Genomic DNA, 288,358 nt, shown 5'->3' on the forward strand with positions numbered 1-288,358 from the left:
AGTGTCATCGCCCTGGAATGGTCCATGCTGGCTCACTGGCCTGGTTTAATAGCACACCTAAATGACAGTGTTGTATGCACCATACCATGGACACTATTTTGCTCCATGGGCTTTTTTCCTGTAAGACATTTTGACATGTCACAGTAGACAAGGCGCAAGTGTAAATAATGAATTCCATTTGGCTGCTTTGATTTCAGGGTCCTGGTGTTGTGCATGCTGACTCACTGTCACCCTGACTGGAACACTTGAGTAGAACAGAGCCATTGGTAATGTTATTAGTAACACCTGTGCTTTTCCTGCTATGGCGAATCAAAATATCTGCTGTGAGAAAGGCCTATTCTGGGATGTTTTGAGAGTGCACTCAAACAACATAATGCTGGATAGTAAATGTAGTGGACGATATTTTGGACACAGCGTGATGGTCCTTTTTCACAGCAGACATTTGGACTCATCTCAGAAGAAGCACAGGTGTAACAAATGGCATTATCTTTGACTCTGTCTCATTTAGATATGTCAGTTTAACCCTTTCTCATTCCCAGGTCGTCATACACCAACGCTGTGTTACACTTCTTGGTGTCTGATACTGAAACACGAGGTTCCCTTTAGTGTCTGAGTGAGCTGCACATTCTCACTCCGACCTTGTCACATATTGAAGTTTGGTCATGGTACCCTGGGTGCGCTGGTTGTTGATGTTCTAGGATGCCATGTCAAGTTATGCCTGTTACATGCATTGTTTCTTTTCAAAATGCACTTCCATTCTCACAGGAGATTTACCATTTACATACTATGTCTTTCAAAATAAATTCACTACATCAGTGCAACAAAGCAAATTGATGTTTTTTTCCCTCCAGCAACTAACACACGTGTTTGGGTTTGGGCAACAAAAACACGTGGTTAGGTCTAGGAAAAAAAGAACAGGGTTTGGCTTTAGAGTCTTATGGGAAGCGAACACCGCTCTCCCAGGTAATTGTTGGTGTTTGTTTGGTGGACCCATCCACCAAGGTTTCTGCCCGCCCTACTCAGACTTTTCCTGCCTTAACTTTATTCTTGTGCCACCACATTTCCCCCTAATGCTGGTGAGTGCCATTAAACTATTACACTGACCAGCTGCATATCATGCCAACGTTAACAAGCACAGGACTTTCACCCAGGAGACCTCTGTTGGTTTATGAAACCATGAGTCAACACTGAGTTATTTTAACTTCATAGTTAATTCATGTATGCCAATTAAGTCTCATAACAAACACCTTTTTTCACACTAAGGTCTTTTCCTAAACCTAACCAGAAATTTATTTTGAAAAGACACTGTTCATGTAACAAGCAGAGTGACATGTTTAATATGGACACTGGAAGGGTACCAAGAGCGTCATATTTAAAGCATAAGGTCACAGACCAAGCTGCTGTATTTGACGAGTTGGGTGTGAGAACATGTTTGTCAGTGAGAAAGCATGGACAGCATGTAATAACATTACAAAAGTTATTAACAATGCCTGTGTTTCATAACTCATTATTCCTACCTCATCATTCCTATTCCTACCTCTAACTTATGTTAGAGGCTCTGTGCCTTTACTTTCCATGCTGTGACAAATCAAAATAGTCTGGTGGTGTACTCTCAGGACTAAGGTGACTTTAATGTATAAACTTTTTCATAAATAAAATCACTCACATACAATCCACTTGGCTAATCAGGTCTACTTTGAATGTATCAGGCTGTTTCCGCATACTGATAAATATATCACTGTTCATGACAGATCTTAAGCTGAATGTATTCCCAACAGGTATAAGGTTTTAATATCAAAATGCTGGGCATAAGAGCTGATGATGAATATATAGTCAAGTCTTGTCCATCCTGACGGTTATAAAATGTTTGAAACATTATTGAATTTCAAGTCAGAATAGTCAATACACATTATGTATGTATGTATGTGTGTGTGTATATATATATATATATATATATATATATATATATATATATTTGTATGTAGTCTGGATGGGATTCTTACTGAAGGACTCTTTTCCCTGTAGAAATTAGATTTTTATTATATTTTTTAATTCTATATTAAATCTATATAGGTATTCTTAGTGACAACAACACACTGTAATATGGCTCCATATTTTACTGTGTCTCATTGTATTCTAATTGCATTTGATGAAACTATTTTATGCTCTATGAAGCTACGTCAGTTTGCATTCTCTTGCACCTTGAATTATGTTGTATCATATTACATGAAATGGTGGTATACAGTATTTATAATCAAGTATATACCATATATGTTACATTTACAGAAATCCGCCAGTTTGGATCTGTGGTCTGGCCTGAAAAACGTCCTCCTATGATAATGACTTATCCCTGAGGTGAGATTCATCAATCTTCCCCTGAAGAATAAACAGCCCTCTGCTTTGAAGGACACAGAAAAATCCAGGTTGGATGCTTCCTGTCTGTCAGGCTGTTACTCATACATAACAGCTGGTTGCATTACATTATCTCACAGATGGACATGTTCCTTTGGCCCATAACTTCTGGATAATGTATCCTCCTCTTGTTGAGCTTCATTGCTGTTTTATCCTCCTGTCATGTGCCCAATTAGCTACCCCTGGAATTCATCTCGGCTTTATTTTATTAATCTAATGCAACGTATCAGATTCATCAGTAAGAGAAATCAGTCCAGGGTGGTTGCTTGCCAGCTGCTTGTTCATACACACACATACACACACACACACACACACACACACACACAGATAAGACTGTGGGGTTAACAACGTGGTTGTCATCTTACCATAAATTATACCAACCAGCTCATCCTCAGAGATCATAATTTGCCTCGCAGTTCGTCCTCTGAAATGTGCTGCAGAAGATGACTAAAAATTCCTGGAGGAGTTGACAATATGCAAATCAGAGGTCAAGGTTGTGGAAGTCAGAGTTGATGTAATTTTGCATCTTGGCAGCTCTACGGTAGGATGAGTCAGGTTAGTGTTTTACTCTATTTTCCCTCCCCTCTGGGAGTGACAGTGTTCCCCTTCCCCCTGCTTCAGTTTGCTCTTTTCTCTATGTCTTCTTCTTTTAACTTCCTTCCTCCACTATCTCTGATTACATGGTGAGGAAACAAGCTGGTGTGACTGGCATACTTGGCTCAGCAAAAGAAAAAAATAGAAAATTAACATTTCAGGTAGGGTGGGGGTGTGGAGCACTCTGGGGTTCTTTAAAAACAATGATGCAATTCCCTGTAATGCAATTCAATCTAAATTCAGACACATTCAACCGCACTTAATGTTGCTGTGACTCAGTAATGACACACTTTTAGCTACAACATATTTAACTAAAGACACTTAACATCTATTTGTGTATTAAACTGTAGCTATTGTATTGGCCATCTATGGTGTTGAATGACCTACGTTCATGTTGATTGCCCTATAACATCATTGATTTGAATCACTGGCCCTATAAACTACATCTGTTATTCAGTGTTCTCATCCTGGAGAAGGCAATATGTTAAGGCACCACAATGGAGTTTTTGAGCCCTCAAAATATATATCCAAGATTGTTGTGATGATACATCAACTCACAATAGGTTGGATGACACCTCTGTCATTGTTTGAGAGTGTCTGTTTCGCTTGCACTGGCACTATGCTGTTTCGGGGTTCGGGTAGGAACCCGGACACAAAAAAGACTACAAAATTTGGCTGCTTTACAGCATATGTCATATGCCCCTCCTCTCTTTAGAGTAGCGTAGCCGAACCGAGGGGAACGAAGTTAGACGTGGTTGTCATGGCTGAAGCGACACAGAAAAGGAAGAAGGTGAAGGTGTTGTCCGAGGAGACAAAGAAAAGAAAACGGGAGAGTGATAAAACAAGAGCTCGAACAAGGATTCATTTTGGCCCGGCTTGAGGAGGGATGCCTTACTGCTGTTAGCCTCTACTTAGGAGACTCACTGTCTGCAGGTCGGCTGCCTCAGGTACATTTTAAGATAAAGTGTTAGCCTGCATACAGACAATTTTCATTTTAGTTTGTCTTTAACACTTTGCTGTTAGCACCACGAGCGCGATGTGCTTGTGTCAACCGCGATCATAAATCATTGTAGCGGTGAATGAGAGACTGTGGACAGAGCAGATTAAAATATGGCTTTCTACATGCTGATCACATGTATTGATAAAGTACTGGCTTGGCTGGCAGAGGTTTTATTGCACTTACAGTAACAACTGTAGTTGTCGTCAACTAGCGTAATCTTGACGTTATATTCCCCTCATCTGCACCGCGGCCTCTCTGCTGTTGTCTGACTTCACTCTGTTGAGTTGGCCTAATCATGTATGTACAAAATGCTATAAGGCTACTTTACCTGTTCTGAAGACATGATGATGGCGCATTACATGGCCAGCTTCAGGAGGTTCACCGGTATCGTTGGCTTGCCAACAAATAAACGCACAGAAAGATTTTTGCGACAGTTGTAACAGACAATACCATCTTTTGTCTGTAGGGGGACCCTGTGAGGTAACAAGCACAATCCTCCATTGTGTTGCTTTAAAATGTCAGTTTGTGAACAAAGAAGAAAAAAGAAGAAAAAGATTCCCATTAACTAACCACAGTTCCTTCTAATAATTACCACATCACATTAGCAAAGATGAATTGACCTATTGGTTAAAAAATATTTAATATGCAACACTGATGATAGGCTGTTACCTATGAATCTTTGTGCAATCATCTTAGCCAGCTAACGCTAAATCACTGTGCGGCACATGCCTGGAAAGGAAGATATTTTAAGACATTCACTTATTTTTTTTCTTGTTGATATTTAGGTAAAAAGATCTGTACCACTGTCATATTTTGAAGTGTTATTGATCTTTTCTGATTCATAAAGCAAAGCATATTTCCCAGAATGTGCTTTTAGGTATTTGAGCTTGTAGAGAAGCTTGTCATTGTTCTCATCTGCTGGTGTGTTGGCATTTTCACTGTGAACAGTTTGACTTGTTGGAGCAGAAAAAGCACAGGTGAAACAAATTTCATTAACAATGACTCAATTCAATTAAGTGTCACAGTAAGTCATGCTGTCTGATGTTAGCAATTACACCTTTAATGTTTGTGTTATGTTCCTAGTCAGTGACTTACAGTATATGTCCACTTCCTGTTACATTAACATTAATTAAATGTTAAAAATAGAATGTACAGTGCAGACAAAGACAGTTAAAACATCCTTCTATAGATGTTCATCTGTCAAGATATATAACACACATACATATATAGGAATACACACCACAAAGGTGTCTATATTAATCTGTGCTGAAATCCCTGTGGAGAAACATGAGCGCCACTATGTCCTTGTGAAAGAATTTAATTGTGTGTCATAGCTCAGGACTAAAAATATCCCCTACATATCCCATCCTTTTTTTCTGAAGTTCGTCACTGTCTGTATCTCTTTCTATAGTTTCTCCATATCTTCATTGCGCTCTTACACCCCTGTGTTTTCTGTTGATCTCTGGGTATCTCTTATTTTCTTTCTTTCCCCATCTCCTTCAGATTGGAGTACAGCTGTAAAGAAAAGACAAAAGGGTGACAATGACAAATGGACTTACTTTGTCTGGCCCTCTTATGTGGCGGTTCCAGGTGATTAGATACACTATGTGGGCTTTGGACCAAGGGACTGGCTGTGCCTGGAACAGTAGTTTTTCTCTGAAGAACAAGTTGTTTCTAATGTGCTTTAAGTTGTGGGCTTTTTAAATGACATGTGTATCTTTCTAAATCATAAATGGGCCTTTGTTAACATCTATGCAAGATGTATTTCCTATGTCAGGCACATTTATATACTGTGTAGCACTGGACTCACTGGGCTTTGCAGTGTCTACATTCTCAAATTTAGCCAAAAATGAACTACTCCTTGAAGTAACACAGATGGCTCAAATAATAAGACATAGACGTGGCATTAAAGTTTTGGCAGGTGACATGTTTTTGAGGGATTAGTTCCTGCCACAGACATGCATTGCTTCCTGTGGGTGTTAAGTGACTGACAGTAAGTAGAGCATAACTGATCTCAAAACACTCATCTCAGGGACCATGAAATCACACAGAAAAGAATAACTTTAAAGTAAAGTAAAGCCTTCATGTTCAGTGCAAAGGATTACAGTGTCTTGTGAAAGTATTTGTTGGTGTTTTCATAGAGTGAGCATCACAAGTCACAAATGTCTCAGATGCCATGTGCAGACACCACTAGGAAGATTCTACAGGAAGGAAATTGCTCTTGAAACTTATTCTACCCAGCAGCACAGTGTGTCTCTCACATAGAAACATCTCATGCAAAAATAAAGGATGTAGCTAATGTGACGTCACCCATTGGTTCGTGGACTCCTGTTTTGAAGCCTTAAGTTGGGTACTTCGGCTGTCGTGATCTTGTTTTTCAGGAGCCAGAAGTGAACACATTTAGGAGAGAGGCTGGCGTCATGGAGAAGTGATGGATAGTTCTGAGAAGCTAAGGACGCTTTCAGCAGACAGCCTGTCAATCAAAGCAGCCTGCCCATAATTATGTTCAACTTCAAGCCTCAACAAAATGTAAACAGGTGAGTTATAAAAGACCAAAACCATTTTTTGTTCCAGACTGTAAACACATCTATTTCTGCTGTAAATTTGGGCATTTTAACATGAAGGTCTATGGGGATTGACTGGCTTCTGGAGCCAGCCTCTAGTGGCCATTCAAGGAACTGCAGTTTTTTGTTGGCTTCATTCAGCCGTGGAGGTTGCTGCTTGGTCTCTGACCCTGAAACTCAAAACAATTAATAATACTTACCCTTTCAGTCAATACCATAACTGTCACATTAATTTTAGGGATATTCCATATTACGTCGTAAAACACCATAAAGTTTAGCTCTTAAGAGTGTGAATTTGGAATAAGGTTACCTGTGAGACTGAGTGTGTACACATATAATCTATGTACAAATATCCATTGGATGTCCTATTGCAAGAGCATTGGGAGATAAAGTTAACACCTTTGTTCAGTGTTACAAAATGTGCTTTATGGTGCACTGAGGGATGTTTTTAACACTTAAAAGGCAAGTTGAGGGGATACACACATCAGTCTGTCAGGCCTTGTGGAGTACTACAGGATGTATCAAAAACATGTATAGAGCCTTTTGTGGCTCCAGAGGGAGCTGTGCAATGTATGGTATAGTGCAAGTGATGTCCTATGAGGCAGCTTTGGTTGGGTTTGAAGACCATGTCTGAAAATGAAATAAATAAATCTTGATGTGAGGAATTAAAACAAAGTGACCTTACCAGACCTCTGTAAACTGCTCCTCATCACTGCTTCAGGCAAGCTGCTCAAGGCTGCACTCCACAGATAGATACTTTACTCAGCCTCTTTGGGGACATTCAGGTGTTCAGTAGTTCACACAGTTAAAAGCAAAGAGTCATATGAATAAGTAAAAAGGTAAAAGCTGAAAAAAAAAAGTACCACAAAGTCCTTTAGGGATTATTGCACAGAGTCCAGTGGGTAAGGGTAGTGGCAATGGAGAGAGAGGGATCAGATGAAAGAGACAGGCAACCAACAGCCTGGGGTTATGAGCCCCTGGCATTGGCTGAAGTGCTGGAAAGCCTGGTGGCTGTGGAGACAAAGGATCTCCTGAACCCTTCAGTCCTGCAGCAGAGTTAGATGAGCCGTCCGTTGGCCTGGCCTGCTAACTGCTATTAGTGTAACACATTTGAATCTCTGACCAAACTGGAAAATGTGGCCATGGAAAATGTGTAGAATAAGTTTTATCTCTGGACCATTGAAAAAAAGACTTCAATGCACATTTTTCCTTTTCTCTCAGCAAAGACACACTCTCCAGCTCTGATATAACTGATGCTATTGCAGCATTGATGCTAACTTTTTTAGGAGCCACCACTGTTATTTTGAATGAAAAGTCACTTCTCCATGTCGTCAAACACACCTACAATACACCATAGTTGACAGGATCGTCTCACAGGATGCTGATTGGTTCTAACCACTTGTCGTTCACACAGTCGCCTTACCTGAACCCTGACAAGATGGATTTTTGTCAATCTTGTGAACCCGCGATCGTTGCATGACCTTGTAATATCACGAGAATCAAGCTGCTGTGCAAGGTGACCACTTTGAATGTAACTGCCCACATTTGTCCTCATGTATATTGAGGCTATTTCAGATTAAACATGACACACCTGCAAACCTCGTCAATCTGTTGCCCAAAAGTGTGTTCATCAGCTACAACACTGACAGCTAGTTGTCATCGCCTTGTGAGTCTGTGTGTGTATGTTTTTGTGTGTGTGTCTCCATGGCAAAATGTGGTCCTGGTGACACCTATCATGGCAGGAACTACCACAAAGGCTATTTTGAGCACCCTGCCAGGTGTTTATGTGTCTGTGTGCGTGCCACTGGACAGATTTTGTCACTGTGCTGGCCTCACAACTGTGCAAAATGCAGTTGCAAAACTTTACAGGTAGCGGAGATCGAACTGAAGGCAAAGTTTGAAAAAGGGTTCGGTCCGATCAAGGGCACTGGAAGTATTTCTTTTGATTTTTATATTGTTACTCCCAACACAAAATGCAAGAAGTCAAGTGTCATGAGTTTGTACAAGTTGACGGGTTAGATCTGATTACTTTAGTCTCCTGAGCCTCAGTCATAAAAGAAAAGTCAGAAATGATTGTTCCGTGTGTTAAAGGGATGCTTACTGGACAATTGTTCAAAATGACCCAGATGTTTTAACACATTTGCACATACTTTATGCACATTGAAGAAAAGTAGACTTTTGTACAATATCTCACTAAATATATTTACATGACATACAATTCGCCATCAGTGCAATACATAGGAATGTTGCATATTTACCAAATGTTAGACTCTTTCCTTTATGAAGAAAAATAATTCCAATGACAGAAGCTGATATAACTAATGTGTAAAGTAACATGTGCAACTTTCATATTGGTTAACAGCTTCACAGGAAATAAAAAAAATAAAATCTCAGTACCACCCTATCTATAATCAAATATTGAGCATTGAAAAAGTAATAGATCACATGTACATATTTATCTTCATACATGTAATGGATTGCTTTTGTACAAATATTTTATATAACTTTGGCAGTTTATCAGGAACAAAGTTATCGGAAAAATATGAAACAATATCAAACTGTCAGCAATGTCATGTAAGCTTGCCTTCCAAAGCTCATGTTCACAGTGGTCATTCAGAAAGGCTGGAAGCTGATGGCCAAAAAGAAATTAAAAAAAGCCAAAGAAAAAGAAAACATTTCCATCCTTTCTGCCAAGACTGTTAGCACTGGAGGCTGTCGTCATTGTTGTCATGGTTATAAAATTACAAACACCTATGAAGGTTTACATAGCAGTCATCGCCATTTACAAAAAACATGGTCTATTTTCAGGTCGACTTAAAATACAAACAGTTTGAAGGCAAGGGGACAGGACCCTGCTCGGTGGTCACTGTGGAATCATGGGAGAGACATGACCGAGAAGAGGACATGCACAACAGTGCTGTGTGGAAGAACGTGAAGCGAAAAAACGAGGGTGCAAAATGAAAGACTTTGCAACAATCAAAACGCCACACGGTCAGAAAATGACTTACACCGGACAAAATAATCGAGCAAATTTCAAACATACTAAGTTCACCATAATTCATATACGTTGGTTTTGTTCTTTTTTTCCACTGGTTTGGCACTTTATTGGAACAAATCTCTGTTCAAAAAGACTAAATGTTGTACAAAAGGTATTTCATGTCTCGTTAACATAACTCGTAGAATATAGTACTTAATAGTAAGCATACGGTAAGTAAACACTTGTACATACTGTAGTTTTAAAATGAACATTCCAACAGATGTTTTACGCACATGCACAAAAACAAACAAACAAACACAACTCTCTCTCTCTCTCTCTCTCTCTCTCACTGTCTCGCTGCCTTGCCACATGTGGGCCTCCTGCGCTTCTCTTTGGACAATCTCATCCTCCAGCTTCTCTGCAGAAAGAACATCTGTTGCTACTGCTCTTTCTCCTTCTGCTCTTTCTCTTTATCTCTCACTTAAGACAACACTCTTTTAATACTGCATTATGTCGCACACTATGACACTTCCTCCGCCGAGCGTGTGTCTGTCTTGAGACGCACAAACTCTTTCGCCACCTCATCGTTGGTCCTTTGAGAGAGTATCCTCATGATGGTGAGGCCAGTTTCGTCCATGCAGATGCTCTTCACCAGGGGGTAGCAGGCGGAGCAGCTGCCCTTGTCCGCCAGCTCTCGGAGCTGGATGACCGTCATGCCGATGATGCGGTCCTCGCGGGCAAAGCAGTAGTCCTTCACTGAGACGTGCAGCTCGTAGGCCTCCGGACCATGTTCATTACTTAGAACACTGCGAGAAATGACACAAGGAGATCAGAGAGGTGAAACTCAAGAATTCAAATTCAGAAGGACATTATTTAACCCACATGGAATAAAAATGTTGGGTTGACCACATCATGACAAACTGTCATGTAAGTTGTAATTCTTTTAAAAGTACGCTAACATCACTTTGATGTTCTTTTGTGTTACTGTTCAACCTTAATGCAAATCCCGAAGTCTCACTGAACTGTACATGAGCACGCACCAATTGCTTTTTGGACGCTGACATTCGGCTTTGTTCGCAGCTGAATATAACATGTCAGTGAGACACTCAGGCTGGGTGACATTTCCCCAGTGAAAAGCTGCCTCATTATATGTGTAGCTGTGATGACACAAATTCAGTCATGTTTTGCAAGTGAAATTAATGTTTCTATTCAAATGAGCCATTATTCTGTGCCAGCCTTTGTTTTAGGTTGTTTTCTAATTATCCCCAGCAACTTTAATGGCTTCTTAAAATTCAAATGACAGTGGCAGGAGTAAATCTATATGCAGACGGCACTGAGCCTGGACTGATCACACTGCTGTTGCCTCCGCTCAGTCCAAGAAGGCTTTCACATCAGGGATCTGGGCTGGACTGAGGACACTTGACCACAATGTCCAGTTCATTTGATTAGTGTGAACACTGTGTACTCATAGACTGTGTGAGAATAATGGACGTAGCCAACACAACAGGACCCATTTGTTTGGGGACTCCTGTTTTAAAGCCTTAAGTACGGCATTTTGGCTGTTGTCACCTTGGATGTTTGAGCCAGAATTGAACATATTTGGATGAAAGGGTGGAGCTGGGGAGGAGTGAGGGGTGAGTGACTTGAGCTGAGGTGACCCCTAACAAGACAGGCTCTCACTCAAAGCGGCCACGCCCTAATTATGCATAACTTAATAAAATTTAAATGGGTGTGTTATAGAAAAATTCACAGTCTGTACAGTTGTCATGAAGGGGGAAATTAGCTTCAGAGACCAAAACCGTTTTTGTACCCAGGTGTAAACATGTTTATTTCTGCTGTAAAGTTAGGCATTTTGAAATGGTTGTCTCAGAGTATTGACTGGCGTTCAGAGTCAGCCTCAAGTGGCCATTCAAGGAACTGCAGTTTTTGTCACTTCGGTGTTCATTTTTCAGCCACGAAGGTTGCTGCTTATGTGTATCATACACAGCATGGTATGTCAATCCATGCCTGAGTCCACGTCAAAAGGTGGTCTCGAGTATGATTTATGTGTACTTGGATAGGGTTCTCATCAGGTGTGAAAACCACTGTAGTAAAACACAGAAATTGGTCTGTTATTTAGTGCAAGTAGCAGCTGGCGAGTAGAGTTGCAAAGGCATTTCTCTGCATATGTGTATAACACCTGCCGATCTCATCCTCTGAGCCTCACTGCCATGGGTGATGAAGTGGGAAGGCAGACTACAGGGCTGTTTCTGACACTGTCCCCAAAATATATATCATGGCAGGTGTAATGCAAAGGTTGACTCCATTGTATGGGCTTGGGGTCTTGCCATTGGCACTCTTTTCTACACTGTAGTGACAACATAAACAAATGTCACATAGATGATGATGCAAATTTGCTCCTGTATGAAACATTAATACTATTGTGAAAGCTGAGTGGCGGGGGAGTGGGAGGTACACAGGCACAGTACAAATCAATTGTACCTGATATGAAACCGCCTTAAGATCTCTTTAGCTCTGTGATTTAGTTTGCTCAGCTCAGAGTGACAGTGTCAAAGAGGGGACAAGATTTGACTTCATCCACAGTTTCAATGCAATGAGCAGAAGTGCTGGTAAAGCAACTACATACATTCACTGCTCAGTAACAATTAGAGGGACTCTGGCAGTAAGGTATTACAGCAATTATGTGGTACATATGTTGCTGAAGGCTCTTTTGCAGTGTGCAGATCGCACACTGAATACTTGTTTAAAGATACTGCTGTGCGTAGTTAAGGTACATGATCCTGCAAAGTATTTTTAGGTTTTATGTGGGCAGGTGAAATGTGACAAAGTAATTAAGTATGTTTTTTAAAAACACCCTCAGCTTTGCTCCCTCTTCTCTCCACCTCTGTAACTATATTTAAGGAAGCATGATTACTCACTATTGGAATGTTTCATTGTACTTTGGTGACCAGTTGTTGTTCTTGGTCTTGGTGCTGAATTTGCGCTTCTTGTCAGCTAGGTGCGGTCCCACAGCGTTGACCTCTACAAATGGCCGGAACATGGCATTGGTTTGCCAGACGAGGTTGTTCACTGCGACCACTGAGAAATGGAGAGAAAATAATAATCATCAACATCGCATAAATAGTTTAGAAGAAAGCACAAATGCTGTTTCAATGTATTTCAGGCCCCATGCTCTATTTTTCTAAGTGTATTTATCTTGTTCTCGCAGATAACTGCCTAAATGTAGAAAATGTCATATTATGCTGAGATATTGTCAGAGCAAGTACAATAGAATTGGATAGCAGAAACATTTTCACTTATCTTGAGCATTATTGGTAAACATCTTTGGATGTCAGTGCCTATGAGTCAAACTGCAAGCATTTATTTGCAACTGTTTTGCACGTAAAAAATGAACAGGGATAAAACCACCATGAAGGAGACAGAGACACTAATACAGATTTTGTTCTGTGGTGGTTGCCAGGGGGAATTACAAGAACGCTAAACTGCATCTCTTTATTCTGTAATAATAGAAACGTCTATACATGATTGCCATAGTAACCTATCTGCAATCAGGTTGTCATGTTACTGCTGTCAGCTGATTATAGCTGATTGCCAGCTGTAGTGCATATGGTGCTACTTCAGGAGGCTGGAACAGAAATCATTGCAGCTGTGGGGTGATGAGTCTGACTTTTGTTGCTGACATTTGGGAAATAAAATTCAACGTGTGTAATTACAGAAATGAACTTCAAAAACAGTAGTGCCTATCTGAGCGAGGGGATCACAAGAAAATCTGGACCTTTTTCTCCAACTTGTTGAAATACAGCTTTAAAAGATACTGCCAGTATTTTTAAATATTTGAACTAGTTAATGTATTTATTTCATCTTTGATTAAAATGAAGTGAATGAAGTTGTCATATAGCAAAGAGTTGGAAACAAGACAAGATGCTACAACCATGCTAGTGGCTCTGTGAGGCTTTATGCGCGGGTAAGACTACTCAAAATAAGCACAATTATAGCCCATCCTAGACGTTGTTGGGTGTCAGCTCTGATCGAGGACAACAGTGGGTGATGCTGCATGAATCAATCTTTGATCCAGTGAAGTGTTTCACAACTGACGGCAACTGACGCCACATCTGCTGGAACAGCTGGAACATCCCGACAGAAAGACTAGCATTTAATTTTTCTTTCTTTTGTTATCTTCCATGATGACAGCACTGCCTTTGACTGCAGGTCAGCAGTTTTTTCTTTCTTGTTTAAGGCTTTTCCGAACACAAGAAAGCCAGCATCATACACACTGCCATTGGTTGTTTACATTCTTGCTCCTGGATGTCGGCACCTTCCCAATGACATCACACGTGTAGTGGAAAAACGGCTCACTTTGACTGGTCATGGACCAGTGTAGTCTCATGTCTATCGGCCAAGTCACAGCAAGATTTTATGACTCTATAATCACCTAATCAGACACACTTACCCTTGTGTCAGACAGTTTGTATTTTGAACCCAGCATTACACACAGCGATGCTTTGAGCAAAATGCTAACGTCAGCATGCTATCATACTCACAATAACAATGCTAACATTCTGATGTTTCGGAGATATAATGTTTGCCTGATGAACGTCTAGTACCGAAACGTCGCAAATAAATGATTTATTTCAAGTTGGACAGTGTGCGGGAGTCCTTTTGCTACTTTTTGGTCTTTTTTCTCCAACGCATCTGTCTTGTTTTATAGATGTGCGAAGTGTTTCCTTTGTTCGGAGATATAATGTTTACCATGTCCACCATCTTAGTTTAGCAGGTTAGCATGCAAATGTTCAATAACTAGCATTAAACACCAAGTGCAGCTTATGCGGATGGGAATGATATTAGTTTTGTAGGTATCTGGTCTTAAATCAAACACCTGGCCCAGGAAGTCACGTAGATTCAGGTGCTCATAGTTTCTTCTGAATGCACTCATGATTGAGCTGAGGAAAATCTAACTGATCTAACCATGTGTAACATGTCCATATTAGCAAAAATGTAAACTTTTATATTTTCAGGCATGATCTACGCTGCCTAAAACTATCTGAACTGACATCTTAACTGGAACTACTGCCTTATGGTTGTATGCCTGTGCAATCAGTCAAGTTGCAGTTACAGTTTACAACCATGTCTATCCAGACTCAGATGTAGCCATGAAAGATAACAATGCCTAAAACATGGATGCTTCACACACATCTTCACCCAGGCAGCACAGAGGATCTATGTAATCAACACAGTGTCAAGATGGGCGCCCAAGATCAGTGTCATCAATTCAGTATCTGACCAAATGTCTCCCCTTCTGTTGCTGAGTTGTGGTGTTAAGTAATGGCCAGAAAAGTGTTCCTTTTTTGTTTTGTGTGAAATTTTGTCAAAATCAGCCAATGAATTCTGGAGTTATGGCCAAAACCAGGTCTTGTGAGGTCATAGTTGACATGATCTTTGACCTTTGACCACCAAGTTCGAATTAGTTAATCGATAAGTTCAAGTGGACATTTGTGCCAAATGTGAAGAAAATCCCTCAAAGTGTTCTTGAGATATCACGTTCATGAGAATTGGACATACAGATAACCCAAAAATATAATGCCTCTGGCCCTGGCCATCTCCGGCGCAGGGACATATAAATTATTAGTCATTATATATTGTAAGATGGGTAAGAACAGCACTGTATGTTGCATCTGACATTAAAAATGCTTTTAGTTTCTCTTCTCTCAGATATGTATCAGGTCGGGTCTGAAATTTTGGTCAAAAATGGGTTGGATAAATGTATTTTTAAAAATGATGTGGAACTCTGAACCCATTTCCTGGTGTCACTCCATCATTTCGGACCCATGAAGAGCTCTGGTATGAATGTTTGTACCAAACATCATGGCAACACAGCCAATAGTTGTTGAGGTATTTCATTCCTGACCAGAAATGCCAACTTCACTGTGGTACTAGAGGAAATGTCAAGAGATCACCGAAGTCATCAGGATTCATTATTTGGTTGCCTGTAGAAAATTGTGTGCAGTGAATCCATACGAGGCGCTTGAGGTAAAGTCAGGGGATTGCCAATGTCGTTAAGATTCTCCTGGTACCATCAATATCTTTAAAAAATTTCTATCAATCCATCCAGGAGTTGATCAGAAGCCAAAAATGTAAACCTGTTGGTGGTACTAAAGGAAAAATCAGTGTATCACCAGTAGGATACGCACTCTTTGTGGACATGAATGACTGCACAAACTGTCATAGCAATCCTCCTAATAGTTGTTGAAATATTTCCGTCTGGGAACGACTGACAGACTGACATCGCCATGCCTAGAGACATGCTGCTAGCAAGGCTAATAAAAACACAGACGTTTCAGATCTCTCAATCATCAGTGTTAGGCAAAGCCACAACTTTTTTAGAGCCTCAGCAAGAATAGAAAAGAAACCTGCAGTACAATGCCGGGTATGGTTGTGTTTTGTGTTTGTATAAAGACTTTAATTACGCCATCAGCAATCTTTTAGATGTTAATCTCCTTATTTTCTGTCTCCAAACTGAGCTCCAGGACTATACAACAATGCCACTGATCACGTCTAAGCAGCACTATCCCACAAATGAGATTACCACCAGTAGCTGTCCATTGTGGATCTTTGAATGTTTGCAGAATATATTAGAAAACGAATGACAAAAAGCAGGTATGAGTATAGGAAAAAACTCACCCTTCACGCTGACTTTGTGCTCTCCAGTGCCAGGGTGAGAGATGAGATTCACTTGCATCGACACCTCCCCCACGGATCCGTTGGATGACTGACCTGGACACACACCAAAACAACAACAGGAGAATTGGAAAGAGGCATAATGAAACTCAGAGAGAATGGAGGAGTGGCAGATAGGGAGCCAGCGAGAGAAATAGAGAGATCAGGAAACAGAAATAAGAGGGAGAGATGGAGAGGATGTAAAAGAGGAGTGAGGATGAAAGGATGGAATCCAAATCTGTGGGTGCAGCTCTTTTTGTAGGTGAGGTATCCAGAAATTGATCCAAAAAGTGGTGCATAAACACCTCTCTGTGTGTCAAAGCTAAAATACTGAACCCCAGAAAAACAGTAGGGGAGTATTCTTGATTTCACCCCTATGGCAGCGCAACAGCAAACACAGCCAGGGTTTCCTTTAGCTTGAGGCTGAACAAGAAGAAGAAAAAAAAATGGAAACATGAAAGAATCTGCCTAGTTTGAAGGCCATGAAGGAGGCAGATGGTGTGAAGGGATGCACTAAATAAATAATGTTCTGCACAATGAAATCATCTAACTGTTCAACTCAACAGAAATACAAACTAAACATTGGATTAGACTGCGTGCACGCAGCTGACGTGGAGATGGAAGCAAAAATACGAGGTGGAGAGGGGACAAAAGTGAAGAGTGTAAAGGAGGAAATACCCTTTTGGACATCACAGCCTGCACAGTTACATCAGCATTACAGTTTCAATCACATAGGGACATGTTGCTGCCAGGAAACAATTAGAATTGATTGCTGACCATGTGTCTCACTCTGCCTAATGCAGGGAGTCCTGCCTTGTGTTTCACCCAGCCCGGGACAAACAGATGTTGAATACTGGAAGGCAAGTGCCGGTGTGGTTGATGAAGGGGCGGGTTGATCCAATAGCTAATCAATATGTGCCAAACATGCAGTGCCCATTACAGCTGGTAATGAAGAAACAAGCCTCCTGATTTATTGTAATGATGCCCTGAGAGGCTGGAGGGACGGCAGAAAAACATCGCTGCTGCACAATTAAGCTCCAGACTTGTGGGAAATTAATGGTGCAATGCCACAGCACATTTACCTCAGCTATCGGCTGAAATAATGTAATATTTAAATAGATTCTGTATGTTTTCTGAATGGTGTCAGAGACGAGACACTGACAGTTAGTGCCTAGAAATGATAAACAGGCATGTACACAGCAGATGGTGGAATGGGCAGTTTGGGGACATGGGAGAGCAGAGTGTGACTTTAACTAGAATGGAAGGAGTCTCAGTCTGTCTGTATGTCTGTCCATTGACTTTCTCAACAACTGTTTATCTGATCAACTTCACTCTTGCTGGGTGTAGCTGGGGACCCAAGGAAGTACAGTGTGGAGTGCAAGCTCTTGAGATCTATGGGACATGCTACTACCGCCGGAGGTATACTGTTTAATGTATTGAGAGGGGACCCATATTAACTGCAGTGCCGCCAAACAGCATGTTGAGTACAGCTCGCTCTGATGCTTGCTGCAGTATATTCAGGAGCAAATGAAGAAAAAGAGGCTGGAGATATTCCACTGAAGCAAACATTTCAAGCATCAGTGATGTTAACTTTGTGAATGAGCACTTTTGTTCCAGGAAATGGCCGGGCTTTGACTTCTGAAGCCATAAAATGTGTGTCCGAGTTCGGCTCATTCTACGCAGGCAAGTTTTGAACGGGCTCTGCACTAGTAAGATGAATGGCACATAAGGAAGATAAAGGAAAGCAAAAGTAGATAAAACAGAGGTGGCAGTGAGGAGGGTCAGCAGATTAAGTGAGGAAAATGCTAACCAGAGGAGGTAACAGATAAGGAAGCTGAGGTGCAGGCATTAATTGTTGCAGAGTTGCGGTTTAATTCATTGATTTTTTTTTCCCTTTTGCTGTTTCGGCACAGAAAAGGATGTCACCCTTAAAACACACAAAGTGACAAATGAATGGAAAATTACTTTATGAGCAGAACGCTGTGAAATATTAACATGAAATTATTCTATGAAGTAATGTGTGTTTGTGTTAGTACTGTATTTCCACTGTAGCTTAAAGCAGCTATAAAACTTCAGCCCGCTCCCTCAACAGAAAGACACGTGTGCTTTCAGGCACAGGAACAGACTAGAGCATGCCATGGTCTAAATGTGTCAGGGCACAGGGGTTGGTGATTAATGAAAGAGTGTCCACTGTGCTTCATCAAGCATCAGCACATCCCCACACTGTTTACTGACCTAATGCACATCTACCACCTCACTAACTCCACTTATAGGCATCACATTAGACCACACCAGATACAGAGCGACAACATGGTGTCAACTCGGGGGGGGGGGGGGGGGGGGAAGGGATGAGAGGAGAGACTTAGAGAGGGAGGAAGAGGAGAGAAACACATTGAGCAATCTGAAAATAGCACACAGTGCAACACTGTGCATCTATGCCCATCTGCCAGTCAGGGAGAGTGAGAGCGCTGGTTGGGCCCGCTGACTGCCTGGCTGACTAGCTTTTTCCCATTGCCACGCTGTTTCCTGCCGCCTGCCTATGCAGAGTTCTGCAAGGCTGAACACACTGAGGCAACCAGGAGCTTAAAGCTTCAACGCCCCACTGGGCTGAATCCCCTTTCGAATCTCTCCGGACACCTGAAGGTATTTCTGCCTTGTTATATAGAGATGGGAAAAAAGTTCCATATAGAGACGGATGAATGTGACAACAGCACATGAAAGTGGGTTGGTGATGACGGAGAGGAAGATCACAAGAGGGAATTTATACATATACATTGCACATTTTTCATATAAATCTGTCATGACAGTATTTTTTATGTGTATAAGAGAGAAATAGAGCACGGGAACATTCAGGCCCCGCAGGGTATGGGCTGAAGTGGCCACTGCAATCTTTGCTTATTTTTTTTTTTATTTATAGTCAAAGAGATAAAGGACTTGAACAGTTAGAGGATAAATGCAATCACTGCAATGTCCACTGCACATATAAGCCTAAAGAAAATGACACAGAGAACATACTGTAATGTAAAGGAAGCTATGACTGATGTGGAAGCGGAACTATATAGAGGTTAAAATGAGCCACGACTGCAGTCACATTATTTTCAATCAATTCTAAATACCAATAGAGGCAGCGGGCGCTTTGGTGGTAATAAGGCTTTCCTTCTCATTTACCACTTTAAGAGTTGACTGTGATAGAAGCGAAATCCTGCAAAAACAGCAGCAAAATTCACTGTGGATTTCACTAATAGAGTTTATCAAGTTTAATTAGAATGTGTTTTCTAACTAGCGTTTGGGGAAAGTGCTAAAGTGTAGCTCAGATAGTATCCACAACTTTTTTTTTCGCACCTTTTTATCCACTTTCACTAAGCGTCTTTCAGTCGTTTTTACATTTTTTACCGTTATAGCAGCTTCCTTTAAGTGTGAACCTACCCACGTGAGACACATTGTGTGGTCACAGACTACAGCTCGTAACCTTAAAGTTTTTCATGATTCGAATGCTGGGGCAATTCCACTCCCTGAAATGAAACCTAATTGAGCCTGACCTTGGCGAGCTCATTACCTTGAGAGGTTTGGGTGCATATATATTTCTTGATCAAGGCATCTGTAGGTTGAGTGTAAAGGCTGAGAGCATATTTGAGGGACTTCATATCAGGGCTCTTTTCCAGGAAGGTTTTCTTCAGCCCATTTCCTCCAGCATGGAAGTATTGCTGAAAAAATAAAAACAGGAAAAGTAGAGGTGAACAGAAACTTTAGAACAACTTTGAACATGATGACAAGAGTTGAGATTATACACCACAGCAGGTTACAGTTGGCTGAGAAAACAGCCTAAGATTATGCGCACGCTATGCATTTTACAAGGAGGTGCAAACACATAAAGAAACCAGACAAGAGGCAGCAGTAATAGCCACTTCTGCAGTTAATTACCGTGCATTTAAATCTTAAACCCATGCTTGGATGGTTAATGCACATTTGTGCTGATAAGCCTGATGGCGGAGGACAGACAAGGCTTTGCTTTCTTTTCAAACGCTGTCACCACTCCCACATGTGGAAGGTGGGAGGCTAGCCACAGACAGATCTTATTAAGAGAGGAGGTGTTGCTGAAAAGAAGTGAAGATGAAAGTACTCAGAGACACATTTCTAAACCCTTTACAGCCTTTATTCTTTTGTGCTTGTGTGTGTTTAGCTAGCTCTCCACATGATCGTTACAGGGACAAAGGAGTATTTGTTGGGGTGTTGGCTGAGTTGAGTGTATTGTTGTGATCTAAGTTAAAAAGTCGATACATACTAAAGGCGCTGGAAAAATGTATAAAGATAGAAACAGGGTTCACATATTGAATATAATCGCCAGGTGACATCTGATCTCAATCACACATAGAGAGACACTCCCAGTAGGGGCTAGCTGGTAATTATTTTTTGACTGGTGTTTGGTCTGTACTTGGGAACTGGCTCAGCACAGTAGGAGGCACTGTTTTCTGCCTCACTAATGACTCATGAGTCACAATATTTGACTGACATGTGCCTCTCGTGAACTATACATAATCTGGCACGCAAGGTTGATGAGTCACGGGTGGAGTCTATCCAGAGAAACAAAATAAAATCACACATTAAATGGGAAAATCCATGTAATTAATCTTAAACGTATAAATAAATAATAAACGCACATTTTATCAATGAAGTTTGTGCTTTCTGTCACAAACAAACATTTAAACTGAGGCTAAGTGCACAGTTAGTAATGACAGCTGTAATTTAAAAAAAAAAAAAAGCTGATTAATGATAGGGGTACAGGATGCAGTTGTACACTGGTCTAGATAAAGCTTCATCCTTTGAGCCTACAAGAAGTCTCACTTGTAAAAAACATGAATGCTATAATGGTTTTGGTTGCTTATATTAAAGATAAACTATGCAGGATTTCCCCATACAATATGTAGTCTCATTCAGATGTCAGATGTAGCCCCTCTCAATCATCAGGTATGACTCACTAGAAGTGTGTGGAGGTATATTTTTCTGCAGAGACTCTGCCCTCTGTCTGTATTTTCTTATTATTTTTTGTGGCTGGGACATTTATTGGTATGTACCACAGTGCTCAGGTGAGGATGGGGCTTTTCAAAAAGGTAGCAGTGACATGCCAGACTGGCTCCAGACTGTACAGAATGCAGCTGCCAGGCTTTTACCCAGAACCAAGAGACATGATCACATCACTCCAGTTATAGCCTCTCTACACTGGCTCCCAGTATGTTTTAGAATAGATTCTAAGATTTTACTGATTACTTTTCAGGCTCTTCATGGTCTCTCTCCCAGCTATATTTCTGACCAGTTAGTACAGTACATGCCAAGACGTACTTTGAGGTCTTTTGTCTGTTCCAGAGGCCCGACAGAACTATTGGGGACAAAGTTTTTGCTGTCAGGGCCCCGAGGCTCTGGAACAGTCTGCCTGAGGAAATCAGGTCAGCCAAGTCAGTGATCTCTTGGAAGTCCCTTTTTAAACATACTTTTATCGGAGAGCCTTTCCAGATTTTACTTGAGTTTTACGTTCATTTAAATTGTATTTTATTTCCTCAGTTTTCATATACTGAAGTATTTTTAAAAGTTGTTGTTTTCATGTCTTGAAAAGCGCTTTACAACAGAAATTATTAGTAATATTATTATTATCAAGTAGCAGGCATTAAAGAGACACAGCACTGAAAACCCCCCACAAACATGGCAAAGCTAAACTGTAAATATGAAAGTGAATCTGAGGTTGGCTTTTACTTTCACTTTCGCTGGTGAACATGTTTAGTTACCGTCAATCCTGCGCAGTATACCTTTAAGGATTCACCAACATGATACAGAAAGAATTATGTATCCAATATTTAAATGTGTATTAAATAGTTTTCTCATTTTGTTGTTGGGGCATTTTAAGGTTTCATTAAACTTTCATGTTGTGGTTATGAATTTATTTAAATAAGAAATGCCATTCTGATCACCTCATCATGGCATCAAAACCGATGCACTGAGGCGTATTGGTCAAGGAAAGTGTTGTTTCATGTTGGAAGTTCCCAACAGTGTTGCTGCTAGGCTGCGATACTGCATTCCCTCCGGCAGAAAGAGCAGCCGACCTGACAGAATCGCCCCACATGCTCAAAATACCACCCTGCCTCCAGCAAAATTACCTGCCACACTGCCACCCTGCCTATATTTTGTCACTGTTTCTTTTTCTTTTTCTCCTCCTTTCCCTCTAACTCTCCTTATGGTCTTCCTCTCATCTTTGTTTCGTTCATTTCTTTCTTTGTTCTTCTTGTCCTTTCTTTTTTCCTTATTTCATTTATTGTTTTTTTTTTCTTTCTCTTCCATCCTGGAGACTTATCAGCAGTATAGTATGCTATATTACTTTCCATATACAGTATATATCTGACAATAGGAAAAAAAAAAAAAAAAAATTCTTGAAGAAAAAAAAAAGGGCATCTGTTCTGAAATCCCCCAGAGTCAGTCCATATACACACTGATTTATCCAGTACAACAAAGCTGGATTTGTTGAGAAAGAAACAGCTGCCTTTCTTCTACAATCACTCATGGGTCAAGGTTCAAAGAAGGGAATGAATGGTGCATTATTGGGAATCAGCCAAATGGAGTGCACGCCGTCTTCCATCACTTGCATGCCATCTGCTGTCACACATGCACTACTCTATGGGCTAGTGCTTTCCCCCATTATCCTCCCCATTAATTTACACAGGTTCAAAGTTCAGAATGGATGAAATATCTTCAGTGGGATAATCACTAAGTGCACTCAGGACCAAATATTCTAGTATGTATACTGTGCTTGAGTCGCTAAAAACAATATGAACCATTGGGGTAACAGTAGGATGTGCTAGTCGAACACTAGTAGTCAATAATATATATTTGTAGACGTCAATAACTACAGTATATTTCTTTTCTTTTTGTCTTTTGGAGATTCCAGGTTTAAAGTTTTTGTGCCTGCAGTATGAAAAATATAAGTAACCCTGTGAACAGCATTATTCAGTCTGATGGGCCAACTCTCCTAAGGCATTACTGATCTGCGTTAATTGACTGTTCTCATTGGAATACTGATTAACTGAATTCCAGCGACATGATTGATCTAAACCTGCAGGTAGTTTCCTTGGAGACTGCAAAAATCAATTAGTTTTCTCGGCACTTTATGATGCAGTGTTCCCCCAGTGGCACCTCACCATAACTCTCTCCTTGTCCCTGTAGAACTGAGGCTCGATCTCGAAATTGTCTCAAATCCCTTTACAACAAACAGTCTTATGGCAGTAAATTAACAGCGCTGCATTTCACACTTTCTTCTGCTGAGAGGCTTTGGGCATCTTTCCATATTCCTGGATATTAATTACGTCTCCGCAGATTGGTCTAGACAGCATTGTGTTTTTAAAGCTGTACTGTTACTTTTTTTAAAGCATGTTGTAAGCACTTTGATTTGGGTGTATCATCTTTTTGCAGCTACATTGTATCTCATCAAGAAACATCAAGGAGATAGAAGTGCTATGGAAAAGCAGCCCCTGTCACAAGGCTCTTTTACAATTTGTGAGGTGACAGTGAAGAATAATATTCCTCTCCATTTTAGTCTGATGGCATTAAAATAAACACACACATGAAAGAGAGTGATTTTCCATCAAAATATATACAGTTAATGCACCTTTTCCGAGCATCTATGCTTGCCATACTTTAGATTTCTGCTTCATCCAGCATCTATATACAGTGTATTAAACAGAGCGACAGAGGTAAATATTCTTTTTGATTTACAAAATTCTCATTAAGTCCATGCAGCTCTCCTGTCTTTTCTAAAGGTCATGCTTAGCCATCCAGGTGTCTCTTGCTGTACAGCCAAAAGTGTAATCGACATAAAACTCACCTTGATGGTGGGAAGCACGAGGTCCATGGCTGCACACTGTCGTGGAGTCAGACTTCTGGCCTCCTCTCGAGTTACATGCTCCTAGGGGAATATCAGATCAAGTCAAACACTCCACAGTTGGCAAAACAGCAACACAAGTCGCTCTCAAATGCTTTTATTATAAGCAGTTTCTACAGTTAAATGCTAGGTGAGCTGATGTCCTCAAGATCAAGCATCGACTGTTTACAAAACAGCACCAATGGCAGTCATTTAAGCTGCCGAGTGTTTGATAAATTTGAGCCTTGCTGTTTCACACCAGTTCTAAAAATCTATTTTAATCAAGAGAAATGTTTTTTTTTGTCAATTGTAAAAGACATTTTTCTGATTTGTGAATTGGATACAGAAAATTACTTCTGGCACTGCCTTATTTCCCAGGTGTTTCTCTTATAGGGCATAGACAAAATGGCATTAATGTTTTATGAACAGGGGCTTTGAAGAAACTAAATCACTGATGCTAACACTGCTACAAATGTTGGTCCAAATCTACAGTTTTCCTGCATTTGGCCCCTTTTGTTGTACAAAAGCAGGCAAGTCCTGCTAAGATTTAATCAGAATCACCACATTTATAGGTGTGCACAATGTACAGTGCTGTGAAAATATACAGACTGTTCCTCAAACTGGAGGCTGCAGATAAAACTAACATACACCTATTTTGTATTCAAAGTAAGATACTGATTTAATCTACTACAGGTCTGTTTAAAGAGCTGGTGTGAGACAGAAAATGCTTTAATCAACATCTGCACTGAGATGTTGTCTGTTTTTGATGCCAGAATTGCACTGGGACCATTTGTATTGACTCAGTTCCAGTAATCTCCTCATCCTGTGAAAACAATGTAATGGTGAGACCCCAAATAAATAAAGGCTGCAGGCAGGAAGAAATGCTCCTCTCTAATGAAAACCCCATGATGCAGATGTTTAGACACCCTGCCTGTTATTTGATGGAGGGAAAAAAAAGCCCTTTACTTGGACAGAATTTTTATTTCTGTTGCTTAAAGGTGGGATAGAGAGAAATCTGATAAAGTTAAAAAACATAAAAAAAAACCCTCTTTCTGCAGCTCTGCCCTCACGGTCCCTCTGTCACAGTCCCTGCTGCTGTGGACTGCTTCACCGAGGGGAGAGCAGGCAGCAAAAGGCACTAAAGGACCTTTGGTCATTGGCTGTAGCAGCTGGAATTTGGCCACTGCAAATCCTTTCAAGGCTGGGTGTCACAGCGGCAGGGGCAGCACCAGATCTAGGCTGGGTAATGGCCACAACAGAAAGCTTGCTGATTTGACGGGGAGTCGGGGCTGTCTGGTTCCCCGGAGCTGGGGTTTGCTTTGACTGGATTTGGATCTGCTGACTCTGGGTCTTTGTCTGGAGCTGCTGCCTACTCTCCTCTTGTGAGGTAGTCTGTAGTAACAGGAGTTCAGGCAGAGGATACGCTGGATTCGAGCTCTAGCTAATGTTAGCGACATAAACGTGAACTTGAACTATCGTTTTGTTTCGTTTACTGTCAGACTCTCCTTAAGACTCTGTCTGAAAAGTCTGTCTTCCATTTTTTAGGTTGCTTTGCAGCGTAGGCACTTGTTGCCAAAGCTTTCTCTGCAGTATTTTCCACCACTGAATCAGGCTTTTAACCAAAGGGATGCGTACATGCATTGGAATTTGTAGAACAGCCAATGGGAGCACAATCTCTCTAAAAATGACCAGTGATTGACCAAAACCTTTCGTTCTGAGATTTATAAAGCCTGAAGACAGAGCCAAGAGGAGGTGCAGAAGTCTAGGGTTCTCTCAGTCCACATGAATGACAATATGCTTAAAGTTTATTATGGTAGTTTTGCCCAGTGACGCCAAAATAAAACTGCCTACCCCAGCTTTACCAAGAATTGTTGCCTTGATTTCTGATATCATTACTCCAAATAAGTCCAAGTCCATAAGTCCAGACTGATATATTCTTTAAAAGAAATGGTTAAATTACTACCAAATTTAGGAAGGGAAGCAGATTAAACAAATCAAATCCAAATCCTCCTGTGTAACATATGCTTAGGAAGATAAGTGCAACCCAGAAATGACAATGGGATCTGTGAAGCTCAAAGGACATGAGAGTCAAAATAGTTCTGCAAAGACAATTATTTGTTTCTGACAAACAACATATCAGCCTGACTAACTCTGCTGCCAAGTCATGCCATTACATAACGTGGGCCAAAGCTACAGCTCTATTTGACAGGTATTCATTCTGTATGTTAACCTGTGTGTAATGAATTTAATAAGGATGCTACTAATTGTAACCAAACAACACAACAAGTTAAGCAATATGTACACATACTGGACTACATGAAAAAATATTTCAGTAAAGTAAAATAAAGATTATCAGTTGTAATCATCAGATGAGAACATCACTTTAATGCTCTGGGATGGAGACAGAAACACACCCATCTGTATACTGGGGCACTGTACCCAGAGCTTCCCACAAAGGACGCCTGACAGAGTCCCACACGAAACACAAACATCAGTCCTGACACACACACATTTAAATGCAGATAAACACATTCAGTTTGCATCCCCAGTATGACTCACAGCTAATATACCTCTCTGAGGTACTGTCATACCACTGTTGTTAAACCACAGTGTAACCACTGATCCATTCCAGTGCCTCACTACACAGAGCTCGAGGGATTAAACATCCTCCGGTCACATCAGCAATTAGATACCAGCCTGGGTAGTGTTGCACTGAGTTACACTATACCATGCAAACGTCTTCAGTGGCTTACATGACTGTGTCTCCACATGACAAATCCATCTTTCCAAATATCCAGATAAAGTAGATCTAAGTGCAAAGTGAGGTACAGATGCTAACTGATCATTTCACTGGTATATTTCCTTTCAAACAATTTTAGACTGTGGATTGGTGTCAATTTTGTCAACTATTTTTTTTTTAATTTGTGTTAATTTTAGATCTGTGTCAAATGTCCTAGTTGGTTTGACCATTAGTCAGTGTTATACTGTTGTTGTTTTTTCAATCAAGGTTTAGTTGACTAAGTCTGAGCATATCTTAGTCAAAGAAAACCATAACTATTTTAATATATTTTTAGCCAAGAACAATTCTGTAATATTCTTTTTTAGTCATCAGATTACATTGAGCATTCAGTGACGAGCAGTCAATAATAAATAAGTATTTTAGTCAAGTTTTTATTTTTGAAACTACATTTTAGGCGTTTGTCAACAGTACTGCATGTTAATATGGTCACAGTTAGTTTAATGACGTTGGTGTCGTCTTGTCATCGCCTCGTCTTAGTCATGGAAAAAAAGGTCATTGACAAACACATTTAGTCACAGTTTTCATAAACAAAACTAACACTGTTGGTGATGAGAGGAAAATAAACATCTATTTTATATTCTTGGCTGCCTATCATGATGTTACTCATGTTGACATTTAGCTACATTTCTGGCTAGCTAACACTGCTGTGAGTTTCTTGTAGTACACTGAATCTGTTTGTTTGTATTATCTGTAATGCCTCTGATATACTGTTTACAGTGGAAAACATAATCCATGTTCAGCATATTTAGAGATGTCATGTTTTAGTGAGATGACAATGAGTGGGTTAAGCTTAGCTGAGATTAGTCCAAAGATTACCTTTAGTTTGGACAGCTGTCCCAAGTCCTTGGCAGCATTGAAAATCATCTGAGCTCCTTGCTGTTGGACAGACAGATATTTTTCTGTTACGCCAGGAAAACACTCAATGGATGAATATGAAAGAAATGTTTATAAGAACAAAGTAAGCAACAGGAGATGATGGGGTTAAATGTTAAACATGAACCCATTACTGTAATTGAGTTTTAAAGCTGCTCTTGTTATTTTGGAAACTCCGAGTGGCAGAGAGATGAAAATGTTTGATGATGATGGCAATTAAACTGCTCCTTCATGTTTCCATCCACAACAATAACAAAACAGCAGATAAGATATTCCTGAGATGAAAAATGTCAACGTGGCTCTTGCAGGAGGATTAACAATTCACTCCATGTGTGTGAAGATTTAGAGATGCCATGTTGTTTCATCTCCTGTACAGTAATTTGTGTGTTATGATGGAGCGTGAGAGAGCCGAACAGATGGAGGAAATGAGAGAGAGACAGGTGGAGAAGAGGAGGGAGGTGGAGGGCGGGTCAAGAGATGAAAAGAGTGATAGAAATGGGAAAGAGACAGATAATTGATCAAACTCACGGTCTGGTCACTCAGTGGAGGCAGAACGATTGTTCTCTCGATGGTGTTCAGCACGATTTTCCATAGCTCTTTGAGGACTCGTTTCAGCACTGTCTTCTCACAAATCTTGGCGAATAACATCAAACTGGAGAACGGCAAAAGAGGGGCATTTGTCAGGTCAACACTTGAAGCACGTGTCTCAAAGTGAGCCAACACGGCTGAAGGCTCCAAGTGATGACGCCTTCAGAAATAATATCATTAAATAAAGAAAAACACCTGTGATTCATAGAATAAATGCAGCAGCTTTATGCTTTAATCTCACCCTATTGTGCAAGCAGGGGTCTCGGAGACAGGAGGAAGGATTTGGTATTTCCATATCATTAAGAGGATTCCCTGTAATACCCCATTGGCCTCAATGTTGCTTTGACAAATGGTTGAGAGCGATTCCCTGCACTCAGCTGAACCATATCATCGCTACGGTTCTTTCAAGAATGCGACAGAAGTAAAAACAGTCCCTTGAATTAATAGACATTTGCAGATAATGCTGGTCTCTCTTTTCTTGTTTCTCTGGAAACAAATGTAAAATGGGAGTAATTATACTGCTGTATTAATCTGAATTGTGAGTTTTATTATGTATTCATGGAAACGAAACTGGAAAGAGAAACTGAAAAAAAAAAAGAAACAAAAAATCATTATAAATGGAAATGTGCTGGGTGCTAATAGGTCCCTGATGAAACCTTACTGACCATCTCAGAGCAATTTCTATGTACCTGTTGCTTCTATTAAAACCATAAAGCTCTTCAAACATGAGTTTGACACATGAGCCCTTAATAAGAAAGTACCATCGTAAGGTAATAATGCAGGACTCGGCATAGTACAATGTACTTTAATGTAGTGGTTCCTAACATAATTATTTAACTGAAAATCACTAAAGTCAACTTTCATGCAGTTTAACAGACGTTTGGGGCTCCCTGTGGCCAGGGACACTCTGTCCACTAGGGTAGTCCAGCCTTGGCTGTACAAAAACACTGTCCTTACTTCCGAGAGGACTGGGCATATACATGAGTGTACAGAGGCAGCTGAAGTTTGTGTCTTTACTAATCAGCCTAAACTTATATAGTAGATTCTGATGCAGCAACATCACACTGTCATCAGCTGTTGTTAGCCCATTGTAATCTTTTTCAATAGATATCTGCACATACGCAGAATCTCTGGGCAACAGGACAAGTTTTTGTTATCGTTAAGCATTTGTTTTTGTTAAGCATTCTGGCTTCTGTTTGTAGTGCGAGTAGTATTGACCAATCACGTTTGAGCTGGCTTTGTTTGCATGCAGGTAAACAGATCGGTGGTGAGTAAAATAGGCGGAACGCTTTGGCCAAGTCCAATCTTGGAACTCACTGGCAATCCTCTGATGATGATTTAGCTTTTAATTAGCTTTTTTTCTCATTTATCTGCATTCATATGCAGATGTATGTTTACAGGGATTAGTTGGAATGTTGTCTGGACTTGTCTCAAGTTGCTAATTGCACTGTAAACAATGACCAGTGCATGAAAGAGGAAATCTTGGCCCGCGTATCCGCTGGTTTCACTGGAACCCCCTGAATTTTGGCCATTGACCCTCACTGTCATCATCATTGTCAAATGACAGCAGGTGGGTTCCAAGATTGAGCACATTCAAAACGTCTCCTTTTCATCACACAAGTAAATTTCAGCAGATGAAATCCTGTCCTGACATCACCTCGATGCCAAAACTCTCAAACTTGATGGTAATTGATTGCTGAGCCTTCTGAGTCTTGAATTAATGACTTTCAATTGGTGTGCAAAAGAGGTTGGCACTGACTGAAAACCAAATTAGAAAACTGCCTCACATTTTAGAGGTTAAACTCTAACCTTGCATTCAGTAGATACCCACTTTTTATCCAGGAGGTCCATAAGAGGCCGGAGGACACTCTCTGCATCCATGGCGGCGTTGCTCCCTTTGGCTGGACCTTTCATCTGAACCAGCTCCTGGTTCATCTGCTTCACGCAGTCCTCGATCACACCTTTAAAACTGTGTGATGAAAACAACAATCATTTCAATCCTTTGCGACTGGGCTCAGATTTTTCGCTGCAGTAGAGCAACTTTAAGGAGATTGCCAGCTCACTCCTGCGGGTCCCATCAGATTATTGGAAAAGATGTTAAGAGCAGGGGTGTCTTTCATACGGGCTGAAATATTTAGCAGCTTGCTGTGCTCACTAAGCATGGAGCACAGCAAGAGTTCAAGTCAATTATATTTTGAGTACATGTCTGTCAATAACTAAGCAGTCTTGTATTACAATTCCTTTCAAAGAACAAGACATGAATGGATACATTAGCCTTAATGAAAACAATCCCACACCCACCCACCCACTCACACACATACACGTAAATGCTGAGTCACACTAATGCTCACCTGGAGCCAAACACTCCGCTGAGCTCATCCAGCACCGTGTTGAGTTTATTCTGCAGCTCCTTGAGCAGATCACTGGCCTCTGCATCCAGCTGTCAGTGGAAGACAGACAGTTACTACATCATTACACTCCATTCACTAGCCCACACTCACTAGAGCTCTGAATCTCTGCCTCAACTGGGGTGGAGGTGTTTTGGGGGAGACAACAGGCACAGAGGAGAGGTAACCTGCCTCACTGGTGGCCTCCCTCTCATTCTGCCTGCCATCTGTGCCGAGTGACGCTCTGAATACAAATGGACGGCTCACCTCCGAGCTCTGCAATGATGACTGCTTGCCGAGTCATGAGACATGGTGTCAGCAAAGCAGTAGCCAGCTAGTGGTCCCTCAAAAGGGAATATTTTTGTGCACTATTCCTACACAAGTTAGAGTAGAGAGAGAGTATGCTGTCAGGCAGCCTCGACATTGTTACATCTTTGGGAAATAAAGCTTACTATCATCTATACATAAATCCTTGTATCTGCAGATGTTCTGACACTGAAATCATCTGACTGACTTCTTATGGTCTATAAGGAAACAGTGGCTGCATGAGTTTGTTTCACTACAAAATGTATTTGAGTGTGCAACTTAATATTTTGTTCATTATTTAGGACATCTTAATGTATGTTGATTAATATCTGTTACTATGCTTCAAGCCACTTAAATGCATGAAATACGTGCCTAGATATCTAGTATGATATACTAGATATATTAGACATGACCTTGCAAGAAATATTCAATACCAGCTCACACAAACACATTTATAAAAACTGACTGACAGCATGTATGTGCCCATGCATGGCATGTTTTGGGTTTCTTCAGCGCCATATTTATGCATGTGATGGATGTGCAGATGTTTGTTCCTCTGTGGTTTTGAGCATATCCTGAAAATGCATGGGTGGGTATGGGATATTTGTCCTGTGCATGTTGGGTCAGTAACTAGGCTACATGTGTGAGTGCATCTGTATCAGTGTCCGCCCCAGTGCTTATGAATTACGTTCGCCACGTACAAATGTCCAAATATTGATGTTTTGGATGGAGGGTGGAGAACAAATGTCGTTGAGGCTCAGTGCCTGAGATGGATGTGTGAGGCCAGGCACCGCACCACATGCATAACAGATTGTCATATTATACCCGATAAGCTTAGCCATGAAGCCGCTCATCTCACACATTAGAATGGCGGATGGCTCAGGTGGGGAGCGGATGTGTGAGCTAAACCTTTTATAGACATTGTTATTCTGCAGACATGCCTCTATCTGCAGCACAGACAGGACGGATTTATATGTAGGTGTATGTGTGTTCACATGTGTGCGTGGTCGTACTAATGTCACCTCAATGGAAATGACAGCAGCATGCAAGATTTTCCTGTCACAGAGGAAATTGACCAGACGTTTGAGTTGTTATTTCACTCTATGAGTAACAGATAACATCTTTTCAAGTGATAGCAGAAAAATACTGTAGGCCCTGGTGTTTTATCAGTTCCCCTTGGCCTGGGGAAAGTTTCAGACTGGGCTCTAATCTGCTGCCTGGCAGTCTCTGAAATTGAGATTCTCCTTTTTTTCCCAAAGAACACTGTGTCTTAATGGGAATGCTGCTACAGGAAATTCATCCCCGCTGTTAGACAAACCAAAGCACCTGTCACCTCCTGAGAGAAGAAAATTCCTTTCTGACTCTGTGTGGCTGCTGATGCTTCAGTCAAATGTCTACCTGAAGACTGCAATCCAGTCAGAACAGCCTTCATTCAGGGGTACTCTGACTTGCCAAGTGAGGCAGTTTGAAAATATCAAAAAATCATCCTCTGAAATGTCAGGTTCATAAAGATCTTGGATTCGTTTAAAAATGGGATATAATGTTGAGGGGAAAAAAAAGATTAAATTCATTTTTAAAAATGTATATCCCGTATTATGAATAGATCCCATGTCTAATGTCTTTCACTCTCCATTTGCACTGTCAGTAACATGTTTAAAGGGACAGTTTACCCTGACCTCAAAAATACACATTTTTCCTCTTACCTGCGGTGCTACTCATCAATCTAGATTGTTTTGGTGTGAAATGCTGAGTGTTGGAGATATCGGCTGTAGAGATATCTGTCCTCTCCAAAGTAATGAAACTAGATGGAACTCGGCTTGTGGTGCTAAAAGTGCCAAAAACACCATTTGAAAAACTCAACAGTAATGTCTCTTTCCAGATATCATAACCCGGCTATTGAAGATAATGCGAGCAGTTTCATGTAGGACCTATTTTCTTTTAACCAAACTTCACTTACCAACTCTATCACACAGTGCAAAAGGAAGTGCCACATCTACTCATGGATGAAAGGGTGAGACATAAAATGAATGGCTTCATCCTCTTCAGCTGAGCTGTAATGTTAGCTAGCTCATTGGTGCTAGGTGAGCTAGCAGAAGACGTGTGCTCCTTCCACGTGGTAATACAAGGTCTGTGGATTACCTTGAGTAACCAGGACATGATTTCTGGAAAGAGGCATTGCTGTTGAGGTTTTCCAAATGTATTTTTTTGCTGCGTTGAGCACCACAACCTCAGCCAATTTCATTATGTTGGAGAAAAGACAGACATCTCCCCAGCCAATTTCCAACACTCGACAACTCAGACCAAAACAACCTGCATTGAAACATAGCACTACAGGTTGGAGGAAAGATATGCATTTTTGGTCTGGGGGTGAACTGTCCCTTTGAGTTGTATATGTGTATCATTATGACAGCAAGAAATTCCTACACTATATAAAGTATGTATTGCACTTAGCGACTGACAACATTTTTCATTATGGTGATAAAACTTTATGCAAAGGGAACATCAATTTTGGAACATAGAGCACCTGGCTCCTCCATGGTCGCTAGTTTCAGTCGACACTGACTGACATCCAGAGTCCTCCAGAGTGCACACACTCTCCCCTGGCTGACAGCCTATCAACAGCAGCCCAGCTTTGCTTCCCTTTGCCTGTTTCAACAATACAATATCTACTCGCTGGCAGGTTGTTATTCCGAAACATAGTTTGTTGTAAACAGTGCCAAGTAAATCAAGGCTTAATAAACCACCATCACTAAAGTGAGAAAAGCATATTAGCAAACAGGACGACACCCAAAATAAAGTCTGATACCAATCTGGGGAGATCACTCCATGATGATTCCATAAATGTGGGCACTGTAAGAGATTATTACTAATCTCTGTTATTGGTACTGCTATGATAACAGCTCTTGGTAATTACATTGGCTCTCTGGGAGTTAATTGCTGATAGGAAACTGTTCTGTAATGAATAGCCACAGTGCAGAGGGGAAACTAATGGAAAACTTTCACCTGAAATACACCTCGGCTGTATAATTAGTATTCAACAGAAATTACTTAAGACATTCTTAAAGATATACCTGATCGTCCATTAACAATGAGTATGCATGACTTTACTTTTCCAAAGGGATGTAAGGACTTCTGGTGTCATTATTCTTCAGACAATAATGACCTGGGAGTAATCCAGGTCTAGAACTGCTAACTGTGGGGAGGTTTGCAGCACCTCAGCCGAGGGCACAGCTGGAGAGATTTGTAAGTGTTTGAGAAGCTCATTAAACACGGTCTGAAAAATCCTGTCTGAAGCATTTTGTGGCTGCAGCCTGGGGAATGGATAGAGATGATCAAAACCACAGCCAGCAACTTGGCGAGAGTCTGCCTCCACTTTTTGCGTCAGGGACGAAAAAAAGAGGGGGGAACAACGAACTAAAATAAATATCGCACTTCTAAATTAGCCATGGATAGAGAAGTGGCAGACGGGAAAAAAAAGCAAGCTAAAAATAAAGATGGGATCTGGTGGGTTGAGCCACTATCCCCAGAGCGCCGGGGATGGTGAGCTTGAGCAGCCTGTCCAGAGGGGTGATGGGTAATTCAGATTCCGTATGCTCTGTGGCACATGCTGCTGGAGGGGTTGGGGGAGTGGGGTGAGAAGCGTAGGAGCGTGAGGGGTGGCGGGGAGGCACGGGGGGAGGGGGCGTGCTTTTTCTTATCATTCGGTAAATGGTAGGAAGGGGTGTTGACGAGTCCTATTGCACACACCTTACAGAAGGACACAACCCCCTCCTCCTGGAGACAGAGAGAGAGAGCACAAAAAAGGAAACGGGGGGGAAACAGAAGACACAACGACAGGAGACAAAACGCAAGGCAAGACAGGCGTTAGATACTGGAGAGAAACATGCGTGTAAGTCACAAGAAGCCGCGGCTGCCGCTTCTCAGGTTAGACTGACAGGTCGACGGGAAAATACTCAGCGGTGTTTTTAACTCAAGTCACAGATTCATAGGGTTTTAAATCAATATTTACAAAAACACATGTTATACACAAGGAAGGTCTGAGGTGGGGGAATAGTAATGGGGTACAAAGGGAGTTATTGAGGAGCTGGAGTAGAAGAAGTAGTCGGAGAAGGTGATATTAGCAAACGGAACTACATGTCAGATTAGTCTATTAGATGGTTAAATACAGAACTGAGGGAAGGATTACAGCACATCACTGCTGGGGTCAATTCACTTTCACTTCATATAAATGTCATCTGAACTAATCATTTACATAATCATGACACTGCATTTACTTCACAGCAGAGAGCTGATCTGACGATGGAGATTTAAGTGTTCATACAATCTGGCATCAACCTTGCTCAAGTGTCCTTTAACAAGACACTGAATCCTTTCAATCCCCGGGGACTCTGTTCTTCCGCTAACCTTGTGGTTTGACCTTCCAGTAGAAGAATGCAGATTATTGCAGTACAATACTGTAATAATTCATATATTCCATGCCTCTTTTTTAAATTTATTTAAATCCAGGTCAGAAAATCTCAATCTAATTGAAAGTGAATTGCCTCAAAAGTTGACACAGATACAGCAGACAGATACACTCAGGTAGACACAGACCTGTTTGCCACCCATGGACTCAAACATCTTCTCCAGTTGGACACGGAGCTGCTGGATGTTGTTGAGGAGGATGCAGGGCTGTAAAAGTACAAGAATCAATAAATGAGATTGTTTTGTACTGTGCAGTGTATGATCCTATGTGTCAGGAGAACATCAGCTATATATTTAATGGTGTTGACATCCCTGAAATGCCTAGTACATTAAATATCCATTTTTTTTTTTTTGCACAGCTATTGACATTGTGCTCTAACAGTTTGTAAGCTTGAGACCAGCCTATATAATTGCAACACATTGTCAGAAGGGTAAAAACAGTCAAATCCATCAGTTTGGGTTTTCTGACACATCATCCATACAAAGATGCTAGGTTTCTGCGCGACATCTCCAGTCAGCAGGGGAAACGCAATACATAATACAACAGGCAGAGAAATGTCTGCACTGAGTATGTCAGGCATTATCGATTTCCAGCTACACAACAAGTTTAACAGATGACGGACATTAATCACACTGCTTTTTATGGAGACTGGGAGTAATTCTTCAGAGTTTTCACTCTTTGCAGATTATGTACATTATCTGCCCAAAAAACAACTGACAAACATACAACCCTACAAAATTATGACAGTGGTAATGGATGGTTCTGAAATGATAATTCTGCGCCCCACAGGAGAGGGATGATTGGTGTCTTTCAATCCACAACGCAGCCAATAGTGTCTCTACAGCAGCACATAATAGCTTCCTCTCTACTAGATTTATGAGCATATTTGTGCGGGAGTGATAAGATATTCTAAATCTGAGTAAAAGCAATGGAGATTTCTCTCGGCTACATATTTCTCCCTGGAGTGAGGGTGAAAAATATAGAATAAAGGGTTCGGTCCACTAACAGTCACACTGGTTATATTATAATCCATTGGATAAATGCCAGAGGGCTGCTGTGACATAACTCATGACTACATATACCAAAGAGAAAGAAAGACAGTCATTTCACAGGGGTGTGTTTAGTGATTTAGAGTATTTGGTGGGGTATTTGCTGATTAAATAGGGTGGTGCTAAAATTACAAGTTTGTCTGCAAATAGTATCAATGTCAAGAAATGTATTAATAACAGCATAATGTTTATAGAGGCAGAAATTCTAGATCAGTGGTTCCCAATCTGGCCATGCCCCCGGGAGTCCGAAGATAAATCTGAGGCTTCACAAGATGATTACAGAAATTTTCCCTTACAAAAAAAAGTTGCCTTTTTTATTGTGACTTTTGAGGCGGCACGATGTTTGGTTGCTTTACAGTAAGAAAGTTTTAAGTTTGAACCTGCTGGCTGGCTGGGGCCTTTGCACGTTCTCAATGTGCCTGCGTAGGGTTTTCTTTAGGTGCTCTGGCTTCCTCCCACAGTCCAAAGACATATAGGTTAGATTAATTGGTGACTCAAAATTTTGTGTGGGTGTGGATGGTTGACTGTCTCTGTGTGCCAGCGCAGTGACTGAGTGTACCACAGTCCAGAGTGTACCCCAGCCATCACCCAATGTCAGCTGGGATCAACTCCTGCCCCCTCGGGATGCTCTAAAAGATATGCAGGCATAGCTAATAGACTACATATAATAATGGACGTAGCTACCATGACGCCACCCCTTGGTTAGTGGACTGTCATTTTGAAGCCATCTTGGGGGTTTTTAGAGCCAGAAGTGACCATATTTGTAGAGGGTGAAGCTGTGGAGGAGTGATGGGGGGGCAATTTTCTTCACAGACTGCAGCAACCAGTAGCAACACCTTGCAGACCCTGCCCTGCCCTTACATATGTGTATCTTTGGGCCTTAATAAAATGTATATGCGTGAGTTGTAAAGAAATTCACACCCTGTACAGTTGTCCTGAATGCTGAAATTAATTATTGAGACCAAAACCGTTTTTTGTACCAGACAGTATACATGTTTATTTCAGCTGTAAAGTTAAGCATTTCAAAATGGGGGTCTACAGGGATTGACTCTGTTTTAGAGCCGGCCTCATGTGGTCATTCAGTGAACTGCAGTTTTTGGCACTTCGGCATTGGCTTCATTGGCTTTGTACCTCCCAAACAGACAGGCCTTTCTGACAGGGACCTGAGCGCACTATCTTCAAAGCCAGATTCTATTAAATACAACAGTAATTTTACCTCGCTGAACACGGGAACTGCAGTTCTACTACTGCCTTCATTGGTTTGTTTGTTTGTGTTATTGTGTGACTATTCTGAACTGTCCCTTTAAAAGTCACACAATAACACAAACTAACTAACTGATCAAGGTAGTGGTAGACCATCAGTTCCTACATTCAGGGAGTTAAAATTTCTGATTTTGTCAGTGGAGTGTGGCTTTGAGGAGAGCATAGCATGTGTTTGGGAAGCTCTGAACATATGACTGGATAAATGAGACTTGGATAATAATGCATCAGTTTGAGAGTTTTGTAAACTGAGTTTTGATATAGTTTTGCCTATGACTTCAATTCATCAAGAATTTTCTCTGTTTTTTGATTCTTTGTTCATAGAAAGGCATGCAAGAAAATCAAACATGGGGTGAGTAATTGATAAACAAGTGGTCATTTGGGGGTTGAAGAATTTCTTCAAGGGGTCATAAGCCACAAAAGTTAAGAACTACTGTTTTAGATACTCATCTTGACTTAAACTACTGCTGTCTTTTAACAAATCAGTTTGTTGTTAACAAAGACAGACACACAGTATATTCTTGGTGAAGATGGTTATGATGTCAATCATGCATTGTATATATGACAGTCTAACAAATTGGCGATTAAGTTTAATTTGATGTAATCCTGCTACTGTACAGCTCCATCTGCCTCTTACTTCCTTTTTTCCATCATCTGTCTGTTCGGTCCTCTCTCGAGGAGGGACATTTCATGTTTTCTCTGGGACAATTGTAATGAGCCTGTCAACACTGTAGAGAAACATCTGCCTCCTCTGCTAGTACCCTATGTGTTATCTCTCACTTCAACTTCAAAGACCAGTGAGGATAATTAGGCCACTCAGAAGACTCTGCATTTAGTCATCCATCACATTAAACAATGGACAGAGAGCCTAGAAGTACCAATGACTTCTTCCCATCAGCTATGGGCTGTGACATGAATAATTGCATCTCGGTTAATAGAGACACTTTGTTAAGTGCATTACAAAAAGCGGGGCGGGACTGAAGCGTAGAAGAGACTGTGCTGCCTACTGAAACACTCTTCATGCAAACCGCTGTTAGAGACAGTCATCATGGAAACACCGTCATCTGACTAACCATAATTTGCATTTGGACCGAAAACACTCAATGCAACCTTTGCTATTAACATTTGCAGACTTTGAGTGGGCACTTACCACGTTCTCCTTACTCAAATACAAAGGAAAGTCCTTGGATATGATTGCAGCATATTGCAGAAGAACTTTGTTGATAGTCTGTAGGAAGGGAGAGAGACAATTTTATAATTGCAGTGCGCTTGCTGTTCTGTTATTGCATTGCTGGAACTCACTGTAAAAATTTAAGCAGTCACAACCTAATAACAAGATATTATCAAACCAAATAAATATACCACAGAGCCTCCTTAGATCAATGGCAAACTCTTTAACTGTGACTTATCACTCCCCACAGGAGTATTCAGGGCTCACTAGGGGGGCTTTCCAAAGAGCCTGACCTTCGCAAAACGGCACATGAAGTGAGCCAGAGCCTGTGGGTTTGGACACTCGAGCTTCTTGATAATCTCAAAACTCTGGTTTAGTTGAGTGAACACATCCACCACCGAACATGAAAAGAGGGCGTGCTCCGAGGTTTGCTGGAACTGTTGAAGGATGGAGAGGGGAAGAGAGGGACATAAAGATTGAGACAGAGATAGGGGAGTTGGAAGAAGGAAAAGGGAAAGACACAGATGCAGAATGTGAGATCTTAAGAGCTTTAAGCACCTCAGAATAGAGAGGCATTATTTAGTGATTTAGCACAGTAAAAAGGCCGTTCAATTAATGTACCAATTACTTTATAACTACACTGCTCACAAAGCAGAAATCTAGACCACTTACTGCCAATTGCACTTGCAGGTGTACTGTTAACCCTCTCTGCATGAATGCTCAGTAGCTGCTGAGGTGCACTAATAAAATGACACTTAAGCTCCCTGTAATTTCAGAGTTATTTTGTGTGCGTATGTAGTCCTGCATTTATTCATGACTGACATAGAAGTCAGATGCAATGTTATGTTTTATGTGTTTCAGTAAGGATGAATCATAATTTTATCTTCAAACTGTTCAGTGGATAACTGTGGTTACACAAATCACACACATAAATCACAAATGTATAGTTCTATGCAATGCAGCTAGAGGATGCATCAGTATATTGCAATAACTTCCGTGCCAAACTTGTTTTGGGAAGCTTACACCCATTTGTCATCGCTGCCTAATACCCTTCCGTGCCTTTCCTGCCCTAAAAATCACGTTTTGCTTCCTGTTTTTATCAATTTTTAATTCAAATTTCATTCATATTCCTGTCTTGTGAAGTCTCTTGGCGAGGAGTGTTTTTGACTGTGTGAAATTTCCTTTATCCCCCACACCCTCTACCTCAAGAGGTAAATTCAGTCTAGCAGGCCGTCCTTGTGAATAAGAAAGCAGACTTAAATGTCTTTGTTGGTTAAATTCAAAGCTACGTATTGAGAAATAATTCAACACTATACTCACTCCATCTTTCTTGTCCCTCTCCAGTGCTCCATTGAGGAAATCCATGGCAACATCCTCATTCTCATCAAGCCACTGGATGACAAATGGCTCGAACCACCTAAAAAAGAAAACACTCTATAATTGAAGGGTCAAAATGTAGCTGGGAGGCGTTTTTTTTTAGCATTTGGTTCATCGCACCAGACGCCTGACACTAGAGGAATCAGGGTTTGGTACATGAACAATTAAGAGGCCAAAGCTTTTTAGTTATTTAAAAATTACAGGGGAGCCACTGTGTTTAAAGGAGATCAATAAAAATTGATTACACATTTAAAAAAATCATCCCAAAAAGACGTAGCAGATTCCAGTGTGGTTTTGGCCAAGGCTGCAATCCATGCAGGCGCTGATATCAGGTTTCAGTTTGTGGACAGATTAGACTGCAAGGCTCAGACAGAGGACAGCAGAGGACAGGACAGGCCGGGGCGGATGAGTCGGGTAAGGAAGTACATTTGTTAGTGGAATAATAATGCTGTTCTGTCTGTTTCACTTTGCCATTCCCTTGTTTAAAATAGTGCCTGAGCCTGTCCTCAGAGCAACGGATGTCCCCCCAAAACTGCTTTGTACTCTGGCTAAGGGCATTTGCTACAGGAGGGAGAGCCAATAAATAAGGTGGGTGTGGCGACAGTGAAAGAGAAGAGAGACGGGCAGACGGAAGAGAAAGACTGTGAGTGTGTGTGTACAGTATGAATCAATCCTGCTAGGAATGGTGATTGAGTGACAGCACTGGTGAGGGGGAGGGGGAGTCATTACTCTGATAAGACTGGTAGGATGGGAGAGGGCATTGCGTTCCCTGCTTGCATTACACGTGTTTACATTGCAGCTATCCCTGCTTTGCTGCACATGATTATGCATGCACAATGGAAAACAGGACTACGTGAAAATAACAAAAATATGCTTTTAGGCAATAAAGTTGTCTCCTCATCCAAAACAGCTTATGATCAGCTTGTTTAAAGGCTTGCTGGAATAAACTGCCACCACAGATTACATGGACATGACTGTTTTATAGATTCAGTCTCAACCAGAAAGTGATCTGAACACTCATAGTCTCATATTCATCACAATTTCTGTGGCACTGGAACATGACCTTTTTTCAAAACTATTTTAAAATCAAATTATACAGTAATTAAAAACAGTTTTGGTCAAGAAAAAGACTTCCTCAGGCCACAAAACAGTTTCATGTGGAGTCCCACAGAGATCAATCTTTGAGCCTCTCCTTTTGTCAACAATATGTAAATGCTATTTACTTGACTTCAATATAATAATTTTTGAAGTGCTGTGTGTGCCAATGACACACACAATTTCTTATCTGGTAAAGAAGGACAATAATTAGCAGCATAAATGAACACTGGCTCATGTAATGTTGACACTCGTTTGAAGCAAACAGAATTATCTGTACTTGCGTTAAATTGTTCAAAAGGCAATTAAATTTCCTCATGAAGCCATTTAACAATTAGACATTTGACATCTTTTGCAACATTTCTCTCAACTGTAGTCTGCAGATCTTCTCCTCTTAGTTTCCTGCAGCCCTGTTTGTTTTAAATTGAATGTTACAGGCAGTCTGTTCATGTTCTATTTACAGTTTCAACACTTAGCGAGTAGAGAGACAGACTGTAACAATAACTGTACAAAGTGTACAAAAAGAGCAATTACACTTAATGAACAGGGAAAAGGCAACCAGATGGTGTTGGGAGAGGGAGACGAGCAAGAACGGAAAGAAACTGAAATGAATTAAGAGGTGCTGGATGTATTGGGTAGGCATTGCAAACACACCAAACAATACACTGAACTACCCTTTTACATTTGGGGAAAAAAAAATATACAGCTTAAATTGTGTTTCTTGGTGCCACTGTGCTCAACAAGGCAGCCCACATGATGTGACAGGCAAAGTGCTGTCTGCCCCTCCCATCCCAAAACCAAAACATTATACTCCAGTGAGACACCCTGGAAGGCACGCTACATGGAGTCAGCTCGAATCATGATGGCTAGCAACGCCATTAAAAGACCAGAAGTAGAAGATCCTCAAATAATAATTTTCTGTGGCATTCTTTTGTTTGTATTTGGGTATAACTGCTATATTACATTTAATATTTTCTAACGATGGGTCACCCAGGTAGGTTTGCAGAGATACTGGTTTTAAGGTATACCATGGTATAAAAGTTGACAGTTGGAGAATACACGATATACAGTGCAACATCACTCCCTCTCGTGTGATATTGCTTAATTATATACTTATTCTCCCTGAAATTTCCCTGATAGTGTATGTCTCTACATGCACAGTACATGTGGGTAAAAATGAGAGGACACTTACAGAGAATACTCAGGTGGAACATCCTTGAAGGCCGGCAGGTCACGGACATACTCATTATGGAACCATTTGACCTTGAAGTGAAGATTCATGTATTCAGTACTTTTGCATAGGCGGTGCTTGTCATGCTCTGTAATGCAAAACATAAGAAGCACATGTCAGCATATAGAGTATAACCGCCGAAGTCACAGCTGTTAAACAGAGAAACCTTGTTTTGTAATATATACAGAGTCGCACACACAGGAACACCTCTGCACTGATCACAGAGTAAGTTAAATTGTAGGGCAACATCAAATTTTCAGTCTATAATACAGTAAATGTGTTGCATGTACTCCTGGCAAAAAACAGCACCTCAAGTTTCTTTGAACTGCGTCCTCCTCCAAAAAACTCACAAGCACACATATACACACACACACACACACACACACACACTAATAGAAATGTACAAATATCTCAATAAGCATAAAAAAGACCTGGGTAGCATTGGTTGCTTTTAATCTGACACGTTAACAGGCTCAATTATGTACAGCCTTGAGCTATCAAAGAATAAGAAAATAAAACCAAACCTGTGAATGTGTCCAGCTCCCTTCAAAACAAAGAAAGAAAGCCCTTGAATGACTGCAAACAAACTGAAGCTAAAATGGATTAGACTTTCATGTCAGCAGACAAGGCTGCTGAGTCATTTAGTCCAGCTCACTGTAGACATTTCAGAACAATTAAACATTTCTATGGGATCCCCTGGAGATGGATGGTGATGGTGCAAGAGAGGGAGTGAAGAAAGAAGAGATGGGGGAAACAAAACCAGTGAAGTTGGATGAGACACAAAAGGACCATGACTGATGAGAAGAAAACTATTTTGCAACTGCAGTGCTGGATAAACTAAATTTTCTTTGCTACATTCTTGCAGATGAGACAATGGCACTGAGAAGAAAAAACAGAAGGGACATGGCAGCATAGAGGATCATGGGAGCAACTGTTGCATTATGAAAATAAATACACATCAAAATTACTTAGAAAAGAGATTATGTTTACCATGCCCACCATAAAAAGTAGTAAATTGAGTAAAAAATATGTTTTTCCATACTTTATGATCCTCCGAGAACCGTCACCTTATCGTGGTGGAGGAGTTTGAGTGCCCTAATGACCCTAGGAGCTATGCTGTCGGGGGCATTTTGCCCCTGGTAGGGTTTCCCATGGCAGATTGGTTCTGGGCGAAGGGTCAGACGAAGAACGGTTCAAAAGACCCTTCATGATGGTTATGATCAAGGACAAGTGTACCCGGCCCGGAGGGTTACCGGGGCCCCGCCCTGGAGCCAGGCCTGGGGTTGGGGTCCGTGGGCGAGCGCCTGGTGGTCGGGCCTTCGCCCATGGGGTCTGGCCGGGCCCAGCCCGAACCGGCTACATGGGTTCGTCCCCCTGCAGGCCCACCACCCGTAGAGGGATCCAGAAGGGTTCGGTGCAATGTGGATTGGGCAGCAGACCAAGGCGGGGGCCTTGGCGGTCCGATCCTCGGTTACAGAAGTTGGCTCTTGGGACATGGAATGTCACCTCTCTGGCGGGGAAGGAGCCGGAGCTTGTGGAAGAGGCTGAGCGTTACCGGCTAGATATAGTCAGCCTCACCTCGACACATAGTTCCGGCTCTGGAACCCTAGTCCTTGAGAGGGGTTGGACTCTCTCCTTCACTGGAGTTGCTCCGGGTGAGAGGCGGAGGGCCGGGGTGGGCTTTCTGATAGCCCCCAGACTCTCTGCCTGTACGTTGGGGTTTACCCCAGTAGACGAAAGGGTTGCTTCCCTGCGCCTTCGGGTCGGGGAACGGGTCCTGACTGTTGTCTGTGCTTATGCACCAAACAACAGTTCAGAGTACCCACCCTTTTTGGAGTCCCTGGGACGGGTGCTGGACAGTGCCCCAACCGGGGACTCCATTGTTCTGCTGGGGGACTTCAACGCTTATGTGGGCAATGACAGCGGGGCCTGGAGGGGCGTGATTGGGAGGAACGGCCTGCCCGATCTGAACTCGAGTGGTGTTCAGTTATTGGACTTCTGTGCAGGTTGCAGTTTGGCCATAACTAACACCATGTTCAAACATAAGGATGTCCATCGGTGCACGTGGCACCAGGACAGCCTAGGTCGCAGGTCAATGATCGACTTTGTAGTCGTATCATTTGACCTGCGGCCATATGTTCTGGACACTCGGGTGAAGAGAGGAGCAGAGCTGTCAACTGATCACCACCTGGTGGTGAGTTGGATCAGATGGTGGGGGAAGACGCTGCGCAGACCTGGCAGGGCCATACGATCAGTGAGGGTCTGCTGGGAACGCCTGGCAGAAGAACCTTTCCAGATGATCTTCAACTCCCACCTCCGGGAGAGCTTCAACCGCGTCCCGAGGGCGGAGGGGGACATTGAGTCCGAATGGGCCTTGTTCCGCTCTGCCATTGTTGAGGCGGCGGTTGCGAGCTGCGGCCCCAAGGCCGCTGGTGCCAGTCGCGGCTGTAATCCCCGAACCCGCTGGTGGACACCAGAGGTGAGGGGAGCCATCAGGCTGAAGAAGGAGGCCTACAGGGCATGGTTGGTCTGTGGGTCTCCGGAAGCAGCTGACGGGTACCGGCGGGCCAAGCGGAGCGCGGCGGCGGCAGTCGTGGAGGCAAAAACTCGGGCGTGGGAGGAGTTCGGTGAGGCCATGGAGGAAGACTATCGATCGGCTCCAAAGAGGTTCTGGCAAACCGTCCGGCGCCTCAGGGGGGGAAGGCGGCAACTTGCTCACACTGTTTACAGTGGAGGCGGGGAGCTGCTGGCGTCAACTGGGGACATTGTCGGGCGGTGGAAGGAATACTTTGAGGAGCTCCTCAATCCCACCAACACGTATTCCAGTGAGGAAACAGAGACGGAGGTCTCAGGGGCGGGTCGTCCAATTTCTGGGGCAGAAGTCGCCGAGGTGGTGAAACAACTCCGAGGCGGCGGAGCCCCGGGGGTGGATGAGATTCGTCCCTGGTTATCTCAAGGCTCTGGATGTTGTAGGGCTGTCCTGGTTGACACGCCTCTGCAACATTGCGTGGACATCGGGGCAGTGCCTCTGGAGTGGCAGATCGGGTGGTGGTCCCCATTTTCAAGAAAGGGGACCAGAGGGTGTGTTCCAACTACAGGGGATCACACTCAGCCTACCCAGTAAGGTCTACTCCAGGGTGCTGGAGAAGAGGGTCCGGTCGATAGTTGAACCTCGGATACCGTGGACCAGCTCTTTACCCTCGCCAGGGTGCTGGAGGGGGCATGGGAGTTCGCCCAACCAGTCCACATGTGTTTTGTGGATTTGGAGAAGGCTTACGACCGTGTCCCCAGGGGCATCCTGTGGGGGGTGCTCCGGGAGTATGGGGTGGGTGGCCTTGCTGGACCATCCAGTCCCTGTACCGAAGGAGCATGAGTCTGGTCGCGTGGCTGGCAGTAAGTCGGACCTGTTCCCGGTGAGGGTTGGACTCCGCCAGGGCTGCCCTTTGTCACCGGTTCTGTTCATAACTTTTATGGACAGAATTTCTAGGCGCAGCCGAGTGGTGGAGGGTGTCAGGTTCGGTGATGGGAGAATCTTGTCCCTGCTTTTTGCGGAAGACGTGGTCCTCCTAGCTCCATCGAACAGTGACCTCCAGCTCTCACTGGGGCGGTTCGCAGCCGAGTGTGAATCAGCACCTCCAAGTCCAAGGCCATGGTCCTCAGCCGGAAAAGGGTGGATTGCCCACTCCAGGTCAGGGGGGAGGTCCTTCCTCAGGTGGAGGAGTTTAAGTATCTCGGGATCTTGTTCACAAGTGAGGGTAGGATGGAGCGGGAGATTGACAGGCGGATTGGGGCAGCGTCAGCAGTGATGCGGGCGCTTAACCGGTCCGTTGTGGTGAAAAGGGAGCTTGGCCAGAAAGCGAAGCTCTCGATTTACCGGTCGATCTTCGTTCCAACCCTCACCTATGGTCACGAGCTCTGGGTAGTGACCGAAAGAATGAGATCGCGAATACAAGCGGCTGAAATGAGTTTCCTCCACAGGGTGGCTGGGCTCAGCCTTAGGGATAGGGTGAGGAGGGACTCGGAGTAGAGCCACTGCTCCTCCACATCGAGAGGAGCCAGTTGAGGTGGTTCGGACATCTGGTAAGAATGCCTTCCGGACGCCTCCCTTGGGAGGTGTTTCGGGCATGCCCAACCGGGAGGAGACCTCGGGGCCGCCCCAGGACACGCTGGAGGGACTACATCACCCGGCTGGCCTGGGAACGCCTCGGGGTTCCCGCGGAAGAGCTGATGGAAGTGGCTGGGGAGAGGACTGTCTGGGCTTCCTTGCTGAGGCTGCTGCCCCCGCGACCCGGACCCGGATAAGCGGAGGATGACGACGACGACGACGACGACATACTTTATGATGTGTATTATATGTAAATAAATGCTTTTAAACTCCAACTGTTAATATGTACAGTAGGGGTGTAATGATTCATTGATCTGGACTGATAAATCGATTCCATGATCAACGATCCAATATCATTGATACAACGTGAAAAAAATACGCTTTTATTTTGAAAGTCTGTGTCACCATCAAACAGCGACAGGCAGATGGCATCAGCCAAGAGAAAGACGATGAGGATAATGTTATTTACTCTGGAATAAATCAGTAGAGTGGAAACGTTTCGGATTCTGGAGAAAATACGTGTCAACAGACAGAGCACATGGTGTATGTAAACAATTTTGTTATGAGACAAAACACAATGTAAAGTAATTTGCCTTGCTAGCATCTCACTTTGCTAACTTCTCACTACAGCAACATTAGCTGCTCTGTTTCAACAATATTCGGCTGAAAGAAACGTGCATGCAGGCTGAAATTCAATCGAACTGTTCTGTCAGGAGATGCAGTGACTTAAACCAATGATGAGTAAGAAAAATAATAATGTTACATGTCATTATTTTAAGCTAGGAGTCGAGGAAAAAGTCTGCTAGCCGCTAGGCTAATTAATTAAGCATGCTTAAGCTAATAATGTGTGACTAGGAAAAAAACAACTGTTTTGTTCATAAACCTGGACAGTTATTATTGAGCTGAATTTGATACTTTGTTAAATGATGATGTTGTTAATCCATAAAATGGCTATTGGCAGAAGTTTGCCTTCAGGGGTTTCAGCCAGATAGTCCTGATGATTTTTGAAAAAGATGATGGTTGGGTTAAAGAAAAGATTTCTTCCAGAAAGGACCCTCTGGCAAAAAGCCCTGAAGGTTAACTTTTCCCATGTACTGTTTTATGTTTGTTAGTGGAGCCAGTTTAAAGTTAACTTTACTGTACTGAAGCGGTTACAATTACCGGTATACATTATGTATGTGCTGTTTTTATCTTTTATGGCTCAAAGCATAAAATAAAGGGGTGGCAGCTTCTTCTGTAACAGACTGTGTTAAATGGGCAAATAATATTGTCTCATATTGATTGCAGGCCCTTAAATCGTATTAAATCAAAATCCTATCATGGCAGTCTTTGTAATATTGGCAATTATTGTATTGTTGCTCAAAGAATCGATATAATATCGTATTGTGATTAAACTAATGATTTACATCCCTAACATACAGTATATTACATTCTGACTATGTATGCTGTTATGTTGCCTAACAATTACCAGTAGATTGTTGGTAGGTCCCCATACAAATCAATGAACACCAAACCAAGATAAGCTCAATGCACAGCAGAGGATGCTGTGACAAGACAACAGTGCTTTTTTTTCTTGCATATGCCTCACAGTTGATGCCTTTTCCACATTGGAGATGTTGAACTATTTTACATAAAGTTTGCATTTAGCTGTCTTCATCTATTTGGAATCCTTAGCCAACCAGGCTTAATATTTGAGATCGCCAAGCCCTCAAAACTTGCAAATACATTGGACGACATTCCACTGTCAAACATCTCTGACCAAAGAGGATGCCATCTAACCAGTGCTGCCTATACTTGTTTTCTTTTCCATTAACATACTGAAATAAGAACTGATAAGTACTTAAAAAATGTAATAATTTTATTTTGATGGCTTGTGTACTTGTGCACAGCCTTGTTTATTCGCTGTGTTGGTATGGGTATAGTTATAGGTACTGGTATAGGTATAGAAGGTATGGTTTCCTCACGCAGAAAAGCTATACAGAACAGGAAATAATTAAAATCAAATTCAATGCTTTTCTAGACTGCGTGGGAACTTTGTGGTTTGTTCAAATGCTTAAAATGGCCTTTGTTTCCTGGCAAGTGACCTCTTGTGGCCATGCGAATAATGACTGCTGTCTGTCAGGGGCAGAGACGGAGGGTGGGCGGTTGGGAAGACAGCCTGTCTGACTTAGACACTGAAGACTGCGCATCCAATCTCCTACCACCAGTAAAAATTGAGTTCACTGAACCATGGCCTTCCTCTGACCTTAGCCAAAAAGCCTTTATTGCATAAACCTAACCCAACCTCCACCACAGAGGCGGCAGCTCGAAAAACATTCAGATGTCTCGTGTCACATTCAGCATTGTCAGTCCGCATTTGTTTACATTATGGTGGTGTGTGAACACAAAGGCGTCCTCAATTGCACCGAACAATCACCTAGTAAGTGCTGTATGTGCATTGCATGACAAACCTCCCAAAACCCGAGGCAAGTCACCACGCTCTCTCCGTCCACCCCTCCCTGTGTGTATCTCTCAGTCTCTCCTCTCTGTGACTCTTCATTGTCTTGTTTCACTTTTTTGTCCAACCTCTTCTTTGTCATTTTGTATACTTTTTATTCAGTATGCAAATAGCCATACAATCCCTTTCTTTATGGCAGAGTGCGGATATCTATTTTTGGATCAGCTGCTGTTACAGTTTTCCACAGATAAAACGTGGGAAGTGGTGAAGCTACATGTTTGAGACATTTTGAATTTGCCAGGTGTGAACTCCAATCAACAAAATATGACTATACCTGGACACAAGGCTACAGAAGCAGGGAATTTAAAGGATTGCGATAGATTTCTTTGGAATTTTACAGCATATGCTTTTAAATGGTAAAGAAGAAATGAAGACACGCATATTCACACACTGTTTTGTGGATACAGGATTCATACATTCATGCAACATCAAAGACATGTTTAAATCCAGGCATTGCACCCTGGCTGTCGTGCCTTAATCCTGATAAGAACCTTGGTGCCTGCTCTGATGAATAGTGCATAGCCTGCCAGCCTTCGCTCCTCTCTAAGCTTGGAGGAAAAATATTTACATATGTGTAATTAACATATTTACCTGTGTGGATAATGTTTTCAAATGCACAATGCAAAATTTTACTTCTTGGAAAGGAGCAGATAATGAGTGCTACACTTACGTCAGTCTGTTCTATTAGTGACTGTTGCCCAGGGTAACTTTAGAATTAGGATCAAATTTGTAGTTGTGTACAAAAAACGAGTGTCTCAAGGATTAAAGATGAATCATTCAAGGCACTGGACTAGTGTGACAGTGTTAGTATCGCCTGAGAATATGTCTCTGATGCACAGACCTGTGTTACTTCTCAGTATGGCAGAAACAGTAGGTGTGAAGACAAATACTGTATAAGACAATCTGGATAGTTGCATTAGCCACCACAGCTTCACACATACTGTAGGTATGAGTGGCAGAAACAGACCCTTAAATTGGCAGAAAATCACACTACAGTGGTCTGAGAGGAAGGCATCACAAAACAGCACAGAGACACATCTTTAAATAACCCACAATATGAGAAATACCATCCTTTTTGTGTTAAGCAGCGAGCCCATTTATTCAAGTCATTTTCTCCACTTGTACAGTAAATGCCTGAGGTGGAGTTTGTATAACTTGCACATAAAGATTTGAACATCTTTACACAAATCCCAGGAGCTAGGGGACTGTTCAAAGTTTTGTAAAGTCTTGCCTATAGCTGATAGGAAAAGACACAATGATACCAACACCTCAGGGTTATTGTCGTTTGGAGCCAAACACGGGAAAACAGCAGGGATCACTGCTTTCATCAACACCTAACCTTAATGGCCAAAGTGGTTTTGATGGCTGAAATTGCCCAGAGATTTAAGGTTCCACCTGGATTCATGCGGTCAGTCTGTGTCGCTGAAGGAGCAGGTGTTTTCAACGCTGTGAATATTTAGTCGAGATTGTTTTACTACAGAGGACCTGCAGCTACTCTGCCGCAGAGGCTGCGTGATATCTGAGCAGAGGGATCCACTGTGGCAGTGCCACTTTAATAACTGAGCTGGCACTGCAAGGCAGCTTATACACATACAGGATGGACACACACACATACACACACAATCACAGTTTGTCAACCTTTCTGCCCTAAGCTCTGACTGCAGTCGCTGCACACACACACCCTTACTGTCACACACTCACAGTCACCTAAAGGAAGCAGATGGAGGTCAGTTGGGAGACAGAAAAGTCGAGGTCAGCAGGTGTTTTGTTTGGTGCTGCCAGACAGGTTCTGCTAGCTTGCTATATGTGAGTGTTTGCAGAGTGTGTGTGTGTGTGTGTACATTACATCCACTCAGACACATGTACTGTATACAGTAAACCTGTACATAATCAATGTAGTAAGCTGCGACTGCCCCAAATAAGAATGAGTTGCTGTTTCCAAAAATAACACATTACAGCTTGAAGTTCTTATTGACTCCCATAAACCCATCCTTTACAGGTGGGGGAAAAATCAATACAGTGACAATATCGTGACATTTGTGTGGCAGTATTGTGTCAATACACTGATGCCAAGTATTGATTTCTTTTGACTTACATAAATTATTTATTGCAAATACAAATTAAACTTTTGGTATCCTGATAGAATAATAGAATCAATTGCTTTTTAACTAAATATATTTTGCTGCAATAAAAGTGACTGAAGTGAATTAAACAGACTGAAAACTTTATCTTATTCGATAAAACAGATGATGACAAAGTTTTCCTTTTGGGACATAGTTTGCAGTTGAAAAAAGGTAATAATCACAACTTATATCAATATATTTTATTGCAATACTCAGCATATATGTAGCAAAACCTTCAAGTCGCAATAATACTGTATTGTGGTTTAAATATGATAATATCATATAACGGAAGAAGTGATTCCTACCCCTGCCACCTTTATGCAAAAATATGAATGACAAGCACTTAAGTAAAAAAAAAAAAAAAAAAAAAAAGAGATCTAAAACCTGGAAATAAATTAGCATTTTACCACTCCCAGCTCCCTGATCTCAAAGTCAATGACCTCTTTGGTTGGATGCCTTAACAAGTTGCCACATGAGACTACACAACATCATCACGCCGAACACTGCTTCATAGCCTTGTTATGGTAGCAACGTTGAAGTCATGCAACCATAGTGTAGTTTGTTTAGAGCCTGACATTCACTTTATACTTCTGGCAATTCCATTTACACTACAGATGTAAACTTGTACGAATCATAAATGTTTGTTCACCACAGAGTTTTTTTCCTGCAATAATCCAAAACCCAATGGAAAAATCCCATGGGCTTTTTGAAGAGGGGACCAGGGTGATGCTAACCTCTTCATTGGCCTTCAGAAAAACGTCATCCCTACAGCACTTTATTGTGCAAAACAAAATCTATGAAAGGAGATTTATCTACTAAGTACAAACAGTATGAAAGAAGTCAGAGCTGTCTCAAGCTTTGCACTGTGCACTTTATGCTTCTGTACACTGCAGTAACAACAACAATCCACTGTGCTGAGAATTTTGCAGTCCTTAGATCAAAACTATTAGTGGGGATAAAAGTATAATGTTTATTCTGACAGTGGTATTAGAGGAACGCTCATGCTAAGCACAAATCCTTGGGAGATCATGAATGTTCCATGCAAGTAAACATCTTCCCATTATATATTTCTTGTCTACAAGTGAGAAAGGTCAGAGTCACAAAAGATATCAGGATACATACTTGGAGCAGCATGCTGAGTACACGCCATTGGTTCAGATCAACATCACCGATGCACTGACTATTGAATACACATGTACTCTGACACACAACGCTCTATTTTTTGTTCAACTGCATTTTATTTGCTAAATGGGATGGTTCATGGTGCCAGACGAAAATCTTTCTGCAATAACACTTTTCTTTGAAACTTCTAAATCTGTGGTATGAAGACAGAAATATTTGCCAGAGGTTAAAAGACCGTTAAGTTCTCGAAAAGCTTCCGTCCTTCAAAAACTCTTCATTTTAGGAGCCAAAGAGCTCATATCCTCTCTGTAGAGAATGGAAGCACAGATGGACAGAATGTGCTTCTTTGCACACACTCTGAATGAGAGCAAAAGGATATAATTTTCCATTGCCTGGTTCTCAATGTGATTGTTTGAATAGAGGAGAGAATCTGAGGGAAATGAGGCCACAGGGGGCAGTGTTTTAAAAAGATTCCAATAAAACATACAGAAGCTCCCTGACTTCAGAATGAGTCATCTGTTTTTCTTTTTCTTTTCTTTCTTTTTTTATTTTTTGACAAAATGGTTTTTAAATTTTTCATATCTAAGAATTCCGGCTGAAAGTGTTGGAGACGACAGACAGTTCTTGTGTTTTCAAACACAGTCAAAGCCTCCTTAAAAAAACTAATTACAGGCTGTCGAACTTCAGTGTCATTAAATTATCATCCATTGATGAAATTCATTTCCGTGACAGGAATTATTTTGTATTTTTTCAAATGGGTATGGCAATTCATATTTATTTACGCTGTTTATGCAAATCCAGCCTTCTGGGACCTCTGTGTGGTCTCACATGGATTGACATGTTAAAAAAGCATTTAACATGCTGTTTATGTGCAGGCTATTCTTGTAGCATCACAAAGACTAGACCAAGCAACACTACAATGTGTTATATTACTGACCTTGAAATATGCTTTATTCATTCATAAGGCATTTTTGTGCCCTGCACAGTATGAATGATGCAAAGGTTTGAAGAGGGACACAACAATGCATTGACAAAAACCGTGAGGACCAGTCCATCTGTGCTGTCACGGTCATATGGAATATTTTTAGAAATAAGACTTTGACTGCACATTCTTCAACTAAACAAACAAAAAGGCAAGTTTAATGTAATGCTAGCAGAAGTGCTGGTGAATCTGAGTCTGTAATGAGCTAAAGATTTTCACGAAAAAACACTCTTCTGCCTAGATCACTGAAGTCCCTCACCACCCTTCTCTTTCTATTTTCAGCCAAAATTACCAGGTTACCGGCTGCAACAGCTGTGTGCCTCATCGCCTTCTCTCCAACAGGTTTTATTGTTGCATTGTTAACTGCAATATGATGTGATACAGCAGAATTATGACTGTAATTGGTTTGGTAAAATTAGATCCTGATGAGGGTACAACCTACGCTTCATCTTTTTTAAAACAGATCTTCAGCAGTGTCTCTCTTCCAAATTGCATTATAATAGTTAATTTTCTGTTTATGCAATCATGCAAATGGCTTGCGGTGCCGTATATTCACACCTTGCCACTAACCACTTTCTGGACAACAACAGTATGACTGGACAAGTCAGTCTGGTCTCTCTTCTTCATTTAGTGAGACATTTTCATTACGGGCAACCGTGATTGGTACAGCTGTTTAATAGATAATGTAGCTGGCTGAGAAGATAATGATTAATTACCACACCCATCCCATTTGTATTCCACTTCATCTACACTTCTACTAATAAATTTAAACATATATAAACAAAAGTATCAAGCCAGCTTGAATGCGCACCTATTGTATGTGCACATATAATGTAGCATCTCAATAAGGCTGTTAAAATATGGCCCCCATATCTCTGTGTGCATGTGTGTTACATTATGCATATGTGTGTGTGCATACACAGTTGTATGTGTGTGCCTTTGTTGCCCTGCTGGTGGTAAACAGTGTGGGCGGTCCTGAGGGAGGAGTAGGCTCAAGGTCCCTGGTGAGGATGTCATCTTGTCTGACTCGGCCCACAGGGACAGACAAACTCACAGGAGACTCACTCACTCTGCTTCATTGATTTAAATGCCATGGATATTATGATGAACAGGACCGCAGCAGTTCCATACTCTAATTATTAATATTCAGTGAATATATCTATAGGAGCGTGTGGTTGGACAGGTTTGTCTGAGACAAAAGACTGGAGAGTGGCAGTCGAGGCCACTATAGTTCTCTCTGTGACATAATTCCTTCATCTTAGCTTCTGACCCAGTTCTGTCAGAGGGCCTCCTAAGCTGTATAACAGGGGCCTACTGACACAGCTCTGCTATAACACCAGAGCCCACAGAGACACTAACTCCTGTTGATGTGACTCCAACATGTAATGCATTAGGACACAATCTTATGACTTACTAATGTAAGAGTCCACTCTGCTTCAGTGTAGTGACTCACCATTGCAGTGTATTTTTAATACATTTTCCACTGTAAAATTTATCATTTGGGAAATCTCTTGCTTAAAAGAATCCATTATAATCTTTGAGCATAATGCAATTCAAGTGGTTTGCACCTCCTCTTGGCTCTGTTTACATGTTTTAGAAAATCTAGCTTTTGATGGGAGACTTTGGCCAATCACAGGTCATTTCAGAGAGAGGGTGTTCCTACTGGCTGTTTTACAAATGCAATTGAGGGTGCACAGCCCATCGGTGAAAGTCTGATTCAATAGCAGAGAATCCTGCAGTGAAAGTTGCCATTCTAGCATCGGCAACAACTGCCTACACTGCAAACAGGAAGACAGACTCATTAAAGGGAGTCGCACAATAAATAACATAAAATTTGTGTCAATATTGGTGAAGCATATCAGAGATGGAGGGTAAATGTTACAGTTTAGCCTTCTGCTAACAGAGGTCAAAGGCTTATGGCTGGGGCCTCAAGGTCAAGTTTATGTTGCCAACATTAGCTAGAGCCTTGAATCACAGTGTGTCCTCCGCTTCACTCCCCACCGCTACAGACTACCTTCACAGAAGGAAAGCAGGCAGCAGCTACGGAGAAGGAAGCCAGTCAGCAGCCGCATCAAACCAATCCAGCTGACACAAACCTCGCTGCCGCTGGCCAACAGCCTGCTGTGACACCCAGGAGTTCGCACTGGGAGGTTCACACTGGCTTATGTGGGATTTATACCTCTGCATCAAATTGACACAGACCTTACAGCGTAGGCTCTGCGTCACACATAAAGCCTTCAATGTAACCTACGCCGTATCCTGACATTCACCTTCCCAGAAATGTAACTACATGTCGTGGTAACACAGACCTCCTGTCTATTTTTGTAAGCTGAAACCACTTCCCTCATTGGAAACTTTCATTTCACAGATAAGAAACAACAAAATGTGAAGACAATAAAGCCTCCACAAAGAAGCATTTAAGTCTTGTAGGTGATTTATTCCTCAGGGATATATCCTGGCTTTTTTGAGCAGAGGAAAGTTGTTTTGTTGTTGTTTTGTCAGTGAACCTTGTGGGTTGTAATAGATTTGAATTTTGTAACGTTGCCTTTGGTAAATGTTGCTGCTCTCCCTAGCATTATATGAGTAGAGGAAAAGTCTGCTAGCCACTAGGCTAATTTATACAATGCAAAATGCCATAGGCTTGTGCTAATAACATTAGCATGTTGTATTTGTGGGGAAAATATGTCCAGCAAAAGACAAGTGCTTTGTCTGTGAATGCTGCGAGTTACAGTGAAGCTGATTTGTGTATATGTGTTTGACACTGACGCTATTAAGCCATGTTTAACGTGTGTTTTGGATGTGTTTTAAATCAACTAAACTTTACAGCATTTCACAGAAACCTCCACCGCCAACTAGTGTTTTGGAGGTGTAATGCAGAGTAATACAGACACCACCGCACAAGTATAAATGCTCACAATGGCGTAGGCCACATGTGTAGGTTACGGTGTAGGCTCTGCATAGAGCTGACGTACAAGTATAAATCCCGCTTTAATTTGAGCTGCAACAGCTGCCAACCGAAGGTCCATCTCCCAAGCTGCTGCCCGCTTTCCTCCTAGTGAAGCAAATCACAGCGAGGCGAGGTGGAGGGACCATGGGGTGGCTAGCTAGCTGATCATTGTTTCATTTGTGGTCTGATAAACTGAGAGTGAGACAATGTGTTGCACGTAACCCTACAATAAAGTAAGATTAAATAAATTACTGTATGGGATAACACTGAATGACTGTATGAAATGTGTGCATATACCTTTGGTTGTCTGGTGGGAGGGACTGAGAACAGAGAATGGAAAGCTGCAGTGAGTTGGAGTTTTTATTAAAAATCCCCCCCAAGATTTCTGCTTACCCCGGCTATCAATATCAAAAGCCATATGCTGTTAGCTGAGGTACAGAGAGATCAGAATTAACGCTACTGTACCCTGAAAACTGCAAAATAGGCAGCAGAAACTAACCATTGGAGAACAGACTAACTTATTAAGACCACACTGCAGGATCCAACGCAACCTTTAGCCCTGCCCCAGCCACGTAAACAACGCCTATCTGCGGCGGCAGAACTCCCCTTGCAGAGGTGCATTAATTGAAATTCAATTAAAATATTCTATGGAGTGAAGCTGTTCCAACAGGCTGAAGAAGAGTTAATGGGCTGCTAGAGCATTGGATCTTTAATGACATGCTCCAGAGACCGCAGCTATTAAACAGCTACACAGTGAATATACAGCATGTACTGTAGAACTTCATCACACTAGTAAGTCTACTAGCAGCACTGCTTTTTCTCTTCTTGATAAGGTATCATGGTTTGTTGCTAACACACAGTGAAGATATTGATATTAACCCTTTATTAAGGTACAATCTTGATTCGGGTGACATGGGGATCTCCTTCCCTTTTGGCAGCTAGTGATATGCTCTGTTTATCTTATGTGGAGGTTTGGTGAGCCAGCTCCACACCACCTGACCACTGATATCTATTTGAGTCTTAACGCAAATTAGGACATAGACCTGTCTGTAAGTGATCATATAAAATGATAATAATGATTGATAAGTGTTTAAAAAACTAATGTTACAAACAGAGAGTGACCTTTATCATGTAGGTAACTGAATTGAATGAATGAGTGAATGATTTCAACCACAGCCATTCACTCTCTCACGTCCTCCTCCTCCTCCTTCTCTTGCTTCTTATTTTATCCTCTCTCTTTTTGTCTTCCCTCCTACCTCTCTGTTGCTCTCCTCCTCTCTCTCTCTCACACACATTCAGAGATTCACAGATGCTAAAATTAGCAGCATCCATTTCTGCACCAGCACTGGCACTGAAGGCCTCCGAGCAGGAAGCAGGGGATGCATCAAAGACTTCATTAAGTAATGCACGTGCACATGTGTGCACACACACCTACACACACAGAGTCCTCTTTTATTCTCATTCATTCTTTCATACTTACATGCACAGCTCAACGCTTGCATGGCTGCACACACAAACATGCCTGCATGCACACACACACAAACGGAGAAACCAACAAAGCAGGACATGCTGGCCCGCCTCCTTCAGGGTGTCTATGTCAGCCACCCCACCAGTTATGAGTGCCTTCTTATATAAACAGGTCACTCTGAGTTACTTCCATTTGTCTGAAAGACGGGAAGCAACCTGGACTGGCTCAGTATAGCAACGGGACTCCTACCACCTCATTATTGTCATTCACTGTGTGAAAGCAAAAGCAGTACATGTACAAATGGAGGAATATGCACACACACAGTGCATGATGCATATGCACAGCATGCTACTGACAGTATTTGACAGTATGATGGGGGAGAGGAGACGTCACACCAGGGAATTAAAGAAAACTTCCTGGGCACTTTTCTTTCACAACAGATGCAACACATTGGGTGCGTTTGTAAACAGTCACTCTGAGCACCAGAGCGCACTCCGGCACACAATGGACTTTTGTAAATTCGGTGCGCTGTTGAAATATACTGTACCACACTCTTGAAGGGGAAGAAGGAACTCTGAGGAGCGTCAAAACACAGTGAACGTGTGATCAACAGCTGGCATAGCAGGAACTGTACTCGCAAAATGCAACAACTGGACTAGAAGTTTTTAAGTAACTTTTTTGTCATACGATTTAATAAAACATTAAGTTAGCTAGGTAACATTTAACTAACTCCTCATATTAGCTTAAAGTCTACATTTCTAACTTACTTTCATAGTCATAATATTACAGTCTACATCATGTCTCATCGTGATCATCTTTTCATCTCTCGTCCTCCTCACTACACTGCTACATTTTTTATTATACATATTGATAGGGAAGATTTTCTTTAATTCATTTTAATGTAATGGTTTATTTATTCATATGGATATAGAACGCTCTTTTTCTTCGAACCACAGCACTTTCACTTTAGAGTAGAGTGTCAAATTGGATTTACGAATGCACCAACTGAATCAAAGATGACCTCAGCAATCAGTTGCTGGTATCCCATTAACAATTTCTCACCTGTGTACGTGCAGCCCAATGATTGTTTCGTGACTGATCTATGTAGTGTTGTTTCTTAAATAGCGATGATGTGAAGGTGATGAAGGAGACTCCGATGACAGTGTCTTGCTTGCATAAAGAAAAGGTTTATTACAAGAAATACAGCATCTATCAAGCATCTAGAATGCTTGGAGAGGTTCTCGGCCAATGTGAACTGCTCTGAAAAACAGCTCCAAATACCCTGCTTATATAGACTCGCTGTTTCTGTGAAATGTGAGACAAAGTCAAACAGACAACAGAGGGTCACCCTAGTTGGACTTCACCAAACCTTAACCCTGGGCCATAAATATCTTCTTGACCCTGACCATATATACTTTTGACCCTGGGCCCCTTACTGGTCATCTGTTCCAAAGCTTCAGAGCAAATGATAATACACTACAGTAGAAAGCAGTGAGCCATTATTAGACTAATTAAATCCTGTGTGGTTTCAATGTTTTTTTTTCTCCATATAACCAACTATGTTCTTTTCTGTAGCCACTCTGTTTTTATAGACTTCTAACACAGACACACTAGCATATGCCAGATACATGTGTCTATGACCAGACCAATTTAAAGAACAATTCACTTTTTCTAATAATAATAATAATGATATACTACTCCGACTACTACTACTTATAATAATAACATACTTACTTTTTTATCCACTTGGAGAACTGATATATAGCCACACTAGTTACACAGCAGCAATGCATTCTGACAGGCACGTGCACAGATAGACCCCAGGTGGTGTTCAAGCACCTTTACAGCCTCTTACTGTATAAGCACCCTTTAGGCATGATTTTTTTTTTTTTTTTTTTTTTTTTTTTAGATATCTTTTAATAATTTTATATGTTAGTGTTTAAGTTTGCAACATGGCATCAAATCTCAAGTAAAAGCGAAAACTACACCTGAGTCGAGCCCCTGATTCTCTCTTTTCACAGCCACCACAGTTAACATACTAAAATCAAGCGCCCTGCAGAGCAGCATAAATGTCTCCCTGATCTTCACTCATGGACCGCCAGGTGATGATGATGTTTGCCCCAAGCCTCCACATTGTTTGTCAATGTTGTGAAATTAAAGCACTATTAAAAGATCTCAATACAGCCAGTCTAGCTCAGGCAACAGCCCACCATTAAACCCAATGACAACTAAGCTAGTCTGGCATAAAATCACACCGTCTCCCACAAACTCTGTCAGATTCAGGTTCGCCAACTGCTGGGTGCGAGCAAAGACAGATACTTAATTGCTTTCCCATTTTCATCTGTGTTTATAAACCAAAACTCAACATGAAATACTGTCTACGTCTCCCACACAGTGGCTCTGTTAATTCATTTAAACAAATCTGACATGCGGTTTACTGCCACAAGAAAATGCTGTGCACAAAGAGCGCAGGAGGAGGAGATGAGGAGAGGTTAGTGCGGAGCTGCAGCCTCTGCACACGTCTGTTCTCTTCTGGTGAGGAGAGGAGAGGAGAGGAGAGGAGAGGAGACTTAGCCTGACTGTCTAGTTCGGAAGGTAGATGGTTGATTCATTACTTAATTTAATCAGAAAACTGCATTTTTCAGTTTTGTGTGTTTTGTGTGTTTGAATGTTTTTTATTATTTTATAGACTAGAGTGTGCACAATGTGGCGTTGTTTTCCTTGTTGTTGGCTGTTATAAATAAATGATAAACGTAGAAAGTGAATGTGTAACAGCAGCCAGGTGCATAAATATATCTTATTTATGAGGTATTAAGACGCCTTATAAGTAAGATATACAGACATTTACCCTGCTCCTTATACCTTAATTACACATATGTAGGCCTCAAGAGCCCTTTTGGTGGCAACAGATACAAAGAAACCTACTGACATGGCACGCTTTGCTAGCTTATAAAAAAAATAACACAAGTGAAAAGGGTGCCCTTTTTCATTTAAAATAAAAACAAAAACCACCTGAATGATGCACATTCTCATCACCACCACCACCATCATCATCATCATCATCATTATCAACAAAAACTATACTCTCATACTTGTGATATTAAGTGTGAGTCATACACAGGATCAGCAAATAAAAGCAGAATCTGGTTTCCAGGTTACAGCTGGCACCATCTGTTTTTTTATGTGATTAAACAGTCCATACAGTAAAGCACATTATGCAGTTTAACGTGCATGCTTGCACCACACTGTTATGCAGTTTATGAGCTGTCAAACCCTCCTTCATTTAACTTCTAGCTTGTCTCTGACAAACCAAACCTAGAACTCCCGACAGCTAGTAGGGCCAACAAGAAATGAGCAATAATTCATACAAAGTGCTCCTTTGAGGAACATGACAGTCATGTCCTCCTCCTGGCACGTGTCCCTGTGGGCAGGCAGTGATGTACTGACAAGATGAAGCAAGAGGAGGCAAAGCAGGGGAAGAGGGTTCAGGCTCAAGGAGCGAGAAAGGGGGTATATGTGACTGAGTGCATCCATGAATCTTGTCTCCTCTTGTAACACGGACACCCTCAGGCAAATCAGACATAAACACACACACACACACACACACACACACACACACACACACACACACACACACACACACACACACACACACACAGCCCAAACCTGCTGTGACAGCAGTCAGTAACACCCTAGGTGGTCACATGCCCAGCTGCCCTTACTCAGATGTACACACATACACACAGTCACAACTGCTCTGTGTGTCCCTCTCCTTCTCTTTATTGATCTACTTAACTGTGCATATTATCCTTCATGAAAGGGAAAACACTAGTGATCTAAATAGTTATTGTGCTATCATGAAGCTGTGCTGTTTAGCCTAAAGTGCTGTAATCTTTTGAAAGTAATAAACCTGTAGCGCTGCTTTTGTTTAGGTTATCACTTGGTTCAATAACTCCCATAATAAACAGCGTAAGGAAAACGACATTGGGGCACCCACAAGACTTCACAGACTCAACCACTCCCCCCTCCACAGCGCGCCAGCTGGTTTCATTCTGCTGGAAAGTCTGGGAGTTGCAAAGTGAAAGTTCGGGGCCCCTGGAGAATCGTCTGCATGATTCGCTGCTAAGAAGGGAGGCAACGAACTCCCCTCATAGGTGACCCGCTGGGCAGTGGTAAGAACCGATGTCGAATAGGAGATTTAATTATCTTAATCTTAATTTAGGATTCCTTCGTTCCCGATTTATCTTCACATAGGCCTACTCCCTCACTATCGCCAAATCAAATAACCCACACATGTGTTACTTCTTGTTTAATCCATTGTACATACTGGTGATTTTGTGTTATTTCATATTATCCTCATTCATTTATTCAGTTGTTACCCATTTAGGTTAAATAAATTTTCATTTATCACCAAGTCGTTGTCTGTGGATATTTCTTTTGAGCAGGAATTAAGATCACTGTATGGAGAATTCATAACCCATATATTGAAATTGATTCATTATTGATAAGTGTGCTGACGAATTAAAAATTGGTTTATGGAGTTATTAATTTGATTAGTCGCTTCCCTCATTAGGTGGGTGGTGCCCCAAACTTTATTATGAGTGCAAACATTCTCAAAAAGGTATTTCCCCTACATTTAGCACTATTTATGGAGCTAACATTGTTAATTACTAGCCACCGGCTCAGCCACCTCCATGTTGAGAACTATCCATGCAGCTCATATGCTCTGAATTTCACATAGAGCCCCTTGAAATTTTGTTTACATTTTTGGGATTGATAATGCTTTGTTCACATTCACAGTAAAAACATTGCATTGCAAACATTGCTTTTGGTGTGCAAAACACACATGTTCCAGCTCTGGCTTTGTGATGATAGATTACAAACCAGTAATTGTTCGTTAATAAAATGTTGGACTACTATAATTTCTAGAGCCAGACTGCTTAATTACTACAATCCGCTACCCTTAATTTTACAGAATTTCTGTTGGCTGGATTTTGTGCAAAATCTGGTTTGTGTTACAAAACAAGACATACGGAAATCACTCCCCTCTTCAGTACAAACACAGACACAGTTTCAGGGAGTGTTGCATTGCCAGATGATGAAACAAGGTTGATGGAAGAATTATTTTCACAGTGTTTTTTGTCTTTGGGGAAAAGGAAGGAGATGAGGTAACAAGTAACAATATCCTATTTATGACAGAAGGCAACGGAAGTCTGAGAATATTTAACTTTAACATAACCACTTATGTGAGACAGAGGCTACTGATAGTCTTGACTGTTGCCTCATTTGTTTTCAGTAAATACTACACCAAGATAACACAGTTCATTTTATCTTAAGGATATGGTGAATGTTAAAAATTATACTCATGGAATTGTGAGAAAAAGTCAGGATCAGTGATTCAGTGTAAATCTGAGTACCCATAATCCAGACATCTTGCCACTATATAGCTGCTCATCACCTCATCACAGAAACACACATCCATATGTGCACACACTTGTGAAGCTGCCTGTCTCATTAAAATCTGATGCATGGGTACATTTATATGCATAGAGGCCATACACAGTCTATCCAAAAAGCAGATCATATTTCAAACCATCTCATATGTAAAATCATATTGCATGTACAGAATCTATATACCTACTTAATGTATGTGTGGGTATATAAAGACACCGCAGTTTGCAGTGGCACCTGGTTACCATAGCAACCCAAGATGGCTTAGCGCTGGGAATGCAGCAGGTATGTGCTGTGCAGATGAGGATAAATCACCAATAAGCTCCTTTGGTGCTTCTCTGCCTTTTTTCTTACACAGAGTCTAAAGAGAATTTCCTGATCCTTGACCTCAATCAGATCCCTGCTTCTTTTAAATCTGTCTCTCCTCCTTTTCTGTCACCATCTAAGTAGCAAATATCATGCCCTTTGTCATGTCTACTTTAACATAGAGCTGGTTCACAGGTTCAGCTTGAACCGGGCAAGATATGTATGAAAAAAACCTGCATCAATTTAAATGTTGGGCCGCAGCAGATAAAAGCAACACATGAGAGGTGCAACACATTTGCTTTGATTTCCAAAATGTTGTTGGGAATGGTAATCTTCTCCACCCACATCAAATACAAAAAACTGTGTCCTACACACACAAACAAGCATTCAGTCCAGAGAAAGTCTGGCTTTGATCTGAATTGATCACTAAAGTGAGAAGAATTTGATAAACATGAGCATAGTGTGTACAGCGTACTAATGTTAAAATGCATGATTTCTGGCTAATGAAGCTCAGGCTGAGCTGGAGATAGAGCGGGCGGGGATTGAAGTCAAAACCCACGTTAAAATGGGCCACATCTGTCTTCCTGCCAGCAGAGTAGATCTGAGATATATTGCTTAATCACTGTGAGTTTCTGCTAGAAAAAAGACCTACTTGTGTTAACAAAATATATTAAATTTATGTGTCTTTGTACGGGGACAAGTATGTAGCCTAAACTGATACAGCACTCCACAGCATTTAGTGCCTCAGCTAACTTGCTGTGAATGGTTCTAGATGGGCCCTTACAATACAACTCGACAACAGATGCACAAGAGACAGTATAAAAAGCCAATTCAACAATAACTATGTACATTAAGAACACAAAACTCAGAACTCAACAGGTAAATTCAGACAGAACAACGCAAGAAAACTATCATACAATAAAGCACCATAAAACAAAAAGCACTAGATGATTCATGACTACATGACTTAGCCCTGTTCAAAACCATTTCAGCTTGAGTTTAAAGGCTCTGTATGCCCCATTCAGAGCATTAATATAACAGCAAGCAAATGACTATTTGCTATTTAAAGATATAGTGTAGTAATGGTGTCCTGAGCAGAGAATGAAGTCATGCTCCCCTCTGTGTGTGTGTTGTAATCCGAGATTCTCTGTTCGTTGTGGTGATCACTGTGCTGGCTGAGCGTGCATGTTCTTGCCCTGTGAGTGTATCCCACTGACAAGCTCATTGCTGCTGCTCTGCACTGTGCTCATGCAGCAGTCAGACTGTTCTCATACACTCATGGTATGTATACCTACAAAACAGTAATGCACCAGAATTCGTACATAAACCATGTAAACATGAGCCAATAATTAATGTGCTATATCCCACGTAATCAAGAAGGCTGCAACCACGTGATTAAGGTGCTGACGGGAGTAAAGACCAAATAACTGCCTTAGGAGGCAGGTTGGGATGGTAATGGGTCAAACAACACAGGACTTTTCCCCAGGAGCCTGATGTTTGAAACGGTTTGAAACCAAGTAAACTTTGAGTTATTTTAGGGTACGCCTGACACCGTGTTTGTTTTCCTTAACCTAATCCCTGTAACTTTACATTGAATACATAATTTTATGTAAAGTATGTAACATCATTTGCTGCTATAGGAACCATCAACACATTCTCACTCCGACCTTGTCTGACTTCACAGGAAATGTTCACTTTGTATCTGTCGCTTTCAAAACTAGTGTACTACGTTGGTACAACAATGACTTTTTTCCCCCTACAACAACAAACACATGTGGCTAAATGTAGCCAACAAACTCATGCGGTTGGGTTTAGAAAAAAAAAATCACAGGGTTTGGCTTGACACTCATTCGAGTAATCAACACTGGCCTCCTGGTAAAAGTCGGTGGTTCTTGGTCCGGTTAACTACTTAGATTTTTTCCCCCCTTAACTTTCATTGTTGTCCTGCCACATTTCCCCCTGAGGCCATCAGGCGCCATTACACACTGACAGCACCCGGCTGTATATCATGCCAATGTGAAAGGACAGCTTTGTTCGTTGGTGTCTGACAGGGAAGTCACTGCTCAAGCGCTGGTATTCATTGACTTTGGAATGAGACCGTGTTGGAACCGTTGCATGTGTATTTTTGTAAGATATCATATAAGCCACTGTATGAGAATATGAGCCATCTCAATGTTAAGAACTCTATGCAGATGATCCTGCTCCACACTGAATCATAGGCATGCTCTAAATGTCCCATAAAGCTCCTTTAAAATGATCCCAGTCAGAATTCAGTTTGAGTTCTGCTGGTAAGGTATTCCACATGTTGATTCCTGGAACAGAAAAAGCTGTTTGGTCCAAATTAGGATTTACATGAGGGCACCTTGAAGGTCCTGTTGGATACTCCATGTCTTACTGCACCCACAGCTCTAAATGAAATCTGAGGAGCCGATTCTGTTGGCATTTATAGATGAGTTTAAGTCCTAAATGTGAAATACATTTTGCAGCTTATTTACTGTTTAAATTAGGCACAACGTGGCTGCTATGGAATGATGGATTTACGCTCTTGAGTAATTAGTGATAGTGGAAGAAACTGATTGATGATTCTGGCTCATGGTAGATTACAGACTGTAAATTACTCCTTTCATATGGTGCAAAATTCCCTTGTTATGCCTCTATCCTAAACACTGCAGGCAACTCTTCTAATATACTAATTGCATTATACAGTTACAATGTAATATAATAAGTTCAGTACTTGAATAGATAAGGGCTGCTGTGTATCCAATATTATGGTATGTTTCAGGGATGAGATTTCAAACTGACCTACTACTACCTACCTACCATTGCCTGACGGTTCTAAAAGCTGCCCACTAGTCATGGGTTAAAGTCCGAGACACACAGACACAACCCTAAATTGTAAATCACCTTAACCTTCACAAGTCCCTTAAATAATTAAAAAGTAAAGTCTATACTTCGGAGATTTTCCTCTTATCTTATATTGCTTGTGAAAAGAATTGGACCACACAGGTACCAAAATACAGGAACACACACACACACACACACACACAGACACAAATCCAAGCATCTCTCTTCGATTATACCACCGATCAATTGTTTATCTTGATTAAAAGAAGTTCTCTATATTGATCAATACAATGAAATCCAGGAAGTGTAGATAGGCAGCTGAGCTGACCACAGCCAGAAACAGCCGATAAACAACACCGTGACACCAGCCAATAAACAGCACTCAGATACAGAGAGGCACAGCACAGCAACATTTCACACTTATTCCTGAGTAGTTACACAGGGAAGAGAAAGCAACAAATTAGAATTAAATGCTAATTAGTGAATAGCTAACAAGTAGCTACACATTCTCAGCAGTGACTACTCAGGATGTTGTGTAACCTATTATTCTTCGCCAACACTCGATCCATTTATACCATTTATCTTCAGCTCATTCACTCCCTTAAACACACACGCCCTTGAGCAAAAGATAATTGTCTGATCAGCAGCATTACTCACCTTCCATTGCATACTTCATATCCAGGGCGAAGAGGCTCCACGTGATCTCGGCGCTGATCTTGCCCACATTCAGCTCCTGTGGAAACCTGGTGGAATTGAAACGGATTCCAATCAGACTCATTTCCGTATAATGACACGCTTGACTGGGTGGCCTGATGGCTTGGCCCAGCCTGAAATCTCTAACAAACGACTTAACAGATGTGCAAGAAGACATGGTTGGTGAATCTCATAATCTAATAATCCCCCGTCATTTCCAGACCTGGTTGAATTGGGGCGGAATGGAGATGCATGCACGGGGCTTAAAGATGAGAAAATGTGCAGGAGGGAATGACACAGCAAAGGATCGAGAGGGAAAGGGAGACAGAGAGGGTGGCAACCTATTTGGAAAGTAATCTGCTATTTCGAATGCCAATAGATTTTTAGTCAAAGCTTGAATGTGAGGTGTCAATGGTTTAATTATCCGTATCTTCAGACAATGATGGGAGGACGTTTATAGATGATGGGGCCTTGGCCTGAGAAAGGTCAATTTATTCGGAAATGTTTTACTTTTGCAGGAGACCGCCCTGTTTCCAAAAACAAACACATTTGTCCAACGATTTTTATTGAAACAGTAATCAACTGCTCAGCCCGAACACTCTGCCAGAAACCACCGCCCAAGTGTGCCTGAACACACACACACACACACACACACACACACACTTTCCTTTTCCCACCCCAACCTTCAGCACATCCTTTTGTGAAACAAAGGAACAAACAGTGAGACAAGAAGGCGGATTTGTGCTCCCAGTGGCAATTGGAGGGAAAAAACAAACAAGAATCCCAGAGACAATTGCACTCTCTTTCATCTCAATCACTGTCAGAATCTTTCTCTCAATCTCGGTTATTCTTCGGTCTCATCGTGCACACACATGGCGCGCTGTGGGCGAGGCAGACAATGAAAAAAAATCGTCATGGCAAAAATGAATGTAACATCTGCAGCTCCTGTGCATGCCTGTAGATGTTTACAATCTACTTCTCCTTGGTGAAATAAATGATGTTATGTGGTTTACAATCCGCATGATGAGTATTCCTGGAAATAATCTCTAAAGCTTCTTATCCTTTACACTTTTAAAAACAACTGCAGCATCCAATTTTATATTTCCAATCATAAAATAAATTCTGTAAATAAGTCTATTGGCACAAAAAAATTCTAGGCTACATTCCCAAGTAAACAAGTAAGCACAGAACAACAGAGTAACATTTTAACATTTTTCCCTCTGGCAGCAGCACCCATTATTTAAAGGCAACGCGTCCAGAAATGGGTTTATTGTGAAAAGCATCAGAGTTGCTGTCACTCTGGAACTTGACCAGGGGAATGTGAAGGAAAGGGGCATAAATATTGCAAATCTATCATTAGACAGTATATGAGAGAAAGCTCAGGGCATAAACAGAGTCTTAATAAGCATCGTAAATCAGTAGGAGGAGGGAGAAAGAAAAGGGGCAGGCGAGAGAGTGTGAGAGGGTATGTATAAGTGAGACAGAAAGAGAAAAATATGCTTCATCTTATTTCTTCCAAGGCTCCACTCTGTTTTCTTCAGGTCGGGTAATTTGTTTGATTTTATTAACCAAATCATCGGAAGGACGCAAACACAAACGTCCCCTCAACACCGTCACCACAACCAGCCCTCTATCCTTTTTCCCTACAACAAAACTCTCATCTGTTATATAATTCAGCAACACTGTGTTTCCCCTTTTATCCATCCATACTATGGCTCACCATACAAACAAAGCTTTTTTTCTGGCTGCCTCACAGCCTTCTTGCGCAACACTGTGCTCATTCATCTCTTCAAAATCAGTAAATACATTTTTCAAAATTTCAGGAGCGAGGAGTTTTTTGTTTTCCCCTCACATTCTTTAAAAAGAAAATATCTTAAAATGAATTAAACTGAGGTGATACTTTCAGAGGGATCTCTCTACCTTGTCTATTTAATCATGTATGATGAATAATGGAGGCTGATTGGCCTTAATTAAGCCAAATAAATACAAAATAACAGCAAAAATATATATATAAATATTGCACAATAAGTAAATATTTAAACAGCACGAGGCTTATTATAGACCCGAACATTACATATTATTAATCTTTTTACACAGTATTTCCATATCAAACACTTCCTTAAGCCTCCTTTCAAGTCAACCTCATCTATGTCCATTTCGTTACAAGTGGTTGGGCAGAAATCACAGCATGAAGCTTCAGAGCAAGCACTGCAAACTCAGCATCTCTCTGCATGTTAAGTGTGTTTGCAGTATGGTCATTTATGCCTTTGAAGTTAAATGGAGGACACATGGTTACAAATGTTATAATGTTAACACAATGTTTAACAATGCATGTGTAATGAGAATGCCTAAAAGCTGGCATAGCAAATAATCAAGTACACATTAAACACGTGTTTGAACATTTACTTGGTAAAAATACATGGATGGTGTAATAAAGAAGTACATACTGGTTAATGACTGGGGTGTAAGCTGTTCGGTCCTCATCGATTACAGACACCATGAGAGTGATGAGTTTTGGCCAGAACTCCAGGTTCTTTATTGACGGACCCTGCTCCTCTCGGGGAATGTCCTGCTTCCGGCTCTGTGGAGAATAAAATTAGGATGGTGAGAGTCTGAAGTAGTTTGAGTTGAAGACAGTTTGAATGTGTTGAAGGTGAAGCAGAAGACATGATGATAGCAAAAATCTGAATTCAGCGATTTTGCAAAAATTATAAATTGGCCTGAGATCACAAAAAGAAGACCATACACACTCTAACACATTTATATATTCTGTATTGCACATCATAATATTATCTTATGGCATTATTTATATGATTGGTACCATACATGCAGTTTGTATAAATGATAATAAATAAGGATCAGGAATTTAGTATTATGGTCAAAAGTTCACAGTGTAAGGACAACAATGTAGTAAAACTGAGCAACCTTAAAGGGGCTCTATGCAAAGATCAGAGCATACAAGTTGCATGAACATGGTTCTCAACATGGAGGTGGCTGAGCTGGTAGCTAGCAGCTAACAGTGCTAACTCCAGGTTAAACTATGGCGACAGTGTTGACTAAGCTAACAGGGTTAACCAGAGCGTAACTGGAGGTTGGGCCTTGTACTTTCACAATGATGCTGTACCGATATCAGAAGTAACCACCATATGAGCAAAGTGCAAAGCGGTTGCAATGAGCTAGCCAGTGAGATACACATGTGCATTCACATGCACAAGCAGCTGGATCAGCTTTCCACAACAAAACCACAGAGAAACTCAGATTACAACACACACAGAGGTTGCATGACTTCATTCTTTGTTCAGGACACCATTACTGTTCATGGTTAGCTTTTTTTTTTTTTTTTTTTTTAGCGATAATGTAGTTATTAGAGCTGCCCCTTGAAAGTCAGAGATACAAATCTTTAGTTGGAGATCCCCAGTCAGCTGAGATTACGTCAACTCGAGCAGCCATATTTTATTTTTATTTTGTTGCTAGTCAGTGGGCAGCGTACAACAGGGGACATTCTGATTCCAAGATTTTGCTGCGGAGTGAGCGCTCTTGACTTTGAAGCTACTCTTTGGTACAGATAGCTGTGGCTATGGACATGATGCAGCAGCGTGACGGCAAAGAGTATGCACCGTTTAGAAGTGGTAAACTGACAGCTAACAGTCCCTTTATGCAACAAAAACTTTGGGGTTTGTTTGATATTTAGTGTTGGCAAAAAATGTTGTTGGCCATTCCCACCTGTCGTCAACACAGGTGGCTCGTTTACTATATGTCCTCCTGAGCCAGTTTACACTTTAAAACTTTACACGGAAAAAAAAAAAAAAAAATTGTTAAATATTTGTATTGAACAGCCAAATATGATTCAACTCAAATAATTCTGAGTCAGGTACAGCCGTCACAGCCCTAGTATTTACGTTCTGTGATTACTGAATATAGAACTTATCATTGTTAGTGGCGGAGTCTGCCATTCCTGCAGTGGATTCAAATTACCGTCTCATTTACAAAGGATCCACAGGAGAGAAATGATGGATGTCTGTAATCCAACGATATCAGCCTCACTGTTTGTTGTTCTTTTTATCTATTGATGGTGCAAACTGAATCCTTCCTACTGCAGCTCATTTATAATGGAATGTGTTTTTTATTGGAAACGCAGTGTATTTTTTCTTGTCCACAAAAAAGATGGTGGATTAATGGTAAATATTGCAAGGACTAAGTTGACAATAAGAAACAGACACAGTGAGCTGCAGGCTGTACACATCTATCTCTTCATCAAGGCAATAAACTACTGTTACTGCACCTTGCTGTTGGGTGGAAATTTACTTGTGCCATGTGCAGCATAAAATCAGATCATGGTTGCTCATAGCATGATGGGAAACTTCAGATTATTGACTGACCTCTTTATTCCAACACCGTGAATTTATTTGGTTGCACCAGAAACTGATACAGCTATTGTAATGAGTTTTGCCAAATCAGAAATTTTATGGATTACAACTTTAAAGTTTTTCAGATCGTAATCACCACCCAGTAATGTGTTTATGTAGCTGTGGGTGTGCGTCAAAGTGTGTTGCAGAAATATCGGTGACTGTCCCGGGGCGAAAGGTGTTAAAAATGAAACCTCTCACTGACTCTACCATCTGCTCACCCCACACTGTGCAACCACACTGATCTCCAGTCAGCAAGTAACTGTCACAGTCTTTCACTCAGCCATGAACAGGCTGCACAAAAATGAGCAAGGCTCTGCACACAGAAAACACAAAGCTGAGTGCACATATTGGAACAAACTCAGGCATACTGACAGATCTGTATCATACCCGGACATGATACCATGCAAACACACCCGCGCTTATGCATGCTGACAATGACAAATATAATCTAGGACTCTGGACTCTGGGGACATCCCCTCCCAACAGGATACAATACACATTCTCCCATCTTTGTATGTAAATCAGACTAAAGCTAAATGTATGTTTGATGAAAAGAAAATTGTGTTAAAAATGAAATGTGTTCCAATCAGTTATTGAATAATTTAGGTTGAATTATTTAACAACCCTGGTCTTATTGACTTTGGTGCAGCACATAGAGGAGATGTACTGTAGTGAGAGCTTGGGAAATGGAAATGCAACACGAGTCAATTTATCATTGATGCAATCCTTAGAACCTAATCAGCTCCTACAATAATCAACTTTTGTCTGATGCCGTTGATTCTTGTTTCAAATATCTGGTGATGCAAGGCAGACGTTGCAACTGGAGGAGCTGCAGAATTTAATCTCACAGAAACAAGAAACACAGAAATGGCTTACAGCTGATTCTGTGACAGTCGATCGTGTCAACCCAGGGTTCTCTACTTTAATCACTGGGGTTTGGGGCTGCAAAAGTTAAGTCTATCATCCTGTGTGTCACAGTCATGAAAATAGATTACGACTCATTCCATGGGTGGTTCAATCCCAAGCATCATATTGATCAAAGGCTCATGAATTTCCACTTTGTATATTCACTTATGTTGCCTATGTCACAACACGTGAAAAATGCACTAGCTTCCAATGTGGAGGCAACAGGGAGCTTTATATTTAAGTGAATCTTAACAGAAAGACTGTGCTGGGACTTGCAATTTAAGCTTGATGCATGTTAACCTGAGTTCACATGTACCCAGTGGAGTAGAATAAATCATGTATAGTATGCGCTGCTAGAACTGTCGAAGAACGGCTGAGATGTGAAACAACACTGGTAAGTGAGATCATAAATAACAAAAAACAGCACCAGAGACAGATCTGCTTGCTCCATTGATCATGAAATTCAAAATATTGAGCAGTAAACAAGCGATTACCTGTGAGAAGAAAAATAAGCAATTTATGTGTTTGGATCAAAGCTAGAAGAAATAGGCCTGCAATCCTTTTTGGCGCCTTACTCATAGTTTGTGAAATTAGGACAGTGATAGCTACTTCAAAGAGGAAGGTTTGGTCTGGTATGAGAGGCCTGGGCCATCAGGAGGAGATATGCTATGACATGCAACAATGTACATTTCTGTTAAAGGGGACCTGTTATCCTGGCTGACACTGGGCAAGAGGCGGGATACACCCTGGACAGGCTGCTGTGAGGTGACATTGCTAACCACTGCACCACTGTGTCCCCTCTACTTTACCTCCTGTCTCTCTAAGTTGACTCCCCACAAAAGCCCAGTCTGCCCTAGGTGGTCGGTGTTTCTGGGTCTTCTGCATCTTGACTTCCCTGCAGCGTTATTTTGGATTGTGAATGACTGTATGCAGTATAGCAGCACTTTTTTACCGTAAAAAATCACCAATAAAAGCTTCCAACTCAAAATCTTCACAACTGTTCACGTGCCAGCAGGAATACAATCCGAAACCAGGGAGAAATCGGCAACCAAATTTACATGTTACACTGATGTTAGCATGTTTAGCATGTAGCTACATGTAGCAGTGTGCTTGCAACCTGGCAATGACTGTAATGGAGTATGGTGGCACTTTCTACTGCAAAAAAAAAAAAAAAAAAAAAAAAAAAAATCTCTTCTAAACCAAAATCTTCACAACTGGACATGTTTAGGTTAAATATCAGAAACTGTGGAGAAATGAACACCGGCAACCAAGATTACATATTTCCCTGACGCTAGCATGTAGCCTGATGTAGCTACGTAATGTTAACAGTTGCAGCAGTGTGCTTGGAGCGATGACCATACAAAGAAATCCGTCACAGGCTGACATCATCTTGTCTTGAAAGTAGAAAAAACATTTGAAACAGAGTATTCAATATAGTCTGAATCCTGAGGTGTTTTGCTTTTAAATTCAGTATGTTTACCACATAAAGAAAATGAAACTTTGGCCATGTTTAATAAAGACAACTGACATTGTAACATTTGATAGAAAATAGAAAAAAGCATAATAGGTCCCCTTTAATTGGAGGCATGATATAATGGAACAAATATCTCTGCAGGAGGTGACTCAGTTATGCAAAACCTGTCTGTGGGTGTAATATTGTGTGTGTGTGTGTGTGTGTGTGCATAGCTGTATGCATGTATGAAGGACACTGAAGGTTGTGTCATCCCCACCTAACTTAATGCAGCACGCGTCCGGCTAAAACGTAGTGTAGACTCCCTTTGCTCATCTGTATTCACCTCAAGTAGGCACAAACACATTGTTAAAGGTGATTAAGTAGCTTGCTGTCTTTTTACAGTCAACAACACACCCATGGGCTTCACTCTCACTTGTGCTAGGGAGGTGAATACTGTACTGAACCTACAGTGCAGTATAGTCTCACTGCTTGGTAGTGGTGGTGGTGGGGGGCAGTAGCAGAGATATTCACAGCGGCGTATCGCTCCTCTAGGGGGTAGCTAGTGGTTTATGTTTATTGTTTAGCACTTTCAGTCCCTGTGTGGGAGAAAATCAGCATTAGCATACAACTGGCTTCTCATCAATTCTTACAATGTGACACAAATTACAGAGGCTCTGATTGAAGGATGTTCGTGGAGAAGTGATCAAATTCCCGAGAGAAATAGCTGTGGAGGGAACTGAAGCTGCTGCAACGCATTTTAAGGCCCAGAGAAAAGAGGTTGTATGTGTAAACACTATACGTATGGAATACACACTCAAAGGCGCACATTCTGTAAACAAACAAACGTGTACTTCAAACACAGTTAAATCGAACACTTGGGTTTTGTTGACAAATATGTGATAATGTCGATGACAGACATACTTATCAAATCAATTTGTATTGCTTGCTCAGTAGCAAGTAGAGTAGGCTTCTTGCTCCGTCGCGGCTCTTCTCACATACCAGCACAGTGGATGCATACTTTTGCACACCTGTCAACAATCACCAAGCTCCCTCTTCAAAACCAAATTGCTTCTCTTCATCTGTCTGCTTATGCATTCATATTTGCATAATACATAAGCATGTACTGTATACATGTGCATTTTTCATAGATGCACGTGTATTTTACAAGGCCTATGCAGTCTATGCACCATCATCTCGAATCAAAATCACAGCGGATGAGCCAGAGAGAAATTGGTAGTTTTTCCTTTTGCTCTTCTCCATGATTCCTTTGCCCTCTTTCTCCTTCACCTTGCTGTTCAACATCTTCCTTTCTCTGCCAGGGTTTAAAAAACTGTTAAGCTAGATCCCCCCTGCCTCTCCCGCCCCCCACAGTCATTTTACGCTCAGGCAGAAGCAGAGAGCTTTGTTGTTATGTTATGCAAGATGCCTCGTTGTGGGATATTTCACTGCCTGCCTGGCCACCGTGTCAGCTCTTGTGTCGCCGCACTCAGTCACTGTTAGCAACTGGAGAATTGGGGTCTGAAATGTGTTCTATCCGCTGAGTCAAAGGCTACCTAGTGTAAGTCAACATAATAATTTAAAGTCACAGTGAGATTTGCTTTGGGGTGAAGCTGATGTCTTTTTCTTCTGCCGTGGAGGAAACATTGATGGAGAGGCTGTCAATTGTGAAACTGTGGTGGACGAAGATGTAATTAGTGAAAGCGTCTATCTCTCCGGTTTGGTAATTGCTTACAACCCCTCAGGCTGTTTAAACAAAGGAAGCTTATTATTCAACTTTTGAGCGGATTGCAGCCATTATCTTAAAAGACATTATCTTCTGAGGTGTGGAGGCCATTCTCCTTGGGAAGTAAACCGTAAAATAATCAGGCAGAACTGCCTGTTGCCTGATTATTACTCAGGCGAGGCCGAAGCCAGTAAACTAGCCCTTGGTAGTCTTCATGTGTTCCAAGAAGCAAACCATAACCGAGAACTGGGTGATGCCACGTTTCTTGGGAATGTAATTAATTGAGTCTGTGAGTTCTTAATATGAGAACACGCCTGCAGCTGCTTGTGGCATGTCAGTGATACATTCTAACATGAGGAGGCAGCTTACTCTCATGCCCGTTTATTTATATCATCCACGTTGAAAGCTATTTTTTGTGCTCATACATTATCCATCTCGACACTCAAGATCCAAAAAAGCCCTAAAAAGATGAGATGGTGATTTGAATCAGGTAAGTGCTGCCTGATGCTTGGCTGCTTTTATATGGCTCCTCTCGCAGACTCTCTCATTCTTGGAAGGTTGAAGTCCTTCATGCAAAGTTTGCAACAGACACAGTGCACATTTTTATTGTCTGGTAAATGTCAGTCATGACATATAGCTTATTGATTTCCAGCTATGCCATATTGAATTTATATTTTCTTGGCAGCGTCACCCATTAACACACACTGAAGCTGAAAGGGAAGGTGCAATGTCAGCTTTATGACAGGCTGAAGGTGATTCGTGATAAAGGCATGCAATGAGAGCTTTTCTGTCAACACCTGGCAGAAAATTTAAGAAAGAGTGTTTTTACCTTGAATTTGTGATAAATGAATTTGGAGTGGCCCTGAAGTGGTAACTCAATATTAACAATATTAATGATTTTAAAAGACTACCAGTAATTAAAGCAGATTTTTCAGGGATTCCTCCACACAAATTTAAGTAAGCTACACAATCTTGAACAGCTTACTTTTTCCAATGATGCAGAGACTCAAAGGCATTATCTGTCTATTATCTAGCTAGTGTTGCTAGCTGTCTGGCTAATTAGCAGATGCTGAGTTGCTAGTTTGTAGATTAAATGTGACTACACAAATCAGCAGAGCACGTATGCTGTCAGCTGCTTTGTTTACAGTGTTTACTTATGAAATCACTACTCAGAAATACGGAAAACATCACCAAAGATCATGTGCAATAACAACAGACACACATGCCATAAAAATACAAACTCTCTTGTTAGGAATAGTCTTTTTTATAAGACTTTGCTAAGAGTTTCTTTGCTCCGGATGGGCCGGTTTTTGGCCGGTTTTTGGCTGGGTTATGGCTTCCCACGGAAGCCATAACAACAAAAACAACACCCATAATAAAAGAAACAAAAGAACACTAAAGCTGAACAGCTGGCAGACAAATCCCGTACTAAAGCAGGGGCAAGCAAATGCAGCATTTTCACGACTGCAGTTTGCACTAACATTCAGCTTTTCAACATTTGCTGAACGTACAGAAGTTGCTCCAGCCACAGACGAGGTTATGTTCTTCAATGTTTTTTGTCTCAAGATGGGTGATAAGCACTGGGACAGGATTTCAGCCAACTAACAAAACACATCAATCTTTAAGACAAGAAACCAGATGTAAAAGGCAAAACCCTCAGAGCACAGTTTACCTCCCTGGTGTTTTTCTTTAAAAACATACAAGGAAATGTATGTCTGGGAAGGAGGCTGAGGAGGAAGGGATGTTGTCAAGGTTTTCAACCATGCAGCAGACCTTAGTTTGATTAGACTTTAACACTATCCACACCTTATAGCATAGCATCTCAACTTTGTCTTTATCATTTTGACGCAAATGGATGCATGCACAACTATAGTATTGTAACTCATCTTACTCAACCTGCACTTAGCTAAATTGTCTTAGTGTATGATTGGACGAGAGTGAAGTCCAAATGAGGACAAATTAAGCGTGTGTGCTGCTACATCTGCAAAATGTAATGTGAGGACTCTTCACTTTGTGGATGTCTTTGAGTTTGCAGAACTGCTGCAGAGAAGCTATACTGGTACGTGTCCAACAGTTGACTGACTTAAATGAGCTGAAAGGACTGATTGGTGGTGACAGTCAGAAGGATTTGGAAGAGGTTTACCTGGTCAAGGAGTTGGTTGTACAGTTCATGACAGTTATCAAAAATGTATTTGTATGTGGAGTCCAGACACGCCTTCACGCAGTCCTTCACAACCATACTGGCTCTGGGTGGACTCTGAAGCTCTTGTACCTGCACACACACAAATACACACGATTAAAAGATATGCTTTCAGGTTGAGGCGTTCTCCCACGTCTTATAGCAGTTCATTCTATGTAAGATCATCCAATAGCTATATATGATGTTAGCAACCCAAATCAATGACAGTTCCTGTGTCTGAAATGAATTCCTATGTGCAGTATCATCCATCAGTGGAGTGACAACGTAATGATATCATATTACATGTACATGAAATATTAATCCTAAGATATCGCTTGCTTGTGGAAAAAGGGCAGTCTTATTACATCCATTATGTATATCATAATTGACGTGCGGCCAGGCTGGCCTAAAAGTGAGTGTGCAGTATATTGTACAGTAACACTGTAGCTCCTGTGTGTGAGCAGCTGTGCGTATGCACAGTAAAGCTCAGCATGGGCATGGCATTGAGTGAAAGCATTGGTAACCTTAAGTGACAGATTTCATTCCTTTGCTCATAGCTGCCATCTTAGCTATGCCTCAGTGCACCACCACTACACCCCCACTCCAGCCAAAAGAGAGCTGAATGAAGCTGAGTTCTTCATATAGCGGAAGAAGTCAAGATGTACTGTTGGGCGAGCGAGAGGTAGAGGAAACAAGACAGGGCTGGAAGCAGTTTAATCATAGAGGGTTACTGTAGTGTGCAAGTCAACCCATGTTACATGAACACTATTGCATCGGCCTGCAGTCGAGACATTGTGCAACAATAACTCATTTGGGTTTGAATGGTCAGCGGTGTTAAGAGGGGCAGGTTTTGAGGAATTATGAGTTTAAATTGATTTCACATAAATGAAATGTGCCTAAAATCATTGTTTATAATTTCATGACAGGAGACTTCACAGCCATGACCAATGCTGAAGGTGTGTCAGTCACTCAATGAAGTGCACAGCTTTTTTCTTATGAAAGGTTATAAATGACGTGAATTTTTGACATCGACAAAGGTCAGTTAGTGTTGTGCTCCATCATCATTTATTACAACGCTTATGTTTCTTTCAATTATCTTAAATTGAGTGCCTTGCTTACCAATTCCGTAACAACCAACACACTCTCCCCCACACACATACACAAAGGTACCTTCATCCTGAAGAAGGTGATGCTGGTTAGCAGATCGACAGTGGACTTCAGATCTTGGAGACGCTCCGGGTTTCCCGCAGGGAAATTATCCTGTAATAAGAAAGAGGGAGAGAAAGGGGAAAATAACATGAGGAGACATCTTGTTGAGAGCAGCCTTTTAACGTCACACTCCCCCAACCCACCATATCACATCGCTTAGCCCAAAACATTGAAATTGATTACGGAGCAACGCCCAGCAATCATACCAAAATGACTGTCTGTCTAATCGTTTAGTGGACAAGGGAGGTCCCTGCTGATGAAAACCTCTATTTCGGGGCCATGAAGTCATCAGGCAGCGCAGAGCACCGTGACGGGGAGCATATAAAGCCCTGACAGCCCTGAGGAAAAGCATCACCGCTCCATACATTATCCTACTTCTCCTACTCTCTCAGTGCTCTAAATAAAATTTTGTTCATTTTCTATCCCTCCTCTACCTTGTCAATAAATGCACAATGGAGATTCAGGAAATAGAGCCAGAATCCTCACAGCAGCCTGTAGGCTTGACAGCACAAGCACAGGAGAGGCCTATCTGAGATCAAGGCCGATCAGCAGAAGCAAAACTAGCCTGACATCTTTTGGACGTGTATTGGGTTGATAAATGATTCACTATAACCAGTTGCAAAGAAGAAGCAAAGAACACTTAACGAACAATGGAGCTTTAAAGAATATCTGTTTAACATGACCCAGAAACTGGTCTCAGAAAGAACCAATAAAGTGGGAAAAATGTCAACTGCTTGTTAATGCTTTACAGACAGTTAGCTGTCCACTTACAATATATTTCTCTAGTCCCATGATTAATAGGAGCAGTCTGGTTAGAGGTGAAAGTGTAGTTCCCGATAAAGATAAACAGCCTCCAGCAAAACAAGCTTGACACACATTCTGCATAAGCAAATGTGGACCAGTTATACTATATTTGGCTGCTGATGGAGAAAAAAAGAAAATAAAGTCAGTTGGGAGCAGAGTTTTCTCACACAAGTTTGCATCACTGCCTTTTATACGAACACTACAGTTGTTCAAGTATTTCATTGTTTGTTGCTAGCTGGAATATTGTATTTGGTTTAAATTTTAAAATGTGATTTAAGAAGCTTGAGGATCTTGTCTCATCCAGTCCCCGGCAGACTCCTTTTAATGTAAATCCTTCAATTACAAGCAAAGAAAATAATTTTTTACAGCCACTGCACCGCCACCTGTCTCACTCACAGACTGGAGCCTGTGAGTACCATCAGTCACAACCTTTTCTCTCTCTGCTGACACTGGAATTTCTCTGAAAATAACCTCACATACATGTAGCCTTCACACACAAGTGAAACCATCAGTCCCTTTTGAAACATGGATTCTGCAGCTTCCACCACAACCTTGAATGTTGCCATCAGTACGCCTCCTGAAATCACTGTGCCAGAATAGTTCAAAATGTGTTTTATCTGTTTATTCTGGGCGTAGGAATTGCAACTTTTATAGAGTGAAACCAATTAAGCCTGCAATGTCACTTTGTTGCTAAAAAGTAATTCTGAAAAATAAAGATAGGTAATCCACTAAGGCCCCTGCATTTCTCAAGTAATGTCAAACTAATCTGTGCTTTCTTGCTTTTCCAATAGAAGCATTAACACCTTTATCTGGGAGAGGAAAATCACCATGTGAAAGAGCTGAAATTGCACAGACAAAAAAACTGTGCAATTTTCACTGCTGCCAGTCTGCCTTTCAGTGATAGTGGAGGTCTGATCTACTTGGTTTTTAAATGGAATTATTCAAACTGAACACATAATAAAATCATATACTATTATTAAATCATACCATGTTCTATACATTAAAATAGGAAAATTGCATCAAAGCGTCGCATTTTGAATCTGTTAATTAGCGGATTCTGACATCAAAAGGTAATCTAGCTGTGTAATTATGGTGATTGAAGCCAAGTAAAGTCGAGTGCTCATTGACACTCATTATGTTAGCTGCAAAAGAGGTAGGTGGGTTCCTCATGAAAACTAAATGTCTACATACAAAATGTTATGATCTCAGCTACCGATCTAATTTGATATTTGACATCCTGTTTTGATTGCAGATGGCAGGGGTGCACAGAAACGCATTCATTATTGACTACATCTGTGGAAAGCGAGGAGCAGCTCAATGGGATTTATCTAAATTATAATCACAGCTTCAGGCTGGGAACCAAGTTCGGGACGCTTAAATAGCTTAAAAACAGCATGTACTGGTGAACCGATAAAGCATTACTAACAAAGCACAAAAACTGTGATTTTTTTATGATTAATTCAGCTTCTCACTGTTGCTGAAAAATGATTCATCCAGTGTCTTAATTTACAATGCCGATGTTTGACACAGAGGCACATGTACATCCATCATCTCTGTAGAAACCAGCCTGGTCGGCAGAGGAAAATACTGGCATTGAATGTTTTTGCAAACCACAGATATGTTACATTTGTACATTTCATACATATGATATCAGTGTTTCTACAGTGATGTTGTCCTGATTACATGCATATGAGCTGACTTTGTCAGTAGGAGGTGGAGGGATGGCATAAGGCGCAACTCCTAAGTGAGATGGGTACCAAGCTGCAGACTATTGTTTGAGACCAACAAACAACAAAATCAGTCGTTTTTGAGCGAGACATCAGCTGCATTTCCAGAGGCAATTGTGCCATCAAAACTGGGTGTCAAAACATGATCTTTTTCTAGCCATTACCAGTCATTTTTGTGCCTAAATATAACCACACATTAATGATAAGATAGGAACATTAAGTTTCAACATATCTGCTAATTAATAACATACAAATGTTATATATCCATGGTCTACAAAAAACACACAATGTCCACATTTATTCTGGTGATTGGGTTGGTAGAAACACTTCCCTCAAGTGTTTCTAAGAGCACTGACAGTGGTGTAAATACCTCCAACAGCTGCTAGGTCTGAAAACACAAAGACCGAAAATGAGAAACTCTAACTTCATCAGCAGAAAAACAAAAAGAAAAGGAAACAGATTTATTGCTCAGAAGCAGGCAAGCATACTTAAAAAGCAAAGCATCCATCTCTGAGCCAACAGCAGAGACAACATCAGCACTGCCTTCCAAAGATGACAGAAAGTCCATTATGAGATGGGACAAGGAGTGAGTGATGCTGATGAGCTTTTAGTTCTTTGGCTTTGTTCTAGTGTACATTGAATATTATGTTGGGCTGGTGCCACTGAGTGCAAAACTCCAAAGCAGTGACTGCTTACCATCAAAATAAATAAAACACAGCAGAGCTTCATAATGATCATGTATGATTATCAACTGTATTTTAACATTTAACATTTTACAGAAGCAGCATAATGGCTAAAATAAGTTGGTTGTCAAACAGCAGGCAACAAGTGGAGCGCATGCTGGTAATCATGTGGAAAAAGAGATCAAAAGCAGTCATGCACTGACAGGCGCTGGACCTCAAACTGCCACAGGAACACTGCACTGGTAACCCTGCACTTTGACCCCCCTGAGCAATAGCATATGCCACAGAAATTGTGTCTATGTGTGTGGATTTGACTGTCTATTGAAGTTATAAAGTATTATTCTTAATGGGTGTCAATTTTAGATGTTTTGTTAAAAAGAAGTGTCCCTAAAACTCCATTTAAAGTGGTTCAACTACTTCTACTGTTCTAACTGCACTGACCTTTATATGTACTAAACAAAAAATAAAATGCAACATTTTTGATTTTGCTTCAGTTTTTCACAGGTTTAAGTTAAAAATCGCAGACTTTTTTTAAATGCACTCAACAGATACAGTATATTTCTCTCACATTTTGGTTGTAAATTTGTCAAAATCTGTGTTAGTGAGCACTTCTCCTCTTCCAAGACAACCAACCCACATAACAGGTGTGGCATACAGTATAAAGATGCTGATTAAACAGGATGATTAGGGCACAGGTGTGCCTCAGGATGGCAATAACAAATGTGAGGCTGGTTGGATATACTGCCAAATTCAGGAAAACATCATTGGAGACATGTTATGGTAATGAAATGAACATTCAGTTAACAGGGAACATCTCTGGACATTCCTGCAGTCAGCATGCCAATGGCACGCTCCCACAAAACTTGTCACACCTGTGGCATTGTGTGTGATGAAACTGTGACCATCCCAAGGCAATCCTGCATTGTAATGATGCTATTAAACCAACATCTTAATTCGTCACACTTTTCATGTGGATGGATAATCTTTGAAAATAAGCTCACTAACATGGATTTTCACAAATTGTATCTATTATTAATGAGAATACATACAAAAGTGTTGCATACATTCGTACATTTTGTTCAGTGTACTGTATAATGCAACATCATATCACACGGAAAAGAACTCCTCTAAACCATATACAGTGTACACTCACCGGCCATTTTATTAGGGACACCTGTTCAACTACTCGTTAATACAAATAACTAATCGGCCAATCACGTGAAAGCAATTCATGCATTTAGGCATGCGGACATGGTCAAGACAACCTGCTGAAGTTCAAACTCAGATCAGAATGGGGAAGAAAGTGACTTTGAACGTGGCATGGTTGTTGGTGCCAGGCGGGCTGGTCTGAGTATTTCAGAAACTGCTGATATACTGGAATTTTCACACACAACCATCTCTAGGGTTTACAGAGGATGGTCCCAAAAACAAAAACTATCCAGTGAGCAGCAGTTCTCTGGACAGACATGCTTTGTTGATGCCAGAGGTCAGAGGAGAATGGCCAGATTGGTTCAAGATGACAGAAAAGCAACAGTAACTGAAATAACCACTTGTTACAACCAAGGTATGCAGGAGACCATCTCTGAACGGACAACTCATTGAATCTTGAAGCACTTGGGCTACAGCAGAGAAACCCACTCAGTCAAGAGCAAGAAACTGAGGCTACAATTCACACAGACTCACCAAAACTGGACAATAGAAGATTGGAAAATCATTGCCTGGTCTGATGAGTCTTGATTTCTGCTGCAACATTCAGATGGTAGGGTCAGAATTTGGTGTAAACCACATGAAAGCATGGATCCATCCTGCCTTGTATCAGCGGTTCAGGCAGATGGTGGTGGTGTAATGGTGTGGGAGATATTTATTTGGCACTTTACTTTTGGCCCCTTAGTACCAACTGAGCACTATTTAAACACCACAGCCTATCTGAGTATTGTTGCTGACCGTGTCCATCCCTTTATGACCACAGTGTACCCATCTTGTGATGGCTACTTCCAGCAGGATAACGCACCATGTCACAAAGCTCAAATCATCTCAAACTGGTTTCTTGAACATGACAATAAGTTCACTGTACTCCAATGGCCTCCACAGTCACCAGATCTCAATCCAACAGAGCACCTTTGGGATGTGGTGGAACGGGAGATTCACATCATGGATGTGCAGCTGACAAATCTGCAGCAGCTGCGTGATGCTATATCACGTCAATATGTATGTATGTACATGGATTTTTACAAATTGTATCTATTGAGTGCATGACTACATGTCAATATGTATGTATGTACTTAACAATAAAAATCAGTGTTTCCTTATTTTACTTTAGGAGCAGAACTTCACACATTTATAACTTAGAGTTCTGTGCCCTTTCAATAACTTTTGTAATTTCTTTTTTTTTTCCCCCATGAGAGTTGGCACATAGGTTTCTTATCTTCTGCACTCTGTGAAAGGTGATACTAGCTTGTCTCTCCTTCTTAGCTTTTTACGTTGTCTGTCACAAATTTCAAAGGGTTAGCTCTGGATTATGCAGGTTCTACTCTGCAATGAACCAGATTATCCCAAATACTTGCAACTATGCAGATGCAGCTTTGTTCTCTGAAAATATTTTCTCCCTCAAGTAACTAGAAGATTATATTTATCTGCAATGTGAGGATGACAGAGGCTGGTTGTGTGCTTCTATAGCAGGCCGTGATATGCATAAGTACATCTTGCTATGGAGCAACCTTGTGGTTATTATCTCAGAGGTGTGATTTTTTTGTGTGCATGTGATGCTTTATCAGCTACATTAAGAACTCAGTGTTACTGAATATGACACAGTCCTGCTGTAGAGAGCTACAGGTACAGAATGGAACAACTATTTGATGTTCTTTTTTTTACTGGAGGAGGCAGCAGGAACCACTGCAGCGTAGAAAGCAAAGCAGGTGTTTGCATTAAGTAACCTTTTCTCTAAAGGCACACTGAAACACTGCACAGAGTTCCATTTTAAAGAGAAAAGCGCACAACTCCCAGGGGTGCTTACTGAACAAACATCACTTTATATCAAACTGTCCAAACTAAGCCAACAGCCCAAATCCCTCGCTGCACGCTCTGAATACTGAGATTTTATGTCCGACCCAGAGAAACCTGCAAATCCCAGCTGGGACAGACGGACTGTACAAGGTGTCACTGTGTATCAGGGCTGTTAGAATAAAGTTTAAAGGGAAGAAACGCATATGAAGCAAAATGTAGAGTGGCAGCTGCGCCGGCACTCCCTCTCTGCTGATTCAAGCCCTCTGTTTTACAAAAGCAAACTCAATCTCCCTCAGAATGTCATTATAGGGAAATCCATATGGCGAACGGGCGGAGTAGCCAGATCGGAATCTTATTACTGTCCAATAGTGGCAGGCCGGCTCTGTGGGACGGCTTCAGAAAGTGAGAGAATGAAAGATAGAGTATGAACTGTGTGTGTGTGTGTGTGTGTGTGTGTGTGTGTGTGTGTGTGTGTGTGAACCACTGGTCTGTGGCAGGCTTGACAAGAGAGCAGCAGGGCAGTGCTGGCAGGTGAAGCCAATGTGATATTCTGTGACTGCTCTCAGTGAACGTGTCATCGCCAGACAGCCGGGCCATCTGAAAATAAAAGAGGCCATCTCTCCTTCACTTAACTCTCTCTCTCCTTCTCTGTTGCCCACCCACCATGCCTCCTTTCATTCTTCATCTGTTTCTCCCTTCCTCTCTTTCCAAATCCATCTCTCTTTCCCTCCAACTCTCTCCCTTTTTGTCCAAATCCCATCTCTTCCAACTCACTGCTTATTTCATCCAACTCTCTTTTTTTCCAAATCCTCTTTATCCCTCCCCCGCTATTTGCAACTTCATTCTCTGTCTCCCTCAAGTCCTCTCCCTTCCTCTCTTTTCATGCTATCTTCACCCTCTCTTTTTTCCCGTTGTAGGCAGACAGCAGGGTCGGCTGCTACCAGGGTGTGTCTCCATAATCACATGAGGCTTCACACAGCGAGTCGTGGCAAAGAACAGGGGAACGAAAGCAATCACCCACTCAATGACACATTACCTTTTGTGTCACATTAAAGGTGAGAGGGTCATCTTTCAGTTACAGTTCACTGTGTGGTGCCACCGACTGGGGAGAAGTGTGAAGGCGTGTGTGTGTGCCTGCTCAGGTGCATACCTGCGTGTGAGTCAGTGGGCGGTTGCAGTCAAACAGCAGTGTGGCTGTCTGCACTTTCGGAAGAGTGTGTGTGAGAGATGTGTGTTTGTGTGTCTGTGGATGTGTGGTGGTATAGTGTCTGACAGGTTTAGCTCTCCTGGGATTGCCCTGGAAGATTATGTGCTGTATGTCAGGATTTCAATCTGCTAGAGCAAAATGCAGAGGCACCTTCAGTGACCTGCAAGTGGCAGATCTTTGGCAATTAGAGATGAATTTCTGATTGCCGGTTCAGTTTCTTCATTTTACCATTTTTGGGGTTGTATAATCTAGGAAATATTAACAATGTTTTTGATTGTCCTTTTCCTATCCATTAGAGTGCTGCAGGGATGATGTTTTATTGACACATTCTTATCTGAAGTCATCACATATTGCAGCTTGTCAGTGGCATGTCACATCTACATACTACACACTAGGTATCCTTCTGCATCTGCTGCGGATGTTCCTGGAAAAAAAATCATAAAAAAAAAAACATCATGATTTGGCTCTACAGTAATGAGAGAAGCAAACACCAGGCTCCTGGGTGAAAGTCCGAGATTTGTTGGACCCATCCACCACCCCTCCAACCCGCCCTATAGAGACCTTCCCGCTCCTTTTATTATGTCATTATCGGCAGCATTTCAACCTGATGGCGTCTAGTGGCGTATCATACTGCCACAACAAGTGCTGTTCGGCCAACCAGTGGCGTATCATAATACTGCAAAGGGTTATGTTACATACTGATGCCGCCTGGCCGTGAAATATGGCTTTCACTGACAAAGCAGCGGTATTTGAAGACTTCACACTGAGATTGGGCTGTTTTTTCGCAGGCCATTGTGGAAGGTAACATCGCTCTGGTTCCCTCATCAGAAAGCCAATAAGATCTGTCCACTGGATTTTGGAATATTGCAGACAATAAGATCTGTGGCAAACAAACGCTTATAATACTTACATGTTATATTCAGCAAGATAATCTCTAAGATAATGGGTGTAAAGCCAGAGACAGCCATTCACACCTGGACCCACCTAACCTAATGACACACATGATGGCCGGGAGGGTCAACGACTCACATGAGACCTTAACAATTCTGAAACTCTGAGCTCACGTGACCTAAATGACTCTGTAAGGGTTTACACCCACACAGAGTTAAAAGCCTGCGACTCTGCACCAGTCCGCTCTATTTGAAGAAGCCTTTTGGATGAGAGGGGAAATGTCTTCAAAAAACTCAATATGATACAATATAGCACTTAAAATAAGCAGAAGTAAAAAGCTAACGTTAGGCTGTACACAAACTAAACTGTGGTCGTATGACTTCAACGTCACCATAACAAGGCTGTAAAGCATGTTCAGCATGATGACATTCTGTAGTCTTATCTAGCCACTTTAGACACATAAAAGCTTCAAATATTGTAAGTGGGATATTAACTGATGTATTTATGTTGTTGAACAAAATATGAAAATAGCTTTTTAGGTACAAATTTTCTCAAAAATATAATTATCTTATAATCTCTTAACTGAGTATACTATCCATCTTTGTATCTATCTTTGAGCAGAACTTTGTGGACACAGACAATATGTAACCTACTGAGGCATCAAATGGACAGTCAACAGTACACATACGGCCATACATATTGCTGTGACTGGTCAACCAGAAACTTCTCTAAATACAGGGGAGCTTGTGAACAGATGCGCCTGCTGCTCATCATTCAGTGACAATCACCAAACAAATGACCATGAACAATGAACCTCTATCACACAACAAAGCCTGTAAGTGTGAGCGGCTTAGTGGGGGATGAAATGTCTCTACCCCTGATTACACACAAACTGTATTTCCCCAGCATGTATGCAAGTGGGGGTGGACGAAAGTTAGAAACACATTTCACTATGGTGTGGTACAAATCATTAAGTAACATTCACAAAGATGAGGTTTGTTGCAAGGCTGTTTCGTAGAATTGCTTTAGCTTGTACAGAAAACTATATTATGTCTTTGTTTTTAAATGTGCTGATAAATGACCCTGACGATTATGAATAGTTATGATACACAGCTACTGACTATTCCCGAAGGCCACTGTGCCTCATTGCAGCAGGAGCATATAGAGTTTAGCTGTTCCTCTTTCTCTCCACTCCCCTCTGTGCACCACCTTGGTTTTTGCTGCAGTATGCATGGCTAAGTAGCGAGCAGTTGATGATGAAGCCGAAATTCATTTGAAACAAAAGTATCTTTGTTATGCATATTAATAATAGCCCAAGATCAAATCAATCTGTAGAGGCTGAAGCCTATATATAAAAATGCGGCAGTACACAGCCCAGTTTACAGATGTTTACAAGATGTCTAAAACCGGAAATCCATGAACCACTGTGGCAGACAGAGTGCTGGACACTCACGACAGGGTCTATTTATTGGACCATGAGTACCACTATTTCTTCAGCTGCTGATGGCCCCCTGACACTGTCGGCTGATTATCGATATTTATGAGCCTGGCTACACCTCTGGCTACAGTCTGCTGAAAACTGCAGAAGCACTTCATAGTTGTTTATCATTCTGTAAATCAAATTTCATTCAGTCAGTTCTGTTTTTGTTGAGCAACAATGTACGACATGAGATCTGTCTGTTTGTAAGTCCGTGACTTCACAAATCTCATTATCACACCTTAAATCCACAAAGTCTTGAAAGCCTATAAGGTTTCGAATACTATGGAAACACATATGGCACATTTGACATTATCAAATGTCACTCTAGGTGTGATGCCATCACATCTAGGGTGACATTTACCCCGTCCTAATCCTGATATTTAATAGAACACCTCAAACCTGGCATTAACGTGCATCATTACATCGTGTGATTTAAATAATGCGAGCATGCATTAAATATATACTGAGCTGTATCCAAGAAAGAAGAGATCCCAATCATTAAGAACGTTTGGAGGGTAACAGACACACATTTGGCATTAACAACAAAGTGGAAATGGATTGCTATTCCCAGCCAGATATAGTAAGCACACAGTGTACTATAAACAGAGTTGAATCAACCTCGAAGTCCATCAAATCAAGCAGGTGGCAGATACCTTAGGTGGCATCATTTCTGTCAGACGCACAGTTAGTTTTGAAGGATGTAAATATTAAAGAGAACACATTAAATGGCAACCTGCATTTCCATTTAAAAGGAGAATTGCTCCTGCAGTGTGAAAAACAGAGACACAATGTCCAGCGAAAACATAGTCTAATTACATGCTGTTAACATGGACTGCAAAAATGATCCTTGTTTTGAAGTGACAAAACTTGGGCACGATATCAGTCAACAAACAAACCAAGTTCATACATACCCGATATTTAGAGAGGTCGATCCTCAGTGAGTTATGCAGCTGGTCCAGTAATTTGACAAATTTCTCCCTCTGCCGGGATGAAAAAAATCCATAATTCAGTTCAGAGTGTCACCACACCCAAAGCATTGTGTCTAAAAATTTATAACACTGCGTGGTCGGAAGCACGCCTGCAGTGATTCATATTTACTTCCTGGAAGAAAATTTAGGGGTTTAGCTATATTGCCAGACTCGGCTTACTGCCTGGAAATATTATTTGATGCCTTACAACATTAGCTTATTAAAAGTTCAATCGGAAAGCACTGGCAAACTCTGAGATTCTGTTGATTTCAAATGCACAACTCGCTTTAGACAAATTAGTCGAAATAAGAAGGACGAAAGAAAGTAGTGATGTCAAGGGTTTAATATCAGACCATAAGACAGCAACAGATGTTTCTTAACTCTAACTGGAGACCACAGAAACCACATTTTCATTTAGTGCTGCTTTATCATACATCACTGCTGTAATGTCTGCTGATGTCAGACTGCAAGACAATAATAGGTGCACTTACCCCAAAGTTAGAAGCAGCAAATCGGTCTGAAGCGGAGGCAGTAGTTGTTGTGGTGGTGGTGGTGTGGGCGAAGTAGGCATTTATATTAGCAAGCAGGTTGCTCATCACTGCTGGCACACCGGGGCACATGTATTTGGCGGACAGACAGGAGAAGTGCCTACAGAGGAGAGGGAAGAAGCTGTTATTCTAAGCAGCACCAGGGGCGGTGCTGTAGCCATTTTTGGACAACATAGAGATAATTTCACCTCACATCAATGACATACGGAGGATCTAAGAGGTAAGGTAGTAAAAAGAAAAATTTGCAGGCTTGCTGGCCAAAACCTAAAGTTATCTCCTACGTAGGAGACAATATGATCAAGACATGCTCCTCCGTAAACCTCAAAGTCTACACAGTGTAAACAGCACTGGAAGAAGACGCATTTCAGAGTAGAAACATTTCTCTTGAAATATATAGTTAAAAACCGATCCCATACCCTGCTTCTAGCCATTGCTTTACAGTATTCACAGTAAAAAATGAGCAGGCACACTGCAGTACAGTATTTCTTCATTATTTTTCCCCTCTGACTGCTGAGAAGAGAACATATTTTTAATGTTCCAAACAATTACTTCTGGTGGCAGAGTTAGTGCATAAGTAGTTCACTGCCCTGTTCATGTAGTAAAAAGTGTCTTCGACGACTATCTGTAGCAAATGATGTCATAAATCACAGCTGTATAACCTATACTATTAGGGACATACGGCTGCAAAGTAATAGATAGAGCAACCAAGTTTGATAGTAAATCAAGGGCTCCCATAGGGGCTGAGATATAATCCTTTGCAGGGGAACAGAAGAGAGAAATGTAAATTTTACTGTGCACCATTAAACTTTCCTGTTTGTTTCATTCTGTAACAAATACAACAGAGACAAACTCAAGCACAGTATGTGCATTCGCAGAGGTAAGTGTTTTCCACTGAGGTGAATCCACATATGTCAACCCAGCGCAAACTGAATCTCAGCGCACTAAAATTACACAAGTCCCAGAGGAGGGACAGAGGCAGGGGTCTTTTACTGCTGAGAACGTGATGTCTTCTGTTAAGATAAATCGTGTTTCCTTTTCCCCTGTCTGCAGCGCCCTTTGAACTTCCTGAACTTGTAACTACACCCAATGAGACACTCACATGTATTGCCACTTCAGATTTGCGATGATCTTTGTCTTCCTACACACGCAGACACACATCTGCAACAGCGCTATCCAGCAGTAATTAAGTGCTGCAGCCTGAGAGGCCTGGTTTGAGCATGGATCTCTGCCTGACTGAAGAGCATATGCTCCTTTTAACACTTCATTCTGCTGCATCACAAGCCATGTGGAATGCCTCCCACACCATAATTCACTGGTACCTATAGTGAACATAGAGACTGGCTGCCACCTCTCCACAGCCATTCATACAGCACACAAAGGACAGTGTTATTCTAGATAGAATACCTCACATAAAAATATATTTGTGCAATAATCTGTATGTTTACTTTACTGCAGCTGACAATAATATGCACAAGGGCTTCTTTATCAGCCTCTGGCGTGACCCATAGCAACCAAACATCTGGATACATCGGATGCTTTTTACAGCCTGAGAGTTTAAAGTCAGCTGAGCTTTATAAATAAAGCACTTGTTTAATGCTCATTCTGAAATATATGGAAAAACGGATACAACTGTAATCTGCTGAGTTTCTGTGTATCAACAAAACTCAAATATCTGTTAGCCTACATTCCACATAATGTTGCATTCAAATACAAAAAAGTAAATTGTTATTACTGAGACCTTCACTTTCAGATACTGTAGACAGAAATTAGTATAGATGTGTATCAAGAACTAGTACTGAATTTGTACTGGTCCCTGACTGGTCTGTACTGAAACATCGATAAACTCCTGGACAAGTTGCTAACAGTATTCACTGTATGTAACAATTATTCACTCTTACATAGCTGGCATTTTTGAATTCCCAACCCCTTACAATGACAAAGCTGCTGGCTTCAGGCAGGATTACGTTTGATGTTGTTACTGCGTGTTTACATTCTGTGCCTGACAGTCATGGCTGACGGGGCAGAACGTTCAAAAGTGTGGGCTCATTTTATGAACAGCGTTTCAAGTTATTTTCTTAGTTATCTATTTCTATTAGCTTCTGAGAAGCTCCAGGGCTAAAGTTCTTTGGTAATTTGTACAGACATATTTTTTAAATTTATCTTCTGGTAGTGAAGCAGCATTTAGGCACACCACAAAATATTTGCTGGTCAGACATGTGCAGCAACTGCTCCTCCATCATTATAGGAGACTCTAAACACACTTTAAGTTAGTAGTAAAATAAAATAAAATAAAATACTGCAGGGTGCTGCAGTTGTTAGCATTGTCACCACACAGCAAGAGGGTTCCTGGTTTGAAACTTGGGGTGGGGGACCTCTACTGTACGGGTTTTCTCTGGGTACTCCAGCTTACTCCCACAATCCAAAGACATGCAGGTTAATTGGTGACGCTAAATTGGCCGTAGGTGTGAATGTGAGTGTGAATGGTTGTCTGTCTCTATGTGTCAGCCCTATGATAGTCTGGTGACCTGTCCAGGGTGTACCCTGCCTCTCGCCCAATGTCAGCTGGGATAGGCTACAGCCCCCTATGACCCCCAACAGGATAAGTGGTTATGGAAAATTAAAAATAATTAAAAAAAAATGTTGGATCTTTGCACATCTTTTCATTTTTGTCTTTATTTACACACTAAATTACGGAGAGCAGTATTAATAAGAGTATCAGTAATTATAAGATGTATCAGTATTGATATCGGTATTAATACAATGCTCATCCCTAGAAATTAAAGGTTGGATAATATAACATAGCAATTGTTTTCTTATATGTATTATAAAATATTAGGGGAAATTTGTGTAATCAACATGCTTTTCCATAAATATTTTCCTACATCACCAGTAAGAGGCGACCATAAGTATCATGTAGCCGGATGTTGAGCCTGGAGTAGATATTATGAAACTAAGAACATCCTGCACAGTGAGTCATTGCTTCATAAACCCAAAGTGTTAGAATAGGCACCGCGTTATGTGGAGTAATGATTACAGATTTACTCCCCCTCCTGAGTGCAGCCCAAGCACACGCACGCAAACGCTTGCACACTCACAAATAGAAACACAAACATGTTCTCATCGGGAGGCCTATTTAATTACTTTGCTTTCAGCCTCCAAATTACCCAGGAGCACTTGGGGTTAGACGAGCAAAGAGAGTGATGCAAAGAGAGTGATGATGGCATCCGCTGAATTCCCATGGCGCTTTTAGAGCTGGATCTCCTGAGCCAATTTTCAGGAGGAAGACGTTGCTTCTCCTCGTGTTACCCTCCCTTGGTTTTTACCAGATGCACTACGCACACACTCACATATTATTCTACGGTTTCAGATGGCTGGGAGAAATGGGAAAAAGATGATGAGAAACAGGAGGGTGGGAGGTGAGGAAGCAGTGATAGAGTGAGATGAAGAAAAAGGGAACATGAGGGAGGGGTTTGTCGGGGGTTGTTGTGTGGGGCATAGGAGGGACAGTTGAGTCGTCACAGCTGCTGTGATTTATGCAGCCATCATGTCAGGAGTGACTGGGAGTCAAGGTTCTATGATGAAGAAAACGGAAAGGTAGGGCCCTTTCATAAATTCCTGATGAAGCGTAATAAGTGCTGATATGAGAAACGCCAAGCTTAAACAAGGTTCAAGCCTGAAGCATTACCTCAACCTGAGAGAGCTGGTAATAAGGCCACTAACTGCTTCACTCGTCTGCACTTAAATAACCCTGCAATCTTTCATATGCTGCAATACCCTGTCACACTGACACAACAGTCTGTCACCTAGCAACAGTTTACAGCACCAAAGCAATCAATTGTGTGTCAACAACACTTATATATAACACCACATATGTGTTGTTATCGGAGCAGATCCATTCCCTGCTTGTGTGGACACAACGGATGGTGGATGTTGCAGAATTCTTGAAATAGCGAGATCAAGTTCAACAGAAACCCAATGTCATGTTTTCCCTAAAGGGCCAGTAGGAAGATAAAGACAGGAGCTGCTGTCGGATGTATGAGGTTGAGTCATAATCGCTGCGATCAGAAAACTGGTAGCGAATGGGGTGTGGGATCAAACATGCCACGGTGGAGACAAATCAGAAACAGGATACTAACTGGTCCAAAAATCTGCTTGAGGAATCACTGGTCTCATTTTGCTACAGAACATCCAAAAACCCATCACAAGAATATTTTATGTTGCTAAATTTGTAACATGTTTTAGAAAATGATATCAAGACTGTAAAAAGCAAAATAATTTCTCTGCGTTGCTTCATCCCTGGGATGCATGCGGCCAGATTTCTGGACATGAAAGAGGAATGTGAGCTGCGCTTTTCATTCAATTTGCCAGCACAATCTGTGTGTAATTAGAAGTCTGATTTACGAAGGCAGCAGCTAATTACACAGCCAGATACTGGGACTGTCCAACAAGCGTGCTCTGAAAGGCAAGGAGAGCTTAAAAGGTGCGGTTTGGTGATGCAATTTGAGATTTTAAAACAGCAGCTTAGACTTAAGTCACAATGCAGTGATACTGCAGATACTCATTAATTTATAAATTAATTACATGCAATAAAAGTCATAAGCAAACAATAGACAAGAGATTAGGGGTGTAATCCTAAACTACTACAGTATCTGTTTATTTGACAAAAATCTCTATATTTGGATTTCTACCATAAAAGGGAAGCTCCTCTACCAAAAAATGCTTCATTCTCTTTGTTTAGCTGCCCACAAAATAAGCAAATAACATTAATGACCATGCACCTAAATATTGAATGCTTAAGTATGATTTGTATTATAGTCTGTGTAAAAACTGTGTGACTGTTAAAGGGACAGTTCACCCCCAAATCAAAAATGCATATTCTTCCTCTTACCTGTAGTGCTGTTTATCAGTCTAGATTGTTTTGGTGTGAGTTGCCAAGTGTTGGAGGTATCACCCATAAAGATGTCTGCCTTTTTTCGAATATGATGGAAGCAGATGGCACTCGGCTTGTGGTGTTCAGAGCACCAAAATAATATATCTGATAAGCCGAGAAGGACACTATTAGTGTTTACATCTCGTGATGTCACGAGCATGAGCCTCTCATCCATTAGTAGATGTACACTTCCTTCTGTGTGGTGATTTGGCTGACAGGTGTAGTTCAGCAGAAAGAAATCAGTTCCAACATGAAACTGCTCATAACAAGGTCTGTGGATTATTTCCAAGACATTACAATGCTGTTGAGTTTTTCAAATGTATTTTTTCGGCACTTTGAGCACCACAAGCTGAGGGCCACCTAGTTCAATTATATTGGAGAGAAGGCAGACATCTCTACAGCTGATATCTCCAACACTCTGCAACTCACACCAGAACAATTTAGATTGATAAATAGTGCTACAGGTACAGTAAGAGGGAAAATTTTATTTCTGATTTTGGGGTGAACTGTTCCTTTAATGAAGAGGAGGTTCTGCATTCTTAGTGTACTGGAAGTTAGATACATGTAAAGTTAGAGGCACGCTGCAGATTTTTGCTGTGGTAACCATTACATCAGCACTACACAGTGTAACATTGCATGACCTTGATCAATATTCAATGATTTTAATGTTTCAGGTGGTGCATTTTTGCATGCCTGTGTGTGTGTGTGTGTAGAGGAAACTGAGTGAGAGAGAGACATTTATGGATGCACAGGGTCACAGAGGATCAGAGAGACAGAGGGATAGAGGGAAACGAGACTGTTTGTGTGTGTCCATGATCAATGTGACCAAGGCAGGTAGGGAGTTTTTCCAGGAGACCAGCAATTAATCAATCAAAGTTAGGAGCTCGATAGTCCTCCAAAGCTCTGATTCTGCTGAGGAGACATCTTTACTACTCCTGTTCTCCTCCTGCTCTCCTTCTCTCATCTCCTTCTCCCCTCCACTCTGCCGAATGAGACACTGACAGATTGGTGAGGTAAAAGGCCATAGATCAGGGTGGTGCTCACGTCATAGCCTGATAGATGGACTCCACTCCGTATCTCATGGCGAACTCATCCACTATCTCTTGGGACACGTCGTCAAAGTACACCTTCCACGCTTCGTCCCCTTTCACCTGCGGGATCTTCACCACCCCGCTGTTCTTCACCTCGGTCAGGTAGTGGAACAGGTTCTGTGAGTGGTGCGAGAGATAAGACAGAAGAGGTTACGGTGATGGAGCACAGTGTCACAACAGCTAACAAGTTTGCCAGCGGGAACCTTATCACAGCTGGAGACATCTTCAGTATCTTTTTAAACAATGCTCCAACTATTGTTTGTTGGAAAATCCTGTTAGTTTGCTTCCCATGCAATCACAACAGATATAATGTTTAGTTCTTCAGGGTTTGGCACCCTCCCTCTGTGTGGTGTCCTAGGTGGCCGACTACTTTGCCTAAAGGAAGATCCACCACTGAATGTGACAATGTATTGCTAGTGTGTCATGAAGACTGTGATACAAATGCAGATCTCATGGTTACTCAGATTTTATGCATATGGTGGTGTGTTCTTTATACGGCGGCAGTTTTCCTAAAACTACATTTGAATAATTTGCAATACATCGCCTTGCTAACAGTACTGCAATAAATCGCAGTGTTTTATTGTAACCACTATATCGTGATACATATCGTATTGTCAGACCCAAAAACAATGCTAAGAGTTGAGTAGAAACTAATTTTACCTAATGCTGATTCACATTATGATGGTTACCTCGTGTAAACAGGTGTACTGGCCATGAGGAGGAACCACGTTCTCCTCCCCTTTCATCTCCACGCTGATCTTGAGTCTGATGGCACCCGATACCGCAGACTTGTCAGTTCTTTTATCTGCAACACACAGCCAAGCTCGGTTAGCAATAACTGGAGATTCACTGAAAAGTAACTACCAATTATAAGCCACACGTTAGGAAGGTTAGCCACCCCATGTCTACTTGAATTTACGGGCGCTTCTACAAAACAGTTAAGGCTTTGCCCACCTATTAAACTCCACAATCTCTATTTAAGATTCAACATTCAAGAACTTTATTGTCATTATGCAAGCATGACGGAATTGCAAATGTGTCCTCCTGAAATGGTGCATACTATTAAAGAGAAAAACACATACATATAGAATAAGGCACGAGTGGAAGTGATAATAAATATTCAACATTAAAAATTTAACCAGCACAAGTACAAAATATAAGCATTAAGTATATGATTATATTTAAAAGTATAATGAGTGTGCAAACAGCAGCAGCAAAGCTCAGTAAAGGTGCAGTATGACAGCTCAGTCATGTAAGTGAACTGATATGAAGTGAAGTGGCCCAATGATGGCCATGAGACATCTGAGCTCAGTAGTGAAATAGCTATTCCAAAACATACAGTGACATCTCTGCTTTCTTTATCCTGGATAATACAGTACACTTACTATGCACTATACAGACCAGCTGAGACTGCTGATCTCTTGTTCTGTCTCTGCACAGCTTTCTAAATTGTGCATCACTACAGTGGCATTCAAACAATAGCTAATGGTGAAACAAGTGAAAGCCCTGTTAAAGATATTTGATAAAAGTTTGATTCCATTCAGTTGAATAGAAAAAGATTCAGCGCATAAGAATTGATCCTGGCCAGTGATACAATAAACAACATTATTGCCCACTGCATTAGAAACCTGTCCTTGACCACACCGTAACAAAATGACATATAAAACACTAAAAGATTAAAAACTAAAGACATTAAAGGCATCACCCAAAATATAGTAAAATAACAAACATTAATAGCATGAAATCATCTCCTCAAATACAAATGAGATCATATCTATGCTCACAGCTATGCAGTTTTTTTTTTATGTTGTGCATGAATGCCAATTAACACACCGTCTGTACAGTATATGCACATGCACTTTGTTTCCTGCATGCTCACATACAGCCACAAAGATGCAGGCACACACATTCCTGACAGAGCTCCAGTAATGACTCCACAGCTGCTGGGGTTCGCTGCAGACTTTAAATGGCCCCCCCTCTGTGCTCTCATATACAATTCATCTCTACTGTGTCAAATGAGGGAGATTTCCCCCTACAGTCAGTTGTTGAAGAGACAGACAAGTGAAAAATAATAACGTGACAAAGCGCTGTAAACGCAAAAGCCCAGATGAAGAGGAGCTGAAGAGGCTTAGAGATGAGAGCAGCTGGAGGGGTGGACACCCACACCAGCAAAGGCCTGTTTAAACATTCATTGTGGACATTTAAAAAGGCACAGAGCAGCAGCAGTGGTCAGGGGTCAAAATTACCACAAATTGCTTCCTTTTAGTGAGAGAGGCAAACAAAGACAGCACCCGCCAGTCATAATACTTCAACAAAAGTGGGAGCTCTCATTATGCTGCCATTCAACCTCGTGCAACATAGAGAAGCCAGTGATGTATGAGAGCGGGAACAGATAAAGACCCTGCATCAACAGCATCGGTAAACTGAACCACAGGTCTCTGTGGCTTCTCAGTACATGGATATCAATGTTGATCTCAACTGGACCACTCTCTATCTGACCATACATCTATCCTCACATCCTGTTCAATGGTTATAGTCTAACAGGAATTTGTAGAGGAAGACATTAAGAGTTTACATGAGCATATATATGTTCATGGTATATAAACCTTGTCAAGTGTGTCATAATCATAACAATGATAACTTTGGCTGGGCAACAACACAACACATTTTTTGGTACCAACCCTAATATGTTCATGACACAGAAAACAGAGAATGTCAAGAAGGGCTGCAACAATTAGTTGATGAGTCAACTCAATCAACAGAAAATTAATGGATTATAGAAAACATTCTCTGGTTCCAGCATCTCAAATGTGATAATTTGGTGTTTTGTCAGACAAAACCAGCAAATTGCTGACATTACTGTGGCCTCTGAGAATCTGAGTGCAATTTATTTTTCTTTTAATCATAGCTTTTGCCAGTCTTTTTCATTTAGGCAAAGCTTTTGTGTGGCTGCTTGCACTCACATATTAACGCTGTAGTTTGTAACTTTTATAAAAAAGAAAAAAAGTTTGTGTCATATTTGCTGAAACTGTCATTATATCCTGACAAGAGAACATGAGACAGATAATCAGTGAAAAAAAATCATGTTCCACTGCCTCCTCCTACCACTCCTGATGGCATTTGCAAGAATCCACTATAATGGAACAGTAACAAGCAACCAGATTTGAGGAGTCTTTAACGCTGCTGTCAATCACTGCTCGTGAACTGAGGTCAAACTGTCAAAATAGGCAGCACTGATCAAATATGAATCATAATTATATTATTGCATTGCCTAATTTTTACCTAAAATGTTTTCAGAAACACATTTAAGTGTACTGTTTAGCTGTAAAATAAGAAAGTTTGTGACCCAGCTGCCATGTTGAATACAGCCAAGCCAAATCCAAACACCGCCAACTGGCCGGAGCAAAAGTTCTCATTTTACAGCTAAACAGTACACTAAAGTATGTTGCTGTGAATATGAGGCAAGAAATAGGCCATGCAGTAACACAATGTAAAGCAGGTTTCTCTCTCATGCCTTATCTATAAACTTACTAGTTTCTAAATTAATTATCAAAGGGCTGTGGGTGAAGTGAGAGCACAGGGACAGATTCTCTGTGTAACTTGATCCACTTTATTAAATATCTCACTCCGCCTAACTTAATAACTCTTATTACCTGCATGCAAGGTGTGCGCTATTAAATAGTACCAAATTTAATGTAACAAGCATAATAAAATATGTAAACAATATATGAATGTAGTTAACATTAAATTATGTAGATGTAAAATAAACAGAGAAAACCAATCGTGATTCATATTCGATCAGCGCTGCGTTGTTTGACAATTTGACCACAGTTCATGAACAGTGATTGCCATGATTGGCAGCAGTTTTAGAGACTCCTCGACACTAGGGCTATAACGGTACATGTATTTGTGTCGAACCGTTCGGTACGCGACTTTTGGTTCGGCATGACCCTGTACCGAATTACTGGGCGCATTACTTTATTTTATTTTGATTCCGTTTTTGCGAGCCGAACCATTTAAAATATCTAGTTCCCCAATGGACATAATTGAGTGACGGACCGAGTCCGACCGTAAATCTCCGCTTTCACTTTGTGCAGCGCATTCTCGCGTGCAGTAAACACGTTTTGTTTACTGCACTTTAACAAAGTGGGAAAGCTAAGTAAGTTCCTAGTAAAACTGAATCTGAGCAGGCTTTAAAGCTGACCAGCTGCACTATACTTTTTATTTTAATTGAGTAAAACTGTTAAAGCAGAAATGTATATTTATATTTTTCATTCAAAAAATGTGTTAAAAAAACAGCAGGATTTTATTTTGCACTTTTATATTTCTATTTTCATTCAAACAATGTGAAAAAGCAGGATTTTATATATATTTGTTTCATTCAAAAATTGCGTAAAAAGTTAACTGCTGTGGTGGTATGTTTTAATAAGGTTACCAATAAGTAAAAGATATTTAATAGTTGTCTATTTTTTTCATTACTGTACTGAAAAAAAAAAACGAACCGTGACTTGTGTACTGAGGTACGCACCGAACCGAGATTTTTGTGTACCGTTACACCCCTACTCGACACTGATTGGTTGATTCCATTTGTTCAGTTGTTTTCTTGTAAATGCCATTAGGAGCACTAGGAGGAGGAACATAATTATCTGTTTCAGATACAGATGTGTAGATGTAGTGACAGTTTCAGCAAATGTGACAAAAAGTTTTTGTCTTTTAATAAAAGTGTGAAAGTTTGTCTACTGTTGTAAAATGGATTATTTTCAGTATAAACCCCCAAACTCAGGTATCACATCTGTGTTGTACTGTATTAAAAATCAATATTCTCAAAATATCACATAAAGTTAACATTTGGACTGACAGCTTATGAGTAACATACCTAGATTGTACCAAACGTCCATCTCTCCACTGAGAGTGCGAACCTCAATGATGGTCTGTCCCAGGAAATCATCCGACTCGCGCTTGAAATGCTGCTTCACCCGTGATTTGATGTCATCATCCTCATCCCACACACGCACCTTGATGCGGTCAGTGGCGTTGTGACATTCACTACAATGTGGAAGATGATTATGCCAGGTCAAAACAATCACAACAATATAAACAAGAGCAACAGCCTGTTCACTGACAGCTCATCATGTTGGGGTACTTAGTGGAGCAGAATGACACTCAAACACACAATTCAAGCATAAATACAAGCTGAGGAAGCACCCTGACCCTTTTCTAAGTAACATATGGAGAACAATTCTTGCCTCGATTCAAATGAGAGAATGTGTGTGTCTGTGTAGGCACATGGGTGTGTATGAGTGAGTGTGTGATGTGGGGAAGGGCTCTCTGCCTGGAAAGAGGAATTACCCCAAGACATCACATGACCTTTTCACAGCATCTCTATATTTTTACTCCTGATGCATGCTAATGTCACCAGAGACGGGCTGGATGACTGTATAGCATTCAAAGCAAAGATTATTTATGTGTGAATGCTTTATATCCATCTCTTTGCATCAGTGCAGCTGACAGACTTTTCAGAATAATGACTCTGCTAAATAGAAGAGAGGTGGCCAAAGCACTTAGCTCCAGATGGGGTCAGACTGTTCGGCTCTGGAATTAAAACCGACAGATTACATTTTGTTCTAATGACATCTTGGGTGCTACAGCCAGAGAAACAGTATCTGCAGTATTTTTTTTTTTTTAACTAATCCCTTTCCGGGGGAAGCACTGGCTGCTGCTGCTCCACTAGTCCGGGACTTTGCTCTCTGCCAAGCACACAGTAATGTATCGCTCTATTAATCTACATCCCTGTAGTAATGGGGAAGAGTTTTATTACAGCCATCACTGGAGTCTCATTACAGGTGTGGAGCCTTGTTTGTAACTGGCATAGGACATGCACACAGACATTAAGAAGATCTCATGTCATACCCTCACTGATCCTTTAACAAACGAATACAGAGAATTATAAATAAATGGACAATGCAAAGGAGTGCCTGATACCTAATGTGTTGGGGCAAGACCTGGCTCTAACTGACCCTTCGCTAAATCCCGCCCCCAGAGGCCAACTGGCCGCTCAGACCAGGGTCAGACAATAACACAGCTGTACTCCATTGACTCTAATGCAATCGTTTCAGATTTCCTTCATTTTCAGGCTGGTTTTGTGGATTTGGAGCTAAATGTTGTGCCTGGGGCACGTCGTCTATTAATGATACTCGTTACCTGGAGAGGTTGGAAAAAGATATATGTTTCTTCCCTGTTCCAAAACCAAACCTTTAAAAGTCTAGAGTTAGCTAGCTAGCTACTGAAGATATAGCCTACTGAATGTATACACACCCACCCTGCTGTACAGGAATCAGTGAAGGGAAACAGGGAAACTTTGCTGATATTCAATCAGTTGTGTGTCATGGCACTGTGCACAGATGAACTGATCTGATGCAGGTAGCCTGATGGAAATCTGATGCTCAAAATGTAACAAAACAACCACTAAGAATTATCTCTGGCAAATACTATTTTGCACCCAGGTCTAGATGGAGGACTACAGCTCTTAAGAGAAAATTACATGTTCCTTTTCAAGCTGGTTCTTACTTTCAAAGTGCTGGCAGCTCAGCTCAACAAAGACAGCTTTAGTTATTGGGGTAAGCATTGCGAGCCTTTAACGGGGTTCTCAAACGCTCCAGTTTTTCGTGTTTTCGAAACTACTTATTTGGGGGTCAAGTAAATGTTTAAAGCAGACTCTTCGAAACTCGCTTACAATCATTCATTACATTGCCACTCTAGTTCCTGTTAGATTTGCAGGATGATCTATCGACTGAGACAGTTTTACTTGCAGCTGTGTAAGGGGTAAAAAAACCCCGAGTATAACAACAAAACTGAGGCAGAGAGAAAACTAGTAGATTTAGTGGCTATATCCCTGTTGCTGTTTCATGCCTATATGGACCAAGGAGAACAGCCTCAGCTTTAAACAAAGAGACAGACGGTTGGTCAGCACAATGAGAAGTCACGAACTACTAAAAGCAGTAAAGCACAAAAGTATTTATTTTGTTGTTGAAACAACAGGGTTAAGACCTGGGCTGTCTGTGCTGATGGATGCCATCGTAAAGCTGTTTTTAGCAGAGTCTGCATCTCCAAAATGTCTGCAGTGCAGCTGGAGTGTAACATACTCTATCATAACTGATAGAAATTTCCCGAGCTATTAAGTCAGAGCCAGTAATAAAAGGGGGGGGGGGGAGTTGTCTTGTACGTATTTACTAATGCCTTGAGATTCCCTTGGGGAGATGATTCTTAATCTTAGCTGAGATTATCTGGCCAGATAGAGGTCAAATTATTAGAGAGCACTCACAAGTAGAACTTCTCATCCCAGACCGGGTTGAGGTTGCCGAAGATGGTCTTCGTCCTACGTTTGGTCTTGCCCACCTGGACGGTGACGTAAGGGTCACTGGAGCCAGTTTTATCCTTGGCCTGTAAGCCCTGTGCACTCATGACTGGAGACAAAAGAAAAAAGTCAAGAATCATGTAACAACCACAAGCAACATATCTGACTATCTGCAGTCTTCTTTTCATGGATAGAAGGTTACTTTTCTTGGACTTAACTGCAACCTTACTGATCTATGACTCAGTTCTCTGTGGCATATTATTTTGGAAGTCAAAAAGAGGAAGCATGCCTGGTGGGTGAGGTTTTACAGCAGTCTCTCAATCCCAGCCATGAATCGACCTCTATATTTTATTTTAGTGCTTACCAGTCAGTTGCCGGAATTTTATTTATTTGATTTTATGGTGTCAACTGAGGAATCAAGGCTTAGTTACTGCCTCCACTGCCTGCAACAACTTTGTAGACGTGCCAAAAGCTGAGGCAACTAAGCAGCTCTTTGATTCATTGACAGCAGTCATTATTCATCTCTTTGTGTATATGTGAAGTGTTAAGTATATCTATGATTGATCTATTCCTACATCCAGGATATAGGTAGACTCTATCCTGTGTGTTGGCCCACTGCTACTACATGTCTGTGCTGAGCTAACACTAATGTTCAGGGTCTTACTTACACACACACACACACACACACACACACACACACACACACACACACACACAGGAAGGTGCAGAGCAGCAGAGACAGTAGTATTTCACAGCGCCATAAAAGGGAAAAAGGACACTGGGGCATTAAATATGCATAAGTGACAGTCTAAATAATTCAGGGTACGTATATATCCCTCAGCTCAATGCTGACAAGAGCTGGTAGGAAGGATATAGAGGCTTGAAGAGTCATGGCCTGCTTGCTCCAGGAGGACTGAAAATCAAATGCCTCGTAGACAGCAACACACAAATTGAGGTGTCAGTATGTTTCAAATTTAGTGCTTATCGGATCATCAAAAGGCACCTCTCTGAGACTGACAATCCGACAATCATGTCTGACTGGCCAGATGTGCAGTGGTGAGAAAGTCAGCACACAGTTACCCTCCTCTGTCATAATTCTTATGTACAAATGTGCAACAACATGAATCCCTTTGATGAAAATTGTTAATAAGATTATCCATCTCTAAACCCCTCTATGTGAAGGCTGGCTTTTTGCCCCGCCCTCAAGTGTGGCTTCATTTTGTGCACCCATGCCTTAAATAGAGTGAACTGGAAGCACTGTTGGGCTTTGATTTATCTACTGAATCTGCTTATCAATTTTTTTTTGAATCCTTCATTGTCTTTTTAGGATGTATATTGTTTTTTCACACTGCCAGAACACATGCTGAAAAAGGGCGCTTTGCCCGAACTGTCCATGCGACGATATTAAAGTTAAACCGGAGTGCTGTCCTAGTGTTTACTCATTCAGGTCTTCACACTTTTATGTAACAAAGGTTGGGAATAACTTTCAAAGAACTGAAACCAAGTTTACATTGCAGGCTCTTATAAATTGAGTATATAGTATATGAGTAAAACGTTTATAAAGAAGATTTCTAGCCTAACCCTAGAGAAGAGTTACAAAGGGGACACACCCAGATTAGGGCTGGGCGATCTGGAGAAAATTAAACATCACAATATTTTCAACCAAATATCTCCATATTGAGATGATAATAGGTTTGACTATTGGAGCTTTCACAAAATATTAACAAAAAGAGATTTTTGATAAATTATCATCAGTAATGAGGATATAATGCAGGTAAAGGAAAATAACAGAACAGCTAGTTTGGGAAGTCAAGAAAATATCATCACTTTACTGTAATGCAGCCTTTAAATACAGGTAGAGACAATGCTTACGATATGCAAAATCTACGAAGATGTCTGGTCTCATATTACCCTATTGATATAATATTGGTGTACTATTGCCAAGCTCATGTTGGCGTTATGTGCAATATACAAATGGCTGATATGCAGTTCTGTTATGTGTAGTATGTTTTTTTTGTTTTTTTTTTATGTTTTCATGGTGCATGTTTCATTTCTTCTGGACTGTTTTTGTCAGGCAGCAAAACTTGTGCAGCTCCTGAGTCCAAGATAAATTTCCCTTCGGAGACAATGAAGTGTATTGTATCGAACCGCACCACATCGTACCATACCGTATTGTATCGTATCGTATAGTCCAGATGTATAAACACTGTGCTTGTGGTATAAGGAATGGTTACTGAACAGAGGAGAGGAGTGTGTTTTCCTATTCAATACACTGACCTCTGTTGCGTTTGAGCAAGTCTTTCAAAAAAAACAAATAATATAATTGTTCTGAGATAATTTAAGCATCTGCAGGTACAGTAGAAGGTTTGGTGATCACCAGAGATGTTCTAATTAGCACTTTATAGTATTTCTGATCAAGGTTTATAGTCACTGCCAGACCTCGTAGCGTGCACATTAGCCAGAAACAGAATACCTCACGGTCACTGTGAGAGTGCTGCAGAGTCAATGCCAGTCAGTATTTATCTAATGAATGACAAACAACAACTCAATAACTATATTTTAAAATGGGACGTTCAATAAGCCCCTGGGAAATTGACCGAGGCAACGCTGGCGCTTTTCAACATCTCTCTCACTCCTTTTTTCTTCTCGTCTCCCCATCTTACAGTCCTCTTTTTCGCTATTCCCATCGTCTCCGCCTCCCTCTCTATTTGTCTCCCTCCCTCTCTGTTTCTTTTTCTCTCCAGTGTATTGACACTGCGAGAAATGCAAGGTGAGCAATAAATGAGCTGGGCCTGGCACTGTTACCACAGAGATGGATTGAAGTCTGAGGGTTGAGGTTGCAAAGCTAACTTCCTGACCTTCTCTCTGCCAGTTAACTAGGACTAAAATGAAACACAGTGATTAAGTCGCAGTATAGTAATAATGAAGTGGTGAAATAAAAGAATAGCCTTGTAATCCTCAAGGATGATGATTCTTTTTTAGGTTTATGATCTTCAGAAAAAAGGGATAAACAGGTTATGTAATCAAAAAGGGTGTAAAAAAAATAGTGCTGGAAATTAGATTCAAATATGGACATAGGATTCAGTTTTATTCCTTTTGACTGAGAGGATTGGTAAACAAAGGCAAGAGAGGTTAGGTAAGAAAAGAAGGAACACCTATTAATTTTCCATTTTAGAAACTGTACAGTCTAAGTCGTTAAATGCACCTAACCCAAGGAAGTGATACTGCCTCCAAAAAAAGAGCAAAATATATGCATGATAAAAAAACACCCAAAATCATTTTTTCACACATGATGTAAAGTGCTGTACTGTCAAACTGCACTCAGGGGCATGACATTTTGATTGGCATCTCTGAGAGTGCATGAATTGGAGCTGTGGGGGGGTTTATTTCCAAAGTACACCGTACAAACCAGCATGCCACCAAGCTCAAAAAAGACATAAAGATCTCTGTCAGTCGCAGCAAGTACCCCTCCGCTATAATATTAAGTCACTATTGCTTCTTTATTACTGCCTCTCAGATGCTCAGTATTTACGGTGCCACCGTTTAACATTTGGCAAGCATTGCTGCAACCTGATAAGCTCTCCCACTGCTCAACTTGTATCTTGTTTTCATTACAGCTGCATGTCACGGACTGAACTCCTGTTCAAAATTCATGTGTTATTAAAACTATGTCATTGTCTAGGTACATGAGTCGAGCGGAGTAGGAGTAAATGAGCCTAACAGTTTGTGTCTCTGCATGATGACCAAAATATCATCAATTACTGTCCACAAAACAGTGATGCATTAGTAACCTTCACAATATTATCAACTAATGTCGTCTCTCCAAAATACCTAATCAATTTTTATTTCTATTTCTTATTAAATATGCAGTGCTGATTGAGGTTCAGTGTCAGAGGTTAATGACCAGGAGCTTGGGGTTAATTAGAAGTTAATACTAATTAGAATAACAGTGTTTGTCATTTGAGGTGAGCCTGACGTGTAATAGCATTTTTGTTGATTTGGCATTGGAAGAGTGAGCAAAGGGCTATGGGTCATGGACCAAAGGTCAAGAGTCACCTGCAGCAGCATGGGGACATTACCATTTTCAAAGCATTCATTGCCGTTCAGTTGATTGGTGGTTAATGGGTAAATGAAAGCTAATAAAAACTGTATCATAACTGACATTGATTGATGAATGAACTTTGTGGTATAATAACAGGAACCAGGCTAACCTGTGATGCTGATTTTGGCAGACCACTTGGAGGTCCCATCCAAAACAGCCTGCTTAGCTGTCTTCAAATGGCTGGTGAAGTCTTCTTTGGAGACGTGGAACATCTCCTGGATCACCTCAAACACCTCGGGACTGTTCTTCTCTCTTATCTTCATGCGCTCCTTCATAGCCATGATGATATTCTGGGTCTTGTCCTCTGCCCCGTGCTTGGAGCTCTTCTCCACTGCCCCTGAAACAAGCCGAGAGTTAAAGCGTGTTTAATCTCGGTAGTCTGTATATTTAATACCGAGGCATTGGTAGAAAAGCAGTGACAGGGTATCTATATTATTATCATCATTATTATTATTATATTCACCACTTTCCTTCCAGTCTTATTTCTTTTAACAACTAAGTTTGACTAATTTTCTTTTCTTTTAAATACTGCCAGAGTGTCCACTATTATTATACCATCCAGAAACCTATCTAATATGAGACAGTAGCAAATCAGATTTGTTTCACAAATCAGATCTTAAAGACAGACTGTCTTTAAAGTGATCAAATTGGATTTGTGTGTCCAGACAGCACCAGCCTATCTGAATGAGTTGCTGTGGTAACAACATGGCATCTTTAACGACAAAACTACGCTGTGACATGGATATCCAGTGTGGAAGCATAAGAAATGGAGGCTAACAACAACTGTTTAACACAGAAAAAATGTTTAAATAATCACAAAAACATTCAGTGTCGGATTTATCATTACTGATTTATTTTACAAAGTCTCCAAAATGACACTGCAGTTTAAGGTTAGATTACAAAGCTTCTGAAAAGGACACAATTGCACTGGAGCCCTCATTGTGACTGCATAAAGGTAAGCATTAAATAAGTAAGACTCTCTCATGAGGCATTCCAGAGATATTTGATGTTAGTAACATTATGTCGTGTACGACATCATCAGCCCCAGAGTTACCCTCTTTGCAGTGAGACAAACTCATGCACACAGCTCAGCTGAAAAAGCTTTGCATCAGTGATACACAAACAACATTTTGAAATCATATTTCGAACCACCTCTAAATGTGGTGTGGATCTGATTTGCAAAAATTGCATCTCATGTGGCTGTTTGTGTCCAGACGTTCTAAAATCAATCTGGATATGCCAAAAAACAGATATGGGCTGGCAGTCTGAACAAGGTCTTTGAATCTGACTGTGTGTGTGTGGAGGATGGGAAATTATAAATTCACACTTTAATGTTGGTGTTAATGTGTGTGTATGCAAATGTCTGTCTGCAAGACAAAAGAGCGAGAACATGTGACAGGTAATTATCTGTATCTGATCTCAGCATTGTGTACCCAGAGTGTGTTCATGAGTGCAGATTAAAATGTGATAAAGATGAATCACAGTTTTAACTGTAAAACATTGTTATGCTCTTACAAAAGGGTTAGAAACTCTGAGTTTTATATCGGCCAGGGTGCAGATAATCCACTTAGAGTGTGTGAGGATTGCCTGGAGGATGATCCTGAAGCCTGTGTGTCACATTGTTGCTATTTGACTACATGGTAACAGCAGGAGTGTGCATGATTGGAAAAGCTGATTGGAGACTGTATTGACTGCCTGTAAGCAGTGGAAATGCACAATGTCATTTATAGTGATAAGTGCAAGGAGATATGTAATATGTATTAGACAAATCCCCCTAACAGCACTCACGTGTTCTGTGGGACTTACAGTATAGTGCTGTGCTGGTATTTATAGAAATGTGGAAGATGAAGTGAAAAGATTCTCATACTGGCCAAGTTGTTAGATTTAACCAGTTTTAACAATGATTTAGCAATTGGTTGATTATTAGCTAGCAGTGCAAATAAAAACTGAACTGTAAAATCAGTCACATAAGCATGTAACAAAATGTCAGTGAAGATTCTCTCATGGTAATCTTACATGCTACAGTATATCGTAGGCAACTTGCTTCTTCGGGTCTGAGCTGAAGAAGCCTCTTGGATAAGAGGTGAAATGTTTTCATGAAACTCAAGCAAGTCCAGTTGCCTACGATATAGCACTTAAGAAAAGCATAACAAAATATGAGGATAGCTTATATTGAATGTATTTCTATATCCTGTCATTGAAGGAGCAGTGTGTAAAACTGAGGGGGATTAAAGTGGCATCTAGCAGTGAGGGTTGCAGATTACAACCAGCTGAAACAAGATTTTACCAGGAGCCCAATTATCTGCAGAGGTCTTTTACTCTCCAAAACAAATGGACCTGGTGATTTGAGCCTGTAAAAAAAAACAAAAAAAACCTGCATAAAGCAGTTTCACGAAGAAAAAATCTGTTTTTCCAACACTGCTCATCACAGAGGGGCTGCTAACTCCTGCGGCCAATTTGAAAACAGGAATAGCCCTATCAAGAGCCAGTGCTTGGTTTGTCTATCCTGGGCTACTGTAGAAACACAGCAGTGCAACATGGTGTTGCATTGACGAGGACTCGCTCTCTATGTGGATATAAACAGCTCATTCTAATGTAACAAAAACACACACACACAGAGCCATACAGCACTGGCAAAGGTCAGTACAATGGGATGAAGCACGTCCTTACTTTGTAAACAATCTGCGTTGAGCAGATCCTGGCACTTCTCGTGGCATTTAACTCCACACTCTGAGCAGCGCATGCCCTGACGGGCAATGCCCCACAGCAGCCCCTCACACTCATGGCAGTAGGTGGGTGCAGTTGCCGTCCACACCTCGAAGTTATGGGGTGTTGTGGATGAAATAGGGTATATCAAGGCCTGGAGAGTCTTCTTGAAGACATGTAGTTTCTGAAAAGAAAGCAAGGGCATTGAGAAAGTGTAAGAAATAATAAGGCACGGAGAGAATGATAGACAGAGACAAAATATGGGGGTGTGAGAAACACTGGAGGTACGGCTGACTCATGGCACCATGAGCTAGAGAAAATAACAAACCTAACAATATTAAAAGTTAATAAAAAACAAGTTTGTACTTAAATTGCTTTTCAGAAATCTTCGATATGTCTTGAGATCATTTGGGGGACCACAATAGCCTGATGTAATCACATAAAGTTTTTGCCAAAGTTTTGAAGTTCAACAAAAACAGCTTCAATTGACTTAATTTAAATTGATGTGCCGTCTGACTTAGATGAAATTTACAATACACTTCTGTATTACACAAGTCCTGGCAATTATATAAGTTGGCTAAACCGCAGCTATCATTTATCGGTACTGCAGCATTCATCAACCTCTTTTGTTCGAGAAAGCGATCCAGCACATTCCATTACTCGAGAAGATAACACATAGGAGGCTTTGTTGATCCTTTTCTGATTACCTTATCATCAATAGAGAGGTCAGCCATATGAGAGTAAATCAGCCCAACATCTCATTAAGCTTAGATTAACAGCATCCTTAGCCCACAGGCTTTGTTCACATTGAGTGGTTTACTGACTAAAGCTCCTACAGACCAAATACTAAAGTCTACTAGAGGCCTGTCTAGACTGATTGCTGTGTAACAGAAGCCTCTTCAAATTGAATGCTTTACTGCAGCAGCCCTGCCATACACAAGGACTGGAAAACGGGCCGGGACTTGCCAATTCTTGAAGGCAGAATCAATGGATGCTGTAAATAAGGTTTTTAAAAGTGAGCATTATCCAGATTGAGAGAGAGAGAGAGCAAGCGAGAGAGAAAGTGACAGAGGAAGAGAAGGAGATGTATGGCAGTTAAATAAATCTTCAAGAGGTACTTGCTCTCCACTTCTACTGCGCTCCACTCCTCACCCCATCTCCTCCACCCCTCCCTCTGCTGTCAGCACCCCTTGTGTGTTGACAATGTGTTTTAACACCTGAACAGTAGCCCTGCACTTTACCAAGAAGACTACTGCACTTCTCCCTCGCACACACACACACACACCCACACACACAAGTACACTTGCATGGATGATTAAATGACACCAGATGACAGGACAGCAAGGCCGGCCAACATTGTGAAACTTCATTGGTGCAGCAGAGAGGCTGCAGAAGCCTGAGGGACCTTTAATGAAACACTGAGGGACACAGAGAGAGATTTTCCTTTTAATCTGAGTGATGAGATGAAGCAGATGTCTGAGATTTATCCACAACTTGCACACAAGCGATATCCGGGCCACACCCGGAAGCCTGCTCCTCACCAAATTTAATACTGAACCGTTAAATACTGACACAGCCTACAGGAAATGGGTGAGCCAAAATTTCCATGAGCATGGGAAATCTCAGAGACCTCTCCATCTCTGTTTTTCTCAATGAGTTGACTTGACTGCTAAATACTGAATACATTATTTCAGCCTCTATTTTACCAGCTGACTAAATGCTTTCAGTGCTACTGAGCATGTTAAGTGTAGGACTAAATTTCTGAATTTGCATTTCCTTGACCATTGCATAAGTAGTATCTATGTCATTAACAAGATCTTTTTCTGTCTCTTTAAACCCCCCTCCCTCCCTCTCTGTGCCTCCTCACTCTCAGTCCTGACACTGCATGTCACACTGTGCAGCAGATGTGGGCAGAGTGCTGCTTGTGTGAGTCTCATGTGTTATACTGTGAGGTAACCCTGGTGATTTTGTGCAAGACACTGCTGGAATTGAATGACAGCCACAGCCTCTGCCTGAGAGCAACATGACAGAGAGGAATCTAATCTCTCCTCCTCCTTTCACCCTCCTTTCCAATTTCACCACCTATTGTCCTTGTCAACCACCTTATTGACACTGCCATTCCAGCCTTCGACACCTCCAATATTTGCTCAAACTACCGAGCCATCTCAGCCCTAATAAGGAATCCATGCGGTTTTCACAAACCACATGAACTTGACCTAAAATTTTGACATTTACAAGTATTTAAACTCAATCTCACATGCTCTTTAGATTCAAATAACCATCCAAAATTACTTGAGCGGAAAGCAGAGGCAAGCCTTTTAGAATTAATGTAGTACATTTTGCTGCTAATGACCTGCCTGATGATATCTGAACTGACTTAAAGCAACGCATCACTTCTCATTTCCAGATACTCCTTGACCCATGTCAGATCGGGGTTCCCCTCCTTTGTCTCAGCAGGTAAACACAGCCCCAGTTTATGTTGACAAGTCACTGTTAAAAGACTCTGGTGCTTGGATCACATGCAGCTCAGAACATTGAGCGGACACACGGGCCCACACATAATGTTCCTTTCTGCTCTATAAAGCAGATGCATGGGAAACATGACGCAGAATGAGAGACTTCTATACGTCAGCAATGACTGAGTAAGAGATTTTAGTCAAATTTAAATGCAGAGGAATGTGTTGTCAGAAGAAATCCATGGAAGAGTTGGGGCACGGATGAGACAAAAAGACCTGAAATAGGTCTGAACATCTCTCCAGGGAGGAGGGGGCGGATTGTTCAACATGGCTGCCTGATCAGGAACATCGGGGCCAGAGGTTCATGATGACAAGTCACTCATAGCTCCTATCTCTCTTCTCTTGTTCTCTCTCGTTTCCCTCCTTTTCTCACCCTTCCTTTCTCCTCTCTTCCTCTAACAGCATATGGTCGTTTACTGACTACTCGCGCAGTCCTCACAGGAAAGCATTCTCCTGGACTTAATGCAGCAGATAAAACTCTGACATCTGCTTGTCCTACTTACCAAGACCGCACAATCTGCGGCTTTGCTCGTAACTCTTCCTCGTTTGCTCCGAATCAGAACATTGAACATCCATCCCTGAAGTTCAAGTCCTTACTTACCACTGTGGTGCAATCTCCAAATGTGCCCAAGAATCAGCTCCCTGCCTACACCAATTAACACAGTGCATCTATCACGTCATCTCTCTCTCATCTGGGACACGAGCTGTTCATCCCTAAAGCCCCTTTCATAAAACCCGCAGCTATTAGTAAGCAATCAAGACCCTGTCACTGTCGGGCAACTGGGCATGTGGACCTCAAGGGCGTAGTCAAATATGTGAAACAGACAAGTGATACGAACATGAACACATATCAGTGAGCACAAATTGAGGGCTGCGTCTCATGTTTAAAGGATGAAGTATTTGTGCGTGATGACAGACAGAGCACATTTGAATCCAGTGATCATGTAGGCTTAGGCAGCCCCTTGTTGCACATCAGTGGATATGAAATTGTCTGCTTATTTGTGTTGCTGAGAAACTGCTTCCTCCTGCTGCATCCAATAATGCCGTCTTCCCTCTGGGAGGGAGGAATTGCAATCAATTAATGCAGAGAGAGCTTTAGAGGTCAACACAAAAGTGTCCACACCATCGACAGAGACATTCTGCCTTTTCTCCACAGCGCTGTCTTCCTCGATGCACAGCTTATTATTTATCATAGTAGGACATTGTCTAAATTAAATGATGGGGGCATCTCTTAATTTCTGAACTCAGCCAAATAATCTGACAGAAGGAGCATAGCACAAAGAGTGAGTAGCTGGTCACAGGGACAATTTTAGTAAACTGCCGTATGTATTATAGACAAAGACAGGCAGACTGACAGATGACGGCATGCTGTATATACATCTAAAGAGAAAAAAAACAGTAACTAATGCAATCCATCTCATTTCCATTTTGGAACCTCGTGTTCCTGGCATTGTGATCTGGGGCCCTGAAGTACAATGGCTGCAGCAAACAGCACAGCCATAAAAGTTTGTCAGAGTTCCAGCACCCTCTCAAAAAAAAAAAAAAACCCACTCTAAAAAAATAATGAGAACATGGGTCCAGCATCCAGTGTCCCTGCAGAAGCCCCCATTACCCACCAAGACTCCACAATAAACAATAAACAGACTTTCCATGCAGGCATCGCAGACATGTTTGTACTCACCAGGTCCTCATTATTCAGGGTGGACCGGTTCACCAGAGCGAACGAGATGCCTGCCTTTCGAGCAGTGAGGGTCTGGGAGAGGAAGAAAAGGAAAGATGATGAAAAGGGATAAATCCACCGACCCATTTTACCTATCTGGAGTTTTACACAGCATCTCAGTGGATTACACACAGCAGTAAGTAGAACACACAACTATATAGTTACACAGCTTGTGAATCGGCTGATAATATTTTATGAAAGGACGAAACCCCCTGAACAGAAATGGGTTGCATGTACAATATCATTTGGACAGAGAAACTGGCTAAATAATATTAAATCACAGCTCAAAACAAAAACAAGACCTTTTAAGTTTCTGTATAGAATGTGTCCACAGACCATAGACTGTAGATAAAGACAGACGATATGACAGCTCTCCAAAAGCAAAGCTAAAACATCTCGATCCCACCCTGGTGGCTGGCTGCAGTATAGCTCACAAACCCCGCCCCGTCCATGTTAGCCGATGGGACATGAGCTCAACTAAAAACCCAAAATACACGTCAAATAAATTTTTCACCAAGATGGTTTCTGTCATTTCAGGTATAAGTTTGGATTGATTTAGTTATTTGATACTATAAAAAGGGGGTTTGAAGACATGACTAACAGCCAGGGCTTGAAATACCATGTGCGTATGTATGGCTGTGCATGTAATTCCCTGCTTTACACATCCCGTTGGCACAGAACCTATGTTGAGCAGGGTTGCCAACTCTTATGCACTGACTGTGAAACTCATGCATTTAACACTTTTCACAGGCTCTTACGCCACACCTCCATTTTCTCAAATGACAAACAAATTTAAAACTGATAACATTGTGGCGTGAAAAGAGGACACTGAAGCCTTGTTTAGACTCGCGCTTGCAGTGCACAGACAGACAAGACAGAGTAGTATGGCACAACAGCAGCAAGACGGCTGCTGTGTAGATTTTGATACACCTCTATTTGTGCCGTTAAAGTACAGGTATGTAGAGTGGCCAAAAAGGACAAAGAAAGACCCACAATACAGCAATAATTAATTATTACACATCATCAATTATAAGTCTTCATGTCACCAAAGAAGTCCTAATATGATTTAAAAAGAAAACATTTCCGAATCAGGTTTGGTAAGAAGCTGCTCAAAACGTTCACATGACCATACATGTTTTATTGTGACACAACAACAGATGGTATATAATTTAAAAGTTAAATGCACAAGTGCATATATGTAGAAAAGTATTTCGAGCCCTGACAGCTGCGTGTGTCAGTCTGTCTGCTTGTGATCAATGACGCTGCTCTCAATTGAGTCAAAAAGGATGTATGGGAGGAACTTGCTAACACGGCTCCACTTCCTGATGGCTTCTGCACAGACTCTGGCTCCAGATGACGTCACCTGCACAAGGTTGCAGCACCCATAAACAGGATATTTTGGCTTTTTTTTTTTTTTTGTATAGTGAGAGGAAGTGGAGATGCCTCATCCATCTTTATATACAGTCATTGCTGCAGACAGAGCATTCATCTTTTGCTCTTAGCTTGTGAACAAGTAGGTAAACTTACCAAAGCCTGTGGTTTCCAGGAGGCCATGAATAGAGAATGAAAGAAATAAAGAAACTGAATTAGATGAGACGTTGGAGGATGACTGCTCAAAGCACAAACAGCAGAAGAATTGCATTTATTATCCATACTGAGTGCATAGGTGTCTCAACTGCCATGCAGGACTGCTGGTTAGGGCACAGAGCTCTAGAAAGATTCAACTATTCATCAAGAGAGATTATACAGCCGTTGCATGATTCTTTATCCGCCCATGCATTGGAAGTTACTAAACTGCAGTCATGCTTGGCATTTATATTCAGTTCTCTGTTGGATGAAGCTTTGATCATATTTTCTGCTGTCTGCTCTGCACATTAGTTTGACACAAACAGAGAAACACAAGACACACACACACACACACACTCACGTATGGGTGAAGCCAGCTGTATTGCACAACACAGATTCCCTCACACACACTCGCTCGCTCTTAAAACACACACACACATCTGCTTAGACATTCACAAACTTACTCAAACATTAAACACCCCCACAAACACAAACCGGTGACGCACACGCACAGACGCACAGATACACATATGTAAATTAGCTGTTATATTAAATAACCACTGAGTTTGAGTGACCAGAGATTGATAGAACACTTATCCCATACTGGAGGAAGTTACGTAACAGAGGAATGCAGACATGGACAGCTGACAATATTGGATCAGTCTTTACCACGACCCTCTCGTCTGTACAGCCCAGCTATGGTAAAGATCCATGGAAGCCATGGAGAATGTAGGAGGGAACGTGACCTCTACATGAACTGTGAGTGTTGATGTAAGTTTATCAACATGCACCAGCACTGCTGAGGTTGCTACGGGCAATACAATATGACCCTGTGTCCAGATGTAATCTCTTCAGCTACAATACAGTGTTCAATGCTTTGCGAATCGATTTTCAACGCTCTTTTTTTTTTTGTTTGTTTGTTTTTGCATCCCGCCATGATATGGGGGAACCCTGCTGTCCGTTCCAATCAAACGCTGCAGCTGCCCGGAAGCAATCACACAGCAAATGGGGGACATTGACAAAGGAGAGGCATGAAAGGGGACCAATTAGTTTGCTGACTACTGACTTCATCCCACGTGTAAAAGGCTTACTCAGTGTCACTTTTACATGATTTAAAAGCCTCACACAGTTAAATCAGAAGTCAATGAAGTCTCTCGGATATATTTTTGGGTTGAGTTGTCACCATTTCAAGTTAAATGCAAGGTTGTTGTTTTTTCGACACCTGCCGAGCAACAAAAAAGGGAGAAAAATGGCCAAGCATCGGCAAGGCTGAAATCTGACAACTCACTGAAAAATATCACCCATAGCTGTTATGGGTCTATGTAGGAATGGCAAATATATACACGCAAAATCCAAAAAAATTAAAAAATTAAAAACGACAACCCATACTTACCAAGACATTGTTGGTTATTAATTTCATGAGAGATATGGACAAATACAGCATCAACTCATGTTGTTCACTGTGATATAAACATTCATCAGCATCTATGTGTATGACATCAAGCTGCATAATATGCATATTACTTCACAAGAAACTCTAAATATTTAAAGAGGAGTATTACACAGGTTGTTTTTAATCAACTCTATGTACGAGCGCTGATCATTTTTTCTATCCTTTTGACTAAAATACATGAAGATGAGAGACAAACACGAGACAGACACACAGTGTGCAGCACGTAATGGACAAACAGTTATAAACAGACATGAATACTACTGGCGTCATGACAGCATGTTGTCTCTGAGAAAGACTAACCATGTGGCACAGTGCTAAAGTGAACTGCACTGCAACAGGCCTCTCTGTGGGATATGTTATGACACATTATGTTGCAATAAAAATAAATGGGGGAGCATCACAGTGATGCAACGTCTTAAACACCCTCTCCAGGCTAATTAATCAAGCCATAGAGTTATGGCTAAGGTTACATTAACGTTCCCACAACACAGTGCTCAACACTAAACGGCCAGTGGTTGCTTTTATCACCAATCAACTCCTTACTGGTGTGTTTTTATTACTATTTAAGTTTTTTTTTTTAAAGCTATTTAAATTTGGAAACTACATAGCAGGTCTGTATACAAGGAAGGCGTTTCACAGCCCAGTTGCCAGAATAACATGTCGGCATTGTACGTTTCTGCAAGCCACGGATATGTTACATTTGTATGTTTCAAACATATATCAACGATTCTAAAGGTGATGCAGCCCTGATTATAGATGAATTCGGCGAGCGATTTGTGTATGCCGCCATCATGTGGCGGCGCCATTGCTGCGGTAACATGTGTCAGTCATCAATTCATTACGCTGTCATTGTGAATTGACTCTCTACAACGACAGCATCATGTATAGCTGGATTGATGATGTTAGACAGTGGCCTCCGGTAACTGATGAAGGTATCTTAAATGAGTACCGACATTAATATAGAAATTAATCATTTGTTTGAGTGATAAGCAGGAAAGATTAGAGTAATAGGGAGATAATAGACTCTATCATTAAACACTGTGTAATATAACGTTAGCATACATTACGTGTGCTGACGTTAGCAAGCTAGCAGCGTGACATTTAATCATTATGGACAGGCTACGTGACTAAAAACAACAACAACATGTGTTTGTGTTTTGTTTTAGGTATTCAAGAATATTTTATTGATCGCCTGGCCTCCGATGACCAAAAAAATGGCAATTACAGGTCTGTGATTGAGGGTCAAAATTACCTGAGCTCCGGATGGGTCGGGCAAATTTTACACCGCCTTTTAGACGACCATCACATCATATTGAAGGCGATCAATACTGATCGCCTTCAATATGATGTATGATAATCCCATGTATCCATAATGATTAAATGTCACTGCTAGCTTGCTAGCGTCATATTTTAATCGCTTCGTATCAAACTGATTCTCATTGTAAGATACTTACCTTCATCAGTTACCAGAGGCCAGAGAGTAAGTTCACACTGACAGCATTATGAACTGATGACTGACACGTCACCGCAGCAATGGCGCCGCCGCAAGATGGCGGCATACACAAATCGCTCGCCGAATTCGTCTATATGTGCATTTTAAACGCAACACTTTTGTTTTTGCCTCCATGTTTCACAGGTTTGAGTTAAAGATCTAAGACTTTTTTTATTGTTAAGCTGGTTGGATGTAGTGTCAGATTTAATGAAACAACATTGGAGGCAGTAGTAACATTAACATTACGTTTACCGACTACAGCTCTGGTGGACATTCCTGTAGTCATTCCAATGGCACGCCTCCTCAAAACTTGCAACAATTGTGGCATTTTAGTGTGTCATCAAATTGCATATTTTACCTTTGTGACCTTTATTTGTGGCCATTCCAAGGCAAACCTGTGTAATAATAATAATGCGCTAAATTTGTTAAAATCTATTTTAATGAGCATTTATTTTTCAAGATAATCAATCCATATGAAAAGTGTGCCATAGCAAGATGCTGGTTAAAGAGCATCATTACGACATAGAAGTGCCTTGGGATGGTAACAGTTTGATCACACGTGATGCCACAGATGACTGTCCACCAGAGCTGTTCACTGTTAACTTAATGTTCATTTTATTACCATGAGACATCTCCATTTGCCAGTACATCCAACCAGCCTCTCATTTATTATTGCCATCCCAAGGCATACCTGTGTTGACACCGTTTATTCAGCATCTTGATTTACCACATCAGTCAGGTGGATGGATTATTTTGGAAAAGAAGAAGTGCTCACTAACACAATAAATTTGTGACCAAAATTTGGCAGAGATATATTTGTTAAGGGCATGAAAAAGTCTTAGATTTTTAACTTTAACTTGTGAAAAATGGGAGCCAAAACAAAAGTGTTTTTTGTTAAGTATGTATGAGCTGACTCATCATCTCGAGGTGGAGGGGATGGTGGATGGCTGCAGACCACTGTTTGAGACCAACAAGCAACAAAACCGGATGTTTTTATCGACATTAACGGTGTGTTTTGAGCCAAACATTATCTTTTCCTAACCATAACGAAGTGGTTTTTGTGCCTAAATATAACCATGTTAACCAAAGCATTGTTGAAATGTAAAGAAATGTCAAGTTTCAACACATCCGCTATAAATTAATGTATGAATGTCACTTATCTGTTGTTTGCAAAACGATGCCAACATTTATTCTGGCAACTGGCTTGATTTTCAATCACCCTAATCATGTGTGTAAACAAACTTGTAATTAAAAATCACAAATCCAGATTGAGTTATGTTTTAATAACCATTATTGTTGCAGAGATGTCAGCTGAAACAATAGCAAAGCTAATATTAGTCCTAGGATATATTATGTAACGATAAGAAACAAGCAATGTCACTCTAAAGCACTATAACATTTTATCAGGTTCCCAGTAAAGTTATTATTGTCTTCAGCAGGGCTCCATACTCACACCGAGCAGGATTCCACCAGTGTGTTATAATGTGGGGTCACTCAGATAGATTTGACATAAATCACACATAACCTTGTTGAGGCAGATGACTCACCAGGTCTCGGACAAGAGGCACTGTCCTCTTGCGGCGTAAATCTGGCATGCTGTCAATACCATAAAGAATACTGCCAGCCCTGGAGAAGCAGACAGATTTAAAGTGTATTAATATCATAATAATGCCATGCTGGGGGAGACATTACTACTGTGAAAGAGGGGGCCTTGATTTACACAGCCGGCAAACACCATGGATCACGCCTCCTTCCTAACCTGTCTCACCCCTTCCTCTTCACCTCACATGGTCCCGACCACCGACACTGGAGCTCCATGTAATCCCTCTCACCCTCTGCTGTCCCCGTAGACTCCCTGTCTTCCATGTTATCTTAATGCTTATAGTGTATTGCTGCAGTGATGCCTGTTATTGATATATATATATATATATATATATATATATATATATGTGTGTGTGTTCCTGGGTTTGTATTACATTTTATGAACACTGAAGATGAGATTACTTCGACTGTCTCTACACCTAAAAAATGACGAGACAAAACTTCAGCTCTACTTCTCCTGCTTTCTCCATCCTCCAACTCTCTTGTGCTCCCTCACTGCTTTCCCACTAGTCTCGCTCCTCTCCCATGAGGCTCTCAGTGGCATCACCTCAACTGTCACTCAAAGCCTCTCTAATGACCTCAACATGACATCAAGGCCCCAATGCTTCCATAAAGATAAAGCTCCTCAAGCTTTTCTGTCAGCCCTCTAAGCTACATCAGTGGTGTGACCTAAAGATACACAACGTGACGAGCCCTTGCCTCACCCTAGGGCCCCCAGCTCTCGCTGCCTCCTTACTGTATGCACGATGCATGCTGCAGATGGCTGCATAGCTATGGCATGAGCTGGGGTAATGGAGGTTAAATATGATTATCAGCTATGTTTCCCTTGTGACATTATATGACAACAGATGGCTTCATCTATCTTTCATACAGACTTCCTAAATTAATCGTTCATACACATTTCTGAATCTGGCATCAATCAGGCATGTGAAGCCAAGAGAATACACTCCTCTATAGATGTTGTAAAGGCATCAGACATCTTGTATATTCATCTTCTGTCACAAAACACGGAGCTTGATACCTTAACTGGGGCTGCATGCCAGAGAGTCAGCACGTCTGCTACATATGCCTCAGCACAGGGGTACAAAACAGCACAGCAGCAAAGATTTATGTTATTGTGAACCGATCAGATCAGGAAGTGAGCCACCACTCACCCTCCAGACTGCAAGCCGAGCACTTTGGGGTCCAAAAGACTGCGAGGCTGCAGGGAGAAGAAACACACAATGTAAAAGAAGTAATACAAGGTAAGCACGCACAAATAGACACAAAGCAAACAGCAGCAAAATAAAACAAAAGAAATATACTGTGTAGCAAAATGTACTTGGGAAAATGCAGTGCATTTGGAGGTCAACTGAGGATAAGATAAATGATAGGAGAGGAGGAGTACAGCACAGGGAGAAGGGAGGGAAGCACCACAGGCAAAAGACCAAATTATTCCACATCAATGTAATTTGTGGGCTCAAGACTGAGAGTTTTGCCGCTCCTGGTGCTTCAGGCCAGTTTTGCCTATTGTGTAACACTCCCTCTTCACTGACCAAAACGTCCAGTTTGGAACACAAATCATTTTCTGAATAGGAATAAAAGGATAACCAGCACAAAGTGACAACAAGATGGCTCGAAGGCACATGCTGCATTCTCTTTCATAACTACACATATCACTGCAGTTTAACCACAAAATAATACACACACACACACACACACACACACACTCTTACAGATAGGTAGATGTATTATTTCAAATTCACTTCAAGGGAGATGCAAAATCAACACACCACATAATAGGAAACACAAGACAAATTTACAAACATATAAACAAACTCATGCACATGCTGGGAAATCACAAGTGTTCATGATATTGATGATAAACAGTGACTTAAAACCTGTGTGTCCAAAGCAGTGCTGTCTGAAAGGAGAAAATGACAGGAGGGATGAGAGTTAGGAACGAGCAGTTCACTGGAAAACACACACACACTTAGTTGGGACACTAATCTACTATTACCGCCTGATGACACAATTCTGTTTTGCCAAACAATTTATGCAGAAGTGGAGACAGAGTCAACATGCGCCTCAGGGAGAATGGCTATGAACAGAGGAGTACCGTATAAAGTAGATCCAGTAGAATAAGCTCAACAGAAGGCTCTCAGCTTAAGGTTGAAATGTGAGTATTATTCTCTGCATATAAAACGTCTTCAATCAATGCAGTGCAAATTAAAAAAATGATGCCTTTGATCGATAACATTACCTGATTTGACAATCATAGCTATGGAGACATGGGACATTAGGCAAGCATAAGCTGTTGGTATCATATTGCCATTTTAGAGACGTACTGCGAGAGGGCAAGCCCTTTAAATAAGCAAGACTGCAGAGGTGTAATTACTGTGCTATTGATCCATGGGTGATAAATGGCAGCATAATCATGATCTAATGTGCTACAAACGGAAAACAGCTGTTCACATGAGAAAGATCAAATTGCTGTTGTGATTAAAACGACACAATGCACTGTTTGCTGTTGACGCGCATTTACTACATCACTTATACAGCGTAAGACAATGAATTAAAAAAAATTAGCTTCCTTTTTAAATTTTGCTAGTAACTAGATTTGGTTTTGTCTGTTTAGCTGAAAGCAGACACCTGAAAACCATGAAAATATTAATTGATAACCATTAAAACAGCAATAACTCTGGACATGCGTATTGATTGAGAACACACCGCGTAGTATTTGGTGGATGCTGTTACCAAGAGTGCTTGAATGCTATTATCATTAGTGTTCACCACAAGTGCACATCTATTCATGATGATGGTGGAGGCACCGATAATTTAAAAATTAATTCCAGTCAACATGATAACAATTAGACCGAATTAATTCTTGAAAGGTTGATATTTAGTTTTGGTACATCCGTGACACTATAATGCTACTGGGTGAGGTGACATCAAAAGCTACACACACACACACACACGCTGAGACACAGCACTCAAAGAGAAGCTAAGCTGCAACTGGGTGCCATGGCCAGCGATCTGCTAAGCTACTTTCTGTATGGCTATACAAGATAGAGCCATCTCCTCTACCAGCGAGTCTGCAGCTGCTCTAGATAAAGCCAAGCCACAAAGATAGGCTATAGGCTGCTGATATAAACCTCATTTCACAGGTGCCCTAAATCTATGGAACAAAAATGTAATTGACTGGTAGGAAATCCTTTATATGTGTGTCCGCTGTAGGCAACGTGTCGAGGTATCAACAGAAGCAGTAAATCCTGCATTTTAGTGCCGACACACATGGTCACACCGTACATAGATCAGAGCTTCCCAGAGCAGAAAAGCCTGCACATGGCTGATAGCATAACCAGGACTGACCCCCACACCAACACACACAGGAACACGTGTTTTCACACAAACACACACTATCATACACATATTTGTGTGTGTCTAGGTATACACACACAGAATGAGAGAAGAAAGTCCTCCATGCCAGTCAGAAATATCATTATTAAATCAATAAACCCCAGTCAGTGGTGACTGATTTCCAAAAAAGCCTTGATTTTACAGATTCTCCTCAGCATTCAGGACAATAACAATATTTTTCATGATCACAGTCCAACACTGTGAGTGTGTGAGGATATTTCCAAGGAGCTCATCAAAAACAGAGAAAATCAAGATAATAAAGGGGACCTGTGACAGCCACTCAAAACCTCTAGCCTTACTTTGAAGTTCAAGGCTCATGAATGAATGCATGACAGACTGCATGAGGGTATGGGCATGAACAAATCCTTAAAATACAACATGTCGCTGTCTGCTTTGCTGCCAAAAGCTACAGGCAAAAAGGTTCCAACAGTCTTGTGGTATAGCATTAAACTAAAATAACATTTATGGCCTTTTTAATATTGCTGTTTTTAAATCTGAGTCCACACTGAGTACACTGAGGTACAGACTAGCAGAAAGGAGAACGATTTTGTGGGAGTGGAATTGCCAACTATTGTAGCAGGGAAGTTGACAGTGAGGTCGGGGCTGAGACAACCACCAGTTTGTGGCCTGACTCATTGGATCATGGTGCCAGTAAGACCCCTGCACAGAACACAGGCTGCAGACCGTACAGTGGACACATCCTGACAAAAAAGAAAAGAAGCTTGCTGGAGCAGAAAAGCCTGCTGGTGTCAACTCTTACACCAATGTTCAAGTCTCACTGTCACACTGAAAAACAAAATCAAGCCCAGCACTGTTAGCTAGCTAACAATCACTAAACATTAAAAAAAAAAAACATTATGGTAAAAGTGAGCAAGATAACATTTGAAAAGGTACAATATTATCACCTCCTCCACTGTCACCTCAGTTGTTGTGTGAAACTTTTTTTGACTCTGCCCTCCAGTGCCATCTTTAGGCTGTATTTATGCCAACATATAGGACGCATGGAAGTGTGAGGGCAGTAAGGTTTACAACATTTGAAATTAACGTATCTATTTTTGTACATGAAGGGAGTATAAATGAGCCCTTAGGTTGAGCCATTTATATCTACATACACATACGCAGCAGGCCCTCTTTCACAGAGTCAGCCATGTTTTTTTTTGTTTGTTTGTTTTGACAAGGAACTTATCCATTGGACATTTCGATAATTGTAGAAAATAAGCTCTGTGGCAAAAATGTATTCATGATAATTGTTTTGTTCAGCAAGATAATCCTTAAAGATGAACACCACTTTTATGATTTTTGAAGCATAAATGAAAGTGCCAGGAGTAAAAAGCTAGCATCAGGCTATAAACGAACTGTACAATGGTTGCGTAACTTGAACGTCAGCACCACAACAAAGCTGTAAAGCCATGTTCGGCATGATGATGTTCTCTGGTCTCATCTAGCCACTTTAGCCTTTCTCATCTTCCAACCGCTCAAAGCGCTTTTTACACTGCAGGTCACATTCACCCATTCCGGAAGAGCCGGGGATTGAACCGCTGATCTACCAATTAGTGGATGTCCCGCTCTACCTCCTGAGCCACAACCTCCCGAAAGACATTTAAAGCCTTCAAAATTTACAAGTACTATTACTGACCTATTTTATGTTGAAGAACAAAAGTGAAAATCTCTTAAGCTTGTGTTAACCACAGATCTTGTTTCAGGCATCTCACCAAGAATCCATTCAAAAAACTGTCTTCGGGAAGAGGGAATCGGGAGTGGCAAAATGCGACCTAATTTCCAGGTTTTGGTATTCATTCCTGAACCATTTTATTTACAGCAAAAAGCAGTTTTGTGCTGGCTGGGTTAATTTGGGTGTGTACAAACAGCTTAAAATGGCCAACATTTCTACTCAGTGCCAAGACAGGAATTAGTGTGACCTTCATACTGCTGTGACAGTGGCATTTAACACTTCCACTTCTAGCTAGAGACCAGGGTTTGTGTGTGTCAACAGTCAACACTGGCTTCTTTTAGAGCAATCTTGTCCCTGACCTCAACCAGCTTAGTTGTCTAAACTTGACAAAAAGTCTGGTCTGGTCTGGCTTTATCTCACCATCATGCAGATTTAGGTAACTTTAAAATGTAATCAATTATTTGATCCTGTAATAAATTACTCTGTACTCTTTCACTGTTTAATGCCTGAAATCTACTGAAACATTTCACCTTGGAACAGAGCCATCATTAATGTGATTGGTTACACTTGTGCTTTTGTTTTCTTTTCGAGATATCTTACATCACAATGGAAAAGGTCTATTACTCAACAGTACTAACATTACATTACCTCATACACTGTTGGGAAGGCTATTTTTTTAAAGCAATAAGTTACAGATTACTAGTTAGCCTGTTTAAATATAATAAACGACAGAATGAATGTTTTCTTCTACATAAAAAAACATTTACCAAAAAGAATACGTTCAGACATAACTCCAATGTAATCACTAACATTTTGATAAGAAACTGTAATTTAATTACTTTTTTTTTTCTCAGTAACTATTAGTGATTACAACCAGTTCAATCGAGAGTGCTTTCCATCAACTCTTCAGCTGCTGTGCTCACACTTGCCTATGGAATCCCATCTCCCTACTTCTTATCGATACTAAGTCATTATTTTAGATACTAAGTCAGTACTTGGAAAAAATGTCCTATTATTCTGAGATACTATGTCACTGTCTTTAGATAATACGTCATTATTTCGAGAAAGTTTCTCATAACAGTGATGTACAAGGTCTTTTTTTCCCCCATCACATCGACAAAAATGGGCTTCCATACTTATCTTCACTATTTGACATGCCTGGAAATAAAAAAAAATCATTGTGGTTTGAGGAACAACCAGACTACACACTGGAACTAATGTTAAGTTAACATCTTCATGATCTGTTAGATTAGCCTCGGTGCTGTAAAGGCTAATGTATGCTCTGCATTAGATTCTTCTATGGATAGAGACATGGACGAAGTCTCCACTCTGTACTCTGTGGTCACGTTGTCTGTACTGTATTTGTGCGCATTTTCTGAAAGCTTACAAATAAGGCCTAACAGAGAAGTACCACCAGGAATCGTGGATAACGTAGCGTAGTTCAAGCGAGACACAACTGTAGGAAACCACAGACATTTTAAAAATGTCGGAAAGGAATCAGTTGGTATTAAAGTTAAGAGATTTCTCCCACCACATGTTGCTTTGTATTTAATGGCCTCAAAGACCATCATCTTCGACAATGCTGCCCCTATTAAAAAGTACAGTATTATAAGCTCCTCCACCATGACCATGTTTGTTGTTGTCACAAACTTTTGACTCTGCCCTCAAGTGCCATTTAGAGGATGAATCTATGCCAACATAAAGGGCGCATGGAACTACTTTGAAAGTGACAGTCACCACGTTTGAAATGAACATATCCACGGGAATATAAATGAGCCTTAAAGGTACTCACACTCTTCCAACCCTACACAAAACCCAGATGAAGCCAAGAGAACAAACTATATGGCCTGCTAGGACTGCAATTTTTTAAGGACACAACATGTTAAAAAGACAACTTTAGAGTTACCAAAAAGTCTGTTCCCCTTCTTGGTGGAAGCTTACCACATCTCATATGCTGCATAAATTGGCATATTTCAGTCCAGTGGCTTCATCAAATGCAGGAAGATTAAAAATGCATGTCTATCCTTGCGACCCCCAACCAACTCTCTGTAAAACCAAACAAACAAGCCCAGCTGCTTATATGTCAGATAAAGTCCGCAGCTTAACTATATGGTTACTTTATTCCTAAACTTAAAATTCTACTGGAAACTCCTTACACTGCTGGTCACTCAAACAGGTAAGTTAGATTAATCATTGCCAAAGCAAATGCCAGATCCGCTTAACTGTACTGAAGACAACATTTCAAAATTTCTGCCTTTTAGCTGTCATTGATTCATTTATTTGTTATTTTTTGGTGTAATTAAACATGAGCACAGTGTCGACACTAATAAATTGACAATAATAAGTATTTCTGTTTGCTAAACTATTTTTCATTGTGACATGCTGTTTGGTGAGTCCCCTGAGCATTCTGGAAACTTATATTTATGCATTCCTATACTTACGTGTCTATTTATTTGATGTATATATTATGTAATGCTGGAGTGCCATCGCATTCATCACATACATTTATTTATTGCATTTATGATTCAGCAATAACATAACGCTTGTACAGTACCTCCTTTATTGCTGTTGTCAGCATATTTGAACATCTGTACAGCTTGATACCTGCTGCTGATAGATGACAGCAACAATTATCTTTGTGTTTTACAACCTAAAGTCTCACTCATATTGGGGGAGTGCAAGGAAACAAACTCATGGAGACATTACAAAAGTAATTCATATCTTCACATTAGACAATTGAAAGCTGCACCTTTAATAAACTTACAGATTACATGATAACAGATTTCAGATACAACAGGAGGACAAGGGGAGATGTGTGTAGTGAGAGGTTACAACCCACCAGGCTTGGATTTACTGAAATGTGGTAGCTCAGAGTGAGATCTGAATATCCTGGGTGCCTACGCTACCAATTTGCTCACTGCTTGTCCATCTGATGACTCAAACAATACCACATGACCAAACCATTTCCGACTATAGAAGAAAACACATCAACTACAGTATATGTGCGCTCACTGTTCCCTTCAGCTCCTAGTTTTTCAGCTTTGACTTTTGAGGCTGTGGCAGGCTGATGTCAGAGGGTCTATATAGTTCAATTTTAGTGCAGAAATAGAATCCCTGTAGGCATGAACCAGGAATAGAGCACTGGGGTAAAATGGGTTCAGCCCTTATCAGCACACATCTAATGAGAGGCACACTTGTTTTGTTGATGTAACTGAGATTTAAATTGTTCACATAAAGGCAAAACTATTGCCTTAATCAGAGTTATTATGAAATTATTCTAGTGCAAGTTTAGGAGAAATAGTTCAAGCATGGTGACAATGAGGATGATTTGGCAAAATTGCAATCAGAGTCAGAGGGTGCAGTGTTCTTAGTGTCTAATCTGAAAGCCAGAGGTTAAGTGTTGTAAACTACAGTCATAGCTCCTCCAAACTGTGAGAGTTAACTGAGGAGAAGAGGCTTCCCTGTTTACAACAGTCAATACTCAAGTCAAATGAAAACAGCAATATTAAAATCAGTCAGTGCTTTGAATTGGATGGTATCACCTAAAACAACAACAGAGACTCTTCATCCCCTGTATCTGCATTTTTCATATCCACGCTTTCTCGAGAAATGGTGCACTAAGCATAAAGAGGGTCTACCTCCTTTGCTCCCCCAGGAGCAAGCAGCAAACTTCACTAGCAGCAGACCTCTATAAATATTCCAAGCAAGGCTGACCTGGTTACAGAATGCCCTTGGGAGTGTGAATTAGCATCTGAATACAGACGCTGCTGTAGCCGGTTGAAGACAGGCCTGGCAGGAGTGGCAGTGCTGCTGAGACTCCCTTCACAGCTCCCACACAGACCAGCCAGCATGCTACAGAGCATGAGCATGATGAGCATGCATCGGCTACACAAGATGAAGGCATTAAGCAAATGAGGGGGGAGTAAAGAGTACGCATGCCTGTGCTTCCACCTATGGCTAATTCTCCATCAGCAGTGTGATGAGTTTTAAACAACTGTCACACAAATGCATACTGAACGTGGTTCTATCAACTCTGAGCAAGTGAAAGAGGTTGTGTAAAATAGTTGTAGCTGGTGGCAATGCAACATTCAATGATTGCTTAAAACTGGAAAGAGTCAGGTAGCATTGGCTACATTTTATGTATCTAACATTTCTGCATGGTTAATCTAATTGCAGTCGTGATGTCAAGCTGTGCGATTACATAACCGCATTAAAGGCTGCGATTTGCGATTTAATGTAAATAAATGTTAACGTGTGTGCTTGTGAACGTGACAACCTCTCCTGTAGTGTGTGGAGTTTGTTGACATTACACCCACAAGCTATCGTGGTGTGTCCAGCACGTATGGTCAGGTGACCACCCGGCATGCAGCAGTGACCAACACAGACGCTGAAGAAGAGCATGAGCACGACCATGAACAGGCTGAGTTGGTGGCGAAAAAAACGCAACGTCTATTATATGGCGATACTTTGGATTCAGGTACGGTGACGTTGAACAGAAAGACGTGCTGTGTAAAAGTTTAAAAGTTAAAGTCGCCACGTCCTGCAGCAACACGACCAATCTATATCAACACTTGAGACAGCACAGAGAAAAGTAGGAAGAATGCATGTGAGAGAAAGCCGAGCCGTGTAACGTTAAAGACAAAGGGACAACTGAAAGCCGCCAGAGCCTCACAAAACAACATCCAAGCACAGTTAAGCAAACATTTGTAAGTGTCACAGGGAAATCACGGACTCCATAACAAACTATATAATAACAAATGAAAAATTGAGCAACTTTACTCGGGTTCGGCCCACTTGACACGCTGCTGTGTGGTGCTATGACGTACTGGAATTTGTCATTTACATGATAACGCCTGAACGCAACACAGGCTCGCTCCGCTGTGTGTCCAGTGCTGTGCTGCACTGCTGTGCGAGCAGCGTGTTTGACTGTGCGCAGTCTGTTAATGGTCATTTACACACTGTCCATAACAATAACTATGTCAGGTGCACAAACCCTTCATAGCACCTTGAGCGAATATAAAACTTTTGTAGGGATATTGCGTCTTATTCGTAGCTACCACAAACATTATGTGTATAAAACTGCACAGCAGTGTCTCGCTCAAACATTTACAATGACCTGTTTTCATCAAGATTAAGTATTAATATTCAAAAAATAATCAAATTAGCAAGGTAGATCATTTTATTTGTAAGATAAGTGAGCAAGTTCTTTAGTTACTTGTGCCTCATATTTCTTCATCCCATCTTGGCCTTTCTCACTCTGTCTCCAAATGTTTTTTGCACTAGTGGGTAAAACTAACTACTGGCTATGACATGTGGACTCATGCGTCACTGTTCACAGAACCAGAAGACACTATAGAACTATACAGTAAGACTATAGACAAAGCTTTAAATAACTTCTAGAGAGATGAAGAAAAGAGCAACACAGTCACACACTTTCACTCGGATTCATATGCCCGCAGTCTACTGCATGGCTCTCGCACATGCACGAGTCAACAATGAGAAGTGACTCAATCAGTCAGTGAGTCAGACAGTCAGATTGCTTCTTAACTCTTCTCATCTGGTGGTCCAACAAAAGCAGTGCATGAAAATAAAAATGAACAATCACAGTCAATAAATAGACATTGCAGTACAGAAATGTGAGCGATAGGTTTGAGGTGATTTAGATTCATGTCGCCATTACATGAGTTGTCCACCAGGGAGCACTGAAAAGTTTGTTTTTCAACGGTAACATGTTCTGCCGATATATATCATTCACAGTTTCTTGAATAAAAGTGCTTGTTTATGTTATGCGCAATGTTAAAGGTATTGTACCAATTTTTAAAACTCTACAATACCAATCTTGGTATAGGCCTCAAAAATTCTTCATCGATTCAGGCTTTCAGCAAATATTGTTGCATCCCTTCTGCCTATATTCAAAAGGATGGGTGATATAACGTAATATTTACATAAAAGTTATTTTTTTGTTGTTGTTGTTTTTGCAGTGACTGTCTTATAACACAGTATTAGAGAATTAAAAGAGATGCTCCTTTCAAAACACGATTCTACCTCTTTTCACTCTACTGGCAATATAAGGGAACATATCTTGCGGAAGAAAAAAAAGTAGGTGTTTATTGGCTCAAAATAGGAAAAACAATACGGATAGGCCTACATGTGTTTTGGGAGGAATTGCCTTCCCCATTTTGTTGGTTAACTGGTAAATGTAATGTGATTCATTCTAAGTTTTTGTTTTGAGTTGGAGGTGAACTGTATTACTTAAATCGCTTACATTTTTGGAGAAACTCAGAAAAGCTGAAATTCTCAGTAATTTGCATTTGATGCCATCTATTCATATATCAGGGCATGTATGTCCCAAAGGAAGCTGTGGCTATACAAAAGGTTAATCTTTTGGCGTAAAGGTGATCAGACCCGTCCCCAGCTACTGAATTCAATTCCATAAAGGAGAACCAGCATGTTTAATTTCTCACGTTTATAACAAACCAAATGTCATGAAAATTGGTTAAGAATTAAGCAAGTAACAGTCGATATTGTAGAGATAATGCTGCATCTCTCAGTACACACTGTATTTATTTACTTGACTTATCCAAAATGGCAGACATGCAGACGCATAGCAATGACATACAGCAGCCAATGAGGTATCTACATTTCTATATCTATGCATACCTTAACCTTGACCATTGAGGATGATGGCTTTGTGGATAATGTAGCCTGTACGTAACCATAGACAGTGTAGCCTGTATGTGACATAGTTCATCAGGTGTTGTGGCAAGTACATCTCGCTTTTGTGTGTGCTAAAACCAAAACTGTCATTTCTGCTTTACCTACTAATACCTCATAAAGACATCAGTTTGATGGTCTTAACATTTGGTCACATACAACCACATGGCAAAGAAGAAAGCTCTCCTAATTCAAGAATTTTAGTGAATAACATTCTCTGCAGGATGTTTGGTGAGTGTGGCCACTGAAAAGGTTTGTGCACACATCTGTCACAGTCTTCAGGTGTAGCCTGTATTCCCTGAACTACAGAACCTACCTCACCATGAGTACCACAGTTGCAGCTACATATGTAGGTCAAGAGCTTTTTCATTTTAAGTAAGAGTGGAAATTCCCTGGTCTCTTTTTTCAGTCCAGTTGAAAGACTACTTTTCCTTCAATGAAACAGTTTTAACTATTTATATACCAATGTTGACATCAAATTGCATCCTTTTGTACGTAACCCTTGGCCCATTAGCCATACCACATTTTAATCCAAGGCTACTACTGCAGTAAGGCAAAAGTATAATATAAAAGACAAATGAGAGCACAGGCATAATATTCTGCTCCATGCGGAGGATATAATATCTCTTACTGACAACACCATAGTGCATGCATCCATGACATACAGGACATTCTCAGTGGTAAGTCAATACGTATAGACTTCATGTTCACACTTGCTTTAACTGTCTGCCAATTCAATGACATCCAATAACAGACTGTAGTCAGCGGTTTATTCATAGTGAGAACTGATGGGAGTTTTGGAGGCCAGCCCTAGTATAGCTTTTAAGGTCTATTAAATTTTGATGATAAATGACAAACCTTCAGAAAACATATTTGACAGCCTTATCCCTTGAGCCACAGTCTGGGAATCTAGTACTGTACCACCATGGGAATACAAATACAAAGTCACTGCCACCAGTAACCCTGCCATCCACCTTCAGAGAGTCGCCTCTTCAGTTTTTTCAAGTCAAAATAAATTAACGATTCAAAGAGTTGATTGCTATGTCTTCTCAATACAATACATGACACTGTAAATTCACATTGCCTCCTCCCTGATCTCCATGTTTGCTAGTTGTTTGTCTTCCCTGACAAATCTCAGACAGCAAACTTCAATGCATCAAATGAAACAAATTTTTTAAAAACAGTTGCAGCTGAGATATTGGTCATTTTTAACACAAAACCACTGATATAGTTCCTTAAGTCCAGGGGCCTTGGTTTTTGCGACTACCCAGCAAACATTGGTTGGACAGTGACGCTGTGTCCCCAGCCAAAAATGGTCACTGTCAGACACCGAAAACTGCAATGTGGTTACAAGGTGGGCAGCCAGATGATGTTTTTTCCATGCCCAATAATGGTCCAGTCAGACCCAACAAACCAGGAAATGCTGATAATGTTATTGCTATGATAAAAGAAAATGCATCTATCTTTGTTGTCTTTTAATACGAGTACATTAGTCTTTATCAAAACTGTCTTTGATTGCACATGGGAATAATTTTCTAAGATACCCAGCTAACAGCCAGGTAACATCGCAAACATAGGCACAACTTTGATTTTTAAACTATTTTAGATCCAGGTCACCTTGATTGGACATTCAATGTCTCACTGTTTGCTGGGTACTCGTGGTTACAGTTGCAGTTATGTATTAACATTGTAAAAACCTTGTAAAATAGTAGAAATTTAAAGTTATAATGTGATTAACAAAAAGAAGTGAAGAGTCCTACCTCCTGCCAGGATCTGCTGCTCCAGTTCAGCCATCTGCTTCCTGTAGGCCCTCAGAGCTGCCTCCTTAAAGGTGGGTCGAACACGTTTCTTAGTTGGTGCCTCTGCAGGCTTCTCCTCTGGAACATTTTTGTTTTCATCCTCCTGCTGTTCCTCCACTTTTTCAGTCACCTCAGTAGCCTCCTCTACTATCTCCTCTACCTCCTCTAACTCCTCATCACCCTCTTCCATCTCTTCTGTAACATCATTGTCATCTGGTTCTTCTACATCTACATACTCCACCATTGCATCATATTCAGCCGTGTCCTCAGTGAGTTGGGTTTCAAAGTCTTCACTATACTCTTCGTCCAAACTGCAGTCATACTCCAGAACACGTGCCTCTTTACTTGCCTCATAGTCCTCTGTGGCTTCAAAATCTTGAGAGGCCTCGTCATCCTGAAAGGCATCATTGTCTTGAGAGGCGTCAATGTCATCAGATACATCATAGTCCTGAGAGGTCTCATACTCTTGTGCAGGCTCTTCTGTCTCCTCTGTCTCCTCTGCCTCATTAGCATTAGTTCTGTTCTCCAAGTTAGCTAGTACCTGCTCCATTACTTCAACATAGTGGGTCTCATTGTCCACGGGTTGTTCCCCAGCTTCTGCCTCTGCACCTGGTTTATCTTCCTCTGCCTTGTTGAAGATAGGCTCTGTGTAGGCATCTGAATCTGTTGTAGTAGTAGAGGTATTTGCACCAGAGGTGGACAGGGTGCGGAAACGCCCCATAAATGATGAGTTGGTGGTCTCCTCAGGAGGAGCGGGGGTAGGAGTCTGAGAGCCAGACTTCCAAACTACCTCCAGAGCTGATTTAGCCCTCTGCAGTGTAGACCCAAAGCCAAAACCAAAGGACTTCTCACTGAGATCTATGCTTAGCCTACTACTCCAAGATTTGGGAACCTCCTCAACCTTCTCTGTTCGAATCTCACTCTGACTGCGGTACATAGTTGTAGACTTATTCTGGGCCTGGTGAAAGCTATGATTGACATCCAGTTCAGGGAATTTATCTTTGGAAACTACTTTGGGGGTTTCCTTAGGGGCATCTTTAGAGGCTGCTTTGGGTACTACTTTAGGGACTTCTGTTGCGGTGGCTTTAGGGGTCTCTTTGGGGGGAACCTTAGGAGTCTCTTTAGGGGCCACCTTCGGGGCTTCTTTAGGTGGAATCTTAGCAACTTCTTTAGATGGAACCTTAGAAACTTCTTTAGGTGCTATCTTTGAAACTTCTTGTGTGGGTGCTTTACCAGTCTCCTTGGGTGCTACTTTAGGCGTCTCTTTTGGGAACTCTTTTGGGGGTAGTTTTGCAGCTTCTTTGGTAACCTCTTTAGCAATAACTTTCATACCTTCTTTAGATGCAACATGTGGGGCATCTTTAGCAATGACTTTAGGAGACTCCTTAGGTGACTCTTTAGGTGTTAAAACAGGGCTCTCAACTGGGGTTATTTTAGGGCTCTCTTTAGGTGACTCTTTGGGACTTTCTTTAGGAGTCATTATTGGGCTATCTTTTGGAGTTACTTTGGGAGTGACTTTCGCAGCCTCACTAGAATTTATCTTAGGTGTCACTTTAGATACTTCTTTAACAGTGGGCTTTGTGGCATCTTTATGTGTGACTTTAGGACTGTCTTTAAGGAGAGCTTGAGAGGACTCTTTAACTGCTGATTTCTGAATCTCTTTCGGTGACTCTTTAGGAGCTGCTTTAGAGGTCACTTTAGATGAAACTTTAGCAGATACCTTCGGGCTTTCCTTTGGCAATATTTTGGTGGTTTCTTCTTTAGGAGCCAATTTAGTTTGTTTATGTGTAGCTTTAGCAGCAGCTTTAGAGGTGTCTTTAGATGTTATTTTTGTGGATTCTTTTGTGATAATCTTATTTCCCTCCTTAGAGTGCCGGACAGATGGCTTAATGACAGACTCGCGTTCTGTGATGGGAGGAATAATGTGGGTGGTTATAGGTGGTAGGGAAGTTTCTCTGTCAAGCATCATGAATTCCTCTTCTCCTTCAAATTGTAAATCAACCTCCTGACATTTAGTGATGTTTTCTGGAAAACCAGGGATGGTTGATGGGTCAAAGGGACTGCTAACTTCGATGGAGGCTTCCAAGCCAGAGTCAGCACCCTGCTCGAGATGATGCCAGTCTTTCCAGGGTGATAGGTCACCTTGCAGAGAGAGCTGGGAACCACTGTAGTGGCTTCTGTCCCCAGACATGCAGACAAGTCCATTGCTCACCCCACTGTCAATAGTTTCTGTGGTCTCCACCTCATTGTGTTCATATGTTTGATTCTCGTGGCTGAGTGGGTTACTATCACTGGCATACCAGGAGGAGGCCATGTCTTCTTGTTTTCTCTGCCACAGTTCCTGATCTGAGGAGGACAGCAGGGAGCAGCCATTAGCCCGTGTAAAGTACTGACTCTCTGAAAAGTCTTCTGAGTATGACTGGCAAAGTTTTGAGCAGTCAGACTCAGAGCGGCTGAGTTTAGGGGTGGAGTAGTCACTCTGGGAAAGCCAACCAGGGGTCAAATCAGAGTAGTAAGCTTTTGCATGCTTGTCTGGGTCATAGTAAGAGTCATCAGCATAGTGAACTGCGCCTGAGTAGCCTGCTTCCTCTCCTGACCGGCTATGGTCATGGGATCGCCTCTTCTCTGATTTACTCTTGTGAACAGGCTTTGAAATCACCATTGCATATTTATTCCTGCTCAGTTCGTCTAATTCCTTATCACTGTCCATTGAGTCCCAGTCATCACTCTCTACCACTTTATCCTTTCCTGAGACCTTTATATCCATGCTTTCATAGGTTTGTGAGGAAGACATTGTTTTGTCTTTTCTCTCCTTTCCATCATGAGTTAAGCTATCAGTAGAGACTGTAATGCCTGTTCCTTTAAGTTTATAGCACTTTTTCAAGACTATATCCCTGTCTTGGGTTGTTGCAAAAATAACAATAATAGGGCGGGGTTTTGCATTAGAACATTCTCTTTGTTGCCCTAACCTATGAGCAAGCTCGATTTTAAGTGTTTTATGGGCATCAATGAAACCCATTTTGTCTTTTAGTATTTTGTATATTACACTTTCTGTTTTCTCTGACCTTTCTTCAGGTACATTGAGGAACCTCAAGGTTGAATTATTGGCCTGGTGGCTAATTTGTTTTATGTAGTCATGAATATCACGTGTTTCCCTTCTAGATTGGACAAATCCTGAGCGAAGCTGCTCAATCTCACTCTGAACTACTTCCACACTGCTGGAGATCTCATCAATAGAACTTTTTAGGGCATTTACATGGCCACGTAGCTCAGACAGTTCTGTCTCTATCTGGCTGATCCCCTGTAGCTCCTTAAAGATCATCTCCATGACATCCTGGGTCTGACTGATGCAACCTGTGGAGGAAGAGCCAGGCTCCAGGGTCGAGCTCTTTTGCTGCCGTCCAGCGCGGTCCAAAGACTTGCTCCGGATGCCCAAGGTTTTCCTCCAGTTGCTCACCTCGGAGTCTGAGGAGACACATTCCTGACTCTTTTTCCATTTCCTTAACTTGCGTAGAGCACCCAGCCGGAGTGTGTGTAGACTGGAGCGTTCCACACGTTCACCCTCAGAGCTGCCATCAGAGGGAGCCAAACTGATGAGGCTCTTCCTGTTTCGTCTCACTGGCATAGTGTGTGATTTATGCTCATCCAGTCTCCTGACAAGTTTCGTCTCACTCAAAGAGTCAGAGTAACTACTATCAATAGAAAGAACCTCAGGAAAGATACTTTCATTATTATTCAAATAAAGAGAGTTTTTCGGGAGTCCATTTGCTATAGCTACACGATAACTGAAAGTGGGTGACAGGGATGAGCAGTCGTTCTTTCCGTCGTCTTCTTCAAGCGATATGTTACGTGCCGAAGAGCATTTGGAAATCTTTTTAACTGTAGTCTTCAGTGTGGTGGAGAGAGTTAGATTGTGTGCTTGCAAATCAGTGGTCAATTTAGGCTCTTTATTTTCGCTTCTCTCTTTCTTCTTGATTGGGTTTGCCAATTTCTTTGTAAACATTCCTTTGCAAATCTTTTTAATGTAGGATGATATAGTATTTATTAAGGTAGAAACCATGGATGGCAATCCTGTGAACTGTTTTAATCATCGAGTGAAAGAACAAGTTGGCTGAGAATACAGCAGAGGTGAGCCAAGCACAATCAGCCAGTGCTTGACAGTGGGATCCCAGCTCACAACCACTAAAACCACAGTGTGCGTAGAGACTCAAGAATACTTTTAAATCCAGTGGCCTTCTTCCGGAAAAGGAGCATTTCTCTGAAAGACAAAAAAACAAACAATTACAATTTAGTTGCAGATTTCTAAATCACAATGAAGCACAAGCAGGAAAAAACCTATTATCTTGCAATTACCGGGACAGTACACAATCTGTTAAATCTTTAATATACATAATGTCAAGTCTCTGATTGGTCAGTATAACAAAATAAAAAAAAATAAAAAATATAACAAAATTTGTTACAGAAAGAAAGTGATGGGTCAGATGCAGAGACGACTGACCGCTCATTTGAACAATCTGAACATTCAAACATTTCTTTTTCAGTTTTATCATTTAATTGTATAATGGGGTGGGGGTGGGGGTGGGGGGTCAAGTGCATGTGACCGCGTGTGCATTCATGTTTGTGTGTAGTGTACGTGTCAGTCAAGGTCAATAGACACTGGCTATACTGATGTATCCAGCTTCTACAGCAGAAGAGCCAATTATTCTAATTGCTACAATAATCTTGTCGGAGTGTGTCCATCATGAATGAATATCTAGCTTGATGAAAAATGCCTGAGAAACTGGATTTGGTCTTAATACACTTTGCTATATGTGGACTTTTTTTCTCATTTTTATTTTCAACATCAATATTCTAAAATTTTATTCAAACACAAGACAAAATCAGTTTGCTGGCTGTTTTCCATGTATTGATTTTAATGGTGTGGATGTTTTCACTAACTGAAATGCTGAAGTTAATGACCTATGTATGTACATACATTTAATGTCCCAATTAGTTTAATTGGAATGGTTCAGCACCTGAACTATTCAGGTGTCATAATGTATATGTGCAGCAGACTATATAGTTACAAAAAGGACAAAGTCGCCATGTCCGTGTAATGGAAGTGTGGCCACAGACTTCTTAAATCATGCTGCACAGTGTAAAGCTTTCAACAGCTTGCAGTGTCTCTGAGAGGTGTGTGTTTACTATGGAGAGGAACTGGCCAGCTGAGTCGAAAGAGGGATGCTTGTTGTGCAGAGAATTTGACAGCTGCTCCACATTATTTCTGGGGTATAGAGCTTGATGTGTCTACAGTCTCATGACCACAGAGACATGCTCACTTCAAATGAGCTGTGAAACACAGTATCACAGTTATCTTTTAATGCTGGGCTCTGAAGAAGGACCAGGCATTAGCAAATAGAGCTTAAGGCAAGGTTGCCAGCATAGATGTGTTTCTGCCAGATTCATGTGTATGATAGAATGAATCAAGGGGCTTGACTATTTGTTACCTTCAAGGGATAAGGTTTGAGGGAGGCCTCAGGCAGGAATGTTGGTGCAATGAAAACACTATTTATTGCATGTAATACTGAAAGGTCTTGTGCAATAGTATCAATCTTAATAGGTGAGTTTACTAACCTCGGCTACTAAGGTACTTACACCCAAGCTGTTATTCAGTTGTAAATAATTGATTCTTTGAAAATTCTATCCATAACTCAGCCTAGTATAGTCACAACTCAAAGTTATGGTCTTCAGTGGTGAAAATAATAAGAAAGCACCATTCAGATTTGTCATCACAGAAATGAAATGACAACTGAATTAGGTAAAGGACTACAGTATATTTTATGGTATGAGGAAGTTCATGACTCAGCTCTCTTGTAGACTGGCGTAAAGCCAAGAGCAGCCTTTTGCAACTGATGGGTCATGACCCAAAACTGTCCCCACCATAAATAAATCACATTAGATATTGTTTTAATATGTCCTGACATTGCCTCAACTACTTCCACTGACATTTTTTAGCTCTTGTATAAATACCAAACCTCTATCTCCATGCATAAACTGAGACTACACAAGCGCAGTCAACTTGTGTCAACCAGTGAGCAGCTGAGGGCTAAGTGCCTTGCTCAAGGGCACCTGTAGTTGTTAGGCTCAGAGAGTGATGGCTTATTCACTTACTCCACCAGGATAAGTGAATATAACCCACTTTTATGTTGCGTAAAGTGTTTTGTCAGTGGTATGGTAGGGTATCCCCAAATCCCCCTAAGGAATGATTACACTATTCAGTTCAATATTTAAGGCCGATACACACCCACATGGGTGTTTCCACCTATGTTGCCTGATTAGACCAATTTCTCAGTACTGTGTGGGCATGCACAGACTACACTTGACTGACATCTCCCACACTCCCTTGTTAGTTTTGTCGCAGCTGTTATGATGGCAAAATGTTCCGTGTTACCATTCTTATTAGTGCGTAGATTTTTGGTAACATCACTTAATTCCCCACACAGCGCCACCCATCTTTAACCTGAGTAAAGCTCTAATCAGGAGAGAAATTGAAAGCGTCTGCTTGAGTGCTCACTGCTTTACTGATTGATAAGCGTTGTGACTATAAAGAGTTTCTTTCAGCAGGATGAACTAAGACGATAAAATGTATATTATACAGTCGTGAGAGGCACCATTTAATTATAATTGGAAATGAAGTCTTTACTTACAACCAGTCAATCTGAAGTTAGTGAGTTCTTTTCCCGTTCAGTGGTTTCTTATAGAGCAGTGTGTAGAAAGAAATTCCAAAAGTGACTATATAATAAATGAATATGTTTATTATCTACACACTTGAGTAACACAATATAATGAGCAGAATTTAATGTGGGCATGGAATAAATAGAAGGCAGAAATAATGAGTGCAAATGTAGTGGATTAAAATGAAACAAAATTAAGTTAGATTGAAAGGAACACATACATTATAAAGGACTTTAGGTGACATCAGTATCAGGTTACAGAAACGAAATTAATTGGTTGCAAAAACAATTGGAGGAATGTGGTGGATGATAACAACGCTGCCAACCCATCTTAGCCAAAGAGAGTAAATAATGCAACTTTGGATTGAAACTCTGCTGCCTCCTTCAGTCTTATATGGAAGTGAGATCTTTGTGTTGGCCTTTCCAAGACAGTGGTTGAGGTCATGACTCTGAAGCAGGGATAGCAGGTTTGTTTGTCAGGGCTGAGAAGAAGCACCTCTCGCAGGGCTTTTGGGTCAGCAATGCTGAGTTTTCCCCAGACTTTCTCCATGATCAAACAAACTTGAATCACACATAGCAGGGGGTCTTGTCTCCAGATGAACACAGGCAGAGTATCTTCAAGTCACAGAAATGTGCTACTAATGCACAGCTGAAAACATTTCCCCCTGCAGTTGTCAGTGTTAGGCAGAGCGCTGGATGCTGACCAGATATGGCTTCCAACAATAATCGAATATAACCAAATATCTGTTACACTGTGGAAAATTCAGTGAATGAATGTTGTTGTAAAAGAAAAAAAACATTGAAACATAGCAAAAATATAAATATAAGTTACAGCGTATCATAGCCTTGGGTAAACTTTGGCTTTGAGCTGAGCTATTGGTTTAACTAAAAAAAAGAAAGGAAAAAGAAAGAGCATATTATATTATTAATAGTTACAAATGCAGAGACTAATAATAAAATGTGTGGTTTTGGTGTGGTTGTTAATGTTATCTCATCATGTACATGTGTACACCGCTCAGTTGTCAAGTTTAGAATAATATTTGAATTTAATTCTTTCTTGGAATTGCACTTCCAAAACACCCAAATTATATCCTGAGTCAAATTTCCAGTTGTGGTTGCCCTGCCATTGCCCTGGTGCCATATTATGAAAAATGTAAAACCGATAGCCAATTTTAGAAAGCATATTTAACCAACACATGAATGTTTTTTAAAGCTGCATCTTGTTGAATGACTCAACCATTATGGAATATTATCATGAAACACTCCACACAAAATAGATCTAATAATGACCGCTAATCTTGACAGATTAAGTCGATGCATTTGTGATGCAGTTTTTGTAATGCACTAAATTGAGCTACAGCCACAATCATGGCTGACAGCATCTGGGATATGTCGCTGTTTACTGTAGCAGTGACTGGAACATCTCTTATATAAAGCGCTGTGGCTGCACTCTGTCAGGACAAATCACAATAAAAGAGTACTAGTGTTTAATGAGTGTTGATTACCAATTAAGGGGCTGCCTTTCTCTTTACAGAGCCAGCATCCTGACATCTGCATGTAGAGGTTTGACAAATGAAGCATTCACCCTCTTCCAGCGCTGGAGTTGATACGCAAATGACTTGATAATACCCACGAGGTATCGCCCGTATCGTCCCATTAGGGCGTAATGATGCAAGAATTAGGAGAAAAGGGATGACAGATAACTAGATCACCTTATCCCGTTTGTGTGTGTTATCAATTTGACCACAGAACCTGCAAAGACATGGCTCTGTGAGCAGACTCAGCAGCAAATGGGCTACAAATGGAATGGCAACATTTATTCCGGGCCATTGTGACAAGCACATGCGAGAATGAGATTACATGTTGGGTTATCTAGATCTACGGTATCTCCACTATTGTTTATCCTCACCTTGTGGCATATTACAAGCAGATTCAGTGTGATAGAGCTCAGTCAAATGCACCTAAATAGAGATAAGTGGACAGTAGCTATTGGTTATTGTAATAGGGTGAGTCATAAACATTTAATATACGTAAGTAGCATGTGCTAACACACACACACACACACACACACACACACACACACACACACACACACACACTTTCTACCCACCATAAAATAAGGCCATCTGTGGAACAAGTACCTACAATAGGTAGCTATTATTGAGTTTATTACATCATATGATGTGTTCAAGCATGTGTTACATGATCCATAGGCCTTTGAAATGCATATGGATATATAGGATTATTTTTATCCAAGCTGCTTGTTCCACCCTTTACAATTCAGAGGGCATGTGCCTTTGAGCAAGGTACTGAACCTCCTACTGCTCCAGTGTCAGCAACTAGCCTAACATGTCTAGCGTGCTGTAAAATAACTTGTTCCGTCATCACTTGTTCGACAGATACTGTAAGAGTGTCTGGAAGAAAGGGTTGCCAGTGACTGTGACAAAACAAAATCTGGGAATTCCTGTGGTCCTGGGGTAAAGCCCCTCCCATTTGTGAGTCAGACTGGAGAAACCTCCAGAGAAAGGGGGAGCACCTCAGCCACACCCACTCCCTATGCTCTGAGGCACTGCTACCCCAGGCCTTGCATAAATGTCCAGGGACCTATTTCCCCCGCTTTGTCTTAATGCATCTGATTAGCAGAGCACTCTAAAACACTCCATTTCTCACAGTCCCACAGTCTCCGCCACTCTCCTTTAATGAAAATGAGTGTCAGTTGGAGGCATGCTAACCTATTTCTCACAATAGTACAATCTGCTCTTCTCTCCTGATGAAAACGCAAGTATGCCAATTTGAGGTTATTATTCTGCGAGCAATTACACTACATGCTGTGATGTGCTGCTCATTCTCTCATCACTGTGGGTGAAACTGAGGGATATTTGGTTGCAAACGGGTGCATATAGATGAGAGATGCTCATGTGTTACGTCATGTCTCCAGAACACATGATTATGGATTATGGCCGAGCGTGGATTGGTGTACATGTGGGTGTGTGTGCATGCCTGTGCGTCCGTGTGAGTGTGCAGCCGTGCGTGCACACACATGTGCGCCATGCATGCCTCCGTGCATGATTGCTTTTAAGCATGCATTTGCCGCTCTGAGAGAGGAGCGAAACATACCAGCGGGGGGGGGATGAGCATGTGAGGGTGTGTGCATCCTCAGATCATATTGCCCTCACGCCCATCCTCGGCTACATTCTGCCTCCCTTCTCCTAACCTGTGTATTTCCCAACAGTGAAATATCTGCCTGCAGCCCTAGGAAACCAGCCAACATCACAACAGATTGTCTCGCCTCATAAATCAAAATATTACCTTTCCTTTGCCCGGCAAGACGAGAAGCAGTCTCATCGCGTTTGCTCAGTGTGAAACAACAGCATTGCTCACATGCGTTCGTGTTTTGCGTTATGCATAACAACATGGGAAAAGGTTAGAATGGGAGCAATGGGACATTTGTGGGATCGACAGTGTTTTTGTCAGATACTGGTTTTAGAATAAACAACATGACTGAATAACACAGAGACCTTATTTTCTGTATCTTTCACCACAGCTGCATCGACAGATGATGCCATCTAACCGCATCATTCTCAAATAACGTTTCATTAATCCACTGACAGGGCCACAGAGGGAGGGGAGGGAAGCAACAAGAAGATAAAGGATGAAGTCAAACAGTCAAGATCCCACCCCGCCATGCAAACACGCATCTAGCGCCCTAATGGGCTCCACCGCTGCACATACCTGGTTGTGTCAAATCCCCCCGTGCAGGACGCCAGCGGTTGTGAGCACAGCGAGCCGTGTGGAGCCGATTCCCCGGTTTCAGCGAATGGTCGGTGCGAGGAGAGCAGCTGAGGAAGGGAGGGAGGGGAGAGAGCAGCTCGGTGCGCAGCTGCCTGCTAATACCAGAGCTCACAGCATCTCTCCGCGTCCGTCAGACACCACATCCCACAGCCCTGCCTCCGTGCACACACGCACCTCTCCTCCATGCCACCTTCGGTACCCCCCGCTCTCGCTCCTCTGCTGTGCTCCCCTGTTCGCGTTATGGGGGACCGAAGACGCTGCTGGATTTTATTGTCTCCACGACTGACACACACACGCACACACACACACACGCACACCCCTGCTTGTAGACAGTGCCACAGCACGGGGTGTCTAGTCCAAAACGGGATGCAGACGGGTGGTGGTGGCGCTGATGGGGAGGCAGACAGCGCTGCTCCTGGCTGCCCAGACTGAGGCTCTGCTCCCCCGCTGGAGGATGTCTGTCCCTCCCCGGTACAAAACTCTCCCTCTTACTCTCTCTCTCTCTCTCTCCCTCTCTGTGCTCACTGTGCCGGGCTGACACACACACAAATACACACGATACCCCCAACACACACACACAGACTCGCGCGAGATGCCTTAAGTGAGAGGGAAGCAAGAAGAGAAGGAGGGAAGGAGGGGAGAGAGGATGAAATAGTGTGTTAACGTGTGTGTGTGTGTGTGTGTGTGTGTGTGTGTGTGTGTGTGTGTGTGTGTGTGTGTGTATGTGTCTGAATTCCTTTAGCTAGGTGACTGTATGATCACACCACTGCAAAAACTACACACACCGACAGAAACGTAATAGTGATGTAATGGGTCAATAAACCTTAACCGCCACGGACACACATGCAGCAACAATGTTTGGCTACAGGGGGGTGGTCTATTTAGATTTTAGCCAGGGCTTGTGCGCGTATCGTGCACGCGCGCCACTGCTTTTTGTGCGTGCATGCATGGGTTTATGGGCATGCCTGCGGGGCACGGGGAGGAACGCACTTTTATATTTCTGTCAAACACACTCACACGCGCGCTTTATGATTCGAGCCACCCTCCAGTCTGCACAGAGGGACCATTCCCATCAATACATCACACACAGCAGAGGTTCACGTACACTTACACATCATCTAATTACGTCTCTCACTGGAAATGTCGTCATACATGATTGCTCGTTCCCGTTGCAGATTAGTCATCGATGTACCCCGGCGTATTAAAACACCATCATGGACTGCACGTGGCTGAATTTCACAGCTATGAACAAATCAATTATTTGGAAACAAAAAACAAAAAACACTTAACCTCGCGACAAAATGGCAGGGCAATGTGAGAGGTAATTTCTTAATTTGTCCTTGTGTGGCGTTTGGTTAATTGAGGCTTTCAAGTTGACAGGGACAAATGAAGACGGACACAGTGACATGAAATTATTGCAGGTAGTGTATGACGGTCCACACCATTTCACCGCCCCCCGCTTCTGTGGCGATTAAGCATTCATATAGAGGCCCCCCCCCCCCATCTCTCAGCTGGCCTCCCGCGTGCGTGAGTGTGCCTCCCTCTGTCAGTCTCGCTCCCCTCTCTCAGCTGAGATGTGTGTCATGCGTTCCTCCAACAGCCACTAATTGTCTGGCCTTCTAGCGAAATCACATTTCTCTCCCTCTCCCGCTCTCTCTGCTTCTCACATGGGAGCGAGGTTGGGATGTAGGGAGATGCGTGTGTGTGTGGTTGTGTGCGCAAGCGCGTGCAGGCAGGTGGGGGGTTGTTGGAGGAGAGGGGGGTGCGGATGGTGATGTTGTGTGGGGCTATGGCTTCTGCTCGCCCCCTGCCGGCGGTGAAAGCAACAGCAGCCCCCTGCTCAGCTGTTTCTGAGCCAGCCTGACCCAAATGATCCCCTCCAATCACTGCAGCGCACTTGTGTTCAGCCAAAGATAGCAGAGCAAAGGCTGATTTATTTTAGCGTTTGACATGGTTCAGCTCAAGTCTAATGTGATCCAAGACTGGGGCAAATGAGCAAATTAGTTGTGTCTGGAGAGGACTTTGTAGTATTTTAATTGTGCGGCATTTATCACACACTGTAGTGTCGCCTATCGCTGTTAGTCTGTCAGTGCAAAATGCTATTTCTGTAAAAAACAAAACAAAGAACAACAATGCCTGATATATTGTTGGGTTCACCCCTCTTATATTCCTCCATTTTTCTGTTTCAGTTTCACTCTCCAGTCATTTCTCTCTCGTGTATTTCACTCTTACTCTTTCTGCCTTTTCTGGAAACAGAGACCCTTGCTTCTGTTTGTGCCTTGAGCTGCCAAGGGACAGCTAGCCAAGACTCCCGAGGACTTCTCCACCTCCATCCCCCACCCTCCTCTCTTCTCTCCAGCCCGCACCTCTTCAGGCTTGTGTAACAAATATCATCCCTTTCCCTCTCTGATTCTCACTCTCTGTCATCACCCACAATGTTTCATTTTATTTCAAATTGCACACATTCAAATTTAACACATCTTTGTCTCTGATTTTTTGCTCTTTATTTTAGATTCAGCTGACAACACACCAATAAACAGAATATTTGCTCTCATTTACAGTGGGTGATTTGGATGAAAGTAACATACAGCAACCTCTGTACAGCAGGTCGACCTAGTAAACAAATTTAATGAGCATCGCTTCAAAGTCTTAAAACTCCAATGAACTGTTAAAAACATGCTCTGTTCCGAGTGTCAATCATTCTTCATGAAGACACCATTTGAAACACAGATTCAGACAGGCCAAGTGCTGACAGAAGAGAAAGAAATGAGGTGCATGTGTTATTACTGAAATAGCTCCTGGCTTTGTACAACCATTAAGTTAAGGATGTTTGACGTGCTTATTTCTGTGAGCTGATTGCAATCTAACCAAATAAACTCTTTCCCAGAGCTCTAATAGGTTTTTAAACATCACTCAATCTATGAGAATGAGTCTGTTCACCAACAAAATCACTGTCAAGGATTGAGGGATGTTTTTTCTTCATGAACAAAATCACAAGCATTCAATCTATAATGATGCCATTTTGTAGCCAACATCCAGAAAACACAGATTTTTCTGTTGCGAAGAGCTAATTTCACCGACCTATAAGGAATTATTCACATATGAATCCATCTTCTAGCCCATTTGACGATGTATTGCCATCTGTTCTGAAAAGAGTCATTGACGCCAGCCCACGTGTGAAGAGCTTTCCTGTTACTGGCTGTGTCCCCAACTACTATGAGCAACCATTGCACCTCCACTGATTTATTAATTTCTCACTCCCTCATAGCAATAGATCTATCTGTATTTCCATTTCTACCCAAAATTCTCAGAAAATGCCTTTACAGCTACTGGACTTTAACAACACTTTATCTTCACAGAGCGCACCTTTCTTTGTGTCATAAATGACATTTTCATGACATTTAGTGAAGGAACTCTGGTGGCTCTTACATGCCGTTTCTCCTCATTACCAGTGCTGCATTTGACAGTATTGATCTTTCTGGATAGGCACTGAAGCATATACCTGGGCCTGCACATACATGTTTAAATATCTTCCTAATAGAAAGTTCTAGGATTTCACAAATGATTGCATTTCCTCATTAGCTTCTTTAATGGTGTGCCTCAGGGATCAATTCAGGGTCCAATCTTGTTCTGTGTATCCCCCTAGGACACGCAATTTGCCATTTTACTGTTTTGTTGTTAGGCTGATGACTGTTATACGGTATCCCTTGTGTAACAATGGGCCAATGAACCTAGGCAATTACTGAATGAATGATGAATAAGTTAATTTAAAAAAATTAAGGAAGAATTTCTCAAAATGTGTTGCACCTTGATTGTGAAAAATCAGATTTTTTTTATTGGCTTCTTTCAACTATTATATTGCACCTATTGCACTTTACTGACCTGTCCAAATGATCATGACCTTTAGAGCAAGACTTCTGACAAAAACATGACATAGTTTACACAATACAATAGGTTCTCTTTATAGCATATCAAAGTTTTACTTTTGACTTACAAGGCATTACATGGAGCGGTCTAAGAGCAGGAGCTGGTGGTGATTCAAGGTCAAGGTTAAAAATTAAACATGATTTCTGGTTTGAAAAATTTTCTTACTCACTTGCTCTCTGGGACAGTATTTGTGCATTGTCCTCCCAACCATTGGCAAAGCTCTTGTGATTATTACTATTCATTGGTTCTCATATTATCTTTTTCTACCAAAGAGTTACCTCCCCCCTCCAAATCTGTTGGCTAAGATCACTGCTCCACATTAAGCACAGAGCCAAGGAACCATACCTCTGGCTATCCTCGTCAGTATGTGCATTTTTGTGTTTGCATGTGTATTTGCTTTGTTTTCTGACCTGCAGAGGTGACGCTAAATGCTGAGCTGCTGTGCGCCTGTGACTTTTACAGATACAAGATTTGTATGCTTAAGAAACGTCATGGTTACAACACTTACAGCCTTCATCTTAACCCAGAGGAATCAAAATATTGAGACCTTTATCCTCTGGAGGCAGAAAAACAGGAAAGTTGGCACTAATGAGACAGGCAGATGGCCTTTATATAGCCTTTTAGTGGTTAAAATCCATTCACTGAAGCATAAAAGGATAGCCGTGGGCTGATGTAGCATTAAATCTAGCACATGACCATCAGCTTGAAGGAAAATATCTTTACATTTATGTTGAGAAGAGAGAGCACATTAAAGGAGTGCATTCAGATCACACAGCTGTCAACACACAGCTGGCATCAATTCATGCTGCCTTCAGCACTATAGTGGATTAACATTTCATCATATTAGCACCTGGTGAACCAGAGAGAGTTTCATATTGTTACTGGAGGTCCACAGAAGAGCAAAGACAAATTGCTGTGGATTGAAAAGAGTAGTGGTTGAGAGAGTAACAGTGGTAGTGGTGGAATATTTTTTACATCTATCCATATACATAACCTGTTCTGTGGTTATGAAGTCTAAAAATTGTGCTTTAATAATTTCACACCTGAAGCAACTCAACAAACATGTTTCCAGAGATCCATTACATTTTTACTGCATTAAAACTCTGGTTCTGTCAGCCATCACTGTTTCCCAAGTTGTCAGCAAAGAAACAAGAGCAAGACTCCAAAGCCATGCTAGCAACTAGGGGCATAACAATCCATCAATCGATCCAGTGTCATCAATGCAAAGTGAAAACATAGATCCATATAATCATCATCTTTAGGATATGCTTTTATTTTGAAAGTCTGTGCCATCTTCAAACAGCATTGTTTGTTGTTGAGACAACATTGCAAGTTGTTCATTTTCAGGTATTTGGAATAAAAGCAATTTGGTCAGATTGATAATTTAACCTGAAGACAGTGGTAGAAGGAAAGTGAAAGTATCACCAGAGTTGACACAATTCCTCCTAAGGGGGACATGAGTATCTGTACCAAAAGTCATGGAAATTCATTCAATACATTTTTTGTATTGAATGAATGTTACTAAGAACCACAGATGTAAACCTTAGGCACTGCTGGAGGCAAAGTCGGATCACCAAATACTTTACGTTTCAGTCTCTGGAACTGTACAACCTTTTGTGGCAATCAATTGAGTGGATGTTGAGATGTTGTACTGGATAAAGAAAAACTGGGACCTGCTCCTGACACTACAGGAAAAGTTAGCCAATCACCGAAGTCATGACTATACGTCAACTGGGAAAAATCTGTACTAAACTTCATGCCAAACCATCGAATAGTTGCTAAGAGATTTCTGGTGAAGTCTTCAGCTCAGCTAATGAGCATTATGGAAAAGAAACAAAAGTACAAAGAGAAGAAAGTTTAAAAGAACAACTTCTACAAAAGGATAAAGTGAGGCTGCACAGGACAGCAGGTGTAATTTGACTATCAATTGTGTATTCATGTCCAAAACACTGCACAGTGTCCATTTTATTCTCAAACCGTCACCACTGAGGATTATTTTTATGACCTGACACAAATTGAAAGTGTAAGGATAACACTCAGACCACAAGGCCTATAGTTCAAAATATCGTTTACACTGTTGTGTCCGAAATGTACTTTTTTTTTTTTGTCAATTTACATGAGTGGAGATGGCACTTCTCTTCTGAAGCATTCAGTCTTATTGTTGGTGCTTCTGGTGGAACACAGGGAAAGTATTTCCCGGGAGATCCCTGGTTTCTTGACAGAATGCAAATGTTTTGTAAGAATAAAAAAAGGCTCATGGGAGAAAGCAAAAGACATACAAGGTCTTTTTCCCCTTCCATGTATTATATTCTCCCCAGTGTCTTATGTACAGTAAGTAAAAATGTCTCTGTCAATCACTCCTCAGAATTTTCTCCACATCCATCCTACCATTAAAGAAAACAAATTATGCTTCAGACTTACTTTAGTGTTCAGAGATTTTACCAAGTGGATGAGGAGGTTCACCGATACAAACCACAAGCAAAACACTTACACTGTTAGTTCTCAAAATCCACTGAGAGGTTCAGAGCTGAGCAATTCAATCACAGAGTGAAACACCATGTTTGAGGTTTCACTAGGTATTGAAAAGTCTAACACGAGGCACTGCTGTGAAATCATGGATTAATTCAAGTGAGTGTTGGGGTCAGGATAAATCTAAACAGGGTTGTGTTTGAGAGTTCTCAGTTTGAGAAACAAATATGGATTGCTTGCACCCTCATGTTTATTCTTTTATGGGATGCAGGATCACAAAACACCATCAGCGTGTTTGGATTTCAGCCTACAGATTGACAAAAAGAGTGTTGTTTGGGTTCACAAGATGTTGAGAGAGATGCTATGGATCAATCAGAGGGTGTTTAAGTCCCTGGCAGAGCCAGAGTCCTCTCCTCAATTTGTCCAACTGCTGCATTGCAGATAAAAAAAAATCCTCCTCTGCCAGACACCTTATACACACAACAAGGACCGGCTAACCTCTAAACTCACTAAATTACGCACTATCAGGCGGAGGGTATATTTGTCAATAATCAGTCTTTTTTATTACTGTATGTATGGAACTGGAAAAATACTGTAAATCTACAGTTCAGAGAGCACCAAAGAAACAAATGTTAAGCTAGCTGTTGACATAACTGCCCTATTAGTAAAACAGTCGAGATGTGTTACTGAGGTGGAGACTTGATTTAAGAAGAATTTAAATCCAGTTTCTTTTCAAGATGGCTGTTACTCCTCTTGATTGTGCTTTAGCTCTACAGCCTCCAGAAACTGGTTAAACACATCTTCATAACCCTTTCAGACATCTGCATTGGCATAAATTATCTTTCTGTACACAGTTAAAAAAATTACGTCATTTTCACAAAAGCAGTCAACTTATTCCTTGTGTTTTAATTCCTGCTCACTCACTTGTTTGCTGCATTCGAGTGAAATGCCCACATTCAAAATAATTAGCATTTATGAATTTAAAATGTGCCACAGTTAACTAGAGCAGACATTTTTCATTTTGTGTAAGTATGGTTTATTAATGCAGTGCCATTGGGGATGTGCTGCTTTACTTGCATTGCTTAATTGGACTTTGGTGCCAGATGGATAACAAAAATATCCCATATAGATATCTTGTAATTATCACTAGAGGGCTGGTGTTGCCTTCACAGAAAATCTAATTTTGACATGCATGTGGCAGTAGACTAAAATACTGTATATTACATCCAATACAATTTTATACATGATTGACTGAAATGTAAGGTTGTCTAAATTTCACTGCAATTAAATAACACTGACATAATGCTATTTGAAGGGTTTTAACTGTATTAAATGTCCATTACTGAGTTTTTTTACTAAACAGAATTACACATTTGATACAGTTAAAACAAGTGAAAATGTCAAGATAATGTGGTTTCCCATATACATCTACTACTACAAACAATAATAAAGATAATAATACCGATGATGAAAAAAAAATTGTAATGTTAACAATTACAATAAAAGCAACACCATCAATGATGATGATGATGATGATGATGATGATGATGCTCTGCAACGTGCTACTGGTAAAATAAATCATGAAAAAAACAAAAGAATGATGCAACTCAATGTAAGCCTTTAGGTTCATAATAATAAGATGTAGGTTGTTCAAACTGCCATTTGATAATGAAATCCTCACACACACCAGGTGTAGAGCTTCTGTAGTCTTCCCTTTGAATTCTGTGTATACAACAGAATTCAGACGTGGCAAAGCAATTTGTCTCCACTCAACTACAGTGTGGTACCTTTGTGCTGCTTCACTAAGCTAATTATCATCTTTGCTGTTGACTGCAGCAGGTAAACCAGGATGTTTTGAAAGAGTGAGTGAGGCTCAACACTTAAAACCTTAATGGGCTGAGAGCTTATCCTCCAAACACAGGATGTCATGCCCCAGACGACAAACTGGCCCTGTCCTCTGAAACCCCTGGCTTTTTTTGACAGGAATATTTTACAGCTAGAATCATAATAATTATTTTTGCTGCTCCCGCTGCCTTACAGCATAAATTGTCTCCATTAACACTGCTGTGTACACCTTAACTGACTGTGATTAGCCATCAGTCCGGAGTTGGTCGGTGATTTATCAGACTGTGAGGCCCAATGGTAAATGAATAATGGTAATGTGACTTCATGGACCATCATAACCCAGCACATAGCTCCCAGTGAAGCCACAATGTAATATTTTTACATTTCACTCTTTGTTCAGATTCAATAAACCTGAAATTATGAGTTTATTAGTGAGATTCAGACATGCTAGCCAGGCTAGCTAAGATAACTGGATGCTGTCTGAAGCTTCAAGGGAACCTTTCACACTTTTCCTCATTTTCTGTCATAGACAGTATATAATGTTACAATGTCACATGTTCATATTAAACATGGCCACAATTTCAAATAATGAGGTAATTGTATGTAGAAGTAATTCATGTGAGTAAAAACCTCAGACTGTTCAAATACTCAGTTCTTTTACTGTTTTTTTTTTCTACTTTGGCAACAAGATGACATCAGATCCTGAGAGATTTCATTGGTCATATTTCCTCCAGGCGCAGCAAGCCCTACACTGCTACATGAAGCTTCATGCTAGAGTCAGGGAAACATGTAATCATGGTTGGTGGTGTTCTACATTTTCCCCCAATTTAAGATCATATTCCTGCTGTAACATGTCTTGATGTGTTAAGAAGCTTTCACTGGTGACTTTTCACATGTCGAAAGTGCTGCTATTCTCCATTAGTTAATTCCCCGCGTGCAATGATGGTGCAGAGACACTGATATATGGAACATCTGTAAACAGCATGAGGAAAATAAGCATGTAAGCTTGCTCTAGCAGAAACTTTAAATACAAGCACGAACCTGAAAATAGGCAACAGGCCCTCTTTAAAAACTGACTTAACAAATAGGAGAGTTGCACTGACCTTCTCATCTAACTCTCACAAAAAAGTCAATATGCATGTTTCATGAAAATGTCTTAAATATTCCTTTAAAAATGGAATACAGTACAAAACAAGAACACATGGATTAAACTGACCTGTTTTTTGCATTGTAACTGTAGCATTTCCCAGCAGAGCAGTGACTACAGTGATGTAGGAGTTAAATGCTCAGCATCAGCAAATACAACATCAATTAAATTAAACCTGATGGCAAGGCTGGATGTGTGACTTGATTTGGCTTGATGTGACCTAACAAATGAGGATCTGAGACTCAATTTGAGAATTGGCCCTTTGGCTCAAGACAAGAACGTAAAATCTGACAACTTGTGACCAGCGTGGGTGACCAAGCCTCACCTTAGTGGCGCTGATGATTGATTTATCCTTACCCAAAGCTAGGAGCTGCCTGTGTCTATTTCTTTTTAGTTCTCTCTCTCTGTCTGTCTGTCAGTGTGTCTCTTTCTTTCTTCCTCTGTCTCTCTCTCTCACACACACACACACAATCACCAGAAAACAGTCAGTGGCCTAGCGGTGACAACCTGTTGATTTCCGCTGTCCTCAGCTTCTTACTTGCAGCTGAGTCACTACAATGCGCACACACATACACACTATTGACATACACTGTTCACAACCATAACCCCTGAGGTGAAATGCTACACTAAGAATTAAGAATAGCATTAAGCTAACAAGGACACTGCACATAAATACACACATGCAAGCGCTGAGTGTTTTAACATAAGGTGAAGAAACACCTTCAAAGCACTGACAACAAGGTACCCAAAACCCAAATAAACGCATACCAGTATTCAGACAGCAATAGTGCAGCTGTCTCTTATTTAATCTTTATTTTTTTACACACACACACACACACACACACACACACACACACACACACACACACACACACACACACACACACACACACACAGCGTTCCTCAGGTGTCAATGCCTGATGCTTCAGCAGTGAGAGAGAGCGCATAGCTGATTATCATTAGAATTAGCTCTGAGCTCTGCAAAGGCTCTCTTCAATGCAGCGTTAGCGGCATGGCTGTGTCAGCACAGCACTTCCTGTTTACTGTTTAGTCCCGCAGCAGGCTGCAGACGCCAGATAACAACAGGCACAAAGCATGCTGGGAGATAAAAGCGCCACAAAATGTGCTGGGGCCCCTGTAGCCCCTGTCGCTGCCTGATGTGGCATCAGTCAGTATTACTGATGAGAATGGTACTCCCTCAAAGAACCCAGCACGAGGGAATGAGGGAATGACAGAGAAAGAGGGAAAGAAGAAGAGATGTGCGTTTGTGATACAGTCAATATACCGTACACTGTAGAACTGGTAAACATCTACAAAGGACTGAACCTACAATTGTTTTCGACCTGATGATTCATACTGCATTGAAATATTAAGCAAAGGGTGCTTCAACACTCCTGCTCCTCATCAAATTTATATTGTGCTACATACTGTCTGTCTGTGTTTGAATGACCACATTTCTATGATAAGGAGCCTTGCCTGAACCCAAAAGATGTGAAAAATAACAGCAAGTCCAAGGTTAGAGAGACGACTTGTAAAACAGACTACAGATCTGAATCCCAGGTAAATCAGCCAAAACACTGGGGGCAAGGGCTCAAATTGCCACTTAGCATCAATCAGATCTGTTCTAGCCTTGAGCGAGACACAGATTTTCTTTTGCAGTCACAGGGTCATGAAAATTTAAGTGGGGTTATGCATGTTGAGATGTGCAGTTTGATATATACACAATATATCTGAGAATACGTTTTTCTTCCTCTTGGCTTATTTATAGTGTATATACAGTGCAGCCAGGACAGGACAGTGAGACATTTTTCATTGTTTTGGCTCTGTACTCCAGCATACTGGACTCAAAATGAAACAATGACTTTGAGGTTAAAGTGCTGACTCTTTGCTTTAATTTGAGAGTGAGATGAATGGTGTTTTATACGCCATACCCTATTTTCAGTTTCAGGAAGTTTTTATGACTGGTGCTCTGACTGGTCTGTGTTGCTACCATTGAGACTGTTTGCCTGTTTTGGAGCTTTATGCCTCCAGTCCTCAGCAGGTGAAACACAAGCTCAGTTGGACTGATGTCAGGTGTCTCTGGTTTTCTTGTCTGTTTGTTGAGGATTGTTGTCCTAAAATTGCAGGTGGTCTACGATTCCTTCACTATTCAGCCAAACACTTCTACAAACACCTACTGGGCAGGCCAGCGTTGATGAGCCATTCACACCAACATTTGTGAACATTTTGTGTTTTTATTATCTATTTTGGGGGACACTGACTTGTTAGTGCAATCTGTCCCTCACACTTTCTCTGTAAACAACAAACAGGCATAAATTAACAAGACAAAAGCTGATCATACACTGTACCATTTTAGACTGCTCCTGACCTGACGATTGAGCTGCAGGACTCATCTTAGAGTCCGACTGAATTTCAGTGTCATTGGATATTGTTTGGGGGAAGCAAGGACCAGTCATTGCCCGATCAACTGCACCCAATTGACTGCTGGATGAATTTTTGATGTGAGAAATTTTGGATGGCCGTTGACAGGCTCTCACACAGAAAGCAAGAGTCAATTCAACAAGTTCAGTGCTTTCTTGTCTCTCAGTCCATTGTACAGTGTAGCCTATACCCATCTGTCTCTACATTATTGTGGAGCAAACTAATTTCTACTTGCCCACAGCCTCAAAGCTTTCAAACAATCTTTATTTACAATTGTCAATAGCCAGGTTAGGTCAGCCCGACGGACCATTTCATTGCCTATTTTACACGTACAGTGTGAGCACATAAATCGCGAAGTTTGGCTTTACATCACAGATGATTTACTCATACAGTGGCAGTTCAAATTAATCAATGTTTCTACGACGGGCTCAAAATAGTACAGTGTATGCCCAGGTAAACAGATGACAGCAATGCAAGGCTCTTTGAAGCCACACTTGGGCAAAGCAGTGCTTTGAGCTTATCGCTAACATCGGTTTACAATGACACTACTAAAACATGCTGATGTTTAGCAGGTATACTTTTCACCATCTGCATGTTAGCATGCTAACATTTGCAAATTAGCAGCAAGTTCAGTTAAGGTCATTGGAAATGGCAATTCTTTTGCTTGTTTTTGGTCATAAGCGAAAGTACGGGGCAAACTATAACCTGGTGGTGGCGCTAAATGAAATTAACTACAAATCATCCTTTGGGAACCATGATCTATCTGTAACAAAACTCCCTGCAATCCATCCAATAGTTGGGTTGAGATATTTCGATGAAAAACAAGAGCCAGACCAACATCACCGTATCTACAGCCAAGCAACTAGCATGGCTAAAAATGTGTAAATCTTCATATAAACAGTGATAACGATTAAGTGTGATTTAAAAAAGCAGTTTAAACTTTGTCATTTAGGCATTTAATTATTAATGGCAAACTTTTTTGAAAACACTGGTGTGAATGGAAAGCTTTGAACACATAGCTGGCGCTGTCACATTTATCCGCATTAGGGTAGACATGGGTTAAATGAATTTGACTGCAGCTGTACTGCGTGCCAGGTTTAAAGCTGAGACATCCATTTAGCTTTAAAAGGTCACACCCATTCCTCAAAAATAACAGTTTGTGCTGTATGAGCAGTCTGCTGAGTCCTCCATGAAGAGTTCAACAGCAATTTCCAAGGAGCAAAACAGCAGCAGATAGGCTGCTCTAACCTGGACTATCCAGTCTGTGAAAAGCCTCCACTGGGATGATCACTGCACCCATGGGACTAGCTTCATTAATCGTCAGTGCAAACTTACACATACACACGTACAGTAGTTGTACTTGTGTCCTTGTGAGATCCTTCCACTGACGTTCATGCCTGTGCCCATTAACTCCAACCTTACACATCTGGACCGCATGCTCAATGTGCAATTCTTCACCAGTCTAAACCCAAAATGACCTGACTTTGCAAAAATGTCCTCACTCAGGTGTAAGTGTTCAGTTAGCACAGACAATGTTACATGCATGCACATGTGCACAGAAAGACACACACTGTACTGTACCTCAAACAAAACCCACAGGTTCACCTGACATACTGTAGATGAAGGATGCGTTGCTTAATAGTGTAACCTTGTGGATGGTTTCCTGGCAGAATGAAGCTGTAAATGTCTGTGCATATGTCTGCCCTCGCTACAACAGGCTAATTATGTTTCAGCCTCAGTGATAAATGTGGCTCTGCTTTGATTTACTTGCAGCTGCCCTCACTGCATTCATGGCCTGTCTTTCCCATCTCTTTCTCTCTCTCTCTGTCTGTCTCTCTCTCACGTGCACGTACACACACGTACACCAAATTGAATTCCCCCCTGAGAGCAATTATCATGGAGTTCTACAGTATGCACTTGTGTTATTAATCTCTTCACTGACTTTGCTGTGACAATACAGCACTTTCTGCGGTTATTTACAGAACAATTCCTGGCCGATGGGTTTTACTGCAGCCTATAATTACAGGCACAAATAAGCTGATGTATAGAAATCCAGCAGCTCGAAGAGTGAGTTAGCCTGTTATTGGGCAGGTGCAGTGGAGAGTGGGGGGGCGGACTCAACTCAACAACACGGAGAACCAGTGGGGCGCCTAAGCTAACTGTCACAGTCACATATGAACATGTAAGAGGAGAAATGTATAATAATGTGTATATCTATCCCTATCTGGCTGGCTGTGTGTGTATACAAACACACACACACACACACACACCCAAACAAAATATCCACTGAATCAGTGGTGATGGCAAATATTAGGACATTTTGCCACTACTGTTGGAGAAGCAGATGACAACACAGCACAGTAAGTGAGAAGTGAGGCGATTAGACGGTGAAAACATAACCTTAAAACAGGACTGGACTCTGACATACAGTTTGGTCTTTAAGTGACAATGGGTAACTTGTTAGCAAACAGTTGAGATAGACAGAGAGATAGAGCAACATTAGCATTCATTTGAAGTTGTGTTTCTGTGCACCAGTCAAATATAAGCCCAAATTTCACATTTATTCTAACCCTGTTTGTTCTCTACCAGCACTTGAGGGGCGTGCCTGGCTCTTTAGTTGCTTAATGTTTCGCAATGTTCAACAGCCACAGTAACTGCCGTCTTTGTCTGCCATTTTGTGCTCAGCGGAGAGTGTGTGGTGACTTTTTTAGCTTTTTCTCTGAAACAGCTGTCAGCTGAGGCCAATAATGGCACTAATGAGTCAGAAGATGCTGGAAAACTAAAACAATTAGTGGAAATACACTAAAAAGTTTTGACAAATTGTGGCATTCACAGTCCACACATCCCTGTCAACCCTTAGTGTTAACTTATGATCATAATGTTTTATCACTTAGCTCTTGTTCCTAGTAACTTTACCATCAACTGAAAGTTTAACATGGGTCAGTCTAACATAAATTACTAACTGTAATTGTCTTTGAAGAGTCTCCCTAATCCAGGTCGCAGGATTTCTATAACATTCCCTGGCTTAGATAACCAAAGATGGCGGTTGGCCTGATGCGGCACATGATGTGCCGCATCAGGCCAACCAGGCCAACTAATTAGTTGGCCAACCAGGCCAACTAATGAGTGTTGTTGTGTAAGCTGTGTTCTCTATTAATGGCTAGACAGAAATTTTATAGAGTTTATATATTTTGGAAACTTATATTAAACACATTGCAAGTTGAAAAATTGTTATTTGAATTTATCAGTGTTAATCTCACTAAATATTTAATGTAGATTTGATGCAATACACACAAAGAAGAAAAGTTTGTAAAAACATTGACTACTACAGTTGATTTAACTACATTTTTACAGCAGATCTCTTAAATTTTACTCAGATTAATTAAGTCTGATGTAGTTCATAAGATGACATTGAATAAACTTGGTTGAAGTCATTTTCTTGGCTTTTTCATACAGAATGTACTCAATGTTTAGTCTTACAGTTACTATATGTATTAGATTGAGTTTTTCCAAATTAAAATACCAAGAGGTTTAACAAACTTAAAAAAAACTGTTTTACATTGAAATCAAAGGCAACTGGATTTGATGTTTACCAAATATCATATCATTAAAACTTTACAAAATTCAGCTTTCTTACCCACATTCTATGTTCACACACTGGAAATCTGACAACATCTGGTCCTCCTTAGCCCCATTAGTTACCTAAATATGAGAAGCTTGTCATTTCCATTAGGTCTTACAATCAGGCAGTAGTCAGGTTATTGAGAGACAGAAGGAGGAGTAGGCCATGGGAGGCTAAACAACAGGGATTTGGAAAGGGAGCGAGAGGCGAGATGAGATCGTAACAGATGGCCTTTCTCTGGACTTTGTCCATAGGCTTCGTAAACACACACACACTCACACACTCGTACAAACAAACACACACACACACACACACACACACACACACACACACACACACACACACACACACATATTCGCAGCCAGTATTCTAGTACTAAATACGCCTGTTGGAGAATCACAGATGACCGGGATATTTAGCTTCCTGTTTGTTTGCAACTAAGGAACAGTGAAAGCCTACCAGCTCCGGGGGCACAGCTCTGCTGACCCTCCATTACTAATATGAAATACATTTGCTTATTATCATTCACAGCACTAGTGAAAACGTTTTTTTAACATTCATTTTTTTCTAATTATCCCAACATTAAACCTAACAATAGCTGACATTCAATTCTGTCCATCACCTTCACCTTTACAACTCAATCATAGCTGAAGGTGACTCACTTCATCAACTCAGAATGTATTCTGTTATCATCTTTCTCCCATTGAGCAGCCTTTTCATTACCCAGGGAACATACAACAAGAGATCTAAGGCATTCCTCACAAGAGTAAAAGCAATTAGCTTGTTCATTGAACGTGTAACCCCCCCCCTTGTTAACGTATACTAATTGTAAGCCTTGTCTTAAAGCTCTTGTGTGTTGTTGCAGAAATAAAAAGAACAAAATAGAACACTGTACGCCATTGAGGTTGGAGGATCACAATAAAGGTGCCTGCTGAGGCACTCACTCCAAACCAACTCCTGATAGAGACTTTGTGAAGGAGCAAACACTCTAAATTATGATTAATCATTTGAGAACGTCTTTGCATTTTAATTAAAAGCAGTGATGCATGAGGCCACAACTAAACTTGTTTTCACCCAAAGAAATTTGTAATCATTATCTGAAACAGAAACAAATTTCCCCTGCAATTTTCCCAACAAATAACTTTGAAAGTAATTACTTACCAACATAGCCATGGGAACGGGGGGGGGGGTACTTTACCTAACTGGCAGGAATGTTATGACTGAGCATATGAACTGATAAAACATACTGCATAGCTTGACTATGCAGAGAGCTGTTGCTGTCTGTGCAGTTCAACACCATGGCAAAAGTAAACAATGTGTCACAGCCACCATTTAAACTGTTTTTGTATAGTTGTTGATATGGACAAAAAGGATGTCCATGATGATGATAGCAACTTTGAAAGCATAGCTAAATGAGCCCATTCTTGATGACAACATCAATGTTGCTAGAATTTCCAGGAAGGAAAGTTAAGGAACGTCCTGTGACCATCATGTTACGTGAATACTATGACACAAATTGTTGCTGTCATTAATGGCTGACTGTTATATTCATTAGTGTTTCCAATGAATCTAAATGAAGTTTTATTCATTTAATTACATTTATTTATTTATAATTTTGGGGTGCTGCAACACCCCAAGCACCACTGCTACCATCACATACACAACAACCATAATCAAAGGTGAGAAGTAATCGGTTTTTCGTATTAGTGAAGCAAAAGTCCTGTGTGTGGGATTGAGGGGAATACATCGGCAAACATAGAATGTAGTATTTTCATTAGCATATAATGACCTGAAAATAAGAATCATGTTTTTGTTACCTTAGAATGAATGTTTATAGAAAGAATCACTGTTTGTTTACAAAAACTTCCAGGTAAAAAAAAAACCCTGCACCATGTATAAAATGTAACAGCACTGAGCAAACACTGCCTTGATTAGTTCGTTTTTTGCTATTAAACAAACAATCAATTTGAATGAATTGTACATGTGAAATATTGTCACCACTTCACCTTGCCATCAGACAGCCCATTCTGACAGGAAACTGAAGCCGACTTCATTGACAGAAACAGTCATTTTAATTCCCAGAGCACTGGAGGTGTTGGTCTACCACTGCCTCAATCAGCAGTTCGTGTGTAAGGTTAAGTGGTGAACATTTTAAATTAGTATACACTTAACTGGTATTGATTAATGATCTTTTTGTTTTTTGGTGGCTGAAATACATTTTGCTGTGGCCCAGTTTCACAGCACTATATGCTGTTATGCCTGTTTTGCACATGTTTGTTGTGGCTTCAGTTGGTGGTGGCGTGTAGCTGCAAGTCACTCATCGTGAAGAGGAAATCAAGTCACCAGTCTGTAAATTCTCCTTCTGCTGACTCATGAAGCTGGCAAAAGTTAAATCAGGAAGACTCTCTTTACGCTCGCATTTCATTCACAATTCTCTCTGCTCCACTCCAGCTTCGACTCTGTCAGCTGACTACGGGTGTCCCCCTAAATTAATCCAACCTCATTTTACCACCATCTCCCTAAGCCAATCATATTGCTGCTGCCGTTTTAAAACTGTTCTCCTCTCTGCTGCTGTCAGTTGTCTTTGTAGGATGAACAGATGCGACCCTCTTCCATCCTATTCACCTCCAGTCTTCAGCTCATCCACTGCCTAGTACTGCTCCTCATCCCATACACATCACGATGGGGTCTAATCACCAAAGAACTTTTCACCATTCATTATATTGTGCATTTTGTAATAAATTATTGTTCAGTCTAAAATAACTCTCCTGATTGAACTGCTGACTTGCCAGGTCAAGGTTTTCAAACATAAACATCAGTGAACATCAACGAAAAGGTGGAGAAGATAGACACCAGCTGAACTAGCATCGTGCTAGCCATTGTACAGGTGTTGTTAAGTAAACCGGATGACATCTGTGCTGCATCACTTTCCAACAGGATAACAGGAACTGCAACATCCTTTCATTCACCAAAACTTTACAACGTTCAACAAGGTGACTCCATACAGTATGTAGATCTGACAGAGCAGAGGACTCTGAAGGAGAGGATGTATGTGCTTTACAGTGAATAAGTACTGCTGTCTTGGTGGGAATGTGAGATGCTGTCCTGTTCCTGCTGTGGATCACTGCTATATGCCTTTAGAGGCAGCTGCAGAGCACGCTGCATGTGTCTGGGGGAACGATCATGCGGCCATTTTGTCTGGGTTATGTTGTGTGGACAGTTTAAGCATTCCACAACCAGAAACCATGGATTATCAAACTCATGGAACTAAATTATGGAAACATGGACAATCATAAGGCAGCAGCCCACAGTGTAAGAAGAGGTAAAAAAAAGGACTAAATTACAGTGCAAAAGGTAAAGGGGCTGAAAGGATCACATTTCACTGGAGTTGTAACTTGTAAACTTCACTTAAATAAATGATAATTGATTTGTTGAAACATCAGATAGGTCAGACCAACATGTTTGAATACATATCTTTAAATGTTAAAGTTACGGCTGAAAATGACAACATAAATAAATTTCACATATCTCCATGTTTGAAATCAACTGCCCATCGTCAACCCGTCATTGTCGCAACATCACAGTGATTTCGTCTATATCTACATATGGAGCAGGTCCTCTTCCACTGAGTCTGTTGTCCATGTTGTTTCTACAGTAGCCAAGATTGGACACACCAGGACATTAGTTCTCGATAGGGCTATCTATGTTTTTGCATTCTTTGCATCGGCCACCATAATTCTCCCATGGTTTCAGTTGGTTACAATTTGCAACCCTTACTGCAAAATCCTACACACTAGAGCTTTAAGCAAGTTAGGTACATTCTGGAAGAAAAAAAAACCCCAATGTGTTACAATATTTAATGTACTATGTACTTTTAACGCACTTCTTCTTCTTCGGTCCAAGATCTGTTTGTTTTGCTCTTAGAAACTCTGATGGTCAACTTTGACTCTTTGTTGTCAGGTTGCCACTACACCTTCAACAAATAGCCACAGAACCCCTTCACCACTTTTAGGACTGCAATTGATAAAGTGAACATACCCCACACATCAATCGATTGGGCCACCCTACACATATACTGCTTTAGCAATTTAGACAAAGGAGTTTACTGGCCTACTCAATCATAACAATGGCCTCCATTGATCCGCGGATAAATACCCTCTCATTTCCCCTCAAAAATCAGTATAATCAATTTGTAAATGGTTAAAACCATTACACTGGCCACCGGCTGGATCACTAGCTGGTACTGTAGATCCAGCTGACAAATGTTTTCTGCACATTGTGTAATACGCTTAATGGAATCACTGAATATGATGAACACATTCACTGTGGCCTGAACTATGACATTTGACCTGTCCATCCATTCAAATCTCCTAATGCCTAGTCCTTTAATACGTTGGCGTTAAGATATTTGATTGAGAGCCTTGCACAATCAATGATACTGTTGTTTTCTACATCAGCACCAGCACCAGAAGACTGGATCAGAGCTGCCTCACATTTGTACATTAATGTGAGTATTTGCACTCTTCTAAAGTCTTTAGGGTGTATTCAAGTGCAACTAAGCCCTGCACAACCAGACTCAGCTATCATAAAGTCCAGGGAAAAGAATGCCCAAAAAGCTACAATATATTAACTGGCACCATAAATAGATAATCCAGCCAAAACTGTCTGTTGCTTATATTTTGATTGATTTTACCTGCGGGCTGTTTCAGGCTGAAGGTCTCTCTTCGTCTTTTCATTTTAATTGGCCTGACATGAGGTGAATCATGCAAGTCAATGACATTCAGAAACATATACCCGTCTTTTTATACAGAAATCTCACTGCGCTGTTCACTCATTATTTTTTCAATTCAACCTCCCACATATTCTAAGTTATTAGCCCCTGAGGAAAAAACCCAGGATGTGTGGTTGTTAAAGCTGGGGTAGGCAGTTTTCTGGAGAATTTTAAAATACACACTCCGCTCTTGTTCTTAAGCCCCTCCCCTAACCAAACAACGCATATGCACATGCTTCATACATTAACACAGTGTTATCCCATACATTGATTTATCTAATCTGATTTTATTGTAGAGCTTTGTCTTTGTTTATCAGACCATGAATAAGGCAAGTATTAGCTAGCTAGTACAGCTCAGGGTCCCTCCACCTCACGACCGCCGCTATAGACTACTTCAGACCTTAAATCAATGGCTGTAGAAACCAACACAAATCCTTTAGCTCTTGCTTCCTGTTAGCAGGAGGCTTAACTATTAATATTTTCTCTCCATCTCTGAAATGCTTTGCTGATATTGACATGTGTTTTATTTTGTTTATTGTCTATTTTAGACTCTCTTCTTGATAATTCCTTTTTGGGTTGCTTTGCAGTGTAGACGGTTGTTGCCAATGCTGGAACATCAGCTTTCTCTGCAGGATTCTTTGCCGTTGAATCAGGCTTACACTGAAGGGACGTGCATACGCATCTGCAATTGCTGCACAGCCAGTAGGAACACCCTCGCCCTGACATGGCTTGTGATTTGCCAAAGCATTCTGTCACAGTCTAGTTCTTCTATAGCCTGGAAACAGAGTCAAGAGGAGGTGCAGAAGTCTGGTGTTCTCTGAGACTGCTTGAATATGCTGAAAGGTTATTGAGGGATTTTTGCCCAATGGTGCCAAAACAAAGCTGCCTATCCCAGCTTTAAGCAAATAGCACCAATATAAATAAAACATTAAAATAATCATACAGCACTCACTTGCTTTTGTTTTAACAGATTAGCAGGAATTTAAGGGTTTCATAATAAAAGTGGCAATGATCAAGGTTGATGAGGGTTTTAACAAGGGATTTAGATTTCCATAAATCTAAAATGTTTAAGAATGTGAAGCAGTTTCTACAGTCAGTTTTTGAGACGCAGGTTAAGACTATTTGTGGAATGGGATTTGTGAACATTGCCAAATAACACCTAAGCAATTTAATTTTGTACAAATGACACACTATTGATTTTATGCCTCATTAGCATAGTAATAACTTTACTTTTTGTATACTGCTCCTACTGTACACATTTTCAGTTTAATCAAGGTTACAGCTCCTTGAGCCCACAGAGGCTCCATTACAGTGCCGTTTTGAAAAATACATTAAAATCCAATCTTTCAAGCCCCATAATTGTATATTTGCAAGGTCAGTGGGTATCAGATATAAGAGAATAAGCCATGATTTAGCATTTACATTGATTATTTTATTTGGTGCGTTCAGCTGCTGTTTCCAGTTATGGCACCCCTCACTTTGCAATATCATCAATCCACCACCAACCCTTTTGTCTCTGCCTTACATAACCTTAAGACCTCTTGATTTACAAAGTAAGCTCTACAATGCAATTAACACACGTGCTGCAACATACATAAGCACAAGGATGCTCTTGGACAGAAACCTTGTTGATTAGAGCCGATAGGCCTGTAGTGGATTTGAAGAGGGACGAGAGTGACTGGGTTAAAGAGTGTCTGACCTTTTCAGATGAACAGAATCAGTATTCAAAGTACGCAATATCAATAAGCCTCCCACTGTACTGAGTGTTGAGCAACGCCAGCTGAATCTGAGACACTCAACCATCAAAGAATCTGTTCATCCATCTGTTTGTGTGCATTAAATGGGGACACAGAATAAATATAAGTACACATAGTCAGTGACCTTGTAAGAGCTGTGGCTCCTAATGTACAGTAATTCAGTAAACACTTCAAGATGTTTAAATTAGAGAAGTTGAATGTTCCTGCAGTTTCCCAGCATACCCTTTATTCATACTCAAGCATTCAGAGATAAATGGAAACCTGTTAAGAGTGCTGAAAACCAATGTATACAGGTATTTATTAGTGTTGTTGATTAATTCAGGTCCAAATCTCGACATTTTAGTGCACATATTTGAATTCTGTGTGTTATAAAAACCGAAAAACTTGGATTAAAAACCTAGTCCCAATAAACGCCCAGTCCCTTTTACTAGCCTGGTGCTGCAACACATTTTAACAAATATAGGCCTGTCTCAATTAGACACCTGGTCTGGTTGCCAAGCAGCTTATTTTTTTTTAGACGTTCTCTGGATGTATAAAACCAGGTAAGTGGCTATATCCACTTGAGCTAACATAAGATAGCTGTATAGATCACACAGATACATATGAATGTTTAAACGTTTGTCAGTATAGATATGCTACATCACATTAGCCTGGTTAGATTCTTCACAATGCAGTTATTCAGTTCACTTTACTGAGCACCAGAGAATAATTAATTCAGATTTACAGACATGGTAAACAAAAGGCACAAAGAAAAAAAAAAAGTGTTGACTCCCTAACTCTAATGCTCTCATTAAGTCAGAATGTTTCCATTTCTTAATTACCCGGATAGTTATTTATCTCCCTTTAGTCCGTAGGGGTCCGCTGATCACAACAATCAAAAGTTTTTCATTAAAATGAATCCAAGTTATGAATATTGTTTTAACAGAATAAAGTGGTATTGTGTGAGGTGCCGTTATCCTCGAGTGCAGATGGAGTGTCATAACACTCCCTGCCCTGTCTGTCAGAGCAAGATCTAATTAAGGATATATAATTAATGTGCCTAATTTTTAAATAAGTAATATTCATCCTAGCTCAAATCAACAATTTGATCATATTTTGTGTGTCCTATAATGTCTGTCCCAAATATAAGCTTGTTGAGTTGAGTGAATTTAGCAAATAATAGCCCAGGCTACAAATTGAAGTTTCACGGCATGCATAGTGCCCTCTACTGGTTGAAACCCAGCTATTGCAATTGAATTTTTCTATTGGCTGATCCGGTGGGAGGTGACGCATGGTGGCAGCTTGTTACCAAACACCCCTAAGCCCCTCTCCCATGCTGTTGGTTTTTTAGTATTCTAGCGACATTTTTTAATTTCCAGTGTAGAGGCACTTGAGCCAAAACTCTGGGGTTCAGTTTCTCTTTAAGCGGAAGACCACTGATGGCTCGCAATATGAAACATACAGCAAGTTGCGAGAGACCACTGATGGCTCGCAATATGAAACATACAGCAAGTTGCAAGGTACTTTTCTTGAAAGAGATACTCAAGGATGATGCCATCCACAGCAAGAAAACTACAATGAATATTGTATAATAAAGTCATCGAGATAAGAACAGTGCAGAGTGGCAGAGGTGTAAGCTGTCTTTCTCTCGACATATCAAGGGAGTTGCTGAGAGGTGACAATGGTTCACAGCAGTCACGGAGAAACGGCACGTCATGGATATGGGGTCCCTTCTGCATTGTCCTGCTGTGATGCAATTCACCTACAATGATCAGAGAAATATCTTTGACTGATATTGGTCTCATAATTAAGCTAAAAATGTTTTTTAAATTAAGGTATTTATAACAAGAGAAACTGAGTTGTTTCACTGGTGGGTCTGGTCTATCTTTTCTTTTGTATCCATCCTCTTTGATGTAGCATGGGTGTATTTTAAAGTCAGTCATTCCTTTCTACTAAATAGAGACAAATGTGGTTGACTGGAACAGTTATACTGTGTTTGGTGATTTGTAAAACTTTTTTGAATTTAATTATGATGAACAACATGATTAAGTTTCCCACATAAAACACAGTTATCATAACCCAATGAAAAGGAAGACAATTGATGTTGCATTTATTGAAGAGGCTCATTAGCTAGAAACAGAGATAATGAAGTGGAGAACAGACTGGGTGGGATCATTAAAACACAGCTCCTTTTCCAATGGGAAACATGAAGTCCCTCTATTATTTTTTTAAAAGCTGTGTGTAATTATTAGACCAGAACTAAAATGAGTGTGGGTGGTTTTATGAGCTGATGCTGTTATTTGGGTACAGGATATGCCCCTGACAATGTGATCTCTTTCTTTCTCAAAAAATCTGCAGTAATAGGTGCTGGACAAGGTAGTTAACTATGTGATAAATTACTCATTAGAAATTAAACTAAAAGTAATTATTTTACAAATTACTCAAAAGCAAAAACTAGTCAGTTGCATTATATTCTACATTAACTTTAATTATTCAGCACAGTTCTGTCAAAGCCTGCACACCCACACATCACATATTTTTGTATAAAAGCTGTAGGTCATAACTTTTATACAAAATAACCTTCTGTCATATATTTACATGGTACTAAATAAGACCGATAATCTGTGTTATTAAATCATACTCCTCTGTCTACTCTATTACCTTGTAGTGCGTAATACAATAATAACCAGTCAGAGCCAAGGAGTGTCTAATGCAGTGGTCAATTGTGTCAGTCTCTGTTAACTGCAGTCAAACAGTCAAACTAGGTCATGCTGATCAAATATGAATCAAGATTCGTTTACTGCATTCAGGGTTTCTACACATTTGGAATTTCAAAATTCCATACTTTTCCATACCCTAATTTCCAGACTTCACATCATATTTAATTATTCTTAATAGGCAATTGTAGCCAAGTACCATAATGGCATGCAAATAAAAACTCAGGTAAGTTCAATGTCTGGGCTGAGGCAAAAAAGTTGGGACTCTGGGTGCAAGCAATGCAGTAACGAGACGTCTGTATTTTTCCTTTCATGTGGCTCAGAATTGCCTTCTCCCCCATGTTGGCGATGTCAAACAATTTCACACAAAGCTTGCATCTAGCTCTGTGTGTGAATCGGGAATCCTTGGCCAACCAGTATTTATATACGGCATTGTCAAGCCATCCATCCAAAAACTTGCACCTACCCATTGTGAACCACGTGAAACTTGTCTTCTTGTCAAAGGTGCAGTGTTGGAGTGAAAGTTGATACCTGGGGGGCTGGAGGAGATTCATGGGGCAGCGGACTGGACATACCACTTGTCAATCAGGTAAAAGGGGCGGTATGTTTTCTGAGACGTTTGCTCTCACACAAACTGCACTTGGCCTGGAAAAAAACACGATCCGAATTGATTAAATTATTTTTGGAAATACCTAATTTTCTATTTTAGAAAACAGTATTTTAGAACAGTGGTAATAGTCTGGAAACATAAATATTTTTCCATACTTTATTTTTCATTTTCCATACTTTTTAATACCTGGAAATTGATCAAATTTATTTCCATACTTTTCCATACTTTCCATACTTGCGTAGGAACCCTGTGCATTGCCTATTTGTCATCTCAAATGTTTTTTAGAAACATATTTTAATGAACTGTTTAGCTGTAAAATGAGAAAGTTTGCTTTTGCCCTAGCAGCTGGTAACAAACTCTATTTTACAGCTAAAAAGTACGCTAAAATATATTACTTTAAATATCTGAGGTGAGAAATCTCGATTTATATTTGATCAGCACTGCTCTGTTTGACCACATTTAATGGAGCGATTGACATAATTGACAACTGCATTAGACACTCATTGGCTCTGGTAAGTCGCCGCTGGCCGCACCGCAGTCTGATTGTAGCAAATGCCATTAGAAGCAGCAGGAGAATATATGATATATTTTTACAGACTATCTAGCTCAAGCACAGAATATAGACACAGTTTCAACAAACATGACAGTTATTTTCATAAAAGTTACCAACTATGGCTTTAACATGTAGAAATAGAAAACAACACATTATGGTTCAATTAGATTGACTATTGTACATTTTGGAGGTACTGACCATCCTTCAACAGCTAGCTGAACAATGGCCATGTCTGCACGTGGCAGCACTAGCTCCGTCCTCACAAGGAAGCTAAGTTCACACACTCTCAAAGTCAAAAACAATACAAAGTGCTTCCTAAATAAAGGTCTACCAGCAGCTGACGTTAGCTAGCCCAATGATTACCAGCCGGTCCAGCCACAGGGTCCATATTTCTCCTTAGTCATTGTTCAAGATCCACACAGTTCAGTGTATTCGGCGTCATACTTGCATTTGGCCATGTCACTGAGCTAGTTTGTTGTCTCTGTCATGTAGCTGTCTGTCAGTCTCTCACTCTACAGCAGGGAACAGCACTCCCAAGTAAAAGCTCTGTGCTATGATTTTACTGTACTTTAAAGTGTGATTTTTACTAACTTGGCATGTTCGGGAGTTACTTGTGGTCCATTCAGAATTGACCCGGGACCCACTTTTGGACCATGACCCACCAGTTGGGAACCACTGAGCTAGCCAACTCAGAAAACACAACATATACTGGATAGAGTGTTACGACTATCAAACTGTAATAACTTAAGGCTCGTTTATACTCCCTTTATGTATGCAAATAGATGTGTTCATTTCAAACATTTTGACCGTCACTGCCGACATACTTCTATGTGCCCTTAATGTTGGCATAGATGCATCCACTAGATGGCACTACAGGTCACGGTCAAAAGTTTCTGACAACAACAAATGCGGTGACTGTGGAGAAGGTTGTAATAATTCTTCTTTAAATGGAGGCAGTGTTGTAAGTGAGTGGGTGGTGGTCTGTGAGCCCATCAATACATTGTGACATGTGAACAGAGAATTCCTCTCAAATTAGCACTGAATCATAATGTTCCAACATTTTTAAAGTGTCTTGTCGTGTCCTACAATCTTATCTTGTTCGAACTAGGCTACTCTACACTGCCCCCTTGATCTCTGGTGGTACTGGTCCATTGCGTTCGTATCTATAAGCTTTCAGAAAACCTGCACAAATATAGACAAAATCAACGCAGAGTACAGGCAGAAGCTCTGCGTCTGTATACGTATCTAACATAGAGGATAAATGAGCCATTACACTACTAATAATTAAAAATTTAGAATGTAGTCATTGTTAATGATTTCAAGTAGTAACAAAAAAATTAGGTTGCCATTCTCAAATGTCGAAAATAATGATATTGAGATAAGACTAAATAAAATCATAATGAAGTGTATCAACTGTAGAGAATTTAAAAAAATTGACATTAAAAAGAATTGTTGAGAAAGTAGTCAGTCATGAGAGTTGACTATGACTAATCAAATTAGAAGTTAACAATGAAAGAGATGATTTCTTTTAAAATAAAGTGCCGATTTGATAGGGTTCACTTATATATCGACTATATTGTAGCAGAATTGTTTGTTTTTATATCCAAAAACAGTTACACCATAGGAGACTAGCCTGAAAAAAACACTAGCCCTACCACCATTTGACAAAAATATTACAAACCTGTAGCCTTAAATTTAAGCTCCTGTAAAAGCTGAATATGCTTTATTTTGTTGGAGGATAAATCTGTTTGGCAAATGCTGAGGGATGCAGACAGCGTTAGTCATCTACTTTTGGACCTTAATCAGACGATCCCAGAATTCAAACAGTTCACTCAGAGTCTTCCTTTGTGGCACCGAGTAATAAAATACACAGAGCTCTTGTTGAGTGCTCCGCTTTGCTCACTGTCACGTTTGTTGATGCTTCTTCAGCATCGATGAGCATCTTGTCTGCGAGACCAGCGCTGACCATCGAACCTTGTGAATTTTAATACACTCATCCCTTGACTGAACTGCACGTCACGCTGGTCATGACGCAATTATTCTCCTTGTCACAACAACTCCGGAGGCAAAGCCTTTAGTTGTCTGCTTTGAACTTCTGGTATGCTTGGCTACTCATAACAAAATAACTCACTTATGAAAGTAAAATAGACCAGGAAGTATTTTCCAGCCCAGACTTGTTGAGGCCTTAGTAAATGCACAATACAATTCTGTTGTTTATTGTGTTTGTCCCCTCAGGGTGTGAGTGCAGTCGGATGCCATCTAGGGGAATGATGGACTGCATGAATGGATTTCACCCTTTCACTGAGGTCACAAATCGTAACATATCTGCAAGCAGATCTTCTGCACAGTGAAAATCACACGCTACCGAGCCACAACCACCCAAAACCAGTCATTTGCAATGTCTTAACTCTAATGATAACATTCAGCACCCCTTACTAACAACAGATTTTTACAAAAACTGCAATTTGTCTGCCCGCTGGCCCCTTCTGTTGAACTTTGAGCAAATCACACTGAGTGTGTGTTGTTTGTTTGTGTGGGTGACAGCAGGGGGTTCATTTTGTTTCTAAGCACAAAAGCTGTCTGCTGAAGCACACAGTTTGTCAATTTGGTTTGGATGTGAGTGGAAGATTGTGTGTGTCTGTGTGTGTGAGAGTGAGAGAGAGTGAGAGTGGTGAGCAGGGGCGTACACAGGCACAAATATGCAAGTGTGCAAGAGAATGTGTGAGTGTATGTGCGCATTTGTGTGCACATGTGTGGGTATGTGTGAGCATGCAGCAGAGCAGTGAATGTTTATGTGACAAAATAACAAAGTTATTCATGTGGTGAGTTTACATAAGAATGTTTGCATGTATGTGTGTGAGAGAGATAGACACACACGCACGCACGCACGCACGCACACACACACACAGAAGCTACATCGCTCATGGGCTTGGCTTGTTCTGCAAATGCAAAGGAAGCTGGGTAATCAGGGCCCAGGGAGAGGACATTCCTAGTTCCTCTCAAACTGCAAATGACGAGAAAGGGCTGTCCCAGAGGAGTGCCCTCCCACCAGTAGCTGTGGTGGCTGATGACATCACTTATTAGAGGTCACAGTAAAGAGCACACACTGCTGAAAGGGACAGACTGGAATTAAACAAAGACGACTGTAGTCAAAGTGGCTTCAGCTCCTTAGAAGGGCAATCAATACTAACGTATTTTTTTCACCTTAATCACCTTAATGCTTAATCCCTATATAGCAATGAAAGCCAAATGCCATTGCTACCTGTTAACAAATTATGTTTTTGCACTGTGGGCTGCTAAATCTAAAATCTATTATCTCTCTTTACTAATGGCATCCAGGCTATGCACATAATGAAGGTGTGCATATGCATGTGCACACTTGCTTGTATGCATTTGCATATGCATCTATAGTGTGTGAGCGTACGTCTGTATGCATGTCATGTCAACTACAGTGGAAGATTCCATGTAAGGGGTTTCAGATCTCAGTCTCCCTGCTGTGGTTTGATGTTCCAACATAAAACAGGATGAATGGCCAGGACATACACAGTCACAGGTATTAATGTTAGCTTTGACCTGATGTTGAGTATTGCTCAGCTTCTCCCTCACTCCCACTATGGGTGAGGTGCAGGAAGAGGAAGACTTGCCCAGTACAAATGCTAATCCATGCCACGTAAGTCCTATATATTATTCAGCCAGTAGTGTCCCCAGAAATGTTTCACAGGGGGGCCAGATGGGGCTACTAAAAATCTTGGGGTGGTACACTAAAACCAAAAGCCATCCCTGAAGTATATAGATTTGTTGAAAACTATGTCAATATGAAAGTTAAGAAATTGTAAACTGATATACTTTAACTGTAAAATTAGAAACTTATGTTAGTAATTATTTAATGTGCATAGACTAATACCATTGTTATGATAGCTTTGTTGGTAGTTAAATGAGAGTCTTGTGGGAGTGGTTTCAACAGGTGTAAGTAGGCAGGGTCATCACTGACGTCACACTTGGGGGTTGGTTGTACTGGCTTAATACCTAAGGGAGAGCTGGAGAGGCCTTTGAGCTGAATGGGCATGCCACGAGGGAGACATTCTTAAGACAAAAGAGACTAAGAAAACGTCTGACACACCACCACGAACCATCTATGTAAATACATATTTACTCTGAACAACCACAAAGAAGAGCGAGCTGGCTAATCAGTCCGACGAAACAGCACCCAAGGGGTGTCCAATGGATTCATCCAGTCAAAGTGAGCTGGTCGCAAGGGGCAAGAGCAGAAGCCTGGGGATGGGTCAACCTCACACCCCCCCAGATAGGAAAGGTCACACTCACCCAGGGAAGTCCAGGCACATTTCTCACGTCTAATGCAACACACCGGGAGAGCCACTACGTTACAGGCTTGCTAGCCTTAGTCGATGAGGTTTCATGAGCCAGGTTTAGCCCAGCAGCGTAACAACCATTAACATTTGTAGTACCACAACAATTCTTTTTAAATGTGTTATGTATCTATACATCTATTTGGAGATTCACTGTTCTTCAGATAGTCTGGTTGTCCTTTTTCTTAAAAAGACAAATAGACAGCTTTGGTTTAAAGGAGGACATTGATTGTAAAGAACAAAACATTTAGTGTTAACAAGCCTTCTCAAGAAGACTCTGGGCTACCCATAAAACCCATTTGAAAATGGCCATGTCCGTTGTCCCCTCGCCAAAATCTGGCCTAAGTCAGGAGTGTTATTTATCCCCCTTTCCTACAAGCTATGCCAACACTGTTAGTACCAATAGATGCTTTAGACCGTCTACTTTCACAAAGTACCACTACTTTTGCAGTAGTTTAAAAAAAAATTTGCTGCAGCCTGCAGACAGACAGTAATGTCGGCCTCCAGTTATTTTCATTTCTTGTATCAGTGGGGACCATGGCCCACCGATAGCCCACCAGCTGCAATTGTATTGCACTGACTTCAGGAGAAGAAAGAGCTCCCAGTGACGTTGGGAATGTTGCTGGCTGGTGTTGTTGCTAATAGCACTATTTGGTATTTGAATTTGGATGCAATTTTCCATATGCCCCAGGAGTGCAAAATGCATCAGCGTGAGGAAAAAAAAACACTTCATAGGAAGAAAAAATATACATATACATAAATTTGACATATGGTGATAGATGGCAGGACAACACACCAAGGGACTCAAAGCAACAACATGGACATTTTACAGTACATTTAAGAGACATGGGAATCCCACTCTGAGTATTGCATCATACATGTCATTTCCATGCAATACAAACTGTTACCTAGAATATGATATATGTATAGCATGTGTGTCGCTTAATAAGCAAAGCCTGCTGTTTCACCCTGTAGTTTTCTTGCTTTCTTTGATGTGTATGTCACAAATTTCAGCAGTGAAATTAATGTTGCTTTTAAATGGACTGCTTGGGTATTATTGCATTGTGAATTGTATATTTGTAGTTTCACATGAGACACGGAAATCTTGCCAAGGACACAACACACAGAAATGTAATATCATATAAATGTGATATTAAATTTCAGTGTCCTGTTCACTGTCTCTTTCCAGTCAACAGAACCTACATTCTTGTGTCGAGAGTTATTACATTCTGCTGAGGAGATCTAAAGGGGCCACTGCATTGAGGTGGGAAGATTATGATCCGAAAAGTGATGATAATGATGAAGATGACTATAGCCTTCATCCTTAGGCCATATGACTATTTACATTACGTCAGGAGTTCGTGCTGTGTGGGTGCCAGAGTGATGAGACTGGTTGGGTGTAATCCGGGCTGACACTCGCCCACATCTCGTTTCCCCGACTCCATGGCAGCAATGTTCACGTGGTGCCACACACACATACACACACACACACAGACACACACAGACACACACAGACACACACACACACACACACACACTAACAGCAGGAGCACATAGGGAACAAAACAAATTACAATGTAAAGAGAAAGAGACAGACAGAGAGAGAAAAGAGAGTTACACAAACACAAGGGAGATGCAGCTTTGCCAAGTTGTGTTTAAAAATTAGATTTAAAACTCGATGCATTAACAAAGCAGACGACAGCCGTAGAGTTAACGGATTTGCTTTGCTCCATAAAAATGCAAATAAAGGATCTCTTTTTACCACATGTAGAGAAGGAGGTGAGGTTAGATAAAGAGCCCTGTTTTCAGGAGACAAAAACATAAATGCGATAAAATTTCTGTCGGAGCACACTCCTCAGAACCTGATAGTCTCTACCACTGCTCCATGGGAAATGAACAATTCTGTTCCCTCTCCCTCCTCCCTTCCCCTCTTCCAACGCCTCCCACCTCCTCACCCTCCTAAACGCTTCTTCCAAATCCCTGATGGCCAAGCTTAGTGCTTCTCTGTTTCAGGACGGATATTCCAATCGGAAAGGATGAATTAATGGGTTGAAGATCATTGCTCTGGTTTCCTGTTGCCTCCGCACTTTCTCCACCCTTCCCCCACTACACCACTAGTGGTTAACACAGGAGGAAGGCATGGATATGGTTTCAGCTCGTGATGCTATTTACACTGAAGGAAAACATAACAAGACCAAAACTCTAAAGCCCTGCTAGCAGCCCCTAGAGGCTACAGTGTTCATTACACACAACAAATCAAGTGCTGGACAAAACAACAAACTGAATGGGAGAGGGGGACGCCACAAATAACAAATCAACACAAAACAGCATGGGGAGGCTGAAAATACTGTGGTTCAGTTTGAAAAAATAAAGTCTAACACAGTGGACATAATGTAGGACCTTTGGGGTTTCCAAACAGATGAAATGGATGAAAGCATTGAATCGAGACTGACCTGACCACAGAAATGACAGCATCGGTCATTTGTTCAAACACTATATCCACACTTTTCGTGACAAGTGACCTCTTACAGTTGTGATGGTCCTCTTTCAGAAGCAAAACCAGAAGTAGTGTGCCATTGTAATCCTGCCACAAAACATCTGCGGAAGATCCCTGGCATGCACCTTAACATATGTGTTATTTTGTTTGAACTATAGTCAGGTAATAACCTCCTTTTTTTTTACCAGAACAATCAGTTGAAGGATGAGATTTTTAAACCTCTCCAGTCATAATGTCAGTTGAAAATATGATTATGCAGTGAGAATATGCAAGCCAAACACCTAAACCACCTTTAAACCTTTTAAAAAAAGATGATATCAATCAGGGATGTAACGATATGGAAAATTTGATATCTCGATTATAGTGACCAAATTATCACGGTAAACGATAATATTGCGATATTTTTTTAAGCGCTGTAAAATGTCCAAAAAATAGATACATTGAAAAAACTTCACTAAATCTTGTAATTTCCTTATCATACCAAAATGTTAACAGCCAAAATCTTACATTAAAATGAAACTTTCACATTAAAGGGGCAAGGGATTGGCACAGCAACAGAAAAAAATATTTTAAATTAACACAATATGCAAACAAATTACAGGAACAAAGCTTATTTGTCTGGTGCATTTTAACAGTCAGCAAAATATGTAAACAATTTATATATTAATTAATTATTTATTAGCACGAGAGGAAAAATATATACAAAACAAAACAATACAAGAGTAGAACAAAAAACCTACAATATATGGAATAGATATCTCAAATGTGCAGGAGAAACCAAAAAAACCGTAAGGGCAATGGTCATCATTACACAGAATAATTCACACATTAGAAGTGTGCATGTGAGTCAGAGGATTACCTGTATGAGAAAAGGAGTGCATGCTCTCGGTCAAAGGTTAACACGGCAGCGTTTTATGTTGTTTCCTTGAGTTTATGTCGAGAAAGCATAACTGGCCATCTATATCGATTCAAGCTCGCCATACAATAACCATAATCATAGTGATTCAATCATAGTTGATCTCAATTAGCGTTACGTTACGTCGGTTTATATTCTGTCGGCTCCGCTCAGTGTTTTCAGCTCCATCTCATTTTGAAACACTTAATGTTAGCAACAACAACAGCTCCTAAGCGTCTTAAATGAAAATGGAAAACCTAGTCACCATTTGGGAGGACAGATACGGTTCAAATGTCCCGTATACGTCGAGAGTTACACATTATGACAATCTTAGTAAAACCAAAGTCCCTCACACAATAACTGATGTTTGCATAGCATAACTTGCATCGGCTGTAAAGCTGTGGATGATGGTCACGGAGATGAGCCAGCAGATTTGTAGTGTTGCTACCCTTCGCAGCAACTTTCTTTCTGCATGTTCTGCACACAGGATAGTTGTCCTCCACCAGCTGTCCCTCGGCATTCTTCAGAAACCCAAAGTACGTCCAGACCTCAAACTTTGTGCATTTAGTTGGGGGGGAAATGTCCTGAGTGCCGCTATCACCACCTTCCGCCATGTTTTCATTCTTTGTGTTTACAAATGCTACGCATTCACGCAACGCCTGCATCGCGAGACTTGAATGAAGCTGTTATTACATATCCTGATAATCCACCGCGATAATGCAATTAATTTAAACATAAACGGTAATTCTTACCATGTAAAAATTAACCGAGGTTTACCGTAATATCGGTAATTGTTGCATCCCTAATATCAATACCAGTAACAGTGCCGCTAAAGTGATACCGATACTGAGTATGTTAGTTAATACCTTTTTTTTCCTACTTCACCGGGACAAAAAGTTGGCCCTGGCATTTTAACCCAGACCGGCCAACCACAATCAATCACACAAATAAAAATTATACGTAAACGTGTTATATGGTACAACGATTTAGGTTTCTTTCAAAAGGAGGGGAGGTGACACATAATAAAGAGGGGTTCTGGGGCTCTTTTTAAAGTGTCAAACACTTAATCTCCTGTATTCTGGTGAATTTTTATGCACCACTTTGTGCCCTTTCCATCTATTTATGGTGGAAATACATATATAATATATGTATATATGTGTATGGGACTTGTGTCACTCAGCCCCCCCAACACACATGCATACACACAGACCTGCATCTATTATTCTAACAGGCATGACAGCATCCATGTTACAAAAACTATCACGTTCTTTGCCAGATTTCACGTAGGCTTAATTTATGACAGGCTCATGACAAAATGACCTGGCAATGCTGATAGGCGTAACCACAGTAACTCTCCCCTGCCTGCCTGCTCACAGTGAGACAGGTGAAGGAGAGACGTGCCTGAGTTACTCTGAGCAGCAAGCAAGTATCGTATAGCCATACTTTCAAACCCTCTGGTGGCATCTCATCATGCAGAACTGCCAGCTCTGTCAAATACACCGCACTCAACTTCACCACACCACTGATTCCAAATGGACCAAAACGCCCTGTAAAACTAAGCTGAGTGGTAATTTTCTGTAGACTTATTATTACAAGTATCCCCTTTCAAATTACACAGTCATGTGATCCATTATTAATATAAGAATATGTACAGTATTAGTGCAGCTTTAACACAGTAGTTCTAGTTGCCAAAACTTTAACTGCCTAACCAGACCAAACTATGGAGCTGGCAGATTAGTAAACACTCATAAAATTCATTTTTTTGGAATGGTTATATGGGTTGTTTTGGAAGACACAGACAAATTAGATTTTTTTTTTTTAGTATGAATACGTGTTGGTGAATCTATCATTGGAGATGCTTCTCCTTCAGTGTGTAATCTGAAATGTGACTGATTATGCCATGCATTCGGCCATCAAGGTCGTGTCTGTTGTTTCTGTTCATTCACATTGGATCCATAATAAATGACATTGGGTGCATGTATTTTCATCACCAGGATTGGCTTCCAGCCTTTGTAATATGTTGAGCAGCAATGTAAAACCTGTTTGTGTGGCTAACATTTAATCAAAATTGTGAAGTCCCACCTGAGCAGCGGTAAAAAGCTTGCCTCCGCTGAGTGAATGGCGCACGAACACCGACAACACCTCACTCTCTGATCCACCATCTGATACCGTTTGATAGACTGCGAATACAGAAGCAGAGAGAAGGGAGGGGGTGAGAGGAGTGGAGGCGGACATTGAGACACTAGTGTGAAGACTTAGATTACACTCTTTTTCTGCATTAATGACAAAATATGTATGAAAGAGAGATGGGGTTAAGATTGTGAGCTGGAGCCAAGCCCACAACACTCCAAGATATCAAAGATCTGCAACAGCTGCACACACTGATAGCCCTGCAGCCATAAAAGAGAAGTGGAAAGGAGTGGAGAGGTAAGGGTGAGGTAAGGTGGTGGAAATTAATTTGGTGCAGAACCTTTTACCGGCTTGACAGTTTTGCAGCAGCCGGCCTTGGCTCAGGCTGCTGTCTGTCATGTCTTTTGGAGGTTAGATAAGCCTTGCATCTCCAGCTCACTAACGGCCTCTGAATGACGAGCAGGATGCTGTGATAAGCAGATATAACCACTTCTGCAGCTGCTGGACTGATGTTTCATCAATGGATGTGAAACAATCTCACATCCATACACATTACTGGCACAAAAATGGGCAATGACACTTTTTCACAATGCATTTCCTTTCCTCTTTGTAAGGAAATCGCTATAAATCTCCATCAAAAAGGCCCATTATCGTTGGTGCTTGAAAGTGAGCTGCTCCAGAAAGTGGAATATGGATGAGCAGCGCGAGATGAAAGAAAGCAGGACTGCACCAGACGAGATCCAGCTGATCACAAGAAAGAATATTGTAACATCTCTTATTCATTCGAATAGCACGGTCTTATCTCCCACTGTACTCTGTGCTCTCTCGACAGATCCTGTCATTTGTTCAAAGGCCTCAAAGAACCTACAGTGTGCTTATGTTTACCTGACAAGGACCTCTTTACTGGTAGCTGTGTGAATAACAGTATGACTCTTAGCGTGACATGGTGTGGGTCAACAAATCATGTGACTTTTGCCATAGACATTACACATTAATTTCTTTAAATCATGACCTCAATCTCCCACTAACATCAAAGAGGTAGTTTTAGTTGCCTAAACCTGACCAAACCGTAACCATTGTGATGGCAGATCAGAAAATGTTCACATGAATAATATTCGTTCCGTTTATGGTTTTGGGAGGCCTTGACAAATGAGTTCAGATGATAGTTTTTCAGTCATTTTCGTACAACATATCAGCATCTTTTTACTCTATCACCACATTTTTGTCTTCACTTAACACCAATACTGTACACTGCTGTTTTATAGTGAGCGAGGTCATCCCGTGGCAAGCTGCTCTGAATATGTCTCCAAAAGAAAGTGAAGACAAACTCGGTGAAATCTACATTTCCCAAAGAAGTTAGTTACGGAGAAAAACTGGTGGCAAACTTTTTATTGATGTGGTGCATCAACATAATAGCTCGTCATATTCTAACAAAACAGACGAAAAAATGTGTAATAATGCTAAATAAAAGTGTTTATTAATGGACTGATTTGATACAAATTTCAGCACCTAATATTCTTGTATGCTTAAGTAGGTTAAATGCTGCCATTACAAGAAACTTGTGGCCATTATATGGCACTGTTTGATGAGATACAAGTTGTGAAGTTGCCGTTTTTGCAACACAAAAAAAAATATCTGCTTTGACATAAGAAAAAATGTTTACATTCCAAAAGATTACCTATATTTAAATATAGCCAAATTGTGCATGTTATCAATTTTATGTTGAGTTATTTTGACTTACTCATGTTATTACCGCCAATGCACAATTTAAAAAAAACCAATGAATGTAATTTTATAAATTAACTGTAAAAAATAAATTCAGATACTGCATTGTTATTGGGAGTAAAGCAACAGCTTTTCAATGCTCATACCAGGGCATAAAGCTTGGTTAAACATTTCTCTAAACTTACTGTAACTGTACTATCTGAATAAATAAATTGGAATAAATACAACAAAATCAAACACTTAAAACTATATTTAAATAAATATGGAATTTTCAGTAAAGGAGGTTAAGTGTCACTGTTGTTGTTGGTATATTTTTTTCTGTTTGCATTGTATCTTACAGCAAAGAATACATTTGATGACCTAGAAAGCTTTCAGGTGACATTTCTAGGGATCTATATAGTCATCTGGTGGCCTTGATGTAATGTTTGTTTGTTTGTTTTTTTATTTCCAAGTGTCATACACCAAAAGTGCCCAGCCCTCATGGGCTTACAAGACACTTAAATCGACATGAAGGAGCCGTACAACATAACCAAAAGGAAAGCACAGGAAATGATGCTTTCATATATGCATCCACCCACCTACACACATATACATATGCAAATACACACACATATTAATGTGTATATATATATAATGTATATATATAATGTATATATATATATATATACACACACATACATAATAAAACAAAAATACAGAGAAAGGTTATTTCATTTCTACAACCGTTACATTTTCTCCGAGGCCAATAGTGTAGAGGTCGATTTTCACAAGAGTTCCAAGTGTTAGGGAGTCTGTCCATGAACATCAGTGGCAACTGATCCTGACAGTGCAGCCAGGTAATGCTGTTTCCAAGGAAACAGTAAGACATTTAAAGCATCTCCAGCATCGCCCCAGAAATGGTTTCCAAATCATGACTGGGAGCACCAGATTGGCGGGGCTGGAAAAGACTCCCTGTGCTCAGGCAGGCACGCCTCTAAATGAGTCCCATTGCCTGGGTTTAGTTCAGAGTGAATTTCATTATGGGAAATCCATTTCCTGTTAAGGGGTTAGATTGGGTTCAACTGGATATCCAATCAGTGTGGATCAGCTCAAAAATGGGCTCAGAACAGCTTACGGTAAGTCACCATAGTGGCTGCCATTGCCACTATCATCAGTGTCACAACATCATGGTTATGAGCAGTAGCGTCAAGCTGTTTATTGGTTCCAATTTAAAAGATTTGTTGGAAGACAGTGATTTCAATATTTCAGTGTCTGCATTGGGGGAATTCATGTTATGATTTACATAAACAAAATAATAGCACCCCTTTGATTCCCTACAGTTGTCCACTCTTCATCATCGTTTAACGTTTCTCATGTTTATCGTTTCAGCATCCTCATTATCATTCTTGTTATCAACTCCTGTCAGAAGAGTGACAACATACAAGATCAGTGTTGCGCATTTGTGCTGAGCAGTGAGAATAGTGTTTTGCTCTGCACTTCCGAACAATCACTTCACAGTAAGTGTTACCAATACATTGACATCACTGGACTGACAGCAGCTCCCAAACACTCCGTGCAGACATAAAACATGGACAATACAACTGAGACTGCTGAAGCAACCAAAGAATCTCAAATCCAGTATCTCAAATCTCAAAAAGAAACCGTCTAATCACCCACCCAATATTTCAAATATTTTCTTAAGGACTATGTGACAAATTTAAGAAACATTGTGACTTCATAGCTATTGATAGGCAAAAGTTAATAACAGAAATCTATTGAAAAATCCATTGGGACTAGACCTTAAGGTGCAATTAAAATAGATGGGAGCATAAAGGTGCTTTTTCTAACTTATTAGAAGCACTGCCCATTGGGAAATTGCCGCTTGTTATATATTTGATACATTAAGTAGATTTACTGATATTTAGCTAAATTATTTGTGTGCGGTTATCCACTCCTTTGTTTACAACTAAGACCTTACTACACAAAAAAAAGTCACTTTGACCTGTCCCTTACAGATACATAGATTATTATTAGATTATTATTAATTTACTGAAAACATGACAGATTTTGACATGGGTCATGCATATCCATTGTAATGTTAAAAAAAAAACATGAATTTGTTATTTACTTACTGTTGACTTTGTGTCAGCAGAAACCCTGCAGCAATGTTGCTCTGTCTGTTAGCTAAGGTTAAGCAATCTCTAGCTATCCAACAACATTACAGTCCTTAGGGTTACAATGTAGGACAGCACAATGGTGCAGCAATAAGGCTCCTGGTTCAAATCTGCTGGCATGCTGAAGCCTTTCTGTGCAGACATCGTATGTTCTCCCTGGGGCTCCTCTGGGTGCTCCAATTTCCTCCCACAATCCAAAAGCATGCAGATATATTGCCATCTCTAAATTGTACATTCACACCCTAGGTGAGAACCTCTAAAGGAATAGAAGTTATACCGTTACCAATGCTGTTAGCAACGCTACTGAGCTGGCAGAGCCTCTTTAGATAGAAAGCTGTGAAAATGTAGGTAGGCCTGTTTCTTTTTGTTCTCAGAGCAGTTAGTAACAGTACAGTAACATTTGCAGCTGCAACACACCATGTCATCATTGTTTTGGTTGCTACCCTGAGGCAGCTAAAATTCTGTGAGCCTTGGCGAAAGAAAAACTTAAGTTAAAGACAGATGGCAACACACATTTGTAATTCTCAAGAGCTGAAGAATCATCCGTTTTATCTCTTTTATGCATTTAATACTTATTGATCTTTTTATTTTCTATACTCTGTTCTTTTATCTGTGTTTAGGTAGCCCTTTGAAGTGCCTCTGTATATGAAATGTGCTATATACAGTACAGGCCAAAAGTTTGGACACACCTTCTCATTCAATGTGTTTTCTTTATTTTCATGACTATTTACATTGTTACATTCTCACTGAAGGCATCAAAACTATGAATGAACACATGTGGAGTTATGTACTTAACAAAAAAAGGTGAAATAACTGAAAACATGTTTTATATTCTAGTTTCTTCAAAATAGCCACCCTTTGCTCTGATTACTGCTTTGCACACTCTTGGCATTCTCTCCATGAGCTTCAAGAGGTAGTCACCTGAAATGGTTTCCACTTCACAGGTGTGCCTTATCAGGGTTAATTAGTGGAATTTCTTGCTTTATCAATGGGGTTGGGACCATCAGTTGTGTTGTGCAGAAGTCAGGTTAATACACAGCCGACAGCCCTATTGGACAACTGTTAAAATTCATATTATGGCAAGAACCAATCAGCTAACTAAAGAAAAAGGAGTGGCCATCATTACTTTAAGAAATGAAGGTCAGTCAGTCCGGAAAATTGCAAAAACTTTAAATGTGTCCCCAAGTGGAGTCGCAAAAACCATCAAGCGCTACAACGAAACTGGCACACATGAGGACCGACCCAGGAAAGGAAGACCAAGAGTCACCTCTGCTTCTGAGGATAAGTTCATCCGAGTCACCAGCCTCAGAAATCACAAGTTAACAGCAGCTCAGATCAGAGACCAGATGAATGCCACACAGAGTTCTAGCAGCAGACCCATCTCTAGAGCAACTGTTAAGAGGAGACTGCGCCAATCAGGCCTTCATGGTCAGATAGCTGCTAGGAAACCACTGCTAAGGAGAGGCAACAAGCAGAAGAGATTTGTTTGGGCCAAGAAACACAAGGAATGGACATTAGACCAGTGGAAATCTGTGCTTTGGTCTGATGAGTCCAAATTTGAGATCTTTGGTTCCAACCACCGTGTCTTTGTGAGACGCAGAACAGGTGAACAGATGGATTCCACATGCCTGGTTCCCACTGTGAAGCATGGAGGAGGAGATGTGATGGTGTGGGGGTGTTTTGCTGGTGACACTGTTGGGGATTTATTCAAAATTGAAGGCACACTGAACCAGCATGGCTACCACAGCATCCTGCAGCGACATGACATACCATCCCATCCGGTTTGCGTTTAGTTGGACCATCATTTATTTTTCAACAGGACAATGACCCCAAACACACCTCCAGGCTGTGTAAGGGCTATTTGACCAAGAAGGAGAGTGATGGAGTGTTGCGGCAGATGACCTGGCCTCCACAGTCACCGGACCTGAACCCAATCCAGATGGTTTGGGGTGAGCTGGACCGCAGAGTGAAGGCAAAGGGGCCAACAAGTGCTAAACACCTCTGGGAACTCCTTCAAGACTGTTGGAAAACCATTTCAGGTGACTACCTCTTGAAGCTCATCAAGAGAATGCCAAGAGTGTGCAAAGCAGTAATCAGAGCAAAGGGTGGCTATTTTGAAGAAACTAGAATATAAAACATGTTTTCAGTTATTTCACCCTTTTTTGTTAAGTACATAACTCCACATGTGTTCATTCATAGTTTTGATGCCTTCAGTGAGAATCTACAATGTAAATAGTCATGAAAATAAAGAAAACGCATTGAATGAGAAGGTGTGTCCAAACTTTTGGCCTGTACTGTAAATGAACATGCCCTTCTTTGTATTTCCAAGTAAATGAGGCATTAAATGAGGTTTGAGTAAATTTTTCCAGATTGCTATACATATGACATATTCAACATATTCGCACTCCGATCTCATTACATATTAACGCTTGGTCTTGGACTTTCCACATCAAGATAGGACGTGCAAGGTACCCTGGGTGCGTTGCTTGTTGACACTCTAGGACACCATGTTAAGTCCTGCCTGTTCCAAGCATAGATGACTTCAACGCAACGTCACTCACTGCCATCACAATGGCCACACCCCCTTTTAGGTGAAAGTTTTGAACTCGACCCGGGAGAGACGCTAATCGCGGCTAGGAGTTCATAATGCCGAAAAGTTGCTGCTTGCTTTGTTCACTACACAGCAAACAATAATTTAAAAACAAAAACAAAAAAAAAAAAAAAACAGAATTGCGATTTTCTTTGCTCCCGGATAGAGTGAAGAATGGGGAAAGAAGAAATCTGTGGCTCACAGCCATCAAACGGTAGGGTAAAGATGGAAAGCTGCCGGATCCAGCCAGTCACTACACCTAACATTACGTCTGTGGCAGGCACTTCATCACAGGTTAGTTGGCTAACATTAGCTAGCTAGCTAAAGTCAGTTGATCTCAACAATAACATGAGATATTTAAAGCCAAGAAGTTCATTCTAATGAATGGTTAGTAATGAATCGTCAGGACATGAACTGACTAAATGAATTGACAGGACATTGAACATAAACCAAGGAACAGCCCTTGCAGCAAAATGGTTAGCTATGGTAACGTAGCCAGCTAAAAGTTAGCCTCAACAGAGACTCGATGAGATAAGTGTGTCCGCAAACATCATTTGGCCAGTCTCCCATTGTTTTGGGTCATTCATCCACACAGAGGCTGGCAGCTGAAAAGGGCACACACCTCCTATCACTTTCACTTTCTCGTCATACCGAAGGCGATAAGGACCTCTTAAACTCTCTCCGTAGCATGTAGACTGACTGGCCTTTTCATCCGAAGGGGAAAGACTCAACTGATTTGTTTTTATTTACACTCTTACGTGTGTGAAGAGCTCTGTTTTGAATTTGCCGCCAATTAAAATCCCATGTTTCTACCACCTACGACGTCACCGGTGCGCAACCCGTTGTAGTCCATTGTAGTCCCATTGTAGTCATGTATTGTCTGTTTTCAAAATACACTTCCGCTTTTACAAGAAATGCACAGTTTGCATACAGTCTCTTTCAAATTAAATGCACTATGTCGGTACAACACTGCAAATTGAAAAACAAGGTTTACAATCTTACAGGAAGCAAACACCAGCTTCCTGGGTGAAAGTCGGTGGTGTAGCGCCAACAGGCTACGTATCATGTTGATGTGAAAGGACAGCTTTTTTTCATGATTGTCTGACGCCAGAAGTCACCGACCAAGTGCTGGATTTCGATGACTTCAGAGTGAGACTTGGCAAATCTCATGCACATTTAGAGATTTACATATTCACAAATCAGAACAAGAGGAGATCATTAAAAGGCATCACTCCCACAGATTCAATTAATAAAAATTTGCTGTGAAGGGCATTTATCTACCTGGGGAGCCATGTCATCATTTATCACACTGACAAGGCAACGTACAATGTGTTATTGTTTTATGGGAGCAACAGGTAGGCAGAGTGACAGATTAGATGGAGAAGTCTCCATAATGTCTCATGAATATCACAGGAATAGATTAAAACAATATTGATTGCCATGTCATATTTATACCTGTGAGTGAAAACTCTCAGGAGTAATAACATCATTACTTGCTGAGATATATAACAATTAAGTGCAGTACACGTTGAACCTGATGCATACGCACTGTTTGCTTCTTATTATGCAATTGAAATTTAGAGACTGGTTGCTTTGCATGTGCAAGAGTAGCAGAAATGGTGCAGGATTACTTTAGTTTAAATGGAGTCAACTCAACATCAGGATGGTGTCATTAAGGCAATGATGCTGCTGCATGTGATCTGTCAGCCTGTCACAGGAGTTACAAGTAATAGCCTGACATACATGCCAATCTCTGAGTTATTACAGCCTTTGAAGTGTTGAAATTTGCCATTTTAATTACAAAAAGGAGGTAGTTTCTTGCTGGGCTGAAAGACACCATACACACCAGGAAAAGCATTTATCTTTTCGCTCAAATTCCGAAAACAACATCATTATATTTTCTGACATGTGACCTTGCTGTTGCGCAAATAATGGGCTCTGTCTGGCTTGTTTTAGTTGCTTAAAGCTGCTATAAAAATATTTTATATAACAGTGGATCAAAAAACTATATGGATGTAAAAGGGCTCACTCACTGTAACAAACCCACAGAGGATTATCACTCACACAGCAGTGGCGCCCCAAAGAGGGGTCAGGGGGATTAAGGCATCCATTGGTACCAACCATGCTGGCGTAGCTTATCAGGAAAGGGGCTAAAAAATAAAAAGTTAAACTAAATTTTGGCAAGAAAACGACTGGCATGGCCTTTTTCAAAGGGGTCTCTTGAACTCTGACCGCAAGATATCTAAATAAAAATGAACGAAAAAGTACCCTCGCTTCTTCCCTAAACTTGAGAAGGCCTGTTCTCAGCAAATGTTTTGTTCCTTACAATCAACGTACTCCTTCGAAGCAGTAATTTTGTCTTCTGAAGGACAAGGACAACTAGCCTATTTGAAAAACAATGAATCACTTAACATGTATAGATACACATTAAAAGATAACTTCGGTATTTTTCAACCTGGGCCCTATTTCCCCATGTGTATGTGTACGTATGATTCATAGTTACAACTCGTTCTAAAATTGGTTCAGTATTGAGGGAGGGGGATGCAGCCGGGAGCCGCGAAACGAGCTAAAATGGTAAAGGGGGCAAATGCGTCCCATAAAAGTTTGCGCATTTAAAGAGCTTTCTTGCCAGTGTTTTCTCTGTAAATAGCATACTAAGCGTTTCCCTTACCCTTCACTTCCTCTGGGCTGTGTGACGTCATCTCGCGAGAGCTTTGCTTGTTGCCGGAAGAAAACAGAGGAGCCATGCAGAGCGCCGCTCCAAGTGGCGCTGGTTGTCCCGGAGTACAGTTGAGAGTTTTACTGCATCGATTGAAAACAATGGTTCGTGTTTGTGCTTATCCGAATTGCAAGAACAGGATGTCGCACAACACCCCATACAGCTTTCATAGGCTGCCTTTGTCAGACGGTGAGATGCTGAAGTTGTGGCTAGTTGTGCTACAAATGGATGCTAACACTCCTGTCCAGACACTGCGCCTTGCAGACCATCGGGTCTGCAGTGCTCACTTCTCCCAAGATGACTACTGCCAGCCGAAGAAGAGAAGACATCCAATCCCGAAACACCTCTTCCTCAAGAAAACGGCTGTCCCACGGGCCTGCACGCCGATCCGGAGCTTTACCTGGGCTACGACCGACCTCCGCCCAAGAAGAGGCGTAAACTAGTCCGTGGCCGTGCAACTGAAACGGCTCAGCAGCAACAACAACAACAATATGGACCTGGTAAGTTATTTCTTGTTTTACATATATTGTTATTTTCTGTTTTACATATATTGTGTGTGGTTCTGTAGCAGAGAACTTACGAGTAAAACAAACTATTATAAATTATTCACTTATGTTATAGCTGTTAATCTCAAACAGGTAAACGTAATTATAACTTCAACCAATGGATGGTAACATTAACGGCATGAATTACAATTGTACTTAGGTACAATTTCGAGGTACTTTTACTTATTATTTCCATTTTTTTTTTATACTTTATACTTCCACTTCACTAACAGTACATCTCAGAGGCAAAACATTGTACTTTTTACTCCACTACAGCTTTAGTTACTAGTTACCGTGCAGATTTAATTATCAATACAAAACATACATTAACTGGTAAATTATGATGTATTGTTATAGGTTAAGCTACCCAGCAGCATATAAAGTAATGAAATTCAGCCCACCTTTACCAGCTGCACCATTAAATTTATGAACAAATTTATGCATTACTAATTACAGTCCAATGATATGATTATGAAATGGGCAATTCTGCATGAGTATTTTTACATTTGGTACTTCAAGACCAGTTTATTTTGATGCCAATACTTTTGTACTTTTACTTAGGTAAAATGTTTAATGCAATGCCCTCTACTGGGTTCAACATTTGACATGTTATACTTGCTTGCCTACAGTGGTTACTATGCTAGTGTGTAACTTATATAAAACGAAAAAATGCTTTTTCGTTTTATCTATGACTTCCATATGTATCCAGCACCCAGCCTAACGGACAATGGGATGTGCGTGTCTCTGTTTTTGACATGTTACTCGTGTGTAACTTAGCCATACTTTTGTGTTTTTCAGACTGTACACCTGACTTCTCTTCAACTGCCTCAGACCAGACCAGGAGCTCAAGTCCTGCACATCCCCCTGAACCACAGATGCGCTCGGTCCATACACAGTGGGCGGACCCTGCACGACAGGATCATGATTATTGCCAGACGGCCAGCAGAAAAGACGTGCAGGATAAGATGACTCAGTGTGATGAGATTGGCTGCTTCCTGCTTCAAAATGATGCTGATGCTTTGCTCTACACTGGTATATCCCTAGAAACATTTAACATTCTTGTGTCAGCTTTGGAAGGGTATGCCAATAATTCATTTACAATGTCTGTGCGAGATCAAGTTCTCATGACACTTATGAAATTAAAGACCAACCGTGTAGTAGGTGATCTGAGTAGACAGTTTCATGTATCACTGAGCATGGCTCGCAAAATAATCTCATATTGGATTGACAAACTAGAGGAAGTTTTGACCTCTAATTCCATGGCTTCCAAAAGAAACTATTAGGCAACCATGCCTGCAGCTTTTAAGAGTAACTTCCTAATACAACATGCATTGTGGACTGCAGTGAAAGCCTCTTACAGAAACCCAAAAATCTTGATTCAAGAGGGAATCATACAGCCATTATTATTCACATAACACAGTGAAATACCTGGTAGCGGTTGCCCCATGTGGACTAATTATGTTCATTTCTCCAGCATATGGAGGGCGATGCAGTGACAAATTCATCACCATGGACTCAGGCATATTGGACTACTTAATGCCTGGAGATGAGGTAATGGCGGACAGAGGCTTTACCATAAAAGATTTGCTGTTCGAGAGAAAAGTAAAATTGGTAATGCCTTCTTTTACAAAAAAACGTGGATAACTAACTGAGGAACAGGTGACAAGCACCAGACGAATTGCACATATAAGAATTCATGTTGAAAGAGCAATCAGACATTTGAAAGTATACAAAATATTATCACAGGTTGTTCCGATCAGCATGGCTCCTCAAACAGACAAGATTTTAAGAATATGTGCTGCTCTTGCCAATTTAAGGGAGGATCTCATTCGTGATTAGAAATAAATCAGCATGAAATCAACATGTGCGGACTACTTTTACAGGGCTATTAAGGACATTGTAAAGGACTGTCAAATGAAATGGTGCTGTAATAGTTGAAAGATGGATGGGTACAAAACATGTAGGGAGTTATGGATTTAATGTGAACATTCTTTGCATGTTTGTTATTTTGTACAGAATGTGAATATTTTTGCATTTCATTTTACAACGTATAAACTGTATACATTTAGTGTCATCACTTAAAAAACAATGAATCCATGTTTTCTTTAACGTTACTTTGAATTTGTTTAAACTCTGTTGTACAGAATGCAAATACTCATGCATTTCATTTGCATAATATAAACTATGTACATTTAGTGCTATCAGTAACAATTAATTCTTGTCACCGTTAATGTAAAGCTGCCACAATTAATCGATTAGTTGTCAAGTATTAAATTAATCCCTAACTATTTTGACAATCGATAATAAATATTTTTTTAAAAGAAAAAATGTCCAAATTATCTGATTCCAGCTTCTTAAATGTGAATATTTTATGGTTTCCTTTGTCCTCTGTGACAGCAAACTAAACATCTTTGGGTTGTGGATTTTGAGCTTTGGCAAACAGCAATCATCATTTTCACTATGAATGTCGTCCCAATTCGCTTAATGTATGGCACACATTAATGTTCATGCCACATGTGCAGATGTGCACTAAACCTTGCCCATTATTTCAATGTATCTTTCATTTAGCTTAAGCCGTCCTGCAGCATATTCCTCTACAAGCCGAGGCAGCATACGTGAGAAGTAAAAACCTCTCAAGCGCTTTACTCGCTCCCGCACAAACGCCTCGTCATACTGCACTGTAAAAGAAACATGCTCACTGGGTGTCCAGATCAGAAGTGTAGCAGACTTTAGACCTGTGTAAAACATTGTAAGCTGTATTTGCATGTAGTATCCCCTGCTGCCAGTTTTCTGCAGCTGCAGCTCTCCATCTACTAGCTTGATATCACTGCATTTCTGAGTAAGTTGATCAGTAATTGAGAGTTGGGTTGGCACAGGACATTTTATTTCGAGAAGCACACGTGTGTCAATGACCCCATCCGGACTGGCAGAGAGCCATGGTTCTTGGACACTTACAACAGTGCCCTTGTGAGTAATGTTCATGCCCTGTTCTTTCAGTTGACGGCAAGCTTTAACTTCATTTTCTTTACCATAGTTAGTAGCATAGTTGCCACGAAAAGAGGGGTATATGTGTTCACAAAGAAATTTGTCACTGCTTGTGGCTGCATGTACAGGAACCTTGAGCTTGCTGTAAGTCTGATTTTTCTACAGTTGTGCCACAAATCAGATGCACTTTGCTCTCTCGTTTCTAATTCTAGTTGAGCTGCTTGTGCATCACAAACTTCAACATATGCCTGCTAAAATGTCTTGCATGGGTTGCAGCTGAGACCATAACTGTGTACCTGGTGTGGCTGAAAAATCTTGTCATCAACTGCACTGTTTTCCCTGCTAGGTTGTTCTGCAGATGGTGAGGCATTATAACACTTTCCTGTTAAGGTGTTCTTGAGGGAAAAAAGTGGTTGGATAGGGGCTTTGTCTACACTGTCTCTGAAGTCTTTGTGTGACAGATGATGTGGTGTATTTGGGAGTGATTGAGTCACTACAGCTCTACAATTCACACTGTATTGCTGTTCTGCCCTGTGGTGTCTGAAGTTGATCCACCTGCGCTGCTCATCTGTACATGCAAGCCCTGTCTTTCCACTGACCACTGCATTCTGCACCTGCAATAATGATATCAATAGTATCTTCGTTTCTCCACTTGCTATTGACATTACTATTAAGTATGAACCAGAGGTGGATAGTAATGAGTTACATTTACTTGAGCAACTTTTTGGATAAATTGTACCTTTTTTTTTTTTTACTTGAGTAATATTGTTCTAAAGTAACAATACTCTTACTTGAGTACAATTTTTGGCTACTCTACCACCTCTGGTATGAACTAAGCATGATAAGTAGATTAGATTCAACTTTATTATAATTCAGATTATTTTATTATAGCTGCTGCATGGCTACATGATTTCCCTAACCCCACAATACACGAGCAGCCAACTGTCTCCACGACTCCACTTTCCTTTAGCATTACCCACGCTGTATGTTTAGCTTGATTGACGCTCTAGCTGGGCTCTACTGCTGCCTTCAGAAATAAAAATTCGCCGTGTTTCTTGAACAGTACTGTACCTATTTTGTTACTATGCAGGTAATTATATGCTTCTGTGCTTTTGTAATTCCGTAATTCCTCGCCATCAACACCTTCGGAAAACACAAAGTAATTAACAATGTCGATGTAGCTAACATCGGGCCATTGCTTCATGTCATCTACCCACTCCGTGAGGAGTGACGGGTGAGGCACTGTTACAGAACTGTCCTCACGACTTTCTAAAACAGCTGTACTGTGTATCCACCTCTGATTTTTGTCCATTTGGGTCATATCCATGGCGAAAAGCCGGCGTTTACGGTGGCTTTCACCGCTAGCTCAACCGTAAACACTGTTCAACCGGAAGTGCTTTACCGGTTTCCGGTTTGAAACAGGAAGTCAGGAATCAAGTCAGGAAAAAGGTCAATAACTGGTGTGTATGCACAAAATGAGGCCAACAAATGTTGTGATCTATAAAAACAAATTCAATGGGAGAATATGTGCATCTGTAGGGAAATTCTAACCCATATGGAGATAGGGAAAGTTGTCAATGCAGAGGGGGAGGTGGTTATTTAAAGCCAGACTGTAGAAACTGAATATGAGAGGCATCATTATATCTATAATGGTGCTACATTCACTTTTGCCTGATATCACACATTACTTATAGATCAACTTAATCATAAACATTCAGTCCAGCTGTTTAATTTGCTTGTGCTAGTGAGACATCATTTATCCATAAGCACCTTTCAGTTGTAAAAAAAAATATTAGCAAACTCAAATTTTACACTCAATTCTGCTCATTATTTCATCAACGTTTACTCATCATCACAACACACCCCAGATATCATCAGTCTCCCCTTATCTTAAAAGTTGACAGCCTAAGATTAGTGATGTTGTTTCTGCTGCCCTGAGGGGCTACAAAAATCTATTTATGATTGTTTCAAACAGCAATAGTTTGACATTTTGGAATTATGCTGATATGCTCCTTTGCTTGGAGTCTGTTGAATACAAGGCTACAGCCAGCTAGCTTAGCTTAGCATAAAGGCTGGAAACAGGGGGAAACACTAGCCTGGCTCTGTCCAGATGCAACAAAATAGACCTACCAGCACCTCTAAAGATCTTTTATAAACATGTTATATATTTGATCTTTAGTCCATGCAACAACAGAATGTGTATAAATATAAATTTGTCATTTTACACTGAATTATGTTTGGAACTATTTTTTGGTCTGGAGCTGCTGCCAGGCAACCAGCCAGGACACCAGGAAGTTCCTGCTCTCTGGTTTGCTACATGTTTGACTTTCTTCAGCAGCTGGTTTAGTTTGGATTGGCACTTTGTGTTGGACAGGTAGCAGTCAACAAGCTGGTCTCAACCTGTGGGCTCAAATTGACCAGACTGATCATTTTGGTAAAACACCACTTTGAGTTTACTTTATCAAAGGGCTCCATTCTTCACACTTACCTGCTTTGACAAGTGCTCTCACCAGACCAGTCACGGATTTAAATTGCAATTTCAATTTGCAGCACTTTGTGAAAGACCTGAATGTGATGCAACTGATGGCTGGAAATACGAGTCAGTTCTGAATTACTGTAAGTGTGTGGGAGGTGAGAAGCCGACTCTTTTGGGGTCAACTCTCCATTGTGAGACATCATCACTTTGCCTCAGGCATGTTCCTGGTTAGAGGTGGCATTTTCTTTCTTCATTATTGCCGCCTACACTTCCTCAACTGGATGGAAGGAGATTTAAAGAGATTAGAAGTGATGTAACGTCTTGTGACATCCTATCCTCGACAGCATCACCCAGGGTGTAGGCCAGAGACACGAGCTCTAGTGCAACCACACTCACACACACACGCGCACACACAATTACATGTCTGAGAACAACAGTGTCACAAGGCAGGGACAATAAGCACGTGAACTGTGATGAATAGGCGTAATTTCCAAAGCACACATACCGGTCCATACATTACCATACCGACCTCCACTAATATATTAACAAGTGCCACTGATATGAAGCCAGGGATCATTAGTGACACTGATAGTAATCAAACAGGGGGCAGTGATAAATCACACTTCCCAGGGGAATTTTTTTCTACTAAATACACATTTGCATCTCTGTTCATCAGCAATATATTTAGCTTCACGTACCTACAGTCAGTTTTCAGACCAGTCTATTTTGAAATTAGACTTAACTTACAGTGATGCGTTTGCTATAGGATATCACAGGATCAGGTTCTGAAGGCAAATGTCAGGACTGTCACTCAGTGAATGGGACCTGACATGTTGGAATACTTTTGAATGACTAATCCTCAACTATGTTGTAGGATTGACATAGTTCCTTTCCTTCATGATGCCTCTATTGACTCATTTCAGTGACACACTAACTTCACTATCATGCAGTTACAAGCTACAAAGTTAGCTAAAAACCTTGAATTTATGACTAGTTTTTATGGTTTAACATTTGATTTTTTGTTGCACATATTGTGAGTTTAAAGGAACAGTGTGTAAGATTTAGGGAGATTTAGTGGTGTCTAGCAGTGAAGACTGAAGATCAAAACCAGCTAAAACTTCTGCCGATTAGAGTTCCTTTGTTAATTGCTAAAGAGGTTTTTACTGAGAGCCAATTTGTCGGCAGAGGTTTCTTCCTCTCCAAAACAAACAGACCAGGTGATTTAAACTGGTAAAAACACTGAATAAAGCAGTTTTATGTTACAAATCAGTGTTTCTTCTCCACTGCGCAGAGCCTGCTAATGTGTGCTTATGTTATCTCCGATCCAGATGTTCAGGGGATTTTTACCACAAGCCAAATTATCTGCAGAGGTCTCTTACTCTCAAAAACAAACAGAACTGCTGATTCGTAACCAGTAAAAATGCTGAATAAAGCAGCTCCACATGAAAAAAAACTAAATTTAAAAAAAGTGTGTTTTTCTGAAACTCTTCGTTACAGACCAGCGTCTACCTACGGTGGCCGACACGAAAACATAAATGGCTCTATTTTGAACCAGTGTTTGGTTTGTCTGTTCTGAGCTACTATAGAAACATGGCGGTCTTCATACACAAGGACCCTCCGTAGATATCAATGGCTAAGGTCTTTCTAAGGTAAGAAAACACAATTCTTATTTTCGGCTGTTTATACACCAATGAAAACATATTATTCTATTATATTCTATTTCTGGCGATAAATTTCCCTAAATCCTACACACTGGACCTTTAAAATTTGAGTGAATTAGGGTGCTTTCAGACTTACAGTTCTCTTGCTTTAGTCCAAATCAGGGACTAATTTTGTTATCAAGTTGAATAACAGCCTAGAGTTGGTTTGTGTTCTCATGGCAGCATTTACAAGTGGACCAGATAAAATGCCTTGTGTGAGAAAGCTGCTCTTGATTGGTCAGAATTTCCATGCAGGAGAAATCCAGGAAGTAAATAAAACATTGAAGAAGAGTACACTTGCAAGATAAATGCCACACTTTCTAATGTCAAAAGGGACAACTATGAGAGTTGATTTTAGCACTGGTCATTGTATACTATATTGCTGTCATTGTTCATTTTAGGCAAACCATACAGTTTGAAAACGAGGTACAATTTTTGATTTTAGGTACTAGAAATTAGGGATGCATTGAATATATTCGGCCGAATATTGCAAAAAAAACACACATTTGGTATTCGGTGGAATAAGTGAAAAGCAAGGCCAAATAATAGCTGCGTGTTTTGATGATGCAATCAAACAGCATGCGGTGACGGACGGAGTAAATGTCAGCAGTGTGGCGATATTTCAAAGTGTTGGAGAGTGACGGGAGAAAAACGGTTTGCAAAGAATGTAATACTGAACTATCTAGAGTAGCCTAGTGTTGCAGGGTATACTGGTACCAACGGTAGACCGTGGTACTAAAACACCACCGTACATATGATATCATAATGTTGGAGGAGCGTAGTACTACGGTACCTCGCATTTGCGACTAAAAATAGTTTTCTGCGAGCAAAAGAAATCATTCAGGAGCATGCTGTGCGAGTACAGATTTCAACCAGTTGTGGTTTGAACAGGGGTCACAGACACAGACAGGAATGTATTCCTGTCAAATACGGCGGCCATAGTGCTCTGCAGCGCAAGATAACGGCTTACCGGCGACGGAGAAGTCCGGCTCCAGGTCGAATAATGTCCTCTTGTTGGCGTCATGACTGCCCAGAAGTACCTGGACAGCCGAGCCGTGGCGGCACACAGGTATGTGACGTGTCAGAGGAGAAACGAGCCGTTCACATTTCTCTCTTTGTGGCAGGTAACGGTCCACAAACCTCAGCACACTTAAGGGACTGTTCTTAACTTGTCAGAGGAGGAGGGTGGTTGATTTTTGGTTGATTTTAATTTTATTTATTTATTTTATTTTGATCCCCCCTATGTTAATCACTTATTGATGCTGTTTTGAAGTATGAATAAGTCATTAAGTAATTTATTCCATTGAAATATCATTGATGTATTATAGAAAAGTAATTTATCTTTTTATAAATGACAAAAGGCACATCTGCCTCATTTTCGCTGGGGTATCGTGATACTACTCAGAACCGTGATACTGTCACTGGTATCGTACTGTGGGTCCCAATTTTGGTACCGTGACAACACTCATCTGGAGGGGGTTCATCTGCAAAAACTAACGAAAAACTAAACAACAGCATTCGGTGTTCGGCCAAGCGTTTAATTTTATTCGGCTTTGGCCACAAATTTTCATTTCGGTGCATCCCTATTAGAAATCAATGTTTTGATGTGTTGGATGCATTGAATGTGCATATTAAGGCAGTACAGGAGGAGGCGCACATTAATAATCTTCCAGGACCGTAACATGCTCATGTTTAACCCAAACAATGCGTAATGTGAAAGCAGTTGGTTCGGATCAAGGTCGGAGCACGATCTCACCACAAACAAAACGGAACCGGAGTTTGTTTGTAATCAGACAGAGACCACCTCTTCAGGAAGGTCTCGGTCCGGTTGTTTTGGTGCACACCCAAGCGCGATTGCTGTGTTCACACCTGCCCAAACCAACCACACTTAGGGGGCAAATGAACTTGAGTTCAACTGAACCGAACCAAACAAGGCAGGTCTGAAAGCACCCTTACAACCGATAAAATATAAATTTTTGAACACGTTTGTAAGATACTTGAAAAGAGTAACAACAGGGAACACAAGAATGTGAGTTGTTGGTAAGGAACAAATCAGGAATGACCTCATCATTCATTAATCGTTAATGAGTACTTCCTGAATTACTCAGAGTCAAGGACTGTATAGTCGATAAAAATGTGTTAATAGAGAACAGACTGGGAGGTATGACATTAATGAATAACTAGGTAATGATTAGTTCATGAAAACTAGTAACAACTCATTCATTACTAATTACTTAATCAATACTCTTTTTTGTGCAGCCCCTATTAAAGTTGTATACTAAACAGAGGTTACCAAGTGTTCCCCCCTTAATTTCATAATTATCCAACCATAACTTGCCTTTTTTGTGCTTTTCGTTGAAGTCCAGTATTTCCTGTTTTATTTTTTCAAGCCTGTGAAAACTAAATGGGTCACTTTGGTTTGTTCGGTCAAATAGAAAAGCATGACCTATATTCATGTTCAAACGTAGGTCCTTACTGCTTTGAAACTAACCACTGAGGTTCCGCTCCACTGTTTAGGTCAAGGTCAGGGTTAAAATATTCTATTCCGACTCAGCAAAATGGCACCTGACCTTTGCTGAACATCTTTCTGTCATATGGTAAGTAACTGAATATGAACAATGAACTGGTCAAACCAACTGCTGCTTTAAACACATCATCTATCTTCACAATGATCTCTGAGTGTTTGCTCCACATTTATATCTCTACTGTGAGTTATTACTTTGAAAGGTGCTCTTAAACCTGATGAAAAAACAAATGGTGTGATAAATATAGGTGACCGATTTATTTAAAAAGACACAAAACACCAATATTGACATTCGTCATCCCCCTGCGGGCCAGCCCAAGGTTGTATTTGCCTGGAAATCAATACTTGACCCTTGGCCCAGTATCTGACATTCAGCGTGACTTTGATGAGGGAACTCTATCTATACGGCTGTTAATGTTATAGCTTCCTCTCTGCCGTTTGCACTTCAAATATAAAAGATATAATCTTCAGTGTGAAGTCTGGTTATTCTCAACCTTACAGCTTTACTTAAGCCTAAGGGCATTCAGCTGGCTAATACAATCCTCTGAATCCTATGTCTATTAAAACCCATCCTTTCAACACTGTGACACTAACACTGCAAGGAAATAAACATGCCGAATTGGAGTACCTTCACTTCCCGAATCTAGTGTGTAATGCAGCACTATATCTGTTACTTTCATTAGCAAGAGTGTTACAGTACGCCATTGCTGCCTTCATGTCACAACAGATTTTTCTGTTGTTAAATTCCAGTGAACTGCAAAGTAGAAAAAAAAACATTCATGACAACCTCTTTCAGGTAAATGTAAGTAGGATATGTGGGAATTTTTGCAGGCTATGACATCCCCCATCTGGCATTATTAAATTCCTGAAAGTGTCAACACAGGCAGTAAACATAACAGTAAATCCACTGATGTCTGCAGCCTGAGGTATTTACACCGAACTGGAAAAGAGCGTTCAAACCACCATTTACAAGAGAGCAACACGACTGCCTTAGAGTACTGTAAAGCTGTACTGTCCAGTGAAATACACAACTGATTCAGTTTTCAACCAAATACCTGTAAACTGTGATGAAAGCTAAATTTGAGAATGTTGCAAATAGCTAGGATTGTTGTTTATAATCAAAGAAAGTCCAAAAAAGTATTAAATTTAAATTTAATGCACATTTGAGTACAAGAAAGGGGTTTTGTTGTAGCATACATACGAGCATGGTGGTAATAATAGTGGAGACAGCACAGCATTTTCAAAGTCGATACTAAAACATGCACACACGCACATTCACATATCATCTGCCTCACTAAATCAATGTGAAGAGGAAATGACCATTCCTTATAAATTGTCAATAACAACTCAAAACAGAGACACAAAGGCTTTCAATCTGTCCTTTCAATCACCAAGAGACTCCGAGAGGTTGTCTACTGTGTGAAGGATTTACAGCTTTGGGTTCCTTCAAAAGAGAGGATTCTCTTAAAGCCTGAAACAGGTGGTAGAAATCATTACTTTGCTTTAAATCTGTAGCTTGTGGGATTTGGATAACTATGACAGCGAAAAGGCCCACAAGTATGAGGACCATTTGACAGGCTGGGAATGTTTGAGAACAGAAATTATAATAGGCATAGCCTTTACTGACTACTCTTTGTGGGAAAACCAAGAGAAAATGGCAGTTTGTTTGCCAACAACACCATCTCCTGTCAAATCTACATAAATCTTCCAATCAACCTGAAACCAGTAAGCTCTAAAAACAAAGGCTAAGTGCCATCTTGATAAAACAAATCTTCCTCCCACTCGGATATTGACGGTAAAAATGATGTACGACAGAAGAAGAGAGGAGAGGGATTTGAGTAAAGCGTCTTTTAAATTATTCTAAACTTGGCTGGCATGTTTTCAGTTTGTTACACGTTTAGTTCACCTCAGCATATCTCGCTAACTAGAAATCTTAAAAGGAAAAACAATCTTTGCCGTGTGCAGCTCAATTATCAAAGTACAAGTCATTCCTGTAGCTTTTGTTAAAGGCTGATTAAGTGAAAGGTTTAAAGCAAAAAGGTAATTAATGCAGTCAATTTAGATATTACAATTCTGTGTAATTCCACCTGCTACATGGAAGTTTTGCTTTCATGTGAGAAAGTTCACGGGGACAAAAGAAAAATCAGTTGAACTCTAAATGTATCACAGTCATTATGTGTATAAAGACACTGTACTATACCTAATTTGTCAAATCTGTTTTTCAACTTGTATTTGGTTGTTTACTGGTCCATCTACATCCCAGCCCTCACCTATGCTCATGAGCTCTAGGTAGTGACTAAAAGAATGAGATAACAGATGCAAGCGGCTAAAATGAGTTTGCTCCGTGGGGTGGCTGGGCTCAGCCTTAGAGATAGGGTCAGGAGCTCGGAGTAGAGCCGCTGCTACTTCGCATCTAAAGGGGTCAGTTGAGGTGGTTCAGGCATCTGATTAGGATGCCTCCTGGGCACCTCCCGTTAGAGGTGTTCCGGGCATATCCCACTGGTAGGAGGCCCAGGGGCAGACCCAGAACACGCTGGAGGGATTACATATCTCATCTGACCTGGGAACGCTTTGGAGTCCCCCAGGAGGAGCTGGAAAACGTTGCTGGGGGGGAGGGACATCTGGGGTGCTTTGAAGTGGATGAAAATGGTTGCATGGATGGAACGAAAGTTACTGAAAGCAACTATAATGTATATTTTTATAATATCAGTGTATTAAATGACAATGTGAAAGGATCGCCTGAATCTACAGCTGTTCTCAGCTGTAGATTCAGGCGCTTTCAAGAGCTTTGCAGTGAGATTCAGCTCATTGCTTAGCTGTCAGTTATTGTAGGTTTAAGTGACATCACCCGTGTGTCTTGGCTCCACAGCTTGGGTTTCGCATTTAATATTTGTGGATGTGGACTTCAAATGAAGTGGCGGTTTGCCAGCCAGTGTAAGCATTATGGAAAGTGAAGGAACCAGCATTGTTGGAGTTATATGAGGAACCGCTGCATTGATTTTGACAATTTCTGTTTCTAATCTCTCTCTTGCCAGTCCCCACAGCTTTATGGAAGTCCAATACTAATTCGCTGGAATATCCCTTTAATCTATATCCTCAAGGATAGGATTTGTGTAAGCCTTAGGAAATTTCACTCATACTGGTAACTGTATACGAATATGTTACTTGGTGCATTTTAAGCCAGTGTGTGCAAATATCGACTCATTTGAACAAGCAATTGAGATTTCACCATGACAAACACCTACTCAATCCAGAGGTGTATTTTTTATCTTCCTTCCCCGCTAACGTCTACAAACAAAGCAAAAACAGGCTTCTAAAATAGGACACATTTGCAGGGCATGGTAATCAATACAATTACCTAACAAAGAACACGGTACGGTACATGTGCAGCACACCACCGTCTGCAAATCAAACACTCACAAGGATCTAAGGGAGAAATAATCCAGGGACATTAATCCCACCATCCCTCTACAAGTGAGAGATGTTGAGTAATTCCAACCTACAAACTGGGGATTTACACTGAAACCTACAAACACATGTAACACACACACACACACACACACACACACATAAAGCAACACGGCTTACTGTAGTATCCACGTGCACATGAGCATGCTTGAAGGCTTACACACACACACACACACACACACACACACACACACACACACACACACAGGGTTTACTGTAATCTGTGACTCGCTGCCTCTGGCACTAATGAAGTCATGCCGCTTTTCCATCATGAAAACGCTACAAGACATAACACGAATGTAGCCCTCACATAAAACATACATATTCTGTACTCACATAAACACCGAAATATAAACTGTACATGTAAAATCTCATTCCTCCTTGTCTGATCTGTGTGTGTGTGTGTGTGTGTGTGTGTGTGTGTGTGTGTGTAGCCCAAAATACTCTACATGTGTGTCTCTGTCCGCATCTATCTTTAAATGTATGCACATGAGTGTGCCCGCTTGTATGCTCCAGCTTTCTTGGTTTGTGTGTGTAAATATCTCGGAAGAGGGTTCTGGCAGCAGATACAGACAGCTAAATGTTATTCTCGTTCACTCCTCCATCAATCAGAGGCAGAAAACAAGAGCTGAGAGAAACCTCTTCCTCTGACTACAATATCACAGTGTGGTGGAGGAGGGGGGCAGGGAAGTGGGATTCCTGTCTTCATCCTTGACTTCTGTGTGTGTGTGCGTGCGTGCATGCGCGCGTGCGTGCGTGCGTGCGTGCGCACATTAAAATGGATGTGTGCTACAGTTTGCCAATGCTATCAAGACTGTGACATTATGTATCAAGGGTCTATAAAGTGTGTCTTTGATGCATGTGCAAAAATAAAATGTGTGTGTCTCCGTATGTGTGTGGTCAGGCTTGTTAATATTCTGCACAGTGTGCAGACAGCCTCCAGGCGCAGCGACACCTGGTCATGCCTCACAGCGTCAGGCCGTGGTGGGACACCTCTGAGAGGCCTTCCCGACAGCCTGACACTGACACACACATACACACCACCTTTACCACCATCACCACCACCAGATCTTTGTCTTTGGTCTGGCTCCTGAGTCTTTATTTAGCTTTTGTTTTAAATACTGGTTTATCCATAGGTGGAAATAGATGGGAATAACATGAATTGAGCCCCCAACATATTGATATTAAACATAATTTTATCATTCAAAGTGATGTAATAATAAGCATTGAAACACTTGTACTAACACATTATTCATGTTAGAAAATACTTGATGAAAACATGTGTAAAGAGTTGGAACTGTGTAGTACTGCTGTGGAATCAGAACCGTTTAACTGTTTTTAATTATTTCTGTATCCAGGGTCCTTGGATGGACCTAAAAGCCTGCTCAATGAGCCATCCTCTTTATAACCCCTCCCCTGCTATATAAACACTATTTTACTACCAACGTTTACTTAGCATCAGTGTCATCTTACTCAGCCCCTGCATGTGAGCAATGTTTTATAGTCATTCTAATTTGGCTGGATGGTTCATAACACATTTTTTGTTGTGTGAAAAACTCTTTACACATGTTTATTTTTGCTTTACCAGAAATTTAACAGGCAGAAACCTCAAGCAGAACCAAGACTCTATGGTGGGTTGCCATCAACCACATTTGCTTCAGATGTGTGAATCATCTTACTACTATATTAAATGGGTTGCTGCAATGGAAATCTCTTTTCAATATCAGATATTCATCCCTTGTAGACTTGCAGGTGGCTGTTTTATTCTTTGAAGAACAATGACTGTGATTATTCATGCTGGTTTTAATAGATTTCAAAGGTGATAGGTTTTTGAAAATGTAAGAAAATTGTTGTTTTAGCTGTTAATATTTACCGTTTGCTTAAACTGGGTGCTGACAGACTTTTACAGCCACATTCTGAGTCTGCAATTAGCGATTATTTGAAATTAGAAAGCTTGATTTTAGGTGGAGCATCATTTTCAGGATGTGGATCTACTGTATGCCACTAGGTGTCATGATTAAATTGTTGGGCATGGCCATTACATGCATTTTGATGGCTTGCTGGCTTACTTGAAGAATCTAAGCAGTAAATATTACAGGCCTAGACTCTCCCTTTCAATCATCAGTCAACACTTATGACCCACTCTAAGTGTGTGGCGGTGTTTTTATCTAACACCCCCTGCTCTCTGCTTGTATTTTCTTATTTTCTCCTTATTTTGCTGTGCTTGGGAAGTTTCTGGGTGTCAAACTGGTGCAAGTGTGTGTAGCGTCTATAAAAATGTAACAACCGACGGTCTCTCTCCTCTGCTCTGTGAATGCAAGCTGCGTGGCTGTGTCTCTGTTCAAGGGTGAGGCTGGGCCCCACATACACACACACATTTCTCTGATTCACTGCTTTGGTCTCTTTAACACCACTCCTTCTCTTCATTCACTCTCTATTCACTTGACCACCACTGCTCTGTCAGTCTCGTTGAGCTGAGGAGGAGGCGCCAAGTTGGAATGCTGTGTTTACAAACAGGAAGTGACAAATCCTGCATAGGACGCCTGTAAATACTCATGCTCGTGAGAAGGCGACAATCTTGTGCATCAGTAAAATTGTCAGCTACACCTTCAGAACAGTGCTGTCATACACTAATGCTAATTAATGACACAATAATGTTACTCAGGCAAGTTCATCCTGTCACTTGAATATTCAAGCGCGAAGTTAGACTCAGCCTTTAGCTAACTCAGTGTTTACCTTGGTAATCATGTAGACAATGTTTGGTTGCTTGAGTTCATCATCTAAATGATCCAACAGCAGATAAAGGGCAGGCGAGGACTGAAAACTCTGAAAATCACACAACTTACACAACTCTCCTGCTGCCACCACTAACTGTGCGTCTGTACGACTAGGCCGACTCGAGAATAAGGAAATTAAAACTTAATTGTGCAACATAAAATAAAAACGTGTACATTTTGTTTTAGAGGTGATGGTCCCCGCAAGTGTGATCAGATCTCTGCAGAGGAAGAATATTGACATTACAGATGAAAGCATCCCTCCTGTCTTGACAACAGCACGTATGCCTCAAAAGTCATCCTCAGTTGGAGGAGCTTCACATTTAAAGCAAAGGAAGGACATAATTAATATTCTCATCACTAAGAGGAAGTTTGCCAAGTTGCAGAGCATCAAAGAAGAATCAATCTGCGCCTCCACTGTACGCATGCAGGTTCCAGGGCTCAGCTCCAATGTAATAAAATGGAGGGGGTATTTATCACCCAGGTCCTAACTGTATACCCACTGCTGCAATGGTGTTCAACTGCCTCTTTCTCTAACTCCCTGTGCCTCTCACGCATCCCACACAGATGTGCACTCAGTCCTGCAACAACAAATACAAGATTGCACAGAGGATTACATCATGTGGTAAGGGCAAAGAATGTTTCCTCTATAACACCTTGTTTTACTAAGCCTTATTACCCATCTTAAAAAAAATCATTCATAATGCATGCAATATGTACACAGGCAATGTATTTTTTATTTGTTTTTCACATCTCTCAAGTGCACAATGCAGATGCTAAGTAAGTAATCAAAGAAGATGGGTTGACATGATGGAAATGCATACATCAAGAATAATTAGTCATAATGGAAAGGAGTCAGTAAGAAAAATCAATTATACCTATTGATGCCCAACCCAACTCTGTCTCAGGAGTCTGAGTCTTACAATAAATAGCATGTAGCAATTAATCTGTCAGCCCTGTCTCCAAGAAACGATGTATATACAACTAATTAGAAACAGCACATGTTTTGAGGGAAACATAATGTGAAGCAAATTATGTATCTATTAACATGATGACAAAATATTGCTAAATAACAAATCTGGCAAGTTGCAAGAATGTTGATACTGAACGTACCAGCAAAGTAAATGGTAAAATGGAAGTGGTTTAACACTAGATGTCACGTTCACCCTTTCACACATACATTCATACACTGGTGGCTGAGGCTAGGGCTGGGCGGTATGACAAAATTTTCATATCACGGTTTTAAGAAAAAAAATCATATCGGTTTCAAGGTATTTCACGGTATTTTGCTCAGATTTGGCCAACTTGACATGCTGCTGTGTTGTGCTATGGCCTATTCAAGTGCCGGAATTTGTTATTTACCTGACAACGCCTGAACGCAACACACGCTCCACTCCATTAGTGCTGTGCTCGGTTTTAATTGTCTCGGACTCGGGATGGGTCATCTTCGGTCAGGAAAATGCAGCCCGAGCCGTGCTCTAGTGTGCTCACCTGTGTGTGTGTGTGTGGGTGTGTGCACATTGGGGCAAAACTCCGCCGTACGCGATACAGAGGGCAGAGGAGAATTGTAAACAGCGGTGCGCCACTGGTAGTTGCATATAGGGGAAACACTGCTCTTTTTGGTATGAGTTCTTCTGGGTCATCGTGTACAGTTGCTTCGCTTTCAGGACTCTCTCCAGCGGCCATTCTCGGCTCTAAACTTTTCTATATGCTCTCACTCTCGCCGGCTCTAGCACGCCTGTGGTGTGCAGCGGTGAAATGGGTCCCCGCTGAAGCACTTTCCCGCCACGCACGTTCCAGACGTTGTTTGGGCTATTCACCGGTATTGCGGTATATGAAAAATTCATATCATAACAAAAATAAATACCGGTTTTCGGTATGAACCGGTATACCGCCCAGCCCTAGCTGAGGCTACCATACAAGGTGCCACCTGCTACTCAGTACCCATTCACTCACACACCAATGGAACAGACATACTTTGACATGCGGGGCTGGAGGAGCCAGGGATCGGACCACTGATCCTCCTATTGGTGGATGACCTGCTCTACTTCTGAGCCACTGTTCACTGAATATGTATTTCTGCCAAAATAGACAATTTTGCTCTACAGTGTCCACTCATACTGACTATAACAATTTTTTTATTACCTTTTATTTCTTGACATTTAACCGAAATCAAGATCTTCCCCTAACCTTACCCAAAGTACGTTTGTTACCTAACCCTAAGACTTCTTGGGGAAAGTCTTTGGTATACATTTTTTATTTAAAATGTAACCAAAATCACAGTGTTCCCCTGACCTCAATCAAAGTGCTTATGTGGTCTAAACCTAGGTAAAAAGATTTGTTATTATGTTTTTTATTAATAGAAATTCCAATCTCTCCTTTACCTTTACCAAAGTAAGTTTGTTGCCTAAACTTAAGACAGAGTCTGGACATGAACCAGAAGGTCTGATGTCAAAGTCCTGCACTTTGTGCGCACACCATCCTCCTCAACCACTTCCTTTCGAAGCCTGCATGTTACCTGAATGTAATGTTTCATTACCTGAAAGGTTACGTTGTCTCTTACATTGCCACAACAACGTAATTAAGAAAGCAGTTTAGTAACATGCAGACATAATTTTCTGGGAGATGTTAAGAGAACATAATTCAATAGTACAAAAGTTTTTAAATGTGCCACAACAAGCATCAGTTCAACAATTTCAGTGTAACCTTTGTAGCCAAGTCCCTGAATTTATTCTGTACAGCTCCAGGGGATTTTGATTTGCAGTTTCTCTCCACCAACAAACTTTGCTCCAATAATGTACCTCAAATATGTTATCAGATGAAGAAGAGCAAACTTTAACATTTTATGCAATTATTCATGAGGACAAAGAACAAATGCAGCAGAAATATGACCTCAACTACTCCTGACACCTGTGATGCAAACAGCCGACCTTTCAATAAGGAAATATCCATACTGAATATCCTGCCCACACCTTCTATATCAGCTAATTTTTCTGTCCATCCTCGTCGAAAATGCTTTCTTCCTGTCTTTAACCTGCAGTAATAAGATAAATAGTTTCATATGTGGCTAATGATCAGGAAACAGAGGAACCATACTCATTATTGCTGCTGTATGTTGACTGGACAATGCTGCTACTCAAGTATGCTTGTGCATGTTGTCTGTAAATTAAATGTGGCTATTGTGTTTATTGTCTAAAGCTGAATGCTGCAAAACATTTAGAACATCACAGTATGTATATGACTCTGCATATGCTTAATGTGTAATCTGTTTGGATGCCAATATGAATAAACAGAACTCATGAATATTCACAAGCTACAAATGATGACTCACACTGTGGTCACAGTGTGTGGCAACTATAATATGTATAGGAAAGAGACAGGGCACTAATTAGCCCTGAACACAAAGGCAATCCATCCAACTCAAAGTATGTGTTATTGATCTTTAGATCACTCTACATTATCAATCTTTAGTCTCCATCAAGAACAATAGATCACATTCAAATGGCACAGTGTACCTGTTAACATTTATGTCGTAATATTGATGTCTGTAATGTAGTACTACCACTCTTGTGGGAACTATAACATCTTGTCAACCGTTAAACATCAGTGGTTTCTGAGGCAACTGCTGATGGACGGTAAAAGCTATTTTAAAAGTTTTTGGGAAACTCTGGCCCATGTTTACTCCATTGATTGTGAGGGACATGAACCTGATTCGTCAAACTACCATACACTTAGGCTGTGATATGACAGTTTTGGAAAAGTTAGATATACAGTACAGGCCAAAAGTTTGGACACACCTTCTCATTCAATGCGTTTTCTTTATTTTCATGACTATTTACATTGTAGATTCTCACTGAAGGCATCAAAACTATGAATGAACAAATGTGGAGTTATGTACTTAACAAAAAAAGGTGAAATAACTGAAAACATGTTTTATATTCTAGTTTCTTCAAAATAGCCACCCTTTGCTCTGATTACTGCTTTGCACACTCTTGGCATTCTCTCCATGAGCTTCAAGAGGTAGTCACCTGAAATGGTTTCCACTTCACAGGTGTGCCTTATCAGGGTTAATTAGTGGAATTTCTTGCTTTATCAATGGGGTTGGGACCATCAGTTGTGTTGTGCAGAAGTCAGGTTAATACACAGCCGACAGCCCTATTGGACAACTGTTAAAATTCATATTATGGCAAGAACCAATCAGCTAACTAAAGAAAAACGAGTGGCCATCATTACTTTAAGAAATGAAGGTCAGTCAGTCCGGAAAATTGCAAAAACTTTAAATGTGTCCCCAAGTGGAGTTGCAAAAACCATCAAGCGCTACAACGAAACTGGCACACATGAGGACCGACCCAGGAAAGGAAGACCAAGAGTCACCTCTGCTTCTGAGGATAAGTTCATCCGAGTCACCAGCCTCAGAAATCGCAAGTTAACAGCAGCTCAGATCAGAGACCAGATGAATGCCACACAGAGTTCTAGCAGCAGACCCATCTCTAGAACAACTGTTAAGAGGAGACTGCGCCAATCAGGCCTTCATGGTCAAATAGCTGCTAGGAAACCACTGCTAAGGAGAGGCAACAAGCAGAAGAGATTTGTTTGGGCCAAGAAACACAAGGAATGGACATTAGACCAGTGGAAATCTGTGCTTTGGTCTGATGAGTCCAAATTTGAGATCTTTGGTTCCAACCGTGTCTTTGTGAGAGAAGAAAAGGTGAACGGATGGATTCCACATGCCTGGTTCCCACTGTGAAGCATGGAGGAGGAGGTGTGATGGTGTGGGGGTGTTTTGCTGGTGACACTGTTGGGGATTTATTCAAAATTGAAGGCACACTGAACCAGCATGGCTACCACAGCATCCTGCAGCGACATGCCATCCCATCCGGTTTGTGTTTAGTTGGACCATCATTTATTTTTCAACAGGACAATGACCCCAAACACACCTCCAGGCTGTGTAAGGGCTATTTGACCAAGAAGGAGAGTGATGGAGTGCTGCAGCAGATGACCTGGCCTCCACAGTCACCGGACCTGAACCCAATCCAGATGGTTTGGGGTGAGCTGGACCGCAGAGTGAAGGCAAAGGGGCCAACAAGTGCTAAACACCTCTGGGAACTCCTTCAAGACTGTTGGAAAACCATTTCAGGTGACTACCTCTTGAAGCTCATGGAGAGAATGCCAAGAGTGTGCAAAGCAGTAATCAGAGCAAAGGGTGGCTATTTTGAAGAAACTAGAATATAAAACATGTTTTCAGTTATTTCACCTTTTTTTGTTAAGTACATAACTCCACATGTGTTCATTCATAGTTTTGATGCCTTCAGTGAGAATCTACAATGTAAATAGTCATGAAAATAAAGAAAACGCATTGAATGAGAAGGTGTGTCCAAACTTTTGGCCTGTACTGTATGCTTTTTAAAAAAAATAAGAAAACCCTGTAGTATACCATACTATAGACCATTTCGGTGTTGGTTATCAGTGAGGAGGGCGGGGCCTCACTGGTGGCAGAAACTGTGACAGTTCCTCTGTCAACAGTACAGGCAGGAGCGCAAAAATCAAGAATCATTAGGAATATGGAAGATACATACACCTCCTCAGATTATTTTAAGGGTTCGTCAACCGAAGACAGGTTAGCTTACTGTAATAAGCTAATAATTAACAAGGGGGTGAGGTTTCCTGACCCGTACTTACTGTTGGGTCAGTGGGTCACTGACCCAACGAAATGGCCAGAGCTACAGTGGCCGGACATTTTTTTATATCTTGTGGAGAAACCCAGCGTTTATACACATGAAAAACTTATAAGCTTATAATTTTGTACTTTGCATGTCTAAGATATTGAATGATGGTTTTTGTGCTCTACGGACCGAAGTCAGTGACAAGGACACAAAACAGTGATGTACAAGATGTGGGCGATTCTGAACAAGTCGACCAACTATATACTGACAGCGAACTGCACTTGTATGGCTGGGTAAGTGTTGTTTAATGTAACCTCGCTAGTCAGACCTCAGACATGGGCAACATACAACCCCGGAACCGGGGACGTGCACGCAGCGGCCTCAAAAGGAAATCAAAACGACCCCCAAAACAACAATAAAATGCAACATAGTGTTAGCAGAAAACAGAACAATCATAACCTGCCTACCTTCCTGGTGCTGTGTGAACGGCAGCCTGTTGCAGCAGCTCCTATTTTGTGTATTTTAAATTGCTGCTGTGACACTGAAATTTCCCCCCGTTACACGCTAATGTTGCTAACTTTAGTCAATGGTATAGCCTACTGGGGATGCATTTTTTGTGATTGCTGCCGTTACTAATTTATCGTTATTGACTACATCTTTGTGTGTTATAAACAGCAGAGAAAATCTTACCTGATATGAAATGGGCACTGCAGAGTTGAGAATTACGGATGGTTTCATCATTCCAGTTCGTTCGTTTAATAGCTTGTAACCATAACCGTCTCCTATTCGCCTCAAAGGGCATCTTCGACGACGGAATACGGTAAAAATGAAGTTTGCAGTTTTTACCATTTATTTTCTGACACCCAACAGCACAACAAGACATTTCCTCTTCTTTTATCTTTATTTTCCCCGTGAGCTCTCCGTTCTCCTTCGTTGATGTACATGGTATTTCTGGTGTTTTTCTGCCACCAGGTAACTGCAGTGACGTAAGCGTGACGTCAACTCCGAAGTGGTCTATACTATATAGCATTTATAAGATTTTTTTCTTTTTCTCCAATTAGAAGTAACAAGTTTAACTTCTAATTCTCTTACCCATATTGTCTGTTGTGAATATAAATCCAGTGGCTTCCCAGTAAGCTACTAAATTACAGTTGTGATTTGAGTTTTTTGATGCATTGGAGAATTCGACAGGTGGATGGAGACGAGTACAAATGCAGCCAATCCAGGTTGACAAAAACGGTTGAACATTTTTTTGAAAAAGTGAAGATGCATACGCTTAAAAGGCTGGCAGGCAGGCTCTTGGGTCCAGATTTCAGGGTTAAAACTTCAGGTTGCAGGTTTCAGAGACTAGAAAGCAAAAGCATAAAGCAACATCTGGCATAAAGGATCTTCCAATCCTTTAAATGCATCTCAAGGAGGTGAGGACAGAGGAAAGAAGAGGCTTCTGTAGGAGCCTGAAGCGAGGGAGCACAGATGTATTCTTTATGGAAGTATTTTATCAAGTAGTGAACCACAAGGGTCAGTGTGAGATTTCCTTTTTGTTGCGTTCCATGATGTATACTGCTGCACGTATGGTTCTTTATTCACACATTGCTTACTTTGGAGTGTTGTGTAAAGGTGATAATATAACAGAGCACACTTACTTGATGAGACACAATATAATGCGCAGTCACCTTGTGTGTGATAAATCTAACACTGCAGAATATATAGCATAATATACTGTAAAGTAGGGCATCATCACACAAAGCATCAGTTGTTTTTTATTTTACAATACAGTTGACATGCACACACTCTTACGCAGCTATTTAATAGCCTAAATGATCATGATAAATACTGATCCATACATAAAGTAGAAGATTTAAAGAACTATTAACTGATGATTAAAATCCACAACAGTAATAATACTACTAATAATTGGTTGTGTTAAACAATTTATATCAATAATTAAAGGCCTTCTGTATATGTAACCCTTTATAGGCTTTAAAGAGCTGTCCCTATCGATCTATCGATCTATCTCGATCTGTCTATCGATCTATCCATCTATCTAAGATACTGTAAGGTTTTAAAATTGTTCTAAAATAAGTGAGTCTGTGGACATTCTGTATTTCTCATTTGGCAGCTTTGGCTCCTCCATCCTCAAGGAAAAAAAAGCGATTGTGGTAAGTGAGACAACACGTTAGCGTAATGAAATGCACCATAGAGGTGGAATGGCAAACACACATCTGAGACAGACATTTTGACACAAGTACGGATATTTTTTTGGTTCACTTTCTGTTTCAATTTCGAATAAATTATCTAGTTAATTGGCTTCAGTTGGGGGTTGTGTTTACAACCTGTTGTTTGCAATGCTGATATCCCATGCAGCAAATTAAGAAAGGCAAGGCAATTTATTTGTGTAGCATTAACAAGGTAATTCAACATGATTTATGCAAGACATAAAAGTGGTAAACACAAGGCAATATAACAAGACAATACAAAGAGACACATTTAAATGAGTAAAATAAAGTTGAAGAAAAAATAAGCTAAAATAGAATAAAACCAGTAAAACATGAGAAACCTTTACAATTTGTTTGATCCCTGTGCAAACTGTGCAAACCAAAGGTAAAAATATAATTCAAGTGTCTGCATCTTTGTTACTAATGCCAACTGGAAGCCTGCAGAGTCCTGTATGTTGTACTAACTGGAGGCATGACGAGACAGGTAGACAGATACAGACAGGGACGCAGGCAGACACATAGGCAGACAGAAACGGTTGTATTCACACAGAGACAACTGTCTCTATCAATAGCTGCACAAAGTAGAGTCAACTTCCCATCAGTTCAGTCCTGAGGGAGACGAGGACAGGGAGCAAGGGAAAGACTGAGTGGATCAGAGTGGGAAGAGACAATAACTCTGTCTCAGATGATCAATACACTCTCAGAGGATCGATCATCTTCGTCTCCATCAGCCACTAGATGAGCAACCTAACCCAAAGCCTGTGATCGCGAGCCCTGACTCGAGATGCCTCAAGCATGACCCCTGTGATGACTCATTCTGGACCCGATACTGTAGTCACAAATCCACTCAAGCATTTGGCCGAGGAGCCAGAGACACTTTCAGTCAGCAGAGTTGGAAAGAAACGCCAACTACCTGCCAAATGCTGGTAAACTTTGGCTGTTAAAACTTGTATCGTAATGTTTTTAATTAAACCACTAATTTATGTGTGGAGTTCAAGTTGAAAACATAGGGGAATAAGTTGGGTCATGGAATTTCGACTGATTATCGATTTTGGGGTTTGAGGTATCTAGTGCTGCCCTGCTTGATAAACACTGCCGAACCTACTCTGTCCAATAAGTAAGGTTGCTATTTGATTATATGCAGGTTGAGGGAATGTGTTACACTCAGGGACACCCACTGCCTTGTACAGGTAGAGCAAGAGGAGACGTTGCCAGTTGAGCGGCTGTGGCCCAAGAGATAGAATGAATCATCCTCCAGTCAGAAGATTAGTGGAGATAAACAGACTATGCCCTGTCTGTTGGGGTATTGGTCAGGCATCTCCTTAGAAATTAACTCACTTGCAAAACACACATGAAAGGTAGGGGCAGTTGTTGGCAGAACAAGAGATAAAACCTTGCCATTGTCAACATGCTTGATACATACCACCTACAATGGCACCGCTGTAGCTTTTCCTGCCATGTTCTTTGGTGATCTCAGAAGTAACAATATAGTAACCTCTTTGAGTGTCACCATTTTATCTTTACATGCAAATCCAGAATCTATATGGTGTGAGTTTTGTTGTGCTCCCTCCAGTAAAATCCTCCAGTAACATGCATAGTACATTGGCAAGTATGTGAATAATGTCGCTCAGGATGCAGCCAGTTGTCTACGTGAACACGTGGTTAAAAAGCAAGTATATCTCCGGCCTAAGAACGATATCAAGCAACCTGTGGATTATGTACATTGTTTTCTGCTGTAACCATCATGAAACTTGCAACAAACTTATCATGAGTTTCTTCATCAAGCCATTAACGTAAGCCATCAAGTCTGCTTGGCCAGGCCCTGGAGAATTAAAGCTTGGTTGTGATGCAAAAATGGAGTCAGGAAAGGAGACAGTGAAGGAGTCACCTGATCTGCTGACACATCAGCAATCCCAAAGGAATATCCATAATTAGTTTGAAGAAATGCTCTAAAAGCATTTTAATTAAATCGAAGCAAAGAATCCACACAGGGATCTTCAATCTGCAAAGTAATAAAGAGAGCTACTGTATAAGCTCTCTCTCTCTCTCTCTCTCTCTCTCTCTCTCTCTCTCTCTCTCTCTCTCTCACACACTCACACTCACACACACCACAAATGCAGAAATAAAAATGTATATACTGTGCATACAGGATAGTAGTTAGACAGGGCTGTATCCAAATTTGTAACCAAATTATGTCAGTCAAATCAGATTTTACAACTCTTAGACTTTTTGTTTCCTTATTTAAAGAGTTAAACAGGGTTCATCTGGACGCTCAGGGTGACAGTAATGTTCATTTAAGACAGTAAACGAGCCAAGTTAGCCCTCCAAGCTAATGCGTGCCAACTACACTAACAAAGGATCTGAATTTTTTGCAGACACTAGATATCAAACAAAAGCCAGACACTATATTCAATTAACGTGCTGTATGCATAAAATTCACCACTTCCAAAAAAAAAAAAAAAAAAAAAAAAAAAAGTCTACTCAATAGAAGAATCTCAGACTTAGGGGTCTCTGACTGATGATTCTAATCTTTGACTCTCAAAAGGTAGGCCTTATATTAAATACACTTTTTGTCCATTTCTATGAAGGCTCTTGATTGGTTCGTAGAATGACTGAAAATACTAGGCCCCAGGTCTCCCCTGTCCACAAAGACTTGAGTCTGCAGTAATAGTCCCAAAATTCCCACTGGGTTTTATTTTGAGAAAACGTATCATTTTTACGCTGACGATACACAGCTCTTCCCACTACTGAAATCAGGTGGTCCATATTGTTTTAAGTTTATTCTAGATTGCCTTGAACATGTTAATTACTACTTATTCAGTGGCTAAAACTTCTCCCTTACAAATCTTGCAATTTCTTTTTCTGACCACATTGAGGGTTGGCTGTTTGGTCCAACCTTCCTGTCCTTTCTTTTGCTTGATTTTGTGGAGGTGCGACAGTCTGTTTTGGATGTCAGTGTTGATTAGAGCTGAAAATTAATTTGTTGTATTTACACAGCTAGGAACACTCATCTGTGGACACATCTAGATTTTTCAAGTCTGGCATGAACAATTTTCACTCAAAATTCCCCTGTTTGCATGTTACAATAGCCTTGAGCAAGACTCTGAACCCCGATGGGTGGGCCAGTGCCTTGCATGGCAGCTTCACCACAATTGCTGAGTAATTGTATGTGCCAACGCATGAATGAGAGGCAATTTTTAAAGCGCTTTGTCCGGTGAAGTAGACAGGTGCTGTTTAAATGCAGTCCATTCATTTTCTTTCTCAGTTGGCTCTGTAGAGCAGTGAGTGCAAGAACACCACCAGTTACAAATCCAAAATCCAAAGAGTTACAATAGCCACATTTATGGCAAATACACCACCAAAAAATCAATCAACTACAGGTGCAGCTCAAAGAGCACTAGTTACACATGTACTGTATTAGAGACCCTATTGTCCAGGGCCAAAGGGTCAAACACAGGGGAAATCTAAGGGCTGAATTTTGGATTGTCAGAGCCTATTTCTGCTCACTGAGCACATCTCCTCACATCAATCACCATCTCTCTCCTCTCTCTCTCCTGGAGTAGGCTTTCCTTTGCCCTCAAACAGTCATACATAAAACCACATAAACAAATACACACGTGCACATATGCACTCACACAACAGGACCCTCAAGTACGGCTTTCCCATTGCCCCTGCCAACACAAAGTAGCATGTCAGCTCTGATTATCAGCAGTGTTCGCTGCTTGCTTCAGGAGCTTCTATTTTAGATCTGTTTTTCCTCTTTGCAAGTGAGCACACAAACACAGGCTTTGCTTAGACTTGTCATTTCAATATTATCTGCTGAAATCTGTTCATAAAGATGTGACGCTATAAAAAACACACTGCTGTGCTGCAACACTTGGCCTGAAAGTGTCATTTGGGTGTGCAGCGTGCGTGGCCATTTAAATGTGTGTCTACATAATGCATGTTTTGTTTTCCACCCATAATGTTAAGGTGCATTAGGGAGGGAAGATACTTTCTGAGTTCACCTCAAAGACTCGCCATCTGTCACGCAAGGAAAATATGATCTTCATATGCTTCTGAATAGATTAAAGCTAATTGTTCTGTGTTGAGATAGCAAATGCGCCACATTATAAACAGTGAAAGATGGAAAGTTAAAAACAGTGTTCTTTATAATGAATCTGATGAAGTGCCCTTTTGTTCTACAACACATTAACTGCAGTGATGAGACCCAGCAGTAAGGCAGGATCAGATCGAGAAACCGAGACAGGCGTAAAGACACAGCGAGAGATAAAACAGCATGTGGCAGGAAGAGTGTATAAAGGTGAAAACAGTGACAAATGCACTTCATTTCTCTCCAGCACATCCCATGTCGCTGATAGTGCTCTGAGACAGGTACATGTGACAGTGGAGAAACAAACAGAGAGAGTCACACTCAGACCGGCTGAGTCCCAATGGGAGAAAGAGGGAAATAAAGAGAGAGAGTAAAATCTACAGAAAGAGAGAAAGGGGTGAGCGCTGTGTGATTCATGGGGACTTTTACTGCCTCAGAAAGGTGTCGCCTCCCATCACAGTTCAGAATCAGCTTGGTGTAGCATATACAGTAGCAGGTAATACCACCTCCCCCTCGCTTTATCTAGCCTTCTTCCTCTTTTATGCTTTCATCTGTCGTCTCTCTCCCCTCTCAGAAATGCAGACACAAACACAAAGAAATAGAAGATTGAATTTAAAAAGAGAGATTCTAAGCAAGAAAAACCTCAAAGATTGACACCTGAAAAGCATTTCCCCTGTGCTACATTCTCAAACAAAAGGCCATGATGTATCTAAGTGACATTGAAAAAAAAGCGGCACTGACTGAGGATTATAGAATGAACAAAGGCAGTGTGTGTAGCAGGTGCATCAAAAGTCAAGGACAGAGATTTCAGCCCTTAAGGGAGAATACAAAAGAAAAATTCAAATTACTTCCACTGAGTGACAATACTGTACAACACAGCAATGGTGCATCACCTTTTTTGTTCTCTGTAATAGTTGGGAAAATCCAACACCATTGTTCAACATTTATTTATACCACGGTCTGTGTGAATACTGGGTTCTGAGTGGCCGCAGGATGTTCATTAATTCTTGATATAAGACACCTCCTAAGAAGGTCCAGTTAAATTGTCTGTTCACAGGTCTAAATTAATGTGCTGGCTGCAGTATCAGCCTGTATTTAAAATCAGTAACTACAGCAACAGGGACGCAGTCAAAGCCCATTTAAAATTTATTTCCAACATTGAGTGCAGTCCCTCAATGCCTTATCCCAGCATGCATGACCTATTGTTTGTGAAAATCGTTACAAATTTGGGGACGACGACATGGCTACATAGCTAGTTAGTCCCGTTGTTAAACATACCGTCACCCTAACCCTATATTTACATTTGTTAACCGTACGTTATGTTATTCACCTTGAATCTTGTTAGCGTAATGCCAGCAATCTGGCTCAAAGCCTTTGTGCCAAAGTCTGTATTTCTTATCTTCTTAGCTGATGGGATACGGCAAAAGACATAATATATAGCCCCACTCGTCGGCAAACAAATGGGGCTTAGCGCAATGAATACGTCACCTTGTTTTTTGCTCTGATTGGCTATTGTGCTATCCAATTGCATGCAGCGGCATTTAATATGCCTCAGTTAGTGCCGCCCCTTGGGTAGGAAGGGTGTATCGATGAGGGCCATTGAAATCTTTCTAGATTTGAGTCTGGGTCTCCAGGCTAAAACTTTCGTCCATCATTAAAGGAATACGCCGATGATTTGGGATTTCTCTATCATTTTCATATTGAGACAACATGATCAATATCTTTTTTGTGTCTGTACATCCAGTGGCTGGGTCTCAGCGGTTAGCATTGCGGCTTAGTTCAGTGAATACAGTTGAAGTCTATAGGGGGTCAGTAGCCTACTCGTAAAAGTGAACAAATAAACGTTACAGAAACTCTGAAGCTGGTATTTCTGCACGTGCATTTAAAATAAACGTTTAAACATTAATTCAAAAACTTGAGTCCTTTTTAGTCGTTTTAGAAGAAGTTTGATACACGGAAGTATAGTGTGTTTACGTCCTGTGTTGTGATCCATGGAGGGATACACTGGTGAGCAGGCACAGGCACAGACGTAGCCTGAAAACAAAACTCAGTTGTTTATTTAAGTCTAACGATATCTCCAGACTACAGTAGCTGCAATGGACGACTTTGAACGCGATTTTGAAGAGTCGGAGGATACAGATCCAGAGCCATACCTGTTTAAACCGGAGTATACAGATGAGGAACTCCAGGTGTTGGATGCTGAGTGGGCGAGAAGAGAGGCTGAATCCTCCGAGGCAGCGGAACAGCAAGGGGCCGAGGGGAGATGGAGGCCAGGGGAGGATTGGTGGTGTAGCTGTGGGGCTAGCCAACCTATGCCTGGTGGTGGAATCATTTTGCTGCACAGAATGGGATTCGGTGCTACCATCGTTGGGGACACTAGAGATATATCATCAGGAGGAAAACCGCCGCAGAGAATGCATCACAAGGAGTGAAAACTTTGCAGCAATCACTAATCCTGGTGTGACTGAAACATTTTTTCATGTTCCTAAGATAAACTGGAAAAAACGTCCCAGGCCTGCAGGAGCTGATGGACAGCTTTCAGTCGAGTGAGTAATATCGCTTTATGATCGTCCGTGTCATCTCTTTGTTTGCTTTTACCGAGTGACCTAGCGTACCTGTCCCAGAGCCAGCTGTAGCTGTTGCTCACCGATGTATCCCTTCATGCAGGGCGTAAACACATTATACTTCCGTGTATCAAACTTCTTCTAAAACAACTAAAAAGGACTCTCGTTTTTCGAATTAATGTTTAAACATGTTTATTTTAAATGCACGTGCAGAAATACCAGCTTCAGGGTTTCTGTAACGTTTATTTGTGCACTTTTACGAGTAGGCTACTGACCCCCTATAGACTTCAATTGTATTCACTAAGCTAAGCCGCAATGCTAACCGCTGAGACCCAGCCACTGGACGTACAGACACAAAAAAAGATATTGATCATGTTGTCTCAATATGAAAATGATAGAGAAAGGGCATAACTCCCAAATCGTCGGCGTATTCCTTTGAAGTTTTCATAACAGGTTTAATTTTCTGCGTTTTCTCGCATCCATTAAAAGTCTTTAGATTTGTTCTGACCAAGAAGCAGTGAAGACAACGGGGCATAACCTGTGTGACACATACATGCGCAACAAGCTAGAGGAACAAGGCACACAGTATTATTTCATTACTCAGTTAGCCTATTCAGGGAGATGATGCTGGTGAAAAAGATAATGAAATAGAGGAGGAAGACTGCACAGAGAGAAAGAGAGGGGGAGGACAGCTCAGTAACTTAGGCAGCCGTGGTGCAAAATGCAAGACTCTGGCAGGGTGGTGACAGCCAGGAAGGTCCCTCCAGTGAGAAGAAGCAAGGGAGGAAATTTGTCTTACCATCAGACTCAGTGTGCAAGGTTTCTTTGCATGTTGTTGTTTTTTTTGTTTGTTTGTTTGTTTGTTTTTTAAATCAAATGATTTTTTTTTATAAATCTAAAAAAGGCATACGAAAAATATGTACTTGGTGTGCAAAGGCCTTCATAGCTGAGCCAAAGTATTCCGAGAGCTGAGTGGACCACTAATTGCCAAGTTGTTTCTAAAACCCACTTCAGAGCAAAAATTTGTGAAGATGAAACCGTTTTAGGACACTGCAGAGAAAAGTTGCAGTGGTGTGATCTGGCCGTCTCATCTCAACTCAAGCTGGCTGATGGTGTCACCTGTGACTCAGCAGGTCAAACCGCCAGTGGCTGGTTTTAGAATATAAAGCTCATCACCTGTTTGAACAGCCAATCAACTTGTAGTGAAATCCACTGGTCAAGTCAAAACATCCACAGACAGCGTGTTCGCTTGCTGCGACAGGTACTCCAGCCCCGCCGAGCCCTCTGTATGTGCTTATGCCCCCCTCACACTCACACACACACACACACACACTGATTAATTGGTGCTGGTTATTTATATTATGGTGACATATCTACTATGAAAACAATATGATTCTCGTTTGTTTTTTGCCGTTTTATCACTACTTCAAATGCAACTGTAGCCAGTATCCCAGTCTCACTATCCTCATTCATATTTTAAGAAACTACAAATTATATTCTGTCACAAAATAAGCCTGAAATGCTGGAAATCAGAACGGAAGAACAGAGTTGATCAGAACAGAGATGAGACTGTTTCAACTTGTCTTGTTGCGAATCTTTGGTCTGAACTGGGCTTAAGATTCGTAAGTCTCATCCTATTCACTGGGATAGTGAATAATGTTTCCATTGGTACCTTGTGGGATGGTGATGATGGTTCCAGGTTCTAGTCAAACCCTCAAGAGTTACCAAGGAAACTGAATTATGGCTTATGAAAACTTAAGATTGTCATCACACACGATTATATAAATTAATGGTAACATTTTTGATCTTTAGCAAGTGACCATGGTATAAACTGGACAATCCCCTTCAAGGTGTCCATATTCAGGCACTAATGGACAACAGGGAGGCCATTAATTCCTAATGAATTCCTATGGACACCTCATCTGGCATATCCCCTTCATATTGTCTTTGGCACACCAAAGCGATTGACCTCACAATAATAAAATCAATCAGGCTCCAGCCCTTGAGAGCAACAAAAACATGAGTCATGACATAGAATGTCATGACATTTGCCACATGATTATTGACATAGAACAAATGCACTCTCCATATTGCACCCGAGCTGGCCTTCGAACCTGGGCCACCCATCCCTTTCCCCATTATGAATGGTCGTTACATGGTAACGACTCACGACTCCGTTGATTGTGTTACCAAAGACTTTCATCTGCCCTGGCATCTATACTGAAGACTTAAAGGGATAAAACCTTTGCAGTCAAAAACCTCTTTAAAGTCATAAAAACAAATTGCTTTAGTCTCTTTTACATCTACTTGAGTATTAATTCATTTATTTATATCTAACTTAATAGAGTTTTAGAAATCCATTTTAATAGCCCCTTTAATTGCTCTTTATTTTATTTTTACTATATGTATGCCTTTGTTCTCTATTACGTTTGTTTTTTTTCTATATTTATATTAAGCATATTGTGACCATGCTAATAAAGTGCAATACAAAAAGAGACAAGGCTGTAAGTCTCCAACACACATGAATAAATAAACAGAAAATAAACAAATAAATAAACATTTTGTTGTTACAGTTAGTGGCTGCAGAGTTTCTTAAGGCTATATCTTTGATTGAGCTGTTGTTTGGACCCAAATGACTAAAAGGCATGAAAGTACAACCTAGCAACACTTATCAAATTATTACTCCTAAATAATGCACCAGTATTTCCACTACTTCCAATCTGTTTGCAATCTGCCACCGTCTGTATGCTAATGCTGTTAGATCCTAAAACACTGAGTAACTGAGACAGATTTAGTCATGATTCACTTTGGCTGACAAGATAGTCTTGATGAACTTTCCTTCTCATTAAACATTTTAAATCATTTTGAATCAACCTTTCAAATTACAGCAATTCACATTAGAGGCAGGTTTCTGAGAGGAATGTTGCGCCTCATTTCCTCTCATGTCTTTGACTAGGGAGACACAGTTAATAATACATCACAGCCTGGGAAAGAGTATCACTTTAATCAATCAGAGGATAAAGTCTCGCTTTATTATCAATGTTTTATTAATGTTGCTTTGACCAAGGAAGATATGTGACTTGTTAGTTGGCAGAAAGTAAACATTTACATAGGCACTCTATGGTTGTTACTGTTACTCTTTGTGTTGTTAGCCTTCTTATTGTATCATTACCTTTAAGTATCACTCAAAGTCTGTACCTTTACCTCTCTGCAATGAAAGTGAACTTTATTTGTAACACTTATGTGACCATGGAACCATAGTCAGCAGTGCCACATGCAGCCACTTTAGAATGGTGATATATGGCATAGGAAAATGCACTGCATTGATTATGTGAGTTCAAGATTTTACTGCCACAACTTTAATTACCTGCAGCTTTTAATCGAACCAGTGCACTTTGGAAAAGTCATCCACTGACAAAAGAGCAGATTAAACTGCAGACCATTCCTTCCTGAAATGTTTCACCTTAAGCAGGTACCAACCTGCAGAGCATAATTGCACATTATTCTACACTTTACAACTACCTTAGCATTTATTTAATTGTCCAAATGTATTTACCGTAACAGGACAACATGAAGTAAAAAGCCAGTGGATCACCAAAGTTATTATTACTAAGGGGGGCATAAAAGTGGCAGTTCATTTCATAACTGTCAAGGCATTTTGTTTAAAACCACAAGATTTTTTGATCCGTTACAGAGATTTTGAGATATTTCACCAGATAAATCAAAACGTTGACCTGCTGGTAACACAAGAGGGTATTTGGGGATCACCAATATTGTTAGGATTTAATATAAAGATGTGGATTATAGCAGATTTTAGACGTTTTGTCCCCTTGTGAGTTATATTCACATGAGACTATAATAAGTCTATTAAAATGTTTCTGTCTCTACCCAACAGCCTGCAGGACGGTTTTATTTACTGATATTAACTCAGCTTTTAAGGTACAAATATGTGATATTCTGTGTCTCTGCCTTTCGATTAATTTTGCAAAATGGATGCACACAGTATGACTTCTAAAAGCAAATGAGAGAAAGACTGTTGCAGAATGTATTTATTATACTACTGCTGATGGGCAGAAGGGGAAAATGTTCAAATTCTACAAATGACAGATCTAAAACCTGTACAGTGAAATCGTATGCTGTGCAGGATTTGAAATCTTGTAGACCCTTTTAGGGCTGACGTCACAATGATGTCAGTTTGTTAGCTGGAGGCAAAACACAACTCTCCCCCACAGGGCTGTAGGCTACAAAGGACTCTTAAGGCCAAAACACACCGGCGGCGTCATATGATGGCGGCGTCATTGACGCGAGTCAAGTGCTGCCTCCAACACACACAAAAAGCGTCGCGCTGCGGGGCGTCAACCGGATTTCTATTGCACACTCCAGTCCGCTAGGCTGGGAAGTACAAAATAGCGCTTTTTCAAGGGCGGTGACACTGGAAAAATAGGACAATAGCGTAAAGTGCCACGGCGCGGCACGTCGACGCGCGTCGAGCCACCGCCGGTGTGGGTTTGTAAATAGAAAATAATGGGGGCGGCTGTTTTGAGGCGCGTCCTACGCCACCAGTGTGTTTTGGCCTTTAAAATGTCATCTTGTTGTGTAACTGGGAGCCAGAATAGAAGGAGTCATGGCTCAAAACTTCAATTTGATTACACACCAGCCACCACTGCCTGTCAACAAAAACAATGACAACTATGGTTAAATGCAATAAGATGAAAGGACTGGACGGAGGTGATCATCAAAAATGCTTGCATGTGCAGCGCACACTGGTTAGGGAAAAAGTATTTCCTGTTGTAGGGATGAATAACGTATGTGTATTAAGGGTTATCATGTCCACCTAATCAGTAATTGGGGAGGTATTAAGAGGAATATTGGATTTCTCTGTAACTATTTAAGATATTAGCTAACATTAGCTTCGATAGCAAAACAAACTGGAGGAAACATTTAAAGTGTCGTCCTTCTTTGTAAGATTGGCACAGTAATGTAGTGTTTACCTTTTAAAGTAACACTCATGGTCCTAGAGAGTGAGTGACCTGACATGGTGCGTTTGTAAATTCAGTCTGATGCTCTACACCAAAATGAGAACCCTGCTGGTTGAAGAAACAGAGCATTATATTTTCTATATTAATTCACGAGGGTGCCTAGAGAGCACTTTGCCACTCCAAGAGTGCGGTGCTCTTGATAACCAAATGGTACATTCCTGCAGTGTTACAAATTTATGAATGGTACAGTTTATGCCAGAGTGCGCTCCACCACTCAGAATGAGTATTTCTGTATGCACCACTTGTATTATCTTCCTCCATTGTCTAAAATAGGCCAAAAGAACTTGCTAGCTAGCACTGGCTGATGTCTGTGGAGAATTATTTCGCCTCCAGCTAAGCCCCACCCACCAAAAAACATCATACTATTTACTAACAGTAAAAGGGTCTATTATCTTTAGTTTCTTTATCTTGATTTTAATTTTGGGTAATCCAACCATGTCAGCTCTGTTATTTTTCACTTTGCTTTGAATTTACTGTCACTGTTTTTAACCCTTGTGTGCTGTCAGGGACGTTTTCGTCCACTAGGGGTCAGATTTTTACCTTTTTTTTTTTTTGGCCATCACTCAGGCTGTGTTTCAGCACATTGAATGGTTTTTGGGGAGATGCCTTACTTTAACATTATTGTTTTCAAACAGTTATTGTCATTTCTCTTTTTGACCAAACAAGCCTTTATTCCTGTAGAGTGTTTGGGGCTGCATTTTTGCAAGAAAGGTGCAAAAAGAAATTAATGACTTTAATTAGTAGTTACTATCATTATTTGCTTCATCACTCAAGTTGAGGACAATCTTGTGCAGACAGCACCTTCTTTAGAAAGATGAATACATGCCTCTGGATCCCAGTTTCTTTCAAAATACCTCACCAAGGTATGGTTCTCCAAACCATGATCTGGACTTAAGTTGTTTTTGTTACCAGAATGTGTTTAATTATCAAACACGCTAGTGGGATATTCAGTCATAACCAGGATACCTGTATGCATGTGTACTAATACACTAAATGAGGAAACATTAATTGAATATACTGAAAGGAAGATGGATTATTAACATTACTGCCCCTGTAATTTGAAACACAGAACATAAATGCATCAGGTTGTGACTACACAGGTTACAGAGCTCTCATAAAAAGAACAAAGAACCCACCAAAAACCGCTGTCATACAATTTTGTAGGATTTAAAATATGTTCCACATTTAGCCAAACCCTAATCAGTGTTGTAACAGTCTGGGTTTTTTTTGTTTGTTTGTTTGTTTGTTTGTTTTTTGTTTGACTCAAGGCCTGAAACACCAGCTCATTCCCTGTTTTGCCCTGATTTGTATCAGATAAGTATTGCAGTGGGATGTGGGCGTTAAAATATTAGCCATGTTTCATAGTAACTGCATCCATCCAGATGACATTTTAACCAGGGCCAAATTACAAGAGGATTTTGTAATAGATGACAAATTCTCCATCCTACAACACATAAAATCAGTTATAGGAGGGCAGCTTGTCTGCATTCAGTGGTAAAGGTGCTGTATGTAAGAATGTGGCTAAAACGGTTACTGCACTCAAATTCAAAATACTGCTGCGAGTCGTGTCCGCCCCCCCCTCCCCTACAGATTCAAGGTTGCTGGACAGTGGCACGCTGGAGACTGATTTGTTTGCCCACGGGCAACTGCCATGGCAGGGCTGCGTCGCCGCATCCTTGATTTTCGGTTTTCCAGCTGACCGTTGGAGCAAGTCCGGCTTCTCTGCTGCTAACACTGCTGCCGGGATACAGCTGAGGAGACTGCTAATGCTATGTACCGGGACACTGCTAATGCTGCTTGCCGTGCTGCTGCAGCTCAGTCATAACTGTAACTGATGCTGAGACTCTACTGACTGCGTGACTGGTAGATGGCGGTGGGTGGCGCAACAGGCCAAAACACAAATTCAAAACATAAACATGATTTGCAGACTGTAAAAATGTTTTTTAAATGCGAATATTCTGGCTGTACTGTTGCTGTCGGTGAGATCAGTATGTTATATTAATATTATTCCTTAGTCTCTGTGACATATTAGGATGATATTGCGACTATTTGCTTTAGATTTCTTACATATAGCTCTTTTAACCTGTGTCTGATAATATAACTGTCCATTAGATGAAGTTACTTTTATTATCCCTATGATCCTAAAAGGTATGAATTTTTCTTTTCCATAACACACCTATAGCCTTATCTAAACTTGACATCAAAATCCTAGTATTTCTACTGCAGAAGTTCCATTAAGATTCTGTCAGGATACGGATACAAACAAGTATAAATGTAACCAAAAGAGATTAGAGTCAGACTTCTCCCTATTGGAAAAGTTTTCGATCCCTACACTGTACTCTACTGCAGGGTGTTTACGCATGTGCTGAAATCTACTAATGTCCCATCTAAATGCAATTTCTATTGCATTTGCAAAGAAATTAAAATGCTAGGTCTATGCCACTGCTCTGCTGTGTGTGGGGGATTATATTATGTCATATTACATTATGTTAGATTAGATCAGATAAGATTAGATGAAACCTTAATTATCTCCATGACCTTAATGATCTCCATTGGGACACTGCAGAGCACAGAGAGAACAGTGTGTGTGTGTCTTTGGGAGGGTGCTGAAACCATGCAGTGTACATACATGCTTGACATTCATGTCAGACTGAGTAATACCTAACTCACATTCAATGGTTAATCATATGTGTGAAAAGCAAGATATGGTGTGTGTCAACAGAGAAAAGGTTAACCTCCTCCCACAACTGACTGAGAGGACAGAAACAGATGGATCACTACAGAGAAAGGGTGCGTGGAAATGACAACACGCAGGCACACACAGAAAACAGACATAAATAACCTGAGGCTACTCATTTATTCCTATTTCAACTATTTATGACAGGGCTGAAGTGAGCCTTTTAATCGGGAGAACTCTTGTTGCTTAAGGGTATACAGTAAATAGTCGAACGCAATACATTGTGCTTGTGCATGCAACAAACCTGAATCAAAACAAGAATTAGGGCTTGTAAATACAGTACAGTTCTATGTGACTCAGGTTTGGTGTGTTTTTGTAGACACACACACACACACACACACACACACACACACACAAACAGAAGTCTAAAAGATCGATATAAACTCAAATGGGACAAGGTCACTCACCATGTTGGAAAAGCTAAGATGTGTATACTGTTAAAGTGTAGTGACCTTTGAAGGTGGAGTGTTTAGGGAGAGATGGGGGGGTGATGATGCAAAAGCAGACCTTGGTACGAAAGATCGATAATCTCAGCAGTCCAACCTAAAGAGTCTTTTCTCTCTCATCATATGTAGAACAGATGACAAACCAACGACGCAACGGCAGAGCACCAGAGATACTTCGTAGACATCCGTTTCCTCAAGGGGGCATGGAAAAACAAAAATCCTTTAACAGGTAAAAAAGGGAGAAAGCTTGTAAAGGACCACTTGTGATGAGTACCTGATGAGCAAATTTTAAGCATCTCAAAATCACTAGTCACTAGTATTAATATTATTAAGACTCATCGTTACAATCCATAGTGATGATATTAAAGGATGGACAACTGTGGCCTGAAGTTACCCAATGCGCCTGTATTTTATGATGTGGGTAGCGTGCACTAATTGAGGGCAAGTGTGTTTAAGGGAACCAACATGTGCCAGATTCAAATTGTTTGTGCCCTCTCTCTCCCTACCACTGGCTTTACTCCTGCTCTGTCTGCCCACACAACCCTCCCTCCTCTTATCTTCTCTGGTGACCTGCAAGACTGGATCCAATTCTTCTCCACTTCCTGGATTTCTGATTTTGTAGGTCTCGGTTTGTTGCTTCACATTTTGGTCTTTCCTTTGGTGCCCTCAACACTCTGTGTGCTGGAGACCTCCAGCTGGTCTTCTCGTTCACCACATCCCTGTTCACTGGTGACCCTTTTCCTGGATTTAGGGGACACACTCTTACCAGATACACAGTCACCTCTGGTTTCTTCTGCAGAATAGGTGGAAGGACAAGTCTGGGTGTCACCACTGGTTTGGTGGTACTTGAAAATTTGGAGGGCTCATTGGCAGCACCGTATGTTAACACTTGGGGCTCTAGTTTCCCGGCGCAGCGCAGGGTGGCGAACCCCGCGCGGAGTTAGTTTCGAGCAGCGCAATCCAAGGCGCGCTCAGTTTGGTAGTTTGGCAGACCGAGGTGCGCTGAGATGGGTGTGGCGGCGCAGCAGGGGGAGGTGTCAACAGATCCAGCTTGGCACAGTGACAGTTTCATGCCAAAAGGCTTCGCCGAAGGTACACTAAAAGCTCGCCAACTGAAACCACGTCTACTGTCAGCGCAGACGGAGCACAGCCAGTGTAAGCCGAAGTTTGGCTGACCGGCAGACAGTGAGCACACGTCACCAAAACCTCACAGGCAGGTTTCCAGAATATCAGGCACATTAACGATGGAATAAATACCCAAAAAACCACTATTCAATGCAACTATCTGCAATCAGCACATAAATGTATCTCTATATCGACTGTCCCGTCACATCTGATGCCAGATCAAAGGGGATTGGCTAGGGTTGGGTCAGTATGAGAAAAAAAAAAAAAAGGTCCGGTTTTTGTAAAAAAAAAAAAAAAAAAAACACGCATCAAGTCGTAATACCGGATTTTCACCACTTGGGGGCGCAATTGACTCATTTAAAATAAAAAACGACCTTAGGACAACAGAGTGACAGTAACACGTTGCTTCTTTTATTCCTTACAAATACATTTTACAGCTCACTCAATCAGTGCAAACAAGGGTTGCCTCCTTCGTCTGGCTCAAAGCCAAAGTGTTGCCATAGTGGCGCATTCTTTGATTTCGTTGAGACTAAATTGTCCGCCATTATCGACTCCCCGTCACTATTAAACAAACTCCTGGCTACAGTAGAGGCGCATGCGCACTCGCACCTCCTAGCTCAGTCCCCGCCCCACCCCCCCTCTCTCCTGCTTGCTGTGCGCTTGGCGAAGAGGCAGACACAGGTGCCCACAGACTCGGGCGTACTACAAGCGGAAAGGACTCCGTGTAAAAATGTCCGTGAAAAATCCCCACGATGTGAAAAATACATGCCGAACAGTCTTTTGTGTGACACTGGCGTGCGGAGCGGAATCCGCGCAGTCTTGCTTTGCGCGCACAGGGCTTGTGGACGGTCCAAGACAGAGTACTGGACCGAATTGGTATTACCGAGAACCGACCCAACCCTAGGATTGGCACCGTTTGGCACGTTTGGCACGCGTAATGGAAACCCAACCTGATTTGATTGACACAATTGCAAACTAATGAGTTCACACCCCTCTCAGCCAACCACAAACAGCCACAGCATCAGATAGGGAGTATATATTCTGCAACTGTCGTCTTAGAAAAGTCAAAAGAAAAGAAACTGAGTGAGACTGCGAGAGAGAAAGAGAGAGCGTGCACGCATGAGAGAAACGCAACATTGATTTACAATTGTGGTGACCTCCTCCCAGGCTACTTTTGCATCATCAGCCCATGGAGGTCTGCTCGCAGTTCCGTATATTCGGACACTGCGAGCCTGGACCTCCCGGACCAAAGCATCAGTTTCCTCCTGGGAGAAGTTTGGCCGTCTGACGCTGCTGCTCTCTTCCGCCATGGCGAATTGAGTAAACTCTCATTACACCTTCGCGCGGCGCCTTTAAGGGCGAGGAGAGGGGCTCATTTGATTGGTGTGATGTGTGTAAAACCCACTCCACGCCTTCTTTCCTCCCTTTTTCCGACTTGCGCTGGTAGGAGGGACGGAGGTGGGATAGAGGAGTAGCTGCGCCAGGGCACACAGTGTGCCAAACTTACAAAATCCACCTGGCCACACCCAGTTGCACCTCCACCGCACCCGGTCTGCGAAACTAAAGCCCTTGATCTATAGGTGTTGATTTTTTGAGAGAAATTGAAAGTGTGGGCTGACATGTTCCTGGTGTCTTCTTGATGTCAACAGTGGCTCCTTCATTCTGCCGTTGACTCCTAACGCTCACTGTCGACACTTCCATAAATGCATAACTATTTACTAAATACTGCATAAATATTAGTCGTGATCACTCCGTCAAAGTTAATGTGTTGCACAAAAAAGTGTGCATAGTTTCCCCATATCAATGTGAGTTTTTTCCGGTGCTCCAGTTTCCTCCCACAGTCCAAAGACATGGAGGTTAGGGTAAATGGTGACTTTAAATTGCAAATATGTGTGACTGAGTCTAAATGGTTGTCTGTCTCTCTGTGTCTGCCCTGCAATAGTCTGGCGACTTGTCAAAGGTGTACCCTGCCTCTCACCCAATGTCAGCTCTGATAGGCTCCAGACCCCCGCAACCCTGAATAGGTTAAACGGTTACAGATAATGGATGGAAATGTTGGGGTTATTGGTAGGTTGTGAAAGGAATATCGCTCTGGAAATACACTCCATAATGCTCATCAGGCCATACGGGAAAACTGAAAATTCATCTTGAAGTCTCTTTGAAAGTACCCTTTCCTGTGAATGACTGTGTGATCTGAGCTAAGCAACATTTATTAGTCCCCTAGAACCAACATGTATTTCATGGTTTATAATCTCTAACAGGCTTGGGCAGTATCTGTTTTTTCATACTGTCATACTTTCCTCACATTTCACCAGGGTATATGGTGGGCTATATAACAGTATTTGTCAAAAAAAAAAAATTTATGGGTTGGGTGCCACTGTCACTTAACAACCAGGAACTGCCAATATATTTGCACTGGTGTTTGTGGGTGTGTGCATCAATTTTGGGATTTCTAAATACCCTGGTATACTGTACCTTGATCAGGCAGCCAATTTCTGTGAAACTGAGAATGTGTTTGTGAAGGCTGGCACGTATCATGTCTGTTGTCAATATATCCTTTATCTCGTACTACGCACTAAAAATGTAGAGATATGTTTGCACATACATATTCGACAGTATGAGCTGTGTGGCCAAAGTTATGATGTTTAGCATTTTTTTAAACTGTGCTAATAATTAATCATTTTCTCTTAACTCAGAAAAACAGCTAGAACAAAACCAGAAAACTGTATAAAGCATATAGCGGTTTCTCCAAATCCCTGCGCTGCAAGAGGAGAAATATGGACTCAGCAGGTGCCTGTGCTCTATCAGATTTATTTGGAGAGACATCTCCTCAACCCGAAAGGCAGGGCTCTCCTGTGTCACTGCAGGATCAGGCTGAGGATAAGGTCAAGAAATACAAACAGGCAGAGCCATTTGGCCCTACTGGGGATCCAGTCAGCTGGTGAAGAAAGCATCAAGCTGTGTTCTCTTGTATTTTCTATCTTAGCTTGAAATATAGCCCACTCTGCAATACAGGTCCACATATCAAAACAGGGGGAGTGCAGAAGACACCATTTTCTCGCTCTGTCCTCAGCAAACATATCAGTGTTTATTGCATAACAAAGTCCACATACATTATTTGTATTAGAGGACTCTCATTTTGTTTGTTTCTTTATGTATTTATTTATAATAATTACTATAATTACAGAGTTATTGTATGTTCAGTCTAAACTATACAAGTTTATAATGAAAACACACACTGGCTATCACAACCCATATTCTTTGTACAGTAGGACGTGGTCAGCAAGTATCACCTTGCATCATGATCATCATGTGAGTAACAGATGCAAATAAGCCCATTGTACATAATATTTAATAACCATTGTAAAATGTCAACCATTAAACAATCGTGCAAAATGCATATCATCATCATCATCATCATCATCGATTGCCATTATCACAACATAAACAAGCTACAAGAGTTGCACACACACACACACACACACACACACACACACACACACACAAATACCCCCTAACGATACATACACCACCATGAGCCCCAGCAGTGTGATGAAGAGTGTAAAGACATAGCTGCCTCCAGAAAGGCAGCAAAAAGGAGTGTGTCAGGAGTGGGAGGAGGTTCATGGTTTTCAAAGCCAATACCCTGAGCTGTTACATGCAGCCAGCACCCAGTCTGTACTGAACAAGCACCCTGGCCTGGGAAAACGCCCCAAGCAGTGGCAGGGAGAACGAATCAGACAGGGCAATAGTGCCCTCTGGTGGTTGAAGAGGAAGGTGTTTCAGTTTAAGGAGTCACAACAGCTTCCTTTACATGATCTCTTGTGATTCTGGTCACGGCCAGGATAAGAAATATTTGAGACTGTTCTCTTGCCGCCAGAAGATGCCATTTTATGACATTTCTATTTCATCTGAAAAGATGACACATTTGGTTTGGCATTGCTTGCTGTGAGTCACCTGACAGCCACATTGTTTGTCGCCTCTTTGGTGGCTGATTAAGGAGTTTATTTCATGCTAAATTTGACAACATAAACTCTATCTTAAAAATAGCAAAAAATTAGTGAATGTTCTGAACCCCCAAAAATATAGAGTAACCATGTATGAGTAAGCAACAAGAGCATGGATATGGATGACAGCAATGTTGCCACTGGATGTTATCAGCATGATTGATTAGGTTATGATTATGACTGAGGTGATTGGATATTTGAATAGCATTCTAGTGATGCTACAATTGCTTCTTTATGCTGATTTGAATTTGACAACTTATTTATTATAATGAACATAAAATCACAAATTGCTACAATTATAATGACATGGCAACAGTATGTAGAAATTAAAGAATAAAAAAAGGTCTGGTTTATCTCACCATGAATATGATTGGAATCTGCAATAGGTCACCTGTTTCCCTCTCTCTCCTGTGCCTTGCAATGCACTTGCACCATCTTCAACATATCTGGTGTAATGCAGCTTCTTCTCATCTGAATAAATTGTTTTCCTCATCCATCATTGTTCATTAGCAAGCATTCTTTGCCACCCCCAGCTCTCAGTGCTCGATTACAATGGTTCCTTCTGCCTACACATTCCTATAAAAGGCACACTACCGAGCTGGCCAACACAACCTGTCCCCATTCTAGCAAAAACAAACAAGCTGTGGCAAATTTTATATTTTAAATTTACAATAACTTCCCAGAGCAGTTTGACATTAAAAAAGGCAGCTCAAGGACACAGAAACTACGTCATTGTGGACACGTTGCTTTAATTACAAAAACATCTTTGGAAAATGTCGATGGTTGCTATCCAATTTAATTTCAACTGATCAAAAGAGACGGAAAAATGAACGTAGTGCTGTAACACTTGCAAGTGTGATCACAGTTCAACTACAGCAGTAAACAGACAATACCTTCATAACAGTATTGCTTTTGGTCATTATATCCAGTGGAGAGAGTGGTTGGTTCTGCAGTATAATAACCAGTGTTGCACTTTATGAAATACAGCTTTTCCTTTGAGCTCCTCCAGCAATTAAATGCTACTGCAGCAAGACACTTCTAAAGCAAACATAAAACTACAACTTAGCTCATAACACGGCCAAATGTCCCTCTTATTTTTCACATCAGCACAGCAGGGTGGTTAAATGGTTAATGGCACCATCCTTAGAGGCATTTATCTAGACATCTGGTGACTGGGGATGGAGGGGGTTCAATATCTTGAGCAGCTTACCCTGTACTTTGATCTCCCTGGTTGGAAGTGATAAGAAATCTTCCCTTAGGGTCTCGCCACAGTGCCACTTTACTATTCATTATGAAAGAAAGCAGTCGTGATATTTAGAATTAGTGATAACAGGCTTTAAATTTGCCTAAAGCCCAACAAAACAGAAACACAATCTTAAGTGGTGTCTCTTTACGCCAATCTGATGTATTATTTCACTTTTTTGCTGTGTTGCCTTGTGACAACCTTTGATTGCACTAGGAAGATGTAAAGGTGATGTCACGTCTGTTACATGTTTTGAACAGGGCACCTATGGCGAGCTGTTTTAACATTTAACAGCTAGACTGGATATTCATTACTGATATCTGCAACATCATTTTGCCTAGTCAAAACTCTTATTCAGGATATCTGTAATTAGATTTTGACTAGTCAAAACTCTAATTACAGATATCTGTAATTCAGTTTTGACTAGTAAGATTCAAACTACTTTTGCCATTCATGTGTATGGGGTTTGTCATTATAGATATCTCCAATGTAGTTGCGGATATCTGCAATTCTTATTGCGGATATCTGCAAATGAATTGTGGATATCTGTAATTCCAGTTTAAGATATCTACAATTTAATTTTGACTAGTCATAATTCAAGTTCAAGATATCTTTAATTATCATCAATTGAAGATATCTACATGGTCCTTTCTAGATATCTTGAATTAAGTTTCAGATAGTCAAAATGACGTTGTAGATATCTGCAACTGAATTATGACTAGTCAAAATGACATTGTAGATATATATGGCAAGCCATTTTAACATTTAATCACTAAGTTTGACTATCCGGAATTACCATTATAGATATCTATAACGTCATTTTGACTAGTAGTAATGTCATTGTGACTAGTATGAATTTTAATTTAAGATATCTGTAACGTCATTCTGACTAGTCAAAACTGAATTACAGATATCTGTAATGTCATTTTGACTAGTCAAAACTGAATGACAGATATCTATAACGTCATTCTGACTAGTCAAAACTGAATTACAGATATCTATAACGTCATTTTGACTAGTCAAAACTGAATTACAGATATCTATGACATCATTCTGACTAGTCAAAACTGAATGACAGATATCTATAACGTCATTCTGACTAGTCAAAACTGAATTACAGATATCTGTAACGTCATTTTGACTAGTCAAAACTGAATTACAGATATCTATGACGTCATTCTGACTAGTCAAAACTGAATTACAGATATCTATAATGTCATTCTGACTAGTCAAAACTACAGTTACAGATATCTGTAATTCAGTTTTGACTAGTAAGATTCAAACTATTTTTGCCATTCATGTGTATGGGGTTTGTCATTATAGATATCTACAATTACATTATGACTATCTATAATTCCAGTTTGAGATATCTACAACGTCATTTTGACTAGTCATAATTCAGTTGTAGATATCTACAACGTCATTTTGACTAGTCACAATTCAGTTGCGGATATCTACAACGTCATTTTGACTAGTCATAATTCAGATGCAGATATCTACAACGTCATTTTGACTACTCATATTTCGAATTCAAGATATCTACAACGTCATTTTGACTATCTGAAACTCAATTCAAGATATCTAGAAAGGACCATGTAGATATATTCAATTGATGATAATTAAAGATATCTTGAACTTGAATTATGACTAGTCAAAATTAAATTGTAGATATCTCAAACTGGAATTACAGATATCCACAATTCATTTGCAGATATCCGCAACTACATTGGAGATATCTATAATGACAAACCCCATACACATGAATGGCAAAAATAGTTTGAATCTTACTAGTCAAAATGACGTTACAGATATCTGTAACTGTAGTTTTGACTAGTCAGAATGACATTATAGATATCTGTAATTCAGTTTTGACTAGTCAGAATGACGTCATAGATATCTGTAATTCAGTTTTGACTAGTCAGAATGACGTTATAGATATCTGTAATTCAGTTTTGACTAGTCAGAATGACGTTACAGATATCTTAAATTAAAATTCATACTAGTCACAATGGCATTACTACTAGTCAAAATGACGTTATAGATATCTATAATGGTAATTCCGGATAGTCAAACTTAGCGATTAAATGATAAAATGGCTTGCCATAGGGCACCATCTTGTGAGATATGTGTTCTACCACTATCTCGTTTTTTGACCGAGTTTAGGGATGTCAACAGTTAGCAATTAATCAGTTTATCGCAGAGAATATTTTTGACCAGTTAAGCATGTTGGTCTAATAGTTAATTTTGCTAGTCTACAGTTTTCCGCTCTGCCCACCATCCAGATCTGGTGCTAGCTAGCTAGCAGCGCCACTCATTAGGCAACTACCACTAGTAACACCATCCCGCCCCAACAGCGTTGCTACACTACCAGTGTTTCCCATACATTCATTTATCTGTGGCGGTGTGCCACGAATAAATTATCTCCGCCACATATAGATTTTTCTGCTTTTGGCGCTACCTGTTCGACCTCGCTCATAAAACACATTATAATGGGAGTCAGTGTCTGTGAATGTAGCTTGTCGTTATGATTCCGGTGCAATAGGTGGCGGTATGCATCGTAAAGACGCACTTAACGCACCTGGTCCACCAGAAGAAGAAGAAGTAGACGTAGTAGCAGAACAGATCCAAAGACCTCTTGGTACAAATATGTGGGCAAACAAGTCCAAAAGTGGTCCGATCAACTCTAACTCATCATGTTGTATTAGCTGTTTTATTAGCCTGTGTCTGTATTAACATAGGTGGAAGCTCAACATGTGCAGAGACATTAACTCACGCTGTTAGTAGTATTAACTGCAGCACGAGTCCCGTAGCAGCTCGCCACCCTGTTAATCAATTACAGCGGCTCCACTGGCAACGGGAGCGGCACGACAACCCCCGTCTGCCGCGGGACAACTGTCTATTTTACGCGGCTCTTCTATTTTTGTCGCGCTATGCTCCCCTACGCGACTCTCCAGCAGATAAAAACTACATGAAATAGTGTGCTAAAGGAGCACAATGTGTTTTTAAATGAATAAACCATTATCAGAAGTGATATGTGATGATTTTTTCCATGCATTTACCCATGTTTATCCATGACATTGTGTAAATGTCCGTGGCAGACATTTGAAAGCGAGTAGATGACAAACAGTACAGTAAACTTGTAGATAACGCAAATATATGTAATAACTTAGGTGGAAAATGCTTTAACATTTCATGCAGCCTACATGCAGCCTCTCGGCTCGGTAAACAGTAAACAACCCCGCTGGCGTCTCTACGTGTCGCTTCCGTACGCAGTCAGTGGAGCCCAAATGAATACGCCGCGACACTACGCTGACGTGACGTAGGTTTGCAGCCGGTGGAGCCCGGCCGTGTGGTTCTGCTCGTTAGTAATCAACTCTGACGCTGGATGTTCACTTCTTCACACACATGAGTATTGAAAAATATTTTTAATACCCCCCCTCTCCCAGGACCACACCACCACGAATAGATTCCTGTCCTGTGGGAAACACTGCACTACACAATATCGCAACACTGTGCCCATCCCTCCAGTCTCTCCCTAGTTCGTCCAGATGAGTAAGTGGCGCAATTTCAAGCCGCAAAACCCCTTGTTAACCATTTAACTGAGTACAGTTAGTAATGTCAGCACAGTTAGGGGTGCTAACATAGTTAACAATGTCAAAGGGCCTTTGCAGCTCAAATTGATGCACTTACTCACTGTGGCTACCTGGAGGAAGACGAGAGGAAGGCCACCATGTTTTTGTAGCAACACATTCCACCACCAGGACAGCATTATAGTACCAGCGCCATTCACCAAATGAGCAGCACTGCTAGCTAACTTCCACTCGACCAGGCCTGTGTGCAGTGCAGAGTGGGCAAGGCTAGCCAACCAGTGGGGATGGAGGGTGTGCAGTGGGTGTTATTTTTCGACACGTTAACTCGGTAAGCAGGCTGTCCGTCAGCAAAGCCAACAGAAAAAGTAAAAGCGAAGACGTTTACATCACAAAACATTACAATTTCAAAATCTCTAAGTGGATAGCATTTTGATATGCAGCGTTAAAGCTCAATGACCTGGTCGAAGGCCACCCTAAAAAGAAAGGCCTTTTGTATTTCACATCAGATTAACCCCAGAATTTAATCAAAATTAACCAAAACAAACATCCCTGACTGAGTGCATACAGTTAGTGGGACGCAATCCACAAGTGGGTCACGGTCCATTCTGAATGGACATCAAGTGACTCGTGAACGTGTCTACACACTTTATTTTCACATAGGCTACAGTGAATTTCCAGCACAGAGTTTTTATTTTAAAGTGCTGTTTCCCGCTGTAGAGTGAGTGACCAATGGACAGTTTCTTGACAGAGTCAGCAAACTAGCTCGACGACATGGCCAAACGTAAGTATGACACTGAATGTATTAAACTGTGAGGACCTTAAACTAATGACTAAGGAGAAATCTGGACCCAGTGACTGGACTAGTAGGGAACCACTGCTCTTTACACAGCCTATGAGTTCTCTATACTTTAAATAAAGGATTGATTCATAGACTTGCTCCTATAACCCTGCTGCACATCCATGTCGCCATAAATACTGAAACTCAGAAGCTGCTGAGTAAAACCTTTTTCATACTGACCAGCAGCAGAGAGCTGAGTGACTCTACAATCACTAATACCAGTAATCATGGAGTAAGAGGCAAACTATCACCAGCTTGTCAGTTTACCAGGTTTGCTCTCCAACAACCATTTGCAAGTGAGACTGACCTTGACAACAGCAAATAACTAGATATACCCAAAGTCATCTTTGTTGAGTTTCACAGGAAAACCTACAATCACAGCCCAATATACTGTGAACCAACCATGTCACAGATCACCGTTGTTTTCATATGATCAGCTAAATTGCTCTGGTCCCTGCAATGTTTTTGCATAGCCTACTTCTTAATCAGATGTGTGGACGTAGATAAATCAATCCTGCGCGAGAGCAGAGTAAAGTTAAGAGCTAAACCGTGACTATACACGCTGCAGGCATACAGTTCCATTTTCATTCCAATCCCATATGCTGACATTTGCACAAGGAATTAATCATGCATGCAGACAGCCATGCATATTCACAGAAACACCAGGGATCCATTCCCAGGGAGTCCTCAACGTACAGGCAAGATGCTAACTAAAAGACAAGGCAGTCTCAGGCAAGATAATTACACACACACACACACACACACACACACACACACACACACACACAACCTCACAGTCAATTACTCAAGTGCACTTTATGTCAGTGCCTATGAGGCAAAGATAAAATGTTTAACATGGCCCTTCACTGTGTTACTGAATGTCATTAAGACTAGATTGTGATCATGTTTTTCAGGCCTTTAACACCCAACATGTTAGCACTGAGGCAGTATAGTCAAACATAATTATTTAGCTTCAGCTGATTAATGATTAAATGATTAGCCTATCCCCCCTTTCCAGTGTTTAGGAAACATACAATAACAGGAAATAGTCAGTGAAATGTGGCTTATTAAAACGAACAACTCTTACCTTTCTTGCTGTACTTCTCAGATAGTATAAACTAAATGTTGGTATACGAAATGACAGTATTCAGTCATTTTACCCACTGGTATTTTTGGTTGGAAAATGGTGAGGCAAACCCTAAAATGTACCCAGTTTTACAGACTGACATCTTTTCCCATTTCCCACACAGTTAACCACAGGTGATAATGTGACTGGGAGAGCACATACCTGTTTCTCCTGGCTGTTCAACTCCCTGTTTGTGTGCGCTGTCCATTTGGGTCTTTCAGTTTTACAGCGTTGTCCTGCTGCTTTTATGTTTTGTAATCCTCTCACAAAGTTCCCTGAGATTCTTCAAGCCTGTTGTTGTTGACCAGGTACCATCCTCTCCGAGTGACGCACACGGCTACACACACGAAAAAAGCGTCTTCTCCTAAAAGCTAAGTTAGCAGCTAACATTAGCCTGCTCTTCCTGGGTGACGCCAACTTCTTAAATATTATTTTTACCAAGAGTTTGGTTTATAATATTCCACGGCTGGTGGTAATCGAGCTGTTTAACCGCAGGGTTTTCTTCAAAACGCAGACAACGCAGTTACTCACTTGTATCAAAAGAAATCAGGGAACTAACTTCAGTTAGCCACGGGCCAGCGGGGTAACAGCCAATCAGTCCCACGTGACATCTAATTAGTGCCACCTGCTCATAATGCCACAGGTTTGGGGCATGCCTGCTATTGTAATGATTAATTACAGTAGCAACCAAGGATTTTTTATATATACATTAATCTAGAATTCTATTATTTCTAAATTACTCAGTGTCACTTAAACCACACTTTTTTCTTCCTGCCACCAACATTTACATTAATTTGCCTTCAAAGATGAGATTCAGACATAGAAGATAATTAACAAAACAAATATGCAATGACCATATTTACATCAAAACTGCTGAATAACAGTAACAAACACTGCCCCCCTCCCATCACACCCTCTGAGGCAACAACCTGATCTGATTTGTTGCAATATTTGCACAATAGTGCACTTCATCTTAGACTCAGGTTTGTAACTTCATTTTGCTGCTCATTTGTTTATTTATTTTTCTTAAAATCTATCTTTTAATCTAATTTTATTGTTTTGCGTGAAGGGAGACTGGCAATTAAGTTTATTTAAATTTATTGTGTGGTGTAAACTGCTGTGTTTTGCTGAGCATAGGACAATAAACTTCTTGAATTTTAAATCTCAACATATTTTTTTTCCACAACACACTAAGAAGTTGCCTTTAGCACAAATTGCTGTACATTTTAAATGTTTATAGGTAGGTATTTTGCTTTCTTCAAGTGTCATGTCTGGCGTTAATACTTGAGGATCTTGTGTGATTTAGTGGCATCTAGCGGTGAGCTTGCAGACTGCCAACATCTGAAATGTCTACTGTGCTCCAAACATGTAGGAGAAGTAGGCTATACGGTGGCCAACTGAAAAACACAAAATGTGAGCCCTATCTAGAGCGAGTGTTTGGTTTGTCCATTCTGGGCTATGGTAGAGACAACATGGCAGACTCTGTGGAGGAGGACCTGCCATGGCCCCATGAAGTGCGCCTATAGACTGTAAAAATAATGGACATAGCTACCATGACATCACCCACTGGTTTGTGGTCTCCTATTTTGAAGCCTCGAATTCAGCATTTCGGCCGTCGCCATCTTGGTTTTATGGAGCCAGAAATGACCATATTTGTATGAGAGGCAGGCACTGTAGAGGAGCGACGGCTGGATCCGACTGAGACTGAGGACACTATTGGCAGACAGTCTGTCACTCAAAGCGACCCCTCTTAATTATGCATGACTTTAAGCCTTAATTAAATGTAAATGGGTGAGTTATAAAAAAAAAAAATCACCCCTCGTACAATTTTCATGAAGGGGGAAATTAGCTATGGAGACCAATACTGTTTTTTGTAACAGGCTGTAAACATGTTTATTTCTGCTGTAAAGTTGGGCAGTTTAACATGGGGGTCTATGGGGATTGACTGGCGTCTGAAGCCAGCCTCAAGTGGCCGTTTAATGAACTGCAGTTTTTCACAACTCCGTGTTGGCTTAATTTTTCAGCCGTGAAGGTTGCTGCTCGAGTGATGCCATTCAGCCGTGAAGGTTGCTGCTTACGTTATGCCATGGTGCACAAAAAAAACTTTTTCCCAGAGATTACATTGGGAAAGAGACATCTGTAAATCAACAGCTACATTTTTTGAGCGTAACAACCCCTGCACAGTGACTGGTTTCACTATTAGAATGCAATCCATTTAGTCCATAATGAATGGGATCCCACCTCCAACGTTGTACCCAGTTATCCAGTTCTCTTTAGACATTCATTGGACCCGCTCCATATGTAAATATAAATAGCTCACTCTAAGGTCACAAAAACACAATTTTTCTTAGTTTCAGATTATTGTACTCTAAGAAAAACATGGTTATTGAAATGATATTCTATTTCTCCCATAATATCCCCAGGATTCCTACACACTAGACTCTTAAATACCAGCAGGCTTTGGTAGGTCACTAATTGATCTGAGCTTTGAAAACACAGGTTCCAGATGAAAAAGCATTGCCAGCATTTAGCTGTCCTACGAGAACTCCGCTTGCACAGACCTGGAATTAATCAGTTTGTTGAAAAATAGTTAAAATAGTTACCACAGTTTTTATATTAATAGGCTTTTTGTCAAGTAGGAGTGTAACTTACATAGAAAAAAAGAGATGAGAGGGAATGGAGGGAGGTCCCCTCCAGCAGCACACTCCTGCTGAGGCTGGCATTTAATTAAAAGAGAGAGAATGTGTTCTGCCCTTAGTGCTGGCATCAACTAAAAAGTCGCTTTTCAAAAAGGGCATAAAGCCTGTAGGTGAGTCAGTGCATATTAGATATACTCATCTGCTTTAGCAATGCTTTAAAAGTTTCATACTCTTGAGGTCAGGGCACCAGGTAGGGTCATTTGATAATGTTGCAGACTATTGTTATGCATCACCCATCCTTAGGGCATTTAAGCCTTTAACTACTTCCTCATTTCTTCATTGACTACTTGTATTGTGTAAATTGAACTAAAGACAGAACAGGACATGACTTTTGATACTCACTTATCACATGCATAAACTTTATCATTAAACACTATAACACAGACAATTGATTTTAAGAAGTTATATTTTCACAAATTACTGAGAGATAGAATTTGGCACCTTTCAGCTCTATGTGGTTACCATACATGTTGCTTATATGTTTATGTAGGCTATTGAGTTTGTTTCATTTTTCAAAATAAAATAAAATAAAACAATAAAAATAAAGTCCAGTAAAAACAACCTGAGAGTTTTTTAAAAAAAAAAAGTAAAATAGCTAAAATCTGCACATTTAAAATATTCCCAGGGTTTGAAATGTAGGCCTATATAAAGGTCATAGGGTTTTTTTATGCACACTGACTTCAAACTGGGTCTTATTTAATTAGGAGAATTTTGTCTACCTTTTGTTGTTTATAGAAACTATGACTATATAGTGTCGCAACTGCCCCTGGGTAACAGAGCAGACACAATTTATCCTCCTGTGCTAGCTACTTGCAAAAATTCAAACAGCAGCACTAACACTAGCATCAACTGACAGGCCAGAAAATCAGCTTTCAACAATGTGTGTTTTTTGTATGTAGCATACATAGTAGAGTAAATGAAAAATACCAAAAGAGCCAGAAATGTACATACATGCAGTAGTTTTCAAGACTTGAAAGTGAAGAGGGTTTGGCTGAGTATGAGCATGGTGAATGACATTGGCATTGTTGCCTTACTGCTGTCTAACTTGCTAATAAGGCGCTGTTCCAACTCTCCCCCGTCTCAACCGACCCGCCCTCTCTTAATATAGATGCTCTGTTTCCCCATCAGACGGAGACAATCTATGTCTCTCTCCCTCAGTTAAATTCAGTTCAATTCAATAAGCTTTACTGGCATGACATTTCACCAAGCAGATGTTGCATTTTAGTCCGGTCAGAGAATGAATCAAGAGCTTGGAGTTTACATTTTATTTTTGTGAAGAACTGTGCTCTGATGTCTTCATATGCACTGCATTGTAGCAGGAAATGTTGCTCTGTCTCCACCTGTCTCTGAGGACAGAGCTGACACAGCCTGTCTTCTCCAGGCAGCCAGGTCTGCCCGTGTCTGCCAGTGTCTGTCTCTCTGTCTCCTCCTCAATGTTGCAATTGTGCAGTTTGGCCACTAAGTGTGGCTGTAAGTCCACAGTTGAGTCAAACACCAGCAACATGTAAGGCATGCACTGTGAGACTGAAAGCCATAGTTATCATCAGGGATGCTTTTGGGCACTGCAGTGCTGTGGTACAAAAATATGTTTAATGCAAAATGCTATGGTTATTTCTCAGTGCTACTTCTACTTCATATTCACACATCTGTGAAACCAAATCAATGAGTGAGTGAGCAGCTCTGCCACATAAGATGGGGGATACATGCCTTCAGCAATGTAGTGCACCAAACATTTCTGAGGGGGCACAGTTTCACCTGAACAAGTCCTTAAGGAATACCAATACTGAACATATAGATAGTAAAACCAAATATATGATTGGTCAGATGGATTCTTAAATGTAAGGAACTGAGTGGGTCATCAAGGTGGACTCTGTAACACTGTGGATATTCATGATAAAACACAGAATATAAAGAGCAAGAACAAGTTGTATCGGAGAGATTCTGAATATAAAATATTTGATGTAGTTTGATTTTGCATTATATTTTGTAAATAATTACTAAAATGCACCTTAATGGTGTTTCTTAATGAGAGGGGAAGAGTATGCAGCACTTAAAAAGGGAGTTAAAAAAGGGATGCAAACCATCAATTTTATGTAATTATATAACTCCTACAACCTGGAGAAAAAGTGGCATTAGCAAGAGTTGTTCTATTGACTATGACAAACCTCCTGTGGAGCATATTGTAGGTGGGTGACTGCAAAAGGCAAAAAAAAAAAAAAAAAAAAACAACTTTACTTTTGATTGTTCTGTTTGTTCCCATGTCTGTAGATATATTCATTCAACAGCGACTCATAAGAAACATCTTATGTTCAGCATGTAGTTATCTCTGTTATGTGTGACAACAAGAAAGAGACAATAGAAGAAGAATTCAAGGCACACAGTTACGTCATGCAAAAAAATGTAAAAGCCTTTATTCACTTCGCGTGTCACATGTCAGCTACCTGATCTTACACAAGCAGTTACGAGCAAAGTATAAGTATAGGCGTAGTTATACAAGTATAGACATATTTATTATAACTTTTGCTCATCCTGTGATTAATATTTTTGCACATCCTGCACATAACTGTACAGCTCTCTTAATCTAAAACAACTATATTGCATATATTGGTTATGCCATGGTACTTATTAAGTATCTTTGTCATATTGTTATGGTAACTTCTCTATTCTATATTCATATTCTTGGGTGTTGCAGTACTTTGCCTTATTTCTAGTCCCCTTAATATGTTTGTTGTGTGATTAGCGTATGCCCCAAAAACCAAAGCAAAGTCCTTGTAATTGAAAACCTACTTATCCTCAGCCTGATTTCTCTGATTCTGATTATCTGATTATGTGCTGGTTATGCAAAAAGAATTGAATATTATTAATTATTACATATAATTAGATTTTTATTATCAATGCATAAACATGCAAGCAACATTAACTGTTTCTGCAGACGCCAAGGTGAAGCTTACAGACATGACAGTTTCCCCTGCTGGGTTTTTGGTTTGCTTCGCACAAATACAATTCATTTAAATAGTACAAGATATTACATTTAAATATACATACTGTAATCTTTATAATGTCTCTTTCACTTCTTTTTTTTATTACATTCAAACAGTTCTTTGATAGTCCTCTTATGCGCTGCTGTCATGTGAATTTCTCTGTGTGGGATCAATAAAGTCACATCTTAATTTTAACTATGTCAAATACTGGTACAATATTGGTAGTTTAATCTACAGTATAATAATGCACCATGTTTAATGAACTGGTCATGTTTTGTTGGTAAAATTTTAACGTAAGTAACTGTCAAATAAATGTCATGAACAGGTACCTGAATATTGAGCTAATGCACTGTATATGAGGACATATACTTAGTTACTTTCAGCCACTGTTATCTGCACACTGGTCTTCAGTAGAGCTTGAATTTTGTTCATAACTACTTTGGGATAATGTATCCCAAAGAATTGTTAATCACATACATGGGTTTAAGATGGCAGCCTTTTTTAGAGCGGTGAATTTTTCAGACACACAGAAAAAGATTGAGAATGAGGACGAGGTGTGGAGGGAGGGCGGAAACACTTTGTTTACTTTGCTTGATCAGACAGCCATATAGTCATTTAGTTGCTTCCTAATTGCTGAGTAATCGTCTGATTGTAACCATTTGCTGCTTGCAATCTGTGTTAGCAAGCAAATACTTTAATCAGGTTTATATCAAACAGTTGCCTGTAAAAACATGACATTTACAACAGAGCGCTATAAAGCTGTGTAAGCCAATCAATAAGCACACACACACGCAAACAAGCACAATGCATGATTTAATGTCAGCTTCTCTGCATGGAGCCGAGCCAAGCAGCAACACAACACACCCACTAACTCTTCTCTCCCACTCTCCATCTCCTCTTTCTCTGTGCCTCTTTGTCTCTCTTTTAATTTCCCTGAATGTGGGAAATATTTACATCTAAATGTCAAGTGTGCAAATGAGGCCCAAATGCCAGATTTATCCATGACGATAGTTAATCAAAATGAATGGGTTTTTTTTGTTTTGTTTTGTTTTAACAAAAAGGTAATTTAATCAATGATTGGTGTATTTATAATTGTGGAACTTTTTTGCTCATTATTTTACATATTGTATAGTGGAAATTACAGAGTGGAAAATAATCACAAGTCATAGTGAGTAACCGAGTCAAAAGCTGAATCATTTTATTTTACTTCACATTTTTTACTTCCTTGCCTTGTGAATCAGTTCAAGTGTGTAGTGAAGTTTGAAGTAGAGTGCTCAAACTTCTGAAAAGCAGTGCCAAATCTCAAAGAAATTAATACAGCCTCTAACATGGATGGGTTTACTGAATGCACCTACCGGGCAGAGGTCCAGTGGCCCACTGTGTCAGCAAGCTCCTCCACCTGGCCTTCACTTGCAAAGTTTCACTCAAATTAGCACATACTGACCAGGAGGAAACTCAAAATGACCAGAAAGACATGCAAAAGAACTGTATAGGGACAAAATATAACTATAGATATATTCACAACAACCACATGGAGACAGAAATTGACCACAAAAAGATGCATGACGACAACAAAAAGCCACCACAAAAACAAAGTCTTGATCCTGTGTAGGAGACGTGATGGGGTCCTTTGCATATCCTTTGCTACTTATTGACATGACATCATACATGTTTGTTTTACAGAGGTTTACACTATGCTAGTGTTCTGAACAGCTTCAAAGTATATTTAAAACGATATCATTACATTTTTGTCAGTCAATAATAAGATGAAATTCATCCAAGAAAAGCTCCTTAAAGGGGAACTAATGTTTTTTTCAACCTGGACCCTATTTTACGATCTACTTTTGTCTAAATGAGTGACAGGATGTTCAGTATTTAACATTACTCCAGTACAAAGCTAGGGCTAACCTGCAGGCCCATGAGCGCGCGCTATATTAAATAATAGGGCACTCAGACAGCATCAAACAACATCAAAATACGTCCGCTTAAAGTGCTTTTTTTTCACACAGATAGGCTCGGATTGTTAGTATAATTATCCGACAACATTACGGACAGGAGAAGTGAACGTCTGTGTTTACCTTTAGCTGGATTCAGACAAACTTACAAAATCAGTTAAAAATTCGGACATGTTTGTTGTGGTAAGTCAAAACAAGTCTGGCTCTGAAATCTCACATCTCGCGAGATTTGAATTGTTGCAGGGAGTTACCGCTGGACTGACCTTACCAAACGTGAGTTTTTACCAGATTTTGACCAATTGGATCTGGATAAGCCATTTGATTTTGATGACAGCCCGTATTTATTTGAACACAGAGTACATGGACGTACACGGGCGCAGAGCTCATTGAAATTGAAGAGCGGACGAGGAGAGAGAGGGAGCAGCAACAGGCAGAGGAACAGGGCTGAATCCAGCTAAAGGTAAACACAGACGTTCATATCTCCTTTCCGTTATGTTGTCGGATAATTTTTCTAACAATCCGAGCCTATCACTTATCACTCATTTAGACAATAGTAGATTGGAAAATAGGGCCCAGGTTGAAAAACACATTAGATCCCCTTTAAGCATGACTTATCTTTTCATTAATAAAAATACTTCCTGCTGCTAAATATCCCTGTCATCTCACACCTAAAAACTGCCTCATGGATGTGTTCATTTGTCTTTTTAAATGTTGATTATTGAACACATCTATTGGAGCCATTTCCAGTTGAGGCACATGCTCAGCAGCATCTCAGTGCTAGCTGTACGTAAGGGGGTGAGGATGTTTCTGACCGAGCTCTCTAACCATTTTTAAGCAGCCGTTTTTGAGATCCTAAACCACTTGTTCCGTCACCACCAGCCCCCTTTTCAACCCCAACACTTATCCCACTACCAATTAGTGCTAAATAGCCTGTTGTTGAGTCTTTCTATGGCTGTATACACGCACCACTTATAGATATATGCTATTATATTATTGACTGACATGGCATTGAGGCTCCCTGGATTATCAATCAATCATGTGTTTCAGTCTGTTTGGCAAACAGCAGCTCCTTTCATGTCATTAACTTTCCCTGCTGGTTATTGGATCAGCAAACACACTGTAGTGTGCATATTCCGCTCGAGCACCGTCATAAAACCATACACTTAGCCCTCAGCACACGGGCGACTCAACCTATCAGGTAAAACACAGCATTGTAAAGTGTTGTGTGCGTCTAAATCAGGGCTTTATGGTGGTAAAACATTGGACGTATCGCTTTTCTGTCTGTTGTTTCTGCATCTTTATCTTTTGTCTGCCAACAGAGTCCTACAGCTGCATAATGGAGCGGCGCTTCTCTGTGGTCAATGTATATATCTGTGTTCTGCCTTTCTTTATTTCTTGCTTTTCTTTTTTGACTGATTGCCTGCTTCTGCCTTCTATGCTCAGTCTATACTCTGCAAGTAACCAGCTCTGAAACAGGCCAAACTTCCATCACTATGTTTGACTATATGACCTCTTAGTCTTTAATAAGCATTCATCTCAGCTGTACCTTTCCTGACTGAAGTGAAGTGCCTGCAATGCAGACACATGTCATCTATCTGAAAAAAATGAACTAGTTTTCAACCTTAGCATCAAAGCTTTTACAACAATCAAACATAACTATTATGAAAGCTGTTGGATCATATCTGCAATTGTGATTTTATGATGTATTCACAGTGTGGATGATTTTTCGTCACTTTCTTCATGATTCTTTTGTTAAAAACAGGCTTAATCAATCTTTTCAGAATGGTGCAGACTCATTCAGATCGATGTATAATAAACCCACATGGCAATGATGTAGAAACCAGCTAAATTTTTAAAACAAAATCAGCCATGCTTGTTATTACTGTCCTCGAGCGTCTGAGCTAAAGTGAGCCAAAACTTTTGTTAGACATACACAAGTTGGAGTGCATTCCTGTTTTTATAAATATCAGACGGGGGAAATCTGCTTCCTTTACTCATGACAGACCTCTTCATATAATTAGGCATTGTCACAGTCAAACATAAAGAGCCTACTGTGGATTAAACAGTGTAGCAGGTAATACAAATCAACTGTTGACACACACACATCATATCCATGCGATGTACTGATATTACTGAGGAATAATGCACCCCCAGACCAAAGTAATTTAGACAATTTAGAGTGTTACTGTTTAAATGTAATATTGTATGATAAGATTTTGACTTGTGCTGACCTTTATTCCTGATTTGGATACATTTATAGAGTGAAATATATTAGTTTTCATAGATTTTGAAGTTTTTGAGTTCAAACTTTTTTTTTCTTTTTTTTTTTTTTGTGTGCTTCAGTGAGCGAAGAAAAGACAGCTCTCGCCCCTGTTTGATTTTCTCCTCACAGCTGCTTCTCTTTAATTTGGCAGTTTTGCCAAGACTGTGAATAAAGCAGAAAGAAAAAAAATATTCTGACACTGTAGATTGTAGATACATCTCCCACTGTAAAATAAATAAATAAATAAATAGATTTAAAAAAAAGAAAAAAAAGAAAAGAAAACGCCTCCCGGTGTAAATGCTGCAATTTGCCTCTCAGCTGGTGGAGGCAGCTTTGACAACGGCTAAACAGCTCTGAGGCACAAAAACAATCAATACAGATTCTCTGCTCCATCCCGAGCCCACCTGCTCTCTGCTCCGAGTCCCACACAGGGAGGCAACCCCCACCTCCACCATCACAATCACTGTAAATGTGCACACACAAAGACACACATATGCAAACACACACACACACACACACACACACACACACACACACACACACACACAAGCAGCCTTCCTGTGTCACATACCAGAGTTTTAAACATTCCCAACATGACACAGATGAAACGCCCCACCTGGTGAACACTGTCATCATGTCTCACCTCGTCTATTCTACGTTAATAACTCTGATTTCCTCACTTCCATATACGTAAGGCTCGTGTGTGAGTCTTTCAGTATGCACACTAGGTGGTCCCTCTGCCTCGCTTTCTCACATGGCTCCTGTTATTTGTGTGTGTTACTCCCATTCAACGCCCACTTCCAGGATTACAGCGCAGCTCGCCGTCAGACAATCAACCAGGCGCCATGACACACGCAGATTCCTCCCTCACAGTTGGGCTATACACTTTGACTCCTCTTTTTCATATTGCAGTGTTGTTGATGCACCCATGTTCATACTCAAGGTCCATTTGATGCATGTGTCAGGCGTGAGGTGGAGGTTTAACTGATTACATCAAACTCCAGTGTGGTAAAAGAGCACAAAGGTGTCAATCTGGGCCCTGTGATGGGAGATCAGTGGAACAGTAATGCAATGGTAGTGAGTTATTAAATGAATAAAGAGGCAGAGCTGCCGAAGAGTATTGATTTTTCACAGCTCCCCGAGGCTCCGAGGGCTTTCAAGGCAGGGGAAGGACACACACACACACACACACACACACACACACACACATAGGCATGGACACACATGTATGCACACATATACAGACACACATACAGACAGAGAGAGAAAGGTTTAAGAGTGAAAGGATAATGGCCCCAGCAGTTGCAGTCTCACTTAAAACACAGTTTGGGCTCTCAAGGTTTCCCACCGGTCACCGATCGCCCGATAAAAGGACTCATTCGGAACCAGCCGGGTTTTGTTCTCTTTTGCTCGCCTCAGCTGTAATGCATGCACTCAGCATTCTGCACAATGCCAGCCACACTCACACACATGCTTTAGTGGATGCAGAGAAGCAATATCTGTGTTTGGAGCAGCTTCCCCCGCCACCTGGGGCTCGGCGTAGGGAAGAGAAAATCAGTTAAAAACCTCTTAATCATAAAAAGATGAAGTGTAATAGGTTTAACAAAAGCTCCACTGTGATGAATGGCCTTATCTGATTAAGCTGAGCGATTTACCCTGAAGGTGAATGAATACCAGGAGAACCTGGCTCCAGTCAGAGTATCGAAATACTATTTCACTTTTGCTAATTCTCAAAAAAATACACATTATTGGTGTATTATCTTGATTGAAGCGCAAATCAATGCTTTGCCTAATCCTGCCCTTAATAAGGCACGAGCACGCATGGCTAAGTCTTAACTGCCTGAAGTTGAAGTGAGCTCTATGCAGTCATTGCGTTCGACCGCACTGGAAATACACAAACCGCGGCTTCTTTGTATGTCATTTTGATGAATGCCCGGGGCATTTTCACAGAGTGCAAATGTGAGAAAGCCGAGATCCATCTTGATTTCAGGAGTCCATCGGAGTCCATAAGGGGAGGGTCAATGTCCATCTGTTAGCTTGACGTGACACAAAAGGAAAGACAGAGCGCTGACCTCATACTTTGACTCTGTGTGTGTGGTGTGTGTGTGTGTTTGAACTTCTACATAGATCCAACAGTACAGAGCCATGTATCCCCGTCTCCCCTCCTGTCTGTTTTCTTTCCGTACATATTCCTCTAAAGGCGTAACAATCCCTCCCTCAGCATCCACAGACATTCAAAGTGATTCAGCCTTTGTAATGAGTCCTGAAGGGCCTTTTGATTGCAGGAACATGAAAAAGATGCTGGCAATTGCTGGCGTCTTGTCTCTATTAGATGTTGGAGCTCTGTCTTATTGATAAAAACCTTTTCTCAATAATGGCCTTAATGTAGTTGCTTTCTTCTTTGCCAGTGATGGCAGGTGCACACAGGTCTCTCAACAATTCTTGCATCTTTGTACTTTGGCAGGTGACAGAAATGTGAGTATTCACTGACTGATATGATGAGGATAAAGTCCTGCTGAAACCTTGTAAAGGAGAAGTCTGCCCTTCTGAAGCAATTAATGCTTTGTAGGTGGGTTACAGGCTAAAAATTTGCTTTCTATTTGGCATTTGTTCGACATATTTTGTGTGAGTTAAAGGCTGAAAGCGGAGGCTTTTGTTTGACTCTGACAACGAGGCTGTAATGGAGTGTCCTTAAGGTGAAATGTGAACAGAAGACAGAGTACGCAGACATGTTTCTGATATGATGAGTCTTATAAAGCTGAATCAGTGACAGATTAGCCCGCAAAACAATACCCTCAGTTCAGGAGCTGAATGTCACTGAGATTGTAAGCGTGGGTCTTGAAACCACTTTGTGTCATGGCGTGACTGTGAGTGATAAAACTGTTTTGTTTTTCAGCCATGCAGTGGATGGAATTTCAACTATTCACACTTCACAGTCGACAAACACAAAATAACAATGTACAGAAACGTACACTGGTCCTATAGAAGTGAAAAGCATCCAGGCAGACAGATGCAAATCAGGACAGAGAGGCTGAACACACAAAAGACAGAGAGACAAATAGACGGCAGCTAGGACAGACAAAAATCCCAGTTGCACTTGGCTGCGCTGGCTGAGCATATTCCCACCATTCAGACTGCAGGGAAATCAATAGTTTTCTTCCCCACATACAGATGAATTTTTCCAGGGTAGATGCACGTTCCGCTGAAAGATGCAACATTTGTACATTTGCAAGGAGAATGGCCTGTTAAACCTTGAATGATGAACGATAGAAGTATGTGCCGTGAGCTCAGATGTTTTCTTCTGTGTCCTCATTCTTTTATCTGTGAAAAGATTTGTACACTTTCTAGTACTTTCAATGCAGACTCACTCGGTGCTTTCAAACTCAGATACGACAGGAGTTCAAGACAAATTTAAACATTTTCACCATATCAAGACACGTAATTTTAGTGCAGCCTTTTATCAAACTTCTTTGATAACTAATGAGTTGTTACAGTCATTTTTCAAGCAGAAATACCAAACATTTGCTGGTTCCAGCTCATCAGATGTGATGATTTGCTGCTGTTTTCTGTCATGTATGACAGTAAATGAATATCTTTGTTTTTTTGACTGTAGGATTCAGATTCTAGGAAACTGTGATGAGCAAATATCACTACTGTAGCATATTTTATAGACAAGTGGTTCCCAACTGGTCCAGCCAAAGAGGCCATATTTCTCGGGGGTCATTAGTCCAAGTTCCTACAGTTTAATACATTCAGCGCCATTCTTGTGTTTGGCCATGTCGTCAAGCTAGTTTGCTGTCTCTGTCAAGTAGCTGTCCGCTAGTCACTCAGTCTACACCAGAAAACAGCACTTCAAAATAAAAGCTCTGCGCTGGAAATGTAATGTTTTTAAAAATAATGTGTGTTCTTTTTACAAACTTAAAAAGCGGGAAAGGACTCTCACACAGAAAACAAATGTAGACTAAGAGTCTTAATGAAAGATCATTTTACTGGGGATCTTCACAAGCAGCAAACAAGCACTCATGCTCATTACTTTTTACAAACTTGACATCTTTGCAGGTCACTTGCAGTCCATTCAGAATGGGCCCGTGACCCATGAGTTGGGAACCACTGTTGTAGACTGAATGATTTATTGGGAAAATAATTAAGGTGGGAAGGAGTCATTGGTTTGCAAGTCACAAGAAAGTCTAGAGTCTTTGCACTTAAAGGCCCTGACACACCAAGCCGATGGTTGGCTGTTGGTCAAAGTCAGGCTGTAGGTGAGCATCTGTCGGCCTAGTTTTTGCGGTGTGTCCCGCACCATCTGCACTTTGGCATCTGCGTTGGTGGCTTTTCGGATGACTGAGCATGTTGAATCGGCGAGTGAATCTGCCTGTAGTGAAACCAGGGCTACTTTTATTCTCATGCATTCCTCGGACTTCCAGTTTCCCTTTTTGCGTTATTTCCTCTCACGCCGGCGCAGAACGTATGTGATACTTGGCCGGTGGATGTAGTCTTTGTGGTGTGTTCAAATGACACAGGGGGACGTGAGGCGATGTAGACGGCGCAACAGTTGGCTTTCCTCGCCGCTAGTTCTTTGATGTCAGTTTGGTGTGCCAGCACCTTAAGTCCCAACTCATGTCCCAAGTCAAGACAGGCAAGCCTCAAGTCTCAGGTCTTAAACTTTCAGTTTCAAGTTGTGCTCTTTACCAAATGTTATGACATTTTAACGACAGAGTAATAATATATAACATTGTTAAAAATCATAAATGCTTTAAAAATTTGTATTTACTTGTTCAAACAAGTTTGTTGAAAATTTTTGCTTCTCTGTCATGGTTTGGGTTCTCAATATGATGCTGCTGCATTGTTTGAAACAAAGTGAATCATCTTGGAAAATAAGTGTTGCTTGCTGAGAATAAATAGCATCAATGTTAATTGAGTTTTTAAATAACATACTTTTTAATCTTTGGGCTTAAGAGGAAGGGATAAAATATGTTCATGTCAAAAAGCTCAAGTCCAAGTGAATTCACAAGTCATTGGTGTTAAAGTCCAAGATGAATTGCAAGTTTGTTTGTGATTTTTGTCGAGTCTAAAGTCATCAAATTTGTCACTTGAGTCTAAGTCATGTGACCCGAGTCCACACTTCTCATGGATAATCAATATAGTTGTCAGCTGCAATTAATAATGGTAATAATAAATTAATAGGATTTGTAACTTATTTGTGATTTGGGTTAGTCAGGTCAGAAGCAAAGTGTCCACATCAGCAGCAGGAACAGAGGGCAGGACTCAAACATGTAAAGGTTTGACTGTTTCTGAAATTCAGAGAATTTATATTTGTCCAATTGGCTTACAATCACAAAAGGCCTCCCACTACAACACTGGCTAACCTTAATTTTGCCAGATTTCTATCACAGCCTTCGATCTTGCGGCTGTCAGGGGAGATTCCTCAGTCTTGACCGAGCCGGTAGCTGCTGCCAGCATGTATTGCTTTGTTGTTCAGACAGTAATTACAGACAGCGGAGCGAGTTGTATCCACAGGTGCTGTATATCTAACAACACAGAAGAATTAATGCAGTTAGTGCGGGCCGCTGTAGCACTGTCTCCTGCTGAGAGTGTAACCCAACAGGCCTTTAATGCAGAGTGGAGCTGTGAGGAGTGCCAGCCTACGGTGAGCTGATTCAATCCTCCCCTCCTGCCTGTTTTAACACAGGATCCTTTAATGCAGCCCTAACAACATTTGGGGAGTATTTTTAAACAAAATGAAATTGCCGAGGCGCCACCTCCGTCTGCCCCGGTGTGGCATGGGATACAGTTCCCCCAGTCGAGTGCGTCCGGAGAGGCTGCAGGAATTTAAACTCCTACTAATGAAGATGGGGGGAGTGCTGTTTCTCCACTATAGGATTACATTGTCATACAGCACTATAATGCAACACAGTCCTATATGGCAGGGGGTTTCATGCACTGTGGCACAAAGGCACAAGCATGGGCGTGTTTGGTGATTCGTTCAAATATCAAGTAACATCCGATGTTTGATTTTATCAGATTCTGATTATTATTCAGTCAAGTTGAACAGATGCAGCAAGTGACATTTTTAACAATAATTGTTTTTCAGGTTTCTCTACTTTACTAAAATATATTAAAGAAATCCACAGTTTAAACTGTACAGGACACCCTCCAATCACCAGGCGACCTCTGCACCCATCTGTAGTCTGTTTGACTCCCCATGCACACAGGTTCGTGCACACGCACGCCATATATATGTGTGTGCATGCATGCGTCTGGATGTGTGTCGTCTCATGTCCTGGCAGCTGTATCCTCTGAATGTTTGATGTGACCACTGGTGTGAGGAGAGGATCTGGAGTCCCGAGGTCAAGAGGGTGTGCTTTGACATACTGAGGAGAGAGAGGCACAGACGAGGGGGACTCCTTGATGTTTGCCCTGTCGATAGCTTTGCTCGGGGGAATATTCTGTCTGAATGTGTGTGCGGGGCTTCCATCTTACTGGACTACAGTCTGTCTGTGTGGCTTGCTGATATACGGTGGCTTAGCCCTTAAACTGCTTGTGTTTGGTGTCTTGAATAGTTCAGCGGTTGGTGTGTGGAACCAATGCAGTTAGAAGGAGGTCATTTCTCACACGGGCCACATGTGTCAAAATTCGGGGATTCAGGTGATACGTTACATATCCTTGTGTAATGTGTGATTGGTTGTCATTTGTCACAGTGTGTTGATGGAAAAACATAACAGAGTTCTGGGCAGGTAGCCCAGTGAAGGCTGCAGTGTGCCAGGTTTATTTCTGCAGCATGGTGTCAATACACAGGGGGAGCTACTGTATGGCTCTATAGGTTCCTCTGGGTGACACTGTTGTCACCCAGTTTCACAAATATCCCCCATGCTATGTCATGACACACACACTCACATGGACATAAACACACACACTGAAGATGCTCTTCTCCACCACTGTGGGAAGCCAAGAAATAGATTTCTGTGTGTTTTTCTTTTATTTCTGTTTAGAAAATATTCACATTTGCAATTTTACCAGATCACACCTTCACACATTCAGAGCAGAGGCCCAGGTTAACAGGCAATGCAGGTTTGAAACCACATGTGTACCTCAGATCAGTTGGCTGTGGAGGCTCATATTGACTCCTGGAAAGCAGGAGATGCATTTACACACGGTTTGGGGGTGGGTGAAAGGTTTGCAAGATTTGGTCTCAGTTATTGGATTCAGTTTTGAAAAACATATAGTATATATGGTGTGTATAAATGAATAAAAGAATTGATCTGAAATGGTCAAGAGCTGGCTCACCCACACAGAGCTGTATTTTAACGTGCTAAAAAACCAAAGATGCCTTTAGACATCTCAGTGTCCATTTCTGCATGTGGTGTGAAAAACCAATTCTGTCAACACACAGAGTCAAAGTATCATTCAATATTAGTAACATACCCACCACTTATCAACAGCTCAATACTGTTACTGATCATTTCTCTGAATCTCTTTCCTGAGAGGATCTCCAGGTGTGTGTGTGTGTGCCCTTGTGTAGAGACAGCAAAAGAGAGGGAGAGAGGGGGGAAGAGGTGTAGTAATCCATTAAACAGTCCCTCCATCTACGGATTAGGTTAGGCCATCAGGAGATGGCTCCTTCACTCTGAGAGAGGACCGAGGTGTGGGTCAAGCATTTAGTAATAAGCTCAACTGTCCTATAGTGACATGTTACCAAGGTTACCAGGCTGACCCTGTTTCTGCATCACAGTGGCAGGATGCTGGTGATACTTGTGCATGTCCACACACACACACACACACACACACACACACACACACACACACACACACACACACAAACACAGAGATCACTGCACATTTCCCCACTGCTGTAACTCTATCTTTCTACATTTCCTCTTTCCATGCTTCCCTGAATTCCCAGACTTGTCCCGACAAGACCCCATCCGTCCTCTCGCGGGATGACGGTACAGTTTCATGTGGCCTTTTTTGACACTCAGCAAAATAAAAGCCTTCGACTTAAGAGCAATGGCAAGGAGGTCAGTTTGGGTGTCCGATATCAACTGTGGTTTAATTGCAGGGTCATCTCTCTTCTGGACGGTCAGAGGGACTCTAGCCTCGACCACTAGCCTCGGTGACCAGCGGTCGCAGCGTTGAGGCCCCGCAGAATGCTGATGCACCATTTGTCTGAGGCATGTTCTGGTCCACATGATGGATGACATGCGCTGATGCACAGGCTCTAAGTGATTGGGGAAGATTGAAGACACCCAATTCACTTACAGTAGCTTTGCTCTCCATTCCATAACCAGGCAATCAGAGCGATGGGCACGTGTAAAATGTACAAGTATGTGCTGGATAAAACCGACCTGCCGTGCTGTTAGGCTGCATAACCTGTAGTATTGCTGCTGTACACATTGTTGAGGGTTACACTGCATGTCTGCTGTGCATCACAATCATGTGTGTTGGGTCTGAGTTGGAACTCACCGTGGTGTCCCATAAGTTTTTTATACTGCTACTGGAGTTTAAACTTTTAGACTATTCCCCTTCTTCACGAAAGTAGGTTAAGTTGTGCCAGAAATCCAAATGTTTGTTAAATGAGCAGTATTGAGATATGCAGGGCATTGGATTGGACTATTTTTCACTGTGTATGTAGATATACAAGGGTTATTCGTAAAGAACAGCTAATGTAACCTGCTGTTTTTCCTTTAAGTTGCTGTTTGCTCCTAATTGCACATTAGGAAACTGAGGCTAAGTGATTTTGGGAATATGAATGTGAATTAAAGAGGCAAATTTGGGTTAAACTGGGTTGATTAGAGGTAGTCTGGCCCTACTCTACTCTCAGGGTAAATGGATGGGTCAAACAACAATGGACTTTCACTAAGGAGACCGCTGTTATTGTCCTGTGTCAAACCAAAAATCAACATTAACATATTTCAACTAGCTATGTAAGTAAACCTACGTAACTTAATGTTGTTACATTGCATTGCATTATATCGTGTCATGTTGCATCACATTATGTTATATAACAAATGTTCTTATTTTAACCCAAACCATGATCTCGTCTTAAACCGAACCACCAAGTTTTACTGCCTAAGCCTAATTATAGTGAAAATGAAACCTAATGAAACTGAGACTACAATGTTGGATGTGCACCTTCTTGCTGACTGGTAGGTGCAATTTGCCCTGACTGGAGCATTATAATGGTATTAATAACAACTGATAATGACAATTAAATGGGTTGATAACATTTGAAAAGGGTGTAGATTTTCTCAAGTCATGTGCAATACTTCTTCTCATTGTTATACACATACAACATAACATTTATTATCAGGCGCAGTCTGCTTTTTGCCACCATTTTAGTTCATTTTTAGTACTTATCTTCCTCCTATTGTTACTCTACTAGGCACTGGTTTTGCTTTTGCTTCTTGAAAGCACTTCTTATCTTGTATATTTTGTTAAATATTTAATATTCTAGTGATTCTAAAACTGGGCCCAGTGAGTGACCCTAACCCAGGGAACCCACTGGTTGTTACAGATTGTGAATGTTAAATTGTGGTTACTGTACTTTGTGTTACTGTAATTTGAAGGATTTTCTGGAACAAGAATTTCCTTTGGAATAAATACATTTTTATCAGTTGAACTGAATTGAATTGAATTGAATTAAACTGAATTGAATTATGTCCCCCACACCAAAAGTTTCACCACAGCTTACACTTAACATGGTCCTGTGCACCTTAAAAGAACACTTCAAGTGATAGGAAGTGAGATAAAAATGGTGAAGTAAAGTATTTTTTAAACTTTTGTGACTTTCAAAATAAAGATAAATTCCCATTAGACAAAATATGATGAGCTCCAAGACAAATAAAAATACTCTGCTTATTAATTAACTTCTAATCTACCATTTAACTGAACAGTATATTTTAACCATATAAATTTCAAATATGTTTAAATATATAATTAAAATGTCAAATGAAATATAGCAGTTGAAAATATAGCCATGTTATACTAGTCTTAACATTACTGATGTACACATACATTGATTATCAGGAAACATTGGTCTAAACCTATATGTACTGTTTCCTCTGGATGTTAATGTATTCCTGAGGAGAAGCAGGTACCCATCCTGTATTTTCAGGTTTGATGGAGAAATTGTTTACATTTGTACCTTTTTATTTTAAAGGAAATCTGCTGTATGAGCTGTGTGCTTTTCCTTCACGTGGAGCCCCACCCCTGTCTCCACTCCCATATTTCCTGTCTCCAAGTCTTTAATGAGGAGACATATGCTGAGATGAGCACATCCTGAATCAAGTGCTACAAGATGTACAAGATGCATCCTGCATTACAGCAACAAAAAGATGAGAAAGTATTGATCATTACGTAGCAGGTCTCATACTTTGAAGAGTGCAGGATAATCACCTATATTTGGTTGTTTTTCTCTTTAGGCTCCTTTCACACACACCGAATGTGATTGTCCCTGAATGTCCTTGATGATTTTGTCATTGATTTTCTCCACAGTGCCGGACTGATTTCCTTTTGATGAGCCACTGAGTAATTCCAGTTTGTATGTGTCGCCTTAGGATGATGAGGCATGACTAACTATTAATGAACATTTCTTAGAAAAGCGTTTTTTAATAGAAGATTTTGTAACCTCTGCGTTTTCAGCGCAGTGTCACTATATATTTAACAAATGTTTTAAAAAGTTTGACATGAATGTGATAAAAGTTTGAGGCAACAGTCCTGACACATTCTTATTTCTTATTCCACGGTTAATCGAACTGTTGTGCCTTTTTTATTTTCTCCCCTATGAGCGAGCTCTCCTAAGGCCACTGTTGAATGTTTTAATCCTTCCTTTAGAGTGTTGAATGTGAATGTCATTCAATGTCCTTCATGAATTTGCCATTGATTTTTCTTTTCCATAAAGCAGTTTTCCTCAGGCTATGTGCCAACCACAGCTACAGGTAGCTGGTTCAAACAGGGGGCAGTTAAATAGAAACGGCATCTGAATTTCTTTTTTTTTTTTGTCATATAATCCTTCTAAAAAAAATGGGACAATCCTAGGGGAAATACAGATTATTCTTTTATGGGTGCATCAAAAATTATTATCATGATCCTTTTAGGTATGTGCAATATTGTTAGGTGTAAGTTTTATAGTTTTATGTCTTTCACTGAGTGGTAAATAAGAGACTCAACTGACCTTGCATCAAAAGGTTTTTGAAAATAATTTTTATATAGAAAATACTTTGGGCAATTTTGCAATTAAAAAAAAAAATCAGGCAGGAAGTGGACAAGGAAAGGAGGGATGAGGTAAAGAAGGATGTGTGTGAGACAGAGTTGAGTGTATTTTTAGCTGCATATCTGTCACACGTCTTTCTGCCTTTGATGGCTGGTGTCCATCAGATCTCTGGAGCGTGGCGGCCTCAGCCTTGAAGCTGCATTGGGGAGATGCACACTTACACACACACACACACACACTTAGGCACTTCTCGTAGGTGAGGGACATGACAAAAACAAGTGACAGAAAGGAAGCAGAGGCGAGGAAGACTGATAACAAGATGTTAGAAAGAATTTGTAATGGTATAAGATGTAGTAATATTATGTGATATGCACTCAACAAACATCATCGCCTTCTGCTGACAGACAGCCTTTGTGACAGGTCTTCCTATCTTTGGTCTTTAGGGTCCCAGGGTTTGTCAGGCAGCTCGCCCCCTGGGAAGAGACCGAGAGTCTGGACACTGGAAAGGTATGGATCCCTCCCTCCCTGTCAGACTGCTTCATTAGCCTCACACACACACACACACACACACACACACACACACACACACACACACAGAGGCAGACACAGCCACACGTACACACATACTGTTCGTACACAAATAAACATTTAACCCTGAACTGTTCACTGTACAATCAGTACAAGGAGATGTTAAATACAATAAATGCAGCTAAAATGCAGAGACACAAGGAAATGGTTTGGAAACAAGTACAAAGTAGGCTAATGTTAATATTAAAGGTAGTGAAGTAGTAAGTCGCAAATGGAAACCGGTCCAGTTTAAGATTTATGTTCAGTAGGTTTGCTGTGGAATTTGAATGAATTGTAGCTTCTCAACACGCTGCTTGGACAGGGTAGAAAAAAGGGCTTTAAATATTCTTGCCTGCCAGAGATAAAACATAAATTAACTTGTTGGCATCTCTCAGGCTTTTAACAGTGACTTGGCAATAATTATAAGAGGAATCATCTTTCATTAGTCACTCCAGATAACAGGACTTGAAACTGTCTGAGCTGATTACTATGGGGAGTTTAACTCAGTTATAAATGATTGAGAAAATAGCACTCTTGGCCAATGCGGTGTGTGTGTGTGTGTGTGCGTGCGTGCGTGCGTGCGTGCGTGCGTGCGTGCGTGCGTGCGTGTGTGTGTGTGTGTGTGTGTGTGTGTTGCATTTTACCTGAATGTTGCACTTGTTCATTTATGGTGTATGACAGTTGGACTTGCCTGTTTGTGTTTACTGTTGTAAATATGTTTACGTTGCCCTCTTGGCCAGGTCGCTCTTTAAAAAGAGATTTTAAATTTCCAATGAGACTTTAACCTTGTTAAATAAAGTATATACATATATATATATATATATATATATATATATATATATTCTCTACTCTACTACTGGGCTCTACATAACATTTTACATTTGGTTAGTTAGTAGGAAATCTTCAGGATTGTGGGGCTGCAGGAGAGTGATGTGCTTGTAGCTTCCACGAACAGACCTTCTGATTACAGCGAATATATCATGCTCTCTACTGGTCACTGTGTCATGACCATAGACTGTATAGAATAATGGATGTAGCCACCTTGACATCATTCATTGGTTTGTGGACTCCCATTTTGAAGCCTCAAGTTTGGCAGTTGACATTTTGGCTGTTGCCATCTTGGATTTTTGGTGCCAGAGATGACCATATTTGGAAAAGACACAGTTAAGTCGGAGGGGAACTGCCCATTGGTTCGACATCCCATTGTTCCGACCATATTAAACTCATTGTTCCGAAGTCCGTTCCAAAATCATCATGATGCCCTGTGGTTAAGGTCTAGTTAGGTTTAGGCACAAAAACCACTTGGTTAGGGTCAGGAAAAGATCATGGTGTGGGTTAAAATGAAAAAGAAAGTGACAAACACATAAGCCGTGAGCCTGCGCACCATACGCCTGCCGCGAGCCGTTCAGCACCGCGGATAGTCGGACTAATGGGATGTCGAACCAATGGGCTGTCGAACCAATGACATGGACCCAAGTCGGAGACCATTGATAGACAGCCCACTTTAGATTCATTTCCTGTGTCACTTGAGTTTTGCTATTGCCCTCCCCTTTAAAGACCAGCAGCAAGCAGCAGCCCTAATCTACCCATTCCAATAGGATAAATGAACGTTAGTACAGATTATGACTGCTTCCTTTACCTCATAGTCACTGAACTAAATACTGGACCCATTTTTCACAAACCCCAACCTTCTAAACATCCTGATATTAAAATGGCTTCTTTTTCTTTGACAGACAAATCAGGAGAAAATTAACTTTGTTAGAAACATGTCTCTGTTTTAGCAACACACTCCAAGAGATCTGGCAACAACTGGCGTGATATTACACTCTGTTGATATCAGACATTAAGCTAGCAGATAAAAACAAGCAGCAGAATAAGATAAAAACATTAAAATTGTATTGATTATAGTGTTCTATTGTTTTGAATCTGGTTTCATCCATCCACATGACATTTAGCTACTACACTTCCAAACGCCCACTTGTATAAGTGTATACCATTTCATATCAGTGGCACATCTTATATCTCGTTATCTTCTGTTACAGGGTATCTTTGGTTGAGTCAACTCTAATGCTAACTACTAGCTTTGCTAGCACAGTGCATTTACAGCTATTGTTGAGTGTGCCAATGCTAATTTTCGCTAGCCAAAAACAGGCTTAAAACCATTAAAACAAAATGTACTTACCAGAAAACTGAATGTCTGACTGAAACTAATACTGTCATGAATGCTGAAATTAGCTACAGAAACCAAACTGTCACGTCCAGGCTGTAAACATGTTAATTAATGCAGTAAAATTGGGCATTTCACCACGTGTGTCTATAGGGACTGACTCACTCTTAGAGTCAGCCCCAAGTGGCCATTCGAGGAACTGCAACTTTTGCCACATTCTTGCTGGCCTTATTGTTCAGCCCTGGAGGTTGTCGCTTGGTCATGATGCAGAACTGCATATTTGTACTGGAGAACACAAACATCTCTATTATTATGGTAAGTTACTTTCATGATGTGTTTGCAAAAGATGGCTTGGAAAGTCAACAGGTAATATGTGATCTTGACCATCAGAGAAGTCATTGTGAGGAGACCTTGAACATGACACCGCAGAAGAAGTAAATAGAGAATGCGGAACAAACAAAGCCCAATAATAGTTTTGGTTAAGTTCCCCTTTACTTTTTATGCAATATTAAAATATAATAAGAACACAGAAATAAATAACAACAGAATATTAATGACAACAACAAAAACAACACAGTGACAGTACACTTTTACCTCAGTGCATAAATGATGACACAAAACTCTGAAATGACGAGGGACAGGGGAGAAGGTGGGACAGAAACCAGGCTGTACGGTTTGCAGCTCTCCTCTCCATAGGACAGGAGGCCCGGTTGCCATGGTGATGCAGTATTTCTCCAGAATTGCACATATTGATTCGCAGAGGCGTCAACGGCCAAGCAGGAGTGAGAAGAAAATGTGTGTGTCTGTGTGTTTGGGGGGGATGGGCTGTAGGGGAAAGAGGAAAGAGAAGGAGGGTGGCGTAGGTTGGAGCAGAATCACCAGACAATGACTCGTGCAGCTACACACACACACACACACACACACACACACACACACACACACACACACACACACACACACACGCCCACGTTAAAGAGTACACCTTCATGGGATAGTCCCTTCACCGCAATGTTTCTGGTCTTTTTAAATTACAGTTTGTTCATGTCTTGTTTTAAAGTTGGTCTCATGAGTGATGATATTGTCACTTCAGAGTGCACACAATGTATAATTTGAGTGTGTTTTCTGATGCATAAGCTTGTTAGTTTAAAGGACTTCCTCCGAGCAGAGTGATACACAGAGATCAGCTCAGAAAACCGCTCGTAGGCGAACACCAGTTAAAGCAAAAGATCCTGCCTGAAACAGAATTCACATATGTTATTCCTTGTATGCTGGACAATTTAATCAATATTTGCGCGCATGAAAAACTGTCTCCTAAAGCTGGAATCCAAAAAGAAAAAAGAAAAAAAACAGGGCTCCAGTCTGTGATGTAATCAAAAGACAAAGCCCACAGCTATTTCCCTGATAATCATCTGAGAATGATTTGGAGAATACCTACAGGAAAATGTTTTGCTTTAAATGTGAAAAACATTGTTTCCACAGCTGTAAAATTGTGCTTGAACCTGAAAAGATAAACGTCCTCGGGTGTTATCAGCACCAAACCCAACGGAAAACTAAGCCACGGCACACTCACTCCAGCATGTTTGTGGTATTTAACAAAAATGAAGACCATTAAGTTGGCGAGCAAGCAGAGATGAAGGGAGCAGGGAGACTGTTTGAAAAGCTCTGTGGATGTGAAAGCTGAATTCCTTGAACGCTGTTTGAAAACTGTAATCCCAGCCGAAAGGTCAAAAGTCTCAGCAGGTTTTCTATTTGTGTCTTTGTGCTGCTGTTTTAAGCCCAGAACACGCTTTGTACTCCGTTCAAAGAGCAACACGAGGGGTCTGTGAGGGGATTAGTCTGAATGATGACGGTGGAGGCGGTGATGTGCGGGGGCGTGTGAGTGCGCGCAGACGCTCGCGCACACACTGCTGTCATATTGACACCTTGTAAATGTTAAAGTAAACTTTTCAGGAGCGAACATAAAAACTGATACTTATTTTTCAGATGACAGCTAGTGTGCTTAGGAACTTTTCTCTCACCACTGACTGCGATATGACAAATTACTCTCACATGAGTTGTGTTATTTTCCTGTTCAGGTTGATTATGAACATCACATCTTTTACTTTATCCCTGCAGAGCTGCTATTACCCTTTGTGCTATTCCATATTCAAAGAGATATGTTGAAAATGCTTTCGCTTTTCAGCCACTGGAAGTTGTAAGTAGTGGCTTTCTACTTAGCTCGTAGAATTTTCTTTTCTTTCTTTTTTTGTAGAAACTATAAGAGTACAGCTTGTATCACTATACAGAAAAATGATTGTATCCTTGAATGTATCATGCGACACCACTCAGAGACCGCTTACCTCTTCAAAGTCTTTACAATACAAAACTCTTCCTTCCAGTTCAGGCAACATTTCTGGCTGTTCAAGACTCAAGAATGTTTTTTTGTCATTATGCAAGCATAGCAAGTGTCCTCCTCAAATGGTATATACTATTAAATACAAACTTACATATACAAAGAGAAAAAAATGCTAATTCAATTTACATGCATGCTTCTACCCTCAAGCCCTTTCATATGGTGTATCATGGCACTGGTGACAGATGTAGGACCATCATTGTATCGGTTAAAGGCCATGACAGACCAAGCCAACGGTTGGCCGCTGGTCCAAATCAGGCCGTCGGTGAGCATCTGTCGGCCTAGTTTTTGCAGTATGTCCCCGCATCATCAGCACTTTCGAGTCAGTGTTGGCGGCTTTTCGCCCAACTGGGCACGTTGAATCGGCGGCAGAGCTGGACGGTGAGAGAGATCACTCTGATTGGCTATTCAGGTTTTATTTCCTCGCCCCTGTAGCGAGTGAATCTGCCTGTAGTGAAACCGGGGCTAACTGGTGCTTCCTCTCAGGCTCCACTTCACTCAGCTGCCCAACAGACCAGCTGCTTCTTCCCACTTTAACCTGAATAGTTGCAGCATGACCGGAGGGAAGCACAGCCAGTTAGCCTCTGCTAGCTTACCAGCTAGCCCCGGCTCTCTGTTTGGATCCAACCGGAGCACTGAGCCCCGGTGTGCTATTCAGGTTAAAGTGGGAAGAAGCAGCGGGTTTGTCAGGCAGCTGAGTCAAGCTGAGTTAAGTGGAGCCTGTGGAGGAAACATCAGGACCGTCTGGATGTAATAGTCCGTGGAGGTGCTGCAAGCTTAGCAGCACAGACAGGAAACCCCACAGCTGACAGGATGTACCACTCTCTCACTCCACTACTTTGTTTATCTCATGCATTCCTCAGACTTCCGGTTTCCCTTTTTGCGTTATTTCCTCTAACGCAGGCACAGAACATACGTGCTACTTGGCCAACGACGCAACAGTCGGCTTTCATCGCTGCTAGTTCTTTGATGTCAGTTTGGTGTGTCAGCACCTTAAGAAGGCAGGGTAGCCATCACTGATCACTCAAAGGGTACAACAGTCTTTCTTAATTTGCGAAGCTATCTTTGATAAGCCGCCATCTCATTCTTAGAAATATGGGATACCGTACTCATTCATAAGACTGCACTAACTTGGAGATATGTGAATACAAATCTGGGAAGAACTGCATTCACCTTATGTTCTGGATCAGGGGGATAAACCTCAGCACTCCCTTAAGCTGGACAAATTTCTGACCCCACAACAGTGAAGTATCCTTTGAGCAATGCTTTATATAATGAATGCACCTGTTTCTCTTAATGTGTCTGTTATGTCCCTGTGAAGTGTCCTCGTTTTACTGTCCCTGTCATCTTGTTTGTGTAGTTTTGATTTTACACTTCATATGATAAAACCTAACTTGAACCTTTGCAAAAGAGACCTTTGCTCTCAATTAGTTCCCCGTGATTAAATACAGCATGGATGCATGAGCCTTCGTAGTGGCATGTCACTGTGAATTTGTGCTTATTTTTTTTTGATAGAAAATATTAAGAAATATATGAACTAAAACCAGATCTACATCAAAATACTTCAAATGGTGTCTATTATGTGGATGGCATATAGCCACAGTAGAATCATTCAAGTTGGTGCACTGGTTTATAAGAAAATAATAAAAATGTTTATACACCCCTTTTTTGCAGTGCAGAGAAAGCCCTGTCTTCCTTCTTTAGTCCATGGCCTTGTAACTTTCACTAAATATTATTGAAGTCTTTGAAATATCCTGCCAGCAATCGGATGGGATAGAAAACACTTCTCTGGCAGAAGAATTGCTACAGTCACAAAAGACACCCTGTGACAAACAGGAGCAAGTCTTTAAGGAAATTAGTGACCTTTTTTTTAATCCACTAGAGGACTTATTCCTTACAGCACTTGTACTTGAGGAATTCGCGTCAACATGAAAGGTCTATTTCAGGTAATATAATTTGTTATGTGTAAATACTAACATATTTTTTACATGTGTAAATCTCTTAAATGATGACAAGTAACATGAATTTTGAAACCAGTGTTGGGTTTGTTACTCAAAAAATGTAATGCATTACTCATTAATTGTTACTCTTTTTAAAGGTAGTAAAATTATTTCACTTAATACTCCCTGCCAACAGTAATCTGTTCTGCTACTTGTTTTATAACTTTTCCATTACACCCCATAAAATGTTTTATTATGTCCCCTCTCCTCAAAAATCAGACTTCACATGTGTGTTAATGTGTTAATATCCAGGTAACGTTAATTGTGTAAGCACAGCTAAGGCTGGATAGCTTACAAATTATTTTTTACCTTGGGGTCTTCTGTTGCCATGCACTGACCGCTATTTTCCCAAGGAAGAGTCAGTCATATAGATGGGCAACATTTCATCCACCTCATATCCAGCCACAAGCTTCACTAGCCTGCAGCTGTCCTTGATTATCCAAAAATCCAGTTTTGGTTGTTTAGCCAGTGTAGGGCTACAGCCATTGTCTGCGGCCGAGAGGGGCTCACCTTTGGTGGGGTGTATTTCCTGGAGCTTCAAATTGTTGTGCCGTTGGTTGTAGTAGGTGTTTGTGGAGGTTAAGTTCATGCTTTTTGCAGTGTAAAGAGTCTTAGTACCACTACCTGGAGCAACAATGTCCTTGGCCTGCTGTTTTGTGACGTGCATGTGCAGCGTGATGATTACAAAAATTCCCTGAGGTTTGTTTGGCAAAACTCTAAAATTATAACACACGTTCATCAGATTGGCTGGTATTTTTAATACAAAGATTTGTATGTACTGTTTTCACAGAAGTTTCCTGTGTCTCCATGTGTTTTCTGAATGGTTGGTCAGGAGGGCAAATGTCTCTCTGCTCTAATGATGAGACAGTTATGAGAGGAATCACATATGTGCACGCAAGCAGTTAAACCCACATACACAAAAATGCCTAATGTCTTGTTAGCAGAGTTAGATTAACATGTCGAATTAGTGCAGCAGTAAAAAAAAGAACAAGGCCTGTACAAGGCAATGTTGCACACACACACACACACACACACACACACACACACACATCCACAGAGCACACAGACAAATGTTGCACAACACAGTACACACAGCGTTAGCCCAGAGGTCCTCCGGCCAGGGACGAGAGCTGAATTTAAGAGCCTCAATCACTTTCTCAAAAACACAACTAATCCTCTCCCTCTCCACAACAAACACACACACACAACACCTCTTCCCTCTCTCACACTCTTTTGCCCTCTTTCCCACTCTACATTCATTGTGGCACGCCCGTGACTGTGAGAGGGAGAGTGCATGTATGTATGCATGTGTATGTGTGTGTGCGCCTATGTGTCAGTGTGTTTATTTGTCTTTGTCTGCATTGTGATTGTGATGGTGTGCTTGGAGACATTGTTAGCCCCAACAGAGGATTGCCGCCGTGTGTTTCAGCTCAAGGTCTCAGCCTCCGTCTCCGGCTGTGGTCTCAGCTCCTTCCAGCTGCTCCTGAAAGCTCCACTCTGCCTGAATGAGCTGCTAACCTTGGCACCAAATCAATATCAGCCAAACTCTTTGAAGAATCACAGATGGAACTGGCCTCACTGCTCTACGCTCTCGGTGCTGTGCGATCAGTGTGTGTGTGAGTGTGTGTGCGCGCGTATGTGTGTGTCTGTAATTGCTGCCAGCCTCCCTTTCCTGCTTGGCCTGCGTCCAGAGACTTGCACAGTGTGATGGTGGAGTATCTGCTCTCATTCATGATTGAGGGTGAGGTTTAGGGTTGTCTAAAGACACCCCCCCTTCATCTCTTCTCAACAAACACACACATACACACAAGCATATCACCATCATTATCATCTTTAATCTTTACCAATTCCTTCAGTCTTCCACCCTGCACGTAAGAAATAAGGTGATGCTTTCTTCATTCCTCGCAGCAGTCTTTGTCCTTGGCTTAAACACACGCTCACACACACACACACACGCTTCCTGTAACCCAGCCTGGTATCATCTGATCTGGGTGTTGCTGAAGCTGATCGATGGTTGTGTTGAAATATCTCAGGGTATGATGAGATGCTGCATTCACACAGGCACAGAAACATATCAATAGCCTGGAGGCTCGCACCCATCGTCTCTGTTTCCAAATACAATTAAATAGCTTCTTTTACACAAATGCACTCTGTGAACAAGCAAACATTCATACAGACAGATACACACCTGAATAGATCTTACAGTTGATGTACTGCACAATTGGCAGTGCTGGTGTTGTGAATGAAGAGACTGAACTGACAGTTTGATATAATTAAGAACTGGAAACCGGTACAATTTTACGACAGAGCGGGAAACCAGTCAAAAAAGTGGTTCCTTTCAAACACCAACAGAAAGTAGTAAGAAGGGAAATTAACTGGTTTCAAGGAGGTCAGATGATGAACAGCAGCCTCAGAGCTGAAGCTGAGTGACTTGTTAGGCTACAGTCAGACTGCAGGCAAAAGTGGCCCAATCTGATTTTTTCACTCATCCAGTATATGTGACAAAGATCTGTTTTTTTTTTCTTTTTTTAATTACAGTGTGCACAGTGCATATCAAATGGAATCTGATCAGATACAGGTCTGTTTTTTTGCAATATGACCCCAGTCTCAACAGTCATATCAGATTGCAACTTTAACGTCACTCTAGCTCATCATTCGTTGCAGTTCTGCACTGGCAGGTGTCACCTGGTGAATACAAACATAGAAGTATTTAGAAGTAGCTTTCGACGTCCTGAAATTTTGGATGAAATCTGTTTTGTCAGGACTCTGCATCCACACACACTTCCCAATAGAAGTATCAGCTAATTCTCCCCCAAAAGCCATGATTTACAGTAAAAGATGTCTCTCTTTCTAATTGTCCTCATAAATATCTGCTCACGAATTTGTTGCCTTCCACTGCACACTTACTTATAAATTAATCTGTAAACTGCAAATTTATTTTCATATGCTTTCATATATGCTGCATGTGACGTTTTTGGTATTGTTTCTTTGTTCATGTCAGTCTGTTCAGGATGGTGACCAGTTCGTACTGGAATCTGATGTCCACCACATTTAAAGATTAGTGTGAACAGCCAACAAAAAAATCAGATCTAACCAATTAGTCTTGGGCTCTAAGACCTGCAGTGTGAACGTAGACTGAGGTAACACAGTGTCTAAATACCACTTGTTCAGCCAGAAGACCTCAGGAGTGTTGACTCATACAGTAGTGATGTGCAGTGCTGGTCTGTAATGTCTCAACATTACAACCAAAGGTAGTCATCCAGATTGAATGCTGCAGATGAATGATTGAGCTTTCCTCTGAAATACAATCAGCTACATATGCAAATTCAAAAGTATTATCAGAGGAGATACTTTTCATTGAAAACATATGCTGTTGTGACCTCATGTATACTGTCTAATCCAAAATAAATAATGAATCCAGGGCACCATGTTTAAATTTTAATTTATTTCAATCAGTGACGGATGTCGTTCAGTTAGGTGGTGTAGCAAAAAAGGAACTCCCATCCAATTTATAAGGTAAGGTTCAAATATGAGGCAGTATCTTTGTTTAGAGGCATTTCCCTTCTGGAAAAGTGTAAAAGTACACACCCACAAAAAATGTAAAAAAACAGAACAAAAACAAAAACCACACACACACACACACACACACACACGGCTGGAAACACATTTACTCTTTCACCCTTAGTGTGAAATTTTGGAACTGACCTTTTGCCCCGCACATCACTGCTGCTTTTGTTTTCTCCAGCACTGGTGCAACACTAAAACAAAAAGTGGAGATGTCTGGCTATGGGAGAGTATAGCGCTAGGATGTGAAAGACCAATGTGCATGAAGATGGCTGACATTAGCGTCTTTAAAGGAAACAGTGGAGTGATTCAGTCATACATATTTAAGCTTCAGTCAGACTCAGACACAGATGAGGAGTCTGTTGAGCACCAGAACAGGTGACTAGCAGATGTTTCTGAAGAACAAGTGTAGCTAGCATCTTTTATTTCTTTGTGTTCATTGTTAGCTTGGAACTGGCAGTGGCTAATACAGCGTTAGTGGTAGTGAAGCATACAACAGTATCTGCTGTCTTGTTACAGTGTGTTCACATTGTCACCCTGTATTATGTAACTTTATACTCAAGGTCTAATCAAACTTTGCAGAAAGATTAATTCTATCTGGTTGAGAATTTCATATTAGACAGCATGTAATATGTCCGCTCTGCACTTGAGGTTTCAAGTTTCTTTGCTTACATCTGCATATTGGAGCAACAATTGGCTTTCCTATTAGTGACATAACGTATCTGGCTTGCCTGGCGTATCTTTGAATTTCATATTTTAGGGAAGTGCACAGATATCTCCCTTTAGCAGAGGAATGTAAAAACACCTCTCTAGTGACAAACACAAAACAAGTCAGTGTAGCCAAGGTCAGATATTTTATGGGAAATAAATGTAAAAAAAAACCCAACAAATTTTCAAGTGGAGAAAAACTTTCATCAAAATGAAACAAGCTGTTATCCTCTTCTGTTTGTTTTATTAACATTCACATCCCATACAGGGAGGAACACAGGGTGATATGCCTGGAAGCAGTGTTAATAATTAAATGTTACACTGTCGTACCGTACAGTACTCCATATCTTGTATACCCTTAAACCAACAAGTAAATCAATAATGTGCGAGTGAAAACATGTAATCAGTTGCATTAATCAACATAAAGTCTTGTGTGAGCGGAGTTGTTTGAAACACTGTTTTGCAGCTTGAAGTTCAATGTTACACAGGAACGTGTTTAATTACAGAGTCCTTTGGAAACAAAAGAATAGTGGAGACTTCTCACTCTTCAAAGCTACTGAGGGCAGATTTGTCCATCTTCTGACTTGAGTCTATTGATGGCAAGGACAGCCACACAATAACAAATATATTCCTCTGATTGTATTCTCCCATCATTTTTCTTTGTCTCCTTCTTTCTACTCTCCCTTCTCATTTCTTTCCCCTTCCTCCTGTCCTCATTATTTATCTTTAGTCTATTCTATTACCTCCCCCCCCCCCAGTTCTTATGCCTTCCTGCCTTCTCGTATTGATTTTCATTTATAGGTTTTCATCCTTTTCACTCCCATTTCTCTGCACTGATGGCACCTTGCAGCTTGCCTCTCACTCTGCCTCTTCCCTCTCCTCTCCACAAATAAAAGCCTTCCACATTCTCTTGCTGTTCTTTTGATATAATATCAGATACTTCTGGGCTTTGCCATACCAAGAGGCCAAGCTGCGACAAAGAGCATGCACTGGTAGCCTTATGCTATTCAAAAGCCATAAAGGTCACCCTCCTTCCTTATACTTTGAAGAAAGGGAGTTGGTATGGATCCAGAAAGCTTTCAGCGCAAAGAATTGCCATAGAATACATTCAGTGCAGTATCACAATCCAGTCTGCTTCATGGATGTTTATGACGTTTTATTAATTTATTTATTCTCAAGGACAACGCACATTGATCGACACTGTAAATGTGCCAGTATTAGCCAAGAGCTAAATTCCAACTTTTGTCCCTCAGCCTGATGTTAAACTGGTCATTAACCCTTTGAATCCTGAGCATATTGGCTTGATTTCTTTTAAAAACATGGGAAGAAGGCAATGAGCAACGAAAGAAGAAATGACCCAAAAAATTGCAAGAAATTAGTAAAAAAGAAAATTAAAAAAGGGCGGCACGGTGGTGTGGTGGTTAGCACTCTCGCCTCACAGCAAGAGGGTTGCCGGTTCGATCCCGGGCTTGGGAGCCCTTCTGTGCAGAGTTTGCATGTTCTCCCCGTGTCAGCGTGGGTTCTCTCCGGGCACTCCGGCTTCCTCCCACAGTCCAAAGACATGCAGATTGGGGACTAGGTTAATTGGCTAACTCTAAATTGTCCGTAGGTGTGAATGTGAGTGTGAATGGTTGTTTGTCTCTATGTGTCAGCCCTGCGATAGTCTGGCGACCTGTCCAGGGTGTACCCTGCCTCTCGCCCGATGTCAGCTGGGATAGGCTCCAGCCCCCCCGCGACCCTCAAGAGGATGAAGCGGTTAGAAGATGAATGAATGAAGAAAATTAAAAACAGCAACAAAAAAAACTTTTGGCTTTGGTTAAAAACAAACAAACAAGAAAATTGACCTTGAAAAATGCTTGAAAATCATAATAATTCTAAACATAATTTTAAGATGTTTTAATAATTATTATTATAAATATAGTTTTTCCCTAGCTTTTTTCTTTTTTTCCGTGAAAAAAACACATACAGCGGTACAGGCATGGCAGCATTAACAGATGGGAGACCTGACCAGCAGCAAGGACAGATGGAAACTGATGCCTTTTATACCCTATCACTGGTCCCCTTGATTGGATGCTCCCATTAACAGGTTTTTTTTAACAAAATATATTATCTCATGGCTAATCACCACTGACAATATAACCAGTATACAATTAACATTATTTACCATTTCTGTTGTACTGCTATTTACCCCCCCAGAATAAACGCAAACCCACTACAATAAATATACATATATACACCATCTACCAAACCCCCCTCTTCCTATCCTATCGCTTGGTCTCTCCCGGAACCTTTAAGTTGGTGTTCGTATCCCCAGGGACTCTTTTGGCCGAACACCCTGGAGGAGATGGGGGGTACGTCCCAAGTCCCTTAAATTTACTGCTAACCACCTAACCTGGCCACCTTACCTAACTGTTTAGTCCCTCCCACTTAGGAAAACATGCAAGGAGTCAGGAGTTAGGAGCGAGGAGCGAGGATTGCTGATAAGAGACATGAGACAGCCTTACTCTGAAGCGTCACATAAAGCGACGTCCTTTTCTGATGATAGCGGCAAAGCTGGATCTTCTGCATAACAAAGCCAGTGTTTGGCGTACATCCCAAGTCCCATTATATCCGCTGATCAAAGCCGTACCAGAAGAATGGCAGAAGACAACACACGTCACCAATCACTACTCATCAATTTCACCATGGTTTGAAATGTTCATCCACATGCTTCGCATATTCAATAAAGCTCATGTGCAAATATGCAATGTGCAAACTGCTCTGTGCAAATCATGCTAATAAAGTGCAACTATCACCATGAAAGTGCCATGTGCCATTATTAAAGTGCCTAATTAAGTTGTTTGTTTAAAAGTGACATTAATACACAGACCCAGTTGTGCAATATTTACAAGGCCAAAGCCATCAGTCACTAGTAACGAAGGGCTCTTCGTTACACATACCACTTTGCTCAAGGTTGAAAGGTTTAAATAACTGTGCAAGGCATTTGAAAACAGCACAAGAAATGTGATCTCACTCCATGTATCAAAGGCTTAAAACAACTAATTGCTTTGGCACAATTCTTAAAAGATAATGAATATTAAAATTCAAATCAACATGTGCAAATCTCCAAACCACTGGGCACTTCAATTATAATCAACTGACGCTGCTACAGTCATCGTCATCGTCAGTCATTGTTTTGTTTTTTTTGCTACAAGCGGCTCCACGCCCCTCTAACAGATAAAATGGAACTGTGTAAAAAATGAGTTCAATCTATTTAAAAATGATTAAAATAGTTATTTCATTGTACCAGAGGCAATGTGAAGCAGCAGAGCAACCTTGTAGGTGTTTTTAGATTTCAAATTATAATAAATCAGTTAAATCAATGCATCTTGTTGTTGAAACAATCCAGTTAATTCATTCAGTAACAGTTAATATAGCCTATGGTTCCAAACCCTGTATAACCAACTATGTCATCACTTGGAAAAACTGAATGTGCACACAATTAATGTGGCAGTAACCGTATGCTGCAACCAGCTCTCTGTTAGCAAAACTCTGGCAACCCTCTGCCATACATTTGCACAGACTTCAGTCACACACTGCCCACACTGTGATGACAGAGCTGGTTGAAAATCTGTAACCTTTCCAAGCTACCAGCTGTAATAGATATGGACCTTTAATGGCCATCCCCTGACTCCCTGACAGATTAGCAAACTTTCCAGCTTTGTAGTCTTCAAGCAGTGGGAAGCAAGACAGAGGGACCGCACGGTACATCTAAGGAAGCACATAGCTAGCTCGCAGCAGTCTAATCTCTAATCAGGGTGGCGAACCCCGCGCAGGTGCGCTGAGATGGGTGTGGCGGCGCAGCAGGGGGAGGTGTCAACAGATCCAGCTTGGCGCAGTGACAGTTTCGTGCCAAAAGACTTCGCCGAAGGTGCACTATAGCTCGCCAGCTGAAACCAGGTCTACTGTCAGCACAGGAGGAGCGCAGCCAGTGTAAGCCGAAGTTTGGCTGACCGGCAGACAGTGAGCACACGTCACCAAAACCTCACAGGCAGGTTTCCAGAATATCAGGCACATTAACGATGCAATAAATACCCAAAAAACCACTATTCAATGCAACTATCTGCAATCAGCACATAAATGTATCTCTATATCGACTGTCCCGTCACATCTGATGTTAGATCAAAGGGGATTGGCACCGTTTGGCACGTTTGGCACGCGTAATGGAAACCCAACCTGATTTGATTAACACAGCTGCAAACTAATGAGTTCACATCCCTCTCAGCCAACCACAAACAGCCACAGCATCAGATAGGGAGTATATATTCTGCAACTGTCGTCTTAGAAAAGTCAAAAGAAAAGAAACAGAGTGAGACTGCGAAAGAGAAAGAGAGAGAGAGGGCACGAGAGAAATGCAACATTGATTTACAATTGTGGTGACCTCCTCCCAGGCTACCTTTGCATCATCAGCCCATGGAGGTCTGCTCGCAGTTCCGTATATTTGGACACTGCGAGCTTGGGCCTCCCTGACCAAAACATCAGTTTCCTCCTGGGAGAAGTTTGGCCATCTGACGCTGCTGCTCTCTTCTGCCATGGCGAATTGAGTAAACTCTCATTACACCTTCGCTCGGCGCATTTAAGGGCGAGGAGAGGGGCTCATTTGATTGGTGTGATGTGTGTAAAACCCACTCCACGCCTTCTCTCCTCCCTCTTTCCGACTTGCGCAGGTAGGTGGGAAAGAGGAGTAGCTGCGCCAGGGCGCACGGTGTGCCAAACTAGCAAAATCTGCTTGGCCACACCCAGTTGACGAAGTGCAGGTGCGCTGTGTCCCCGCCTTGCCCAGTCTGCGAAACTAGAGCCCTATGTGTCCTACAATATCTGAGAATGGTTTGAGTACACACACACTCCCAATAAGAAACTCCTGACATTCTTGGACACCCTCTACACAGATCTTAACCCTGAGAATGAGAAGGGTTTGGTAAAGCATGACTTGCCAACTTTTGTAGTGTGGGATCATTTAAGCTTTCACCATGCAAATATCATCTGGAAATGGTTTGCTGTCCAACAAATGATACTTCTGGTGTTCCCTCCAGCATGTTGTCCATTCCTGAATTATTTTCTGCATGGATGTCTCAACACCAAATGTCTCTGCTTGCTGCAACAGATTCTTCTTGTGACGACATCAGAGCAAATCATTGCAGGGGATGGCTGCGGCACGTAAGAAGATTTTACACCCATTGCATCACAAGGGAAAATATCAGATTTGATGTTGATGGTTAGACAGACAGGAGTGACAGCACGTCCAGTGAGGTGGAGTCTTTATTGTAGCACTCTAGCTTAACTGTGCTGTAGTGTTAGACTATACATTTTTTGTATTGATTTATTATATTGTGCTGTCTAAGTTTTCTGTTTACTGTCTAATTTCCATAGAAATGTGAGGTTTTTAAACAGTTAAATATTTTGGTGCTGAGGAACGGTGACTTGCTATGATGTATATTTAATGGAGGGGTGTTTTATAACTTTAAAGATTTGTGTAAAGGCTGTCTATGGAGGCTGTCTGGTTGAAAGATGTTGTCCTCCATTGGACAGCCATGTCTCCTCTTACCTTTGATCTGGTTAATGTCCCCAAAATTTTTCTGATGAACAGATGACTGTGAATTGTGAATGGAGGAGCTGCTAATTCACTGACAATACTGAATAATAAACAAGAATTGTGAAATTTGTTAAGACTTTCCCATAAAAGGAGACCTTGACTGTTTACTTATTTTTTTATTTTATCAGAAACAATGCCCAGCAGTAAACAAAAAATAACATCTCTATTAGGAAAATGTGGTAAGTATATTGCAGTGACTGTAGCTTTTAGGTAAATTATCTGGGGCCTTCAGAGCTTGTTTGTACACAGATTGTCATGATTTCAAGCGTTGGCTGTGAATAATGAGACAGGAGGCGGATTGGCTCAATAAAAACATTGTTGGGAGTCTCTGCAGCCACATTGTAGATTGTGTAATTACAGAGAGGAGGCACAAAGGAAATAAATAAACAAATAAGACAGTCTGAATTGTCACAATGGTGCCAGGCGTGGCAGTGAATCTGATAGGCAAGCACATTTGCAGACAATCATTGAACTACATATTAAGAAATAATTGCATTTTGTTGTTTTGTGGCTCGTGTAAGCACATTTTCATATTCTCATTCCAAATCCTTTACACTTTTGTTTCAGTGTGGTTTGCTTGAAGGCCTCTTCACTGCATGAACGTAACTTCTAAATCACTTGCATCAACCATGGACTGTATAAATGATGGCTATAGCTATCATGCAATCACTCATTGGTTTGTGCTCCACTGTTTTGAAGCCTTGAGTTTGACATTTATGCCATGGCCATCTTGGTTTTTTGGAGCCAGAAGTGACCATATCTATTCAAGAGGCTGGAGCTGTGGAGGAGGGAGGGGTGGATCTGACTCACAGACTGTAGCAACACCTCACAGGCAGCCTGTCAGTCAGCGGCCCTGTCCTGAAATATGCATAACTTTGGACTTTGTTCAATTGTAAATGGGTGATTTTTTTTTTTTAAATCACCCCTGTACACTTGTCAGAAATGTTAAAATTATCTACACAGACCAAAACTATTTGTTTGTTTTATGTTTTTTTTTTTTTTTCTGAAAATATTTTTTCTGTTGTAAAGTTGGGCATTGGGCATCTATGGGGATTTACTATTTTGGAGCCAGCCTCAAGTGGCCATTCAGTGAACTGCAGTTTTTAGCACTTCTGCATTGGTTTCATTTTGAAGCTTTGGAGGATGCCGCCTGGTTTCAACCCCATGATCGTCACCTCTTCATGAGGAGGTGCGTGTTCATGAAATATGACATTAGCATAATCCATGCCCTCAAGTTGTCCTATTTGGCTACCAGTTCCTCTCAGTCCGTAGGGTAGTTGAATTCCCCAAAATGTCACCAAGACTACAAAGAGGAATTCCCTGCCACAAAGCTTCAGGTCCTGTCGTTGGAAGTCAGCAGACAAAAAACACAACATATTCAACATTATCACTAGTGGTTTTAGGGCACTTGAAAATATAATATTACTGCTGTCATCACAGAGCTCTGGAAATGGTTTGGTATGAAGTTAGAAGACAAAAAAGCTCTTGTTAAAGCAATCCCTTTTGATTTGAGGATTTAAAAAGAGGAGGTGACAGAGAGATTGTGACACTCATGGAGATAAAAAGAGAATTACAAGTGATGTTCACTGTCAGGTATTATTATGGAAGATGACTACCTAGACAGTGACTTGTGCAAACACACTGAAGGAATAAATGTGTTTGTATGGGTGGTTCTTACAAGACACCCAGGGTCTTGCTGTATATTTACATCATAACACATCTCTAACATCTTTAGATTTAGCTCTGTAGTGCTAATAATGGTCATGAAGACAGACTAGTCCCGTGTATTATACCCATGCTGAAAATACACTACAAGATCACTACAATCTACAAAGAAGACATGGCTTACCTGATTAGATGGATAGCTTTCAGATTGTGTGCAAACTGGACTCCATGTTTGTTTTGACTCTCCAGCCAACGAGGAAGCGGCAGAGTATCAATAGAGCAAAATGTCAACTAAGAAGAGAGATAACGACATGGCGTCGTCAGAAATGCATGCCCTTATTCTCCCGCTCCTTACGCAAACATGCTAATATCGATGCTGGTTATTAATTGACCAGACAAAGAGTTATCTGAGGAAGCAGGCTGTGTCCACTCCGATAACGACAGACGCTGTCTCTGCCTCTCAAAGAGTCTTGATAGCAAAAAGAGACAGAAAAGAGAGAATGTCCAGGAATGAGCTGATGTTCACAGCACTTGTCTTTACTTTAGTCACAGGGTGAGTCTAAGACACCATTGTGTATCTTTGTTACAAGAAATGCCCTTGTACATATGTTTACAATGAGATCTCAATTCTGATGATAAATGCTGACACTGGTCACCACACAAATAATCATTTATGTGAGAACATGATGAATTGGTGGTCTCTAGATCTGAGTTTTGAGAAGTGGTCTAACGATTGAACATAAATACTGCAGCCTTGAGTTCCCAGTGACACAACCCTATCACCAGACAAGAACGTCAATGTATTCTGCAATCCTTAGATTAGATTAGATTAGATTACAATGTTGCTGTATGTCCAAATTAAAAAAAAATTAAATTAATTCAAATTCTCATTTTCTGAAATATCTGTCCCTGGCACCTGCAGGATAATGTTAGGGTAGGGTTGGCAACCTTTATGATCAAAAGAGCCATTTTTGGCAAAAAAAAAAAAGTTTTAAAGTCTGTCTGGAGCTGCAATACATATTTGTGCGTTATGGTGATGGCAACACAGCCTATTTAATCTAAATTAGCCTGTAAACATTTCTAATTGAACTAAATCAGCATTCATTGATATGTTTAACAACAAACTAACTGCTCTACAGTGGGCTAACTATGATTATTTGGTACTTAACTTTACAACGTTAGTGGTAAAAACAAACAAATCTGTCCACTCACAATAATATTCTCAATTTTTCTTGTTTGGATTTGGAATCTGTAGCTAGCCTCACTAAGGACACTCAAGACTAGCCGTTGCTACTGAGATTCGGCAAATTTTAGGAAAAGATGCTAGGCCATAGACGTATGATGCACATGGTAGACAAGATGTTTTTTTGAGTGTTGATTGTGTGTTGATCTACACATTAATACAATGGGAAAATGGGAAAACTATAATAAATGAAAATTGAAATGCTAAAACAAAATAACTTATTAATTCCCATATAATTTTTCATCAAAGAAACAGAGAGCCACTGGAGGAGGGCTAAAGAGCAGCATGTGACTCCTGGGCCACAGGTTGCCTATCCCTGAGTTAGGGAAAGATCATGGTTATATCAATAAACTATGGTTACGGTATGATTGGGATTAGGCACGTAAAACTGCTAATGTTTGAGAAAGCTGGTGGTTACCGTTAATGAAGGCGTAAGCATTGCTTGCAGTTTTGTAACAGGACAAATGTCTACATTTGGGGAACACTACTTCCTGTATTGGTACTGGATGAAATAGGGAGCGGCAGAATCAATCATCAGAATCAGTAATTTCATGGGATACGAGGCTGGGCCAGGATTTCAGGATTTACTTTGGTATGGCTGTGGTTCAGGGTCATGTGATTTGTTCATGCCAGGATTTCACTCGTTTTAATGAGTATTCTGTTCTCACCACAACAAAAGGAAATAATGCAGTTTTTGGTTTGGTCTGTTATTACTGCTGGTTTTGCTGAAATTTTTATTTTCAAAGCCAACCAACCAGTTCCTTTAGCCTCTGCTTGGACAAGCCTTTCAAGCTTCACATGGATGCAAGCCATATTTGAGTAGGTGCTGTACTTCTTCAAGCTGACACACATGGTATTGATCAACCAGTTAGCTTCTTTTCTAAGAAGTTTAACTCCTACCTGCTGAACTACTTAGTGGCAGTAATAGAAGCGCTGGCATTGATCTTGGCTTTGCGACACATCCATGTCAATCTTGACGCTGGGAGGCCATTTGTATTTACTGACCATAACCTACTCACTTTTCCGAGCTCTCTTCAGAATCCAAACCAGAGGCTTATGCAGCAAGCTCTGTTTTTCCAGCCTTACAACCTGGACATCTGACACATCGAGGGCAAAGATAGTATCATGGCGCATGCCCTTTCTCGTGCACCTTTGTAAATCTTTCCAACTTCATTAATGGTAACATCCTTTGCACTCTGTTCTCTGCAGTCTGTGTTTCCCCTCCTCTTGGCACCAGGGCTAAAGAGTCTGGAGAGGGGAGGAGCCTCAAGTTGTGTAAAAGTGTGTGTGTAGGCACATAGGAAAAATGTGTGTTTCTGGCAGGAATCTTTTCTTTTTAAACCCAAACTTAGATATTTTTCCTACTGTTAACTGAGAAATCTCTTTCTGGCAGGACACCCTTCACGCAAACTTCTCCTGGCAGCTGTGTGTAGCAGGGGTTGTATATAGAGCTATTCTTCAAACTGCAAAGGTAAAGTGGTTTGTTTTGATTTGTCCATTCGGGGGTGATTGTGATGGCCCCAGGGTTGGCCCTATCATGTCTTCTCTGATTGGCCATGCTTTTTCTTTGACGGGTGGAGCAGAGGGAGTTGACGTTTGGTCTTTATAAAAAGGTAGTAACCAGTTGCCAGACCATAAGTTGCAGACATCGAAGAGACGGGGTGCCGAAAAACACAAATGTAGCGAGGAGAACTGCCAAACGAGAGTGAATCTGGGGATGCCTTTTACTTTTACCGTCGCTAGCGAGCTTGTTTAGTAATCGACAATCCTGCACAGTATACCTTTAAACATCTAATACTATTTAAGAACGATGACAAGAAGAAGATTTTAAAGATGCACGCATGTGTGCCCTGTAGAGATTGCTATATTTCCATCTTCACCATGAGCAGGAGCCTCAACTTTAATATAGAACCGAAAGAACCCGTTTCTGCTCTGCTTTGGTTTGGTATGACAATGAGTGCTTTCAAACATAGATCAACCGCAGCACTCCTCTCTCTTTTGCCCCACCACAGGTCCTCACCTGCAGTACTACTTTGCTATTTTCCTCTTACTGATTGAAAAAATCTAAAAGTATCCACTAAAACAGGGGTCTCTGCCCCTGTAGCCTGGCATTACCAAGAGTCCTATTATCCTCAGTGATAGCTGTGAGACATGGACACATACACACACACACAGGCACACACACACAAATACATGAACAATGGCACATTGATCACACATCACTACATTCTGACATTCTGAAGACGCCCATACACACACACACACACACACACACACGCACACACACACACACATGCACAGCCACAACAAAAACATTGATTTGCCCCCCTCCCTCTGCAGAAAAACACTGCCAATCTTCACCAGGCTGTAATTTTATGGCACAACAAAATGAAAGGGTAATTTTCGCGGGATAGTGAAGGAGAGGCACAATCGGAGATAAAGGGACAAAGTTTGGTGTCTGAAAGGCCAGTGATGATGATAGCAGCCGTGCGGGGAGAGAGAAAGGAGAGAAAGAAAGGCCGTTTGACAAGGCTGACAGCCTCACGCCTTGCTACCCAGCTCAGCACAGAAAGACAGGTGCTAAAACACTGCAATTTAGATAGTTTACTGGCCATTGTCAAAACACTAGCGCAATCTGTGGAGGGTTTAACGGGTTTAAAGTCACTCAGTGTAGGACCCCCACCACAACCTCCACCACCCTCTACTCATTACTTTCCACTGCTGGCTTCTGTTCTGTTTTTTTTACACGGACATATGCTGAGTGTACAAAATACTAGCCTGCTTATTCTTTCACTGAAATAGACTGAAAATTTGGGGTCTATTAGATTATACAGAAAAACAAAAATGCATTATTCATCTGGTCGAGGTAAAAAAGTGGTTACAAATTACTATTATACCATTCCACTGCTGTAAGTTACTATTTCTGTATTGCCTTTTTAATCGTGATTATGATAATAAACATATATATATATATATATATATATATATATATATATATATATATATATATAATTCATACTTTTTAGTGACCTTTTTATTTCCTTGTCTTTTTATTGATATATTGAGATACATTATATTGATATCTGTGGGTTTTTAATTGTTCATTAATGTAACTAATGTTCTATAATATGAGTTAATGTAATGGTAACGGATGTTTTCTTGTCTTAAATAAGAGACACACATTTTGCAAATCGTTGGCACAGCAAGATGTTATACTCACTTTAAGGTCCAGTGTGTAGGATTTACGGGGATATATTGGCAGAAATGGAATATAGTAGGTGTGTTTTCTTCACTGTATAATCACCTGAAGATAAGAATTGTTGTGCTTTCGTTACCTTAGAGTTCATATCTACATAGGCAGTGGCAGTTCATGATGTGATAACTGTCTATTGATAAAAATATTGTGGTTCCACGGTATCACAGTATTGCTGAATTTATATTATCAATCAGAATTACCCTTAAAAGAAGGAAAACAGAGGGATAATTGTTGGTTGAACAAATGTTTTATAACTATAATTTAAACTTAAAACCATTTTGTTAATGGAAGTAAGTGTAAAAGGTCTCCCCTACCACAACAGTCAACTTTTCAATCAGTCAATTTTATTTATAAAGCCCAATATCACAAATCACAGTTTGCCTCACATGGCTTTACAGCATACGACATCCCTCTGTCCTTTGGACCCTCACAGCAGATAAGGAAAAACTCCCCCCAAAAAAAACCCTTTAATGGGAAAAAAAAAAAACGGTAGAAACCTCAGGAAGAGCAACTGAGGAGGGATCCCTCTTCCAGGACGGACAGACGAGCAATAGATGACGTACAGAACAGATCAGCATAATAAATTAACAGTGTGACACAATGAGACAGAGGGAGAGAGACAGAGACAGAGAGAGATGCAGGACAGACGGTAATGACAGTAGCTTACAACAACATTAATGAAAGTAATAATATTATAATTAATAATAATATATTAATATATATCACGGTATACCATAAAACCGGTATATTGCCGCAAACCTAGTAGTTCGCATTTTCCTGTTTTCACACCGGCCGCTGTAGCAGCATTGGAACAACACATTTTTATTTAACCTGAAACTGCACACATATTAGCAGATGCTGGGCTAACACCCTGTCTCCAATATGCCAAACAGTTGTGGTATGTTTGTTTTGGAGAAGAGGAGACCTCTGTGGATAATCCGGCTCCTGCTAAAAGCTTCCTGAACATCAAGATCAGAAATAAGGTGAGCACACATTTAGTTTTTTAGAGAAAAAAGTGAGGACACATTAGCAAGCTGTGGGCAACATGCCAAACAACATAGAGGAAACACTGATTTGTAACATGGAGAACTCTGCTCCTGATAAAAACCTCAGAAACATACAACACTGAAGGAAATCTAATCCAGAGAAGTTTCAACTGGGTGCAGTCTGCAGTCCTCACTGCTGAACACCACTAAATCTCCCTATATCTCACACATATGTCTTCCTATTGTATCTTTTGGCACCCACAGGCCTAACAGCTTAACGCAGATGAACACATATAGTACAATATAAAAGTTTAAGGATACGTTTAGCGCAAGATTAGGTCAGAAATGGTACCACAGTATGTGAGTGTGTCCAGTAGATGTTATTGTCATTAGTCACTGTTGCCTCTTCTTCCTCGCTTTGTCCTCCTTATTGTGCCAGATGGTATCAGTTTATTGTGTAGCACTGATGAAGAGAACCCATACCTTTTATTCAGTTTGAAGGAAAGCCAAGATTGATTGATATTGATAACTTCAAATGGAGGCTTTGGTCTGTGGTTTGCAGACTGGAAGATGTCCAACATTTTCTACTTTTCCTGCCCTCACAGACAGAGAGGGGTGCTGTCTCTGTATTGATGAATACACTCTGCAAAGCCAAGGAGTCTCTGACAGTTAATCAGTTTTTCTTCTCTTTTGTCTTTCCACTTGTATCATTCATTACCTCCTCTCTGTTTGGCTGGTTCTACTGTAAATACAGAACTGTGTGAATGCACCTCGCTTCCTGCATCAGTCTGGATGCAACACGCAACTTTTTCAGCTGAGAATGACACCATGAATGTTTGTTGTGAGAATTTCTTTTAACAAATTAGCACATCACATAGCATTGATGTAAAGTATGTGATCTAGTATGTGACCTGAAGGAGAGTAATAATACACACACACCACAAAGAAACAAGGCTTTTAGGAAACAGGATCAAGATTTTTCTTAATTGACAGATACAGTATATGACCTGACATCAGTATTTGATAAATGTTAAAACTGAAATCAAGAATTAATACAATTTAGGTATGCTACTTAATTAATTGTATTTTGTTTGTTTTACTCTGATGTAAAATTTGCTCACAAATGCATTTTAAAAATGCACAGAGAAACATGCACGTAATGCGGCTTCTATTTAATATATTTTTCATTCATTTCTTTTAGTTACAAGAAGTTTTGCAGCATGGTGGCACCATTGGCACAGCTTTCTTCACCTTTCCACATAAAGCCATGAGTCAAGCGGTTTTCACTTTACAGTCTGATTTTACTAATTTTGGTTCAGGTTGTTTTGAGGTCTGAGCTATACCAGCGTTTTGTTAAACATTGTTTTAATGCAGCATAATTTCATATTTATGAGAGTTTTCCATAAGATGATTTTGATGCTTTTTAGCCAGCCTAGCAGCATGGTTTTATGGATGGCACTGTCTGTCTGGTCTGCTACTGTGTTCCAGATTGAAATATCTCAATAGCTGCTGTATGGATTGCCATGACATTTTCATGATCTCCAGAGGATAACTGTACTGATGCCACGGGGTTCACATTTTTGGTTATGAGTGAAATGTCTCACCATGGATGCATTGCCCTAAAATTTGGTACAGATATTCAAGTTCCCTTCAGGATGAACTGTGATCACTTTGGCGATATTCTGACTCTTCATCTAGCCCAGGGGTGTCACATATGCGGCCTGTGGGCCAGAACCGGCCCACTAAAGGGTCCAATCTGCCCCACTAGATGACTAGACTAAGAGGTGCCAGGTTTCAGGAGCAGGTTAAACAACAATTAGACGTTTTTCCACCCTGACCAGAATACAGTTCTCTGATATCACAATGAATATGTATTGTGACCATGTTTAAAGATATTTAACATTGT

At 40.9% G+C, this 288,358-nt stretch overlaps 2 protein-coding genes across 2 annotated transcripts; both read right to left on the minus strand.

Annotated features, from left to right (window-relative positions):
- Positions 1-9,868: 9,868 nt before the first annotated feature.
- LOC125900806 (protein unc-13 homolog C-like) lies at positions 9,869-116,499 on the minus strand. Its single transcript, XM_049596043.1, has 28 exons — positions 116,438-116,499; positions 114,872-114,943; positions 110,639-110,858; positions 108,078-108,305; positions 103,834-103,975; positions 101,389-101,558; positions 97,202-97,317; positions 96,466-96,629; positions 90,435-90,591; positions 89,887-89,955; positions 79,142-79,231; positions 77,936-78,064; positions 69,749-69,882; positions 67,266-67,351; positions 42,725-42,851; positions 40,381-40,477; positions 39,354-39,497; positions 39,040-39,117; positions 35,709-35,786; positions 30,774-30,862; positions 30,254-30,391; positions 28,363-28,486; positions 27,778-27,837; positions 24,126-24,206; positions 19,818-19,965; positions 16,226-16,318; positions 12,466-12,625; positions 9,869-10,353 (listed from the first exon to the last, which is right to left on the minus strand). Exons 1-28 carry the CDS (start codon positions 116,462-116,464, stop codon positions 10,068-10,070), a joined length of 3,507 nt encoding a protein of 1,168 aa, XP_049452000.1. The 5' UTR covers positions 116,465-116,499; the 3' UTR covers positions 9,869-10,067.
- Positions 116,500-120,967: 4,468 nt separating this feature from the next.
- LOC125900798 (protein unc-13 homolog C-like) lies at positions 120,968-145,705 on the minus strand. The gene is made up of 4 exons (XM_049596032.1): positions 145,053-145,705; positions 134,569-138,865; positions 122,178-122,224; positions 120,968-121,047 (listed from the first exon to the last, which is right to left on the minus strand). The coding sequence occupies exons 2-4, from the start codon at positions 138,665-138,667 to the stop codon at positions 121,021-121,023; spliced, it is 4,173 nt and encodes a 1,390-aa protein (XP_049451989.1). The 5' UTR covers positions 138,668-138,865; positions 145,053-145,705; the 3' UTR covers positions 120,968-121,020.
- Positions 145,706-288,358: the final 142,653 nt, after the last annotated feature.

Source organism: Epinephelus fuscoguttatus, linkage group LG2 (genome assembly GCF_011397635.1).
Source record: "Epinephelus fuscoguttatus linkage group LG2, E.fuscoguttatus.final_Chr_v1".
Lineage (NCBI taxonomy): Eukaryota > Metazoa > Chordata > Actinopteri > Perciformes > Serranidae > Epinephelus > Epinephelus fuscoguttatus.

Bases quoted from the DNA above. Each gene is read 5' to 3' on its own strand.
- LOC125900798 (XM_049596032.1), bottom strand. From the start codon at position 138,667: ATGGTTTCTACCTTAATAAATACTATATCATCCTACATTAAAAAGATT. The intron at 122,225-134,568 runs GTAGGACTCTTC...TTCTCCCTGCAG, and splicing joins GCAGCAGATCCTGGCAGGAG to CCTCGCAGTCTTTTGGACCC. The intron at 121,048-122,177 runs GTGAGTGGTGGC...CTGCTTCTCCAG, and splicing joins CTCGGCTTGCAGTCTGGAGG to GGCTGGCAGTATTCTTTATG.
- LOC125900806 (XM_049596043.1), bottom strand. From the start codon at position 116,464: ATGGCCTCCTGGAAACCACAGGCTTTG. The intron at 114,944-116,437 runs GTAAGTTTACCT...TTCCTCTCCCAG, and splicing joins CCTGGAAACCACAGGCTTTG to ACCCTCACTGCTCGAAAGGC. The intron at 27,838-28,362 runs GTGAGTTTGATC...TCTGTCCAACAG, and splicing joins CTCCACTGAGTGACCAGACC to CAAGGAGCTCAGATGATTTT.